The 288358-nt window shown below is 39.1% G+C and overlaps 1 protein-coding gene across 1 annotated transcript; it reads left to right on the top strand.

The window, feature by feature from the left end:
- Positions 1 to 60006: 60006 nt before the first annotated feature.
- LOC307095943 (casein kinase I-like) lies at positions 60007 to 61068 on the top strand (the record flags this gene model as incomplete). Its single annotated transcript, XM_079765572.1, has 1 exon — positions 60007 to 61068. One exon carries the CDS (start codon positions 60007 to 60009, stop codon positions 61066 to 61068), a length of 1062 nt encoding a protein of 353 aa, XP_079621698.1.
- Positions 61069 to 288358: the final 227290 nt, after the last annotated feature.

The raw sequence follows: 288358 nt of genomic DNA, 5'->3' as shown, positions 1-288358 counted from the left end.
TTAAAGTTAATCATAGATTATCCTCCGCACTAGTGCTATCAATGATGGATCAAAATTGCAAAGCCATTGGCATGTGCGTGTGTATGTATGTGTGTATGTGTGTGTGTGTGTGTGTGTGTGTGTGTGTGTGTGTGCGCGCGCGCGCGAGCGCACGTGCACATGCCTCATATATACCGTAAGTAGGTCATTATGTTTAATTTGGAACAGGTGACTCAGACTATTCATCACTAATAATTATTTTGTCTTAAGTGTTGAAAGGTAAGAGTCAATTAGAATGATTATGCTCATGATTTTTCTGTGGATTACAGTGCATTTGAAGCTATTTTTTGGGGTTTGAGGTTTTTTTTCTGACTGAAATTTTTAGAAACGTGTATGAGGGAAGACTTCTTTTTCTGACTTTGGATATGAACTTTTTCACTTGTCTAGAATGATTTTCATTTAAACTTTTTAAGTCTGCATTTCTATCTATTGTAGACTCATTTCAGCAGTACTGTATTTTCTCTTTCATGACTCCCATTTGAAGCTGTGGATTCTTTTGTGATATTTGAATTTAAAAATGTAACTTTATAATAAAAAATAACATTTAAAATAGTTAAAAAATTTTAATTAAAAAAATTCTGACACATGATCAAGATTTTACAATAATTTCTTCCTCTGGGAAACAAATCAGTTAAAAGAGGGCCCCAGGGCTTGGTGTGTATTTATGTAGAGAGGTAGTATGAGTATAGAAACATATTTATATCATCTCTATTTTTCAAGTTTATTTTTCCAGAAGAGGTAAAGATTATTCAAAATTACAGTAGAAGATTGGGGTTGGGACTGAGACATAGGCGTGAGAGTTACAACGGGCAGTTTGAATACTGACAAAGACATGACTCTCAAGTTAATTGCAATCCACTAGTACAGTTTGACACTAGACTTTTAAAATCTCCTCTGTCTTTCCTTACCAACCATCAAGACTCTCAGTGGAGAAAGTCATAAAGTCACCAGCCCCTGCCTAAGCAGCTGTTATAGTCAATATTTTTCTCTTCCTTTCCACCATTCTGCTATACCCCAAGATATCATAATATTGAAAAATAATTACTTCACTGGAAACATTTGGAGATTCTTTATCTGAAGTAAAGTAACAAGAGTTACACTGGGAAAAGGCTGTTGTTAAGGATGAGCTCCAGATATATTAAAAGAAAAAAAATAGCCCAGCTGGAATGGCTCAGTGGTTGAGCATGGACCTATGAACCAGGAGGTCACGGTTTGATTCCCAGTGTGGGGCATGCAGGTTCTCTCATCTTTGATGTTTCTCTCTCTCTCTCGCTCTCTTTCCCTCTCCCTCTCCTTTCCTCTCTGAAATCAATAAAAATATATTTTCAAAAAGAAAAAAATAGACCTACAATTTTCATGATACAGTATTTACTTATTGTATTAATGCTCCAAAAAAGTGCATGTGTGTGTGTGGGGGGAGGGGTAAGGCTTGAATCTGAGTTCAATCAAGCTTGGGAAAAACTAGATCTATTGATCTATGGGTTGGTTTTTATCCCAGTACCATGCTGTTTTGATTATTACAACATTGTGATATAGCTCAGAAATCAGGGAACATGATTTCTTCTTTCACAAGATTGCATTGTCTATTGGGTTTTTTTGTGGATTCATACAAATTTTAAGATTGCGTTTTTTATATTTTGATAAAAATTGCACTGAATCTGTAGATTTATTTTTGTAATACAGACATTTTATCAATATTAATTCTTCTAATATAAACAAATCCCAGATACCATGGCCTCCGCTTGGGTCACTGGGGGGTGTGGCCAGCCTGCAAACCACCACAGGCCCCTCACCCAGGCCACCCCACTCCCCAAGGGAACCCCCACCCTGATCCAGGACACCCTTCAGGGCAAACCAGCCCACCCCCACCCGTGCACCAGGCCTCTATCCTATCTAATCCTCCTATCTAATAAAAGAATAATATGCAAATTGACCGTGACTCTAACACACAAGATGGCTGCCCCCATGTGGTCAAAGATGACTGCCCCCCATGTGGACACAATTTGGCCACCACAAGATGGCCAGCAGGGGAGGGCAGTTGGGAGGGACCAAGTCTGCGAGGGAGGGCAGTTGGGGGCGATCAGGCCAGCAGGGGAGGGCAGTTGGGAGGGACCAGGCCTGCAAGGGAGGGAAGTTGGGGGTGATCAAGCCTGCGAGGGAGGGAAGTTGGGGGCGATCAGGCCAGCAGGGGAGGGCAGTTGGGAGGGACCAGGCCTGCAAGGGAGGGCAGTTGGGGGTGACCAGGCTGGCAAAGGAGGGAAGTTGGGGGCAACCAGGCCAGCAGGGAAGGGCAGTTGCGGGGGACCTAGGCCTGCAGGGGAGAGCAGTTGGTGGGGGACCAGGCCTGCAGGGGAGGACAGTTGGTGGGGGACCAGGCCTGCAGGGGAGGGCAGTTAGGGGTGACCAGGCCTACAGGGAGGGCAGTTAGGGGTGACCAGGCCTGCAGGTGAGGGCAATTAGGGACAATCAGGCTGGCAGGGGAGCAGTTAGGCATCAATCAGACTGGCAGGGGAGTGGTTAGGGGGTGATCAGGCTGGCAGGCAGAAGCGGTTAGGGGCAATCAGGAAGGCAGGCAGGTGAGCAGTTGGAAGCCAGCAGTCCTGGATTGTGAGAGGGATCCCAGATTGGAGAGGGTGCAGTGCACGGGCCTCTAGTATATATATATTCTTCTCCCAAGTTCAATGAGCATCTTTATGAGCATTACTTCATACTCTCTGTAGGAAAATTTCTTGTCTACATTTCATTAAGGCTTGTTTCTGATGTTTATTTTTTTCTTTTGTTTGGAAAATATTCCTTTGTTTCTTCATTTTGTTTGACACTCTTTGTTCTATGTAGTAAGTGGAAAAGCCACCTCTCCCAGTCTTATAGATGTAGCCTTGTATAGGAGGTAAAACTTATTGTTCAATCTTGCCCTAGCTCTTGGTTGTCTCTTAAATGTTTGTGATTGTCAAAACAGCCTAATTTATTCTTAATAGGTTCTAATTGTTGAGGTTGGGCTAAAACCTGTCAGTGTTCCAAAGAGAGCACCATAGGCAGCACCTATTTTAGGCTGATGGGAAGCTAGTTTTTTTATTTTTATTTTTTAAAATATATTTTTATTGATTTCAGAGAGGAAGGGAGTGGGAAAGAGAGATAGAAACATCAATAACGAGAAAATCATTGATTGGCTATCTCCTGCATACCCCCTACTGGAATCCAGCCCACAACCTGGGCATGTGCCCTTGACTGGAATTGAACCCGGACCCTTCCATCTGCAGGCCAACACTTTATCCATGGAACCAAACCGGCTAGGGTGGAAGCTAGCTTTTAAAGTCTGAAAATATATACAGTCCAGTGGGATCACAGTAGTAAATCCTGCTGGCTTCCAGACCAAGTGATCTGGAGGTGTCTCCTGGGCAACAGTTGCAAAAATTTGGGCTCCAAAAAGTGTATAGGCTTTTTTAGTCGTACCAGTGAACTGGAGTGAGACCAAGAGGGAGCTGGCTTTAGCAGGGCAGCTGGAGATTGTTGTGGCTGTACACACCTGCTGGCTTCAGATGGGCACCTGGAGAATGCCTTGACTGCATGCTTTCATCAGCCTTGACCAAGCAGCTGGAAAGTGCTGGGACTGCATGTGCCTACCAGCTTTAGTGAGGCAGCTGGAGAGTTCTGTGACAGCATGCTCCTGCTAGCTTCTGTGAGGCAGATAGAGATTATTATAAATGTACCTGCCTGATGGCTTTAGTGCGGCTACCAAAGAGAGCTGTGATTATGGATGCCTGCTGGCTATTTTAAGTCAGCTTGAGAGTGCTCTGTCTATGCATGCCCACCAGTGTAGCGGGACAGCTGAAGAGCACTATGACTATGCACACCTGCCGGCGCTAGTGGGCTGCTGGAGAGCACTGTGACTACATGCCCGCTGATATTAGTGGGGTAGCTAGAGAGTGCTGTGACTGTGTGTAATCACTGGTGTTAGCAAGGTAGAGGGAGAGTGCAAAAAAATGGCATCTGCCAGCACCTGTTTCCCAGAAAGAGTCCCAAGAGGTCCCTGCTCCTCTGGCAGATGCTTTAAGATAAGCAAATGAATCCCCTTCACATAAAGTTTAGATGAACTGCTGCTTTTGCACTGGCCCCTGGAGTGAGTCTGTACGTGAGGCCTTCAAGAGAAGAATTTCTGTTCCCTATAAAACTTTGTGGCTTCTGGTGTAAGCCCTGTTGGATTTCAAAGCCAGACATTTGGGGACTTGTCTCTCCCATGCTGGTCCCAACAGTTGGGGTACCTTTGTGGGGGCAAGAACCCCTCATTCCTCAGGAAGAAGCTTCATATATGTGAAATCCCTCCCAATTGTGGGTTACTGCACTATGGTTGGGGTTTTTAGCGGGACCATGTATCAGCCTCTCCTACCCATCTTGATGTGGCCCTTTTATCCTTTGTTGTGGGGGTGTTTAGCTAGTGTCAGGTCTATTTCAGAGGGAATTATTCCATATTTAGCTGCAGGTTTGGTTTGGTGTGTCTGTGTAAGGAAGTAAGTTCAAGATCTTCATGCCACCATCTTGAACCACCTCATAGTCATAGTTTTTTGGGGGAAAAATGGTATCTGCTAACACAAATATTGGCTGTATTTTATTTGCTTATAATTTTTATCTCTTAAATTTTTATCATTTTTGTCTTATTTCCTGAAATGAGTTATATTTTTGGGTGAAATGCCAGCCACTAAATTAATTTAATTTTCTTTTGACAATACAGTTAGAATAAAAGCAGGTCATTTCAACCTTATGTATTAATATCACTCAAGGCTGTGTTTTAAGCTTTGGAAAATTTGATTTGTTCCCCTTATTTCTAGGGCATAGCCCTTCCAAGGCCCTGGACTCATATTATAGTCTCTAGCACTGTGAGACTGCCTAAATATCTGCTTGGCATTGTAGCCTATTAGCAGCTTCTTGGTTTCTTGGCCTCTCACTACATTCATTTCTCCAGGAAATAATGAGTGCAAGTAAATAACTCTGCAGATCTGAGTTCTTTGATATTCTAGAATTCTGGAGTCTTGGCACCTGCAGTATTAACTGTCTTTGTAGCTGTGGACTCCAAAGTTTGTCTCTCCCTCCTAGTGAGACTTCTGCAAGCTCCAGGCCACTGTATTTGGTTAGGTCTCCATATTAAATGAAGATAAGCAAGTATATCTAAGAGAAAACTGTTAGCATATGTGTATCCAGTCTCATTTCATGTCACTTTTTTTCCTGGATCTTGGTTCCTCTTATTTTGTCTGCTGTCACAGAATTGTTTTCTGCATTTTATTTAATTTTGTCTCTAGGATGGTTAGTCTGATACAGACTACTTTTTTTCACAGGCAGTACCAGAATTCTTTGTCACTCGCATGTTTTAAAGTCATATACAACTAACATATTTTTTTTTGGTCAAGTACTTAGGCAGTACTAGATTTTCTTTCTACCAAAGATTGTGGTCTTGAAAAAAGATTTCTTGGTTGTCAACAACTTTTTTTTTTTCAATTGCTCACTAGGCCTTCCTTTTAGATTAAAAAATAATACTGGAAAACTCATTAATCATATTCCAAATTAAGGTATAATTGCTTGATATACTTTCCATTTAAAATTGTGTATAGACTGTAAATAAGATTTAGGTTCTATTATACATTTTTGGGAGGTAATCCAGTGTCTTCAAAATGAATTATGAATTTGAATAAGTAAATTCTTATCTTCTCTTTAAAATGGGATCAAATGCATAACATTTCTTTGGAAGACTACAATAATAACAGGTAATTGCAGTTACCTCTAGGAAGAGAGACGGGGGTATTAAGGACCAGTTGTGGAAGTATTCAACAGCATGTAACAGAAGATTACTATGGTACCTTAACCAAATCTGAAGTAAATAAGCTTGCTTGATTTCATAAAACAAGGGATAAATGAATAGACAAGCAAAAAGCTAATACACCTGCTCAAGGAACTGAGATTTATTTCTCTCTCTGTTCTGAATCTTTTGATGTTCAGGTTTAGTCTTTGGCATTACCAAGATGGCTACTCTACCTCTAAGAATTTAGTCTATATTCCAGGCATTAAGAAAATGAGGAAAGTTGTAGAGAAAATTTGTTTATTTGAGACTCTTCCTTTTTATCAAGAAAGAAATTTTCTCAAAAACCACTGAAGTAACTTCTGCTTTTGTCTTGTGAGAGTTAAGTTACAAGGTCAAATTTAGCAGCAAAAGAGCCTGGGGAAGTATGCGTTCTTAAAGTGCACATTGGATACCCTATAATTCAGTGTTTGGCAAACCGTGGCTCGCGAGCCACATGAGGCTCTTTGGCTCCTTGAGTGTGGCTCTTGCACAAAATACCACAGCCTGGGCGAGTCTATTTTGAAGAAGTGGCATTAGAAGAAGTTTAAGTTTAAAAAATTTGGCTCTCAAAAGAAATTTCAATTGTACTGTTGATATTTGGCTCTGTTGACTAATGAGTTTGCCGACCACTGCCCTATATAATAAAAGGGTAATATGCAAATTGACCCTAACAGCGGAACAACTGGTCGCTATGATGCACACTGACCACCAGGGAGCAGACACTCAACTCAGGAGCTGCCCCCTGGTGGTCATTGAACTCTCACAGGGGGAGCTCTGCTCAGCCACAAGCCAGGCTGATGGCTGTGAGCACAGCAGCAGTTTTAGGAGCCTCTCCTGCCTCCTTGGTAGCACTAAGGATGTCCGACTCTTAGGCCCACTCTGCAGTTGGACATCCCCCAAGGACTCTCGGGTTGCCAGAGGGATGTCTGACTGCCATCTTAGGCCTGTTCCCCTGGGGAGCGGGCCTAAGCCGGCAGGTGGACATCCCCCAAGGGGTCCTGGACTGTGAGAGGGCAAAGGCAGGACTGAGGAACCCCCTCCTGAGTGCACAAATTTTCATGCACCAGGCCTCTAGTACTGCATAAAAGAGTTTAGCTTCATGAGAGTGAATATTATATAAACAATTGGCATTATCTATTCTTTTTCGCAGTATGCACTTATATAATATTTGATTTAAAAGAAAAGTGTGCCAAGTCATTTAAGGCCATTTATAATAAGTTATAGATTTTGAGCATTGACATAAACAATAACAAAAACAGTTATTATAGATATTCTCTATATTATGTGTCTGTGTGTTAAGGTCCTAGTTCTATAAAAGTAAATTACCTCTTTAGTTTTTCTACATAGCTGCCTTGTTTATCAGCTTTAAAAAACACAGATATTTAAAAAATCATATTTATAACTATACATTTTGAAAATAATAAACAATCTAGCTTACATAATCAGGGAAAAGTTGGGACACATGACTAAATCCAGTGTTATGGATAGTGTTCTAAAAAGTTCCAACTTCCTTAAAAAGTCACCCATATTTTGCTATGGAACAAGTTGTTACAGTGATATATCCCCAAATATATAGGAAGCATTTGGGATTTAGTAATATTGTTTCATTGTCCTTGTAGCAGCATCTTTTTCCCTCTCATCAAATTTCCACTTATCTTAAAAAACATTCATAATGATTGCCCAAGCTGGCATTGACAGATGATTTTAAGGACAAGAGAGAAAAGTGAGTCCTAACACAAATATATATTTTATGTTGCAGCAGCTTCAAATAATAATGGAGACAAAGTGCATCTATGAAAACCCCAAGCTAATATCATATGTAATCACGAAAGATGGAATGCCATCTCCCTAAGATCAGATACAAGATAAGGATGTTTACTCTTATTTCTATTCAACATAGAGGTTCTAGCTAGTGCAATAGGTAAAACAAAACACAATAAAAATCCAGATTGTAAAGCAAGTCAGGCTGTAAAGCTGTGTTTATTCACAGATAACATAATTGTCTATGTAGAAAATATTTTGTCTCCAGAGAACCAAAAGTGAATCAACAAAAAACTTCTAGAACTAAGAAATGAGACTAGCAAGATGGCAGAACATAAGATTCAATAAAAACATAAATTGCATTTCTATATACTAGTAACAAACAATCTAAAATGAAATTAAGAGAAAAATTACATTCATAATATCAAAATAAGTAAAATATATACAAATAAACTTTAACAAAACAAGTGCAAGACTTACACACTATAACTACAAAACATTGCTAAAAGAATTAAAGACTTTCTAAATAAATTGAGAGACAGTTTATATTCAAGGACAAGAATACTCACTATTATAAAGATGAAATTCTCCATAAAATGGTCTATAAATTGAATGGAATCCTTATCACTATCCCAGAAGGAATCATTGCAGAAATTGACAATTTGATCCTAAACTTTATTTGTAAATGCAAGAGACCCTGACTAGCTGAAGTAATATCAAAAAAGAAGAGCAAAGTTGGAGGACTCACACTTTCCTAATTCAAAATGTAACTACAAATACACAGTTATCAAGACGGTGGTACTGACAGAAGGATAGATATATAGACAATTGGAATGTAATTAAAAGTTTATAAATCCTAATATTTATGGTCAATTGATTTCTGCCAAATATATCCAGACAATTCACTGGGGAAAGAATGTTTTCAACAAATGGAACTGGTATAATTGAATAGCCACATGCAAAAAAAAAATGAACTTAGACCCTTATTTCACACCTTGCATAAAAATTCATTCAAGATGAAAGATAGCTATAAATTTCAGAGCTAAAATTATTAACCTTTTAGATGAAAATATAGAAAAAAATTGTGAGCTTGAATTAGGCAGAATTTTAGCTACAACAAGAAAAGCATGATCCATAAAAGAAAAAAATCATAAATTGGATTTAGTAAAACTAATTTTTTTACCTCAAAAGAGACCATTGAGGAAATTAAAAGACAAGGCTGGGAGAAAATATCTGCAAATCAGATATCTGAGAAAGGACTCATATCCAGATATATATTCTTACAAATTAGTAATAAGAAAACCCATTTTAAAAATGGGCAAAATTTTACATCTCTATTTCACCAAAAGGATATATGAATAGGTAGATGAAAAGAAGCTTGTCATCACTACTTATTAGGGAAATAAAAATTAAAACCACAATGAAATACTACTTTATACCTACTAGGATGTCTATAGTAAAAAGGACAGAAAATACTAAGTGTTTGCAAAGATATACAGCAGCTGAAACTCTCATACAGTTTTGGTTTCCACTTTATAGCAAGCAATTCAATTTTTTTAAAAGTTAAACATAAATTTACCATATACCCCTGCAATTACATTGCTAAAAATCAACCCAAGTAAAATGAAAACATATGCCTACAAAAAGTACATGTAATTAGGTGTTCATAACAGTGACATCCATAATAGCAAAAACTGGAAATAATCCAAATGTCCATCCACTGGTAAATGGACAAAGTAACTGTAGTATGTTCATATAATGGATTATTACTTAGCAATCAAAATGATCAAAATACTGATACATGCTATAATATGAATGAGCCTCAAGCACATCACACCAAGTGAAAGAAGGCTGATGCAAAAGACTACATATTGTAGGATTTAATTTACATAAAATGCTTAGAAAAGCACAGTTATAGGGACAGAAAGCAGATTAGTGGTTACCTAGAACTGGGGGTGGGAGTGGGTGTTAATTACAAATGGGAACAAGAAAAACTTTGGAGTGCCATATATTTCTAATATTGGGTTGTAGAAAAGGCTATACTCACTGACAACTAAAATCATTGAACCATACATAAAAAATGGGTGAATTTTATAGTATGTAAGCTATAGCTCCTCATAGCTGTAAAAACTTGAGACCATTTTCAGTAGTGAGTTAAGTGTAAGTGGATATTTCTGTTAGGTTAAGATCATTAGTTTACATAGCTTTAAACAAAGGCCAAAGCACTTGAGGATTTCATAATAAGAATAGTTTGAAGGTTTTAGTTAGTTCATATTTATATAGAATTTATATTCCTGAATGGCAAGTCCTATTAAGGGATGATCATCATAACCCATATTATATTTTCAATCACTTTGGGGTATAAATCCTTTATCCATTTAATCTTCTTTCTGTAAGCCCTTGCCTAGAGAGTTCTTCTCACAACTTTTGTGAGAATTGGAACTAATGAATGGAATTGCATCTTATTCTTGGTCCTTTAAGAAAAAATAATACCTTATCTGAGGAAGAACAAATTGCATTACAAATGTCCTCATTAATTTTTACAACAGGCTTCTTCAGAAAAAAATAAAGTTTGTCCTTAAAAACAGATACAATTTTATTTCAAAATCTTGCTTCCTTCTTGGATTTCAGGAGTTGAGTTAATACTGATATCAACATAGAAATTACAAGGAATTACTCAACAATTTTAGCTTGCCAAGTGTTAAATTAGTAAGACTTTTTAAATGATGGACTTACTATTCATCAAATATGTAAAATTTACTATGAAATGAAAAAAGGCTTTAAATATGCAGATGTAAAGTACTCTATTTCAAGAAAAGCTGTAATTAGAAATGCATTATGCTTAAATGAGTTGCCATGTCTTTCTCTTGTTGAAGAAAGAAAAAAATATGTAGCCTACTTTTTCTTCTCTCCAAAAACAAATGTTTTTCCCCCATTCACTATGATTTTTTCCAGATTTAGAAAAAAAAGATCTTAAAAATACCAATTTCAGAAGGAAAATGAATATGTTGAATAGAGAAAGCCAGACAGAATAGAATCCTCTTATCACATTCTTGACTATCTGGATACTTTCCTACAAATACAGATTTTCTGTAGTTTTATAAAAATTGTACATGGTTAAAATTAGATTTTGGCTGTAAGCTTTAAATCATTAAGGATAGATCCTCACTGCATGTCATTTTTAGTTTTGAAGGTTTTACTTTCAAATGCCCAATCATTCCAATATCTTTTATTTGACTGACAGAACATTTATGAGATGTATTCATTCGACAAATGTTCATTTAGTACCTACTATCTGTATCAGCGGTTGCCAACCGGTAGTCTGTGGACCACTGGTGGTCCATAAGTTCTGAAAGTTTGGCGGTGACCACTAATCTATGTATATAAAAGCCTAAGCAACCAAACAACCAAACGACCAGTCGACTGGTCGCTATGACATGCACTGACCACCAGGGGGCAGACGCTCAATGCAGGAGCTGCCCCCTGGTGGTCAATGCACTCCCACAGCCAACTTCCCCTGGGCAGCCAACCTCCTGCAGCCCCTTACCCGGCTGGCTGGCCCCAATCGGCCCTGATTGCCGGCCAGGCTGAGGGACCCCACCTGTGCACGAATTTGTGCACCAGGCCTCTAGTGTATTAGATAAAAAGTCAAGATAAATGAGAAAGGAATTTTGATGGTGGGGAAATTTCACTGGGGAGAAGAAAAGGAAACACAGAGATGGCCCTTTTTAATGGGAATGAAATTTCTAGGACTCAATAAATTAACAGCAGTTTGAATTCTGAGGTTTGAGAACTTCAAAAACTCTGAGCAGGAGTGCTCCACCCAAATGCTGCACTAAGAGACTTGACCAACCCTACCATGGCTTCTATCAACCATAGGGTGATCCAACCCCCTTTTGAGTTCCTGTCTGGGAAAGCTCAGGACTGTCAAAAGAATTGACTATTTGTTGCAGCCAACACCTAAAAAGATAAGCTCCTGACCTACTTCTCTCAAAGCACTTCCCGAAAAAGGCCTGCAGTGTGAATAACGTCCTCTGTCCCTTTGAGATGTATACTGTATGTTTCTCTTATAATTCAGATGTGTCTTTCCCAAGAATCTGAAAGCCATTCCTTTGAAATGTAACTATCAGGAAGACTAGGCCTCTGTCTCCCAGTCTCTGTGGGAGTATAGAATCCTAACTTTGATAATGGCCAGTTTGCAGACACTGACCAACCCCTCACAATTTTTCAGTTCCCTAACTCTACTTGAGCCACCCCTGCCCTGTTTGCTCCCTTTCCTTCCATTCTCCCTTTGAAACACTCAGTCCTATGCAAGTCAGAATTGAGCTCAGCTCTTTGCCCCACTGTCAGTAGTTGCTAAATGAAATAGGTATTTATGGCTTTAATGAGTGTCCAGCTTTGTTTATCTTTAACAGGCTTATTCCCGATGTCAGTGATATACATACACTCTTCTCCAAATAAGAGGAGTGAACTCCAACAAGGCATTTAACAAATTCACAAGAGTAAGCAAAGTCTAAGCAATTTTAACAATGACAGATCCCTGCCTGAACTGAACTCCTCCCCTTCTAATATCTCAAATTATGGAAGCAGGAGGGGGTGAGGGGTGGGGTGGAATGGGATGGCAGTATATAATCTATCTTCAAACTGCAGCTCAGAGTGAAACAAAGATGTATGTCTCTGGTATGGTGAGAATGAAGTTAAGAAGTCATCTTACTAGGGGCAGAAATAGAATATTGGGGACCAGCTATAATTAAATAAATATTAATCATGCTCTGTTAACTGTGATTGTTTTGTTTTGATTAAAGAAAGCACATTCTAACCTGCACCTGGGACCTGGGAGCTCACCTGGAAATGCAGCCCATCCTCCCCATCAGGGAGCCACCTATTATCATGGAAAGATTAACCTTATTGTAGAAACCAGAGTTGCCAGCTCTCTGCAGACCCCCAGCCCTTTGCAGACCCCATCCCTTTGCATATCACCAGCCCTTTGAAGACTCCCCAGCCTTTGCATACCCTCAGGCCTTTGCAAATCTCCAGCCTGCATTACCTGTAAACTGCCCTTTTGCCTACTTCCCCATGTAATCTTTGTCCTCCTACCCAATATAAGTAGCTGGCTTATGGTGGGGTGCAGAGTAGATTTTTGTGGATGACCTGCTGCTCTCCCATACTGCCGGCAGTATGGGAATAAATGCTCATATATGATTCAACCCTGTCTTTGCTTAATTGGCTCAATAGTGACAGGCAGTGTGGACCCATTGATACACAGTACGTATCAGAAAAACAAACAAACACCCAGATCTAGAGAGAGTCTCCTAAGCACCAAGAAAGTGAAAAGAAATAGCCTAATAACTATAGAAAAAGAAGGAAAAAGAAGCAATAAAGACAGAAGCGGGGAAGTGATGCAAAAAATAAATTATTCAACTTAGAATAAAACATAACCCCAGAAAGAAGATAATTCCCCACTTGTGGCTTGCACTATAAAATAACATGTTCAATAAAGCTAGAGGTCAAAGATGAGATGATTAAATAATAAATGATATTAAAATAGAGATTACAGATCTTAAACAATATATTGTGGACAAAACAAATACCATTCAGGTCAAATAAATTAAGAATAAATATCCTAAATGGACAGAATCAAAATGACTGCAAATGGAATTACTCAAATGGAGGGCTGGCTGATATAATCAAAGTCAATGCAGATAAATGTGAAAAAAAAGGGTTTAAAACAATTAGAGTAAAACTAAAATGTAGAGGCTAGACAACTATGATTTAAAATAAAACTTTTGTGTACTGGAGTAAAGAATCCAAGCTAACAAGAATTTAAACATATAAAAACATTCCCTGAAGTGAAAGAACAATTCAAGTTTGGAAAAAGCACTATATTCCAGAAAACACAGATATAGTCTATTAAAATGGAAGTGTTAAAAATAATTCTTTAGTTATATATGCAGAAAAATCAAACCACTGTGAAGAAGGAAAATCCAGACCAATGGCTACACGTTTCTGATAAGAAATTTAACTGAAAAATGTATTGCCAATTAAGGGTCCATTGCAGTACCAAGCAGCCATTGCCATCATAAAGCAACTAAGGGAGTAGAATATCCATAAGCCTTTCTGTTTTGTGTTGTGTTTCTTTTTTGGGGGGAAGGGGATTAATATATATCTCATTACATTCTTGAAATCCAGACATTGAAAAAAATTAAAATGAGGACCCCTGGGAAAGAATGGATAAAATACTGATAAATACAATGACTAAACCACTTTATAATATAATTAATAGTAAGTAATTGTGGAGGTATAACTACAGACTAGAATAGAAAATTTATAAATCTTGTTAATGTAAAAATAATATAGAGGTCAAGGGATGTGTAGGAGAAAGTGAGCACTTATGGTCTCATCTTTCATAGGGGGGAGTTGATCAATGTTGCCTTAACTGAATCATGGTTTAAAAAATACAATGATGCCCTAGCTGGTTTGGCTCAGTGGATAGAGTGTAGGCGTGTGGACTGAAGGGTCCCAGGTTATATTCTAGTCAAGGATACCCAGTGGGGGGTCTTCAGGAGGCAGCTGATCAATGATCCTCATCATTGCTATTTCTAACTCTTCCTCTCTGAAATCAATAAAAATATTTTTAAAATATGTAATGATTCTAGCTTCTTTACTGTTTTCTATAATCTATTAAGTTTAGAAGACACTTTAAGAATATGATAACTCCTATAAAAAAGAATCATTTATTTGACATGGAACAGGCTTTTTTTCTATTTACTTTTCCTTTACTTTGAAATAAATTTAAAAATAAAAATTGGAAAGACATAGTGTCATGTTAATATGATTAGGACGTTACTAGACTGTTGTTCTTGACTATTTTCACTGGTTCAGTAGTCCCCAAGTGGTATTGTTTCCTGTTTTTATTCTACTTGTAAAAGGCAAAGGTAATTACTAGTTAAAACCACACATGAAATTAGTGTGCAAGTTTTAAGGATTAATAACAAATATTGCATGAGAGAATCAGTGAAGTAATAAGTTGATGTGTAAGGATGAATATGTTTAGGGGATGTAAACAGTGCTAGAAAACCAACTGAAAAAATATAAAAGGATTCTTGCTACTAAATTTCATGTCTTTGATATAAAATATATGTTATTCATGTGTGCATGTCACTTTACCAAATTTAATACATAAACATAACTTTTATTTGATAATTACCTGCTCTTGAAAAGTCAGCTCCATTATATTTCAAATTGAAAGCTTGCCCTCTTTTATTACCAGCAGTTACAGATGTTATTTCAGTTCTCAGTAATAATGCAGGTATAATTCAATTAAGTGTAAGTTAATTGAATAAATCCTAACAGGTTTATTTGACAGCATCCCTCTACCTTATTTGAGTAAAAAAATGCATAAAAGTTGCCCTGGCCAGTTTTGCTCAGTGGATAGAGCCTCAGCCTGTGGACCGAAGGGTCCAGGTTCAGGGGCACATACCTCGGTTGCAGGCTTCTCACTGGCTGGGGCCCTGGTCAGGGCTCTTGCAGGAGGCAACCAATTGATGTGTTTCTCTCACATTGATGTTTCTTTCTGTCTTTCCCTCTCTCTTCCACTCTCTCTCTCTAAAAATCAATGGAAAAAATATCCTTGTGTGAGGACTAAAAAAAAAAAAAAAAATGAAATGCATAGGAGCCTTGAAGCCCTAGCAAGTTTGGCTCAGTGGATAGAGTGTCAGCCTGTGGACTGAAGGGTTCCAGGTTCGATTCTAGTCAAGGGCACATGCCTCGGTTTCGGACTAGGTCCCTGGTAGGGGGCGTGCAGGAGGCAGCTGATCAATGACTTTCATCATTGATATTTCTAGCTCTCTCTCTTCCTCTCCTTCCCTCTCTGAAAGCAATAAAAAATAGATATATTTTTAAAAGAGCCTTGAAGATAAATCTAAAAAATATCCTTACAGACTATATCAATGTCCTCATAATTCTTGTCAATACTGTTTATATATTATTTGGTTAATTGAAATATTTTATAAGCAATGAGTTACTATAAGAAACAAGGTGTTTAAAGGAAATTCAAAGGTAGAAATATTTTTCAGAAATGTATTTGTGTGAGTGTGTATGTGTATGTATGTGTGGCTCTAAATTTACTTTAATGAGAGCACAAAAATCAACAGTGCTTCCTGTTTTCTAACAATAGGAACACGATTTTATAATAATTTAAGTATCATGATATTTACTTTCAATCTAGCAAGTGAATATAAGTTGACTACACACTCTGGCAGATGTTTTTATTAAGGAGGAGATGAATATGACCATCTCTGCCCTAAAATAGCATAGTGTGATTGTGCTCAAGGCTAAAACAAGGGTGTTCTAAGACTTTTCCCAAAATTATATTAAAATGCTTTACTTTTACATAGCCCTTTGCAATAGTAAATGTCATTTACAAATATTATCCTATTTATCATCACAGTCATCCAGACTTAATCTGCTTGTAGCATGGAGATGTGAAAACACCAAGTTTAAAAATAGATATTTTTTTCTACTACACAGAGCTGCTTCTCTATATCTTGATCTCATTCCCAAATTAGTTCCTATACCTGTTTTCTCCTAATCCCTACCACCATCTCAAACCCAATATGATCCCTGCCTTAGAAATGAAGTAACAGATGCTCAGTAGCTTGTCTTATATAACACAGCTGTGTCTATAAAGGAACCCTGAATATCAGTCAATCCCCCATTTTTTTTCCAATGAGAAGAGGTTTATAAGTTTGGGAAAATGGTAGTGGAAGTGTCAAGTCTCTACTTGATATAATTAGACTATATATATATATATATATATATATATATATATATATATATATATATATATATATATAAAAGCCCAGCAACCATTACAGTGGAATGACCAGAATGACTGGTGGCTATGACACTCATTGTGGCAGCCAACTGGCCTGATCGCCCAGATCGGCCCCGTCCCCCACCGGCCCCCAACACCTTTGTTGAGAGCCTTTTTGTGAGCCAAATTAATAAATGCCCATTGATTTGGTTAGTGAGTCAATATTCAGGTTGAATCACCTACTGACTCAGTAAACCTGGCCAGAGGAAGGGAGGAAAAGAGGAAGGTGGTGGGAAGGAGGAAGGGGCGGGGGAAGGAAGCAGTAACCGACACAGCAGCTCAAAGATAGGAGCCCTAAAGTTTCACACCAACCACAGAGGGAGCTGCCCTCCCCCCCCCCAAGCCAGCCCCACCCCTGATTGGCTCCCCAACACCCCTAAATCACTGCCTGGCTCCCTGGTGCATGTACATTTAGTGCAAGCACAAGAAAATAATTACCAGTCCCTTCTGTCCCCGACCAGAGTCTCCAGGGGGCTCTGCTAATCCTGCAGCCAAGGTGTGGAATTCTCCCTCCACGGCCCGCAGCCCAGGAGACCTTCCAAGTTAGCCAGAAAGGCGACCTAAGCATTAAGGGGATGGCGGCCCTTTGCTGAGGAATGTAGAGAGGCTGGGAGGGGGTTTTGTGAAATTGCAGTGCCTTGCAGATTAGGTGAGCTTTCAATCTGTCTTTAAATGGGGCAGTGAAGAGGACCCCCAGGCTGCCAGGAGCAACAGCGAAGGGTAGGCACATTCAAAAACAGAAAAACTTTTAAACAGACATGAAGATCATATTGGGAAACTGAGGGCAGAGCCCCGGGAAGAACACAAAAATCATTAAAGGGCCATCATCCATCTTGATACACGTTTACAAACAACACATAAACAATTTCATCTCATGGCATGTGAAATGCAAAACAGTTCTGTTATGGGTTTTCTTTTGGCCATCCTTCAAGTATAATCAGATCCAGCTGGTGGAAAGCTATAGCTTCCAGCATTAGACCCCACACTGGCTCCACCCCATGGGCCCCCATCGGGGCTGGCCGGCCAAACCCCACCCATGCAAGAATTTGTGCACTGGGCCTCTAGTTCAATTATATATTTAAGTAAATGTTATCTAAATATTATTGATTTAGACATACTGGTTTTTTTCTTATTCACATTACATGAGAGAAGAAATGTAGCTCAACTCTTCATATCTTTGACATCATTATCAGTGGTAGAATGTTGCATTTGTGACCCCCCCCCCAATATACCATACCCCCTGCTCCTGTGTAGTTTCCACACTCTCTGGGCTTGGCCTTGTAACTTGCTTTGGCTCATGGGGCAACAGTACTATCCATTGCACTGCTCACTCTTTAAAGCCAGAAGCCATGCTGTAATAAAGCTTACACGTTAAAGGTTGAGAAGCAAGGGGTCTAAACAGGAATAGGCAAACTAGGTAAACCCATAGGTCTATAATTTGTTATTTTGAAGTTTTATTGGAACATAGCTACATCCATTACTTTACATGTTGTCTATAGCTGCTTTCACACCACAGTGGTAGAGGTGAATATTTGTAACAGTGACCAACGGACCACCAGGCCTAAAATACTTACTGTCTAGCCCAGTGGTCAGCAAACTGCGGCTCGCGAGCCACATGTGGCTCTTTGGCCCCTTGAGTATGGCTCGCTCTTCCACAAAATACCATGTGCGGGCGCGCATGTACAGTGCGATTGAAACTTCGTGGCCCATGTGCAGAAGTCGGTTTTCGGCTTTCAAAAGAAATTTCAATCGTTGTACTGTTGATATTTTGCTCTGTTGACTAATGAGTTTGCCGACCACTGGTCTAGCCCTTCATGGAAAAAAAAAAGTGCTGGTCCCTGATCTAGAATATAAGGCGATCTCATATTTTTGAGGGTTAATTTTGAGAAAAATTATCAAGTATTAGCTGTGACCTTGGGCTATCACTTCCTCTCTCTGAGCCTTTGTTTTTCTCATTTGTAGAATGGTGACAGCAATGGCCACAAGGTATGTGTATGTCTATCTGTCTGTCTGTCTATCTATCTACCTATCTATCTACCTACCTACCTATCTACCTAATGTGGAAATAACAATCAGATATTTGGACTCCAAATCCAGTATTCTTGACTCATCTTTTATTTAGGATATGAAGACCACAGAAAATACATAGAATCTGGTTTTAAAATACATGGTACCCCTTCCTAGTATGTAACCATTTATGGAAGTGGAAGTCTGCAATAGGAAGTAAAGTGAATTAACCTAGTGAATCTATACATACTTGATTGTGAGCTCTCTTAAAAAAATAAACATGCCTAAATGTAATAGGTATGACTCTATTAATTTTCTGCCTTGAGAGGCTATTTGTCATCAATTTCACATGACTAAATTGTTACTATGATCAACTCATTCTGTAAAAAAGTAAAATCAATGCCTATTTAATGTTAAAGCTGGTAATTCAATGAAAGTATGTGGGGCTCTCAGGATGTAGCACACAGTACACTGAAATCAAGAAGCAAAACCTGATAAAAAGAATTTACTGCCGGCCGGTGTGTCTCAGTGGTTGAGTGTTGACCCATGAACTGAGAGGTCACGGTTCCATTCCTGGTCAGGGCACATGCCCAGGTTGCAGGCTTGATCCCCAGTGGAAGGCATGGGGGGGCAGCTGATCCACGATTCTCTCTGAAACCAATAAAAACATATTTAAAAAAAAAGAATTTACTGTTCAGAGCTCGAGTGGGCAGACTGATAGGGTTTCAGAGTTTGGTAACATCACCCCAGACCTTGTACTGTTGATCTATTAAAAAGATGGTGAGGAGCAAGATAAAAGTATCTTTTGTAATGCAATGCAGTTCTGAGTTATTTCTTTTAGAAAAATGGCAAATGAACTTGCCTTTAATAAATAGACAATAGGGAGAAAATCATATTTACCTACTCTGTGCATGTGTGTGACACATGGATATTTTAAAATTTCAAGAAGGAAATTTTGAGGCTAATTCTTTCTAGCAGCTGTAAAAACAAATAATGACAAGCTTGGCTCAGTGGTTGAGCATCAACCTATGAACCAGGAGGTCACAGTTCGATTCCCGGTCAGGCCACATGTCCAGATTGTGGGCTTGATCCCCAGTGTGGGGCAAGAGGGAGGCAGCCGATCAATGATTCTCTCTCATCATTGATGTTTCTCTCTCTCTCTCCCTCTCCCTTCCTCTCTGAAATCAATAAAAATATATTAAAAAACAACAACAATAATATTAGTAATTAAAGGTTTGGATGGCATTTACTAGGACAGTGGTCGGCAAACTGCGGCTCACGCGCCACATGCGGCTCGTGAGCCGCAGTTTGCCGCTCTGTTGACTAATGAGTTTGCCGACCACTGGGATAGGGGCTTAATCACAAGGAACAACAACAGCCTGTAATTATTGGAATCGAGAGTCTAGGTCAGTGGTCGGCAAACTCATTAGTCAACAGAACAGCAAACCGCGGCTGCGGCTCTCGAGCAGCAGTTTGCCGACCACTGTACTAGGATAACTCTAAAACTCGGTAAACTACAATTGAAATCTAACTAGTCAGCAAAACCTCCAGTTGAACACAGATTGCAGATTTCTAACAGCTTTTCAGAGTTAAATAGATTGGGAAGTCAAGAGACTAACGACTAATTGAGTTGTCTAGTAGCAGAGCTTCTCAAACTTGAAGGTGCATCATAATCCCCTGAAAGCTTATTAAAATACAGGTTGCTGGGCTCCATCCCCCAGAGTTTCTAATTCAGTAGGTCAGAGATTGGGTCAGAGAATTCCCATTTCTAACATTCCAGGAAATTCTAATGTTGATGTCTGGAGACCTCACTTTGGAAACCACTGGCTTAGATTATTCTGTGCTGGGAAGAACTGAGAAACCCTGACTCCACATTTCTCATCCTTGTAAATGTTTTAAAACTCTCACAGGGATATCAGAAAGAGTAGTCATTAAGAATTATCCAAAAATTATAAATACCCCTTTGTTTAGGCACACTATAAGATAATTCTTTAATATCGTATTTGCATTTTGGGCTTATAATTTCAAATAGCTGATGTAACCTCGCTGTATACCAATTGTGTTCTTAGAATTCACTTTAGAAGAGAAGAATTAAGCCAATAATTATCTGTCAGAATGAAGTTTCAAAAACAGTAGTTTGAAGAATAGTGTTTTTTTAGAATGCCCATCTAATTCCTCAGAGTTTAAGTTATCAATTGTATATCCTTCTTCATAAGTAATTTGACATTAATTTTCAATGTTTTTTGAATGTTTACTATGAAAAAGTATTACTTTTATTTACTTATAAGCTGTTAGTAGTAGGTAGGTGGTGTGATTTTACTTTAAAAGTTATACAATCATCTGGCTTGACACTGCTATTTGCATAATGAGCCACGTATTATGCACATGTTTGCCTAATTTAGAAAATTATGTTTATAAGATGCTGTGGAAATTTAGGGGGAAAACCAGAATCCTTCTTAGGAAGATCTGTCTATAAATATTTTATATGCTTATGAGGAAACCTGAAGAAGTTAGTGACCCATATGAAGTATGCAAATTTTTGTAATCCTTTAATTAAATTTATGGTGTGTTTGTGTTGCTAACTACGATTTACCATTGAAAAGTTTCTACACTAAAATGCATGTCATCACTGAACAAGACTATAATCTATAATAAAACCCAGTAAGATAATGTCAGCCAAGAAATCAAACTAAAATAAAAATTTTAAAAGCATTAAAAGTTTATATGCTCTTACTCAAAGGAGTTTCTCATTTTTCAAGATTTGCTAGTAGAATCATAAGACATTGTCAAATCTTACAGTGTTGCAGAAACTGAAATAGAAGAATAATGGTAACACTGAAAGCAAACTGTGAACATGGTAGTATAGAGAGTAGATAGAGCGCATATTAAAAATGCAGATAGGAGTAGATGGTGTCCATAATAAGTGAAGAATACTCTCCAATGGCATAAAAAATTAATATATACTATTGATACACCAGGGAATTAAAACACAAGGAGAAAGAACCAAAATTATTCTCGGGAACCCAGACTAGATGTCCAAACAACATCTATATTTTCAGCTCTACAGAGAAGCTGAGGGACGACAGGGAAGTATGAAAAAGGGAATCTTCAAAGAGGATTTTTCTTCAGCTGCAAGTGAAAAAAAGCTTCACATCACATGCAAATAAGGAAGACAATAAGCAAATGTATTATCTCAAATAACACGCAGCTCTTAGGTAGGGCACATGCAAAGCTTGGTATGTCAGGGCTCCATGTCAATGACTCAGAGATTATCTTGGCTTGCTTCAGATAATACCCTCAGAACAGATTGATAGTGCAGTGTAGCGGATGAGGAAACATTCTTCTATTTATGTATACCTCTCAGGTGCCTATATTTGAGTCCGGACTCTGACACTTAGTAGCTGTTTGACCCTACGTAAGTTACTGTACTTCTCTGCAACTCAGATTCCTCTTTTTAAAACCGAAGATGGTGTGTATTTTTTTCCAGCTTTATCATAGACTAGAGGCCCGGTGCACGAAATTCGTGCATGGAGGGGGGTTGTCCCTCAGCCCAGCCTGTACCCTCACCAATATGGGACCCCTCAAGGGATGTCCGACTGCCCTCTCACAATCCAGGACTGCTGGCTCCCAACTGCTTGCCTGCCTGCCTTCCTGATTGCCCCTAACCGCTTCTGCCTGCCATCCTGATCACCCCCTAACCACTCTGCTGCCAGCCTGTTTGCCCCCAACTTCCCTCCTCTGCCGGCCTGGTCACCCCTAACTGCTCTCTCCTGCAGGGTTGATCACCTCCAACTGCCCTCCCTTGCAGGCCTAGTCCCTCTCAACTGCCCTCCCTTGCAGGCCTGGTGCCTCCCAACTGCCTTCTCCTGCTGGCCATCTTGTGGTGGCCATCTTGTGTCCACATGGGGGCAGCGATATTGTGTGTTGCAGTGATGATCAATCTGCAGATTACTCTTTTATTAGATAGGATAGAGGCCTGGTACAGGGGTGGGGGCAGGCTGGTTTGCCCTGAAGGGCATCCCAGTTCAGGTGGGGGTTCCCTTGGGGTGTGGGGCGGCCTGAGCGAGGGGCCTGTGGTGGTTTGCAGGCCGGCCATGCCCCCTGGCAACCCAAGCAGAAGCCCTGGTATCTGGAATTTATTTTCCTTCTACAATTGAAACTTTGTAGCCTGGAGCAGAGCCAAGCCTGGGGCTCCCTTCGAGGCCGGCAGCCATTTGTGTTGGGGCTATAATTGAAACTTTGTTGCCTTAAGCGGGTGGGCCCGGCCAGGGTGTGTGGGAAGCTTTGCTTCCCCTGTTGCCGGCGGCAACCCTGGCCTGCTCTCTCAAGCTCCATCCTGCCGCCATTTGTTTGAATTTGTTTACCTTCTATAATTGAAACTTTATAGCTTGAGTTGAGGCTTAGGCCTGGCAAGGGCAGGTGGAAAGCTTGGCTTCCTCTGTTACCTAGGAAACCTTGCTCTCTGTGGCTGTAGCCATCTTGGTTTGGGTTAATTTGCATACTCGCTCTGATTGGATGGTGGGCGTGGCTTGTGGGCGTGGCTTGTGGGTGTGTCGGAGGTGTGGTCAATTTGCATATTTGTCTATTATTAGATAGGACTAGAGGCCCAGCGCACACGAAATCGTGTGCAGTTAGGGTCCCTAGGCCTAGCCTGGCCTCCATGGCATAGCCTCTGTCACCCTGTGACGCTACGGGAAGCTCCCCACTCCGGGAAGGTCCGTGATGCTCGTGGCCCCTCAACTGCTCTGCGAGGCTCTCCCCACGCATCTGTTCTGCAAAGCTTGCTGCTGCCCTGCAAAGCTCACCGCTGGACGCTCTGCGAAACTCCCCCCACCCCGCCACTGCTCTCCTAGGCTCCCCGGACCCCACAACTGCTCTGCGAAACTCCCCTGCCCTGCGACTGCTTCACGAAACTCGCTGCCGCCTGGGTGACTGCTCCGCTAAGCTCACTGCTACCCTGTGAAGCAGCCTGCCACCACCGCTCAACAGTCCCCAGTCCCACCCCGCTGCCAGCACCCCCTCATGGTGAGTGGCTCGCGGGCTGGGGGAGAGGGGGGACCAAGAGGCGCTTCATGCACTTCATGGTGACCAGTTGCCTGTTCGGTCGTGACGCCACCTAGCTCTTTACATATATTAGGATACACATGTAGGGTCCTTAAAACAGTGACTGTCACATGACTTTCCCAAAAAGATGAGCAATGATGATGATGGCTATGGCAGTGATGATTCCTTTGTCACTCAGAGGAATTAGATACTAGTTTTCCATCTTGTGGGAGACACTGATGTGAACAGAGAAATGGTGTACACACATGTGTCAACAATGAAAGGTTGCATATTTATTTCTAAAGTTTAATCAGTATCCTACCAAATGACCTCTAAATACACATTCACACCCAAACACTCTGTCAGCGAAGTTATTAAGTGGATGGTGTCTGCGAGTTACGTGCAATAGCTTCTGCTCCTCTGTCTCTAGTACAAAGTAGGCACCAAAGCTCTCAGCAGTTGCCCAGCAGGGAAGCCATAAGCATTTGTTGTTTCCTAAAGAGCTCATGATCTCCCTGTGCTTCACCCAGTTGACTCTTCTGTGACGTGTTTGGCCTTGGGAAATAAGCCAGTCAGAGAAAGATCAGTATCACTTGATCTCACTCATATGTGGAATCTAATGAATAAAATAAACTGATGAACAAAATAGATCCAGAGACATAGAAGCATGGAGCAGACTGATAAATCTCAGAGGGAAGGCTGGGGTGGGGGGTGGGGAGAGATTAACTAGGTAATTTATATGCATATATGCATTGCCCATGGACACAGACAATATTGTGGTGAAGGCCTGGGAGGAGTGGGTGCACAGTGGAGGGGGTCATTGGGAAAAAAGGGGGACATCTGTAATACTTTCAACAGTAAAGCTAAATTTTTAAAATCTATTTTTATTTCTTTCCGAAATAGTTTTACATTACTTTTTCTGATCCATCTTTACTACTGGTCTCTCTTGTGGACTCTTCTCCTATACCTAGCAACTTCCCCCCTCCCCAAACACTTTTAAAAATTACATTTGCATTGAGTGTTTTTTCTTAGCTAAGTGGATAATCTTGATACTATACGTGATGGCTGAGAGAATTTGTTCACAGTGAAAGAAAGCAATAATAATAAAAACAATAATATTAAACTAATAATTTTAAAAATCTACATACATAAAATACATTCTAGAATTAGAAACAAATGCATTTAGGGGTTATCAATCAGTTGCAAGTCAGAAAATACTATGATAAAGAATATACTCTTATGTTAGTCAACTTTAAAAATAGGATCAAAATGTAGATTTTCAGAAATCTTTTGAATGACTCAAATATGTCATAGCTGTGAGAATTCTGTTGAGGGACAATATTCAGGCTAAAGAAGTCGTTTGAATTATTTTCATTGGAAGAATATTTCAAACTACTGAAAATATGATTAAGAGCCCTAAACGGTTTGGCTCAGTGGATAGCGTGTCAGCCTGTGGACTTAAGGGTCTCAGGTTCGATTCCAGTCAAGGGCATGTACCTTGGTTGCGGGCATATCCCCAGTGGGAGGTGTGTAGGAGGCAGCTTATCGATGTTTCTCTTTCATTGATGTTTCCAACTATCTATCCCTCTCCCTTCCTCTCTGTGAAAGATCAATAAAATATATTTTTAAAAAAGAAAATATGATTAAGAATCTGAAAAATTACCCACTGACACCACAAGATCTCAGCTCTCACAAAATGTTTCATAAACACTGGGATTTTTTATGTGTTTTTATAGTTAGTAGATGTGGCACATGGTAGATAGTAAATAAATATTTGTTGAAAGGACTTAATTTAAAAACATGATAATTGCTCTCTTTTAGAGTTAGAATACATCATGATTATCTTGAAACTTCCATGTTATGTTAACACATGTATTTTTATAATTAATGCATCTAAAATTTTATTTGAAAAATATTTTGACATAGCTCAGACATACAAACAAGTTGCAAGAATAGTACAAATAATTGCTATTATTTTTCAATCATATTCTCCAAATACTGGCATGTACTCTTTCTCTCTGTATTCATATAATACATATAAATATGGAAGTATTTAGGGGTAAAGGACAATCATAACCATAGCGAAATTGTCATCTGAAGACCTCATTCAAATTTCACCAATTGTCCCTATTAAGTCCTTTATAGAAAAATGAACCCTGGGATCATGTATTCCACAAAGGTTTAAATGATCTCCTTTAATCTGGAAGAGTTTCAGTCCTTCCTTGTTTTTTATGACTTTGATTTTTTTTTATGAGTACAGGTCAGCTGTTTTATAGAGAGTCTCTCAATTTGGGTTTATCTGTTCTTTTGATTTGATTCGGGTTGTGTATTTTATGGCAGGAATATCATAGACTTGATATTCTTCTCAGTGATTCACCTTAAGGTTCACATTTTTATTTTCCCCATGACAGATTTTTAAAACTCTGGTCCTTGGTTAAAAGTGTTGCTAGGGCTCTTTTCCTTCTGGAGGGTATAGGAAAGAATCATTTCTTTGCCTTTTCCATCTTCTTGAGGCTGCAAACATTCCTTGGCTCATGGTCACTTTCTCCATCTTTAAAGTTCTGTGGTGGTGGGGGTGTGTGTAGGGGGGACTGTTATGCCTGCCATCCTTAAGTGGTGTTTGCCAGGTGTCTTCACTGAAAAGTTACTTTTTTCCAGTGTGTATTTGATCATTGTATTGTGGGAGATAGTTTGACACTATGTAAATATTTTGTTACTCATAAAACACACACTAGTTTTAGCAGCCATTGATGATTCTTGCCTTGAATCTAAAAGTTTAAAAAATTATTTCCCCCCATTGCTTGACCTTTTAAGAAATTCCGGGCTGCCCTTCAGACCATGTATCTTAGGTGAGGTTGATCCTAAAGCAGATCCTGAGATAAAGATATGGGTGTAGTCTGGCTTGCATAGCTCAGTGGTTGAGCTTCGACCTATGAGCCAGGAGATCACAGTTTGATTCCCAGTTAGGACACATGCCCAGGTTGTGGGGTCAATCCCCAGTGTGGGGCATGCAGGAGGCAGCAGATTATTTTCCATTATTGATGTTTCTATCTTTCTCTCCCTCTCCTTCCCTCTCTCTGAAATCAATAAAAATGAAAATAAATTTAAAAAAGATGTGGGTGGAAAGAATTCATTTGGTATGGGATCCCAGGAATTGGAGAGAAGGAGCGGGAAAGGGAGACAAGCAAAAGAAGAAATCCCGTGAAGGGTGTATTAATGATCAGGGTCTTGTGGGAAAGTAGTACTTACATTCCATAGGGACCCTCTAAGAGCCTGTATAGAGCACATTTCAGAATTTTCCCACCTCAGAGTGAAAAGTTGGGAGTATTTATGCTCTATCTCTCTCTCCACGGGAATTAACTCTCCATCAGCTCTGGCTGGCATGCTCCAGTGTCCAGAAAAAGCTCGTGATCAGAGAGACCTAAGTGCTTGAGTTAGGAAGCATGTACAGAAACTGTCTATTAAAGATGCAGGCAATCTCCAGGCCCATGGAGGGGGTTAGGGTGGGGCAATTGAGCATCTTTTATACTTTATTTGTACTTTCAGTGATTAAAATAAATCTTTACTAATATCCTTAGCCTTCCAGAATCCTCTTCAGCTTACTATAACCTCGAGTAATAACTATTTTATCTTGTAGATTATTTCAGCAGCTCTCTTATAGTGCCTGGAATCATTGACCCTCAGAGGTGGACAGAATCCAAGAGGTATCAAGGTCAACTTGTATTTAATGGAGAGAAACCCAAAGTCTAGGAATTCCCAGAGATGTCTGCCTTCCTACAACTGTTTAGTGACAGTGTTACAAATAAAAATGTGGGCTCCTAGCTTTCTTATTAAAATAAACTATACATACATGAGCAGAAATGCACTAAAAAAACTTTATGGCCATATTTTGCTAATAAGAGAGGGAATATTTTCTGGATGATCCTTCTTTCTACTGTGTAATCAGTATCTCTCTGCTAGGTGGGCATTAAAAAGAAAAAGTTAATTTATTTTTTCAAAAACCACAGCACAATTGTCTTTAGGCTTTTTATTCAGAAAGGCCTGGGGAACTTATCTTCAGCTCTTTTATTTAGGCATAACTAAAGAAATATTGCAGAAGTAACAGGACACTGTGAAACAGTAGCATAATGTATATTTTTTTCATATATAGTGATTTTAGGTACCACTTTGCCTTCTAAGCTACAGTTATTTGTTGCATTCGTTCCATTATCTTGTGGCAAGGCAACAATGTCATAGCAATCCTGACCCTGAATAGCAGTTGGTATATGGTAACCCTTCAGCTCAGTAGCATAGGATATTATTTTCTCTAGATACTTTCTAAAATAGAGTAACCCTTAGTCATTTCAAAACTAAACTGAGTGAAACATCAAATTAGACTTGTGAAAATATAAACAATAGATACCGTCAAACAATACCTATTATATTTCAGGTTAGGACAGTGGTTCAAGTACAGACTTGGAATTCAAATGACGAGGCCTTTTGTCAACTGTATGACAGTACAAGATTTCTAGCCTCAGTAAGCATCAGTTTTCTTATCTCTAAAATGGGGTTAATAACAGTGCATGCTTTTCAAGATTGTTGAGAAGATTAAATGAGGTGATCTATGTAACATTTTTAGCACATATAACAAGATCTTCATAAATATTAACTGTTAGTATCATGAATACTAGTGCAGTGCCACACATAACTAAGACAAACATTTGCAGGTAATTTGGTGATTGAAGGCCAATATGCTACAGGGTTGAAGAAAGCAGGATAGAAAACACTTCACAAATGCTGCTACTCTACGGTTACTGAAATAATATCATGACTTCAGGATTTTTATAGTATTTTGAATGAAGTGTGAAATCAGGCTTAATTTGAATTAGATTTAATTCAAATCATTAATTTATCTATGTGATAAAAAAGTTCCTGGCCCATATCTTAAATATCTCTAACAGTTTTAGGTACAAGAGGGATAGAGAACAATATATCTTTCCACCAATATGTTGTGAAAAAGGCATAGGAAAGCACTGACAATGGAGTTAGTAGGGGGAATAAGATAGGAATAATGCTTGGAAGTAGGGTAATGTGTAAGTAGTGATTTTAAATGCCTTCATAACCCAAATGGATGATAAAATAGTCAAGTCAGCATTCAGGTGGGAAATAGGGAAACTTGGGACTATGGTAAATATGAGACTACTAGAGACCTGATGCATGAAATTCATGCAAGAGTAGGCCTTCCTTCCCCCAGCTGCTGGCACTGGCTTCCCTCTGGCACCCTGAACCCGGGCTTCCCTTGCAATCCCGGCTTCGTCCAGAAGGTTGTCCAGAAGGACATCCAGTCTAGTTAGCATATTACGCTTTTATTATTATAGATATGCCACATCCGAAGTTCTTCAAACATTATACAAACATACTAACAAACCAAATAAAGCAATTCTAGAGACCAAATTTACCCACACAGCAAGAGTTTGGACATCTTGTGAGCCTCAAGACTATCTTTTCCCAGTAGACTATAAGTTCTCTAAGAGGTCTGTAGCATGAACAGTTTGGTAAGGGTAAAAACAGCTTGGCTTTACTTGCCATGGGAGATTATTAGGTTGGACAAAACACAGTTTCAGAGATACAGTTGCCTTCCGTAGCAATTGGATGTACTACATTCTTTGCCAAATTTTTAAGTTTCTTTGATACTATTGGTCACATGTTTACTATACATAACTATGTGCCCTTTGATATATTTTCTCATTTAATCCCATAACACAAAGATAAGTGTGTTATTGTCATGTTTTTAATGATGAATCCAATACTGAGCACAGTGATGTAAGTGTCTCAAAGTTCCATAATTTAATGACATAGGCAGGATTTGAAGCCAGGTTTTACTTTTTTTACTCAAAATCCCATGTAACAAAATATTATACCATCTCCCTGTGTTTGGTGAAAGAATCTAATTACACCATGCACTTAAAAGAGTTTGAAAACTTCAAAATTCCAAGTGAGAAATAATTAATTATTATATCAAGTATTAATTTTAGACACCAAAAATTCCAATACATTTAATTGAAACTTAATTTAGCCCTAGCTGGTTTGGCTCAGTGGATAGAGCGTCGGCCAGCGGACTGCAGGGTCCCGGGTTTGATTCCAGTCAAGGACACATGCCCGGGTTGCAGGCTCGATCCCCAGTAGGGGTTGTGCAGGAGGCAGCCAATCAATGATCTTCATCATTGATGTGTCTCTCCCTTCCTCTTTGAATTCAATAATATATATATATATATATATATATATATATATATATATATATATATATAATATGTTTAATATATATTAAAATATGTTTAAACTTAATATAATATGAAAATAAGTACATATGATTATATACTTTTGCTGACTATGCCATAATCTTAAATGAATAGCCATAGAGTTTTATAGCAGGAGTGGGGAACATCCGGCCTGTGGGCCATATACTAGTAAGGCACACAAAATCATTTGGTCTGGCCCTGCCAAGGCAACCACAGGCCATTTGGATATTTATAACATCATTTTCTTCATATAATTCAGTTAATATAAATTTATTTTGCTATGAAAAAAAGCTACTATATTTATTGAATTTTGAGCCCCACCCCTGCTTTATACCAATTACATCCAATTGTTTCATGCTGTAAAACTCCATACTGTTTTCCACAGTGGCAGTACCAGTCTGCATTCCCAGCAACAGTACACAAGGGTTCCCTTTTCTCCACATCCTCGCCAGCACTTGTTTGTTGATTTATTGATGATAGCCATTTTGCAGGTGTGAGGTGATACCTCATACTAGTTACCTCATGGTAGTTTTAATTTGCATCTCTCTGATGATTAGTGATGATGAGTATTTTTTCATATGTCTCTTGGCCATAAGTATGTCCTCTTTGGAGAAGTGTCTGTTTAGGTCCGTAGCCCATTTTCTTTGTTTTTTAAAATGTTTTTTCTTATTATTGATTTTTAGAGAGAGTGGAAGGGAGAGGGCGAGAGAAAAACACCGATGTGAGAGCAGACCATTGATCAGCTGCTTCCTGCACACCCCCTACCTGGGATCGAGCCCACAATCAGGGCAAGTGCTCTGACCAGGAATTGAACCAGCAACCTTTTGGTGCACAGAACAGTGCCCCACCAACTGAGCTACACTGGCCAGGGCTCTTTGCCAATTTTTCATTTGGATTTTTTGTCTTCCTGCTGTGGAGTTGTATATTCTTTATATACTAGAAGCCCGGTGCACGAAATTCGTGCACGGCGGGGGGTTGTCCCTCAGCCCAGCCTGTACCCTCTCCAATATGGGACTCCTGGAGGGATGTCCGACTGCCCGTTTAGGCCCGATCCTGGTGGGCAGTTGGACATCCCTCTCACAATCCAGGACTGCTGGCTCCCAACTGCTTGCCTGCCTGCCTTCCTGATTGCCCCTAACCGCTTCTGCCTGCCAGCCTGATCACCCTCTAACCACTCCGCTGCCAGCCTGGTTGATGCTTAACTGCTCCCCTGCCAGCCTGTTTGCCCCCAACTTCCCTCCTCTGCCAGCCTGGTCACCCCTAACTGCCCTCTCCTGCAGGGTTGATCACCTCCAACTGCCCTCCCTTGCAAGCCTGGTCCCTCTCAACTGCCCTCCCTTGCAGACCGGGTGCCTCCCAACTGCCCTCTCCTGATGGCCATCTTGTGGTGGCCATCTTGTGTCCACATGGGGGCAGGATCTTTGACCACATGGGGGCAGCTATATTGTGTGTTGCAGTGATGATCAATCTGCATAGTACTCTTTTATTAGATAGGATAGAAGTCTGGTGCATGGGTGGGGGCCAGCTGGTTTGCCCTGAAGGGTGTCACAGATAAGGGTGGGGGTTCCCTTGGGGTGTGGGGCGGCCTGAGCGAGGGGCCTGTGGTGGTTTGCAGGCTGGCCACGCCCCCTAGCAACCCAAGGGGAGGCCCTGGTATCTGGAATTTATTTTCCTTCTACAATTGAAACTTTGTAGCCTGGAGCGGAGCCAAGCCTGGGGCTCCTGCAGCCATTTCTGTGGCAGTTAATTCACCTTCTACAATTGAAACTTTGTAGCCTTAAGCGGGTGGGCCCGGCCAGGGTGTGCGGAAAGCTTTGCTTCCCCTGTTGCCGGGGGCAACCCTGGCCTGCTCTCTCAAGCTCCATTCTGCCGCCATTTGTTTGAATTTGTTTACCTTCTATAATTGAAACTTTGTAGCTTGAGTGGAGGCTTAGGCCTGCAACGGCTATGGAAAGCTTGGCTTCCTCTGTTACCTGGGAAACCTTGCTCTCTGTGGCTGTAGCCATCTTGGATTGGGGTTAATTTGCATACTCGCCCTGATTGGCTGGTGGGTGTGGCTTGGCTGGTGGGCGTGGTTTAAGTAGTGGAGTGATGGTTAATTTGCATATTACCATTTTATTAGAGAGGATTTTGGAAATTAACCCCTTATCAGATGTATCATTGACAAATACGTTCTCCCATATAGTGTGTCCCCTTTTCATTTTGTTGATGGTTTCTTTTGCTGTGCAGGAGCTTGCAATAGAAGTTCATGTACAAAACAGGTTGCGGGCCAGTTTTGGCCTGCAGGGCATTGTTCTAGAGTGATTGAGGAACTGCTTTTTCCTTATTGGTATTCAGTTTATCCGGAAAAGAAAACTCTCATTTTCTGTCTGAGAATATTTGAATGATATTTTGATACACTGGTACAGGCAGCTGTATCTCTCAATATTTAGTCTGCAGGCAACTCCCACTTTTAGGTTACATACTTCTCCCATCCTCCAAAAATCTAAATTCCTTGATTTTTGTTTTCTGTACAGAAAAGCTTTTATTTAGTATCTGAAAGTTTTGTGATTGGGATATTCACCTGACTGCTTCTTCGCAGTCCTCCACAATAGCTGTTATCACCACCCCAGCAATCTGCAATACACTTGTTATTCATCAGTATCTCTCTATTTAATACAAGTTTTAGCTTCCTCAGCTTTCCTTAATGAGGTATAACTCTTGCATCTGCCTTTCCTTTCAAAAATTGGATGACATGTCTTATCCATTGTTAGCCCCTATTCCATTCTCAATTTCTTTCTGAGTTTAGAGATTTCTCAATTCCTTTTCTGTCATTTTAGTAGAGTTTCAAGAGAGAACAGAGATAAATGCATGTACTCGGCCATATTTACCTAGAGGATTTTAGTTCCTTTTATGAAATAGCAAAACTTGCATAATATTGGAAGTGAAGTGGAAAAATAGAGAAAACTCAAGCTCTCATAGCCAGAGGTAATATTTAATTGTGGTACACAAGAAGTAACATTCACATTTCTGAACACCAGTGCTTCGTTTTTAGCCAGGATTCAGTCTGCAGTTTAAATTTCATCCCCAAAACTTTAGCATAATAAAAACACATAAAAACTTCTTGATGAGAACACAGAAACACATTCCATAAGCACATGAGAACCCAACACAGAGTATAACAACTACATTGTGGTATTTTGTAGGGTGAATCCATAACATGGCCCTGGAGAACTAGAGGAAGGATTGTGCAGAACCGACTGGAAGAAGCAACACCTCATTAAATATAGAATTATCATTGTATTTGAAAAATCAACATGAAAAATTGTATTTGTATAAGCTGCAATTTTTGCATATTTTAATATTCATTAAAATAAATAGCCCATTGGAAAGCATTTATGAAACTAGAGAAGAGTAACAACAGAACCTTAGATAAAGAGAACATTTTTTTTTGATGAGAACTGAAGAGAGATGGTTATCTTAAGTATACATATTTCAGGATAGTCAATAGTTTCTGATTCATTAATGATGTCACATGTATTTATGAAGCACTCAATCTAGTCAGAAAGGTAGCATGGTACATTGGACAAATCAATATTGCCCAAACTACAACCTGGAATTCACATCCAATGTTAAGCATATACTATCTATTACATGGGCAAGTTATTTAAAAATCATTCACCTTTATGTTAATACTTTTAAACATTGAGAAAGTAATATTTCTTTTATTTGCTCATAATAATTCATGAAGTGAGCTATGGCATCTGGCAGCAGTGTCTTGTAAGTCACCAAGGTGTTCAATACAGTTTAGATGGGTGGGGAGGTGGGAAAACTCTGAATATTATTTCTGGACCTCTAGACCCCATCTTGATAACACAGTTGTTAATCTGAGGCCCAAAACAGCGAACTTAAGTAACACAGTTTGTAGAATATTTCTTTAACAGAACTCATTCCTGTATGAATGTTCTCCATGGTAGTAGTTATTAGTGCTCAGTACTGGTACATAATACGTACTTATGAAGTATTTGCTGATTTAATTGATTTGACTTTTGTTCTTTCCTTAGACTAATTTAATAACATCTTAGAGAAAAAACAGGAGCTTACTTTGACCAAATCATTAACACTCTTTAGCCATTGGTTCCTTTTGAGGCTTTTGCAACCTGATTTGCAAATATAGGCTTTTATAAAGAAATGTCATTAATATTGAAATCATACTTTTTAATGATTTAAAATCACTATGAATGTAAGTCTCAGGGGAGAAGCATTTTAGTTCTCTCATAATTAACTTTCCTAATATAATGTCCATTTGACTGAATTGGCAAGCTATAGGATTCATTTAAGTATACACAAGCCCTAATGGCAAAATATAAAAATATCAAGACCTACATTATACTTAGGATGGTTCCAAAACCTACTTTGGGATAATTTGAGGCAGCACTTTTAACATTTCCACAGATACATTTTTTCCTATACATTTTCACTGACATTGTGGCCTCAATATTTTGTTTCCAGGCAACCTTGGCAGGATCTTAAATGTTTCCATATTTTCTGTGTATACTTCCCTTTTTATTGATGTGATTCCTGATGCTTGTCACTTCTTGGTCTTCAAGACAAGATAGATAAGGGCTTGATCATGTGTAGCTCTTTTCTTGCTGACCTATTTCTCACTAATTAAGTAAAAACATTACTTCTAAAATAAATTTCTCAAACACTTTATCCTCATAACTCCTCTAATCAAAGTCCTTAACTGTGCAAAACATTCTTACTACCATAGTCAAATTAGACTTAAATAGATTCAATGGTTGCTTTTCCACATTCCCAACCTGAGAATGTCAATTTAATCAACAGACCATGGAATGTTACTCGCTAATCCTATCTTATAAATATGTCTTTTGAGTTTCTATTGAGATAAGTAGAACTTTATATTAATCCTTGCGTTATTTTTTTTTTTTTGCATTTCTAAGTGAAGGCTTCATGTAGTTTTTCTGACATTAATTAATTATATTCACATTTCATACAGTGGTTTTCTTTATTTTACATAAACCCATTCAAAACTCTGGCCTGAATCATGATATGCAGGAAGACAGAATTATGTAAAGAAAAGTATTTTATTATAATCCAGCTCTTGAATTAATTATTCAAAGCTCTTTAATTATGCAGATTTACATATTTCAGCATCTACTCAGACTTGCTTCCTCACTGACAATGCTCTAAGAACATTATCAAACTTAATGCTTGAAACATTTTTTTCTAAATAATCCTCCATATAAACTGATGCAGAGTTTCTAATCTTGGGTACTTGTATGCCTGGGTGAACCAAAAGCAAAAATGGTGGCCCTTATGTTATGCTTAGAGGTTTGAAAAGCCAAATGCAAATCTCAATATTTTAATAAACTGAGGCTTCAGTAGTCAAGTGAGACCTGACGTTCCTTTTGTGTTGTTTTTCTGGAAGTCTTTGCATGTTGCAGTGTGAACTGGTTACCTCAGCTTACTTGAAACTCTGACTGTTCCATTTGACTGCAATAAAATGGAGAAAGTGAATTATTAGCAAGCACTTTATTGGGAGGAAAAGCTTTCAGGACATTACATCTGGGGTTGAAGTGGGAAGAATTGAGTGTGTTGTTGTTATAACCGAGGAAAAATCAGAGATAACATATTTCAGGATGTGCTCTCAGTATGGCCTAAGGACTGATTTATGACACCTGGAGATAACTGAATACCGGGTCCTTGATTTAGTTACATAGCATGATGGGATGCAAAATAATAATAATAATAATAATAATAATAATAATAATAAAGCACAATATTCAAGAATGCTGGAAATACAATAAGTATACTGTGGAGTATTGTACTGCTTATTGCTACTCCAAGAAAAGATCACAATTCAAAATTCAAAGTGTGGTTTCTACTGAATGCATATCACTTTTGCACCATTGTAAAATTGAACATCATAAGTCAAACCATTGTAAATTGGGGACTGTCTGTATATTTATTGTGGTAGTAGTTACATGACTGCATGCATTTGTCAGAACTGTATGTGTATTGTCAGAACTATACTAGTATGCTTATAATGGGTAAATTTTAATATATGCAAATCATATCCCAAACGTGTTTAAAAAGTAAGGTGGTAAGTGCTGTGATGTAGATCATAGCACTCTGCCGCACAGAGGCACAGAGGAGTTCATGTTCTCCCACCTGGCTATTCAGCACGGCATCCTTGAGGAGACAAAGCTTATTTTATAAGCCTTGCAAGATGAGGATGGGTGGTTAAAAAAGAAAGGCAGAATGGTATCTCAGAAAGAGATTCCTGCAAATCACTAAAAATAAATAATGCACTTATACTTGGATTTCGTTGTTTTTATATCAGCAAAATGGTCAGGTTCTTATTAGAATAAAGAAGATTCAGACTCCTATCCTTGAGATATTCACTTGTAGTAACTAAGTCTCTGCATAAATGTATACAGTTTCTTGTCATTAAGCAAACTTTTAACATAACATACAGTAATAATCAGTCCTGTTTCAATTTTAAGAAGTTGAAATTCTATTTAAACCTGATTATTAAAGAAGAGTTATTCATTCATTCATTCATTCATTCACACATAACAAAAAATGCAAGGGTAGACCTGGTCTCAGGTACTTCTGGCTCAGGGTAGTCAAATGATATCCTCAGGTATTTGTCGATTGCTTTTTGTATCTCAGGTTGACTTTCTTCCATTTTAAATTTCTTTTCAGGCAGGTTTCCTTTGAAGAGTAAAGTTACTGTTTACTTTATTCTCCAAACCAGAACAATGTTATTACTAAATATACTGGAACCACAGGTGTAAGTTCGGACCAACCTGAGTAACTGGGATGGATGCGGGCCATAATAAGATGACCATAAGAAACACAAGACTTACACAATTTCACTTTGCAGCTTCACTAGAAATGGTTCTTTTCTAATGTTCCAGCAAAACCATGTAGTTGACTCTTAGTTTGGGTTACCTGAGCATTCTTGAATCAAACCCTGTGGCAGGGAAAATGCAATACACTAGTAGGCCAGCATAGGACATTTGCTTATCTCTAGAGCGAATATAGGCCCCAAACATTCCAGAAACAAATGTATGGGCAGATTCAGTTGTCTAAAGGAAAAGGAAGATTCTAATGGCAGAGGGAGGAAAAGATAATAGGTTCACAAACAAAGATGTCCACAGTACATAGTATATATTTTCATAGTTTTTCATTTATCACATATTAACTTGATTGACTAAATGTATCCTTTTTAGAAATGATAGTTTCTTTTGTCTTTGTGACATGTTGAATGTCATAGTGTAGTTAGAATTAAAATAGAATTTAATGTATTTTTCATCAAGCAATTAAAAGTTGTGGGCTACACTGAAGAATGCATTCCATATTGTTATTTCTAAAATATTTTAAATTTTAGTTGTGAGTGGTAAACTTTTTATAATGTCACACATTCTTCCTATATTTGCTGCAGTTCCTTTATCTATATTTCATGAAATTTCTATTAACTTAGTTTTGCTTTTTTGAAATGAATCCACTGAAATTATGGTTGTGTGTTTACTGGAGTGTTTGATTTTCCCTGTCAATCAAGATCATAAGCATGGCTTGCAATATGGGCATGTAATGGCTTACCCAAGTTATTTCATCCAGTTTATATTGTTTAAAATTGAGAACCACAGGAAACTTTTCACTTTTCCTTGGACTCATATCATTTTTGAGGATTTTTCCTCTTTTCATTTTAAAAGGGTGTTCTACTGTTGGGGAAACATTCATCTAAATCTATGTTGGAGAAGCAAAGCAATATGAGAAAATTAACAGAAGTAAAACCATCAAATTGATGCTTGTGGTTTTTTTTCCAATTTTATTTCCTTCCAGGGTGTGTGTATGGGAGGGGTGCCAAAGCAAGTTGGTTCTCTTGGAGGTTTGTTTTCTTCTCTCTGTGCCCCTCTTGGGTGATTTTAAGCCACTTTTGGTGTTAAAATGACTGACATACTGTGGTCTTAAATTTATCATTCTATCTTCAGTCAATGTTTCTTTTCTGGATTCACACTCCACTGGCAATTGGCCATCTCCACCTAATATCCTAATAACAACTCAATCATAACAAATTCCACATTTAACACAGTACCTCTGATGTGAAATATTCTTATCACAGTGAAAGCCATAATCCTGTACCCCAAAGTTCATGCAAAAGTCCTACAAGTTTACCAAACACTTCCCTCTCCTTTTTTCCTATACCAAACCCTCTAGTGTTTTTATTTTTTTTAAATTGAGTAAATCTTTATTGTTCAGATTATTACAATTGTTTCTCCTTTTTTCCCCCCATAGCTCCCCTCCACCTGGTTCCCACTCCACCCTCTGCCCTTACCTCCCCCCCACAGTCCTCATCCATAGGTGTACTATTTTTGTCCAGTCTCTTCCTGTATCCCCCACACAGACACTCCTTTTCCCCTGAGAATTATCACTCCACTCCCATTCTATGGCCCTGATTCTATTATATTCACCAGTTTATTCTGTTCCTCAGATTTTTAATTCACTTGATTTTTAGATTCACTTGTTGATAGATATGTATTTGTTGTTCATAATTTTTATCTTTACTTTTTTTCTTCTTCTTCCTCTTCTTAAAAAATACCTTTCAGCATTTCATATAATACTGGTTTGGTGGTGATGAACTCCTTTAGCTTTTTCTTCTCTGTGAAGCTCTTTATCCACCCTTCAATTCTCAATGATAGCTTTGCTGGGTAGAGTAATCTTAGTTGTAGGTTCTTGCTATTCACCACTTTGAATATTTCTTGCCACTCCCGTCTGGCCTGCATAGTTTCTGTTGAGAAATCAACTGACAATCATATGGGTGCTCCCTTGTAGGTAACTAACTTTTTCTCTTGCTGCTTGTAAGATTCTCTCTTTGTCTTTTGCCCTTGGCATTTTAATTATGATGTGTCTTGGTGTGGTCCTCTTTGGATTCCTTTTGTTTGGGGTTCTGTGCGATTCCTGGACTTGTAAGTCTATTTCTTTCACCAGGTGGGGGAAGTTTTCAGTCATTATTTCTTCAAATAGGTTTTCAGTATCTTGCTCTCTCTCTTCTTCTGGCACCCCCATAATTCTGATGTTGGTACGCTTGAAGTTGTCCCAGAGGCTCCTTACACTATCTTCAACTTTCTGGATTCTCTTCTCTTCTTGCTTCTCTGGAGGAGTGTCCTTTGCCTCTTTGTATTCCAAATCTTTGACTTGATTCTTGTGTTTCTCTAGTCTGCTGCTGGGTCTCTGTATAATATTTTTTATTTCAGTCAGTGTATGTTTAATTTCTAGTTGGTCCTTTTTCATATCCTCGAGGGTCTCGTTAAATTTATCGGCCTTTTCTAGGAGATTCTTGAAAAACCTTATAACCGTGGTTTTGAACTCTATATCCAGTCATTTGTTCTCCTCTATTTCTTTCGTTTGTGATCTGTTTCCTTGTCTCCTCATTTTCGCTGCTTCCCTGAGTTGGTAGGGTGGTTTTGTGTGCTAGGTGTCCTTATATGGTTCAATGGGTCAGCCTCCCAGTTACCTGAGGTGGACACTCTTGGTGCACCCCTTTGTGGACTGTGTGCACACCTTTGTTGTAGTTAAGTCTTGATTGTTGTTGGTGTCACTGGGATGAATTGACCTCCAGGCCAATTGGCTGTGAGGACCCGCTGTGTCTATAACGGAAGAATTGCTGTGCTGGAGACACGTTTATGGGGCAGGACTTGTTCCAGTGGGGCTTTGGTGCTCACTGAGTCTGCCTCTTGAATGTGTCCCTTATGAGAGTAGTTGAAATCTGGTGTCATCTCACACAGACCACTAGATACACTAGTTTCTGGATCTCCAATGGGGTGCAGGTCAGCTACTGTTTGGGGCCACCCAGCAGGAGCTACAGCGAGAACTACAGTTTTCTCCTCTTTGCTTGGGGTTTGGAGGTTTTGGAGCTGTCTGACTGGAGCTGCAGTTTGTTTGGTTAAGCTGTGATAGGGCAGGCCATTTATATGCAAAAGCCGCTGCGTGGAACTTGGGTGTGTTTGTAGATTGTGTGGGGCAGGGTCTCAGGGCGTCACTAGGCTAGGGCATGGCAAACAGCAATGGCTGCCAGCCAGCCTTCTCTGCCTTTCCGCGTTTCCAAGTCCCCACGTCCCGCGCCCCAGCACAGTAAACAATGATTGCTGGGTGCACCTCTGCAAAAAAGTCAACCTCACTTTCCGACCCAATGGCCGAGAGTCCAGCTTCTCCCCATAGGCATCTGGGTCCCTGCATCTCCCCAGAAACTGGATTTCAGAGTAATTGGGAGCTTGTCTCCTTTCAGGTTGAAAAAAAGCCATGCGCGCAGTCACCTGCCACCAGCCCAATTCGCGTGCCTCTGTACCTCAGCTTTTCAGCATTTGTGCTCCTTTCTCTTTCCTTCTAGTTGTAAAACTTCCACTCAGCCAGCTTTCCCGTGGTTCTGGGTGATAGACGTTTTGTCTTTTAGTTGTAGTTTTTCCAAACCCTCTAGTGTTAATATAGAGAATGGATTTGCGGGACACCAATGTAGAATAATAGGCAATAATATATTAACATTAGAGGGATCTTTAAAAATGCAATAACAACTTCCACTTTCATCTCTGGTAGAATAGTTGTGTGAGAACAATGCTACCATTAATGACAAATGGGAAAATAAATTAAAACTATCCATTTAAGGAGCTAAGATCCCTGAGTGAAGGGCAGTACAGAGAGGTAAGCCAACATTTTGAGTTCCTTTCCCTCTTGTGACATCTGCCACTTCTTGACATTGAGCAAAAGGCCGAGAATTCTGTCAGAAGTCTACACGGAAAGAGCAGAGAAAAAGAGATTCAATTTTATTAGTCCATTAAGCCTCAATAAAGCTGGGGCGGGGGGAATAAACATGAAAATCCTGAGGTCCTGGCTACAACACTTCCCCCCACCCCACCTCCAAAAACGAAGCAGAAAAGTCAACAGAGAGTTTAGAAATTTTGGGGGGCTTGAGAAACAAAGATTGGAATCTGGGACTGATGAAGCAATCAGGACTCATGGGGCTGAGATCCTGGTGAAAAGTTGAGGCAGACCAGTGGCCCCCAATATTTGGCAGTGTTCCACTCCAGGTATTTGTTCAAATCTTGTAAGTAGCTAAAAAACTAAACAAAAGTCTTTTTTTGGTTAGATTATCTGTTTCTGAATGACCATCCCAAAACTAAGTGGCTTACAACAAAACAACATTAATTTGCTCGTGATTCTGCTTTTAGGCAAGGCTTGGAAGTCACAGATTGCTCTTCTCTACTCATTCTCAGCAGGGGCTGCTTGAAAATTGGGAGCTGGAATAATATGAAGCCTCATTTCCTCACTACTTACCTGCCTGATAATTATACTGGCTATTGTCTAGGACCTCTGAAGGAGGTGTGACCCAAACACTTTCCTGTGGCCTTTTTATGGGACTGGCTTCTTTTTTTTTTTTTTTTTAAATATATTTTATTGATTTTTTACAGAGAGGAAGGGAGAGGGATAGAGAGTTAGAAACATCGATGAGAGAGAAACATCGATCAGCTGCCTCTTGCACACCCCCTATTGGGGATGTGCCCGCAACCAAGGTACATGCCCTTGACCGGAATCGAACCTGGGACCCTTGAGTCCGCAGGCTGACGCTCTATCCACTGAGCCAAACCGGTTTCGGCGGGACTGGCTTCTTTCATAGCATATGGTGGCTGGATTCCAAGGAAGAATATCCCAGAAAAACCAGGTGGGAGTAAGCCATGTTGAACTTTAACCCTTTGCACTCGCTTGCTTTTTTCTCGATTCCTTTATTCTACTCGGGATCTAATTTTTTAAATACCCCAGATTTTACAAAGCATGGCAGTAAAATAAAAAACGAGTTTCTTTTCATACAAACTTATTTATTTGGATTTTTTTATATTTCAAATTATTGATACATTCAATAACCATCACACTCGACATCCGAGTGCAAAAGGTTAAATCTTAGTTATAGAATTGACATAGCATCACTTTCACCATAGAAGCAGGCCCACCCAGAGTCAAATAACATAGCTTTTGCATATAATGTCGGCATTCAATTGTAAGAAGTAAATACAGGATGGAATATATTGGTCTGGTCATCTTTTAAAAATACATCCTGTCTCACTGAAGAATAGCAGAGTTTACATCAGTCCCATAGTGCTGAGAGCTCAGTTTTGGAATTGGAATTCAGGACTGAACTAAAGGGACCGCCTAGTAAACCCACTAGCCTCTAAGTTAGGGTCTCTGCTAAGCTACGTTCCAAAACTGAATGTAAAACAGAGAGATGGAACCTCAAGAAAATGCAACCTGGTTTTTAGTTCAGTTCAGTTTCTGATTGGCCTTTATTCTTTCTTCCTCTCTGAAAATATAGTTAACTCTCCTGTGAAAAAATTGTGTCTTCTAGAGCTTTAGAAATTTTTGTACAAAAAGTCTGGCATAAAGTAAAAATTATCTGGCCAAAGTATTGAAGAGGGTGTAAATAGAATTATTATAAGTTTCTTATACTAATAATTCAAATTAGATTATAATAAAGCAATTTATTACTCAGGAAGCATTTAGCTATTCCAATAAAGGAAACATAGTGGATTACTAATGCACTAGTTGGTTAACCCATAAAAAGAACAAAGAATATAGAGGACAAATAGTAACATGGCAGACTTAAATTCAACCATGTCAATAATTACATTAACTACTATCAATGATCTAAAAATGTAAAAGATCAATTCTCAGACTGATTTAAAAGTAAGATATAACTACATAGTATTTTCAAACAATATATTTTATATTTGAAGACAGAAACTTTTTGAAGTAAAAGAATTGGAAGAAAGGTACACAATCATTAAGTATAAATAAGATGTGGCTATATTAACAAAGTAAATTCCAGACAAGAACTATTACCTGAGATAAATAGGTTTAATTCATAATGAAAAAAGGGTCAATTCATCAAGAACTCTATATCTAACAATTGACCTTCCAAACACATGAAACAAACTTAAATCAAGTAACAAAAAATATCAGTAAGAAAGCAGATTTAAGCAACACTAGCAGATACAAGGATTCATGCCAAGTGCCTCTTCAAAGAAGGACTTGTCTCAGTGGTTAGCTCCCTCATATTTTTGCTTCAGCTGCAGAGAACCACAAGAATATGCCTTGAGCAACCAACACCCAAGTATTGCTTATGGCAGAGTTCTACATCCAATGTGTGATCAAAGCCTTTCAGCCCACTGGGGGCTAATCCTGATGGGCCGTGCACATTCCAGACAGTGCTATGGGATTTTCTGAGGCTTTGTTTGGACTATAATACAATATAACTTCTCCTTTAGCCTAATCTTAATCCATCACCACCTCTATTTGCAGGTGTTGATATCTAACTATCTTGCACAGAAAGCTTCTCACTATCTGTGTTTTTTTTCCATAACCCAATCTGTGACAAACACTATCAACAAACTTGTCCTAATTGATATTTTTTGTATGTTACAGTCAACACCCATAGAACACACATCTTTAAAAAGTGCACATGGAACATGCCATTGGACATATTCTAGGCCATACTACAAGTTTCAATATATTTCAAAAGACTAAACTCAGAAGTCACATTTTATGATCACAATACAATTAAATTAGAAATCAGTAACAAGAAGATAGCTAGGAAATCTAAAGACCTGTCAAATGGCTAAAATGCAAGAGTGACAATATCAAAGTGGGCAAGTATGTGGAGTAAATATAGCTCTCAGACACTATCAACAAACTGGTCCTAATGGATATTTTTATTTAATATCATTGCTGGTGGCAATGTGAATTAGTACAACTCCTTGGGCAATTTCTACTAAAGCTAAGCATACATATACCCAGCAAGTCCACTTCTTTGGTATATACCCAATGGAAATGTATGCATTCATTTATGAACAAGACATGAATGCAAAATTTAATAGCAGTACTATTGTTAGTATTAACAAACTTAAAAAAATTCAAAGGTTCAATAACAATAGATATAAATTAATTGTGGTATATTCATACAATAGAAGGCTACATAGCAATGAGAATGAACAAATCTATACAAAATATGATGGATCCCACAAGCAAGGGTTGTGATCTGTAATTCACTTCCCTAAAGATGTTTGTTTTCCTGCCCAGAGTTAACTCTGGGTTGTTTTATGCAAATGATGGAGGTTGTATCAGTCAGAGTCCACTCAGAACACAGAAGTACACCAATTATTTGAAAATAAAGAATGAAATATAAAGAATCATTATTTTTTAAACATATTTTATTGATTTCAGAGAGGAAGAGAGGGGGGAGAGAGAGAGAGAAACAGCAATAATGAGAGAGAATCATTGATCAGCTGCCTCCTGCACACCCCCGCCTCCCCCCCCCCAAACACACACACACACACACACACACACACACACACACACACAGGGGATCAATCCCACAACCCGGGCATGTGCCCTGATGGGGAATGGAACAGTGACCTCCTGGTTCATAGATCGACACTCAACCACTGAGCCAAGCCACCCGGGCAAGAATCATTATTTTCAAATGTTTATAGAGAACTGAAAGGACCAAAAAGGCACACTGAGATATCAGAGAGGTAGTAACTGCAGAAAAATAGCTACCATCTTTATGGCTGGGGAATAAAAGAACAAGGTTGTAGTATTAAAACGTAGAAGCTTGAAGATAGGTTCCTACTGAACAGTGTCTTTCTCCTCTAGCAGTCTTTCCTCCTTCCACCTTGAGCCCTGAGGTCTCCTGAGAGCACTCTTTATTGGGGAAGCTTAACATGAAGCAGCTAGAACTGCAAAAATGGGGTCTGCATTTTTGCAGTCTTGGCTGGAGCATTAGAAAGCAAAGGACAGAAGGGTAGTTTTGATGTTGAGAAACAAAGCTTAACCAACACAGTGGGGATGGGGGAGAGGTGTCTGAAGGAGAATTTCAGAAATATAACCCTTTTAGTCTCTCCAACAGGGATAAAAGGTCAGTTATTGAACTGCTTGCTCTCTGGAGTATTATTTTAGTCTTCAGAGAGACGAAATGACAAGTAAATGTCTTCTCCTAAATTTTGAGAGGACATGGAGCTTCCTGGACATCCCCAGGAGCAGACCTGAATAAATGAGAATATTTTGATAAAATAAGACATAGAAGGGATTTCACAAACATTGGCTAAACTGAGCAGAACAGAGACCTTTGTGATTTAGGGATTATAATGGTAACCATGGTGACTATAAAGTTTATGAAGCAAACTGCATGACCCAGTATATTTTCTGCTGCTGGTGAAAATATATCTTCATTTATAGATTCTATTTCATTTAATATATCCAGACGGTGTAAAGTAGTTCCTTTACATGAGTAATTAGGGTTTAATTTAGCCTATCAACTCAAGAAGGACAAGAAAGTTTATCACACACTGGTATTTTCAGCTGCTTTTACTGGTAAATGCAATTCATACTCATCCCTTTGCAACTTTGGTCAATTTAACCAAGATTCCAGTAAAAATCAATTTCTAAGTTTTATAGAAAGATAAATCTTATCTGAAAAAGCACAGCCTGCTTTTGCCATAATATGATAGTGAAAGCACTAAAAAACTTCACATTATTAAAAAAATTTCATAATAAAAACAATTGTTTCAAGTGGAAAAAATGGTTTACAATCCCCAAAGTTCCAGAATAGCAATAATGAAATTCCCTTACCTGTAGCAATTTCAATAAAGTAGGTATATTTGTGTGTAAGTGTGTGTGTTTCCCATTATAAATATAACAAATCCAGCATAGGCTCATGTTACTATTGGTTTTATAATAATGGATATTAATTTTTAAAATCTCATGAGGAGACATTTTTTATACAACTGTATCAACCTTTATCAATAGTATCACCTATTGTTATGCTAAAAACCACAAAGTCATTCTATTTCAATTATGAAAACTCTATGACATTGTAGTGACACTTGAGTAATGAGTTTGGATGACACCTTGTATTGGGAGATAATTCTCTATAGGTCTGTTGTGTGTCTGCATATCTTGCAAATGAGAAAGGACAGCTCTTTGTTTCAGACAATCTTTTCAAGGATGTTTGTAGAGCAAATGACCTTGAGAGACAGAGATAGTGTCTCCCCCTGGAGCAAAGGACAAATATGCTTGCTTCTCATAGCAAAAGGTTCAGGTTTCATCTACCTGAAACTTTGTTCTGGATTCGACTGCACAAGTTTGAACGTTAACCAGTGCCCCAGTGGTCCTTGCTCTGAGATCCAGTATAAAATATATATATATATACTTTTATACTGCCAGCTACTTTTTAAAATTTATCTTTATTGTTGAAAGTATTACAGATATTCCCCTTTTCCCCTATTGACCCCCCTCCTACCCACTCCCATCCCCAGGCCTTCACCTCACTATTGTCTGTGTCCATGGGTTATTCATATAGGCATATACGTTCTTTGGTTGATCTCTTCCCCATCCCCCTTCCCTCAGAGAGTCCTTAGCCTGTTGCATGCTTCCCTGTCTCTAGTTCTTTTTTATTTGTCAGTTTATTTTGTTCATTAGATTCCACATATAAGTGAGATCATGTGATATTTGTCTTTCTTTGATTGGCTTATTTCACTAGCGTAATACTCTCTACGTCTCTCTATACTGTCTCACAGGGTAAGAGATCCTTATCTTTATAGCTGCATAGTATTTCACTTTTGTGTCTTTAGAGTAAAATTTTTCTTTACTTGTATTGGAAAACCATGTGCTTTAATTGGAATTCTAGAGTCATACCAGCTATCAGTACATTCATTATTGATTCACTAAAGAAAATGCTTCCTTTAACAGTGTTGTAGCCCTGTAACTGGTAAGCCATATTGTTATTTCTCTTCAATGACCAGTTAAAGATATCACATTCCAAGAGCTCCCCATATCAGTTGTTTTAACAGGAATTGTGTTTGTGAATGACATAACTCCAAATTATTTTACTTGCAAGGGGTTATAGTACATTTTAGAATTACAGTGTCCAAAAATATCATGAGGGTTCATTTTGGGAAGATGTAAACACTCATAAACAGCATTATTGGATAAAAACTAATAAACTACTTTTGAATATTGTTTTTAAAGACACACACACACACACACACACACACACACACACACACACCCATACCCATGTACACATCCATGCTAACAATTTTCATGAACTTGGAACTTATCAAGGAGCAAGAAATAATAGCCAAAAAAGTTAAGAAAGGCACCAAAACTGCAAAACCTCCTGCACAAATGGAAGTGACTAAGCTTTCAGTCACTTCACCTCTTTTAATGTTTCTAAGATTACACATAGTCATTTATCAGGACATTTGACCTGATTGCCATTTTGTATCTGTTAAAGGGGACTTGAAGTTCATTAGAGGAAAAAATTATTTGGCATTACAGTCATAGCCTGTATAGTGTGGAAAAATGGTGGCTAAGTTGTCAAGGATATATAAGTAGTAATAAGATTGCTTTTTGGGGATATTTCAGGGAGATCAAATTCTATTAAAGTATAAATTTTGTTCCCCAGGCTTTCTGTTCACCCAAGTAACTGAATCTCCTAGTTTGTTAATTTAACTCTATTAAAGTTTTCATTTTTAAAATCATACATTTAATAGGAAACCAGAATCCACTTATTCTCAAACTAGAGGCTTTTTTTTTTTTTGGTAAGGTGTTCTTTTTCTGTCACTTCACTAAATAATCAACACAGATTTCAAAGCCATCTCTTTTAATCCAAGATTAAAATAAATCTATTTCACTTATTATAAGGTGCCATTGTCCTTGCCATGTACTCTTATGAGTGTCATAAGTCAGCATATTTATTTGACGTCTGACAACAAATCATAAGCAGTAAAAATATTTTCATTAATTTAATAATTGATGAGGTCCAGGCCAACATAAATGCGTGTGAGATTGTGCACTGTAGGACTTCAGGGGTGCCATTCACATTGTATTTATGAGAGTGGTGCCCTTGACGTTGTGCAGTACACAACCTCCACAACTATATTGGGTGGCCTTGCCTGATCTAAAATCAGGCAGTATGATTGGTGCAAGGCATGAATATAAGGATAATGACATCAAAGTCATTTTTCTTTGAGAACTCGTAGTTGAGTAAGAAAGACTGAAAACTAAAGGAAATCTGTGCTACATCCTATCACAAGGAAAGTATGGGACCTTCCTAGCTATATAGCCATCTAATTAAAAATAGAAGACCAAATAAAAGTGAGCAGTTAAGGCTAGAACTCTTCCTGGTACCATTTCATATAATGGGCTCCTAATTAATATATTTTTTCTATATCTGCTTAGTGTTAACATAAAATTTATTCACAAATATTATACTTATACTAGAGGCCTGGAGCACAAAATTCGTGCATGGGTAGGGTCCCTGGTACTGGCCGGCAATCAAGGCCAATAGGGGCCTTCTGGCTGCCAGCCGGGGCCTCCCTTCCCAGACTGCCAGCTGCCTGCCAGGGCCTTCCTTCATTCCAGGCTGCCCCCTGGTGGTCAGCACATGTATAGCAAGTGATAGAACTCTCAGTCTCCTGGTCGAACTCCAGTGGGGACACTTTGCATATTAGCCTTTATATAGATAAATGAACTAGGTGTTCTTAATAGCATTTTGCTTCCCTCCACTCCCACTGATGGTAAGGTCATAGCTATTAACTAAAACACTATCTTCCTATACTTATCCTCAAGCTATATCCTGACTCTGCCTCCTGACCCCACTAAGCCCATCTTGTGTGTCTCTGTTGTGTACATACTCCACTTTTGATCTTAGTACTTGATACTTCTGAAAGTCTAGATGTTTCCCAAGCCAAACTCAATGTTCTTGGTGCTCTTTTTTTCTATACTGCACATCTATGGCACAGGTCTACCCACTTCTACACCCTGATTTTTGAACCTCAGCCCTGGAATTCACTGCTTACTTCCAATATGAGTTTGCATTTTTTAAAACATATTTTTATTAATTTCAGAGAGGAAGGAAGAGGGAGAGATAGAAACATCAATTTTGGGAAGCCACCACTTTCCCAATATTGTCATAAGAGTGCACAAGGAATGCAGAAGGCCTATGGACCTGGGGCGTTAGCAGGGCTGTGTTGAGATACTGGTGGCCCAAGGCAATTCCCTAGCCTGATAATCCTTTCACTGTTTACCAAGCTTTACCTTTGATTGATATGCCTGTATGCATTGCTAAACGGCAAATGTGTATTCAAGTGAATAAAAGTAGACGGGACCCAGTTTTGTTGTGCTCTTCATGAAAGAGACACCCCTGGCCCCCAATGCCTTCTAAATTCATATTTCTTGTATAGCATTTTTGTTTGTGTGTCAGCCCCTCCTTCAGATCCTGAACCCTAGCCGTGCAGGTTACAGCAATCTACGATGAGAGAGAATCATTGATTGGCTGCCTCCTGCATGCCCTACACTGGGGATCAAGCCTGCAACCCTGGCATGTATCCTAACAGGGAATCAAACCATGACCTCCTGGTTCATAAGTCAATGCTCAACCACTGAGCCATGCTGGCTTGGCATGATATTTTTTTCTTAAAGCCAAGTTGGTGCAAAATTTTATTCTGATAAATGAAGTCTTTACAAGGGCAGGAATTTTGTTCACACACCTCTAGTGCCCGGAACGATACTTAGCATTTAGTGTGCATTGAGTATTAAGTGATTGACTGTTTGTGGGACAATATACAAGAATTCCAAGGGCCTTCCACTGGGACCTGTCTTCCAGGTGTTGCTGATTTGTGTTTATCAGAGGATGTAGCTTGCTCAGTTTCCTGTTGTGCTTCTTGGGCTTCCATCACAGAGCTTCTCAAGTTCACTCTCCAGCATCCCTGAAAAGTAGAATCTAGAGTGCTTCCACTGCTTAACAGCGCCTCCACATGGCAAAGAATCTAACTGCAGTTGACTGACTTTAGCAGTCTCAGAATCTAGACCACCCAATTCTCTTCATTCTCATCATGGCAGGACAACTGCTCGTGGAAATATCAACCAATGACCTTGGGTCTCAATCCTCTTTTTCTTCCAGATACGCTTATATAAGAGCACATTATGCTTTAGGTTCCCAGTGGAGGAAGTATAGGTTGTCTCCAGGCTTTCATGATAGGCACACAAAACAGCACAACTCTGGTAAGGATTCCGGAAAAATAAACAGTTTGGAAAAGTTTTCTTCTCTCCTCATTACACACCCTCACAAAAGAAAGGGTTTGGTCCAAGCAATAGAAAGCACACTGGAAGGTCTCTTTTTATACCCACTGCAATTGTAAATTCACCAGTGATCAACCTCAATCCTTACCTTCATGGTTGATGGCCATAACTGAGCCTCTTTGACCTACCCGTGGTTGGCAAACTACGGCTCGCAAGCCACATGCAGCTCTTTGGCCCCTTGAGTGTGGCTCTTCCACAAAATACCACGGCCTGGGCAAGTCCATTTTGAAGAAGTGAAGTTAGAAGAAGTTTAAGTTTAAAAAACTTGGCTCTCAAAAGAAATTTCAATTGTTGTACTGTTGATATTTGGCTCTGTTGACTGAGTTTGCCGACCACTGACCTAGGCAATACCAGAGTCTCAGACCTCTGTCCTGTGCCTATGTTTTTCACTTGATGGTCCCAGGAAGTAGTAGTTACCCTGTTTGGAGTGAGAATTTCTATGCATACAGCTATCTTAAAAACTTGCTAGTATTAACCACAAATGGCTATGGAATCTGGTGACTCAGGCCAATACAGCTTGAGCAAATTTGGCAGACTTGGAAATGTTCCACATAAGAGATGCATGTCACCTTCTTTTTGGTGTCTTGTGTTTGTCATAGGTCACATGCCAGAAAGTAATGGCCACCAGAGAGACATATTGTCAGAAGCCTATATTTCTGGATGAGAGCTTCTATTGTGCTATCCTTCACTAGCAAACTCTACCTACAAATGACATAATGAATAAGTGTTCCAGGGCCATTTTAAGAGAAGTCTGGGAGTGGCATAATTTCTAAAGGTTTACTATACCCCTGCATTTCCTGGCTAGAAAAGAACTCCTGCCAAAACTAGTTTGGCTCAGTGGATAGAGCGTTGGCCTGCGGACTCAAGGGTCCCAGGTTCGATTCTGGTCAAGGGCATGTACCTTGGTTGCGGGCACATCCCCAGTAGGGGGTGTGCAAGAGGCAGCTGATCGATGTTTCTCTCTCATCGATATTTCTAACTCTCTATCCCTCTCTCTTCCTCTCTGTAAAAAAATCAATAATATATATATATACAATAAAATATAAAATATATTTTTTTAAAAAAGAACTCCTAAAATATACTCTCAGATTATGCTAGGAGATGAATTACCATTACATATGATCATTTAAGCTGACTGTTATAGACTGAATGTTGTGCTTTCCCAAATTCATATCCTAAAACTCTAACCCCAAGTATGACTCTATTTGGAGATGGGTCTCTAAGGAAGTAATTGAACTTAAATGAGGTCCTAATGGTGAGGCCCTGATCTGATAGGATTAGTGTTTTATAAGAAGAGTCACCAGAAACCTCATGCATTCTCTCTCATTCTCTCTCATATTCTCTCTCATATTCTCTCTCTCTCTCTCTCTCTCTCTCTCTCTCTCTCTCTCTCTCTCTCTCTCTCTCTCCCCCACCCCCCATGCAGATACCAAGGAAAAGTCATGTGGAAAGAGTGAAAAGGTGGGCATCTGCAAGCCAGGAAGAGAGCTTTCACCAGAAACCAATCATGCTGGCTTCTAGCCTCAAGAACAGTGAGTAAATTCAATTCTGTTGTTTAAGCTACCCAGTATTTTGTTATGGCAGCCCAAGCAGACTAATACACTCACCCCCCTCCCCCACACAATTGCAAATAATAGAACCTGGGACACTTGTTGCTATCACCCATGGAAATATATACCGTTATTTATTGTCTTCTGTTCATAACTTAGGAAAGAATGAACAACACTCAAATACAAAGTCTAGAAAAATATCATTTCACCAAAAAAATGTATATTTAAATAAGTTCTGATTTTTGAAATTCTTTTCTTTTATGTGAAATCCAGACTAACAAGTTCATAATCAAAAAGAAAAAAATTACCAAATGGGAATTCTAAGTCAACTGCAAACTGAGGTTTTTATTTGGAGGTGATAAAATTTTAAATAAGGGGCAAGTGTATAAAATTTTAAATGAGGGGCAAGTGTATAAAAGGGGGGATTTATAATATGCTAATAAAAAATTGGGAATATTAGGCATTTCAAATTTATGATTATGCTAATTAATATTTTAATGTAAATATTAAAGGTAATATTAGAGAAAAGTAAGTCTAGTAATCAGGGTTGTGATTCAGATTATTTTGAAAAATCATATTCTATGTGAAAAAAGGCTTTAGATAAAATATATTTTATTGGAACTGTCACATGAGATGGGTTCTTGAATCCTAGCCCAATGATTATTTTTTAAATCTTAGATTTTAGTGACTTTTATCTAGTAGGCACCCAATTCATGTTTATTGCATGAATGAATATGTCAGCAAATACTATAGACACAATGTAACTTTTAAATCTTTTGAGAATTCCTATAGCAAGCTTCCTTCCACAGTTTGGGATGCTGACTGGTAAGTAGTTTGTTTTTTTGTTAAAATAAAGTAATTTTTTTATGTTAAAGGAAAGCAATATTGAAACAGGTGAGCTACTTTGATTTTTTTCCAAAGAATTTTACCTAAGGAACACATATGTTGGTTATTTCTGCAAAGAGTACCTCCTTTTCTGAAGCACTATTAACCGAAGGCCAAGCACATTTTTCTATGACTTTAAGAATTCTTGACTGAATTTCAATTCCAGTTCTGTTAGCAACTTTTCTTTGACTATAGAAATCAACTTCTCTGTGTCTCGGTTGTCCTATAAACAACACGAAATGGTTATATTAGATGGTAACTTCCAACTCTTAAAAATCTAGAAATATCTTCCATAAAGTGATGATGCAAAAAAATTCAATCAAGTAAATGTTTTGGTTGTGTTATTGCAAGTTTAACTAAAAATAATAAATAAATAAATAAATAAATAAATAAATAAATAAATAAATAAATAATAAATAAAAAGCTGAGACTCAGTTTAGTATTGGTTTATTTTCTACATTTACAAATGAAAACTTGTTTTAATTTTTCCATGTTAGTCTATCAGCCTCTATACAATTGTTCTCAAAAAGTTAGCTTAAGTTCTTATATGTATACTAGAGGCCCAATGCACAAAATTCATGCATGTGTAGGCCTTCCCCTGGCTGCTGGCACCAGCTTCCCTCTGGCACCTGAGACCTGGGCTTCCCTCCGGCTGTTGGCAGGCACCTGGGACCCGGGTTTCCCACTCAGCCCATGCTTCGCCTGGAAGGTCATCTGGAAGGATGTCCGGGCTAATTAGCATATTACACTTTTATTATTATAGATATCCATCCCATTGCTTTCAGTATTTGATGATACTTAAGAAATAATGATAATATCAATATATAGCATACTTATGCTAGAGTTTCACTGTTTGTTTGTTTTTACAAAATAGTTACTTAATTTCCATACTGGTATAGTAAATATGTAAAACCACTGGAGAAACAACAGTGAAATCTGGCATTGCATTTTACATCAATTTTGAATACGAATTTAACTTTAAGATGTGGCTTTAGGTGAACTGAAAAGAAACTTAGCGACATAAAAATGTGTTTCGAAACTTAAATAAAGAATATAACTGGTAGATAGAATAACAGCCCTCCCAGAGATACCAGCATCCTGAACTCTGGAACTTGTGAATATGTTATGTTACATGACAGAGTGGAATTAAAATTGCAGATGCAATGAAGTTTTCTAATCAGATGACCTTAATATAAAGCCATTATTCTGGGTTATCCAGATGGGCCCAATGTAATCAGAAGTGTCCTTAAAATTAGAATAGGCTGGCAGAAGAGCAGGTCAGAGATGTGACTATGGAAGAGGTCAGAGTGATGCACTGAGAGAAGGGTTTGAAGCCCATTGCTAGCTTAAACACCTCACTTTTCTTTGTAATTTCATCGCATATATAAAAATGGTTTGGGGTTTTTTGAACTTTATATAAAAAGACATACATTTAATCACGTTGTATGATTTTATATCTCATTTCTCTTGTTGAGCATTATATTTACAAGATACATAATGGTTGTGGTGTGAAGCAGAAATCTGTTCATTTTTATTCCTTTGTAGTATCCACTGAATACATATGCCACAATTTGTTTAAAAGCATTCTACTTTTAATGGGCACTTGTTAGTATTTTCTCTGTAAGGCTGTTATGCTTCTCTGTGTGTGTGTGTGTGTGTGTGTGTGTGTGTGTGTGTGTGTGTGTGTGTTGAGATGTGGACTTCTTGCTGAGGACTAGTGTCATTAATAAAATTTTGAATATTTGTCAGTATGTCCTACAAGTTGTCACTGCTCCATTATTTTACTTCTCTCATTCTGGGATAGCAACTAAATGTAAGTTAGACCTTCTCACTGTAACTCTATTTCTCTTCTCTTCTATATTTTCAATATATTTTGTCTGTTTAGTGGGCTGAATTCTGAATAATTTTTCTAATACTTAGCTTGATCTTCTATTGGTATCTATCTACATTTAAACCAACCACTAATTTTTATTTTATTTATTATATTAAAGTTTTGAAATATTTATTTGTTTTCCAAATGTATCCTATCACATTTATTTATTTATTTATTTATTTATTTATTTATTTATTTACTTACTTACTTACTTACTTACTTACTAGAGGCCTGGTGCATGAAATTCATGTGCAGGTATGGTCCCTAGGCCTTGCCTGTGATAAGGGCCATCTTCCCCAGCTGCCCGCAGCCAGCCCCACCCCCTTCCACCACCCACTCTTGGTTCCCTGTTTGCCATCGGGCGATCAGAGCCTGCTGGCCAGGGAAAGGGACCAAGAGGTGGTCTGTGCGCCTCATAGTGACTGGTTGAGCAATCATTCTGGTCGTTCCACCATTAGGGTCAATTTGCATATTACCCTTTTATTATAGAGGATAGAGGCCTGGTGCATGGGTGGGGGCCAGCTGACCTGTCGTGATGGGGGCCCTGGATTGGGATGGGGGTCCTTGCTGGTGGGTAGTGCTGGTTGGGGTGAGGGGCCATGAGCAGTTTGCTGGCAGCCACGTACCCAATCGGGGTGGGGTCCCTGCTGGGAGGCGGGGCTGGCCATAGCGAGGGGTCCCAGTCGTTCTGGTCTCTGATCATTCTGGTCGTTTCACCACTTCAGTCGCTGGGCTTTTATTATATAGGATTTATTTATTTATTAAATATATTGTTATTGTTGATAGTATTACAGATGTCTCCTATTTACCCCTCCCTTTTCCCCCTCCTCCCAGCTCCTACCCACTCACCCCAGGTCTTCACTACCCTATTGCTTATGTCCATGGGCTATGCATATAAGTATATAAGTTCTTTGGTTTATCTCTTCTCATTCCTCCAACCCCACATCGAGGTACGTCAGTTTGTTCCATGTCTCCATGCTTCAGGTCTTATTTTGTTGGTCCATTCATTTTGTTCATTAGATTTCACAAATAAGTGAGATCATGTGATATTTGTCTTTCGCATATTGGCTTATTTCACTTAGCATAATATTTTCCAGGTCCATCCAAAGGGCAAGAGATCCCTCTTTTTTATAGCTGCATAGTGTTCCATAGTGTAAATGTCCCACAGCTTAATTTATCCACTCATCTACTGATAGACACTTGGGCTGTTTCCAGATTTTAGCTATTGTAAACTGCACTGCTATGAACATAGGGATGCATATATTCTTTGTGATTGGTGATTCAGGCTTCTTAGGATATATTCCTAGAAGTGGGGTCACTGGGTCAAATGGCGACTCCATTTTTAATTTTTTGAGGAAACTCCATACTGTGTTCCATAGTGATTGTACCAGTCTGCATTCCCACCAGCAGTGCACTAGGGTTCCCTTTTCTCTACATCCTCATCAGCAGTTGTTGCTTATTGATTTATTCAGGGTAGCCATTTTGGCAGGTGTGAAGTAGTACCTCATTGTCATTTTAGTTTCCATCCTCTGATAATTAGTGATCTTGAGCATTTTTTCATATGTCTCTTGGCTTTTATATGTCCTCTTTAGAGACATGGAAACATGGAACAGACTGACAGATCTCAGAGCAAAGGAGGGGAGTCATGAAAAGATTAACCAAAGAACTTAAATACATATACGCATTTCCCATGGACACAGACAATAGTGAGGTGAAGGCCTTGGGTGGGGCAGGAGCAGTGTGGAGGGGAGCAATGGGGGAAAAATGGAGGATATCTGTAATACTCTCAACAATAAAAATAAATTTTAAAAAATGATACTTTAATTTGTGCTCAGGATTTTTCATGTTAAGACTAAATACATAGGCCTGTCACTTTATTTGATAGGAAATAATCCTGTTTATATGGTTTTATAAAAAGGTGTGTTTTATCTTTAACCTCATCCTTAAAACCTAGAAATTTTAAGTATGTTAGACAATATCACATGAAAATTATTGAAATTGAACTCAGAAGATGTTCAGTGACTTATATAATAAGCAATCAGATATAAACAGGATTTTAATTTCTTCTAAATGTTCAAGCATATAATTTTAAATGCCATTTTAAAATCTAAACTATTTGATAGCAATTGAGTTTTAATCGCTCAAAAGTATGTTCCAACACAGTTATTAAAGAAATATCTGATTGCCTGAGGTAGACAGGTAAAATTTAAATCTATACAAATTACCTTTCATTGATCCAGTTGACACAGTATATTTTAATTTTCATTCTCCTTGTTTATTAGCCAAAGGCAGTTTGCATAAATTTATCATCATGACTTCTGATGTGCACCAATTGCTTTTATTAAAAAAAAACAAATGGTCTTTATTAATATTGTCTGAGAATCATTGCCATTTTACATTTGTATATGTGAATGTACTGGTATATTTTAAGGCAAAAATAGTATCGTGACAGTTAATCTTTATGAAGAAGTTGCTTAAAAACTGAACTTTTTATTTAGTACAGGGTATAATAATTTTTAAAGAAATATTCTATCGATTGACATAATTGAATTTTTTAGTGTTCAATTTAGATTTATGTATTCATTCAAGAAGGTGCCTGTTTGTTATTCATTTGTCATATGCCCATCATAAGCGCATCCTGAAAAGTAGTTAAAGCAACTTTTTCATTGATGATCATTGAGAAGGTGATGAGGCATGCTTTCTGGAGGTTACATGCATACAACTTTCTAACTTTTTTCTTGACTCCAGCATAAAGCACTAAATCCAGCCATACTGAACCTTAAGATAACTCATAATGATGGCCTCTAAAGCCACTTAAGGTATTAAGGAACTTCTTAAGCAAATGTAAGCCTCTCCCTACACCGTGGGTAAGAATTCTTAGCACAGGCCTGGATGGCATATGGAATGAGGAATACGGCATGGCTTTGGGGTTGGGAAGAGTAGATTCATATTTTAGTTCTGTTCTTTTAAAAATATATATATATTATTGATTCTTTACAGAGAGGAAGGGAGAGGGATAGAGAGTTAGAAACATCGATGAGGGAGAAACATCGATCAGCTGCCTCCTGCACACCCCCTACTGGGGATGTGCCCGCAACCAAGGTACATGCCCTTGACCCTTGAGTCCGCAGGCCGATGCTCTATCCACTGAGCCAAACCGGTTAGGGCTTTAGTTCTGTTCTTAACAGCTGGATGAAGCAGCCTTGCTTTCCTAATCTGTAGTATGGAATCCCAATTGTTTCTGCTTCACAGGGATGTTGTGAAAACTGAGCTAAAATGTAATGGCAGAAACTTTCATCTGATTAGAAAAACAGGCACATGGCCCTAGCCGGTTTGGCTCAGTGGATAGAGTATGCCTTCAGACTGAAGGGTCCTGGGTTCGATTCTGGTCAAGGGCACATGGCTGGGTTGTGGGCTCAATCCCCAGAGTAGGGCATGCAGGAGGCAGCCAATCAATGATTCTCTCTCATCATTGATGTTTCTATCTCTCTCCCTCTCCCTTTCTCTCTGAAATCAATAAAACAATATATATATATATATATATATATATATATATATATATATATATTTTAAAAGAAGCATTTGTTCTTTATACAATGTAAACTAGATTCCTTCTCTTCTGCTTAAGTTTCCATTGTGCTTGGACCTAATCCAAACTCCCTGTTCTAGTTTCCAAATTCCAAAATTATCTGCCCCTACCCATCCCTTTGACCACACCCACACTTTCCCCTCTTGTTCACTGGGGGTTAGCAAACCTGGCCTTTTGTTTTCGTCTGCTCCTACAAGATGTCAAGCTTATTATAACCTTTAGGTTTTTACATTAATGTGTACCTCTGTTTGGAATGCTTTTCCCTGGTTGTACATGGCCGGTTTCCTCTTGTTATTTAGAACTGTCATGTTATTAGGGGGGCTTTCTATGACCATCTCTTCTTAAACAGATACCCAGTCACTATGAAATCCCCTCACTTAATTATATCAACAGTAAATAGGGCTAACTATATTTCCTTGATTTTTTGTTTATTGATAGATTATTTGATTTTTCTTTGTCTATTAAAATGTAAGCTCTATTGGAGAAAGAACTTTTTCTACGTTGTCCACCAATGTGACCCCAGAACCTGGAATGATATTTGCCACATAAATACTCAGTAAATATTTATTAATGAATGAATTAACATTGGTTGGATGAGAATATTGTGAAAACGATTCATCTCCTGGATCAGCCAATCTTAAAGTGTAAGCCTATTAAGCCCAAAAATTACCATATTAACCCCAGTACAAGATGATGAGAATCTGGCACATTGATCCTTAGTCCTTTAAGAAACAAATAACTAATGGTCTTTCTTCATAAATTCACATAGGTATATGAAAAATGATGTGCACTCTGTAGATTCACAGATTCTCTATCACTTCCTCATAACTCCATGGATCCTTGAATAAACAACTATAGTCCACACACACTACTCCATTAAGAGGAAATGGGAAGGAAAAGAAATATCTGAGGGACATTTTAAGAAAAACACACACCAGTATTTTGGTTACTAACTTGAGGGGCAATGAGAAGAATGATGACATTAAAATATTGAATTGAGAAATACAGGTGATGTTAGGTTGACAGTTTTGGATTTGTGAACCATTGGCAATTAGAATTAGTGACCCATAATTCAGGTAGAAATCTGAACTTTGAAGCCAGGTTTAGGTAGTCAGTGGAAAAAAAATAATTAATGGAATTATGACAATTTTGCTTTTCAAAGGAGTTGGTATATACATTTAGGGGATGGCAAAAGAAAGAAGCCCAATTAAAAGAGAGAAAATATATAAAGAATTCTGAACAATAGGATGAAATTAGGACAGTATATTATCACAAAAATGAAAGACTAGGGAGCTTAAGCGTTGTGAGTGTTTAAGCGTCATGTCAGAACATGGGCAAATATGAAGTAAACTGAGCTGGCTTCATGGACCAGTAGATCTGAAAAGCAACGTCCCAGAAGGGCTAGAAAGTAAAAATATGTGTCATGTTTGAAAGGCAAGATGTACCAAGGGCTTTGTGCATAATTTGCGGGAAGGAGAAAACTGAAGGTCTGTGATGAGGGTCCCATTCAAAGCTGAGAAGGGTGAGCGCACTTAGAAAATCCACCTTCCCAGAATGCTTTGCGCCGTGGACTAACGGCTTTTCGGGGACGAGGGCAGGGGTCAGTTGGCGTTGGCTGGAGCCGGAGTAAGGAGTAAGAAGGTGGTGGCGTCGGCGGAGTGACAGGGGTCCCTCCAGGCCGGAGCCCCGGCGGCAGTGGTGGCAGCGATCTCACTGCCCTAACTCGCCGCACCCCTCTTCCAGCCCACGACGTGGTCGCCTCCACAGCGAGGCAGTGGCGGACACCGAGACACCAGTGGTCCAGCCTGAGAGCCGTGAGCACCCCGCATAAACTGCTGCGTAGCAGGAAGAAACCTGACTGCGAGGCAGCGATCGATCGGTTCCCCTCGGCGAATTCGGGGGGGTCAGGGGGGGTGGGCCCTGTGACGCCATAAACCGTTGTGCTCGATTCCCTGCCGCCCTCCTCCTCCACAGCTCAGCTCAGGGGACCAGCCCAGAGGCCCGCGTCCGTCCCTCCTCCCTCCGTCGTCCTCTCCGAGGTGTCCGGGCTAGGCCCCAGCCTCCGCCTTCGACTCCCAAGATGGCGAGCAGCAGCGAGTCCACGACCGAGTTCATTGTGGGAGGGAAATACAAACTGGTAAGGAAGATCGGGGCCGGGTCCTTCGGGGACATTTATCGGGCGATCCACATCATCACTGGCGAGGAGGTGGCGGTGAAGCTAGAGTCTCAGAGGGCCCGGCACCCGCAGCTGCTGTACGAGAGCGCACTCTATAAGATCCTTCGGGGCGGGGTGGGCATCCCCCGCACCTGGTGGTACGGGCAGGAAAAAGAGTATAATGTGCTGGTCATGGATCTCCTGGGGCCCAGCCTGGAAGATCTCTTTAATTTCTGTTCAAGAAAGTTCACCATGAAAACTGTACTGATGTTAGCTGACCAGATGATCAGTAGAATTGAGTATGTGCATTCAAAGAACTTTATACACAGAGACATTAAACCCGATAATTTCGTAATGGGCGTCGGGTGTCACTGTAGTACGTGCTTAGAATCTCCAGCGGGGAAGAGGAAAAGAAACATGACTGTTAGTACTTCTCATGGCACACCTTTCTCCGAGTTAAACCAGTTATTCCTTATTGATTTCGGTTTGGCCAAAAAGTACAGAGACAACAAGACAAGGCAACACATACCATACAGAGAAGATAAAGATCTCACCGGCACGGCCCGCTATGCTAGCATCAACGCACATCTTGGTATTGAGCAGAGTCGCCGGGACGACCTGGAATCCTTAGGCTATGTTTTGATGTATTTTAATAGAGCCAGCCTGCCATGGCAAGGGTTAAAGTCTGCAACAAAGAAACAAAAAAATGAGAAGATTTGTGAAAGGAAGATGACCACTCCTGTAGAAGTTTTATGTAAGGGGTTTCCTGCAGAATTTGCCATGTACTTGAACTATTGCCGTGGGCTGCGCTTTGAGGAGACCCCAGATTACGCGTATCTGAGGCAGCTGTTCCGCATTCTTTTCAGAACCCTGGACCACCAGTATGACTACAGATTTGACTGGGCGGTGTTAAAGCCGAAAGCAGCACAGCAGGCAGCCTCTTCAAGTGGGAAGGGTCAGCAGTCCCAACCCCCCACAGGTTGCTAAGCATGAAACAAGGAACGGATGATCGGAGCAGCATTTGTTTCTCCCCAAATCTAGAAAGTTTAGTTCATATGGACACTAGCCAGTGGTTGTGGACAACCATTTACTTGATGTAAAGAACTTAATTTCAGTATAAACTGGCTCTGGGCAGCATTGGTGATGCTGCGTCCCGAGTTGTAGCCGCTGTCATTGTGAATATTAATTGAGATGGTGAAACATGGTGTCCAGTTTTCTGTTGCATTTTTTTTCAAGTGGAAAAGTTAACTAAATGGTTGACACCACAGATTGGTGGAGAAATTGTGCATATGCCAATTTTTTGTTAAAATCTTTATCTTTGAACTGTACTGCTTTGAGATTTCATTTCAGAACGCCGTAAACAGTCTTCAGCCACAGTTTTGATGGTTGTAAATGCTCACAATTGTGCATTTTTAGGGTTTATCCACCCCTGGGTGGGGTTTGTAAGTTGTTTACTTAAAACATTCTTTTTTTCCTTTTAATATATTTTATTGATTTTTCATAGGAAGGGAGACGGATAGAGAGTTCGAAACATCGATCTGCTGCCTCCTGCACACTCCTTACTGGGTATGTGCCTGCATACTTGAAGTAGTTTTAAAATTAGTCAAGGTTAGGCACCTTGTACACCAAGGTACATGCCCCCGACCGGAATCAAACCTGGGACCCTTGAGTCCACAGGCCAATGCTCTATCCTCTGAGCCAAACCGGTCGGGGCTTAAAACATTCTTAAAATGGTTGGCTTTTGTTTGCAAGCCAGCTGATATGGTAGCAACCAAAGATTCCAGTGTTTGAGCATATGGAAGACTGCCTGCTTACCTGTGCTAGAAATAACAGCTTCTAAAGTGAACACTTAAGAAAAACTTAGTGACTATTAGATTATTTGTAGGACTCTGCATTGAGTCTTTAATGTTCTTGGTATTTTTTTAAAAAAACATATTTAGTTAACATCTTAAAACAATATATATGTAGTAGAGGCCCGATGCACGAAAAACGTGCAAGGGGCTCGGCCCTCGCAGCCCCAGCTGCCTTGGCTTCGTCCGGAATGTCATCTGGACGGTCATTCTGCTGTTCGGTCTAATGACCATATTAACTCTTCATTATATAGGATGTTGGTTAGATAAGTGTAGTCACTGTAAACTTCTATATGATCTGGGATTTTGTTTTTATTTTGAAATGGGAGCTTTTTTGTTTACAAGTTCGTTAAAAACTAAAAACTGTTTCTGTAAGAAAAAATAAAATCCAACACGTGTCAGGCATTGAGAAGGAAAGACGACTGACCCAGAAGATACAAACATTGATAGGAGCCTGATTTTAGTCAAATTTCTGCTGTTAGCCTCCTTTCTCCTTTTGTTTGGCCCTAGAGCAGGGGTGACTGTCAGTCTGGCCCTCGGGCCATATGGGGCCATGAAATCATTTGGTCTGGCCCTGCCAAGTCATCCGGGAAGCGTTAATAACATGTTTGACCAAATATAGCAGGTTAAGTTTTTGTTGTTGTTAATCCTCACCCGAGGATATGTTTCCATTGATTTTTAGACAGAGTGGAAGGGAGAGGGGGAGACAGAGAGAGAAATATCGATATGAGAGAGACACGTCAATTGGTTGCCTCCCCGCACATGCCCTGACCAGGGCCAGGGATCAAGCCTACAACCTAGGTACATGCCCGTGTCTGGAATCGATCCCTGGACCCTTCAGTCTGCAGGTCAACGCTCTATCCACTGAGCCAAACTGGTCAGGGCTTAAAACATTCTTAAAATGGTTGGCTTCTTGTTTGCAAGCCAGCTGATTTGGTAGCAACCAAAGATTCCAGTGTTTGAGCATATGAAAGACTGCCTGCTTACCTGTGCTAGAAATAACAGCTTCTAAAGTGAACACTTAAGAACAACTTAGTTACTATTAGGTTATTTGTAGGACTATGAATTAAGTCTATAATGTTCTTGGTATTTAAAAAAGCATATTTGTCACAGAAATTTAGTTAACATCTTAAAACTGAATATGGATGTATTTTGCTTAGATAAATGTAGTCACTGTAAACATCTATATCATCTGGGATTTTGTTTTTATTTTGAAATGGGAGCTTTTTTGTTTACAACTTCGTTAAAAACTAAAAACTGTTTTTGCAAGAAAAAAAATAAAAAATAATAAAATAAAATCCAACACGTGTCAGGCATTGAGAAGGAAATACAACTGACCCAAAAGATACAAATATTGATAGGAACCTGATTTTAGTCAAATTTCTGCTGATAGCCTCCTTTCTCCTTTTGGTTGGCCTTAGAGCAGGGGTGGGGACTGTCAGTCTGGCCCTCGGGCCATATGGGGCCATGAAATCATTTGGTCTGGCCCTGCCAAGTCATGAGGGAAGAGTTAATAACATGTTTGACCAAATATAGCAGGTTAAATTTTTGTTGTTGTTGTTAACCTTCACCCGAGGATATGTTTCCATTGATTTTTAGACAGAGTGGAAGGGAGAGGGGGAGACAGAGAGAGAGAAATATCGATATGAGAGAGACATGTCGATTGGTTGCCTCCCCACACGTGCCCTGACCAGGGCCAGGGATCAAGCCTACAACCTAGGTATATGTCCTTGTCTGGAATCAAACCGTGGACCCTTCAGTCCACAGGTCAACACTCTATCCACTGAACAAAACTGGCTAGAGTATAGCAGGCTAATTTTTAAGTTCATATTTTTTATGGCCCATGAATGATATTATAAATATCCAAATGGCCCTTGGCAGAAAATAGGTTCCCCACCCTTGCCTTAGAGTAGTGGTTCTCAACCTTTCTAATGCCGCGACCCTTCTGTTATGAATCATAATGTAAATATCTGTGTTTTCTGATGGTCTTAGGCGACCCTGCTAGCGATTCTCAACCTGTGGGTCGTGACCCACAGGTTGAGAGCTGCTGCTGTAGAGCCTAAGACCATCGGAAAACACAGATATTTACTTTATGATTCATAACAGTAGCAAAATTACAGTTATGAAGTAGCAACGAAAATAATTTTATGGTTGGGGGTCACCACAACATGAGGAACTGTATTAAAGGGTCACGGCATTAGAAAGGTTGAGAACCACTGCCTTAGAGAAGTGGTCGGCAAACTCATTAGTCAACAGAGCCAAATATCAACAGTACAACGATTGAAATTTCTCTTGAGAGCCAAATTTTTTAAACTTAAACTTCTTCTAACGCCACTTCTTCAAAATAGACTCACCCAGGCCGTGGTATTTTGTGGAAGAGCCACACTCAAGGGGCCAAAGAGCCACATGTGGCTCGCGAGCCGCAGTTTGCCGACCACGGCCTTAGAGGATCACAAATATTGACTAAGAATCAGAAGTCTGGAAGCTCCCATGATAATGAATATAGAAAGAGGTAGCTTCAAACTGGGAAAAACAAGGATAGCCTACTAGAAAATAGATTAATGTGGCATAAGAAAAGTATGCCTGTTCCTACAATAGCTCTTTACAGTGCTACTAGAGGTGGGCGAATCCGTGGGGTACATCGGTATAATCTGCACACTCCCCCCATCCACTCCCCCTCCTCGCACTCCCCCCATGCACTCCCCCTCCTCCCACTCCCCCCATGCACTCCCCCTACTCCCACTCCCCCATGCACTCCCCGTCCTCACACTCCCTCCATGCACTCCCCCTCCTCCCACTCCCCCCATGCACTCCCCCTCCTCACACTCCCTCCATGCACTCCCCCTCCTCTCATTCCCCCCATGCATCACCCTCCTCACACTCCACCCATGCACTCCCGCTCCTCACACTCCCCACATGCACACCCCTCCTCACACTTTATCCATGCACTCCCCCTCCTCTCATTCCCCCCATGCATCCCCCTCCTCACCCTCCCCCCATGCACTCGCCCTCCTCACACTTCTCCCATGTATCCCACTCCTCACACTCCCCCCATGCACTCCCCCTCTTCACATTCCCTCCGTGCACTCCCCCTCCTCTCATTCCCCCCATGCATCCCCCTCCTCACCCTCCCCCCATGCACTCCCCCTCCTCACACTCCCTCCATGCACTCCCCCTCCTCTCATTCCCCCATGCATCCCCCTCCTCACACTCCCCACATGCATCCACCTCCTCACACTCCCTCCGTGCACTCCTCCTCCTCTCATTCCCCCCATGCACTCCCCTTCCTCCCACTCCCCCTATGCACTCCCCCTCCTCACACTCCCTCCATGTAATCCCCCTCCTCTCATTCCCCCCATGCATCCCCCTCCTCACACTCCCCTATGCACTCCCCCTCCTCCCCCTCCCCCCATGCACTCCCCCTCCTCACACTCCCTCCATGCACTCCCCCTCCTCTCATTCCCCCCATGCATCACCCTCCTCACACTTCACCCATGCACTCCCCCTCCTCACACTCCCCCCATGCACACCCCTCCTCACACTCCCCCCATGCACTCCCCCTCCTCACACTCCCCCCATGCATCCACCTCCTCACACTCCCCCCATGCACTCCCCCTCCTCACACTCCCCCCATGCATCCACCTCCTCACACTCCCCCCATGCACACCCCTCCTCACACTCCCCCCATGCACTCCCCCTCCTCACACTCCCCCCATGCATCCACCTCCTCACACTCCCCCCATGCACTCCCCCTCCTCACACTCCCCCCATGCATCCACCTCCTCACACTCCCCCCATGCACTCCCCCTCCTCACACTCCCTCCATGCATCCCCCTCCTCACACTCCCCCCATGTACTCCCCCTCCTCCCACTCCCTCCATGCATCTACCTCCTCACACTCCCCACATCCACTCCCCCTCCTCCCACTCCCTCCATGCATCCCCCTCCTCACACTCCCCACATCCACCCCCCCTCCTCCCACTCCCTCCATGCATCCACCTCCTCATACTCCCCCCATGCACTCCCCACATCCCACTCCCTCCATGCACTCCCCCTCCTCACCCTCCCTCCATGCACTCCCCCTCCTCACACTCCCCCATGCACTCCCCCTCCTCACACTCCCCCATGCACTCCCCCTCCTCACACTCCCTCCATGCATTCACCTCCTCACACTCTCTCCATGCACCCCCCCTCCTCACACTCCCCCCATGCATCCACCTCCTCACACTCCCCACATCCACTCCCCCTCCTCACATTCCCCCATGCATCCACCTCCTCACACTCCCCCCATGCACTCCCCCTCCTCCCACTCCCCCCATGCACTCCCCCTCCTCTCATTCCCCCCATGCACTCCCCCTCCTCACACTCCCTCCATGCACTCCCCCTCCTCACACTCCTCCCATGCATTCACCTCCTCACACTCCCCTCATGCACTCCCCCTCCTCACACTCCCTCCATGCATCCACCTCCTCACACTCCCCCCATGCACTCCCCCACATCCCACTCCCTCCATTCACTCCCCCTTCTCACACTCCCCCCATGCACTCCCCCTGCTCACATTCCCCCATGCATCCACCTCCTCACACTCCCCCCATGCACTCTCCCTCCTCCTACACCACCATGCACTCCCCCTCCTCACACTCCCCCATGTACTCACTTTCCTCAAATTTCCCCTAAACACTCCTCACACTCCCCCCATGCATCCCCTTCCTCATACTCCCCGAAGGATGTAGTAGTACGGCGAAGCAACAGGTGGCCAGGGAGGAGCCTGACCCTTGGCCTGTCATTGTGCTGCTCCTGCTCATCCTGGCTTCGCTGTGCCTGCTGCCACCACCGCTCAGTAGGCTCGCTGCTGCTCCCCTGACGTCTCCATGCGCCCATCTTAGGGCGACACCAGTGCGCCCATGACTGAGAAGCGGCTGTGGGCTCATGCCCAGTCAATCCCAATGCTGGTCTGGATCCTGGTCCTGGTCCAAATGGGGTAGGGGCGCACAGTGGGAGTGTCCACGGGAGAGGCTCGCACCACCACAGCAGTGCTTGCCAGCTGTGATCCTGGTGTCTGGTGCCTACCAGTCAGCTGAGCGGCACTCATGCTGTGGGAGCACACTGACCACCAGGGGGCAGCTCCTACATTGAGCATCTTCCCCTGGTGGTCAGTGTGCATCATAGTGACCAGTCGAACAGTTGAACGGTCACTTAGACTTTTATCCTATATAATAAAGAGGTAATATGCAAATTAACCCTCCCTTGCACAAGATGGCTACCCCCATGTGGTCAAAGATGGCTGCGACAAGATGGCTGGCAGGTGAGGGCAGTTGGGGGCAACTGGCCTGGCAGGGGAGGGCCATCGGGGGTGACTGGGCCAGAAGGGGAGGGCAGTTAGTGGCAACTGGGCTGGCAGGGGAGGGCCATTGGGGGCAACTGGGCCAGAAGGGGAGGGTAGGTAGGGGCGACCAGGCCTTCAGGGGAGGGCAGTTGGGGGTGACCAGGCCTGCAGAGGAGGGCAGTTGGGGGGGACCAGGTCTGCAGGGGAGGGCAGTTGGGGGCAACCAGACTGGCAGGGGAGAGCAGTTGGGGGCAATTGGGCTGGCAGGGGATGCAAGTTGGGGACAATTGGGCCAGCAGGGGAGCAGTTAGGTGTTGATCAGGCTGGCAGGGGAGTGGTTAGCAGGTGATCAGGCTGGCAGGAAGGTGAGAGGTTGGGATTGGGCTTCAACCGGCAGTCAGACATTCCCCAAGGGGTCCCAGATTGGAGAGGGTGCAGGCTGGGCTGAGGTACACCCCCCCCCCCTCAGTGCACAAATTTTGTGTACCAGGCCTCTTGTATATATAGATTGATATATACAAATGAGGCAAAAGTGTTCTAGAAATGGTGGGTGAGGTCATTAAAATTAATCTGCCAACTGAAAATAACTAATATCTAATAACTAACATCACAGGTATCTTTCTGAAGGCCAACAATATTTGCTTGAAGTGAAGGACAGAGGCCCAGAAACATAAATCTTTGGCATCGCTCATTCCCCTACAACCAACAATTAGAAAATAATTTTATTTAGAAAATAGATTTTTAAAAATATGTTATGAAAGATGAGATCCAAATGGCCAATAAACATATAGCCTGGGACTCAAACTCATTTAGGCACAAGTGAAATGCAAATTAAAATATCATGAGATACTGCTACAGTCCTCGAATAGCTAATATCAAAATTACTGACAATTTAAAATGTTGGCAAAATGATTAAAAAAAAAAGGCAATTCCCATGCCCTGGTCTTTGTCACTTTGGAAAATATTTTCGCATTATTACCAACATTTCCTCTCTTGAAATTTACCTACCAGAAATGTAGGCATGTGCCTACCAGTACACATAAACATGAATGTTCATACACACTCATTATGTCAGTTAGTGGAAACCAGAGAAACATTTATCAATAATAGAATGGATAGACCCTCAATTTTTGCATGTTTATTTAATGGAATATTACAAAGTAATGAAAAGAAGAATTATGGGCACAAGCTACAACACAGATAAAATACAATGTTGAATGACAGAAGGCCGGTATAAAAATTATACGAATATAAATTTGGAAACACAGGGAATACATTTTTCTTTGCTAACATGTAAACAAATAAGGAGAGTGGTTACCTGTGACCAAGGTAAAGTGACATGTGGGGCACATGGGTAGTGCTAATATTATAAATTTGAACTTTAGAGTAGTTTCATGGGTACTTGCTTTGTGACATACAGTATAATTGTACTATACATACTAATTGTGCAGTTATTTGCATGTGTGTTACATTTATGATAAAGTTTTTTAAAAGAAAAGCTACATTAAAATGTGTCATTGCTTGTAAGGTAAATGAAGAAAAGTTATCTTGAAGGACTAGCATCCCTTTGTCTCCTATATTTAGCTTAATCTATTTCTAGAACTAGCAAATGGAGCTTGAGAACAAGCAGAAGCCATAGAAGTTACAAATATCCCTATTTTACAGGTGATAAAATGAGGTCTAACAGGTTTGAGTATAAGTTCAATGTCATGTAACTAGCTAGAACAGAGAATCAGGTCTCCTCCCTAATAGTATGGATTAAAAAAAAAATAGACCCTGATATGTTGTGCTAAATTCCCCTTTGAACTGTGAATTTAAAATTGAGTATTATATTTATACCTCAGATCCTATTTCCTGTTATAAATAGATTGATATCTTTTAGAGATATATATTTTGAGGTAATTTTTCTCTGGAACTTTTTTCTATTAGAAGTTCATGTACATCGTGAAAAATTCTCACTTTGTAAATCCCTTCAGAATTAATGTGCAAACTGTCAGATGCACATAAGTTAAATATAGACTTTTAGTTAGTGGATGAGTTAGTATTTCTCTTCACATGAAAGATAAGATTTCACACCTAATATTCATGAGTCTTGATTATTTCTTGTATTTATTATTACAAGATTAGCTTTGATTTATTATTATAAAATATAATGGGAGTTTATGTACATGGCCTGACTTGTCTGTGGTACTTATTTCCTGTGATACACATTGAAAGGCACAGGAGTTAAAGATGGTTTTATCCTTGTTCAAATGCAAAAGAAACCAATAGAAAAGAATGAAGGTATTAGTACATCCAATTAATTCAATAAATATTTATCCAGTGTCCGGTAATGCAAGTTTAAGTGTTGAACTAGCAGTGTTTACAAGTTAATGATGTGATATTTGCATTCCAGAAATAAAGGTTCTGTATAGTGTGAGTTTGTGATTTAATCCTGGTTCACTGCATGAGTCTTTGTTTCTTATTATTTCAAAGCGATCATTATTATGTGTGTATTCATCTGTTAAATAATAATCAATTATAGATGAAAGCCAAAGGCCTGGGGAGTGGTTAAGAAATCACAACCAGTGTAGGTATTAATACTCTTGGTTTAAAGGGCTGTTCTCATGTGCCACGTTTTGATTGTTCTAAATACTGGGATATACTACTGCCTTTCATTTTGCCAGAAAATGTGGAATTTTTCATTTCTTTGTTTTCCTTGGCTTTCAAAACAACCCTGGAGATTCATTGTAAATCTGACTGGCATCTTTCATATATTAAAGCACCTAAAATTAAGCATAATGATTTCACGGTAATATGTTTATTCTGTTTAGAATTTCACCTCATTCTAAATGGGGATCTCATGATTACATTGTTCATTAGTTTGTCACAAGGCTCAGTGGAATACTTTAGCAAATTAAAGGGAAGACAAAAACCCATTTCCTTATTTAATGACACTTTTCTATTAATTCTTCCTTGATATAAAATAGGAGAAATCTTTCTTCTGAGATTTGTAATCAAAATGAGATCAATAGATATTGAACATTTGCTCTTGCAAGGAATTGGGAGAAATATGGAAAAGTGTAAGATACAATGCTTGCATACAAAAGATTTATAATTCAGTTATACAATGAGAAAAATTAAATACTATGATAATATGACAATATTTAGGTAATAATTTGTTTATTATAACAAAGTTGTAAAGGCATTGTATTTCAGTATTGGTAATAATGTCTATAACTAAATTTCATATGCTGTCTAAAAGTACAAATAAATGCAACTATAAATAAAAAAGAAGTTAGACCATTTTCATGTTTTCTTGAACTGTCACTTAAATTTTACTAAGTTGACTACTACTATGAGATATAGAAACTGCCATTTTACTTCCCCCCACCTCCTTTTAGATCCTTTTTTGCCAGTAAAATCTATGTCTTAAAACAAAAAAATTCAGGGTCTTTCTGACTTACACAAAGATTAAAGATTGTTTTTATTTTAAAAAAAGATATTTCATATGTTTTCATATTTATAGATAAGTTTCAAATGTTTCCAAAGGTAGACTATTGGATTTGAAAGAACTACTTAATGTAGCCCCCCTTTATTCCTAGTGAATATATTTCAAGAACCCCAGTGGATACCTGAAACCACAGAAGGTAACAAACCCTAAACACACACACACACACACACACACACACACACACACACACACATGTATATGTATATGTATATGTATATGTATACACACACACACACATATATTAAAAATAGCCTAGGTGGTCGTCATGCCCTCACGCAGCCTGCACTAACGTCGTCACAAGATGGCCACGCGCACAGCGGAGATGGGGCCCAGTGGAGGAGGCGGGTCGTGGCAGGGGAGGGCAATTGTGGGCAATCAGGCTGGCAGGCAGAAGCAGTCAGGAGCCAGCAGTCCTGGATTGTGAGAGGGATGTCCAACTGCCTAAACCGGCAGATGAACATCCCCCGAGGGGTCGGCAAGCTGGCAGGGGAGGGCAGTTGGGGCCATTAGGCCAGCAGGGGAGCAGTTAGGCATCAATCAGGCCAACAAGGGTGCAGTTAGGGGGCGATCAGGCTGGCAGGCAGAAGCGGTTAGGGGCAATCAGGCAGACAGGCAGGCAAGTGGTTAGGAGCAGGCAGTCCCGGATTGTGAGAGTGATGTCCGATTGCCTAGTCAGACATCCCCTGAGGGGTCCTAGATTGGAGAGGGTGCAGGCCGGGCTGAGAGACAACCCCCATGCACTAATTTTATGCATTGGGCCTCTAGTATATATATATATATTAACATTTAATTTATAAACTAGGCACAGTAATCAATTAACAATAACAACTAATAAAATAGAACAATTATAATAAATACTGCAATTAAACTTATGTGAATGTAACATAATTTGGTAAAATAAGGGTGACTTACACACAAGCACTATTATACTTCCCCATTGGATCTGATAACCAATGGGTACTAAGTGACTAATGGACTGGGAGAGTATATAGAGCAAGCATATGCAGGACAAAGAGATGATTCATGTCTCAGGCAGGACAGAGCAGGATGGCACGAGATTTCATCTTGCTACTCAAGAAGGGCACACAATTTAAAGCTTATGAATTGTTTATTTTTTTGGAATTTTCTACTTAGTATTTTCAGTCTATGGTTCACCAGAGGTAACTAAAACTGTGGAAAGTGAAATGATGGGTAAGGGGGGACTACTGTAGTTTTTGACATGTAATTTATAATTAGAATTTAGGAGAGATGTGTTGATCTATTTAAGGGGAGGGAATTATTTTGTTTTGAGGGTATATTCAAATTTGTGATACTATACTGAATTTCATACTTGTCTAATCTAGAAATACTTAAGCTATACCATTAATTTCAAACTATAAATATCTCCATGAGGCTATTTGTAAACCTATATTAAACTTATTTACATGACTGTGCATTTATGAACAAAAACAATAGCTCAACTTTCAAATTCCAGAAAAAAATCTTTAATAAAGCAATTGTTAATAATCTTTTAAGAATGCAATTGTTAATTACTAGAGCTTACATTGATAAATACTTTAAAATTAGACATATTGAAACAAAATAAATTGTAAATCTAAGGCCTTAATTAGCTGCAGTTGACATTTTCTTCTAGGTGAAACATTTGAGTCCATAATTTCCACACTATATATATGAAAAATAATTTTTAAAAATCTTTATTGTTGAAAGTATTAAATATGTCCCCTTTTCCCCCATTGACCCCTTCTAGCCCAACCCCGCACCCCCACCCCAGGCCTTCACCACACCATTGTCCGTGTCCATTAATTATGCATATGCACATACAAGTTCTTTGGTTGATCTCTTCCAATCAACCCAACCTCCCCCCTTCCCTCTGAGATTCGACAGACTGTTCCATGCTTCTATGTCTCTGGATTTATTTTGTTCACCAATTCATTTTGTTCATTGCTGAATGCCTATAACTCGTATGAATGCTTTATAGTTTATATCACCTAAAGTTCACAACAACCCTGTGGAATAGGTTAAGTTGATGCTAAAATCAGACTGTCTTGTTATTAGTGCTGGCTACTGGCCCAGTGTATGATCTTGGGCAAAGCACTTTACTATTAGTATCCACTATTAAGAATAATTTAAAAAATAGAAAATAAGAATTTGCTTATGGCAAAGGTCAAATTAAACATACATAAGAATTCTTGGCACATAGAATGAGCAATTTTAGTGTCAGCTACTCTTAATAGAAAAGCTTAGAGTGTTAAGTACCTTTTTTCCTGGGTAACACTGTGAGTAAATACTATGGCTGGGATACAAAGGTAAACAATAAGACTCCGGACACCAATAACCTCCTATATGATGAAGGAAAATCTAGAGTCCAGATCATGGTGCTAGAAATTAAAATCCATGGTGTTTTTTTTCCTTAGGATAGAAAATAAGCCTCTTTAAAAATCATCTGAGAGATGCAAATCAAAATGACAATGAGATACCATCTCACACCTGTCAGAATGGCTATCATCAACAAATCAACAAATGACAAGTGCTGGTGAGGATGCGGAGAAAAAGGAACCCTCGTGCACTGCTGGTGGGAATGCAGACTGGTGCAGCCACTGTGGAAGACAGTATGGAGTTTCCTCAAAAAGTCAAAAATGGAACTGCCATTTGACCCAGTAATCCCACTTCTAGGATTATATACCAAGAAACCAGAAACACCAATCAGAAGGGATATATGCACCCCTATGTTCATAGCAGCACAATTTGCAATAGCTAAGATTTGGAAGCAGCCTAAGTGCCCATCAGCAGATGAGTGGATTAAAAAAACTGTGGTACATCTACACAATGGAATACTACGCCACTATAAAAAAGAAGGAACTTTTACCATTTGCAATAGCCTGGATAGAACTGGAGAGCATTATGCTAAGTGAAATAAGCCAGTCGAAGAAAGATAAATATCACATGATCTCACTCATATGTGGGATATAATGATCAACATAATTTGATGAATAAGAATAGATCGATCTAGAGACAAATGGCAGGGGGGGAGGTTAGAGAGCAACCAAAGGACTTGTATGCATGCATATTAGCATAACCAATGGACACAGACACTGGGGTGGTGGGGGCTTGCCTGGGGTGGAAATGGCTTGGGGTGGTCAAGCAGGGAAAAAGGAGACATATGTAAAACTTTAGATAATAAATTAAAAATATTAAAATAAAATAAAAGAGAGTCCAGGTCCACTTCAAAAAAAATATTGCAGTATATTGGGCATTGAGTTCAAGGGTTTACTGACAAAATAAATATAATCAGATATGCTTAAACTTGCTGGAGCATTGATAAACAATACTGGGTTTTGGTTATACTATTGAGTTTATTGAGGGCTATTGTAAAGTAAGAGAACTTGAATTTAACAGATTTTTTACACAAGTGATTAATGCTGAAATACCTGTTAATGATCCTGAATGCTTCTGTACTAGAGTTAGACCTACAGCTTTAAGTGATTACAAATACCTTTTTATGACCATTGCAGTTTGCTCAGACTCCTCTAGAGTAATTTGGTGTAATTATTAAGAAATATTTTATGCATGAACATTTATTCATTCATTTGTGCATACCCAACAAAGGAAGACTCATTTCCACACTAATGATCCATTTTTCAAGGAAGAGTACTCTTGTATGTACAGATCAATGAAGGATTTATTAAATCATTTTTTCCAATTGCTTTTACTTGCAAAGTGGATAATGCAATCATTTTTATTTTTTTATTTTTGACAGTATTACAGATATCCCCCATTTCTGCCCTCTTTCTCCCCCTCTACCCAGACCCTGCGCTACCCCAGGCCTTCACTACACTATTGTCTGTGTTCATAGGCTATGAATATATGTCTGTATGTTCTTTGGTTAGTCTCTTCCAGTCACTTCCACATTCCTCCCCTCTGAGATCTGTCAGTCTGTTCCATGCATCCATGTCTCTGGACCTATTTTGTTCATCACTTTATTCATTAGATTCCACATATAAGTGAGATCATGTGATATTTGTTTTTCTCTGTCTGGCTTATTTTGCTTAGTATAATCATGTCCAGCGTCATCCATGCTGTTGCAAAGGGTAAGAGATCCTTCTTTTTTTTATAGATGCATAGTTTTCTAGTTCCAATTTTAGTTGGAATATTTGGCATGATAAGTCCAGTCACTGGTTTATTATATTATTTGAAAAAACCATTTTAGGTTCACAGCAAAATTGAGCAGAAAGTACAGAATTCTCATATACCCACCATCTCCACTGATATATATTTATCAGCTAACTTTGTCTCTGAAACTGAAAAAAATTGGTTTGTTTGTTTTAAATTATTGTTTTTAAAAAGTGTAATTATATCAGTTGACTTTTTGTGATTTTGCTATATCCCTGCACATTTCTGAGCTTTAAAGGAAACTTAAAATATTTATTGAACAGCATTATTTCAGAATCCTGAACTAGTAATGCTTATGCCCTTAGTTGATCCCTACTTGGATTTATCTACTTCAATTCAAAACCTGTATTAAAGCAGATTGTGCCATATTTTTACATTAAATTTAGTCAGAAATTCAGTTCCTATTCCTTTGAAGAATCTAACATCATAGTAAAATAGGCTCATTAATTTTTTTTAATTTTGAAAAAAAAATCTTGAATTCATCAAGGAAGACCTGAAACATGGCGTTTGGAAGAGAGTTTATCCTTTTATTTACTGAATAAAGATGAATTCTTCCTTTGTATAGTAAAAAATTCTAGAAATGACAAAAAAGTATTTTATTTTGTTTTCTATACTATTTTATTTTCTTGAAAGGTATTCTCTTTTAAAACTTTTTGACCAAACTGTCATGGTAATTCCAAGAGAAATGCACATGTCAGTATTTAAAATTTTTTGTAGTAAAGAAGCAAGCTCTGGAGAAAATGAAAATTGTATATTAATTATGGTTAAGCCCATATCTGGTAAAAAATGTGATGTATCTAAGAAAAATTCTAGAACATTTTACACATTATTGTTACATTAGGGTGAGGAACCAAAAGAGAAATAAATGTGGCTTAATGTACTTTGTTTTTTCCGGGACATTATAGGTAGTTATATGGTTTAAAATATAAATAGGACTAAATGAATATATGGATGTATCTTTCTTTAAGGGCAAACAAGGCAAGAGTGAAATAGAATGTTTAAATTTTATTTCTTAAATTGAATATATTTGACATGTAACATTGTGCAAGTTTGAGGTGTACAGCATGTTTGATACATTTAAATATTATAATTATCTTTGTAGCTATATTTATCACTACATAATTATGGTACAGTATTATTTTCTATGTTCATTATACTGTAAATTAGATCACTATGAATTATTTACTAATTGCAAGTTTGTACCTTTAAACAACGTTAATTCTATCCCCCCAACTTCCTGATAACTACCATTTTACTCTGTTTTTTTAAATCAATTTGACTTATTTTTTAAGATTGCACATATAAATGATATCATACAGTATTCGTCTTTCTGTATCTGAGTTATCTCACTTAGCATAATGCCCTCAAGGTACATCTCTGCTACAAATGGTAGGATATCCTCCATTCTCATGGCTGAATAATATCCCACTGTGTATATATACCACTCTTTTTTATCCACTCATCCATTGGTGGGCATTTAGGTTGTTTCAATATCTTGGCTATGATGAATAGTGCTGCAATATATGTGGGAGTGTAGATGTCTTTTCAAAATAGAATGTTTAAATTTTAAACCAAGAAAATAAATCTTAATATAACAACTGAGATCAGGAAAGAGGGTAAAACAGTAAATGACAAAGAAAAAACAACATATGAAATAAGGAAAATAAATACGTCCTAACAGATACAATCCTATATAATAAAAGCCTAATATGCAAATTGACTGAACAGCGGAATGACCAGCAGAACAACTGGTCGCTATGATGCACACTGACCACAGGGGGGCAGACACTCAACACAGGAGCTGCCCCCAGCCCACAGGCCCCAGGACAACCAAGGCGGGTACCAACTGGGGGCCCCCTGACCACCCAGCTGGTTGCCCCACAGGTCAGCCTTGATTGCCAGCCAGGCCAAGGGACCCTACCTGTGCACAAATTTTAAGCACGGGGCCTCTAGTATAAGCATAATACTTTAAAGTCACTGGTTCAAAGGCAGAATCTATAAAAGAAACACAATGCAAAAAGTCATTGAAAGTTTGAACATTTTTTAAAACATATATTTTATTGCCTTTTTTACAGAGAGGAAGGGAGAGGGACTCAGGCCTGCAGGGGAGGGCATTTGGGGGGGACCAGGCCAGCAGGGGAGGGCAGTTAGGGGGGAGGCCTGTAGGGGAGGGCAGTTGGGGGGGGGGACCCAAGTCTGCAGGGGAGGGCAGTTGGGAGCCAGCAGTCCTGGATTGTGAGAGGGATGTCCCAGATTGGAGAGGGTGCAGGCTAGGCTGAGGGACACCCCCTCCCGTGCACGAATTTAGTGCACTGGGCCTCGTGTGTGTGTGTGTGTGTGTGTGTGTGTGTGTGTGTGTGTGCGCGCGCGCGCGTGCGCGCACGGGGGCGGGGGGGGGGTCCCTCAGCCCAGCTTGCACCCTCTCCAATCTGGGACCCCTCGAGGGATGTCTGACTGCCCGTTTAGGCCCAATCCCACCTGACATCCCTCTAACAATCCAGGACTGCTGGCTCCCAACTGCTCGCCTGCCTGCCTTCCTGATTTCCCATAACTGCTTCTGCCTGCCAGCCTGTTCACCCCTAGCCACTCCCATGCCAGCCTGATTGATGTCTAACTGCTCCCCTGCCAGCCTGTTTGACCCCAACTTCCCTCCTCTGCCGGCCTGGTCACCCCTAACTGCCCTCTCCTGCAGGGTTGATCACCTCCAACTGCCCTCCCTTGCAGGCTTGTTCCCTCTCAACTGCCCTCCCTTGCAGGCCTGGTCCCTCCCAACTGCCCTCTCCTGCTGGCCATCTTGTGGTGGCCATCTTGTGTCCACATGGGGGCAGGATCTTTGACCACATGGGGGCAGCTATATTGTGTGTTGCAGTGATGATCAATCTGTATATTACTCTTTTATTAGCTAGGATAGAGGCCTGGTACAGGGGTGGGGGCCAGCTGGTTTGCCCTGAAGGGTGTCCTGGATCAGGGTGGGGTTCCCTTGGGGCATGGGGCGGCCTGAGTGAGGGGCCTGTTGTGGTTTGCAGGCCAGCCACGCCCCCGGCGACCCAAGTGGAGGCCCTGGTATCTGGAATTTATTTACCTTTTACAATTGAAACTTTGTAGCCTGGAGCGGAGCCAAGCCTCCTGCTCGATCCGTGGCTGCCACCATTTCTGTTTGGATTTGTTTACCTTCTATAATTGAAACTTTGTATTCTTGAGTGGAGGTCTGGGCCCACCAGAGTGTGTGGAAAGCTTGGCTTCCTCTGTTGCCGAAGAAACCCAAGCCTCCCTTCTGGTAGCCATCTTGGTTGGGGTTAATTTGCATACTTGCCCTGATTGGCTGGTGGGCATGGCTTGGCTGGTGGGCGTGGCTTATGTAGCAGAGTGGTGGCTAATTTGCATATTACTATTTTATCAGAGAGGATATATATATATATATACATATATATATATATATATATATATATATAAAAATTAGAGGCCTGGTGCATGAATTCGTGCATGGGTGGGGTCCGGCCAGGGGGAGGTGACATGGGCGGTTGGCCGGCCTGCCGGCTGATCGAACTCCTGGTCGAGGGGACAATTTGCATATTAGCCTTTTAATATATAGGATATACACTGAGTGGCCAGATTATTATGCATTCAGAGATCATAATAATCTGCCACTCAGTATATATCATCATACATCTATCTACACCTTACTCTACAGCCTCAAAATACATCAAACATCATCTGAGGAAAATGGAGAAATAATAGATTTTAAAAAAGAAATTATCAAATGTACCTGAAAATTGTTAACACATCCTTCTGATAAATAATAGATCAATAAAACAAAATTAGAAATCTTGAATACCACAGTTTGATTTTTAGAATGTGTGGAACTCTTCCCAATAAACATTAGAAAGTTTTCAAAAGATGACCAAAGTTTTGAAAGCTTTAATGAAATTCAAAGTTTCAATATCAATATCATATTTCCTGATTGTAGTGCAAAAAAATAGAAATTAGTAACAGGAGGTTAGCTTGAAAATACAATTTTTGGACAATAATAAAACATATTCCAAACCAATGTTTTGAATAAAATGAAATTGTAAAAGAATAAAAGAAACATTGAGAACTAAATGATGATCAGAATACCATATGCATAGGACACAGCTACAAAAGTGTATAGAGGAATTTTATAGTTTCATGTTCATTGTTGGTAAATAAATGTTAAAGAAAATGAGCTAAAAATTAACTTCAAGTGGTTTGCTAAATAGCACGAGGTAAAACTTAAAAAAATAAAGGAAAGAAAAGATAAGGATAGAAATCAAGAAGTAACATTGAACAGAAGATTAACAAAATCAAAGGTTATACTTTAAAGAGATTAATAAAAGTAGGCAGACCTTTGGTGATGTAGTCAAGAGGAAAAAAGAGAGGATATAAGTAAACAAAATGCAAAATGAAAATAAAAAATCTATACACAATAAATAATTTTAAAAATAACTGCATGTGAAAATATATAGGGTGCCCCAAAAATATATAATTACACATTTGAATAATTATACACTTTAAATAATTATAAAGGCAGTGTTTATTAAAATACATTTCATTTTCAAAATTGAGCTATCAGCTGTTAAAATGTGTATACATTTTTTTGGAACACCCTGTATGGTTGAAGAGTATCATGTAAAAAATGTTAAATGTACAAATTGGTGCGAGAGTAAATAGATACCTTTAATAGGCCAATAAGAATCAAAAGGAAGTCATTACCCAGCTCAATCAGAGACCTCCAGAGACTCCAAGAACAATAAAATGTCTCTTACCACCAGAAAAATGTAAAAGAATCAAAGCAGCTGAAATGGTTGTTAAGCCCTGTTCTCTTAAAAAGCTCCAGGATTGGATAGTTTTACATGTGAATTCTACTAAACATTCAAGATTTAGTTATTTCTTCTCTTATCTAAATGCCCAGGTCACTTTATGAAGATAATATAATATTGGTCAAAAAATCAGAACAGAATTTTTTTTCTTTTTCTTATATAGATGCCAATATCTAAAATAAAATATTAAATTAAATCTATTAGTATATTAAAAATAATGCAACATAATCAACTAGGGATATCCCAGAAATGCAAGAATGTCCCAATATCAGAAAATCTATCAATATTGTTTTGTGCAGAGGCAGACTATAGAAGGATTCATACAATTATTTCAACCAATACAGAATAAATATTTGATAGTTCTTCATCAGTTTAAAATTGAAGCTCCCATTAAGCCAGGAACATAATGGAACTTCCAATCTTGGTAAATTTGTATTCTAACATTCTATAGCAAATATTACACTTACTGGCGTGACTCTAATGCATTCTCTTTCTTATTTGGAACAAGTCAAGGATAGCTACTATCATGGCTGCTTTTAAATATTGATTAGGAAGGTCTAGCCAATATTACAGAAAGAAAACCAGAAATATAAGAATTGGAACATAGGACAATAATATTGATATTCTTGTAGATAAATGACGATTTACCCAGAAAAAATCGAAAGACTCCAGACAAACTGTCAGAATTAAGAATTAAAAAAAAAATGTTTAACTGCTGTGTTGCTTATAATAAGGTGATCTTGTAAAAATGATCATAAATAGCCAGTTAGAACATATAATAAAAGAACAACTTATCATTAATAATCTAGGAGTTAATTTAAACAAAAACAAATGAGGTAAAGAAAACTTTAAAAATAATAAAGGACACAAAATATTCTATGCTCTTGATAATGATGACAATATTATAAAGATGTCTATTCTCCCCAAATTAACTCATAAATTCAATAATATTCAATAAAAAATTAAAGTATAATGTGTGAGAAACTTGATGAACTCAGTTTTTACTCTGAAAAGTATATGGATAAATGAAAATCTAGAAATAACTAGGTGATTCATTAAAACTAAGAGTAAAGATGGAGAACTGATCATATCAGATATTAAGACTTAAAGCATCCTGCCTGGCATGGCTCAGTGATTGAGTGTCAACCTATGAAACAGGAGGTCAAGGTTTGATTCCTGTCAGGGCACATGCCCAGATTGTGGACTTGATCCTCAGTGTGGTCCATGCAAGAGGCAGCCAATCAATTATTCTCTCTCATTATTGATGTTTCTAGCTCTCACTCCTTCTTCTCCCTTCCTCTCTGATTCAATAAAAATATATTTAAAAAATACTTAAAACAAAGAGAAATAGAGTGTGCTGTCAAAGCAAGAAAAGCTCAGCAAATGAAACACCAAAGTGTATTCATAGAAAGCCATAGACAGAAACTTGATACAGCTGTGATACATACATCAATGGGGAATCTTTAGATGCAACTTGAAATACTTGAGCACTTAGAAGCACCCAATTAGATGTGCAAAGAACAACTTGTGTAGATCTTAAAAAGCATTGATACAGTTTAGTGACAAAAACTAATAAACAGAATAAGAACTAAAAGTTAACTACTTTCACATGCATTAAAAATGTGTGCATGCAAAACAATATACATTTTGCAAGAACATATATAATGATACAATTTAAATGGGGATCAAAGACAAGAGTGGAAAAGTGAGAGCAGGGTATTGGTCAAGTATTCAATCAACTAATAGAGACAAAACTGGGTCCTTGCATTGGACAACGTACCATAAGCTGAATAAAATTATTAACTCAACTCACTATAGTTTAGCTTGTTCTCTCTATATATGTATCATTGTAGCTATAATTGGTTCTTTGAAGCAACCACAGAAATCAGAAATAATCAGGTTGGTTGTATGGTTTATATTATTTTAGCAATAGTAAAATTATCTGAGTCTCTATTAGAAAAAAAAGCAGAGTGTTACCTATATTACTAAATTAATCACTATCAAAATGACTGTTACTGGGTTACTCCAGGCATCCTCCATTGCTTTTTTCCTTAAGTATTCTAAAGAGGTTTCATATTGGGATAGAAAGAGAGCATTAACAAGCCAAATTTTGGCTCTGCAGTAATGAGACAAGATTCTTACACATACTTAACCTCTGAGCCAGATATCTGCATGTTTATTCTCAGCTACATTCTCCACCCTTCTTTATTCTGTTTCTTTAAGGATCTGACCTCGGTATATTACTTTTGCTATGCAACCTTGCTTCTGGTTAGGTTTAGCAAATGGGTAGCAATGACAGACCACTGAAGATAGCAGTAGGGGAGAAACCAGGATATCTCTTCCCTATTTCTTGGTTATGTGGTGGCACCAGAAGAGCCTTGAATATCTTCTGTTGTTTAAGATTCTTCTGGGCAACAAGCAATGTCCAAGATTTTACTGCCTATGTTTTCTTCTAGAATTTTTATGGTTGTGAGTCTAACAATTAAGTCTTTAATCCATCCTGATATATTTCCTCAGGCAAGAGAAACAAAAGAAAAAAATAAACAAATGGGACTACATCAAACTAAAAATTTTTTCACAGCAAAGAAAACCATCAACAAAATTAAAAGACAACACACTGAGTGGAAGGATATATTCGCCAATGATACATCTGATAAGGGGTTAATATCCAAAATTTGTAAAGAACTGAAAAAAATTCAACACAAAAACAACAACAAACAATCCAATTTAAAAATGGGTGATGGCCAATAACAAATGAAAAGATGTTCAGTATCACTAATCATCAGATAAATGCAAATTAAAATCACAATGAGATATCACCCCACACCTGTCAGAATGGCTACCATCAACAAATCAACAAGCCCTAGCCAGTTTGTCTCAGTGGATAGAGCGTCGGCCTGCGGACTCAAGGGTCCCAGGTTCGATTCTGGTCAAGGGCATGTACCTTGGTTGCAGATACATCCCCAGTAGGAGGTGTGCAGGAGGCAGCTGATCGATGTTTCTCTCTCATTGATGTTTCTAACTCTCTCTCCCTCTCCATTCCTCTCTGTAAAAAATCAATAAAATATATTTAAAAAAATCAAAAAACAAATCAACAAAAAAACAAGTACTGGTGAGGATGTGGGGAAAAAGAAACATGGGGATGCAGATTAGTGCAGACACTGTTGAAAGCAGTATGGAGTTACCTCAAAAATTAAAAATGGAATTGCTTTATGACCCAGCAATTCCACTTCTGGGAACATTGAATGGTAACACAGCATGATTAGCACTCTTTAAGGGATGCTACAATTCCTGTTACATCTTTTCTACCCTGAAGGAGGGATGGCCATTTTTAGATAAAAGCATATAAAAATTAAACAAAAATAGATCATAGACCTAAATGTAAGAGCTAAAACTATAACTCTTAGAAGAAAAGTTTTGAGTAGTTACAGTGTGTTCCAAAAAATGCATACACACTTTTAACCCATTATTAATTCCAATGGATTAAATCTGAAAAGAAAGAAATATCAATAGAGTTATCAGCTGTTAAAGTGTGTATACATTTTTAGGGACATTCTGTATTTTTGAGCTTGGGTCAGGTAATGGTTTCTCAGATATAATAATATCAAAAGCACAAAAGACAAAAGAAAAAATAAGATAAATTGGGCTACATAAAATTAAAAACTTTTCTGTCAAGTAAGTGAAGAGAAAACTCACAGATAGTATTTGTAAATCATATATTTGATAACGGACCAATATTGGGGATATATGGAATCCTATATAATAAAAGCCTAATATGCAAATTGTCCCCTCAGGAAGTTGTTCAACCTGGAGTTCGACCGCTCACTATGACATGCACTAACCACCAGGGGGCAGCACAGAACATGGTGGGCATTGGCGACGTGGTGCTGGCAGTGGGCAGCAGTGGAGGCGCTGTTGGCCCTGATGGGCCCCCGTCAAGAGCAGGACTGCAGTGGGATGGTGAAACAAGTGAGCAGGCAGTGCCAAGCCAAGGCAGGTGCAAGTGGGGGCCCAATTGCCCCACCACCCCGCAGACGTCGACCAGTGGTGGATGCGGTGGGCAGAGGCACTGCCTGGCTCCCAGGCACTGAGGGAGCAGGGTGGGGGTCCCAGCCCCAATTGATGGCCCCGCATTTGGGATGGTGGAGCAGGTGAGGGGGTGGTGCCAGGCCAAGGTAGGGTGGCAGGCGGGGGCTGCAGGGCTGCAAGGCTGGGGGTGCGAGCTGGGGCTGTGATCCTGGGGGCATGAGCTGGGGCCTGGTCCCCGCAGGCCACCCCAAGGGACCCCACCTGTGCACGAATTCGTGCACTGGGCCTCTAGTATATGAATAATGCTTACAACACAATAAGAAAGACAATCTAATTAAAATGAGTAAAAGATTTGAATAGTCATTTCTCCAAAGAAGATGTGCACATGGTCAATGAAAACATTAAAGAGGCTCAACATTCTTAGTCATTAAGGTAATGTAAATCAAAATGACTATGATCACTCCTATATGATCACTATAATATAAAATATGGACAGTAACAAGATTTGACATATATACATAGAAATTGGCACCCTTGCACATACTTGTGGGAATGTAGAATGGCTGCATCTACTTTGGAAATCTTGCTGGTGGTTTCTCAAATGATTAAACATAGCATTACCATATGACTTAGCAATGATCCCTAGGCATATGCTCAAGAGAAATGAAATAAAGACATAGCCACACACAAACTTATACATGAATCTTCATAGCAGCATTCTAATATATAAAAAGCCAGGGGCCATCACAACCGAAATTACCATATGGCTGGCTGAACAGCAGGCTGCATGGGGCGACCAGGCCAGCAGGGGTGTTAGTGAGGGACGACCAAACGACTAAACTGCAGGCTGCGTGGGGCGACCATGCTGGCAGGGGGGCAGTTGCAGATGACCAGGCTGGTGGGGGGGGTACAGTTGAGGGCAACCAGGATGGCAGGGGGCAGATAGGGGTAATCAGGCAGGAAGGCAGGTGAGCAGTTAAGAGCCAGTGGTCCCAGATTGTGAGAGGAATGTCCGACTGCTGGTTTAGGCCTGATCCCCGGGATCCTGCCTAAATCGGCAGTCGGACATCCCCCAAGGGGTCCTGGATTGGAGAAAGTGCAGGCTGGGGTGAGGGGATCCCCCTGTGAATGAATTTCGTGCATCGAGCCTCTAGTTATTTATAAAAGCCAAAGTGGAAATACCCAACTGTTTACCAATTAATGGATGGGTAAACAGTGTGGAATATTCATACAATAGAATATTATTGATCTATAAAAAAGAAATGAAGTACCAATACATGTTACAACATGGATGAATTTTGAAAATACCATGTTTTGTAATATAACTCAGTCACAAAAAACATATATTGTATGATTTCATTTGTAGGAAATATCCAGAATAGAAAATTTTATAGAGATAGAAAGTAGAATAGTAGTGCTTAGGGCTGGGATGGGGAAGGGAAGGAAGGATTTGGACTGACTGCTTATGGGTACAAGGTCTCTTTTAGGTTGGATTGTATGCTGTAAATGAATTGTATGGTACATGACTTATATTTCAAAAAAGCTATAAAAAAGTGGTGTGAGTTAAATAAAGCTGTTTCAGGATGTCAACCCACTGAGTCCAACTTGTTCTATAATGTCAGATTCAGAAGTTTGACTTTGTAGGTGCCAGAGAAGTGACACAATGTGAGATTTATTTGGAGATGTAAGAGGATAAATTTAAAGGGAGGAAATGAAAAAAAAAAGGCTAAAGGAGTTTATCACCACAAAACCAGCATTGCAAGAAATGCTAAAGGGACTGCTATAGGAGAAGAAGAAATTATATATATACTAGAGGCCTGATGCATGAAAATTCATGCAAGAGAAGGCCTTCCTTCCCCCAGTTGCCTGCACAGGCTTCCCTCCAGCACCCAGAACCTGGGCTGGCTTCCCTTGGGCCGCCCGCAGGCACCTGGGACTTAGGCTGGCTTCCCTCAGGCCCTGGCTTTGTCAGGAAGGATGTCCAGTCTAATTAGCATATTACCCTTTTATTTTATATATATACATATACATATACATATACATATACATATACATATACATATACATATACATATACGGAGAGGGAGAGAGAGAGAGAGAGAGAGAGAGAGAGAGAGAGAGAGAGAGAGAAACATAGGCATAAAGAATTAAAATGGCAATAAATAAGTACCTGTCAATAATAACCTTAAATGTAAATGGATTAAATGTTCTAATAAAAAGACACATGGTAGCTGAATAGATACAAAAACATGACCCATATAGATGCTGTCTATAAGAGATTCACCTCGGAACAGAAGACTCACACAGGATGAGAATGAAGGAATGGGAAATTAACAAATGGTAAGGAACAAAGTATTATGGCAATGGTGATAGTAACACTGAGAAAGCAAAGTTTAGAAGAAGATTATTTTTAATGCACTTACTTGTTTGTTTATTATGCTGCCTTCTAATTTGGTTTTCAAGAGTTCATCCAACACAATAAGAAGAATGCCTGCTGAAGACTTTACTAGCTTAGGTAGATTCAGATGATATTCTGGGAAGATATTTCTGGCAGATGAAATTGGGTTCTGGCTGCCTAAACCTGTTGATTTATCCAGAATTAATTTAGCTCATCTGAATGGCGAGGTGGGTGGCCCCTTCCTATATTAACTACTCATCTTGTTTTCTTTCTGTAGTTTCATGCTTCATTTAAGAAGTTGGCTTACTTCAGTGGTTTTGATAAATATACAGCTGAATCTGACTTCCAGGTAGAACTTCCAAAATGTTCTGAAGGTCAATTTAAAGGAGAATTTAGCTATCTTAAGTCATTAATAACAAAGACTCTTGCCCTAGCTCAGTGGTCAGCAAACTCATTAGTCAACAGAGCCAAATATCAACAGTACAACGATTGAAATTTCTTTTGAGAGACAAATTTTTTAAACTTAAACTTCTTCTAACGCCACTTCTTCAAAATAGACTCGCCCAGGCCATGGTATTTTGTGGAAGAGCCACACTCAAGGGGCCAAAGAGCCACATGTGGCTCGTGAGCCGCAGTTTGCCGACCACGGCCCCAGCTGATTTGACTCAGTGGATAGAGCATTGGCCTAGGGACTGAAGGGTCCCAGGTTTGATTTTTGATCAAAGGCACATGCCGGGATTGCAGGCTAGATCCCTAGTAGGGGGCATGCAGGAGGCAGCCGATCAATGATTCCCTCTCATCATTGATGTTTCTATCTCTCTCTCTCTCTTCCTTCCTGTCTGAAATCAATATATATTATATATATATATATATATATATATATATATATATATATATATATATATATACACACACACAAAGATGCCTTATTTCCACCAAATGTGGTTATTGGTTAAATCTCAATGAGATTATAACATTTTAAGCTTGATGTACCAAGTGCTTTAGACATAACCTAAAAATTATTGGATGGCAGTATAGCTCATGGGGCTCTGATATTGGCAATAGACAGTAATAGTCTTCAATGCATCATTGATAACTGGGGTTCTCTAGTAAAGGTGTGTACATAAATGAAATTTTTAAGTACTAAATGAATACACTAAAGTTTTTTTTAAAACTATTTCTTCTTTGAGGTAGTACAAATCATAGCAATGAAGAGTGGTAGAATAATCATACCTAAAACTTAATAGATGATTCTGAAAAAAAAATGAATTGGGAAATCAAGTCCCTGAATTTTTACACAGTAAGCTTCCATAAAGTTTTCAGAAATGATGCTTCAACTGTGAGAAGTTCATAATTTGGCAAAAATGAAACATTTTATATTTCAGAGATGGAATGACTGCACTGCATTCTAACCGTGAGGACATGAATATGGATTAGGCTCATCAATCAGGATAGATTCTAAGTTAGTGTTTTCCAACTCAATTGGACCTAACAATTTCTTTGCATAATAAATATTTAAATGCCTCATTTAATATTCTGAAATAAAATTTATAGATAATGGAACCTCCTGACAAACATAAATTTTTAAAAGCCCCATAATACTCTAATATAAAGAAGACATAGATGGCAAGCACTTTTATTTTTTTTAAGAAGGTATTTCAATATATAAGTGCTTAGGCATGACTATCCTAGAAGACATAATAAGGTCGTCAGATGCTGGTAGCTGTCCAAGGAATCACTGGACTTGTGACATCTAGACAAACAGATATAGCTGTGAAGCATGGCTACTCAAATACCATGGGCAGCTTTGACTTCATTTGGCATAACTTTCCGGAAGAGTGAGCAACTCTTGGCAAAATTCTCAAGAGAGCAAAGCACAACTTTCTTCAATATACATGGAAGTTGCCTATCTAGAAAATTGCGGTGGTTTTAAAACTGTACAAATATGCTTTGTGTCTCTATGGAAAATGTAATGAGGCTATCTATCCTCACAGATGAAGAGGCTTTTCATGTTCATGAACATTTACTGGGGATGTTTGAAAGTCATGGAGTGGGAGCAGGGTAGCTCTTTATATTTGGGACTATCTGGTGCATTTCTGGACCTCTTCCTACTTCATTTTAGTACTAGCTCTGCACACCCATCAATTTGGTCATCTAAAATGTTCTCCTGGAATGAACAGTACCAACCCCCTTAACAAACCACTGATCCAAACAACTAATGTCAACAAAAAATCTCATTGATACTTCTTAAGCTTATTCTTCAAATATATTTTTAAAATAGCCTAGAATTCCCTGGCTGGTCTTTCTCAGTGGTTAGAGCATTAGTCCAAGCACTGAAGAGTCACGGTTTTGATTCCTGGTCAATGGCACGTATCTATGTTGCAGGTTCGATCCCTGGCCTCAGTTGAGCATGCAGGAAGCAACCAATCAATGTTTCTCTCTCACATCCATGTTCCTCTCTCTCTACCCCTCCCTCCTTCCCACTTTTCCACTATCTCTAAAAATCAGTGGAAAAATATCCTCAGGTGAGGATTAACAAAAAATAATTTAGAGTTATGTGAATGAGTAATTTTTAGCTTGAGAGAAAACTCGAATTGACTGAAGAGAGACAAATATAGATTATCATAGACCCACTCTGCTTCAAGTGAAGTGAATTGTTATACATCCGTGGGTATTTGCATTTCTTTAATTCTGCCTCTGAAATCAATACCCTACTCAACAACATGTAAAAGCATGCAGTACCCCTCTGAAAGATGATATTCTCAGTGGGGTATGCTAAATCAATTTATTTCTGGGATGTTAAATCATTTTTAACGTGTATCAGCCTGAGGCCATAAAACAGAGTTCTCAATGATTTGTTTGCTTGAAAAGCAAAATGGTTAATTTTTCTTTTTTTAGTTAGTTGCCATCATTTAAAAATTGTTATATTTCAAAAGAAAAGTCTGACATTTTTAAACTAAAACTGTGGCCTGCTGGACCCACAGCCACTGCTATTAATTGATGGGCTACACAGTTTCCAGTTCACCATAGTTTTTTATTTTATTTTATTATTATTTCCTATTAACCTTCCAACATGGCTGAACTCAAGCATTTATTCAACTGCTTTCAAACCTTCGAGCAAGTAGCCTTGGGGATAAATGGATCTCCAACTAATTTAAAGGGATTGTTGATGCTTTTGTCACAGAATGTGTTTTTTTTTTCTTCATTCTGTTTAACATAAACAATACAGTTCTTTACAAGATACTTTAAAAATAGAGCATAAAACAAAGAAAAAAAGTATGAAAGTTACCCTAAGAAAGCAATTGCTAGCATTTTTGTGTTTGGGCATCCAATTTAACAAAAGAGCTTTTTTTCATTATTTTGTATTTAAATTTCAGTAGGATCTTAATTGTGGAAAGAGAGAATAATACAGAGTCAAAATAAAGCATTCCAGTATCCTTCACTGTGTTAGTTCAGTCAGAGTTCGCCAAAGAAACAGAACAAATAGAATATGTAGATATGGATATATATATAGATATATATATATATAGATATAGAAAATGTATGTGGATATCGCTATAGATTCAGATAGGTAGATACTGTCTGTCTGTCTGCCTATCTGTCTGTCTAGAGAGATTTTAAGGAATTGGCTCAAGCAATTCTGAAGGCTGTCAAGTGTAAAATGTGCAGGTTGGGCCAGCAAGTTAGAGACCCCAGAAAGAGTTTCTGATGAAGTTAAAGTCTGAAGGCACCTATTCGGCAGAATTCTCTCTTCTTAGGGGGAGGTCAGTCTTTTTCTATTAAGCCCTTCAACTAATTGGATGAGGCCCACCCATATTATGGAGGGTATTCTGCTTTAGTCAAAGTCCTCTGGTTTAGGTGTCACTTTCAGATAAAAAATACCCTCATAGAAACATTTATTATAATGTTTTATTTTATTATTTCCTATTAACCTTCCAACATAGCTTTCAAAAAGTTATCCCTCAGAAATTGCCAGAGTTTAGGACTTAATCTAGCACTCAAAAAGTCAATAGAGTATAAAAGTGGGAATTTTTAAGTTTTACTATTTTAAAACTAGACAAGGTTTGGAGATTTGGGAGCATGAGTGTGCCTCTTAATCTAAGGATCCATATATTCCTGCAAATATCTGGGTAACATGGCATAGTCAAGTTGATACAAAATTGACCATCACACCCACCCAAGATTAATAAAGGTCATGTGAAATATTCCAGTCTGTATGTGTTAAAGTGCTTTGAGACAATGCTTATTTTTTATGTTGAGTGAGAGGGTAGTGAGTGGGAAGGTGATACTGTACTTGATTCTTGAGGTATAGATAAGAACATGACAGAAAACAGAAATTGAGAAGTTATAATTGATGAGGGAATTACAGAATGATAGAGGTCAAAATAAGCAAAATGTACTAGGTATGAAAGTATACAAGATATAAGATGTTCTGAAACTATGATGGAAGGGTGCCCTGGTGTTGAGGCTGTAATGGTTCTTGTATTGAGGTCTACCTCTGATCTCTGGGTGTGTTTTTTTTTTTAATTTTTGTATTGATTTCAGAGAGGAAGGGAGAGGGAGAGAGATAGAAACATCAATGATGAGAGAGACTCATTGATCAGCTGCCTCCTACACACCCACTACTGGGGATTGAGCCCACAACCTGGGCATGCACCCTTGACCAGAATCAAACCCTGACCTCCTGGTTCATAGGTCGATGCTCAACCACTGAGCCACGCTAGTTGGGCTGATCTATTTTTTAGAGAAAATTGGTAAAAACTTTGACAAATAGCAAAGTCTTATACTAAAAACATTTCTATGTATTTGAGGTGTTTCAGTGGAACTTGTCTCTTTGGGAATTTTTATTGTTTACTTATGTTGAGAGTTTTTTGGTTGTCCTTATCAACCAAGAGTTAAGATAACCATGTCTACATTCTTCAAAGCAAGGGGCAGTTAAGGGTTTTGCAGTCCATAGCATATTGTAAAATGGATTTTCCCACAAAAGACAATAAGGCATGGAAGTATTTAAAGTTCTCTTTTATTTATACTAATATTGTATGAGGAATCAGATATGTAGTAAATACATCTGAGGATCACTTTAAGAAAAGATTTTCATCCCCAAGGGAGAGTCATTAAAGATCCACTAATTCTTATAATATGTAAAATGATAATTACTTTGACCAAATATTTTATATTTCTTTCAAAAAGTTATTGCTCAGAAATTGCCAGTTTATGACTTAATCTAGCACTCAAAAAGTCAATACAGTATAAAAGTGGGAATTTTTAAGTTTTACTATTTTAAAACTAGACAAGGTTTGGAGATTTTGGAGAGCATGAGTGTACCTCTTAATCTAAGGATCCATATATCCTGCAAAAAATATGCCCTCAGTTAATTTGAGGTCGTAGTGAGAAACTTTCAAGAATTTGAGGCTCACACCTGACCAGCATGGCTCAGTGGTTGAGTGTCGACCTATGAACCAGGAGGTCACGGTTCAATTCCTGGTCAGGGCATATGCCCAGGTTGCTGGCTTGATCTCCAGTGTGGGCATGCAGGAGGAAGCCAATCAATGATTTGCTCTCATCATTGATGCTTCTATCTTTCCCTCTCCCTTCCTCTCTGAAATCAACAAAAATAAATTTTAAAAAATTGAGGCTCACAATGAGGTAGAAGGCACATCAAGATTCGTATATTAACAGGATCTAAATCATCCAGGGATCAGAGTCCACTACCTGATGCACTATCCAGGATGTGCAAGGCTGGCTAAGAAATGACCAGTGAAGCTGGATGTTAGATTTTATGAGGATGAGAGCCGAGAGGCAAATTATGTTGACCAAATATCACCTGACCCTGCCTTACTCACATTGCTCGGAGAAGCCAAGCCAAATTCTAGGATATAACAGGGCTTCAAACAATAGCTATGGCTTAGTAATCACCCAAAGCCAGATTTTTAATAAAGTGAATATAGGAAATTTCATTGCCAATATTATATCCATGTCTTCTAAAATGCTAATACATGTCCAGTGCTTCAGAAATAAACAAATTGGCTCTTGGCATTCAATGAATCCATGTATAATTTAATAGGATTAAAGCATACAAAATTGGTTTCATAAAAACAGTGGATTGGGATAAACTAGTATATTTTATGACATATTTGAGAATTACAAAAATAATATCCCTTTACCTCCAATTATTTTCTTAAAACAAAGCTATCATATTATATCACCACAGTATAATTATTTAAATCAAGAAATTGTGATATAATACTATCGGCTAATCCACAGATCTGATTCAAATTTTGCCAATTGTTCCAATAATATCTCTTTTATAAAGAAAAAAAATTTCTTCTGGGTCCATTATCCAATCCAGGAGCCACATTGCATTAAATTGTTATATTTCTTTAGTCACCCTTAATCTGAAACATTTCCTCAGATTTCTTTGCCTTTCATGATTGACATTTTGGAAGAGTACTGGGCTGTTATTTTGTAGACTGATCCTCAATTTGTTAGTCTGCTGTTTCCTTATGATTAGTTTTAGCTTATGCAGTTTTGACTGGAACAGCACAGAAGTGATTTGTATAATGTACATTTTATTTTTCATTTTTTAAAATTTCTTTATTGATTAAGATATTACACATGTGCCCTTATCCCCCCATTACCCCCCAACCCTCCCCACTCATGCCCTCACCCCCCCTGTTGACTGTGTCCATTGGTTAGGCTTATATGCATGGTTGATCTCTCCCCCTTACCTCCACCCTCCCCTACTAGCCTTCGCTCTGAGGTTTGATGGTCTGATCGATGCTTCTCTGTCTCAGGATCTGTTTTTGTTCATTAGTTTATGTTGTTCATTATATTCCATAAATGAGTGAGATCATGTGATATTTATCTTTCTCTGACTGGCTTATTTCACTTAGCATAATTCTCTCCAGTTCCATCCATGCTGTTGCAAATAGTAAGAATTCCTTCTTTTTTACTGCACATAGTATTCCATTGTGTAGATGTACCACAGTTTTTTAATCCACTCATCTGCTGATGGGCACTTAGGCTGCTTCCAAATCTTAGCTATGGTGAATTGTGCTGCTATGAACATAGGGGTGCATATATCCTTTCTGATTGGTGTTTCTAGTTTCTTGGGATATATTCCTAGAAGTGGGATCACTGGGTCAAATGGGAGTTCCATTTTTAGTTTTTTGAGGAAACTCCATACTGTTTTCCACAGTGGCTGCACCAGTCTGCATTCCCACCAGCAGTGCACGAGGGTTCCTTTTTCTCCGCATCCTCGCCAACACTTGTCGTTTGTTTATTTGTTGATGATAGCCATTCTGACAGGTGTGAGATGGTACCACATTGTTGTTTTGATTTGCATCTCTTGGATGATTATTGACTTTGAGCATGTTTTCATATGTCTCTGGGCCTTCTGTATGTCTGTATGGTGTACATTTTAGAAGAAGCAATTACTAGGTAGACTATTGTTTGGGGTTTTTGGGAAATGTTGCCAATTTATGGCCCCTACTTGTTTTTGAAAAAGTAAAATAAAGATAAATAATATTGTGGAAATGTATTTCTACAATTTAATTGCCTTGTAGTTCTCTAAGTAGTTGGGGTTTTTCTCCCTTTAAATATGAGAGGCTTTTTCTGTGCAGTTATATTTAACAGCATGGAGTTTTCTATCGAAAGAGGTATTGTGTTACTCACACATTGAGAAAATTTAGGTCTACATAACACAATATGATACTCAAGTGAGTGGATGTTGTTAAAATTCTTAATGTGTTTCACATTCTTAAGAGAGTTACTCAATACCAATGAAAAATACAATGAAGATTAAAGAATTGAAAGGATTTATGTTTCTGTGTTAAGATGAAGGATAATATGATCATAGTATTTCTATGCAAAAGGCATTTTAAGTACCTCTTTTATTTTGCAAAAGCAGTAGAGTGCAGGAATTAAACAAAAATGGCTTTGGAGTCATATTGCCTGGGGAGAAATCTCAGATCTGTGGTATCCTACCTGGGAGACTCTAACTCACTAATCTCAGTTTGCCCATCTGTAAAGAGGATGATAATAGCACTAAATTAATTGGATTATAGAGGATTAAATGAAATAGTGTAAGTAAATTCCTTGCAGTGGTTTCTGCTGTACAGTCATCACATACAGCTATGATCGAATAAATGAATAATTTCAAATCCAGGCTTCTCCACTTTTGTGACCTGGGCCAAGTACTTTAATCTCTCTAAATTTCAAACTCCAATTTTGAAATGGAAATAATAATAGTACCTACCCATAGGGTCGTATGCGGAATAGTAGTTTAATATGTTGTTATTTTTTTATTGAAAGGAATTTTTAGGGGTGAAATAGGCAGGTTTAGGAAATTTTAGAAATTAAGGGGTCCATGGAAAAAGCACAGGGCTACAGAGCTGCAAAGGGTACATTTCCATAAGACAAGGGAGCTGGGAGCAACAGAAGGTACACATTTACAGAAAAAAGGGAAGGAAGCCCCTCATTCAAAGAGGAAGGAAGAAAAGCTCAGAGGGAATAGGAGAGCAATAAGGGAGAAGAAGGAGGGAACCTCACGTACATCATGTGAGACTTGAGCTCAGGAGTTGCTATAGTAACCAAATCAAAGGGGATGCTGACCAATCAGAGGGGATATTGAGGCACAAAAAAACTGCAGCCTTTATAAACCATAGGAAAAAGGGACTCAGTGAGACTCTTCCCCCCGTCCCCATGTGGAAGTCTGTGTTTTTTTCTCAATAAATTTCCACCTTTTGCTATCCCACCTTTTGTCTGTGGTTTCATTCTTCGACTCTACTGGACAAGAGCCCAGGATGCCATCCTGCCCAAGGGAACACCGTGCATTTCCAGTTCAAATTTCCAGTTTTATTATTAATATCTTTATTAATAGCATTAATGTAATACTATTTATCTTAGAAATGTTTTTCTTAGAAATTTCTTTCTTAGAAAATTGGTGGAAAACAGTGTTTTGATAACAATTTTTAAATTTCAAAGTCCTATTTAAAATGAAAGAAAATACTGGGACATAAACTTCTAGGAAATAATTGCATCTCTTCCAAAATATAATTCCAGAAAATTTTTCTTTTTAAGTGAATACGAGTATCTCATAGGTAACCTCAAGTCCGTTTCATGGTTTGAATTATGTATAGGTGTGGGAATTTACATTTCCTTACTATAGCTACCTATTGATACCAGAGTGTATGTAATTTACTATTTTAAATGTGGTGAAATAGGAATCATTATGTCTTGGCAGAATATCAAAGTTGTGTGTTTATGTGTGTGTGTGTGTGTGTGTGATGTTGACCTTAAGTCTTCCAGTAGTTCATCTAACCAGAATTCTACCAGGCTTGGTTAATGTTCCAGAACAGTGGCTGCTTACTTCATGTTCTTAAACTGGACACCAGAATGTCCTCTGCGATTGTTAAATAGGGGACACACTATTCACATATCACATCCAGAGGATGGTGTAATACATTGTTGTTGTTTTTTTCTATCCTGTAGAATGATCCAGTTTGTGCAAGTTTCCCTCTCCTCTGTCTCCCATAGTTTGCTTAAATCCTGCCTTTGCCTACACATCAAGGCCAGGAGGCCCATTACGTTGGAGAATCACTAGGCCTCAGGGTTCTTTAGCATTTTTTTGTGACATGGATACTTTTGGCAGCCTGGGTTGATTTAATATTCATTTATCTCTTTCATTTCAATGTGGGAATAATCTTTCTTATAATATCTACAGAAGTGGAACTCATTACTTTAGAAGACAGATTATTCCATTTTCTGGGCAGCTGAAATTGTTGTGAAAAGTCTATCTTACACAAAAGATAGGTCGGTGACTATGTTATGAATTAGGTTTTGAACTTGGGCAAATCTTTTTCAGTGTTTTTTTTTTTTTTAAGCTAGGAATATTTTCCTTAAATAATTCAAAGGGTAGTTTTAATAATAAAATGATAAATGATAAAATAAAAATGATATAATAAAATGATAAAATGTTCCTCAAATTAATAAAATATTAAACACCTTAAATTAAAAAAAATATTTAGAATGATTCATAAATAATTGATTTTTCCCAGTTGTTGTACATTTTTTCTTTTTTCTATTTACTATTAGCAAAAGTTTTATATAATTTATATAATTTGGCCAACATAAAAGGCCTCTGAGACAGGCAGAGCAGGGATGATTTTCCCCATCCTATATAATAAAAGGCTAATATGCAAATTGTCTCCTCGGGAGTTCAACTACTTGCTATGATGTGCGCTGACCACTAGGGGATGGCGCGGAATGAAGGAAGGTCCCGGCCAGCAGCCAGGGGAAGGAAGGCCCCAACTGGCCCTGATTGCTGGCCAGGCCTTGGGACCCTACCTATGCACGCATTTCAAGCACTGGGCCTCTAGTATATAAATAAAAAATCGAGCCATCACATGCTGAGTAACTTACCAGGGCTCCCATAACTGTTACTCCCATAACAAATTCATGTCTCCTCACTCTTGGACCATTATTCTTCTCAGCACACCACCTGATGTTCAGTGTGACTTCAAATCCAACAACCGCCAAGTTAATTCCAGAAGTCAATCAGGACATGCATTTCAGTGTTGAGAGCAATCAGTTCTTGGCCTAGAAACTGACCTGGACTTGGTTAACTTGAGTTTCATGTTCCCCCAGGAGATGGCTGTGGACATCTTGGTAATTCTTTAGAATGGACAGAGCACCAGGACACAGGATAACAATTCTTAGATGTGTTAAAGTTTAAAGAGAAAAATTAAGAACGTAGACAAGGATGGAATTTACCGAAATGTGGAGCTTTAAAACTGCACAATTCCTTAATTAGTCTCCATAGGATTATTTAAAATTCTTTTGTTTATTTGTTTTACTTGGACTGTATTTTTATTTGCTTTAACAGCTGTTAAAATATATTTGAACAATTTATCCTGCCTGGTTGAAGGTGCATGATGATATCTTTTAGCTTCCATCTGTTTCTTAGCATTGAAACAAGATTTCATTTCCCTGTAGGTCTACCTACCAATGTAGAAATTTAAAAGTGAACATTCTTTTTTTTTAAATGTTTAATCAGATTTTCAAGGAAGAATATTTTTTGGACCCACCAACAAAACAGCCGTTGAGTTGTTGTGAGATCTTTATTTTATTAAATAATTCATGAACTTGTGTAAAATAACTGGTTACTGATACTGAAATAAGATCCTAGCATTCCAGTTTTATAAGAACCTTGATGATTATAATGGCCATATTTTACATCATTCATGAATACCATCAAAAGCATTACCCATGAGTTGTCAGTTTGACAATTTTCAGTGATGAAAAACTTACTAAATCTAGGCTTCTTATAATGTTCAAGAATGAATAATCACTGAGTCCTCATCCCTTATCACTTATCTGAGGAAAATAAAGAAAAAAGATGCATATGACCAGATACAGAAGAATGGAACAGACTAACTTATCTCTGAGGGAAGCAGGTGGGGGGGGAGGGGAGGAAGAGGTTAACCAAAGAACTTATATGCATATATGCATAGGCCATGGACATGGACAATAGTGTGGTGAAGGCTTGGGGGTGCAATGGGCCCTGGGTGGAGGGGGGCAAAGAGGGGAAAAATTGGGGACATGTGGAATACTTTCAATAATAAAAATGAATTTAAAATAATATTCTTAGTTTTGAAATCTACTTTTTATGGTATTAATATAGCTTCTATAGTCTTTTTGTTGTTGTTGTTAATCCTCACCCAAAGATATTTTTAAAAATTATTTATTTATTTATTTGTTTGTTTGTTTATTTTTAGGAAGAATGGAAGGGAGCAGGGAGACAAAGAGAAACATCCATGTGTGACAGACATATTGACTGATTGCCTCCTCCAAGCACCTCAACCATCGCCAGGGACCAAGCCTCCACCTGTGGTACGTGCCTTTGATCAGAACTGGACCCACGACCCTTCAGTCTGCAGGTAGTCACTCTAACCACTGAACCAAACTGGCTAGGGCTGTCCTTTTTTTGATTAGTGTTACTGGGGCATACCTTCTTCATTCTTTTACTTTTAACCTGTTTTTGTCTTCATATTCAAAGTGGGTTTCATATATTGGCTTAAAGTTTGCTCTTCTTTTTATATTATTCTGACAATCTATATTTTTTATTTGGGGTATTTAAACCACTTAAATTTAATGCGATTATTGATATGGTTGGGTTTAAATTACCATGTAGGTATTTGTGTCTAATAAATCAGTTATTTGTTTCCTTTTTACCTCCTATCCTGTTTTTTATTTAGAATGAGTACATTTTTATGCTTTAATTTTTTTCCTTTGTTGGCTAATTAGCTACAATTCTTCTTTTATAGTGATTGCTTTAGGATTTTAGGACACATATTTAACTTACCATAGTCCTTAAATTAACATTATACTACTTCACATATGGTATAATAATCTTACAACTCCCCCCTCAATTAGCCTATGTTTGTCATGCATTTTACTTCTCTATATGTTATAAGGAACACATTGTATTACGATTCTTTTGGCTTTAAACTGATAATTATATTTTAAAGAGTATTAAAAATAATTTTCAAATTCCTATTTTCTATTTATGGTGCTCTTCATTCCTTAGTGAAAATACAGATTTTCAGCCCGGCTGGTGTTGCTCAATGGTTGAGAATCGACCTATGAACCAGAAGGTCACAGTTCTATTCCCAGTTAGGGCACATGTGGGCTCAATCCCCAGTGGGGGGCATACAGGAGGCAGCCGATCAATGATTCTCTCTCATCATTGATGTTTTTATCTCTCTCTCCCTTCCTCTCTGAAATCAATAAAAATATATTTTTAAAAATCCAGATTTGCATCTACTATTTTTATTCTGCCTGAAGAATTATTTTAACATTTTCTTTTGTAATTTAAGTCTTCATGAGGAATTATTTTAGAATTTTGAAAACATATTTATTTCACTTTTATTTTTTAAAGATATTTTCACTTGGCATGCTATAATTCAAGGTTTATAGTTTTCTTTAAAAAAAAAAAAGAACTTTTGCTTTAATGATGATGCTCCAGTGTCTTCTTGCTTGTATTGAAACCAGTGTGAAGTCTGCTGTGATTCTTATCTTTGTTACCCTGTATATAATGTGTCTTTTGATCTCTGGCTCCTTTTAAGACTTTCTCTCTATCACTTGTTTTAAACAATTTGATTGTGATGTGCCACAGTGCATTTTTTCTTCACATTTCATGTGCTTGTGGGTTGTTGAGCTTTCTGAATTTTGGGTTTATGTTTTTCATCAAATTTAGAAAAATATCAGCCATTGTTTTTTCAAATATGTTTGTTTATCCCACACCTCCTCACTCTTGAGAGCTCCCATTTACAAATATATTAGACATCTTAATATTGTCCTACAGCTCACTGATACTATGTTCATTTTTTTTGTCTTTTTTACTATTTGGGGCACTTAGTACTGGTATGTCTTCAAATTCACTACTCTTGTTTCTTTTCCTTCAGTTGCTGATCTCCTGTTAATATTATTTTCAATGTATTTTTTCTCAGACATTGTAGTTTTGATTTCTATGAATTTGTCTCTGCTTAATATGCTCAGTCTTTCTTCTACCTTTTGATCATCCTATATAATAAAAGGGTAATATGCAAATCGACCAAATGGTGGAACAACTGGTTGCTATGCCATGCACTGACCACCAGGGGGCAGACACTCAGTGTAGGAGCTGCCCCCTGGTGGTCAGTGCACTCCCACAGGGTGAGCACCGCTCAGCCAGAAGTCGGCCTCCTCCACAGTAGCGCTACCTCTTAGGCCTGCTCTCCTGAGGGCTCCTGTACTGCAAGAGAGCTCTGGCCGGGCTGAGGGACCTCCCCGAGTGCATGAATCTCATGCACTGGGCCTCTAGTATGAAATATAGTTACGATAATTGTTTTATAGTCCTTATCTACTAATTCTAACATTTATATAATTTCTGGATGTGTTCCTATTTATTTGTTGTTTTTTCTCTCCTTACTGTGGGTAATAGTTTTCTTCTTCATTGCAAGCCTAATTATTATTAAAAAATTGAATGCCAGAAATGCAAAATTACCTTATAAGGCCCTAAATATTTTTGAACGTTCTTCTGAGTTGCAGTTAAGTTACTTTGCAATACTTTAATTCTTTCAGTACTTGCTTTTAAGGCTTACTAGATGACACTAGAGCAGCCTTTAATCTAGAGCTGAATTTTCTCCTCACTATGACAATGTCATTCTGCATCCTCTCCCCACTTCTTGTGAATTAGGGGGTTTACATTTTAACTGTTGAGAACATGAACTGTTGCTGGCCCTTTTGGAGATATAAGGATTATCCTAGTTTTGGAGCATTGTTCTTTTGAATATCTATGAAGAGTGTGAGCTTTTGCTCTACTTGCAGGCTATTTAGCTACCACAGTGTCATGGATGCTGACATAATACTCTGGACAGAGTTTACCAGTTTTGTGAGCCCCAATTCTCCCAGGGAAAGGTAAAGAGGACCAGGTGACTCCTTTACATGCAGTAGATTACATTATAGGAGAGGAAGCCTATACTTAGTGAATCTAGGTCTTTTATACTTGACAAGAGCATGCCTATCCTTTACTTCTAATGAATACATTATGTCTACTTTTTATGACAGTTTACTATAGCAATATCCTTGAAAAGTTATACTAGAGCAAAGGCAAAAAGTGAATATGCTTGTAAGATATGCAGAAACAAAAGAGATTGTTATGGACTGAATCATAACCCCCCAAAATGCATATGTTAAGGCCCTAATCCCAATGTGGCTATATTTGGAGATAGGGTCTTTAAAAAAGTAGTGAAGATTAAATGAGGTCATACAGGTGGGCACTGATCCAATATGACTTATGTCCTTATAAGAAGAGGAAAGGACTGAGGGATGCACACTCACAGAGAAAAAATCATGGGAGGACACAATAGGAAGGTGGCCATCTGCAAGTCAGGAGAGAGGCCTCAGGAGAAACCAAGCCTGCTAGCATCTTGATCTTGGACTTCCCGATACCAGAACTTCAAGAAAATAAATTTATGTTGCTTAGGTCACCCCGTCTGTGGTATTCTGTTATAGAAGCCCTGGGGGGCTAGTACGGAGACCAATAGAGAATTGTGTCTGCACAGTTCTCTCCCTGGCATCAAGAAATTTCCTTACATGTGTGTATTGAGCTATACTTAGAAGAAGATATGGGGACCCTCTTCAGATCTTTGTGGTTTTCTCTTGGTGCAGAATTTTCCTGTCTGGTATACTGCCTTGAAAATGGTAGCTGCCACGGTATCCCCATATTCTAGCTCTGTCTCCTCAAGTCAGGGTGACCTCCAGGGTCTGCCTAGGCTTTCCAACTCTATGCTAGGGACTGAGAACTCTCTATACAGCAAGCTGCTGCAATCATGGGCTCATCCCATTGGCTTTCCTTATCTTAGGAATCATTATCTAAACCAGTGGTCGGCAAACCGCGGCTCGCGAGCCACATGCGGCTCTTTGGCCCCTTGAGTGTGGCTCTTCCACAAAATACCACGTGCGGGCACACATGTACAGTGTGATTGAAACTTCGTGGCCCATGTGCAGAAGTCGGTTTTCGGCTCTCAAAAGAAATTTCAATCGTTGTACTGTTGATATTTGGCTCTGTTGACTAATGAGTTTGCCGACCACTGGTCTAAACCATTTTTAATACATATTTTGTCTTGTTTCTTGTTGTTTCATACAGTAAGTTAAATCCAGTCATGGATAGAAGAGTGTTTCCTATGCTAAATAATAAATGTTTACTTTTAACCTATGAAAGAATCAAGCTGAATTGGAACTTAAGAGATGCATCATAGTTTTGATTCAACAATTTCTCAGACTTCCGGCGATTTTATGTCCCACTTTCTCATTTGTAGCTTTGGGAACAAATAAATCACTAAGCCTTCTAAGTAGAATATTGGCTTGCATGGTTAGAGAAATGTTATGACAGAGATTTGAACTCTCCAAAAGAAAGTTCTTATACAAATATGAGTTTTCTGTGTTATTAGCAAGGCATGGGAAATTTGAGTTACATTATATAGTTTGCTGAAATATCAAGAAAGAACATAATAAATATGACACCCCTCTCCTGCTACTGTGGATGTTGCAGTGAAACTCCAAAACATTGTTGATTTTATTAATTTTTAATTGTTGAACACTGAAAGCAAATCCATTTTAGTCTTTATCTTTCTACTTCCAACAATGTAGACTTGAGCTTTTTGTATTTTTTTTCACTAAAAAAAAGAAAATCAGAAAGAAATGGTAGAGTTAATTAGAATGTGTAATGGAAATTAAACCCAGATGAAAATTGAGACCTATTACCTATAATAGTTTTCTTTATAACTTCAAAATCGATGGCAACATAGAATCATATATTTCATTTGGCCCAGCACACTTCATAAAATATTGAGTAATGTTATCAGTAGTGTTAAAGACTTAAAAAAATAATGGAGGGAGAAGAGGGCCAAGTGGTTCAAAAGACTTTAGAGTGAGGTACTTTAGACTTAGGGAGACCAACTATTTAAAAATACTTTTAAAAAGTCACTCTTCTGCCTCAAAGGAAAGATGTTATCTGGGAGAGGACACTGTGAAACTGTTTTTAAACGCTTTTCAAAATTTGTAGCTAGAAAAAATGATCATTTAGAAGCCTTTTAGAAAAATAGCTTCTCTTCCCACACATTCACATTGGCGAAAAAAAATGCTAAAGAAGAAATGGACGTTTTTAAAGAAACCTAAATTGCTTTTTAAATAGAAATTTTAATTAAAAAAACTATTTTAGAGCAGTTTGGGTATACATTAAAATTGAGATAAACGGAGGCTGATGCCTTACCCATTAAGTATATAGATTTCCCATATACCACCTGCTCACACACATGTATACCTTCCAATTATCAGCATCATTCACTGGAATGGTACTTTTTAAAATCAAGGATGAACATACATTGATACATCATAATCACTCAAAGTCCATAGTTTCCCTTAGAGTTCATTCTTCATGTTGTACATTCAATGAGTTTGGACAAATGTATGCCCATCATTATAATATCATACAGAGTATTTTCACCACTATAAAAATCCTCTGTGTTCTACCTATTTATCTCCCCACCCCCAACCCCTGGAAACCACTGATCTTTTCATTGTCTTCCTAGTTTTACCTTTTCCACAATGTCATACAGTTGTAATCATAAAGTATATAGTCTTAAGATTAGCTTCTCTCAGTAATATAAACATAATGTTCCTCCATATCTTTTCATAGCTGGGCAGCTCATTTATTTTTAACACTGAAAATATTCCATTATCTGGTTGTAGCACAGTTTTTTCATTCATTCATATACTTAAAGATATCATGGCTGTTTCCAAGTTTTGGCAATTATGAACAAAGCTGCATACGCAGGTTTTTTATGTGGCCATAAGTGTTCAACTCCTTTGGGTAAATACCTGTTGGGAAGCATGGGACTTAGTTGGAAAGTGTGTAAGGAGGACTCTCCGAAAGGTTGGGGACCTCTAAAGGGACCTTGCCAAAGGCGGCAAACCCTGCCTTGACTTTTCCAAACAATTCTGACCCCCCCCCATGTGTTTTACTAGAATCTTTATGTTTAGACTTCAAAATGTCCTTGTTTTAAAGACACTAGAGATACATATGTTTTCTCAAAGATACGTACCCTACTGATATCTAGAGGTTAATTTTAGTTCAAGCTGTTGCTACAATAAAAGGAGGCAGGCAAATGGGCTATTTGGTTCCTATAGCCAAGCAGTCCCTTAGCCCTCCCTTTCACAGAAACATGTGTCAGAGTAAACAATTCATTCATCGCTCAGGGTCTGCTGGTCAGTTCCAGCAAATACCAAGGTGTGCAAGTGCTAGAATTTATGGTAAGAGAATTTTGAATTTTGTAAAAAACCTTCAAACTGACTCCCAAAGTGGCTGAACCATTCTGTATTCTCATCACCAATGAATGAGTGTTCCTCGTGTTCCACGTCCCCACCAGCATTTGGTGTTGTCAGTGTTTCAGATTTGGGTCATTCTAATAGTTGCATAGTGGTATCTCATTGCTTTAAGTTGTATTGCCCTTATGATATTGATGTGGAGCATCTTTTCACATGCTTATTTGACACCTACATACCTTATTTGGTGAAATTTCTGTTAATTAAGGTCTTTGGCCCATTTTGTTATCAGGTTGTTTGTTTACTTATTGGTGAGTTCTAAAAGTTCTTTGTATCAGATGTGGCTTTTGTAAATATTTTCTCCAAGTCTGTGGCTGGTTTTCCTATTTTCTTGATATTGTAAGTCTGAAATAAGGTACAAGATTTTTTACTTCCAGCAAGTTTTGAGGTGATGCTGGTGCTGCTGGTCCAGGGACTAAGGGCACGGATTTTTTAAAAGGCCAATCTTTGGGCTCAAATATCTGTCCAGCCATGTATTACTTGTGAGAATTCTGGCAAGTTATTTAGCTTCTTTAACTTAAGTTTTTTTGTTTTTGGCTTTAGAATGGGAATAAATATTTTATAGGGTTATTTTAAAAGAGTCTGGATGTGAACATTTACTGCCTGATTAAAACATACATATCCTGTTTTCTTTTTAAAAATATAGTTTTATTGATTTTAGAGAGGAAGGGAGAGGGAGAGAAAGATGGAAACATCAATTATGAGAAAGAATCATTGACTAGCTGCCTCCTGCACGCACCACACCAGAGATGGAGCCCTCAACCCAAGCATGGGCCCTGGCTGGGAATTGAACCATGACCTCCTGATTCATAGGTCGATGCTCAACCACTGAGCCACACCGGCCAGGCCATATCCTGTTTTCTAAAAGATACTCAACAAATATTGAAAGCCTTCACTTTCCCCTTGCAAATAAATTACTATTGCTCTTAAAAGAGGGGAAATGAGAGCAGTGGAGTGGAGCCGTGTTCAGTGTGTTAACAGAGACAGCAGAAGTGGGAAGCTCCCAGGTCCTACATTAAGTGGTATGGAAGGATTGCACTCTCATTTACATGACGTGGGAGGAGAGGAAAGCTGGTAAGCATTAAGGTCCTTGTATTAAAACTGGATAGCAGCTGGAGCCTTAGCTGCAGCTTAAGATCTTGATGGCTTTAGGCTAATGGGTACCAATTATAATAATTAGTACTCTCTTCTGCTTATAAATGATCATAAAACATATCAGTAGTAGGTTTTAAAAATTCTATCTGATTTGTGATGGATGATAAATGCTGATTTTAGAAATTTTTTATGGAAAAGCTGTATGTTTCTGCTCAGTGATATATCTTGGGAAATATCTCCTTTTATGAAGTTTTCCTTTTTTTGTTAGATAAATGTGATTTATTTTGTAAATATGACATTTCAAAGATTATATGAAAGTCTTGAAATACCCCAAATCCTCATTATCCTGTCAACTATTTGAAAATGTTGCAATTTGTATTGGTATAGTTTCTTCCAATTGACAATCATCAGTGATTCAGTTTATAAGTATTGTTACTCAGTGAAATCTTATTAGTAGTTATGCCCTAAAAGTGTAGATCCTGTTTCATTTTAAACTGGAGTCATTCTAAAAACCCAGTCTCCTTTTGTTCTAGTAAATTGAAATATGCTTGTGAAGTATCACTCAATATATTATACAGAATTCAAACTTGGCAAGTTTTATTATACCAATTCCATGATCTAATAAACAATGGAAGTATTTCTAGAAAATTTCTTTCTGCTTCTAGTAGATCTTGGCGCCATACCAAGATCGTCTTTACTTGGCTATTGCTGCTGTCCTTCAGCTGCTGTGAATTTTGACTGCTAACATTCATAGCTGGCCCATCTCCAGAGAACTGCCCTCATCATGCCTGGGAAATACTGCAACTCCCCCTTTAATGCCACCACCATTCCCAGGAGCTGTCATTGGCCAATGATGGACATATAAATGGCAGTATGGCAGTACCTACTCTGAAGTGCAATTCATGCTCCAGAACTCGCTGTAGGGTCAGACTCAATCTAGACTCCAGGTTAGATTAAATTCTTGCTTGAATTTTTGTTTTTGTTTTGTTTTGCCTGCTATGTCTGCTTCCTTCACTTCCTTTATCCTGAGAGCACTCCCTCAATAAATTGTTTAAGAATCCTTCTCTCTGTTTCTGCCTTTAGGGAAACCAACCCGACACTCCTGATATTCGATATTAAATTATTCCTAACTTGAGTTTGGTGTTCATCTCCCAATAGTTAATTGCAAAGAAGAAGGTATTTGATTACTGTGCCTTTACTACCTACCTAGGATAAGGATACCAGTACATTAGAATTGATACATCACTGTGTCTGGTGCAAGAATTTGAATCATTTTGATTTAACCATCATTCGTTTACAAAAATGGTTCAGAATGGTGAGCTTGAAGATTACCTTTTGGTCTGGATCCAGGTCGGAGAGGGAAAATAAGGAAAGTAAAGCCACCAACTGCTATCATAGTGGTGAGGGGCCAAGATAGTTGTAGGTACAAAGCAATAAAAGTATGACCCGGTAATCCAATAGCCAGCAGCTGAGAAACACAACTTAGGATCCCTAGAGAGTAATACTACAGAGATCCTGTCTCCCAGCAGACAGAATCAAATTGATCTGAATGTCGAGTTGTTGATTTTTTATTAAAAATAAGACAAAACAAAACAGAAATAGATTCACAGAAACAGAGATCAAACTGACGGTTGCCAGAGGGGAGGGAGTGGGGGATGGGTGAAAAAGGTGAAGGGGAATATAGTTCATAGTATTGCGATAAGTTGTATAATGACAGATGTTTACTAGACTTAGTGTGGTGACCACATCAGAAGGTATCCAAAAAGTCAAATCACTATATCGTACACCTGAAACTAATAGTGTATGCCAACTATACTTACTGTTATTTTAAAATTTTAAATAAGTCATGAGCCTGGCTGGCATGGCTCAGTGGTTGAGCATTGACCTATGAACCAGGAGGTCACGTTCGATTCCTGGTCATGGCACAATACTGGGCTGCAGGTTCAATCCCCAGGGCAGGAGACAGCTGATCAATGATTCTCTCTCATCATTGATGTTTTTATCTCTCTCTCTTCCTCTCCTTTCCTCTCTGAAATCAATAAAAATATATTTTAAAAAATAAATACATAAGTCATGAAAGAGAAAGCAGACACTTTACTGCAATCATACATGTTCCCTTGTTTAAACTGAATCTCTGGTAAAGGGGGAGAAAATGGAAGATATCTATAATACTATCAACAATAAAAAATATATTTTAAAACAATTTAATCTCCATGTTACTATGTCATTATAGCACCTTCCCTTCCTTCTGCTACTGATTATGTAATTAATTTCTCAAGGATGGAGAATTAACTGAAAATTAATTTTCATTCATAATGCTGTTAAACTCCCCTCCCTGCCTCCACCTCTCAAATGGGTTTGTTTTTCTATTTTTTAATTAAATTTATTTTAGTAACATCCTATATAATTAAAGCCTAATATGCTAAGTGTCTGGTCATTCGGTCAGCTGTTCAACCAATCAAAGCATAATATGCTAATGATATGCTAAGGCCAAACAACCGCTCACTATTATGTGCACTGACCACCAGGGGGCAGATGCTCCAACCAGTAAGTAAGCTTGCTGCTGGGGTCTGGCCAATCCGGACTGAGGGAAATGCGCCAGACATGCCCTGGAGCCCTCCCGTGGTCCCTTCCTGGCTGGCCAACCTCCCGCGTCCCTCCCCGGCCCTGATTGTGCACTGTTGAAGTCCCTCGGCCTGGCCTGCACCCTCTTGCAATCTGGGACCCCTCGGGAGATGTCAGAGAGCCAGTTTCCGTCCAATCCTGCAGGTATAAAAGGTTAATATGCAAATTGACCAAATGGCAGAATGACTGGTCGCTATGACACACACTGACCACCAGGGGGCAGATGCTCAATGAAAGAGCTGCCCCCTGGTGGTCAGTGCACTCCCACAGGGGGAACACCGCTCAGCCAGAAGCCAGGCTCATGGCTGGCGAGTGCAGCAGCACTAAGGATGTCCATCAGTCGGACATCCCCAGAGGGCTCTCGGACTGCGAGAGGGCGCAGGCCAGGCTTAGGGACTCCCCACCCCGGAGTGCACAAATGTCATGCACCCAGCCTCTAGTTGGTTAATAACATTATACACATTTCAGGTTTACTACTTTATAATGCAACATCTATCTATTCTACTGTGTGCTCACCACCCAAAGCCATCTCCTTCCATCACCATGTATTTTACGTCCTTTACCCTCTTCGTTCTCTCTCCAGCCTCTCTGATAACCACCATACTGTTGTCTGTGTCAATGAACTTAGTTTGTTGCTTTTTGTTTTATATCCCACATGTGAGTGAAATCAGATGGTTCTTGTCCTTTCTGGTCTGACTTATTTCACTTAGTATAATACTCTCAAAATCACCATACTGAAATGGGAAATTTGGACTGGCATGTGCAGTGTTCCCCTGGGCAGGATGGCTTTCCAAGCTCTTTGTCCATTGGAGTCAAAGAATGAAACCACGGATGGAGGATGGTATAGCAAAGGTGGAAATTTATTGAGAAACAAGCACAGACTCCCATGTAGGGAGGGGGGAAAAGTCCCACTGAGTCCCTTTTCCCTACAGTTTATAAAGGCTGCGGATCTTTGTACCTTGATATCCCCTCTGATTGGTCACTATCACCTTCTGTTTTGGCCACTATAGCAACTCCTGAGCTTAAAGGTCAAACCTCACATGAGGTATGGTATGTGAGGCTCCCTCCTTCTTCTCTCTTATTGTTCTCCTATTCCCTCTGGGCTTTATTCCTCACTCTATTTTGTAAATGTGTACCTTTTGCTACTCCCAGCTCCCTTATCTTATGAAAATGTAGCTTCCCTGCCACTCTCAGCTCCCTTGTCTTATAGAAATGTAACTTTTGCCACTCCCAGCTCCCTTGTCTTATGGAAATGTACCCTTTGCAGCTCTGTGGCCCTGTGCTTTTTCCATGGACCCCTTAATTCCTAAAATTTTTAAACCTGCCTATTTAACCCCTAAAAACTCCTATCTTATCCCTAAAACTCCTTTCAATACAACCCTGGAAGTAACCAATCTCATCTGATCTTGGTTTTCTTTTCATAGAGCCATTTAAGATGCCCAGTGTTGTTCTGCCAATATAAAGAAACACTGCAGCATGGCCAGCATGACTCAATGGTCGAGCACTGACCTATGAATCAGGAGGTCATGGTTCAATTACCAGTCAGGGCACATGACTGGGTTGTGGGTTTGATCACCTGTGTAGGACATGCATGAGGCAGCCGATCAATGATTCTCTCTCATCGTTGATGTTTCTATCTCTCTCTCCCTCTCCCTTCCTCGCTGAAATCAGTAAAAATATATTTTTAAAAATGAAGCACTCCAACCAGAAATAACATGACCACCCCACTCAGACTTGGAGCTTCCTTTCCCAGTATTTTTTGACATAAACATCCACTGTATTTGTAGCTTACCTTTCTCAGAAGTTACTTATCAACTGCCTTCTCTCTACTCTCAGCACTTTGTTCTGTTCAGCTTTGGAAATACATTTTCCCTTTTGACAGGACGCTTCTGCAACTTGCTTCCTAATGATTAATATATCTTGGTAAAATCTTGTGACTAGTCACATTTTTAACCCACCTCGGCCAGTAATTCTGCATGGGCATAACTTTGCACCACAGACTTGTCCTCCTTCTGCAGACAGAAAATCCTATTAATTGAGAAAAAAGAGTTAACTGAAAAATTACCCATATGAAATCATCAAAGTTCTGCATAATACATACATCCTGAATTATCCTTTATTGAATATTCAGATTTTTTAAAAAATAATTTGTTCTTGGAGGGTTGGTTTTTTTTCCAGTTGGCTTGTAAGGGATAATGCAAATTCCCCTTCTCGGAAAACCCTTGATTTTATAGACAAGGAGTCTGAGGTCCAGAAACGTTAGTATTTTGTATGCACCCTTGTTATTTGTAAATATGATTCTTCAATTTTATAGTATTTGTATAGAATTATATTGCATAGTGTTCCTTTAATATTGTGATTCATAAATTATTTCAATTATTTTATTGTTGGTGTACATTTGAGTTGTTTCCAGGTTTTGGTCTAAAAACAATGCTGCTGCCCTAGCAGGCTTGGCTCAGTGAATAGAGCATCGACCTATGGATTCAAGGGTCCCGGGTTCGATTCCAGTCAAGGACATATGCCCTGGTTGGGGGCTCAATCCCCAGTAGGGGGCATGTAGGAGGCAGCCAATCAATGATTCTCTCTCATCATTGATGTTTCTATCTCTCGTTCCCTCTCCCTTCCTGTCTGAAATCAATAAAAATATATTAAAAAAATAAAAAATAATAAAGACAATGCTGCTAAGACTCTTTATATTTTATTAAACTAAAGAAAATTCCTTTTATTACTTCTTTTTAAATTATTTTTAAATTAAAAATTGATATTACATTTTTTCAAACATGTTTTTCTCACCTAGTTAGCTCTTAATAGATTATATTTATAATTCTTCAAGTTCAATATGGATACTTTTAGATCTGTTTGTTCCTTTTCATATTTCCTTATTTCCCTCATATTTAATCACCTCTTTTATTTTTAAAACTACCATTATACTTATTTTTCTGTTCTTTTTCTAATAATTCAAATATATGGAGTATCTGCAGGTTTGATTTAATTGTCCGATGCTTTTGCTGGCTCTCATATATAATACTTGATTTTGTATTTTGTAATTTTTTAATTTGAGTTCATAATTCTGGAAAATTTACTTCAGAGAATCCTTTGAAATCTAGGTGTCTCAAGAGAGTATTTTCATATTATTCTGCAAGCTATCAAGAGGTTTTACCAGCTTTGGACACTTTGAACTAAATTCTTGGCTAGAGATTTTTCAGCTTACTCATGTAGTGGGAAGTCAGGTTGTAAATGCATCTAAGGGCTGGATTTCAGCTACAAATTTCCAAGAAGGACTTAATTTTATTCCCCTGCATTCAGTGCCAAAGTTCAATTGGACTTTTTTTTGGGTGGGGGGCATTATTCTGTAGGCAGGACGTGAGGCAGACTTGCTTCTAGTATATTTTTTATTTTGAAAGTATAACTCTATGATGGGGTATTTCTTAGTAGATACCCTAACTTGGCTTTGCCCATTCTCCTCTGTGTTGTGATAGGGCCTGAAAACCAAAGTTCAAGTTCACCTTCTTATCAAGTGTTATCAAGTTGAAAGCTATCCCTCAATATATTTTTCCTCTGGGTTTTAGTTTACATTTATTTTTTTGGCCTCAGAGTGTTTCTTTACTAAGTTTTCAACTCTTGGATGCCATTAAAATATTTTTTAAATATTTTTTCCAGAATTTTTCTTGCCCTATTTTTTCCATCAACAGAGTTGTTCAGGTTACTTAGTCTGCTAGAACGCCAGAAGCAATAACTTAAACTTTATGATTTCTGACCTATCTTTCAACTTTGTGGTTGATGCTGTGTTCACTATATTAAAGATTTGTGGTTGGTAAGGGCTATATTTCTAAAATGAAATAACTTGTGAGAGCAAGCAATGTAATTGTCCACTCATGAGAGGTTTTTGGGCCACATGTTCCCATAGGTTATGCATCAGGGTCCTTGCCTTAGGCCCGTGGTCGGCAAACTGCAGCTTGCGAGCCACATGCGGCTCTTTGGCCCCTTGGGTGTGGCTCTTCCACAAAATACCATGGCTTGGGCAAGTCTATTTTAAAGAAGTGGCGTTAGAAGAAGTTTAAGTTTTAAAAATTTGGCTCTCCAAAGAAATTTCAATCATTGTACTGTTGATATTTGGCTCTGTTGATTAATGAGTTTGCTGACCACTGCCTTAGGCTGTTCCATTTAACACATAGGGGATTCTTATTAAAAACTAGTGGCCTGATGTACAAAATTTGTGCACATTAAAAGGGAATTAATTAGATGAAATATTTTAATATTGCTATTTGCCCCTTCTCTACAATAGAAGTGTCAGAGATGAAAGAAAATGAGTAAACTGTATATTAAAATAATATATAAATTTATTAATAAATAAACAATCACAACATGATATAACAACAACAAAAACATGATATAAAAACAACAAAAACATGATGTAAAAACAACACTGATACAAACAATGACTGATAAATTGTTTAAACTTATTCTAATATCTCCCTGTATACCACATTACGAGTGAAAACTCTTCAAGCCCAGTCTGTTTTGTTTCCATCTCTCCCAGTCTCTCCCAGTCTCTGTCTCAATTTGTTTTTCTCAGCAGTCCTCCAGGCCTCCCTGCCTCCCTCTCTCCCTCTTCCTCTTTCCTGGCTGGGAGGGGGCGGGGCCAGTGGGGGCAGCTCCACCCTCTGCCCACCCTGGGGCCTCATTCTGAGAGAGGCTCCTAGAGTGAGCTGGGAGGAAGGGAAAGAAAGGGAGAAAAGGCAGTGAGCTGGTGGGCACTGTGTGTATCTGTGTGTGTGTGCGGTTGTGAGTGAGTGTGAGTGCTGGCCCTGCCTCCCCTGGCCCTGTCCCTACCGCCACAAGTCCCCACCCACCAGAGCCTGCTGCCTGCGCAGCCTGGGCATTAGGTTGAGCCTTCAGTCGTTTTGGATGTTATGGACCCTGGCTCTTTATATATAGAGATATTGAAATTAAATTTTGCCAGTTGAATGGTAAATTCAGTTTAACTAAAACCCCATTCTGTAACCATTTCCTAAAATACAATAACAATGCCTTGATAATGGTTGAAACTTGTTTCTTTTAATAGAAGATAGCCTTGTAAAATAATGTTATAATTTACATGGTATAACATTAAACTTTTAAAATTATAAGCCTCTTAGCCCAGCCAGCGTGGCTCAGTGGTTGAGCATCAACCTATGAATCAGGAGGTCAAAATTTTATTCCTGGTCAGGGCACATGCCAGGGTTGCAGGATCAGTCCCCAGTGTGTGGTGTGCAGGAGACAACCAATCAGTGATTCCCTCTCATTATTGATGTTTCTGTCTTGATCTCCCTGTCCTTTCCTCTCTGAAATCAATACAAATATTAAAAATAAATAAATAAATAAATAAATAAATAAAATTATAAGCCTCTTAGAGATTAAATGCTTCTTTTTCTGTTAAATATACATTATTTTCTTGACAAGAAAGCAGATACTTTACTGTATGGTCTTCTAAATTACATATGTGTGTATCTTAAATCATATTCTTAGTTTTCTGTAATTATTCTTGCAATGATGTGAGAATTTCATGAGTACATGAATGTGAAAGTTTTTGGCATATCATAAAGCAATACAATGTTACCAAATGTTAGTTCCTCTGAATTCTTGTAGCACTTTAAAAAAGTTCATATGTGGATATAAGTTTATTTTTCTTTCTAAATTATGAGCTTAGTAATGGAAGAACCTCTGCCTTAATCAAAGGAAATCTTTAGAACTTAACACTGTGCCTGGCACATAGTAGATGTTCAATCACAAAGAACGTTTCTTTAATTGATAAGAAATGATAAATACTTTTAATGAAATGTTTTTGATACCTCTTATGTTATAAAAACTTTCAATTTTAAGGGATATTTATTTAGACTAGTGAATTTTCATGCTTCTACTTCCATGGGAAAATAATGGGCCTTTGTGGGGATAAGGGGAATTTTTAGATAATTTTCCCATGTGTGAAATGGGAGAGCTTGAGTGAATAATGTGTGACCCAATGAGGTTTGATATTAAATGAATAGACTTTTAAGTTCTACACTGTAAGTGCTAACATGGTCACATTGTAGCCTAGAAATGCATACTGGAAGACATCCAGGCAAATTTATGCAAATATGCAAAATTTGAAAACATATGCAAGTTTTCTTTTGCAATATTTATCTAATCCACTTTACAAAACAGGACTATACAAGGCCCTACCTCTGTAAATAATCCTATTTGAATTGCTTTTCAAAGGTGTAACCCATTACTTTATTCCCTTCTCTTAACATCAAAAAGGACTTGCTTTGGGTATGATCAATTTGGAGGTATTTTTTCTAATTTCCAAGGTCACAACTGGAGAGCCCAATAAAATTAACCATGAAATTGTGCTAATATATTTATGGAGGAGGAATTATAGCCAGTTCAGTTTATTATGTTATTCTAAATTATTTAAATATTATGAAATTCAGTATCCTTGTGATGTTTCAGCAGAAAAGTGAATTTATTATTCAACATTTCAAGCATAATTTCAACAAGGGTAGTGCCTAATACCTTACAGTAAGCAGATATATTGAGGTCAGCAGAATGTAAACATCTTCAATTTGTAACTTTCCATCAGGCATTTGGATATGTGGAGGATGTCTAGGTGAGCACCAATTGTAAATACAGCTAGTTTATACATTGTTTATATATCTTTCATTTCTTTAAACATTCACTAACTAGAATAGTACTATGAACAATATTAGTGCTTAATGAATGGTTGATTAAATCCTATGTAATAAAAGCCTAATATGCAAATCAACTGAACAGCAGAATGACTGGTCGCTATGACAATCACTGACCACCAGGGAGCAGACGCTCTATGCTGGAGCTGCCACCAGCCTGCAGGCCTCAGGCCAGCCAAGGCGGGTGCCACCAGGCAGGGGTCCCCCAGTTGCCATGCCGGTCACCCCACAGATCGGTCCTGATCGCCGGCCAATCCTAGGGACCATACCTGTGCATGAATTTCATGCACCAGGCCTCTAGTACTAAATAATTGAGAATTGGATGTATTGCAAAATTACTATTTTACTTGTGGATATGAAAGAGGAGACTCATTCAATCTTTCCATTACAAGTATTTCTTCACTTAGAAGGCATATCCTTTTAATATTTAGTGCAAATTTATGAGTGTTGTCAAATGCCCTTCCATTCACATTTTTGTTAACTAGAAACACTGCTTTTTAAGATTGTCTCCATTTTCTATAGTTGTACATTAAAAGAAAAAAATAAAAGCAAATGTTAAATGTAAGGACACATGCTAAATATTCCTGCAGAGATAACATTTGGTTGTCAACTTAGAGTGTGAAGTGAGTGGATGGAAATCAAAATGAATTCACAAGAGGTAGTCTTTTGAGACTCCTATTGATGTCTGTATTTACTCATAAGGAGTGCACAGGTTATCTGTGTGAACTATTGTGTGGCTGTAGATCCAGGGATTTTCTTCTTTTGCTACCAAACTCCCTATAGGCAGTGAATCAAGAGAGTATAAACTGAAATACCTACAGATAAGGGATTTTTGAGTACTTATAAATAATTCATCCATCCCTCCTGGCATTTAAATGACTATAAAAAGTTACTGATCTATGGGCATGTCATGCTTTTTCTTTTCATATCAGTTTCTTGGGTTCTACTTGGTTTCCTTTTTCTACTTTTACTTTTGAAATGTAAGAACATAAGAAATTATTATTTTAATAAACTTTCTGTTTTCACAAACCATGTTTGGTAACAAATCATTTAGAATTTTATGATGTTAAAGAGATCGATCATGCCCTAACCAGTTTGGCTCAGTGGATAGAGCGTCGGCCTACAGACTGAAGGGTCCCAGGTTCGATTCCAGTCAAGGGCATGTACCTTGGTTGTGGGCACATCCCCAGTGGGGGGTGTGCAGGAGGCAGCTGATCGATGTTTCGCTCTCATCGATGTTTCTAACTCTCTATCCCTCTCCCTTCCTCTTTGTAAAAAATCAATAAAATATATTTTTAAAAAAGAGATCAATCACATAAGAACAGAAATCACTACAGTACGATTTGATTGGAAACTGCATATATTGTGCATGTTTTACAGCATATCCAGAGTTTACACATTAGCAAAATTTAATTTAAACATGTTGTGATCAGAAATTTTTAGCTATACTTCTCTTTTCTCTGTTGTCCCTTGCATTTGTCTTCCCCCAAAATTCAGACATGACTTGAAAGAAATTGATATCACGACTTTATGAAAACAAGTAAGACTAGGGATGGCAAATGGATAGCATAAATCCAACTATCAACCTCCTCATACACTTCTCATTGATTAAACAATGAACTTTTCACTTTCTCCTCATCAAGATGTGGAACCTTCACGCAGCACTCTGGAAAGACACTAGCTGTCCAACACAGGTAGGAAAATGTCTAACATTATTTATTATCACTGATTGGGAAAAAATTGGAAAAATAGATGCAGTTCAACTAATTCCACATTTTACAGATATGGTTGTATTATTAAGAGGTGGATATTCAACATGAGGACTGAGGCAATGTATGGATTTATTGATGATTAATTAATTCTTCATTTACTGAGTTCTGAATATACATCAAACATTGAAGTATAGCCTAAATATACAAAGATAAATTAAGACAAGACCCTAGCCCTCAGTCTGTTAGAGAGTCATACAAATAAACCATTTTAGTATCAAGTACTAAACCATAAAAATAATGTGGAAAATGCTACAGGCACAGAGAAAATAAGATAAGAACTGTTATTTCCTCGAGCACCTAAAGAAGACTTTTACTGAGGAAATACACATTTAAATTAGTTTTGAAAGATGACTAGGAAAGTGGGTTGTGGAGATGAGCAAGAACAACACCACTCCAGGAAGAAATCATGATAAGACAAAAAGGAAGATTATGATGAGGTACACCTTGATTTAAGAAAGATGAAACATTTGGTAAGGATGGACAGCAGAAAAGGAGAAAAATTTAATTCCAAGCTGTAAAGGGCCTTGTATATCATGTTAAGGAATTTGAGATTTTGGCATGGATGTGAAGAAAACGGAAACCTGTGCACTGTTGGTGGGATTGGAAATTGGTACAGACACTATGGAAAGGAATATGGAAATTCCTCAAAAAATAAAAAATAGAACTACAATATGATCTAGCAATTCCATATTTGGGAATATGTCCAAAGGAAACACACTGACTCGAAAAGATAAATGCACCCCCATGTTCATAGCAGCATTATCTACAATAGCCAAGACATGGAAATAACCTAAGTATTCATTGATGGTTGAATAGGTAAAGAAATGGTGGTATATATATAATGGAATATTATTCAGGAATGAGGAAATCCTATCATTTGTGACACCAATGGACCTTGAAAGCATTATACTAAGTGAAATAGGTCAGACAGACCAAGATGACAGATACTGTATGATCTCATTTATATGTGGAATCTAAAAAGAAACAAACACAAAACTCATAGAAATAGAGATCAGATTTGTGGTTACTAGAAGTGGGTGTTGCTGGGAGGGGCACTTGGAGGAGGGTGGTCAAAAGGTACAAAATTCAAATCCTATATAATAAAAGGCTAATATGCAAATCAACCAAACGGCAGAACGACTGGTCGCTATGATGCACACTGATCACCAGGGGATAGATACTCAATGCAGAAGCTGCTCCCTGGTGGTCAGTGCACTCCCACAGGGGGAGCGCTGCTCAGCCAGAAGCTGGGCTCACGGCTGGCGGGAGCCTCTCCCGCCACCACTGTAGCACTAAGGATGTCTGACTGATGGTTTAGGCCCACTCCCCTAAGGGGTCCAGGAGGACTCCTGGACTGCGAGAGGGCACAGGCTGTGCTGAGGGACCTCCGCCCCCCCCCAGTGCACAAATTTTGTGCACCAGGCCTCTAGTTATAAAGAAGTAGTAGGGGTATAATGTACAACATGATGACTATATTTAACACTGCTGTATGTGGGAAGAAACCTTTTACCTGATATAAGGGTTGCTATTTAGCTCTAAAAATTAATTAGGGTGGTATCAGCAGAGATAGACATATCAATCAATGGCAGGAATATAGCACCCAGAAGATAGCCCCTCACAGGTATGACCAACTGACTTTTGACAAACGTTCAATAGGAATTTAATGGAAGAAGGATAGCCTTTTCAACAAATGATACTGGCACAATTGGACACCCATAAGCTAAAATAATAATAAAATAATAATAATAACCTTGACCTAAACCACACACCTTATTAAAAATTTAACTCAAATTGTTAAAAAACATGGATGTAAAATATAAAACTTATACTTTTAGAATAAAATAAAGGCAAAATCTTCTGGATCTTAGCTAAGTAACAAGTTCTCAGACTTGACACCTCACCAAAATTAAAAACATTTTTTTTTTCTGTGAAAGACCTGTTAAGAAAGTGAAAACATAAGCTATACATGGGAAGAAAATATTTGCGAAGAATTCTTAAAACTTGTTGAAAAAATGTCAACTAGGAATTTGGAAGAAGACATAAAGAGACATTTCACCAAAGAGAAAGAGGATATGCAGATATGCAGATGGAAAAATAGTTGTTCAACATCATGGCCATTAAGGAAAAACAGATTAAAGCCACAATGGTATTTCAATACACAACTATCACAATAGGTAAAAAAAAAAAGTGGCAATACCAAATGTTGACAAGTATGCTAAGAGACTGGATTACTTATAGATTACTGGTTGAAATGTAAAATGGTATAGCTCTTCTGGAAAACAGTTTAGTAATTTCTTATAAAATTAACTATGCAGCAATCATGTGACTCAGCAATTGTACTCTGGGGCATTTATTCCAGAGAAGTAAATACTTATATCCACAGAAATAGCCCAAAATTTGAAACAACCCAGAAATCTTTCAATGAGTGACTGGTTAAACAATGGTAAGTCTATACCATGAACTTACTACTCAGTGAATATAAGGAACAAACTATTCATACAAGCAATAGTTTAGATATATCTCCATGGAATTAGTTTAGTGAAAAAAAAGTTAACACCTAAGTTTGCATACTATAATTGTCCATTTACATAACATTCTTGAAATGACAAAATCATTGAAAGGGAGAAAAGACTAGTTGTTGCCAGAGACTAGAGATGGGTGGGGTCCGGGGGCAGGGAAGTATGCATGGGAAGAAAAGGACCACATGAGGGATCCTGGTGATTATGGGAATGTTCTATATTTTGTATCAAGGGCAATATCCTGATTGTGATTTTGTACTATAAATGCAAGCTGCCCCTATTGGGTGAAACTGGATCAAGAATACAAGGAATCTATATTATTTCTTAAAACTGCATGTACATGTACAATTATCTCAAAATAAAAGTTTAATTTTAAAAAACCAAAAAGTTATATTGATTAAATTGTTGTTCTGCAAAGATAATAAGAAAATCCTAAAAGCCTTCAAGGGAGGTAAAAAGCCTTTTTTACATAAAAATAAAGACAGCAATCGTGCAACAGATTTTTCATCTGCAAAATAATGTGTAAGAAATAATGGAGCTAGAAATAAATACATTATGCAAAATAAAATTTTCATGGCTAAGGTCAACACAGTTCTCTTAGGATTGGCTTGAACTTGTTGAAAAAGGTAAATTGTGTTATTAAAGAATAAATATTTCAGCCCTAGCTGGTTTGGCTCAGTGGATAGAGCGTCAGCCTGTGGACTGGGGGGTCCCGGGTTTGATTCTGGTCAAGGGCACATGCCTGGGTTGTGGGCTCGATCCCCAGTGGGGGGCAGGCGGAAGGCAGCCGATCAATGATTCTCTCTCATCATTGATGTTTCCGTCTCTCTCTCTCCCTCTCTCCCTTCCTCTCTGAAATCAATAAAAAAATATTTTAAAAAAAGAATAAATATTTCAAACTCTTGATTTTATATAAAAGCAGGCATACACACAGATGCCACTTAAGGTATATGTAGTTAGATTGTGCCTAGAATCACTTGAAATTTAATCTTGTCCTTTGCCTCAAAGAATACCTTAACTAATTTTAATAAATCAATAAAAGTAGACATAATTATGTAAAGTATTTTTACTAAAATCCTTAGCATCTTTGAAGCAAATACATATGCTACTAGATAGCTATTTCATAAAAAAGCAAATCAGATAGGAAATTACTCCTTATAAAACAGTGTAAAAGAAAACACTTCATACCTAAATACAGGGGTTGGCAAAAGTAGGCTTATAGTTGGTAAATACATGGAACACAGAGTTCAGTCTTCTATTATTATTTATAGTATTATTTTCCATATGAACAGCTAGAAACCTACTTTTGCCAACCTCTGTATATGGATAAGAGCAAAAGCTGCATTTATACATTAAATACATTTATTGTTAAAGAAGAATGCTCAAAAATAAAGAATAAATAAACATGTTAAGAAATTAAAAAGCATAGGAAATTAGAAAAACAAACAGTATTGATGAAGCTGTGTCAAGGGAGAATTAAATGCAGATTTTTTAAAAATTTAAAAATTCAAAAGTTAGAGTGTATGATAACTGTGGAAAGAGTACTCATTTTCTGAGAAGAAAAGATGGCGGTTGGCAGGACAGAGGTGAGGGAGAGGAAGTGAGTGAGTGAGGGTATGAAAGGAGAGTGTGTGGATGTGTGTGGTGTGCCTGTGAGTGAGTACGGGACAGTTAAATCCCACAAGAGCAGCAAGGGCTGGCAGACCAGGCTCTCTTGGACAAGGAGAGATGACTACCGCTGTGGGCACTCCCTGGACTGCAGGACTCGGGCACGGAGCCCACGCCATCTTGAAGAGGACATTGGCCTTTTCTAGGAACTCATCAGCACCACCACCCAGACAGGCCTTGGACACTGCCCGCACCCAGCAGACACTCCAGCCAAAATCCTGCTACCCCAGCTGCAGACCCTCGGACCCTGGGACCTACACCTCCAAAGGTGCACTGCTCGCTCCTGCAGTAGTAAGTGCATCTTACCCCTTCCCAGCAGCAGAACTCCGGACTACACATTCTCGGGTTTCCAGCTGTGCGCAGGCATCCAGGGCACACCACTCCTTAGGCAGCTCCTGGGAGCCACGGGGAGCCCCTGCTGGGTGTGATACAGACAAGGGCGCGCTGCCCTGCAGTAGAAATTCTGAATGCCCTCTGCCTGAATAACTGCCCACATAAACCCCAGCTCCTTAACTTCAACACCAGGGCCCCTCAAAGTGAATCAGAGCTCTGTGCCCACAAACTCACTGCCACAGATGCGCACATTTCCAAAGGGCAGGCACCCTGAGCCCATATATCCACAGGGTCCTCTGGGGAGCTGCTTTGAGCCCCTGCTGGGTGTGATTCTGCACAGACAAGGACACGCTGCCTCGCAGTAGAAATTCTGAACTTCCTCCTCCTGAATAACTGCCCACATACACCCCAGCTGCTTAACTTCAGTGCCAGGGCCCCTCAAAGTGCATTAGAGCTTTGCGCCAAATGCACTGCCAGTCCTCGCACACATTTCCAGCACGCATTTCCAACGGGCAGGCACCCTGAACCCATCTATCCACAGGGCACTTGAGGGAGTTGCTGTGAGTCCTTGTTGGGTGTGATCTTGGACAAACAGGGATACACTCCCCCTGGCAGTAGAAATTCTGAATTCACTCATCCTGCATACCTGCCCACAGACGCCTCAATTACGCGGCTTCAGTGCCAGGGCCCTTCAGAGTATTTCAGCACCCCTCGCTGACAAACGCACCACGGGTGCCCCTGTAAGCCTTCACTGGGAGCATGCACATATCCACCACAGGTGCAGCAGCAAAAGCTGACTCTTCCCACCCCACAACTACAGAACTCTGGACACCACAGTCACGCCTTTCCAAAGTGCATGCCTCATGAGATCCATCACCCCAACAGATGGTTCCTGGGTGCCACTCTGAGTACCCGCTGGGCACATGCGATTTCAATCAAGGGTGAAAGACATAAAAAATTGGGACACCCCCCTCCACGTTGGATGACTTCTAGACACCGCAGTTGTACCTTTCAAGCTCATAGGCCTACATCAAGAGAACCCAAATAGCTCAAATAGGGAGCTACACTAGATTACCAAGCCCAGGAGACCTGAGAGATTACACCAGTAGCACCCTCCCCAAAACAACCTGAGTATCATACCAATCGGATCTACAATTAAAACATTACAGCAAAACATGGGAAGACAAAAAAGCAATCCCCAAGGAAAGAAAAAGAGGAATCACCAGAAAGGGAGTTAAATGAAATTGAGGCTAGCAGCATATCAGAGAAAGAATTCAGAGTAATGGTTATAAGGATGTTCAAATGGCTGGATGACAAATACACACAACTCAATGAGAACTATAAAGAGCTGAATGAGAACGTCACCAACATAAAAAGGGACCAAGAGGAGATGAAGAACGACATAGCTGCAATAAAGAACACAATGGAAGGCTTAAACAGTATAGTAGAAGAGGCTAAAGACTGCATCAGCGAATTAGAAGACAAGGTAGGAAGAAAAACACACAAACATAGCAGCAACGGGAAAGAAGACTTAAAAAGCAAGAGAAGAGCATAAGGGAGCTTTGGGACAACACAAAATGAAACAACATTCGCATAATAGGGGTGCCAGAAGGAGAGGAAGAGAAGCAAGGAATAGAAAATCTGTTTGAAGAAATAATGACAGAAAATTTCCCTGATATTGGCAAGAAAAAAACTATGCAAGTCCAAGAAGTACATAGAGTCCCAAACAAGTTGAACCCCAAAAGACCGACACCAAGACACATCATAATTAAACTGGCGAACACCAACGACAAAGTAAGAATCTTAAAGGCTGCCATAGAGAGACAGAAAGTTACCTACAAGGGATCTCCCATTAGAATATCAACTGATTTCTCAACAGAAACACACCAGGCCAGAAGGGAATGGAATGAAATATACAAAGTGATGCAAAGCAAGGGACTGAATCCAAGAAAACTATACCCAGCAAGGCCATCATTCAAAATTGAAGGTGGAATCAGGAGCTCCACAGACAAAAAAGGACTAAGGGAGCTTATTACCACCAAACCAGCAATGCAAGAAATGCTAAAGGGTCTGCTGTAAAAAAAAGAAATAGGAAGCAAAGAAGGAACACAGGGGTAAAGAATAAAAATGGTGACAAACAAGTACCTATCAATAATAACTTTAAATGTAAATGGATTAAATGCCCCAATCAAAAGACATAGAGTAACGGATTGGATAAGAAAACATGAGCCATATATCTGCTGTCTACAAGAAACCCACCTCAGAAAAAAAGATGCACACAGACTGAGGGTGAAGGGATGGAAAAAAGGTTTTGCAGGCTAATGGAAATGAAAAAAAAAAAAAGCTGGGGTAGCAATACTTATATCTGACAAATTAGATCTCAAAGTGAAGGACATAAAAAGAGATAAGGAAGGCCACTTCATAATACTAAAGGAAGCAATCCAGCAAGAAGAAATAACTCTGGTAAACATATACACACCCAATACAGGAGCACCCAAATACATTAAAAAACTCCCGGAGGATATCAAGGGAGAAATTGACAGCAATACAATCATAGTAGGGGACTTTAATACCCCACTATCACCATTGGATAAATCCTCTAAACAAAATTTCAGCAAAGAAACATCAATCCTAAATGACTCACTAGACCAGAAGGAATTAATTGACATCTTCAGAACATTTCACCCCAAAGCCACAGAATATACATTCTTTTCAAGTGCACATGGGCCATTTTCAAAGATAGAGCATATATTGGGTCACAGGCAAAGTCTCTTCAAATTCAAGAAGATAGAAATCATATCAAGCATCTTCTCAGGTCACCATAGAATAAAACTGGAAATTAACTACAATAAAAACAATCCAAAAAAAGCACACATGGAGACTAAATAGAATGCTATTAAATAATGACTGGGTTACCAGAGAGATCAAAGAAAAAATAAAAAACATCATGGCAACAAACAACAATGAAAACACAACAATCCAAAATCTATGGAACACAGTGAAAGCAGTCTTGAGAGGGAAGTTCATAGCTCTACAAGCCTACGGCAAAAAAACAAAAAACAATGGTAATAAATTACCTAACCCTACAATTCAAAGAGTTAGAAAGAGAGCAACAAGAGAAGCCCAGTTTATCCAGAAGGAAGGAAATAATAAAGATCAGAGCAGAGATAAACGACATAGAGAAAAAAAATACAAAAGATCAACTAAACCAAGAGCTGGTTCTTTGAAAGGATAAACAAGATTGATGAATCTCTAGCCAGGCTCACCAAGAAGCAAAGAGAGAGGACCCAAATAACCAAAATCAGAAATGAAAGAGGCGAAATAACAACAGACCCCACCGAAATACAAAAGATTGTTAAAAAATACTATGAACAACTCTATTCCAACAAACTGGACAACCCAGAGGAAATGGACATATTTCTAGAAAAATACAACCTTCCAAAACTCAATCAGGAAGAATCTAACATCTCTATAAGCCAATAACTATGGAAGAAATTGAAGCAGTCATAAAAAATCTTCCAGCAAACAAAACCCCGGGGCCAGATGGCTTCACAGGGGAGTTTTACCAAACATTCAAGGAAGAACTTAAACCTATCCTCCTCAGACTATTGCAAAAAATTCAAGAGGAAGGAACACTTCCAAGCTCCTTCTATGAAGCCAGCATTACCCTAATACCAAAACCAGATAAAGACAACACATTGAAAGAGAATTACAGGCCAATATCCCTCATGAATATAGATGCCAAAATCCTCAACAAAATTCTAGCAAATCGGATTCAGCAGTACATCAGAAAGATCATACACCATTACCAAGTAGGATTTATCCCAGGAATGCAAGGATGGTACAATATCCACAAGTCAATAAACATGATACATCACATACACAAATTGAGAGATAAAAACCACATAGTTATATCAATTGATGCAGAAAAAGCATTTGACAACATCCAACACCCATTTTTGATAAAAACTCTCAGCAAGGTGGGAATAGAAGGATCATACATCAACATAATAAAAGCCATAAATGACAAACCCACAGCCAACATCATACTCAATGGGCAAAAACTAAAATCATTTCCCCTAAGAACAGGAACAAGACAGGGATGCTCACTCTTACCACTCCTGTTTGACATAGTACTGGAAGTATTAGCCATTGTGATTAGACAAGAGGAAGAAATAAAAGACATCCAAATGGAAAAGTAGAAGTAAAACTCTCTTTATTTGCAGATGACATGATATTGTACATAGAAAATCCTAACGACTCCATCAAAAAATTATTAGACTTAGTAATTTAATTTGGCAATGTTGTAGGATACAAAATTAATGCCAAGAAATCTATGGCATTTCTTTTCACTAATAGTGAACTTACAGATAGAGAGACTAAAAAAGCAATCCCATTTACCATCGCACCAAAAATATTAAGATACCTAGGAATAAACTTAACTAAGGAGGTAAAAGACCTATATGCGAAAAACTACAGGACACTGAAAAAAGAGATAGAGGAAGACATAAATAGATGGAAGAACATACCGTGTTCATGGATTGGTAGAATCAACACCATCAAAATGTCCATACTACCCAAAGCAATCTATAGATTCAATGCAATCCCCATTAAAATACCAATGGCATATTTCACAGACCTACAACGAACTTTCTAAAAATTCATCTGGAATAAAAAAAGACCCAGAATAGCTGCTGCAATACTGAGAAAAAGAACAAAGTAAGTGGGATCTCAATACCAGATTTCAAGCTGTATTACAAAGCCACTGTTCTCAAAACAGCCTGGTACTGGCACAAAAACAGGCATATAGACCAATGGAATAGAATAGAGAACCCAGATATTGACCCAAACCACTATGCTCAATTAATATTTGACAAAGGAGGCATGAACATACAATGGAGTCAAGACAGTCTCTTCAATAAATGGTGTTGGGAAAATTGGACAGATACATGCAAAAAAATGAAACTAGACGACCAACTTACACCATACACAAAAATAAACTCAAAATGGATAAAGGACTTAAACATAAGACAGGAAACCATAAAAATACTAGAGGCATCTACAGGCAGAGAAATCTCAGACATGTGTCAAAGCAATTTCTTCACCGATACTGCTCCTAGGGCAATGGAAACTAAAGAGAAAATAAACAAATGGGACTACATCAATATAAAAAGCTTTTGCACAGCAAAAGAAACCATCAACAAAACAACAAGAAAGCCCACTGTATGGGAGAACAGATTTGCAAATGTTATCACTGATAAAGGATTAATCTCCAACATTTACAGGAACTCATACAACTTAATAAAAGGAAGATAAATGATCCAATAAAAAAATGGGCAACGGATCTAAATAGAAACTTTTTGAAAGAAGACAGAAGGAAGGCCAAGAGGCATATGAAAACATGTTCAAAGTCACTAATTATCTGAGAGATGCAAATCAAAACGACAATGCGGTACCATCTCACACCTGTCAGAATGGCTATCATCAACAAATCAACAAACGACAAGTGCTGGCAAGGATGCGGAGAAAAAGGAACCCTCGTGCACTGCTGGTGGGAATGCAGACTGGTGCAGCCACTGTGGAGAACAGTATGGAGTTTCCTCAAAAAGCTAAAACTGGCACTCCCATTTGACCCAGTAATCCCACTTCTAGGAATATATCCCAAGAAACTAGAAACACCAATCAGAAAGGATATATGCACCCCTATGTTCATAGCAGCACAATTCACCATAGCTGAGATTTGGAAACAGCCTAAATACGCATCAGCAGATGAGTGAATTAGAAAACTATGGTACATCTACACAATGGAATACTATGCTGCTATAAAAAAGAAGGAATTCCTACCATTTGCAGCAGCATGGATGGAACTGGAGATCATTATGCTAAGTGAAATAAGCCAGGCAATGAAAGAAAAATACCACGTCTCACTCATTTATGGAAAACAAAGAACATTATAACCTGATTAACAAAAAGATAGATAGAGAACAGTAAAGCATCGAACAGACTGTCAAATTACAGAGGGAAGGCTGTGGAGTGTTGGGGAGAGCGGGAAAGAGATCAACTGAAGGACTTGTATGCATGCATATAAGCACACCAATGGACACAAGACACTGGGGGGGGGGGATGAGGGCATGCGACAGGGGGTAGGGAGGCTGGGGGAAGTCAATGGGGGGAAAAAGGAGATATATGTACTACTATATGTAATAGTTTAAACAATAAAATAAATTTTTTAATAAGAAAGAGTACTCATTTTCTTCTAATGCCCATTGGCCTCTCTCTCTTCTTTTTAAAGTAATAGAATCCTAAATGGCTGTCTGACTTAAAGGCTACATTTTCAGCCAAGTCCTCTATTCTGGCTGGGATGCATCTGAGATGGCTAGAGCTCAGCTGTTAGTTTAGATCATGAATTGGAAGCCACACACTGAGTTTGATGGAGTTACAAGATAGAAAATGCTAGAATACCTGAAGATTCTGAAGCCCTATTTATTTCCAGAATTTGTTTATATGTGTGAAAAATAACCTTTGTTAATGTAAAAAACAACAACATTGAAACCTGTAAAGAATTTTTGTGAGTTTATTTGAGCCAAACTGTCGACATTTGCCGGGAAGCAGAACCTCAAGGAATTGAGATAATGCTCTGGAGAATGGTGGCTTACATTTGTATTTATACATAGCAATCAAAGGAGGGACATAGGTGGGTTACATGAAATTCATTGGTGATAGATTAAGGAGGTGGGATAAAGTCAAACGGTGGGAAGCCCCTGGGATTGGATAAAAAGTAAAATGATGGACACATACTTAGGTGGGTGCAGGAACAATTAACATGATAATGAAGGAATTTGTGGTATCCGTCCTGGTGCCCACCACATTTGGTTATGCCCCAGGGGCTCCAGAAAAAGGGAAGTTACAAGTTACACAGACATTTCCAGGGTATGTTATTATAGATACAAAAAGACACATAGGCTCAGTTAAGGTAAAGGTTGACCTTGTCAGTGAAGATACTGGCCTAGGATGTAACTGCCCACCATGACTGCTTTTAGTTAAAGTTTAATGTTGGACCATCCTTTGTGGTTACTTTAGGTCTCTGAGTTTGCAAGACTGCCATGCAGGCCTCCCCTGAGCTTGTCAGGTCAGCATGTTGCCCCTTTAGTCCACACCTTCTATCTAAGTGGCATTTCCAAGGGGTTGATTTAGCAGGATATTCTGCCAAAAGGGGGCAGAGGACCTTTAATCAAGGAGGAGATTCAGGATATTTCCTTCTCATCAGAGTCTAGGGTTTCAGATGGCCACAAGCTGATAGACAGCAGTTGCTTATTACTTAGGGCCCGGTAAATGAAAGACTAGAGTCTTAGAGCTTAAACACATGTCTAAATACAGAACTGGCCTGTAGCAAAAAGGCCAGAAATCAATTATGTTTTGAAGTAAAGATTTTTACCGTATAAAAATCCCAAAGAAAACAAACAAACACAAAATACAAGTTAGGACTACAAAATCCTGTAACTGTTTCACCTATAAAGCAATCACCAGTCCTCTGAAGTTGAACCAGCGTGAAACTGGTTGCAAAATGTTCTTCCACTATTCTTCAAACGTGGCCATGGAAGATAATAAAAAAAGAAAAGAAAAGAAAAAGCTTCCCAAAGGATAAAAACAGGCACCACAGAGGAAAATAAAGAAAAAAAATCCTCACAGAAGGCCCAACCAGAGGGACTTCCAATTACTGCATTGCTCTAATATGGAATTTTCACAGTTCCTGCCCTGCAGGGTTTAATAATGGTTACCAATCAGTGACCGCTGTGTGTTTTTGCTATATTCCATTCTTTGAGTGGGAGCTTCATTTTAGTTGTTCTATTAGTACTCCATCATGTAATATTAAATAATCAGAGGTCATAAAACATGTCTGGAAAATAAGTACCATATATGAATCTGAGGGAGAAGATGGTTATCATCCACAGAGCTTATTTTGAGATGCAGTAATTCTATGGTACATTGGAGTGTTTTCTCTTGGTGATAGGTTGATACAATTTTATATAAGAAAAAGTTGTTCATAGATAGTTGGGTTACAAGTCTGAAATGTGGTCCCCAAATAAACCCCTTCTCAATTTCTTTTTAAAAAAATAAAATTTAACTCATTTCAGAGAGGAAGGGAAAGGGAGAGAGACATAGAAACATCAATGGTGATAGACAATCATTGATTGACCTCATGGTTCATAGGTCAATGCTCAACCACTGAGCCATGCTGGCTGGGCCCTTCTCAATTTCTAATTTAATAATGGAACCCCTGATGTTTAGTGGGAGTACATGGCTGCCCAAATAAAGACTACATTTCCCAGCTTGTTTAACAGCCAAGTGTGCCTATACAATCTATACATATAAAGAGGTAATATGCTAATTTGTCCATGATGGTGTCCCCGTAATGACCAATTTGCATATTGATGCACTCGCAGCAGGGGGCGAGCGACCAGAGCCCAGTTCCCTGGTGTCTGTGGAGAGTGTCTGACAGGAGCCCAGACTGCAAAGAAGGAAAAGGAAGTGACCACGGGGAGCTCCTCCAATCCCCCTGCACAGACACCCTTCCCCAGCCCCCACACCCCTGGGGGGACTGGAAGGCTGACTGGATGGGGAGAAGATGCAGCCTTGGGGGTAGCTGCAGCCCGAACCTCTGACTCCCGATCTCTTCCTCCACCTCCCCTGCCAGGGGCGCCCACAACAATAGCATGCCAGTGACCACCCATCAGTGCCCAAGAGGCACCCAGGGCCCGTGACCCACCACTGCCGGGCCCCCTCCGCTGGGGCCGGGCATGCCTCTCCTCCCTACAACTCCAGACCCGGGTGGAGGCAGGCCCGAGTGGGCCCCCCCAGGGTCAGACCCTTCCCCCCAACAGCACTAGCGCCTTCTCCACACAGGAAGCATGCTGAACCTGGCTGGAGACATGGCTAAACCCACCCTCCTAGCCCACCTGGCTCCGTCCTGGCCCAGCCCCCACCCTGCTCCAAGAGATTGGAGCCCCACCCTGGGTGGGTACAGCTGCGAAACAGCCACGTACAATTTAAAGGATGGCGCCAAGCGGGAAGGTTTGACAGTTACTCCCCCTTTGGCCTCGCTGCCCCCTTTGCCCCCCACCCCTAACTCCCTGCCCCCTGCCAGCACCTCCAGGGACCACCACCGCTACAGGGCTGCTGGCCAGAGCCCGCCCCTCCTAGGCCTGCGGAACCCCCTGCAAAGCTTCCATAGCTACGGTCCCAGGAAACAATCATGCCCTCCTCCCCTAAGCAGCACCTGCTACCTGAGAGGGTACCCGTGGGCTTAAAAATAACAATCCCTTCCTGTTTAGACATCACTTACTTGATGAAACATTTCTAGGTTTATTAGCTCAGAACCTCCTCATGACAACCCAGTGAGGTAAGCGGAGAAGAGATTACAGTTCCCATGGTATATGCATACGTATTCAGAAATGCAGCTCAGAGAGGAAAAGTGTCAAGCCCAGTGGTTCCCTAGGTTCAGAACACGCCCCACAGAGGGAGCAATTTGACTTTAAGTGGGGGTAATTTGAGAATGAGTTAACAGTGAATTTTTTGCATTTCTTATGGTTCTAGGGGGCCTCATGTACAGTGTATACTACATAATAAAAGGCTAATATGAAAATGACTGAATGGTGGAATGAGCGGTTACTATGATGTGCACTGACCATCAGGGGGCAGACACTCAACGCAGGAGCTGCCCCCTGGTGGTCAGTGTGCTCCCACAGGGGGAATACTGCTCAGCCAGAAGCCAGGCTCACAGCTGGCGAGCACAGCAGCAGTGGTGGGAGCCTCTCCCGCCTCCATGGCAATGCTAAGGATGTCCGACTGACGGCTTAGGCCCACTAAGCCATCAGTCGAACATCACCCCAGGGCTCCCGGACTGCAAGAGGGCACAGGCCAGGCTAAGGGACCCACCCACCAAGTGTACGAATTTCGTGCACCAGGCCTCTAGTGGAATATAAATAGAAATGGTTTGTTCCAGTTAGTACAGAATCATGCCCCGTTCCAATTAGAACCAGGGAGAAGCATGTTCTTCATACTTCTTGGATGGAATGTGGATGTGATGAATGGGCTGATATATCCAACTTAAAGTTTGTGAAGTGTTGGTTGTCATGGGGTAGGAAGGTAGAGGATTCTGGATACATGGAGCTGCCTACCAACCTTGGAGTACTTACCTCATATATGTTTTTTATATACAACAGAGAAATACAATTTTATATTTTGAAATTATGATGTGTATTCAAATCTCCCTTTATTTTTCTTATCTTAAGGACTTAATTTCTTTCTGCATTACTGTACTTCCACTTGAAATAATTTTCTTCTGCCTGAAGAATATAATTTAGCATATCTTTTTAATAAAGGTCTGCTGACCCCTGTCCTCCCCCCAAAATCTTGTATTGCTTTTGAAAATAAAAAAAATTTTTTTTGAGGAAATATTTGAAAGTTACATAAGTTTAACTGTTCTCTACTTTCAGGACTTAAATAAGCTTACTCAAAATATTCTATACTGATTTATCTTCATTTAATTATTTTACTCCTCTGCTGTATATATAATCTACTCTTAATTCCATACATATTATCCTTCAGTTATTTTTGGTCTTTTGTAGTTTTATAATTTCCATTTAATTCCATTTATAGGTCCCCATTATCTAGCAGAATTATCCATCTTTTCATCTATTTTCTTGTACATATTAATCCTATTTGTTTTCAAGTCTGAAAACTCTAATATCTAGATCATCTGTGGACCTACTTCACTTTTTGATATTCTATCTCTCCATTTTAACTTCTTTGATCCTGTCTCTGGTAATTATTTTAATTGATTATTTTTTTAGAGCAGTTTACATTTATAAAAAAAATTGAGCAGCAAGTATAGAGAGTTCCCATGTATACTCTCTTCCCCTTCCCATACCGCACACAATTTCCCTTATTAAATACAATTTACCTTGGTGTGGTATATTTGTTAAAATTAATGAGCCAACATTGATAACATTGATAATTAAAGTCCATAGTTTACATTAGGGTTCACTCTTTGGGTGGTATAGTTTAATGGGTTTTGACAAATGCATAATGTCATGTGTCCACCATTATAATCTATATATATAAAAGCCTAAGCAACTGTTACGACCTGTTGACTGAACGACTGTTTGACTGGTCGGTATGATGCACACTGACCATCAGGGGGCATACGCTCAATGCAGGAGCTGCCCCCTGGTGCTCAATGCGCTACCACAGCCAACCTCCCGCAGTCAGCCAACCTCCCGCAGTCCGTCCCCCTGGCCGGCCAGCCCCAATCAGCCTGATTAGGACTGGGCGAGATGGCCCCAATCAGCCCCAATTGCCAGCCAGGCCAAGGGACCTCACCTGTGCACAAATTCGTGCACCAGGCCTCTAGTATCATTATCATTTTACTGCCCTAAGAATCCTCTATGCTGCCTCTCTCCCCCCTGAACCTCCGCAAACCAGTAGTATTTTTACTGTCTCTATAGCTTTCCATTTCCAGAATGTTCAGAGTTAGAATCACACAGTAGGAGGCCTTTTAGAATAACTTAAATCCCTTAACAATATGTATTTAAAATTCTTCCATTTTTTCCAGTTTTATTGATGAATAATTGACATACTTCACTGCATAAGTTTAAGATGTACAGCATGGTTTGACTTACATATATTGTGAAATGATTACCACAATATATTCAGCTAACATACATTAGCTCACTAAGATAGAAAGATATAATAAAAAGAAAAATTCTTTTTGTGATGAAAACTCTTAGGATGTACTTTCATAACAAAATTCCTATATATCATAGAATAATGTCAACTATAGTCATTTTGTTATATATTACATTCCTAGTACTTATTTATCCTATAACTGGAAGTTATACCTTTTGACCAACTTCTTTTTCCCCTCCTCCCCTCCCCCAACACCCACCTCTGGTAACCACAAATGTGATCTCTTTTTATGAGTTTGGTGTTTTAAAATTTTTGACTTTATTATTTTTTTATTCCCATTCCCCAACTTCTGCCCTTTGGCAACCACCAGCTTTTTGTCTGTATCTGTTGTCTTCTTCTGTTTTGTTTATTCATTTATTTATTTTTTTAGATTCCAGGTATAAGTGAGATCATAGGATATTTGTCTTTCTCTGTCTGACACTTATTTCACTTAGTACAATGCCTTCAAAGTCTATCCATGTCATCACAAATGATATGATTTCCTCATTTTTTATGATTGAATAATATTCCAGTAAGTATATGTATATGTATATGTATATGTATATGTATATGTATATGTATATGTATGTGTATGTGTATGTGTATATGTATATGTATATATATTCAGGGTGGAGCAAAAGTAGGTTTCTAGTTGTTTGTATGTAAAATAATACAGTAATTAATAAGTAATAAGAGTTAACTGTTTCATGTACTCAACCTACTTTGGCCCCACCGTGTGTGTGTGTGTGTGTGTGTGTGTGTGTGTGTGTGTGTGTGTGTAACCACTTCTTTATCCATTCACTCATCAATGGCCATCAGGTTGTTTCCATGTCTTAACTATTATAAGTAATGCTGCTATGAACATGGGTGTGCTGGTAACTCTTTGAGGTAGTGTTTTCATTTTCTTTGGTTATACTAGTATTCTGAGAAGTGGAATTGCTGGATCATATGGTAGTTCTACTTTTAATTTTTTTATTATCCTCCATACTGTTTTCCATAGTGACTGCACCAATTTACATTCCCAGCAACAGTGCACAAGGGTTCCCTTTTCTCCACATCCATGCCGGCATTTGTTTTCTATTGTCTTTTTTATGATGGCTGCATTTTTGGATCTTGTTTTTTTTTTTTTTTTTTAAATCCATTCAGCCATTCTAGGTCTTTTTATTGGAGACTTTAATCTGTTTATGCTTAAAATAATTATTGATAGATAAGAACTTTTGCCATTTTGTTACTTGTTTTGTTGTTTGTCGATCCATTTTTCCTTGTTCCTCATCCTGCTGTCTTTTTTGTGTGTGTTTTGATTTCTTTTGGTATCAGTATGTTTTAACTTCTTTATCATGTAATTTTGTGTAATTGCTATAGGTTTATCCCCTGTGGTTATAATGAGGTTTACATAAAATATCTTAAAATTGTAACATCCTATTTTAAGTTGATAACAACTTAACTTCAAGGAATTTCTAAACCTTGTACTTTTACTTCTCTGCCTCAGATTTTAGCCTCAATAAGTCTCAGATGCTTCCTACACTTCTTTTCATTATTTTTCTTGTTTGTTCCCCTGATTACATAGTTTCTAATGACGTATACTCTAGGTTGCTGATTCTTTATTTGGCCTGGTCAAGTCTGCTTTTGGAAATCTTTATTGAATTTATCAGCTCAGTTATTGTATTTTTTAACTATCTTTTCTGGGTGTGTTTTTTTTTATGATTTCTATTGCTTTGTTGAACTTCTCATTTTATTCATGCAATGTTTTCCTGATTTTGTTTAGTTGTCTCTTCTTGGAGTTCACTGAACTTTTTATTAAGTAATTAATTAACAAATTAATTTTTAAATTTATCTTTATGTTGAAAGTATTACAGATGTCCCCTTTGTTTTTTTCCCCATTGACCCCCCCCTTCCATGATTATTCCAAATTCTTTATCTGACAGTTCATATTTCTCCATCTCCTTAATATCAGTTATTAGTGATTCATTTCCTTTTGTGGTGGTTTCATAATTAGCTCCCTCTTTTTTTGGTGATGCTTGATTTCTTACGTTGGTACCTGTACTTTGAGTAATTGAGTTCCTCTTCCAGACTTTACAGGTTTGCTTTGGCAGAGACAGCTCTGCACCATTAGCCGTTTAGATTTCTGGGTGTGTCAGCTGGTCATGTCCTTGGGCAGGTGGGGCTTGCCCCTATGGTCTATTTTGGAGCAAGGCCACTCTTCAAGCTTTGCATTCAGGAATGGGGGTGGGGTTGCCATTGGCTGAGAACAGTTGGATAGGACTACTGCCTTGGTTCCCTACCCAAGGACACTCACAAGAGCACATGGGAAGCTGCATAGCCCATCCAAGAGCCCTGCTTACAGTGGCACTGGAAAAGAGAGCTTAGACTCTGGCTTTCCCCAAATGCAGGGCAAAACTGGTAGCCTCACATCACCAGGGAATTCAGTACATATTCTTGCTTGATTTGGGTCCATAATCAATAAGCCATATAGGTCCTACGTCCTGTCCTGCTACCACCCTGCCAGGGCAGGGAAGCTAATTGGCAGCCATCTACTACTGAATACATTACCCAGTCCAGACCGTCTAAATCCTGACCAGAGAATCTAGGCAACCGCAGATCCCAACCAAGATCTTCACTTGGATAGCGAGCAGCTGAATTACCATCTCTAAAGCAGCTTTAAAGTAGCTTCCAGGGGTTCTCACCAGCCCTTTTGGTCAGATGGGACTGCCAGCCACAGCATGGTGAGCTATGTCTCAGCTTCCTTGGCTGGATGGAAAGCGGAGGGGCCACTCTAGGCAACTCTGTTTCCCAAACAGGCTCTGTGATTGTGGGAGGCCATGTGCTACCCTCAGGCTTGGCCATGAATTACTCTCCTGTCTGTGTATGGCAGAGCATCTCTCCTTGCCTGCTCCTGGCTTTGCTGAGGAGGTGATCAGTTCTGCCCACCCACCTCTCAGCTGAGTGTTGCTAGGCAACACAGCTACCAGGTGTTCCTGCAGCTCCTCTGGTCATATGTGTCTGGGAGACACTCTCCACAGTGGATGGGGCTATAATTCAGCTCCTGTCCTAAATGTGGGCAAATCAGGCATTAGGGTTGGCAAAACTCCTCATTTCAGGAACCAAATCAGGCAGAGCTGTACCCCAACAAGTTTCTTATTCAGAGTGAAACACCCACTTTATTCTGTAGATAGTGAAGCTGCTGGCTGGGATTACTTCTTGGGCACTACAGGTATGAACTTGGTCTGTCAAGATTCGAGTTCCGGTTGTTGCAAGCTTCTCCCACCTTCTCTATCTCAGTCAGATTCCCAGGGGTTGAGCTCTGCAGATACACCTGCCGGACCCATGGGGTGAGAATAGAATAGGGGTTCCCATGATGAGACGACCCACAATCTGGGGGTGGGCTGGTTGCCCTCCCACGTTCTCTTTTTCTTACTGGCTTGAGGGATGGGGAAATGTGGTCAACGTGGTGCAGGGGGTGCTTCGGCCTCACACCCATGTTCTAGGATCCTCTCAGTGTTGTTTTGTTATTGAATGGTTGTTAGTTGTTCTTTTTGTAAAGGCTAATTCTAGTAAAACCTGCCTTTCCTTCTTGGTAATGTCACTCCCTCCATGTCTTCTAATTGCTTGATAGCTCATTTCTTTTTATTGATGAATAGTAAGTATTCCCTTGCATGGCATACATGCCTCATAATTTTGATCAAATACTAGACATAATGTTTAATAATTCCTAAAAACCCTAGATAATGTTATCTTTCTACCTGGATGATTTGATTTTCTGTCAAGAAGGTAGATATGGGTATATTACCATGATATAATGGATCTGAGATTATTTGAGTCTGGATTTCATAGTTTGGGAGAGCTGGTCTTCTGCTTTGCTATTAGTTCTAGAATGTAGTACTTCAGAGATATCATCTAAAAGCCTGGGGGTTTACCCAGGTCCTTCTGCTTTAGCAAGATGAACTCCAATTTGTGTATTTATCACATATAATAGATAAATATTTCATGAGCTTAATTATGATATTTATATGAAGGGAAACATTAGTTATATTGGAGAGCTTAAAATAATAATAGAAAAAAGTTACCTAAAACTGAGGAGGTGGATAATTTGACAACTAAAATGAGGTGGATAATTTTTTTAACAGAACACAAAGTATCAAATTTATTTGAGCCAGTTGTCATAGAAGTTATAGAAAATTTATTAGAAATATATTATTTGAGCCCGGCCCAGTGTGGCTTGAGCATTGACCTATGAAAGAGATAGTCGTGGTTCAATTCCTAGTCAGATCACATGCCCAGATTTTGGGCTTGATCCCCAGTAGGAGGCATGCAGGAGGCAGCCAATCAATGATTCTCTCTCATCATTGATGTTTCTATCATCCTCTCCCTTCTTCTCTGAAATCAATAAAAATATTTTTTTTAAATATTATTTGAAAGAACACTGGGCATCATATCAAGTAACAACTCACCTTGAAAAAATAGATTATTCATATATCATTAAAAATTGCATACCAAAGAATAGGTGGTAATCTCCCAATTTTATGAAGCAAGGTTAATTTTTATACAAAAATTTAATAAACTAGTAGCAATAAAAATCATAATAGATTAGTTTCATTTATATACATGGAAAATATTTTAATGATTTTGCTGAAAAATATATTAAAATTAAAACTTGATACTTAAGAAAAATATAATTTAAAAAAAATTTAAAACATTTTTTTAACATGGGAGGAGACATCAAGTTTATCAGTGATCATTTCTCATAGGAAGTCAATAATGTATTACTACAATGACCAAGAATAAAATTAATGGAATTTATCATTTAAAGGAAGTCTGTGGTGAATCATTATATGACTCACTAAAAGGTGAATGTAAATAGCCATCTTTTAATATATAGATAATTACATCTAATAACTATTTTGTCACTTTGGGTTTATAACAGTGAAAAAACTGCCTGTTTACTTCTGAATTTTGATAAAAGTTGATGATCTTAATTAAGCAATTCAGAAGCGTATGCTCTTGGGTGCACTCCAGTTAATCTGTCTCGTGGGCACTGATTCAGTAGTCGAATTAACTGTGGTATTTAATTTCATAATGACTTGACCTTCAGTATCAGGTCTTTCCCATGAAGCGTTTCCATTTATGGAATTTATATATTTTTTCTCCTCAGTTGATGAAAGCCATATCTATTTTAATGTGTGTAGCCTCCAACTCCATCCTATTGATGAGATGTAAGTGTGCAATGGATAGATTGATAAAGAATATTGTTTTATAATTTAAAGTTGGCTGATGTGGTAGGTTAAATAATGACTCCTAAAGATATCGTCTTAATTTCTGAAACCTGTAAATATAGAAAATGAGTTTTTTTTGCCTATGTGATTAAGTTAAGGGTGTTGAGATGTGGATATTAGCCTGGTTTATCCAGATAAAACTTAAATGCAATAAAAATTATCCTTGTAAGGAAAGGAAGAGGGAAATTTGACACAGAATAATGATAAGATAGATTGTGAGTATGGAAGCAGAGATTGGAGTGGGATATAGCTGCAAGCCCAGAACTGCCCAAAAAATTCTGGGAGCCATGTAAAGCAGAATAGGCAAGGTACAGATTCTCCCCTACAGCCTCCAGAGAGAGTATGACTCTGTCAACATCTTGATTTCTTCCCAGTGTAGGTGATTTTAGACTTATACCCTCCAGAACTGTGAAAGGATATATTTATGTAGTTTTAAGTCAACAGGTTTGTGGTAATTATTATGACAGACATAGAAAATTAATACAGTTGATGTTATAAATTTTTATGCATCCACACAAAAGCTCAACAGGTAACTTTATTCTACAAAATTAATGCAAATTCTAAAACTAGAAATAAAATAAAAGCATGCTTTATTGGACATGGCAATCTACTTTTAAGACTTATTTTCATTCTTTAAAAATTATATATATGTAATTTTTATTGAGAGAGAGAGAGAGAGAGACAGAGAGAGAGAGAGACAGACAGACATTGATTGGTTGCCTCCTATACTTGCCCCAACCAGGGATAGAATCTGCAACCTAGATATGTGCCCTGGCCAGGAATTGACCCTGCCACCTTTTGGTGTATGGGATGACCAACTGAGCCACGCTGGTTAGGGCAAACTTGTATATTTTTTAAGGTGTACAACATGATGATATGATATACATAGTGACATGATTACTACAATCAAGGTAATTGACATATCATCTCCTCAAGTAGTTAGTGTTTTTTTACATTGAGAGTACCTGAAATCTACTCTCAGCAAAATTTCAGTGTTCAATATAGTATTATTAACTATAGTCACTATGCTCTAGACTTATATAATTACAACTTTGTACCCTTTGACCAATATCTCCCCATTTCCCGCACCTCCCCAACCTTAGTAACCGTCATTCTACTCTCTGCTTCTATGTATTTGACTCTTATTAGCTTACACATATAAGTGAGATCACGTAGGTGTGTAGGTGTTTGTTTTGTTTTGTTTTGGGCTTATTTCATGTAGCATACGGTCCTCCAGTTCCATTTATATTGTTGAAAATGAGGGGATACACCTAACTGCTCCCAGCCCCAAACTGGATTTAAAGCTAAAATGACATAGCAGTCAACCTGAATAAGCAACTGAAGGCTACCTGAACTGAAATACAATAACCGAGGATTTACAGAAGAAGCCACATAGAGACTGGTAAGAAGGGTACAGACAAAGGGACAGCCCCTGCAATCAGGTGCTGCAGCAGCTGAAAAGCCAAAGAGATATCATGGCTGAAAACTCCATCCCTCCTAGGAGCATGGGATCTCAACCCCATGCAGGGATCCCCAACTCAGAGCACCAGACCAGAAGAGGAGCCTGTGTAGCATCTGGTGGTGAAAATTGTGGGGCTTCAGTCTGCCTGGGAGACCCTCTCCCAGGGATGAGCACTCCTATTGTTACAGCGCCAGCCTGGGGAGTGCATGGTTCGGACTCTGACTGCTGGCGAGGCCAAGCTACCATACCCGGGTCCTGCAGAGGGGTCTTCTGGCTACACCCAGCAGTGACTTTAAGGGGTCCTATTTTTTCTGAGGAGGCTTTTGACAGAGACACAGATAGTGACTAAACTCTGTGGCTTTGGAGAGATGACTTGTCTCCCCTCCCTCCTACTCTACCAGTTGAATCCCTTAGCTACCCCATCCTGCTGACTTTAGCCATGCAGGTAGATAAGAGAGCCACACAGAGCTTAGCTTTCCAGACTGTCTTTCCCAGGGGACCTTTTGTCTTGGAATCAAACAGGCAAAAGGACTTAGAAGATTCTCAAGTTGCTGCAAGAGACATATGAAAGAATGCTCATGGTCACTAATCATTAGAGAGATGCAAATTAAAACCAAGATGAGATATCACCTTACACCTGTTAGAATGGCTACCATCAATACATCAATAAACAACAAGTGCTGGCAAGGATGTGAAGGAAAGGGAACCCTAGTGCACTTCTGGTGGGAATGCAGACTGGTGCAGCCTCTGTGGAAAGCAGTATGAAGGTTCCTCAAAGAATTAAAACAGAACTGCATTTTGACCCAGCCATCTCACTTTTGGGAATATATCCTAAGAATCCTGAAACACCAATCACAAAGAATGTATGCACCTTATGTTCATAGCAGTGTTATTTATGGTAGCTAAGATCTGGAAACAGCCCATGTGCCCATTAGTAGATGAGTAGATATAAAAGCTGTGGTACATTTACACAATGGAATACTTTGTGGCTTTTAAAAAGGGGCTCTTACCATTTGCAACAGCATGGATGTACCCGGAGACTATTATGCTAAGTATAATTAGCAGTTAGAGAATGATAAATATCACATGAGCTCACATAGCTGTGGAATCTAATGAACAAAATATGTGGTTGAACAAAATAGGTACAGAGGTATGGATGCAGGGAACAGAATAACAGATCTCAGTGGGGAGTGGGCTGTAGGGGGTGGGAAGAGGTTAACCAAAGATCATATATGAATATATGCATAACCAATGGACACAGAAATATTGTGGGGAAGGCCTAGGGTGGGGCGGGGGCTGGGTGGAGGGGGGCAAAAAGGGAGTAAATAGGGAACATCTGTAATACTGACGACAATAACAAAAGGAAGAAGAAAAATAGGTAAAGGACATTATCATTCAACTCTATGAGACCCTATCCCTATCATTAGGGGTAGTTAACTAATCTTTTTTAAAACAAAAGAAGAGAAATTACTTCCTCTCTGTAGGAGAGTAACTATTTATCAATTAAGCTGTATAATCACTAATGTAATTATTTTTGTCCTTTTAACAACCACTCTGCTATGACATGACACATTGAATTATTTCTGTTATTAGTAATATTATAAATACCACAAACAATTTTGTGAGGAAAATAGTTCTCTTAAAAGCCAAGACTTGAAACAACTATGCATAAAACTCATTGTCTTAAGTTGCATTTTAAAATCAGTTTGTGTGATGTTTGTGTGTCATTTCTTAGACTACTGAATTCAAATGTCACAAAGAGTAAAAATCTATATATATATAAAAGCCTAAGCAATCATGGCAACCGAACGGATGACCAAACAGGCTGCATGGGGCAAGCAGGCCAGCAGGGGAGTTAGTGAGGGGTGACCAAATGACCGAGCAGCAGGCTGTGTGGGGCGACCAGGCCCACAGGGGGGGCAGTTGGGGGCGACCAGGTTGGCAGAGGGGTCAGTATGGGGTGACCAGGCTGGTGGGGGAGCAGTTGGGTGTGACCAGGCTGGCAGGGAGGGCAGTATGGGGTGACCAGGCTGGTGGGGGGGCAGTTAAGGGCAACCAGGCCAGTGGGGGAGGGGCAGTTGGGGTGATTAGGCCAGCAGGGGGGGGCAGTTAGGGGTGGTCAGGCAGGCAGGCAGGCAGGTGAGCAGTTAGGAACAAGTGGTCCCGGATTGTGAGAGGTATGTCTGACTGCTGGTTTAGGCCCAATCCCCAGGATTGGGCCTAAACTGGCAGTTGGACATCCCCCAAGGGGTCCCAGATTGGAGAGGGTGCAAGCTGGGCTGAGGGGAACCACCCCATGCACGAATTTCATGCAGTAGGCCTCTAGTTTTAAATAAAAATTCTGCCTCTGCCTCTCATCTCACTCTCAATCACAAGGAACAACAACCGCCTGTAATTATTGGAATCGAGAGTCTAGGTCAGTGGTCGGCAAACTCATTAGTCAACAGAGCAGCAAACCACGGCTCATGAGCCGCATGTGGCTCGCGAGCTGCAGTTTGCCGACCACTGCCTTAGGATACCATGAGAGACTCAAACACATTTTTTTTCTTACCCTATTGTGTTGGTTCTAGTCCTCATGCTTCCATTCTCCTGATCACTAAATGGCTGGTGCATGTCCAGACTTCACAGTGACACTCCAGGCAGGGTACAACATGAGAAGAGGCAGCAATGGTAGACTTCTGATTATAGATCATTAGCCACAAAAGTTTTATATGCTCAACATAGCTGTAAGAGAGTCTGGGAAATCAAGTTTTATCTTTTACAGCCTCCACAAGAGAGACAGGTAGGAGAGAAGAGAGTATATAATGAGGTAAGCCAATATACCATCACAACTATACAGCATACATCTATATCTATATATCTATATAGCTATATAGATATACACACATGTAGATATATACCTTATTTAAATGATAGCATATAAAATATAATTTTATAGCTTGGTTTGTACACTTAAATATTTATTAAACTACTTGACTTACCAGGCACATGCAGATTTTATTTATACTTTGTAAAGGCAAAGATTATCTATATATATAAAAGGCAAATATGCTAAGTGTCTGACCAGTCGCTATGACGTGCTCTCACCACCAGGGGGCAGACGCTCAACTCAGGAGCTGTCATGACACTCACTGGCCATTTATAGAGAAACGGTACCATGGACCTGGCACCCGCAAAGCAACACTTGGCTGTCCCCAAGTGGGACACAGGCCCCACCACCACTGTGGAGCGGCACCCCACCAAATCGCAGCCAACGCTGCCAAGACCCCATGGCGCAAAGTGTGGCCCACAGCCCAGTGCAGAAATGGTGGATGTCGGGGCTGAGTAATGACATCATGTTGCAAAGCCCAGCTTCCTCTCCCTAGCGACTAGCCTCCTTGGAGTTTCTTCAGCCCAGGAACACAACTTGTTTTATAGCCAGGTGGAAACATTTTACACTTTAATCCAATGTCTGTGAAGCTCCCATGCCTCATCTCATTTGATCCTCACAGAAGTCCTAGAATAGGTAGATAGGAGACTCGGTAGAATCCTATATTCTTTTCATTAGCTGGAAACGGAGATTTAGAAATCTTAGAAACTTGACCTGACTGAAAAGAAGTAAGAAATAGTGGACCTTGAAAATGACTTCAGGTTTTCTCACTGCACAGAATATAGTCAAACACTGCTGTAGTTAAATATTTTACCCTTTGTTCTCCTTGCGTGGTCTACAATAATAATCTGCTTCGTGTTGAAATTTATTGCTGTGTTGCTGACAATTACCTAAAAGAGAAGTTGGGGTGCTTCACTGGGCTGGAAAAAGTTTAGCTAAATCAGAAAGCAGGTATAATTAAACAAGTTTATTCTATATATACTGGTATAAAAGGCTAAGTTGACTCGCGCATGTGAATACATATAAAGCTCTTGCTGGTGCCAATCGTACAGGTGTATTTCAATCTGTCATTGTTGATCATGAATTTGGTTGACACTTCTATTATAGAGAGAGGGCAAATAGCAATATTAAAATATTTCTTCTAATTAATTTCCTTTCAAAGTGCATGAATTTGTGCACCAGGCCACTAGTATAGATATATAATTATTTTAACCATTTCCTGATAGATTGACATTTACATAGTTATCAGTACTATTATCAATGTACTACAGTGAACATCCTAGAATGTCTATCATTTTGCACTTGTGTGAGCAAATCTTTAGAATAAATTCCCTGAAATATAATTGCCAGATTAAAAGGAATGCATATTTTAAATCTTATTAATAGGGATTTAAAGAGAGATAAAAAGTGGTTTTGCAATTAGAATGGGAGGTAATAGGTCCAATTTTATATTGCATACAAAGGGCAGTTTCTAGTGAAAAATTCAACAGCTTCTAGTATAACCTTGCATAGTGAAAAATGAAATGCAAGTGCTTTTTCAAAAGGGTAGTCTATAAAATTCGGGAAGATATAAGGATGATCTAAATGGGTAGGAGGAATACAGGTTGCAGGAGGAGCTTACATATTAATGACAGCTATAGAGGATGCCAATGTATCTGTCTCAGGTATTGGGCCTTTAGCCCAGACTTTAAGATGCAAACAAATCATGTTAACATTTGGGTTCTAAGTCTGGGGGGTCCAGAATATGGCTTGAGATTCTGCATTTCTCCCACGCTCCTAGGTCATGTTAATGCTATGGGGGATGAGGCTTTAGCCAACCTTCATGGTTCAGAATTTGAGTTCTAAGGCAGGGCCCCAAGTCACACACACCTCATTGTGTCATTGACACAATGCCAATTGTAGATCAAATTGATTGGTATCAGCACCAGCATTAGGAGATGACAGTGGTAACTGTGGCTTATATTTTCAAATAACACAATAGGCTTATTGGGCCTAGGGTGAGATGACATTAAAGAAAGAAGGGAAGGACTTAGAAGATTCTCAAGTTGCCTCAAGAGCATTTGATGGTGTCACATAAAACAGCTTCATGGAACTCCCATATATAACTTGGGATAGGGGTAGACAGTGGAATTTGTAGCAGGCTGGAGCAACTTGTGGCAAGGGTTTTAGAGATATGAGTAGTTACTGTTATTCTGATACCATTTAAGCCCTGGGAAAATATGATTTAAAGAAACACGGGTTATCCTCTCCTTGTAAACTGCTGTGTCTGAAATCCATTAATTTGGAGTTCCATTTAGTGTAAAAATTTATTGGAAAAGAAAAGCCAGGTGTGGACCATAACTTTCTGGAACTGAATTTGGAATACTTAAGCAAGTTCTTTTTCTTTCTTCTCATTGTTGCTACTCATTCCCTCTCGCTCCCCCTCATGCACTGTTACCAAAATATTAAATTGAGAATGGACAAAGTTTTAACAGATACAGACTCTCTTCACTCGAACATTCCACAGGAAAAGAACACAAATGGGACTAACAAAAGGCAGAGGTGTGGACCAAAGGGGCCACATGCTGACCTGTACGTTTTGTCTTTTAGTTGTAGTTTTGAAATTGTTGTGCAAGGCAGCAGTTTACCTATGCCGCCATCTTGGTTTCTCCTCACAATAATCTTATCTAATAATAGACAAATATGCAAATTGACCATACCTCCGACACACCCACAAGCCACGCCCACAAGCCACGCCCACCATCCCATCAGAGCGAGTATGCAAATTAACCCAAACCAAGATGGCTACAGCCACAGAGAGCAAGGTTTCCTAGGTAACAGAGGAAGCCAAGCTTTCCGCCTGCCCTTGCCAGGCCTAAGCCTCAACTCAAGCTACAAAGTTTCAATTATAGAAGGTAAACAAATTCAAACAAATGGCGGAAGAATAGAGCTTGAGAGAGCAGGCCAGGGTTGCCCCCGGCAACAGGGGAAGCAAAGCTTTCAGCACTCCCTGGCCGGGCCCACCGCTTAAGGCAACAAAGTTTCAATTATAACCCCAACAGAAATGGCTGCCGGCCTGGAGGGAGCCCCAGGCTTGGCTCCGCTCCAGGCTACAAAGTTTCAATTGTAGAAGGAAAATAAATTCCAGATACCAAGGCCTCCGCTTGGGTTGCCAGGGGGCGTGGCCGGCCTGCAAACCACAACAGGCCCCTCGCTCAGGCTGCCCCACACCCCAAGGGAACCCCCACCTGATCTGGGATGCCCTTCAGGGCAAACCAGCTGCCCCCACCCCTGTACCAGGCCTCTATCCTATCTAATAAAAGAGTAATATGCAGATTGATCATCACTGCAACACACAATATAGCTGCCCCCATGTGGTCAAAGAACCTGCCCCCATGTGGACACAAGATGGCCACTACAAGATGGCCAGCAGGAGAGGGCAGTTGGGAGGCACCCAGCCTGCAAGGGAGGGCAGTTGAGAGGGACCAAGCCTGCAAGGGAGGGCAGTTGGAGGTGATCAACCCTGCAGGAGAGGGCAGTTAGGGGTGACCAGGTCGGCAGAGGAAGGAAGTTGGGGGCAAACAGGCTGGCAGCAGAGTGGTTAGGGGGTGATCAGGCTGGCAGGCAGAAGCGGTTAGGGGCAATCAGGAAGGCAAGCAGGCAAGCAGTTGGGAGCCAGCAGTCCTGGATTGTGAGAGGGATGTCCGACTGCGTGTTTAGGCCCGATCCCACCGGGATCGGGCCTAAACGGGCAGTCGGACATCCCTCCAGGGGTCCCATATTGGAGAGGGTACAGGCTGGGCTGAGGGACAACCTCCCTCTGTGCACGAATTTCGTGCACCGGGCCTCTAGTTTATTTTAATAATGGCGATTACCTGTAATCACTGAGCACAATAAAAATTATGTTTGGAATACAGTACTCTGTTTAAGATACTGTATTTCTATTTGATATAAAAATATTCCTTAAAAATTAATATATATATATATATATATATATATATATATATATATATATATTATATATATTGACGTGAATCCAAATTACTCCATGATACCAAACATTTGAGATATTGATGCACATGGCCTTGTATTTTTTATAAATATATCCACTCAAGGATATAAAATAGAGTAATGAAATGATCCTTTTATGCACAAGAGGATACCAAAGAATAGAAGTTATAGGAAGGCTAATTTCTGCTCAGTATAAGCTAATATCTTCTAGTAATTGAAGATATGCAACAATGAAATGAAGAACTGAATTTGTCCTCTCTGAAAGGGTACAATAACTGGTGGCTTTGTCATCTTCCTGGGATCTATAAATAGAAAAGCTAGTTTTGTTGGGCGATTAGACTAGATGGGCTGTTATGACCCTTCAGACTTTTATCATGTTTTTTCTTTAATATATTTTTATTGATTTCAGAGAGGAAGGGAGATGGAGAGTAAGGTGGAGAGAGAAATAGAAACATCCATGATGAGAGAAAAATCTTTGATCAGCTGCCTCCTGCTCACTCCACACTGGGGATAGAGCCTGCAACCCAGGCATGTGCCCTGACCGGGAATTGAACCGTGACTTCCTAGTTCATAGGTCAATGCTCAACCACTGAGCCATGATGGCTAGGTGACCCTTCCAACTTTTAATCCCTTTGTCTAAAAGGTTTGCCTTAGTAATTGTTATAGATTGCTAAATTCGTTGGGATAGAGGCCTGATTCTCTTTTACACTTTAAGCTTCCTAAGTTAATGGAGTTTGGAGACCACAGGTGGTAAAAGCTAAAGCTGCACTTGGCAATGTCCAAGGTACTATAAAATGATTTTATATGGTTCAGGGGAGAATAAAGAATTAGGAAAGAATTCCATTAGCAGAAAAGGCGTATCAATCATTCAACTGATTTCAGAGCACTTGGAAGACAAATAAATGGGCAGAAATCAGGACCCAGTTGAATAGCTACTGTTAACCCAATTTCTATGCTACCTCCTTTTTCTGTTGAGGTGCTAAGAGGGCAGCCTCAGTATATGGAAAGGCAATATATAATATATCCAACAAATCTTCTTGTTAATTTGGATAATCTTGATACATTTTACAATTTTTTTTTTTGGCAAGAGTGAGGAATCAATCCAATCTGGCCTTTCAATTTATTTATTCTCAACATGCAAAATAATCCATATATATAAAAGCCGAATATGCAAAGTACACCCTCGGGAGTTTGACTGACCAGGAGTTCAATTGCTCACTATGACATATGCTGACCACCAGGGGGTGGCAAGGAATGAAGGGAGGCCCCACCTGCAGCCAGCAGCTGGCAGCCACTAGAGACCCTACCCATGCATGAATTTCATGCACTGGGCTTCTAGTATACATATAAGCTTCCTCCTCACTGTGCTGAGACTTTTTCTCTCTGCCATGGATGGCACACAAATAATTGTCACACATGGAAATTTTTGGAAACACATTTAAAACCAGTGTATGCTTACAAACAAGATAACACTCCCTTTGTAGTGTTCCAAATTGTATGTGTATCTTATGGTTGATGATATTAACTCTGTGAATTTTAATTTTTCTGTTTTTATTTCTTTTGTTTGTGGGACAAAATGGAGCAAATGGCTTAATGGAGAGCTTAATCTCATTTTACAGTGTCATTATGAACCCATATAGCTTCATACATATATTGTTTACATTACTATGTACTAAAAGCTCATCATTGCTACTGCTGTACAAGGCTTGTCACTGTGAAATAAATGTTAAACTCCATTTGCTTTTTGGCTTAGAGACTAAAGGGACAATCAAGTTCAACTAATCCTACATTCTTGGTTTTATTATTAAGATAAATAAAACTGGATACCTGGACAATTATAATATTACCAATATTTTGAAACTATTCAAGTATACTTGGGTTTTGGTCCTAAACAATCCAAGTTAAAAACAAAATTAAGTAAAAAAACAAAACAAAAATAAAACAAACAAACAAAAAACTATCCTCCGTAGACAGAACACTCCCTGTTCCTAAAGTAGGATTTGTTGCTAATGTATCTTTATCAATTCTCAGTGTCTAGCATAGTGCTAATATATAGAGTTCATTTTCATAAATTCCTTTTGGGCAATTTCTAAATATTTATAACTGAATTGCGTGGGCCATGGCTGCCTATGAATTAAAGAAACATGAGCAGGCCCATGTACTTTAACATCAAGTGTGTTGTGGGGGTAAGAATATTAGAAAGATCGTGACTGGTTGATAAAAGTTTATTAAGAATACACTATAGAGTAAGGAGTGTTAGCAAAGGGTGGATTATTGAGGAGCAGTAGGAGCAAAGAGACCAGTCTGAAGGCTATTGCAAAATAGCATGGGTTTAACAGTAATGAATGCATTGCCGATTAATGGCCTGGCTCTGTGCTATATATTTTACACATATTTTACATGTATAAAATGTTACAGGTGGTCATTATCATCTCAATTTAGTAGGAAAAAATGAACAAAGAAACAAATACACCCCAAGGCTTAGGGAGATGATATAACTTGTTTAAGGTCACACAACTCATAAGTGCCACAATGAGATTTTAAAATTTGGTCATCTGACTCCTCAGCCTGCGCTTATCCCAGCTCACTCGGCTCCCTCCTATGTACTGTGAGTTTGAGAGATTCAGGGGAGAAACTTTGTGAGCTGATAATTACAGTAGTTTAGAAGAACTGTTTTGGAACTTTATTTTGCTTGGTTATATTTATCATTGTAGATGCATATTAATGTCTCCCTTTTGTATAGAAAGCTGGTATTTGACCCTTTCTAGAGTCAGACCCATTCTGAAAGCCTGCAAGTACAATGCTGAAGCCATAAGAGAAAGTTTTTTATTGAATTTGAGAGTTATAAATGAAGTTTGTGCATTATAATACCAAAAATTATGATTTATTTTAATGGCTCAAAAAATTAAGAATAAGGCTGAAATATGGGCAATTTATCACTACACACTGCTTTAGGAACATGAAGTTTGTGTTCACAATACTAAATTTATCTAGATGTTCTGTAATCACAGAGAGTACTTGGTAATGTTAAAATGATTCAAATAGACAGGATGCTAGCAGAGTTATCACTTCTGATATACAAATACGAGAAATCTTCCAATCAACTAGGGTAAATTTTTGTGATCAATAGACAGAATCAATTTTATTCCATCACTTCTGCTTAAAACCAAGTATAAAATTTGTAATTGGAGCCAAAAATTAAATAAATGATAGATATAAAGTAGAACCATATTCTTTTCAAATAATAAAAATACTTTTCTCTTAATATATATCACTAGAATATATTTTAATTTTCTTAATTATATTCTGACTAGAGGCCCGGTGCACAAAATTCATGCATGGGTAGGGTCCCTAGACCTGACCGGCAATCAGGGCCCATCGGGACCTTCTGGCTGCTGGCTGGGGCCTTCCTTCATTCCACACTTCCCCCTGGTGGTCAGCACATGTCATAGCGAATGATAGAATGCCTGGTCTCCCAGTTGAACTCCTGAGGGAACAATTTGCGTATTAGGCTTTTTTATATATAGACTAGAGGCCCAGTGCATGAAATTCATGCTTGGGGGGTGGGGGTTCCCTCAGCCCTGCCTGCAGCCTCTCCAATCAGGGACCCCTTGGGGGAGGTCCAACTGCCGGTTTAGGCCTGATCCCTGATCCCTCTCGCAATCTGGGACCGCTGGCTCCTAACTACTCACCTTCCTGCCTGCCTGATCACCCCTAACCACTCTGCCTGCCTGCCTGATTGCCCCTAACCTCTCTGCCTGCCTGCCTGCCTGCCTGCCTGATCACCCATAACTGCTTCTGCCTGCCTGCCTGATTGCCCTTAACCACCTCTGCCTACCTGCCTGATCACCTCCAACTGCCCTCCCCTGAAGGCCTGATTGCCCCCAACTGCTCTCCCCTGCTGGCTTGATCACCCCTAACTGCCCTCCCCTGCTGGTCTGGTTGCCCCAACTGCCCTCCCCTGCCAGCCAGTTCGCCCCCAACTGCCTCTGCCTCAGCTCCCACCACCATGGCTTTGTCCGGAAGGAAGTCAGATGTCCGGAAGATGGCTGGTCAACCCAGTCTAATAAGCATATTACCCTTTTATTAGTATAGATAATTCTTTTCAATTCTAAAAAGTGTTCAACCTATTTTTCCAAACACATGACAGTACTATATAACAAAAATCTTTGAAAATCTACTTTCTCATTCAATAAAAGATCCCTCTTTAATTAAGGAAAGTAAGAGCAATAGCTGTAATAAGTGATTACATACACATACAAATCTATATAAAACCACACAAACATATGTAGTATGTATAACATGCAATACATAATATATATTATAAATATGTACAATATATTAACTTATAAGCCATAATAAAAACAATATAAATTATTATATGTAATATACAGTAATAAAAGTATGTGCCATACATTGGATAATAATATTTAGTATTTTATATTCGTGATTATAAAATACATAATGTATATTTGGTATATAATATAAAATTATAACATAGCATATAATACATTATATGGAATTTTTATATAATGCATATATGATATATAGAATGTGATATAGAAAATACAATATTTATATAATGTATTTATACTTTTGTATTCATTATTTTTTCATAGAGCAGATATAGCATATATTTTGCTATATAAACATCATTTGAATATGATGCTCTCTCACTTTAACTGACATTATATGAAAGAATTCTATTCATATTTCACTTCAGAGTTTTTAGACTGCTTCTGCATTTCAAAAAAATAGTCTTAAATTATAAATCATTATGGCTTTTAAAATAGTCATACACACATTTACCTCTTCAAACAATTCACAGAGTATTACTAATGAGATTGAAAAAGAACAAGATATTTGAGCACCAATTACCTGCTTGGTGATTCATGTAGGTAATCTCACTGAATGAATCCTCACATTAATCCTGTGAGAGACATATCATTATAACCCTTTACAAATGGGTTCTAATTACTTAGATAATTACATTTTCTAAAGTTTGCCAGGATTTGAGCCCAAATGTGTTTACCTCAAATGTGATTCATTTGCACTGTACTATATTGCTATTGTAGCATGGCTTATGAAACACTTTTATATATGAGGAATAATTGGTAGTATATCTTTCCCAAAATAGGCATAAAGTAAATAATTATCCAGATTAGATAAAGTAAACCATTTCTACAACACTGTCAAATAAAATTTTAAAGCAATACATTACCTGAGGTAGGCTTACTTATACGCCCAGCACAGTAATTAAGCTGAGTTCTATGCCATTTGTCCATGAAGAGTTTGCCTAATTTGTGAGTTTTATATTCTATCTGTAGTTTGAAGAAATCAATAGCAAGCTATAGATTCTCCCATTACCTGGAGTCATGATTATCCCATATTATTATGAAGAAGAATCTTAGAGATTCATATTAAAGCTATACTTTCTAACCTTGTGTTTTCATCATTACCTAAGATTGATATTGAAGGCAGTTTTGAGAACTATCCAACCTTGTAATAGAAGGTTATTTTAGGAAGGTATGCTGTATTAATCCCAGCATGGGTTATTGATGTTAACATCAGGAAATGGGGAAAATTAGGTAGGCATAACCTTAAGATAAAATGACCCTTCTGCTGCAAAGGGGATGCCATAGCAGAGATCTTACTTTAGGGATAATTACTGTGTGAAATGAATGATCTCGGTTTGTTCATACCTTATATTCCATTTCCATGCACTGCATTGTCCTTTATACAGAAAATTAGAATAATAGCAAATATCACAATTTATGACCTAGGAATTAATTATGTGAACATTTCAATAAATTCTGTAGAAATGACAGGCATTCATTGCTTCATCATATTTATCTTGATAAAAACAAAGGACTTTTTAGAAACTTTGTTTAATTTCATGACTCTCTTTTTGATGTCTTGGTGTTACTCTGACCACTAACTTCACATTATATTCTAGAAATTTAATACAGATAATAAATTGAACTATGTTATAACTAACAGCTGTTGAAACCTAAGATCCTCTATGTACTTACACTGATTAATTAGTACTTAAATAAATGTTAAGCAAATATTTGTATGCTTTTCTTTTAGAAATTAAAGGATAGAAACTTTCAGTTTATAGTTGACTTATAAAATTAGTTTTCAAGAGTGTTTCTCTTTATTGGGCTCCTTTCCTTCTGAAATTTTCAGCTCATATTCTGCCATCAGTTTCTATCTGCTTTCATTTCTTGTGGACAGCAATGAAGGAGCAATGAATGGAGGCAGATGGTAGTTAAGTTCATAGCATTATTATCACATACATTGGCATATTAAGATAGAGATTAATTCTAAGAAATTACCTTAGAAATCAATTTATTTCAGGTATAATGAACATACATTATATTAACTATAGGCATACAACATAATGATTTGATATCTTATATAATAAAACCCTGATATGCAAATTGACCAAACGGCAGAACAACCAGTCGCTGTGATGCACACTGACCACCAGGGGGCAGATGCTCAATGCAGGAGCTGTCCCCTGGTGGTCAGTGCCCTAGAAGAGGGGGAGCTCCACTCAGCCAGAAGCCGGGCTCATGGCTGGCAAGCTTAGCGGTGGTGGCGGGAGCCTCTCCTGCCTCCGTGGCAGCACTAAGGAGCAGTGAGCAGAGCAGTAAGGAGCAGCGAGCACTCGGACGGTAAGGAGCAAGCGGTCCTGGACTGCGAGAGGGATGTCTGACTGCTGGCTTAGGTCCAATCCCCTAAGCCAGCAGGTGGACATCCTCTGAGGGGACCTGGACTGCAAGCGTGTGCAGGCCGGGCTCAGGGACTCCCTTCTCTCCCCCCAGTGCATGAATTTCATGCACCCGGCCTCTACTATATATATAAGTATCCTAATATATAAAACGCCAGGGGTCATCATGACCAAAACAACCGGATGGACAACCAAACACAGGCTGTGTGGGGCGACAAGGCTGGTAGGGGTGTTAGTGAGGGATGACCAAACAACTGAACAGCAGGCTCCGTCAGGTGACCAGGCAGGCAGGGGGGGTTAGTGAGGGACGACCAAATGACTGAATAGCAGGCTATGTGGGGCAACCAGGCCAGCAGGGGGGCAGTTGGGGGCGACCAGGCTGGCAGGGGGGCAGTTAGGGGTAACCAGGCCAAGGGGCAGTTGGGGGTGACCAGGCCAGCAGAGGGGGCAGTAAGGGGTGACTAGGCTGGCAGGGGGGGCAGTTAGGGGCAACCAGGCCAAGGGGAATTTGGGGGCCAGCAGGGGGGGCAGTTAGGGGTGATCAGGCTGGTAGGCAGAGGTGGTTAAGGGTGATCAGGCTGGCATGGAGGGCAGTTAGGGGCAATCAGACAGTCAAGCAAGTGAGCAGTTAGGAGCCAGTGGTCCTGGATTGTGAGAGGGATGTCCAACTGCCGGTTTAGGCAGTCAGACATCCCCTGAGGGGTCCCAGATTGGAGAGGGTGCAGGCTGGGCTGAGGGGATCCGCCTCCTGTGCATGAATTTTGTGCACTGTGCCTTAGTTTATATATAATGTGAAATGATCACAATAAGTCTAGTTAACATCTATCACCTCATCCCTTTGAGGGTTGTCTCACCCTCAAGGCAATAATTTCAACAGTTTGTTGACTAGCTATGTTGGTAAATACTGGTCTCTATTTCTAATTGACAAGCATCACTTAACTCTTTTATTATGGGATATCATTTCAGATAAATATATCTTCTTACAAATAAAATGCCTTGGGGTTAATCGCATGTTTTAAATATTTTAAATTTTCTCATAGACTCTTAACTCATAGTAGGTGCTCAATAAATAATCATCAGGTGTTTATATGTCACTTCTGAGGCTAATAAAGGATTTTTTATATCAAGGGGAAAAAGTAGTTCAGGCTAAAGAGAGAGTATTCAAATATGTATTTTCTAGAGATAGTATAGAAATGTATTCATTAGAAAGAGACTAAAGCACTCAATTAAATATTAATTTCTTTTTTTATGGTACACTTTTTAAATTGACCTAGCAAAAGCTCATTATGAAGAATAGAAATACTCAAGCAACTGCTGGTATTGTAAACCATTGGTTTTCTACCTTTTTTAAAAAATCAGAATCACCTGGGGAGCTTTTTAAACAATACCAATGGATGGGGTTCACCTCAAATCAATTAAATCAGTATGTTTGGAGGTTGAGCCTAGGCATCAGTATATTTAAAAGCTCCCTAGATGATTCTAATGTGAAGCCAAGGTTGAGGACAGATGTTTAAACTCTTCTAAAAATACCAACAAGAAAGTTTGGAAATTGAGCAATACACCTGGAAGCAACACACGGCTGCTAACTTGGATATTGCTAAACAGTCCTGACAGATGAAACGGTATCCTAATTAATTGGTCTTCCTAGTCCATTATGGGCCTTCACCTGGCAGCATGTTCAAAACACAGGTTTTGGAAATGCTGAATTTCAGCTATTATAAAGTATGGCATAGATGCTGGCCAAGCAAACTAGCAATTTGACTTATAGTGTGATATAAAATCGATTTGATATCCCTAGGATGCAGATCTCCTGATGAGAGCTGACAAAGACCAGCTGAGGCTTTAGCTAAATGATGTGTGAGAGCACGGAGGAACAGACAATTGGAAACTAATGAGATGATAAAGGCTTTCAGGTATGTGAGTTGATCAGCTACCTGCTGAGATCCTTCTCACTATAGAAGAGAACTCCCTGGCTCAGGGCCCTCCTTTCCATCTTAGGTGCAATCAAGGTTAGTCCAGGCTCTGTATGTGATATTTCTTTAAATATTGTCTCTGCTCATTTTGGGGGTGAAGTTGGAGAGGTATTATTATTGGTGAAAGTGGAGTATCCACCAGTGGAAGTGGAGAATCCCCTTCCCCGCTGGGTGTTAGGGGTCAGGTCCTTACAATATCTGGAGAAAAAGAATTTTCTGAGACTCACACAGGAGGATGAGTGATTTTTATTTGCATGGAGTTATACCCCTTGGCTTGCAAAGTCCCATTTTTCCTTAGTCCAATCCTGGAAGAGGTGCAGCTGAGGAGTCAGTGGAACTAGAAGCAGAGGCAGTTTCCATTCCATGGTGGAGCTGGGTCTGGTTTAGTACTAGGCTAGTTGCAGGCCATTAGTCAATTGTGTGTTTGGAACACATGGCTGTGAGCCATGTGGGCGAATGCAGGGAAGCCAAGAGAGCATGCCCCCTGCAACAAGAGTCCCATGTAAACCAAGAGGCTAGAGAGACAGAACTCTGTTTAGGAGTTTAAGTATTTCAAATCTTCCCACACTTGCAGTGGCCGCACCTACTCTGGCCAATGACCTGTTTCCAGGAATGACTGACAGGAAAGTACCTTCCCTATTTCACCCTGAATTTATTGGTCATGCATCTAAATTGCAGCTTTCTGGCAAAGCTGCACAAATGGCATGCCTATAAAAGTTGGCCTTCCTTTTGCTCCTTTCCAGTTAATTAATAACCAGGTTCATTATATGGGTATCCTCATCTACATAAACTCCACTCTAAGAAGCATTCTTATTAGCACTAGAATATAGTATCACAGGGATGATTGGTGACAACAATTATTAAGAGCTTGGGCCACAGATCAAAACCTTGTGGTCAATTGGGATTGTGCTTGCTGCACCTTAAAACTGCTGTCCTTGATTGAAATTCCCTTGCCATCATCCCTAGCCAAACCTGGCCACTTTCTACCGCTTACCCAGAAGAGAGTGACTGTGGTAGAAAAAAAACAAGGCAATACAATAAAGTCAAGTCAAGGTAAAATTAGATTTTGGATACTAATAAAATTCAATTGTATTTGGCAGTTCTAATTTCAAGGAATTTAAAAGAACTCATGATAAGAAGATATAAGATGGAAATGATAAATACCAACAAAGTATGAAGAAAACATGTAAATTAAATAATCAAGGCGTACTGAATAATTAATTACAGTGTAAACAAACTAGAAATCCTGTTAAGACTGGACTAGAGAAGTGATTCTCCAATCCAGACTTAAGAAACTGTCCAGAGAATAAGTGTTCCATGGTCATATGTGTAGAAAATGCTACAAACCACATCCCTTTCTTAGAGTGTCACTGTATAGATTAGTAGAGTAAATGCCATTATAAATAATGCAGTAAATAAAGTTTGAGCTTGCTTAGTCAAAAGTTTCAAAATATTCCTATAGTCAGAGCACTTTTTGTTATATGATGCATATTTATGTCTTGGGGAATACTGAACTGGTACTGTTTAATGTAATTAATCACAAAAAGAAGAATCAAGTAAATGAAATAAAGCCATACTATGAGTAAAACTGGATGATTTTATCCTCCCTTGAAGTTTACCAACAATTTTCAGGTGTGGAGATTATTTTATTCTTTTAGGTTTAACCATCCACAGGGGCATGGCTACTGAACTACATTGCTGGATTTAAATTATATATAGTTCTAAGGCAATTAAGGACAGAAATTCAAGAGTATGACATCCAGATCACTAACCCCTGATTGTATTCCAGGTTTTCAAAGTTGCTTGGCAAATATGGCAGTTAGTATTTTACAATGCCATTTGTTTCAGTCAAGCAAGAACATATTATAATACAAATATTTCATTCTATAAAATAATTTCCTACCACTTCCTTTTCCTTTCTTTCATTCTTCCATTCTTTATTTTATATCTTTATCCTTTTCTTCTTTCTTTCCTTCCTTCTTTCTTTCTAAAAATAATCCATTTAAAAGCATCCTAATTCCAGTGACACCAATAGCATGGCAGCATGAGAGGACCTTAAAGTCTTTCCTTTTGAAGTTATAACAAGTCGCACAGCTATAATTCAACAAAATATTCCCTGCTTAACACACAAACATATCTTAGAGATCCATGCATTGAGGCATCTGAAGGTGGGCCTATGAATGAACAATGTAAATGATAAAGCATGGGGGGAGGACAAAGACAGAAGCAACACACATCTTGTTGCCCCAATGTATCCAATAGCAGTGAAGGGTCAGGCTGTAACACCCATTGGGCAAATCAGAGTAGCAGAGACAGCAACTGGGCCTGGGTGTCTGGCATACATTGAGGCTGGACCCAGGTTCAGGAGCACAGCAGCAGTGTAAAGGGTCACAACATTCCACAACCCAGCAGCAAATTGGCAAAGGATTCTGCAGGACCGTGCCCACTGTATCCTCCTGTGGCCTGCTTGGCAGTAAAATCATCCCTCAGCAGATGGTTAAAGGGATGAAAAAAAACTTTACATTCTAAGGGGTCTGTACTCATAGCAGCTAAACCCACTGGAGAGAACAGAGCTGTGGTTACACAAAACCAATAATGCCTTCTCACCCCTTCCCCACTCATCCCAGCCCAGTAGAGGCAACTCGGTCAATTCAGACAGCAGCTTCTGGCTATAGGAAGGCAACACCAGGAACACACAGAACATCCATAGCCAGCCACTTCCAATCCACAGAGTGGTATCCTGAAATCAAGGCAACCAGGTCACAAAGAGGATGCCCACCTCCTTAGGAATAGCGGGTATTTTCCATCACTGAGGAAACACCAGTCCACAGAGATCCTGGAAGCTCTAGAAGTGCAGGTCAGAGAAAATAAAATTTTGTAATTCAGCACTACCTACTGGAAAACAAAAGGAAGACCTTTACAAATCAACCTACTACACACTGACATGTCAAATACTTTCATTCCCGCCAATGCCCAGGCAGAAAAATAATCCATCAAGCACAATCAATAACCGAGGAAACCAGGGAATTCAGAAAGAAAATGAAAAAAAATCCAGAAAATAAACTTAAAGACATGGAAGACTGATTGAAATGACAGAGAATTCAAGATTATTGCAGTTTGGAAAAAAACTCAACAAGATGCAGGAAAACACATATAAGCAATTTAATGGACTCTGAAACAAAATCAATGAATAAAATGAGTACTTTACCAAAGAGATTGAAACTTTAAAACAGAACCAAACAGAAATTCTGGAGCTGAAGAACTCAATAAATGACATCAAGAATGAACTACTAAGCTTAGGCAATAGAGCAGACCAGGTGGAGAAAAGAATTAGTGACATAGAAGATAGAAATATGGAAATGATTCAGGGGGAAGAAGAGAGAGAATTGAGAAGAAAAGAAAAAACTCTAGGAGAACTATCTGACTCCATTACAAAGAACAATATAAGAATAATGAATATATCAGAAGGAGAAGAATAAAAGAAGGGAACAAAGACCTTATTCAAATAAACAACCAATAAGAACTGCCTAAACCTATGGAAAGAATTGGATCCTCATCTCCAAGAAGAAACCGGAACACCTAATTACCTCAACCCAAAAAGCCTTTTTCCAAGGCACGTTATATATTAACACTGTCAAAAAGTAATTACAAAGAATTCTCAAGTCAACCATGGAAAAGAGATAGTAACCTATACAGGGAACACCATTAAATTATTATCAGATTTTTCAGCAGAAATCCTACAAGCTAGCAGAGAATAGAATCAAATATTCAAATTATTAAAAGAGACAAATCATTAGCCAAGAATAATATACCCAGCAAAGTTATCCTTTAGATATGAAGGAGAAATGAAGGCTTTTTAAGACATATGGAAGCTAGAAGAATATACCACCACAAAATTTGCATTACAAGAGATACTAAAAGGTACTCTTCTACCAGAAACAAAAAGACAAAAGGGTACAAAACTATGAATAAGGTGACTAATAGACAGAAGCAGGAATTTGAAACCTGTTTTTAAATTAGGGTATCAAATGCTTAAATATATTTAGCATATCGGTTACAGGAGATAAAACATTAAATAAGAAGACAATAACTATTGCAATTTGGAAATGAATGTACAACATACAACATAAAAAGGGATAGTTTGTGACAACAAAAACATAGAAAGGGAGAGGGAAAAGGACTGAATTTGCACAGGTGAATGGAAACAAGATGCAATCAGAAGAAAAAGGAATACTGTACATATAAACTTTCTTTTCTAGGCACCTAATAGTAACAACAAAAATCCAATCTATAACCGAGACACATTACATAAGAAAAGAGGAAGCAGAAGAAACAATCATAAAATACCACCAAACTAAAATGACAGACAGAAGCACAAGGGAAAAGAAACAATGATGACACAGAGCTATCAGAAAACAGAAGGTAAAATAGCTATAGGAAATCCTCATATATTAATAATTGCCCTCAGTGTAAATAAACTGATATCACCAAATAAAAGGCACAGAGTAGAAGAATGGATCAAAAAACAAAACAAAACTATATGCTGCCTCCAGGACAAACACAGACTCAAAGTGAAGAGAAAATAATACTCCAAGTAAATGGAATCCAGAGAAAAGAGGCTGTAGCTGTAATTATATCAGGTGAAATAGATTTCAAGATAAAAATAGTAACAGGAGACAAAGATGGACATTTTATGATAAAGGGGACAATACATCCAAAAGACATAATATTTATTAATATTTATGCACCCAACCTGGGAGCACCAAAATATATAAATACTAACAGAACTAAAGGGAAAAACTGACAAAAACAGAATTATAGCAGGGGACTTAAATACCCCATTGACAGCAATGGATAGATCATCTACACTTCTACACTAATAAAAGAGAAAGATGCAAATTGACTGTACCTTCATGACACCCACCAGCCAATCAGGAGTGAGTATGCAAATTAACCCAACAAATATGGCAGGTTGATTTGCATACGCAGGCACCACTCAGGGCCTCTGGGCAACATGGGAAGGTGGGGCCAGAGCAGAAAGAGGCAGCTCCCGGGCTGGAGTGAAGTCAGTGCCAGCAGCCAGGGAAAGGAAAGCCCATTCTTGCACAAATCTGTGTGCATTGGGCTTCTAGTCTAAATAGAAAATCAATATGGAAATGTAGGCCTTAAATGACACATTAGACCAAATGTACATAAACAATATTTATAGAGATTTTCATCCCAGAACATCAGAATATACATTCTTCTCTAGTGCACATAGACAATATCAAGTATAACCCATATGTTGGGACAGTAAACTAGCCTCAACAAATTTAAGAAGACTGAAATCATAGCAAGCATATTCTCCAACTACAATGATTTGAAATGAAATCAACTGCAAAAAAGAAAAGAAAAATTACAAATATGTGAAGATTTAACAACATGCTACTAAAGAATGACTGAGTGGATAAAGAAGTAAAAGAAGCCGAAACCGGTTTGGCTCAGTGGATAGAGCGTCGGTCTGTGGACTGAAAGGTCCCAGGTTCGATTCCGGTCAAGGGCATGTACATTGGTTGCGGGCACATCCCCGGTAGGGGGTGTGCAAGAGGCAGCTGGTCGATGTTTCTCTCTCATCGATGTTTCTAGCTCTCTATCCCTCTCCTTTCCTTTCTGTAAAATATCAATAAAATATATTTAAAAAAAAAGAAGTAAAAGAAGAGATCAAAAGATAGAGTGACAAATAAGGATGACAATATGACATATCAAAAATTTGGGATATAAAGTAAAGCAGTTAAAAAGAGTAAAGTTAAAAGGCCTACTTCAAGAAACAAGAAAAATCTCAAACAACCTAACATTTCACCTTTAAGAACTAGGAAAAGGCCCTGGCTGGTTTGGCTCAGTAGATAGAGCATCGACCTGTGGACTGAAGGGTCCCAGGTTCCATTCCAGTCAAGCATGTACCTTGGTTGAAGGCACATCCCCAGTGGGGGGTGTGCAGGAGGCAGCTGATTGATGTTTCTCTCTTATCGATGTTTCTGGCTCTCTATCCCTCTCCCTTCCTCTCTGTAAAAAATCAATAAAATATATTTTAAAAAAAGAACTAGAAAAAGGACAATGAAGCCCACATTCAGTAGAATGGAGGAAATAATAAAAATTAGAACAGAATTATATGAAATAGAGAGCAGAAATACAACAGAAAAAAATTAATACAACAAAGAGCTGGTTCTTTGAAATGATTAATAAAATTGACTGTTCTCTGGCTAGGTTCACTAAGGAAAGAAAGATTCAAACAAAATCATAAATTAAGGAGAAGTTACAATGGACAACACAGAAATACAAGGAAATATGTAAGAATACTATGAAAGGGTATATACCACCAAATTTGATAATCTAGAAGAAATGACCAAGTTCTTAGAAATAAATAACCATTCTAGAGTGAGTCATGAGGAACTGGAAAATCTAAATAGACCAATAAACAGTAAGGAAATTGAAATAGCCATCAAAAACTTCCCAAAATTAAAATTCCAGGACCATATGAATTCACCAGTGAGTTCTATCAAATACTCAAAGAAGATTTAATACCTATCTTTCTCAAACTCTTCGAAAAAGTTGAAGAAAAGCAAATAATTCCTAACTTATTTTATGAGTTACCCTGATACAAAACTCTCACATGACAACACAAAGAAGAAAATTACAAACCAATTAACTCTGATTATTACAGATGCAAAAATCCTAAACAAAATACTAGCAAACGAATACAAGACATTAAAAAGATAATACATCACGATGAAGTGGGGTTCATTCCAGCTGCGCAAGGATGGTTCAACATATGCAAATTGATCAATGTGATATACCACATTAACAAAAAAGGACAAAAATCATGTGATCATATCAATAGATAAAGAAAAAGCATTTGACAAGATACAACATTCATTTATGATTAAAACCCTCAATAAAATGGGTATAAAAGGGTAAAATTTCAACATAATAAGGCCATATATAACAAACCCTTCAGCAAATATCATACTCAATGGCAAAAACTCAAAGCTTTTTCTCTAAGATCAAGAATAACACAAGAATGCCCATTTTCACCAATGTTATTCAACATAGTAATGTAAGTCCTAGCCTGAGTTATCAGGCAAGAGAAAAAAATAAAAGGCTTCCATATTGGGAATGAAGAAGTAAAAGTATCACTTTTGGCAGATGACATTCTTTATATAGAAAACCTTAAAGAATACACAAAAAACCTATTAGAAATAATAAAACATACAATAAATTTCAGGATGAAAATTTCAATGTATAAAAATTCATATAGTATATACCATATATAGTGTTCCCAAACACTAACAATAAAATTTCAAAAAAACAAATGGAAAAAATAAACAATTCCATTTGCAATCTCAACAAAAGAACAAAAAACTTAGAAATAAACTTGACAATGGTTGTAAATAACCTATACACTGAAAACTACACAACATTGCTCAAAGAAATGGAAGAAGACACACAAAAAAATAGATGTTCACTATTCATGGATTAGAAGAATCAAAATAGTTAAAATGACCATATTCCCTAAAGTAATATACATATTTAATGCAATCCCCACAATGTCTCAATGGTATTTTTCAAAGATATAAATCAAAAATAAATAAATCAGCAAATTTGTATGAAACGGCAAGAGGCCCCAAATAGCCAAAGCAATCCTGAGAAAAAAGAAATAGACTGGCGGTATCACACTCCCTAACTTCAAATAATACTACAAAGCTACTATAATCAAAACAATATGGTATTGGCAGAAAAACATGAACTGACCAATGGAACAGAATTGAGAGCCCAGAAATAAATCCACATGTATATGGGCAATAATTTTCTTCAAAAGAGCCAAAATCATACAATGGAGGAAATAAAGCCTCTTCAATAAATGGTGTTGGAAAAATTGGAAAGCCATATGCAAAAGAATGAAACTAGACTGCTTTTTTACAGCATACACAAAATGGATCAAAGACCTAAATGTAATACCTGAAATAATAAAATACATAGAAGAAAACATAGGTACTAATCTTATGGACTTTGGTCTCAGAGAGGGTTTTCTGAATTTTACCCCAAAACCAAAGGAAGTAACAGCAAAAATATATGAATGGGATTACATCAACTAAGAAGCTTCTGTAAAGCAAAAGAAAACAAATGGCAAACAACCAAATGGGAAAATATATTTGCAAATGATACTTCCAATGAGGAGCTAATATCCAAAATATATAAAAAACTCATACAACTCAACAAGAAAAAAAATAAATAAGCCAATTAAAAATGAGCAGAGGGCCTGAACACTTTTCCCAAGAAGACATGCAAATGACCAACAGATATATGAAAAGATGCTCAACTACACTAGCTATAAAGGAAATGCAGATCAAAACCATAATGAGATACCTCACAATTGTTAGAATGACTATGACAAGAAATAACGATTATTGCAGAGGATGTGGAGAAAAGGGACCCCTCATACAATGCTAGTGGGAATGTAAATTGGTACTGCTACTATGAAAAACAGCATGGATGTTCTTCAAAAAATTAAAAATATAATTACCATAGGAACCAGTTATTCTACTTCTTGACATCCAAAGAAAATAAAAACAGTAACTCAAAAAGATACATGCATCACCATGTTCCTTGCACCACTATATACAATAGCCAAGACATGGAAACAACCTAAGAGTCCATTGATGAATCCATCGATGAATGAACTGATAAACTGTGGTATGTGTGTGTGTGTGTGTGTGTGTGTGTGTGTGTGTGCATGTGTGTGTGTAGAAGACTGAAATCTTGTCATTTGAGACAACTTAAGTGGACCTTGAAAGCATTCTGCTAAATGAAATTTGGCGAAGACAAATACTGTATTATCTCCTCTCTATGGGACCTACTTAAAAAAATCCATGATTATATAAAAAAAAGAACCCTGTAAAGCCTCACTTATTTCATTTCTGGGACTCTATCCTGGGGTGGGGAGTAGGATGAGAAATGATTTTCCATTAGATTATTTACATATCACCTCAACAGGACAGTTTTAATAGTTTACCATTATTTGGATGTTACTTGGAAGAAGGTGTATTTAAAAAGGCCATAGAATGACCTTTTGATGTAAGACAGAGGGGGAATCAGTCAAAAGGTAGAGCAGAAATATGTTTGTAAATGAATGTTAGGAAAAGGTAAAAATACATGATACAGCCCTTGCTGGTTTGGCTCAATGGATAGAGCGTCAGCCTGCGGGTCCCAGGTTCGATTCTGGCCAAGGGCACATGCCCAGGTTGCAGGCTCAATCCCCAGTAGAGGGCATGCAGGAGGCAGCCGATCAATGATTCTCATCATTCTCTCTCATCATGTTTTTATCTCTATCTCCCTCTCCTTTCCTCTCTGAAATCAATAAAAATATATTAAAAAATACATGATACATGTATATAAACTCATAGCAGAGTATATATGTATACACATATACATATCATTGATAATATGATTTTGTTTTACTATCACTTTATAAACAACATTCATTTGATGAATTAATACACTTTTACAGACAAAAAAGGCTGATACTCTTTCACATGCTTTACATATATTAGTTTAAATATTCACAATACTTTTATGTGCTATCTTACCTAATAATAGACAAACATGTAAATTGATCATACCTCCGCTATGCCCACAGCCAATCAGGAGTGAGTATGCAAATTAGCCCAACAAAGATGGCAGGTTAATTTGCATATGAAGGCGTGGAGCAGCTGGGAGGGGCGGGATGCCTGCTATAAAGGGGAGAGGGGGGCAGTGGAGGGAGCTACAGGAGCAGTGCTCTGGCCTGGAGCGAGGACTTGCAGGCTCCCAGGTGGCCCAGGAGCGAGGACTTGCAGGCTCCCAGGGGCCTGGGAGCAAAGCCAGGGGAAGAAAGGCCTATTCTTGCATGAATATTGTGCAACGGGCCTCTAGTCTATTAAGAATATTTTTACAGAAGAGGAAGCTGAATTTCAATCAGTCACCTGGCATCATACCATTAGTCTATGCTACCCCTCCCAAGTGAGAGATGAATGAATGAAAGAATGATGTTATGAATCCATAGACCATATACTCATCTACTGCACTATGCTCATACTTGCTTTAGAAGTGTAGCAGCATAGAGAGGCTACAGTCTTCCCATCAAATACCCCAGCCATTGCTTCCAAAGTCTACTGGTACTGCTCCTTGTTAGATCACATCTCAAATTCTGTTTGCAAAATTTGACAATGTGTAAAGAGATATTCTTCTGAAAATAAATAAATAGACAAATTAGAGAAAGGACTCATAGATACAAAAAAATACAGGCTGATGGTTGCCATTTGGGGAGGTGTTTGGGGGGACTGGGTGAAAAAGGTGAAGGGATTAAGAAGTACAAATTTGTAGTTACAAAATATTCACAAGAATGTAAAGTGCAACATAGGGAATATAGTCAATAATATCTTAATAACTATGTACGGTACCGGGTGGGTACTGAAAACACCAGGGGAACATTTTGTAAAGTATATGCTATACACCTGAAACTAATACAAAATAATATTGAATGAAAATTGTAATTGAAAAATAAAATTTTAATTACAAAACAAAAAAACTTCTGTATACACCTTTCACTGAAAGCTATATTTATATTGGTTTTTAGTCATAGTGACACAGCAACCAGCAACTTTATATGCATACAAAACACTGAAATACATGTGGGTTGAAATCTTAGGCAATATGGGAATTATTTACTTACATTGAAAACAATGTTAAATTTTATGACCAACCCAGAAATGTTACTCACACAAATTATATTAGTTTTTAGGTAAGGGGAACTTTTTATTTCCATAAATATTTAGGAACATATAAATCTCTAGGTTGTAAAATTGACACTTTAGGAAACAAGTATAATTTAATTCACAAAGACAAAGCAATAGAAGACAGTTCATTTTAGTTCCTTTGTAAATGTGGTAATAAATTCAGAGAAATATTGGCATGAATAATCAAATCTCTTGGTGGCAAGATATTTAAGTCACTGGTATTTGAATTAATGTGACTGTTCTTGGAGAAATAAAAATATTCTCTTTGGGCTTTAAGATTCTTAAATTAGAAGGCAGGTGTTATAATACAATTAATAAAAAAAACAATTTAGTAGGAAAATGTATTTAAATCAAAATGAAAGGAGTTGACCAAAACATTTCATATTAGAAAGTAGAATTAACTACATGATTTTAAAATTTATACATTAAAGAATATGTTGCTTATTCTATGATTCTGAGAATGCAGATGTTTTTAAAATATGTTTTGTAATAGTATGTAAAAATCCAACACATTCTTTCCTACTAATATAAGTCATTTAAATATGGCTTTTCATAGAAATAAATTTATCCTAGCATACAATGAAAATTAGAACAATCAATAATACATTTATAAATAAATGCCTGTAGATTTTAAAAATGTAATTTTCTTATTCAATATAGTAGTGGAAGTCCTAGTCACAGCATTCAGAAAAGAAGAAGAAATGAAAGGCATCCAGATTGGAAAGGAAAAGCTAAAACTGTCATGATTTGCAGGTGACATAATACTGTATGTAGAGAACCCTAGAGATTCAACCAAAAAAACTACTAGAACTGATAAATGAACTCAGTAAAGTAGCAGGATATAAAATAAATATCTAGAAATAAGTTGTATTTTTATATACCAATAATGAACTATCAGAGAGGGAAACTAAGAAAACAATCCCATTTACAATTGCATAAAAATAAAATACCTAGAAGTAAATTTAAATAAGGAGGCAAAAGACCTAAACTCAGAAAATTATAAAATACTGAAGAAAAAAATTGAAGATACAAATAAATGTAAGAATATACTGTGCTCATGGAAAGGAAGAATTAATTTCATTAAAATTTCCACACTACCCAAAGCAATCTATAGATTCAACACAATTCCTATCAAAATAACAATGAAGTATTTCATAGACCTAGAACAAAAATTCAACATTTATATTGAACCACAAGAGACTCCAAAATGCCACAGCAATCTTGAAAAGGAGAAAAAGTTGGAGGTATCATGCTACCTGATAGCAAACTATACTATAAGGACATAATAATCAAAACAGCTTGGTATTGGAATAAAAATAGACATAAAGATCAATGGAACAGAATAGAGAACCCAGAAATAACCCAAAGCTTTTATGGTCAATTTATATTTGACAAAGGAGGCAAGAACTTAAAATGGGGTAAAGACAACCTATTCAATAAATTGTTTTGGAAAAACTGGACAAATACATGCAAAAAAATGAAACTAGATATCAGCCAAACACGTCAAACTTGTGGCCAGCGGGCCGCATGGCATACAGCTCACCGGCCACGAGTTTGATGTACACTTACACCATATACAAGAATAAACTCAAAATGGATTAAAGACTTTAATGTAAGTCTTAAAACCATAAAACACCTAGAAGAAAACATAGACAGTAAACTCTCTGACACTGCTCTTAGCAATATTTTTTCTGATATATCTCCTTGGGCAATGGAAACAAAAGAAAAAATAAACAAATGCAACTACATCAAAGTAAAAGGGACTTACACAGCAAAGGAAACCATTAACAAAATGAAAAGAAAACCTACTTAATGGAAGAAGATATTCGCCAATGATACATCTCCTAAGGGGTTAATATCCAAGATTTATAAAGAACTCATACAACTCAACACCAAACAAATAAACAAAAACAACAACAATGCAATTAAGAATGGGCAGAGGACCTAAATAGACACTTCTCCAAAGAGGGCACACAGTTGGTTAAATGACATGAAATGATGCTCAATCTCACTAATCGAAAGAGAAATGCAAATTAAAAGCACAATGAACTATCACTTCACACTTGTCAGATGGCTATCATCAATAAATCCCCAAACAAGTGTTGGGGAGGATGTAGAGAAAAGGGAACTCTTGTGACTGTTGGTAGGAATACAGATTGGTGCAACCATTATGGAAAACAGTATGGAGTTTCATAGAAAAATTAAAAATGGAACTGCCTTATGTCCTAACAATTCTACTTCTGGGGATATAGCCAAAGAAACATGAAACACTAATTCAAAAGAATATATGCACCCCTATGTTCATTGCAGCATTATTTACAATAGATAAGCTTAGGAAGCAACCCGAGTGCCCGTCAATAGACAAGTGGATAAAAAAGTGGTGGTACATATATACAACTAGAGGCCCGGTGCACAAATTCCTACATGGGTGGGGTCATCTCACCCAGTCCTGATTGGGCAGATTGGGGCCTGCTGATCAGGGGGAAGGACCACGGGAGGTTGCCCAGCTGCGGGAAGTTGGCTGTGGGAGCGCAATGACCACCAGGGGGCAGCTCCTGCATTGAGTGTCTGCCCCCTGGTGGGAATGAAGGTTTTTCAAGCATTGAAAGACTTTTTATTTTATTTTTATTTTTTAAATATATTTTATTGATTTTTTTACCGAGGGGAAGGGAGAGGGATAAAGAGTTAGAAACATCAATCAGCTGCCTCCTGCACACCCCCTACTGGGGATGTGCCCACAACCAAGGTACATGCCCTTGACTGGAATCAAACCTGGGACCTTTCAGTCCGCAGGCTGACGCTCTATCCACTGAGCCAAACCGGTTAGGGCTGAAGGAAGACTTTTTAAATCTAGATATATATATAGTGCAATAAATATATCATCAGGCATTTAAAAAAGTTATAGAAGGTTTGTCACAAAAAGACCCACATTAGAAGGGGGAAGAAAGTCTGGGAGATGCTAAATGTAATATAGGATTTATCACATTCCCTGACATATAATAGGTTCTCTGTGAATACAGGGTGAGGCTAAAGTAGGTATACAGTTGTGAGTATGTGAGACATAGAGATTATTGTTGTATTAATATTTATTATTATTATATATTTTTTCATACAAACAACTTTAAACCTACTTTTGCTCCACCACGTATTTGCTAAACTAATGTAAACTGAGATGGTAATTGTCAATAGAGAAAGAGTGCTGAGGAACTGGAAAGGTTTGGGATTGAAGAAAGTACAGTCTAAAGGAGACATATTTGCAGGTTCCTCAGTGTCTTCCTATGTTCTGATCCAATATGACTTTATTGATACATACAATGATTTAGACTTCAGCCAGGGAAAATGTCTCTGAGATTTACAGGGAGGAATTAAAGGGTATCAAACGCTTAAGACACCAAAATCTCTTTTGTATCAAGCACACAAAAACTACTAATATATTAAAGCCATATGTTTCTATTAGTTTATAAGTTGAAAGCCATTCATGGAAAGAAAATTTGCTTTTTAAAATGGATTGATAAAAGTCTACTATACATTCTCAAAGAAATAATCATTTGTGCAACAGCTACTACTCAAATGATTACAAAGATAAATCCTCAAGCAGATGAGAAAGGGCCTAATTAACTCATCTGCCTACAGCTTATATTCATGCCTTCATATTATAACAATTTGTTTCCAGCTTTCTGAAGTCTGAAATCAATTAAGATAATTCTGGAATCATTTTTATAATGGTTTCTAGGGAACAATAGCTTATTTTCTCTCCTCCAAATGGTGAATACATGAAGAAACCTACATTTTTTCAACCACCTCAATAAATGAGTGGTCTTTTGTATTTCTTTATTTTTATAAACCTTGAAGATGTGGTATTCATTGATCAGAGCCCTTTGATTTTACATGCAGAAGTTCGACTTGATTTAACTTTAGAAAAAGGCAAATGCATGGGCTCAATTATCCACTGATAAAAAGGACAGGGTATTGAGTTCTTTCTGTCCCTGCTTTCTGATTCATGTTTCACTCAGACTACATGGCAGTGGTCATGCTATGTAGCAAATTGAGAGTAACACCCTTGTACGGTGTGTCTAAGGGCTAAGGAAGTCTTTTGCCCTGCCACAATTTGAAAAACCTCTGGAAGAGAAACTCACGGTGGCCTAGCCTAGCCTGAGTCATATGCTGGACCTTGAAGCAATCACAATGACTGCAATCTGCCTGGGTCTTTGGCTCATCCCTATAAGGGCATTGATTCATGTTGGGTTCCCTGGAAATTCGGCTCTGAGATGGAGATTTGCATGTGGGAAGTTCATTAAAAAAGTGCTCTTAAAATCAGTATCTGTGTGAGAGTTTAGAAAGAACTGGACAACAGGAGACATTGGGATGAAGCATTTGGGGGCTGAGATCACAACAAAACCTCAGCCAGTTCAAGAGAGAAACGGAGGGGGGGATGTCTCTGTATAGTTGTTCTGAATTGGAGGAGGGATCCAGGGCTTTTTATCCCTGAATCCACTCATGCTCCTAGAACCCAGTTTAATGTTAGGGTTGTGATTCCCTTCAGCTAGGGTATTTCTGGAGGGGACTCCACTATAAGTGGTCAGCTCCCAGCACTCCTAGGAACTGGGGGAATGGTTTCTCCAGTCCTGGAGGGGAAAGGGATGGAGATCTGGGTAGAATACCACAGCAACCATTAAGGAAGGCAGGGCAACCACTAAGGAAGGTAGAGTGAAATGTAGAAGAGGGACTGAATAGACTAAAATGAGGCCACTTAAAGTCAGTGTAGCCCTGACTGTTTTGGCTCAGTGAATAGAGTGTAGGCCTGTGGACTGAAAGGTCCCAGGTTTGATTCTGGTCAAGGGCATGTACCTTGGTTGCGGGCACATCCCCAGTGGGAGGTGTGCAGGAGGCAGCTGATTGATGCTTCTCTCTCATCGATGTTTCTAACTCTCTATCCCTCTCCCTTCCTCTCTGTAAAAAAAAATCAATAAAATATATATTTTTTAAAAGTCACAGTGTAATTTCTATTTGCTGGTTGATAAAACTTATTTTTATAGGTTTTAATGACCACTTGGAGTACTTGACTCTAAGTTAGAAGGCACAAGTTCCTTGAGAAAATAAGTTAACCTTTTCTGAGCTTTGTTTTATTCATTAAAGATAATGAAAACATATTCCATGCTTATCTGGGTTATGCAGAGTACAAAATATTTCTAAATACTAACATTCAATGTATAAATATCATTTATTATTAGATTCGAATTCTGAGCTTCTTGTTGTGATAATTATGTACCTGGGTCTTTTAGGATGAAAAAGTACTTTCTGCTTAAAATTAAATACGGGGTAGATAAATGTTGGTGGCTGGGCTGAAATATAGTTTGCTGAGCATACCTTTATTCTGCAAGAGCACAAATTAGGAGTTTAAGAATTATCAAACATGCCTATAGCCATTTTAGCAAGTATTCTCTCTGTTTGGTGCTAGGCAAAATTAGCAGAATCCAATGATTTTCATTTTTTTGTTTTGTTATTTTCATGGTTTATGAATAGATACCTAAATAGTTTAGGGTCTCTTTAGTATTCTTAGTAGTTTATTACTGCTAAATTTATATCAGTTTGAATCTTTTTCACCTTTCAGCTTTTACTTCTACTAGGATTGGTGAACTCCATAAATTACTGTCTATTGTTTGAATTAGGGTTTGTCTCCATTTATATGAATCTTATTCTGGCATGCTTCAAAGAATGTTTCACTCAAGAATGTGATGAATAAATCACATTATTTTTATGGCAGTATTTTTATGATGTTATAGATTTCAATGCACATCCTTTTAGTCTATGTCTTTCCAAAATGAGGTGTTTTAATTTAAGATCTTTTCAACTTTATTACAGCATTGCCCTTTTACCAATTTAGTGTTCATGAATTTAATTTTATCTTTCAACTGTGGCAACAAGAATCAAACTAATGATAACAAACCACTACCTAATTTTTATATCATTATTTATAATTTATAAACACATTTACAATACATTTCATTACACTCTAAAATGGAGTGAGTTCTGATATGCAGATCAAATCCTGCTTTTAAACTGATGCATGGAATTTTTAAGTGGCTTGTTCCAAGTTTGTACAGTTAGTATGTAGTGTTGATTTCAGGACTCCTATTGCAAAAGACTCTTCACGGTCTTGGAATGGGTTTGGATCTTGGTCTACAAAGTCAGTTAGGCAAAAGATAATGAGATTCTTTATTTCCTTCAATCAATTATTTATGATTCTGGCCTCATCCTTCTGGGATGTGGGAAATTCAATAAAATCTAAAATCTAATTTCTACACCCTAGTCAGGCTTCCATAAAATTTCCAGAGCCTTCCACTGTCCCAAAGCATCATTGCCTGGCCACACTTAACACGAGTGAGATATCTGCTGTCCCAGCCAATATGGTTCCCTTAGTCAGGAAGCTCTGATGCTTCTGTGCTATGTACCAGGAAGAAAAATATCTTTCAAGAAACCTCCTTTGGCCCCTGAAACGTAAATACCTCCTCAAAGTAGGTTGCACAATTTGCAGGGTCTGGCTCAAAATGAAAATGCAGGAACCCTTGTTAGAAAGCTATTAAGAATTTCACAAGGGGTGGAGGTGTGTTAGAAGATGTCAATGGGGGGAAGGGGGATATATGTAATACTTTCAACAATAAAAATTTAAAAAAAAGAATTTCAAAAGAGTGACAGCAGAGAATTAAACCAAGTATGGGGCTCTTCTAATAGCAGTGCCCTGTATACTGGTAGTGCACCCATGTAGCCGATCCTGCTTCTCCTTGAGGAAAAGTGTACCTCAGTGAGATATGGCATCACTGAAATCTACTCTCCATGCTTGGCTTCTCTGGATCCAAGGAGAGAACAATTACCTTAACCTTCTCCACTTCCAGTAATAGCATCATTATTTGGGAAAAGTTTACAGGTAGTCAAGTTCAGTTCTGTGCTTGCCTAGACACATTCTAAAGGGCCCAGGTCCAGGATTTCTGTCTTAAGTTCCCAATGGCTTGTGTCTTCTGAGCCAAAATCTTTCATTTTTGTACGTTTGTATTCTTTCCTCCTGGAAAATCTTAACCACATCTACTAAGTTTGATAATTCATAGCTCCTGTAGCATTGTTTGCTTTGAGGTTACTCATGTCCATTATCTGCAAATATTTGGATGTCATGAGTACCTGCTATTTGCACCATCAATTACATTGTTTTGAACAAAATTCAAATTTGTCTTTTTTTGGAGAAAGAGGTTTATCATGAGTAGAAAACACCTTTAAATGTCGAAAGGTCATCATTTTTATCACTGGAGAAATAGATTTACTCATATTGTCTTTTATCATTTTAGTACATTTCTTGGTTTATTAAGGTTGTTTTGATGTCCTAGTCCTGCTACGGTAGTATTGTCTGCTCTATAAGTCTTCAGCTCTAGAAAGAGGTCTTATTATTTTTGTTTTGCTTTTATTAGCTTGAATAAGGCATCTTAAGTTTTAACATCTTGGGATCTCCTTCATCTTATAGTTACCTTCTGGGAATCATGGAAAAGTGAATATCTTCAGGAGATTCAAAGAAAGCCACTCCCCTTCCTTCTGACAACTACATGATATGTTATCAGAGGTTCTGAAGCAATATTTAGTGTTCTTGCAAACTTATTCTCATTGGAGTTCACTTTATCCTACACATTTGAAAAAATTTCTGAGACTTTATACAGTTGGCCCCCTGTATCCATGCGTTTTGCATCTGCGGATTCAATGAACTGTCGATCAAAAACAGTATTTTCAACCCATGGTTGGGAATCCGCTGATGTGGAAGGCCAACTGTATGCATTATTTTATGCCACCTTATAAAATGGAGTTGAGCATCCATAGGTTTTTATGTCTGTGGAGATCCTAGAACCAATTCCCTGAAGATTCTGAGGGATGACTGTGTTTATTTCTATGTACTATTTAAAAAACATGATCATGCTTGTTGTCTCAAAATTAGTAGGTGCCAATACTAGGGATTGAAATTGGTCCATATTGCATATAAGTGTAGTGCAGTAGTCTCCATTTATCTGCAGGGGATACAGTCTAAAACCTTCAGTGGATGCCTGAAACAGTGGATATAACCCTACATATGCTATGTTTTGTCCTATACATACATACATACATACATACATATGTACATACATACATGCATACATACCTATTCACTTAATATCTAGTAAGTAACAGGTGGTGGCTTATACTTTGGGGATATGCTGGACAAAGAGATGATTCATGGTCTGGGCAAGACAGAGCAGGATGGTGCAAGATTTCATCATGCTACTCAGATTGGCATGAATTTTTAAACTTATGAATTATTTATTTCTGAAATTTCTCATTTAATATTTTTGGACGTACAGTGGACCTCAGTTAACTGAAATCACAGAAAGCAAAATGATGAATAAGGAGGAACTGTATAAGAACTCTGTAAGCCTGAAGAAGGTCCCCATAGTAATGTACAAGAGTCTCAAACCATAAACCCAGGAGTATAAAAAAAAAACAAAACAGGAAATTCCTCAAAATATTTTGCATTAGCAAAATTATAATTCCCAGTTAAATCTCTATCTCATCACTGTTAGGAATAGCCAGTCTCCATCTTTTTTTTTCTTTATTGATTAAGGTATTACATATGTGTCCATATCCCCTCTATTGCCCCCCCACCCCCGTTCATGCCCTCACCCCTCTGGTGTCTGCATCCATTGGTTATGCTTATATGCATGCATACAAGTCCTTTGGTTGATCTCTCCCCCTTACAGTCTCAGTCTTTATTACTCTCCTTTCTCCAATAGAAATATCAGACCTTCCTTGTGGGATGGGTATTACATATCAACACGGCATAATTATCTTCATCTCTCCACATAGCTTACCTTTGAGGTGTTTATGTCCCAATTCTATAACCTACCTCAGGTCCAAAAATTATTCAGCCTTCTTGCCATGTTTGGTGCACATTTTTCCTATACAGGATGAGGCAAAAACAGGTTTACAGTTGTGAGTATGCAAAACACAGAGTTTATTCTTGTATTTTTATTTATTAATTATTGTATTATTTTCCATTCAAACAATTGTAAAACTACTTTTGCTCCACCCCATATTTCAGATTTCAAGAGCGTGGTTCAACTTCCTTAACAAAGGTCAGAAAACCATATCAATATGATTGAGAATATATTAGTATTATTTTGCCTTCATCAGCATTACTATTTCCCCTGACTCTTCTTAGCAAAACCTAACTAAAATGATTCACTGCACACTGACTTTCACAGTACCCTTCACCACAACTCTGACCCATTCTTGCTATTTCACCATTGTCCTGATGCTCTGTTTATACTGCTTTTATTTGCTAAACTAGAACACATGGATACCCTCAGTTTTACAAGCTCATACCAGGAACATCAACAGGTACCAGACTCCGGAGTAGGACATCTTACTAGGGACATATTTTATGCACACTTACTTCCATTTATAGGTAAAGTTGGGAGAGTGACCCATGGGGTCCCCTAAGGTGAGACAGATCTTTGACATTATGGCCTATGACTCCTTCTAACCATTTTACATTACTCCATTCTTTCTATGGGCCAAGTTTGTTCCCAGGAACAATCATGAGAACCACCTAAAAGGTCCTAATAAGTGGCAGGGCCTTCCACCAGGCAAATCTGAGAAAACAACTGAGCTCAAAAGAGATGTTAATCACTTCTAGTATACTGCTTCTATGACTGTGAGACTCCATACTGAGACAGGTCTATGGTAGGAGGGACTTTAAATGGATCGATTTTTCTTCTCCTCTTCCTTCTCTTCCTCTTCCTCCTCCTCTATCAGCAAAGTTTATTTGTTTTTAATAGTTACTCTTTGCCATATACTATTGGGCATGACTTTAGCTGGATTATTTTATCTCACATTGATGAAAACTCTATGAAAAAGTCATTAAAATTTCCTTCATTTTTCAAATGAAAAAGTAAGGAAGAGATGGGTCATATAATGTAATATACAGATCATGTATCATAGAAATGCACACTTGAAACCTATATGATACTATTAATCAATGTCACCCCAATACATTTAATAAAAAATAAAGAAGTGGCTCTGAGACTCACTTAAACCCCAGGCCAAATACAACATGATACTGGCTATCTGCACAGCTTTTAAATTATAAATCTAATTATACACATAATACAAGCATAATGTAAAACATTCAAATGTGAAAAAGAATAAATTGGTAGGTGAAAATTGCTCTAAATCTGATAGTCCAGCAGAAAACAGTTAATACTGGGATAAGCATAAATATTGATATTTTCATGTATATCTATATGTATAGAAATAGTTATCTAAAATATCTTTGTATACTACATATACATATAGATAGTAGATATATTGATATCACATCATGTGATATCAACATTATATACTGTTTTGCTATCTCCCATTTCATTTGTTGATTTATTGACAGTAGCCATTCTGACAGGTTTGAGATGATACCTCATTGTAGTTTTAATTTGCATCTCCCTGATAATTAGTAACTTGAGCATTTTTTAATATATCTATTGACAATCTCTATGTCCTCTTTAGAGAAGTGTCTATTGAGGTCATTTGCCCATTTTAAAATTGGATTGTTAGTCTTCCTGGTGTTGAGTTTTATACGTTCTTTACTAGTATATATTTTGGAGATTGGCCCCTTATCAGATGAATCATTGACGAATATGTTCTCCAACACAGTGTATTCCCTTTTCATTTTGTTGGTGGTTTCTTTTGCTGTTCAAAATATTTTTAATTTGGTGTGGTCCCATTTGTTTATTTTTTCCAGTATTTCCCTTGACCTCAGAGACATATTGGCCAAAATATTTTTCCAAGAGATGTCTGAGATTTTGCTGCCTTTATTTTCTTCTAGTATTTTTATGGTTTTGCAACTTACATTTAGGTCTTTTATCCATTTTGAGTTTATTCTTGTGTATGATGTAAGCGGTGGTCTCATTTCATTTTTTTTTCATGTACCTGTCCAATTTTCCCAACATGATTTATTGAAGATACTGTCTTGACTCCATTGTATGCTCTTGCCTCCTTTGTTAAATATTAATTGACCATAAAGTCTTGGGTTGATCTATAGGTTCTCAGTTCCATTATGTTGATATATATGCCTGTTCTTGTTCCATTGCCAGGCTGTTTTGATTACAGTGGTTTTATAGTATAACTTGATATCTGGTATTGTGTTCTCTCCAACTTTGTTCTTCTCTCATAAGATTGATGTGGTTATTTGGGATCTTTTTCTGTTCCATATACATTTTTTGAATGGCTCAATCTGAGATAATTTTATTATTTTTAAAATTTTTACTTTTTATTGATTTATTATATCATATACACTTTTGGAGTATATGTCCTAGATCTGTAAAATATGCTGTTAGTATTTTAGTAGGGATTGCATTGAATCTATAGATTGCTTTGAGTAGTATGGACATTTTAATTATGTTAATTGTACCAATCCATGAATACAGTAACAGTATATTTTTCCACTTGTTTATATCTTCCTCTATCTCTTTTTTCAACTTCTTGTAGTTTTCTGAGTACAGGTCTTTTACCTCCTTGGTTAAGTTTATTCCTATCTCAATTTGTTGTTGTTGCAATGATAATTGGGATTATTTTTTCAGTGTCTCTTTCTGACAATTCCTTATTGGTGTTAAAATGCCATTGATTTCAGAATTCATTTATTAAATCTAGTAGTTTTTTGGTAGAGTACAGTTTTCTATGTCATGTAATCTGTGAGTAATGAGAGTTTTACTTCTCCTTTCCAATTTGGATGCTTTTTATGTTTTCTTCTTGTCTGATAGCTGTGGCTAAGACTTCCAGTACTATGTTGAATAAGGGTGATGAAAGCAGATATCCTGTCTTATTCCTATTTTTAGGAAAAACTGTTTTAGTTTTTGCCCATTGAGTATGATGTTGGCTGTAGGTTAATCATATATGGCCTTAATTATGTTGAGGTATGACCCTTCTATTCTCACTTCACTGAGTTTTTATCAAAAATGGGTGCCAGCTTTTGAGTCCTTTTTCTGAGCTGGGAAGCCAAGCTTGGGATTTAGACCCCAGAGTTCTCAGTGGGAACCGCCCACAGCTGAGATATCCCTCTGAAAATTCAGCTGCTGTCTGTGGGAGCCTAGCCAACCCTCTTGCGCCTCCACACTTCCTACCAGCCTCTCTGTGGTCTTCACTTTCCACCCTTTGTTATAAGCATTCTCTCTAGCTAGTCTTCAGTTGATTATTCAGGATGGTTTTTCTATATTTCAGTTGTAATTCCAGTTTGTTCCTGGGAGAGTGTCAGAGTAGCTACTTAATCTGCTTCCCCATTTCATTTATTAATATGTATAGCTGCATAGTATTTAAATGCATTGGTGTACTATAATTAATTCAAGCTACATCTTGATGTGGTTATTGATCATATTGCATTTTAATTATTAATTATGTGCTCTCCTCACAGGTCTCTGTATTTATTAAGGATACAGAATTCTGAAGACATTTGTTTGTTTTCAATAGATCTCTTTTTAAATAGATCCCCAATATTGAACAAAGCACCTAGTAAGGTGAATAAATATTTAATAGATGGTTAAATGGATGGATGGATGGAAAGAAATATGTATGCAGCATTGTAGTGATTGGCCCACAGGAGAAAAAAAAAGTTTGGTTATTATTGCCATAGTTCATGTGAGAAGAGCAATAAGATCTTGAACTAGCCCATCAAACATAATAATTGAAGGAGGTGAAGGATCCAGAAAGCTATCTTAAACGGCTGGTTGTTTTGCTTTTCAAAACATTTATCTCTAATTTTTAATAAGATGGTTTAAATAGTCCACTGGTTTCCTGTGGGTTATTGACTTTTACATTTTATCTTCAAAATTTGACTTTCTATTGCATTTGTATACTGAATAATTATATTATGTATTCCTTTGACTTCCTTTCCCACCATGATTCTGAATTTAATTGTGTGATGACTCACCAACATTAATTCCTACAGGAGTTTCTGTTTATCATCTAGCACAAAGTTCTTCGTAGGTTCTAGAAATAACTGCTAGAGAATGATTTATTTGAGTAAAACCTTTACTTCATTTTTTATTCCAATGAGATATTATATGATTTAAGAATAATAAGAAGAATAATTTACAGAGTATCTGAAGTACCAGACACAGCAATAAGTGATATATACAAGTATTATTTTAAAAATAATTTAAACCTCACAACTATGTGGAAGTTAATAAAGTGACAAAGAGGCTAGGCCACGGTATACAATCAGTTCAATCTGACCTCAAAGCTTGTTCCTTCCTTCGCTACAGGACTCATTCCTTTATGTCTATTTCCTTCCCTCAAATCTATAGTTATCTCATCTTCATGTAAATTTTTAGCTCAGTTCTATTTACCTGGTTAGGTAACTTGTAGAGTGTCAATGATGAGAAAAAACATAGAAGTCTTTCCTCTACTTAAGTCTTCATTGTATGAGTTCACTGCTGTTCTCCTTTCCCCAAAGGAGGCCCAATCCTGTAGCATTTCTTGGACAAATATGTGATTGCCAGCATGAGTACAGAATTTCTTAAACATCCTTCACTCCTGCCCTCAGGCTCTTCTTAAGCTGATTTATGATTGAGTCCATAGTGCTGACAACTGGATCTGCAATTCCCTAATTCCCTTACTTTAACACACACCTAGAAAGCAAATCATTTTCTTTTTCACCATATATATCAGTACTGTATACACTGTCCATGGGGTCATCTTAAGAGCCCCCAATAATGTGGTCACTACCAACCTCTCACCATGTTCTCCCACTGCTGCAGTCCTCCTGCATGGTAGGTGAACTGCCTAATTAGACCACACCCTTTCTGTGCTCTGATTTGCATATGTAGTCCCCACCTTGGTTTACTTTTACCCACAATGTTTCTCCTTGTTGAATCCCTACTCATTTCAAAATATTTCAGCATTTGGGATATTCTCTGACATGTTTATGTAGGGTTGAATACCTGAAGGAATGCCCTTCTACTTTAGACTTTAGTTTACATGAATCACATCTGAAGATTGTTATATCACTCCTTTGACAGAATCTCCAAGCAGTCAGGCCTGCTTCCCATTGTAGGGAAATAATTTTGTACCAGCTCTATCTCTAAAAGAGTTATTGTCAAATCTTATAAAAAGTATCTTGGAAACTATGAAGGCCAGAGGCAGTGGGATAACATATTCAAAGAGCTGAAAGAAGAATGCTAGACACTAACTCAAATCCACATGATGTATTGGTCAAAGATTAAATGGTTCACTTATGTTTATCAAAAAATTAAAGAGAGAAACAGAGGAAACTTTTAGAGGTAATGGTTCAGTTTTTTGTATTATATAAAGTGATGGCTTCACGGGTATTATTTATCTTCAAACTCAAGATGTATACATTAAATATGTTCAGCTTTTTTTGTATGCCAATCATACCTCAATAAAAAATGAAGTAAAGAGCCCTGGTCAGGTGGCACAGTTGGTTGGAGTGTCATCCCATGCACCAAAAGGTTGTAGGTTTGATTCCTGGTCAGGGCACATACCTAGGTTGAGGGTACGGTCTCTGGTTGGGGCACATACGGGAGGCCTGTTATTTGGTATCAATTACTCAGGAAAGATGCTTCAATTCAAAGCAAATTTTCATCCATGCAAAACTGACTACAATGAGCTCTCTCAGTGAACAGCAGTGAATATCTAATATGGAAAAAAATAGCTTTAGCATTTTAAGCACAGAAGATAAATAAAGAAATAAGTTCTTCTATTACATTAAAAAACAAATAACTACCTGTGTGACCTTGAAAACTTTACTTTATGCTTTGTAAATTGGCAAAATTAAATTGAATGATCTCTAAATTTCCAGTCTGTGTTAGTAACCAATTAGATAACAATACCTATAATGAATGATTATTGAGTGTGCACATTGATCAGAATATTACAAGGTCACTAATTAGTAAGCTATTACTAACAATAGCTTGTTAGTGGAAGAGGCAGGATTCCAGAACCCCTGCTCTTAACCACTGTGATATGATGATTGAGGAAATGCTTGTTGATAACTATTTTTATTTTATAACAATATTTAACATAGTTAATGTTTATAGTATTATCATTTTAAAAACACTCTTAAATACATATTTTTAATATTCTCTAACAACATGGAAACTTCTTGATCCATCACAGTTCAACCTTGTTGCCATCACACTCCTGGTTTTGAGTGATTCCCTATTCATTCTAGATCTGGCATCAATCTCCTTAAAACCACTTTGACCAGCATCCTCAATTTATTCATGTCCTTATTTCTTCCTTGCATGTGCCCTTATCAGTTTCACCTCTGCATCAATCCTAACTCTAAATATTTGCTTTCTTTACCATTGCCACTGGGCTGCCAAGCTTAGGTAAGAAAAAAATCATATACTCGCTAATAAGCACCATTAAAATCAGGATTTCCTGTCTTTTCTGGCTCCTCAACAACACTTAACAATACTTTCATTTGACCCTAAACAATTGCCTCCCACTTTCCTTGTGTTGATTGTTACACACCTTTGCCACCTTCCTCAGGTGGAAAGAATATTCAGTTCACTAAGTATTTCACATTTATATGGTCTACCACCAGAAGTATCTATAAGAACACTTACTTTCACCTGTTTCCATCTATTCTGGAAAAGATATCCATTCTCCTCACCAAAGCCAATCTTTCTCTTTAAAAAAAAATTATTGAATTTATTGGGGGGAGGTGGAAGAGGGCATAGAGCAGATAAATGGTGATGGAAAAAATAAAATGATATAGGTTTCAGGTGTACAATTCTATAATACATCTCTACCTGCATTCCCATTAATTCTTGCCTGCTGGCCCCGTGGGTTTGTATATCTTTCAGGAAACAACACCTCAAAATATGTGTGACTAGGTTCATCACCTTACTCCCAATCTACTCTTAACTTCTCTTTCCATTATCTTGCTTAGATATGTTATTTCAACTTAGACTCCCCAAACATAAACCTTGGCCTAATCCTTCTATCTCCCTCATTCTCCTAACCACAAGGTAAAGCTCTAAGTGGTAGGAAAATTTTCTGTTTTACATACCACTGTATCCCATAATCTGGAACAGTGCCTGCCATTTAGTTGGTGCTCAATTAAATTTTGTTCAATGGGTCTAAACTTTTCTCCAAAGAAGCTCTTCACATTAAACAATTGGTTATGTCAACTCTGCTTCCACAATTTCTCAATGTCCCCCCTTCTTTATTCTCTACCTTTTGTGATCAGCTCATAATCATCTGTCATGTGGATTATCTACTAGCAACTGCCTCAGGTCTTTTTACCTCTGCCTTCTCTCTAGAGATATTTTTGAAATTACCAATATGATTATATCCCTTAAATATAGGGACTTCTCATTGCCAATAAATAGTCAATGGTCTTGTACATCTTTTCTCTTCTGTCCAAAATGAGTTTTTTATTCCTCTAGAAAGATCAAAATCTCAGTTTTTAGATAATTGTATGAATCTAGAATTTCCTTAGTATATACACTGAGTGGCCAGATTATTATGATCTCTGAACGCATAATAATAATAATTATTCTTTCTGTCATAACAAACCATTTACTTAAGGAAAGGAGGCCTGAGGAAGGTGGCAAAGGTGTGGCACAATCAACACAAGGAAAGTGGGAGGCAATTGTTTAGGGTCAAATGAAAGTATTGTTAAGTGTTGTTGAAGAGCCAGAAAAGACAGGATATCGTGATTTTAATGGTGCCTATTAGCAAGTATATGGTTTTTTTTCTTCTTAGTTAAGCTTGGTGGCCCAGTGGCAATGGTAAAGAAAGCAAATATTTAGAATTATGATTGATGCAGTGGTGAAACTGATAAGGGCACATGCAGGGAAGAAATAAGGGCGTGAATAAATTGAGGATGCAGGTCAAAGTGGTTTTAAGGAGATTGATGCCAGATCTAGAATGAATAGGGAATCACTCAAAACCAGGAGTGTGGTGGCAGCAAGGTTGAACTGTGAGGGATCAAGAAGCTAAAAGTGTCTATGTTGTTAGAGAATATTAGAAATATGTGTTTGAGTGTTTTTAAAATTATAACAGTATAAACATTAATTATGTTAAATATTGTTATAAAATAAAAACAGCTATCAACAAGCATTTCCTCAATCATATCACAGTGGTTAAGAGCAGGGGTTCTAGAGTTATAATTTTAAATCCTGCCTCTTCCACTAACAAGTTATGCGACCTTATGATGTTCTGATCAACGTGCACACTTAGTAATCATTCATTATAGGTATTGTTATCTAATTGGTTACTAACACAGACTGGAAATTTAGAGATCATTCAATTTAATGTTGCCAATTTACAAAGTTTTCAAGGTCACACAGGTAGTTATTTGTTTTTTAATGTAATAAAAGAACTTATTTCTTTATTTATCTTCTGTGCTTAAAATGCTAATGCTATTTTTTTCCATATTAGATATTCACTGCTGTTCACTATGAGACAGAGCTCATTGTAGTCAGTTTTGCATGGATGAAAATTTGCTTTGAATTGAAGCATCTTTCCTGAGTAAGTGATACAAAATAACAGGCCAACTCAGTCTCTTAACTTCAGGCCAAAGATAATTGGCAGTGATCATATACAGTATTTTCCCCTGGGTGAGTGTTTAGTAAGATTTAGCAGAGTAACTGGGCTATTTCAGCCAATTTGAAATATTTTGTTTTAATTTCTTTTTATTAGTTGCTAATTTCTAATACATTCCTTTAATTTATTTTCTTACATGAAAAATGAGCACTGATGATAAATTCTCTGATTTATATTAAACTAGATTTGTTGAATGCCAAAAATGCATTTTATTGAAATCCTGTGATTTAGCACCCTCTTTTTACTGGAGAATAAAAAAGAATATCAATTTTTTTGTTTGTTTTTGTTTAAGGTTATATAGCTAGGGAGTGGTTTGAATCTAATCTTCTTGGTCCAACTACAGGGGTGTTTCAAATATACTTGGTAATCATTAACAAACCACACTGCCTTGAAAACTAACAAAATACTTGGAATATGTCTCAAAAATTGTCACCAATAATCTAATCTACTACTTCCTTCTAGGATAACTTCTGTGATAGAATGGTCACTTCCTTTTCTATTATTAACACAGGATGTCAGATTTCTACAGGTGTGTGCAGTTCCTTGAGTCAATGTTTTCTTTATTTATTTTTATATTCCTTTCCTTTTCTTTCTTCTTCTTTTTTTCCCCAAGAATCCAACCTAAATATCCAGCCAGAGAAATTAATCTGATGACAAAGGCAAAAGTGGCACTGTATTTTATCACATTTCTAGGTCAAGGAAAAGTGAAGACGGGATCATTATCTGAATGCCTGGGGAATGCCTCAGTATGCTGTGAGTATAAAATACTCAATTTTGAAGACTTAATATGAAAAAAAATGTTAAATGGGTCATTAACATTTTTATATTGATTAAATGTTGAAATAATGCTCTAGACGTATTGGTTTAAGTAAAATAATTATAATTACATTCGCCTGTTTCTTTTTACTTTTAAAATGTGGCTATTAGAATAAAATTACATATATGGATTGCTTCTGTGGCTCACATTATATTTCTCTAGTAATCTGTGGTTATTATTAGGATAGACATAAATATTTTCATTCTCTCCCTCTTTCTCATTTGATTTCTTCCTATATAAGATTAAGTATAGATGTAGCCCAATGAAAAACCTACTGTCATTTGAATTGGTGTTCTATAAATAATTGCCATTTTCTGTCTTGTTTTAACACTTACTTATTTGCTTTTAGTTTTCAGAAGTCTAATTCAAATACATCTTGAAGTGCTTTTTTATTTTATTCATCGTATTGGCATTTTCTCAGTTTTCTGAATCTGTAACTTTGATTTTTCTGAACATGGGAAGTTTCAGCCATTATTTGGTGTCTAATTTCTCTGTTTAGGACTTTCAGTGCTGTGTTGAATAGAAGTGGTGAGAGTGGGCATTCTTGCTTTGTTTTGGATCTTAGAAGGAAAACTTTCAGTTTTCCCCATTGATTATCATCTTAGCTGTGGGATTTTCATGTATGGCTTTTGTGTTGATATAAATTCCTTCCATACTTATTTTGTTCATGAATGGATATTGAAGTTTGTCAAATGCCTTTTATTCCTCTACTGAGATGATCAAGTCATGTTGTCAATGAAGCAGTTTTATGATGGCTGTTTTATTTTTTATCATAAAGCAATCCTCCTTTATTTTTTTCTTTATTGATTGAGGTATTACATGTGTGTCCTTATCCTCCCATTGCTCCCCCCACCCCCCCACTCATGCCCTCACCCCACTGGTGTCTATTTTCATTGGTTAGGCTTATATGCATACATACAAGTCCTTTGGTTGATCTCTCCCCCTTACCCCCACCCTCCCCGACCTTCCCTCTGAGGTTTGATGGTCTGATCGATGCTTCTCTGTCTCTAGATCTGTGTGTCTTTTTTTCATCATTTATGTTGTTCATTATATTCCATAAATGAGTGAGATCATGTGATATTTATTTTTCTTCAACTGGCTTATTTTGCTTAGCATAATGCTCTCCAGGTCCATCTTGTTGCAAATAGTAAGAATTCCTTCTTTTTTACCACAGTGTAGTATTCCATTGTGTAGATGTACCACAGGCTTTTAATCCACTCAGCTGCTGATGGGCACTTAGGCTGTTTCCAAATCTTAGCTATGGCAAATTGTGCTACTATGAACATAGGGGTCCATATATCCTTTCTGATTGGTGTTTCTAGTTTCTTGGGATATATTCCTAGAACTTGGATCACTGGGTCAAATGGGAGTTCCATTTTTAATTTTTTGAGGAAACTCTATACTGTTCTCCACAGTGGCTGCACCAGTCTGTGTTCCCACCAGCAGTGCATGAGGGTTCCTTTTTCTCCACATCCTCGCCAGCACTTGTCATTTGTTGATTTGTTGATGACAGCCATTCTGACAGGTTTGAGATGGCAATTTATAGATTCAATGCACTCCCCATTAAAATACCAATGGCATACTTCAAAGACCTAGAACGACCTCTCCAAAAATTCATCTGGAATGAAAAAAAGACCCCAAATAGCTGTAGCAATCCTGAGAAAGAAAAACAAAGTAGGAGTGATCTCAATACCAGATATCAAGCTGTGTTACAGAGCCACTATTCTGAAAACTGCCTGGTACTGGCATATGATGGCTATTTTAAAGTCATTGTCAGATAATTCCAACATCCGATCCATCTTAGTGTTGGCATTTGTTGGTTCTTTTTTCTCAGTCAAGTGTTGACTAACATGGTTCTTGGTATAACCATGGTTATTGAATCCTGAACTCTAGGATGACACTTTGGATTATATTTAATTTTCCTTTTTAAGTAAGCAATCTTATTGATATGTAGCTTGAGAGCTAGGTAGGTGTGTATGTTCAGTTTCTCACTGGACATCAATCACACCACCCTGAAAAAAGTAAGGCACTGACTCACACTGCCTCATTACAGATGGGGAGAGTTCAGCTTCCCCTCTGAACTTCAATGACACATTTCTGGCTAAAATTGGACCACCGAGATTTTGGAGTTGTTGCCTTAGTCTGGACTATTCTGATACTGATTGTGTTATCTTATTAGAAGTCAATTTGCTAAGCAGAGAAAACAACAGATATGATTTCCAATTAAGAAAATAAAAATAAAAACTTTCAAAAATAGTAAATTTCCTTTCAGCTTTCAAGAAACATTAGACCTAAAATCTTTATTAATTACCTACTATACACAATATTTTTCATTAACTGGTTTTACTCAATTTATGAGTTTATTCTTCATCACATACACAGTGTATAACTGAAGCTTACCACTAAAGATGAAATTAATGTCCTAAAGTCCCATGGCTCTTCCTTATGTGTGAGAATAAAAATTGACTAACAGAATAATACACCATGAAATACATGTGTATAAAAAGATATTTTATTATTTCAAATGTATTAAAACTTACCATTATATGATATAGATTAGCTATTGCTTTTTTCAAATTTTCTGATTACTCTTATTCATTGAACTTACTATACAGATTTTTATTTTTTTAATTTATTTTTTAATTTTAATTTCTTTATTGATTAAGGTATCACATATTTATCCTCATCCCCCCATTCCCATCCCACACCCCTCCCCAGGCATGCCCACACCTCCCTGTTCAGATTTTTAAATGAATAAAATATGTATTTATAATGATTTTTGTTATAATAGAGGCCGAGTGCACGAAATTCGTGCACGGGGGGGGGGGGGGGGGCATGTCCCTCAGCCTGACCTGCACCCTCTCCAATCTGGAAGCCCTCAGGGGATGTCCTACTGACGGCTTAGGCCCACTCCCCATGGTTCTCTGCTCTCTTCAAGGCCTGCCTGCTCCACACCATGGCGACTGCCAAGCAGGCTGTGCTGGGAGCTGCCTCCTCCTTGCTGTCAGTCTCCAAGGAGGTGATAAGGTTAATTTGCATACTCACTCCTGATTGGCTGGTGGGCGTCACAAAGTGACAGTCAATTTCCATATATCTCTTTCATTAGTGTAGAATACCTTTGAATCTGATTCTTTACTTTCTGATGTAGAGGAAACTTATTAACCCTCCAACGCTAGAAAAAAATCATCTTCCTTTTGTATACTTCCTAATCCTAAGTAATTTGTTTTGTAGTAGAAGTGACTACACAAGATTTTTCAACAATTGCTCCTATATTATTGTATTTTCATAACTTTTCAAATGGGAATGACGTGAGTGCAAATTTCCCCAGCACTGACATTATGAGACTTTTTTTGTTGCTAAAATTTAGCAAAAAAGTACCACTGAGTTGTGGAACTAACTGACCTACATATCTAACATCGACTTAATTAAATTCAGTCTTGCTAATGGCACTGTTATGTGGCTCAAACATAGAAAAAACAATTGCATGGGTTCAGCATACCTCCTGTTCTCTCTTCTTCTCCTGCTTTCTATTCTTTTCCAGCATCCCCTCACCTTCACCCCAAGGGACCTCTGTTGCCTTAATGTTTTATGATAGTATAATGGAAAGAGTGCTGGATGAGAGTCAGAAGTCTTAGGGATTAGTTCTGGATTTGTGCTTAACTAGGTGTGTGAGCCTGTACTAAGCCTCAATTTTATCATCTGTAAAATGAATTGTTTGGACTAGACGTTTTATTTTCTTTTTAATCCTAAATTTCCTTCTAATATTAAATTTATATGACTATAATTTATTTAGGACAGAAAATAAATGAGATAAAAACTGAATCACACTAAGTCATTATTGCCTTAATATACTATTCTTTCTAAAATAATCTGAATTAAAATAGGCTTGCCCTGGCTGGCGGGGCTCAGTGTTTGAGCATCAACCTATGAACCAGGAGGTTATAGTTCAATTCCTGGTCAGGGCACATGCCAGGGTTATGGGCTTGATCCCCTGGGTGGGGCATGCAGGAGGCAGCCAATCAATGATTCTCTCTCATCATTGATATTTCTAACACTCTACCCCTCTTCCTTACTCTCTGAAATCAATCAAAATATTTTTAAAAATAAAATAGGCTTGGGAAAGGCCATTATTATAATGAAGAAATGAATATTTTATCATAGACTTTTAGGCAGTCCTATTTAGGATAATATTTTGGGGTTACGGTAGCTCTCATAGTGCATGTACACTGCCTCTGTCATCTATATGAGAAAACAAGATTGTTCAGGCCAAATGTTAGAAACCCATGAAAAGTTTGCCAGTATTGAGAGGCATTGTACCTGTTTGTGTTGGATTGAGAGAAATGGGTCTCATCCTGCCTTCATCAGCCATATGCCTACTCTTCTCTCCATATCAAGCCTTGCAGGTATGAGCAGTGTCTACACATGAGCCTTGCAGCTGCTCTGTTCCCTATGAAGAATCCAGCCATTCATTTTCTTTTATTTTCTTTTTTTAAATTTCTTTATTGATTAAGGTGTCACATATTTGTCCTCATCCCCCCATTCCCATCCCACACCCCTCCCCACGGATGCCCCCACCCCCCTGTTGTCCTTAACCATTGGTTAGGCTCGTATGCATGCACACAAGTCCTTTGGTTGATCTCTCCCTCCTACCCCCACCTCCCCTACCTTCCCTCTGAGGCCCGACAGTCCGATCGATGCCTCCTTGTTTCTGGGTCTGTTCTTTTTCATCAGTCTATGTTGTTCATCATTTCCCCTAGATGAGTGAGATCATGTGTTACTAGAAATATACTTATAAGAACCGAATGTGAGACGAGCAATAATAGTTATGCTGACAGGCAAATGAATCAGTCTGTAGTGAGTTTCTTTCTGGACCAACAGTTCTTTTGAGACCCAATTTCAATGTTCACCAGTTCCTTATGTGTACATGTCAGCCATGACATTTCAGTTCTGGATGGTGGACAAATGGTGGTAATGCAGGTCCAACTCCCTCTGGTTTGGTCTCGCCCAGACCCAGGGGCACAGCCTCATCTGGACTCAGGGGCGCGTGGCCTCACCCGACCCAGGACCCAGCATCACCCGAGCCCCGGGGCATGTGGCCTCACTTAGACCCAGGGGCGCGTGGCCTCACCTGGACCCAGGTGTGCGCGGCCTCACCTGGACCCGGGATCCAGCCTCACCCAGACCCAGGGGCGCACGGCCTCACCTGGACCCGGGATCCAGCCTCACCCGGACCCAGGGGCGCACGGCCTCACCGGGTTCCAGGGGTGTGCGGCCTCCCCCGGACCCAGGGGCGCGCGGCCTCACCTGGACCTGGGGGCGTGCGGCCTCACCCGGGCCCGGGACCCAGCCTCACCCGGATGCAGGGGCACGTGGCCTCTCCCGGACCCAGGGACGCGTGGCCTCACCTGGGCCCGGGACCCAGCCTCACCCAGACCCAGGGGCGTGCGGCCTCACCCAGATCCAGGGGCGCGTGGCCTCGCCCAGACCCAGGGGCGCGCGGCCTCACCCAGACCCGGGACCCAGCGGGGCTTCATCTTCTTGATCCCAATTCCTGTCGGTCAATTCCTTCACAGCAATTCCTCTGGCCATTTTCTCAAAGCTCCAGGGCGGCTTCCATGGAACTCGCTGGGCAGCGGGCTCGGCGAGGCTCCGGTGCGCCCGGTGCGTGGCGGCGGGCTGGTCCGAGGTCGCTGCGACGGCGCTCGGGTCTGCAGCGACGGCCGGTCGCTGGGCATGCGCACCTGGCCACTTCTGGGGTGCAGAGATTCTCGAAGGACTCAGAGGTCAGCAAGTGCGGAGTCTCCCACCCCATGTCCCCCAGGGGCTCGTCTGTCCGTGCTTGGCAGCGAGCGGAGCCGTCCCCTCAACTGGAGACCGCCGGGGGCACCGCGCCGAGCACATTCCAGGCCGCCATTGTGTCGCCAGAGCCATAGTTCTTAAAGTGTGATCTTTGGCTCACCAGCATCAGCATCATCCCGCGTCCCCCTCTCTTTTATTCTAGTTGTAGAGCATCCGCCTAGCCAGCCCTCCGGTGGTTCTGGATGGTGTCTGCTCTGTTTTCCAGTTGTAGTTTCAAAATTGTTGTGGTAGGCAACAATCAGGCGTCCGCCCTATGCCACCATCTTTGTCCTCCCTCGTAGTTAAGTCTTGATTATTGTTGGTGTCACTGGGAGGAATTGACCTCCAGGCCAATTGGCTGTGAGGACCCGTTGTATCTCAGCCCTTCCACGTTTGTTCTTTCTTTTACCCTCTTAGTTGTAAATCTACCATTCATCCAGCTTTCCCGTGGTTCTGGGTGGTAGATGCTTTGTCTTTTAGTTGTATTTTTGAAATTGTTGTGCGCGGCGCAGTTTAGTTGTTTAACTTTGCCACCATCTTGGTTCTCTCTCCAGTTCATTTTCTAACACTCTGCCTTAGATTCCTCCACTAAGTCCCAGTAATGGGATCATGGAGCCTTCTATCCTTGATAAAAAAAAATCAATAAGGGAAAAGAGGCCAAAGACTGTGTTTTCCAACAATATAAAACAATTTTCCACAATACTCATTCTACACTGATAATAAAATAGATTTAAGAGCAGGGAAACCCCCCAGAAACATGCCTTTGAAGGAATTCTATTAAAAAAAATTATGACAGTTGTTACAATTAGATTTTGTAAAGGGGGTTGTAACTAATGTACATGATTCTAAATACTATTACTGGAGAAGAGAGTATATCAGAATTCATTTAATTTACATTTTATTCTGCATTCTTGGACACAGATAAATTTTAAGTAGAATAAAATTCAAAATCAAGTTTCCTAACATAAATATATCTGGTATCTAGGACTGACCTTATTTAATCTGGGAGCTATCACAGGAACTGACCTTATTTAAACTGGGAATCATTGCTGCTTAAATTCTTACCTTTTAAATGTAAATATAAAATGCTAATCACAATATATAAGCAATTTCTACTGTCTGCTGCAGTTACTTTTTTTTAAGTGCACTTCATTTTGCAGATGGTGAGAGCTCTACTAATGCATCTATTGTTAGCGTGAAAGTCAAGTGATCATCTGTGTAGGTGGTTGTGTGGGAGTAACGCTAAGATTTACAAGGATTTTCTCCCACATTGGCAATCCACATTGAACAGAGAGCCATATGAAACAATCTTCTGTTCCCTGGCATTTTTAATTATTCACTTAATTTGTAATAATATAAAAATTCTCAATTAAAGTTGGTCATTTTTTCCACTCAGATATAATCTTCATCTTTAAATATATATATATATATATATATATATATATATATATATATATATATATATATATAATTTTCAATCAGGTATGTATCTGTTGAGGGATAAAAAGCTCTTATAAGTTTAGCAAAGATAGAAACTCAATAAAGAATTTAGTAAGTATGTTCAGACTGTCAGTTCTGAAATTAAAAAATTCTTACATGTATGCTTTAAGAATTATATAGTTGGACTTAAAAATCAAAGAGGAAGTTTTTTAAGAGACACTGCTTGTCTGTCTCTACATAACTCTGTAGTGGTAAAAATGTAGACTATTTCTAGCATCTTATTTGTTCATTAATATATTTTACCCAATTAAATACTATCTCAAGTGAAAACAGTTATATATTAAAGCCCACAGAGCCCTAGAGCACCCATAGTTATTAAACCACAGTAGACAGAAAAGGATTGTCTCTCTTCCATTGGATGAACCTGCCTTTCTTCTGTGTAAGGCACCTTCCATCTTATTTTTCTCTCTCTCACTGCTTTGGTGTTGCCAATATCTGGATACAGTACAAAACCTTGGCTAACTTGACTCTCTCCTAGACCTAAAGAGTGTGTGACCAAGGTTTTAAGAAACTTTTTAGGATTTGTTGCCTCTGGTGGTGAAGGATAGTGGGGTTGCCATAGAAACATTATCAAGGTCTTCTAAAGCCAGGTTCTGGTCTGAACCACACTTGATTCTTTATCTTTCCTTTTAAGACTATGTATTCTTCATTCTTTTAACAATGCATTATGCACTGCTCCTAGGGCAATGGAAACTAAAGAGAAAATAAACAAATGGGACTATATCAAAATGAAAAGCTTTTGCACAGCAAAAGAAACCATCAACAAAACAAGAAAGCCCACTGTATGGGAGAACATATTTTCAAATGTTATCACTGATAAAGGTTTAATCTCCAACATCTACAGGGATCTTATACAACTTAATAAAAGGAAGATAAATGATCCAATAAAAAATGTGGGCAATGGACCTAAATAGAATCTTTTCCAAAGAAGACAGAAGGAAGGCCAAGAGGCATATGAAAACATGCTCAAAGTCACTAATTATCCAAGAGATGCAAATCAAAATGACAATGCGGTACCATCTCACACCTGTCAGAATGGCTATCATCAACAAATCAACAAAGGACAAGTGCTGGCGAGGATGCGGAGAAAAAGGAACCTTCATGCACTGCTGGTGGGAATGCAGACTGGTGCAGCCACAGTGGAGAACAGTATGGAGTTTCCTCAAAAAACTAAAAATGGAACTCCCATTTGACCCAGTGATCCCAGTTCTAGGAATATATCCCAAGAAACTAGAAACACCAATCAGAAAGGATATATGCACCCCTATGTTCATAGCAGCACAATTCCCCATAGCTAAGATTTGGAAACAGCTTAAATGCCCATCAGCAGATGAGTGGATTAGAAAACTATGGTACATCTACACAATCGAATACTATGCTGCTATAAAAAAGAAGGAATTCTTACCATTTGCAGCAGCATAGATGGAACTGGAGAGCATTATGTTAAGTGAAGTAAGCCAGGCAATGAAAGAAAAATACCACATGATCTCACTCATTTATGGAAAATAAAGAACATTATAACCTGATGAACAAAAAGATAGATACAGAGGCAGTAAAGCACCGAACAGACTGTCAAATTATAGCGGGAAGGCTGGGGAGTGGGGGAAAGAGATCAACCAAAGGACTTGTATGCATGCATATAAGCACAACCAATGGACACAAGACTGGGGGGGTGGGATGAGGGCATGTTACAGGGGTTAGGGGAGACTGGGGGAAGGTCTATGGGGGGGAAAGGAGATATATGTACTACTATATTTAATACTTTAAACAATAAAATAAAATGTAAACAAACAAACAAAAAAACAATGCATTATGCTTAGGTGGCCCCACTTTTAAAATTGCTTTCAGCCAAAAAAATCCATGATTGGTAAATAGTATCAAATAAATGTCAGCTATTTGATCTGAGGGGAAAAGGTCTTTAGAAATTAATCAAATCCCTTTTGTTACAATGAAACATATCTAGAACTACAGTTAACACGAATTGCCCAATGAAAGTAGCTGACATGAGATCAGAACTGAGCATCAAAAATCAGGTCCTTCAATATAAGATCTATTGACAGGCTAATTTTATTTGCTTCTAGCAACTCATGATACTATCATTCTTTTTCATTCAGGTCTCTGACAATTAGATAGGTTTTTTCCTCTGATATCTCTTAACATTTTTATAATTTTCATTCCTGCATTCCTCAGTAGCTGTACTTAAAACCATTCATGAAATGTGCTTGTTTAAATCTTCTTGCTTAATCTTTTTTAAAACTTTTAAAAATTAAATTTATTGGGGTGACATTGGTCAGCAGGAACATATAGGTTTTAGATATAGGTGTCTGTTACAAGATCTGTATATTGCACTGTGCCTACCACCAAGTCAAATCTTCAAATATTCCCCTGTCACCTTATATTAGGGTCCCTCTTCTCCCCCCAACCTCTTCCCTTTGGCATAAACCATATTGCTGTTTGTGTTCACGAGTTTCAGGTCTTTTATTTTTCTATTTTTTAAAAAGTAATCTTTATTGTTGAAAGTATTACAGATGTCCCCTTTTTTAATTTTTTTCCCTTTGACCCCCTCCACCCTGAATTGGCCACACCTAGGCCTTCACCACACTATTGTCTATGTACATGGGTTATGCATATATGCATATAAGTTCCCCAGTTAATCACTTTTCCCCACCCCCACCCCCACCTTCCCTCTGAGATTTGTCAGTCTGTTCCATGCTTCTATGTCTCTGGATCTGTTTGTTCATCAGTTTATTTCATTCATTAGATTCCACTTATGAGTGAGATCATGTGATACTAATCTTTCTCTGACTGGCTTATTTTGCTTAGCATAATACTCTCCAGGTCCATCCATGCTGTTGCAAATGGTAAAAGTTCTTTCTTTTTTACAGCTGCATAGCATTCCAGTGCATGAATTTACCACAGCATTTTTATTTATTTTTTATTTTTATTTATATTTTTATTTTTTTAACCACAGCATTTTTATTCACTCATCTGCTGATGGGCACTTGGGATGTTTCCAAATCTCAGCTACTGTAAATTGTGCTGCTATGAACATAGGGGTGTGCATATATTCTTTCTGATTGGTGTTTTGGGTTTCTTAGGGTATATTCTTAGCAGTGTGTTCACTGGGTCAAATGGGAGTTCTATTTTTAATTGTTTGAGGAAACTCCATACTGTTTTCCATAATGGCTGCACCAGTCTGCATTCCCACTAGCAGTGAAGGAGGGTTCCATTTTTCCCACATCCTGGTCACCATTGTCATTTGTTGATTTGTTGAAGATAGCCATTCTGACAGATGTGAGGTGATACCTCGTTGTCCTTTTAATTTGCATCTTTCAGATAATTAGTGACTTTGACCACTTTTTCATGTCTCTTGGCCTTCTGTATGTCCAATATGGAGAATTGTCTATTTAGGTCCTTTGCCCATTTTTAAATTAAATTGTTTGTCTTCCTTTTGTTAAGTTGTATGAGTTCCTTATATATTTTGGAAATTGACCCCTTATCAGATGTGTCATTGGCAAATATGTTCTCCCATGCAGTGGGCTCTCTTTTCATATTGTTGATAGTTTCTTTTGCTGTTCAAAAGCTTTTTATTTTGATGTAGTCCTATATGTTTATTTCTTCTTAGTTTCCTTTGCCCTAGAAGATGTATCAGTAAACATATTGCTACGAGAGATGTCTGAGTTTTTGCTGCCTATGGTTTCTTCTAAGTTATTTATAGTTTCATGACTTATATCTAAATCTTTTATTCACTTTGAGTTTATTCTTGTGTATGATGTAAGTTGATAGTTTGGTTTCATTTTCTTGCATGTACCTGTCCAATTTTCCCAACACCATTTATTGAAGAGACTATCTTTATTCCATTGTATGCTCTTGCCTCCTTTGTCAAATATTAATTAAGCCTAATGGCTTGGGTCAATTTTTGGGGACTCTGTTCTGTTCCATTGAACTATATGCTTGTTCTTGTGCCAATACCAGGCTGTTTTGAGTATAATGGCTTTGTAGTATAACTTGATATATGGTATTGTAATTCCTCCAACTTTGTTCTTCTTTCCCAAGATTGCTATGGCTATTCAGAATTTTTTTTTTTGGTTCCATATAAATTCAGTTTTATATCCCACATATGAGTGAAATCATATGGTTCTTAGCTTTTTCTAACTGACATATCACTTAGCCAAATGTTCTCAGGGTCCATCCATGTTGTTGCAAATGGCACTATTTCATCCTTTCTTATGGCTGAGTAGTATTCCATTGTGTAAATGTACCACATCTTCTTTATCCAGTCCTCCATTGCGGGACACTTTGGTTGTTTCTATGTCTTGGGCACCGTGAATAATACTGCAATGAACGTAGGGGTTCATATATCTTTGCAAAAGCATAATTTTGAGGTTTTGGGGTATATACCCAGGAGAGGGATTGCTGGGTCGTATGGTATCTCTAACTCTTAATTTTTTGAGGAATTGCCAAACTTCTTTCCATAGTGGTTGTACCAGTCTACATTCCCACCAGCAGTGAATGAGGGTTCCCTTTTTTCCACAACCTCTCCAAAATTTGTTTTTGCTTGTCTTATTGTTAACTAGAGGCCCAGTGCACAGATTCCGGTACTGGTGGGGTCCCTCGGCCTGGCCTGTGGGGATCAGGCTGAAACCAGCTCTCCAACACCCCCTGAGGGGTACCGGATTGCAAGAGGGTGCAGACCAGGCCGAGGGACCCCACCAGTGCATGATCAGGGCCAGGGAGGGACCGCAGGAGGACTCTATGGCGTGTCCCGCCTGTCTTGCCCAGTCCCCGTTGGCCGGATCCCAGCAACAAGCTAACCTACAGGGCAGAGCGTTTTCCCCCTGGTGGTCAGTGTGCATCATAGCGACTAGTCAAACGTTTGGATACTTAGTATATTAAGCTTTTATTATATAGGATAGCCACTCTAATACGTGTGAGGTGTTATCTCATTGTAGTTTTTATTTGCATTTCCCTAATTGCCAGTGAGGTTGAACATCTTTTCATATTTCTATTGGGTGTTCATATGTTTTCTTGGGAGAGGTGTATTTTCAGGTCCTCTGCCCACTTTTTGATTGGGTTCTTTGCTGTTGAGTTTTAGTTCTTTATATGTTTTGGAAATTAAACCTTTGTCAGAGCTACTGTTTGCAAATACCATCTCCCATCTGGTTGGCTGCCTCTTTGTTTTGTTGTCAGTTTCTTTTGCTGTGAGAAAGATTTTTAGTTTGATATAGTTCCATTCAATTACTTTTGCATTTACTTCCCTTGCCTTTGGGGGGGTCAAGTTCACAAAATGTTCTCTATGACCAAGGTCCATAAGTTTGGTATCTATATTTTCTTCTATGTAGTTTATTATTTCAGATCTTATATTTAGGTATTTGATTCATTTTGAATTAATTTTTGTACATGGGGACACACTGTAATCCAGTTTCATTCATTTGCATGTCACTTTCCGGTTTTCCCAGCACCATTTATTGAAGAGACTATCTTTACTCCATTGTGTGCTTCTGGCTCCTTTCTCAACAATTATCTTTCCATTTACATGTGGTTTTATAGCTGGACTTTCTATTCTGTTCCATTGATCTATGTGCCAGTATGATTATCTGCCAGTATGATACTATTTTGATTATCGTAGCTCTGATGTCTAATTTGAAGTCAGATAGCAAGATACCTCCAGCTTCATTCTTTTTTCTTAGGATTACTTTAGCTATTCAGGGCTTCTTGTGGTTCTATACAAATCTGATGATTTCTCATTCTATTTCTTTTAAAAAATGACATTGGGATTTTGATGGGGATTGTATTATAACTGTATATTGCTTCGGGTAATATGTCCATTTTAACTATGTAGATTCTTTCAATCCATGAACAGAGGATGTTTTTCCATTTTGTTGTATTTTTTTCTATCTCTTTTAATAATACTTTGTCATTTTCAGTACCTATGTCTTCCATGTTCTTTGTTAAGTTTATTCCTAGGTATTTTATTCTTTTGGTTGCAATTGCAAAAGGAAGCATTTGTTGTTGTTGTATGTGTGTGTGTTTTTTTCTTTTCTTTTTCTGAAGTTTTGTTGTTAATAGACAGGGAGGCAATAGATTTTTGCACATTAATTTTGTATCTTGCAATGTTACTGTAATGGTTTATTGTTTCTCATAGTTTTTTGGTGGAGTCTTTAGGATTTTCTATATACACAATCATGTCACCCACAGAAAGTGACAGTTTTACTTCTTCTGTATTTATTTCTTTTTCTTGGTTTATTGCTCTGCCCAGGACTTCCAGAACTATGTTGAATAAGAGTTGTGAGAGAGTGGACATCTTTGTCTTATTCTTGATCTTAAAGGAAAAAACTTTAAGTTTTTCACTATTGAGTATGATATTAGCTGAGGGTTTATCATATATGGCCTTTATTATGTTGAGGTACTTTCCTTCTAGTCCTATTTTATTGTTTTCATCATAAATGGATGTTGTTTCTTATCAAATGCTTTTCCTACATCTATTGATAAGATCATATGATTTTTGTCCTTTCTTTTGTTAATGTGGTGTATTACATTGATTGATTTGTGTATCTTGAAACATCCTTGTGCCCCTGGAATAAATCCCACTTGATTGTGATGTATTATTTTTTTGTTGTACTGTGTATTCAATATGCTAGTATTTTGTTTAGGATTTTTGCATCTATATTCATCAGAGATATTGGTTTGTAGTTTTATTTTGTGTGTGTTATCCTTACCAGGTTTTGGTATCAGGGTTATATTGGCTTCACAGAATGTGTTAGGAAATATTCCTCTTCTTCAATTTTTTGAAAAACTTTGAGAAGGACAGGTTTTAAATTTTCTTTGAATGTTTGGTAGAATTCATCAGTGAAACCATCTGGTCCTGGAATTTGTTTTTTGAGAGGATTTTGATGATTGTTTCAATTTTCTTACTGCTGATTGGTCTAGTTATATTTTCTAATTATTCATGATTTAGTCTAGAAAGGTTGTATATATTTCTAGGAGCTTATCCATTTCTTCTTGATTATTGAATTTGGTGGCATATAGTCTTTCATAATATTCTAGTACTAGAGGCTTGGTGCACAAAATTGGCGCATGGGTAGAGTCCCTAGGCCTGGCCAGCAATCGGGGCCTTATGGCTGCCGGCCGGGGCCTCTCTTCATTCCATGCTGCCCCCTGGTGGTCAGCACACGTCATAGCGAGCTATTGAACTCCCAGTGTCCAGGTCGCACTACCAAGGGGACACTTTGCATGTTAGCCTTTTATATATATAGATGATCCTTTCCTTTGTATATCTGGGATGTCTGTGGTGACTTCTCCTCTCTCATTTCTGATTTTGTTTATATGGATCATTTCCCTTTTTTCCTTAGTGAGTCTAACCAAGTGTTTGTCCATTTTATTAATCTTTTTCAAAGAACCAGCTCTTTATATTATTGATTTTGTTGTATAGTCTCTTTTTTCTCTATTTTATTTAATTCTGCTCTAATTTTTATTATTCCCTTCCTTTGGATTACATTTGTTCTTTAAGATGTGATGTCAGGCCCTGGCCAGTTTGGCTCAGTGGATGGAGTGTCGACCTGTGGACTGTAGGGTCCCGGGTTCAATTTTGGCCAAGGGCATATGCCCAGGTTGCGGGCATGATCCCCAGTAGGTGGCGTGCAGGAGGCAGCCAATCAATGATTCTCTCTCATCATTGATGTTTCTGTCTCTCTCCCTCTCACTTCCTCTCTGAAATCAATAAAAATATATTTTAAAAAAAATGTGATATCAGCTTATTTACTTGGGATTTATCTTGTTTCTTGAGATAGGCCAGTAATGATATAAACTTCCCTCTTATTTCTGCTTTCACTGCATCCCAGATGTTTTGATATGATATATGATCAGTCTCACTTGTCTCTATATATCTTTTGACTTCACCTTTTATTTCTTTTTTGTCCTAGTAATTTTTTAGTAGTATATTGTTTAATCTCTATGCATTTGTGGGTTTATTTACTTATTTTTTGCATTTTATTTCTAATCAAGGCATCATGGTCAGACAATATGCTTTGTATAATTTAAATCTTCTTAAATTTGTTGATGATAATCTTATGACCCAACACATGGTTTATCCTTGAGAATATTCCCTGTGCACTGGAGAAGAATGTATAATCTGATGTTATGGGATGGATTAAAGGTTCTGTAAATGTCAATTATGTCCATTTGGTCTAGTGTGTCATTTGAGACTGATATTTCTTTACTGATTTTCTGTTTGGTTGACATGTCTAGAGCTGTCAATAGAGTATTTAGATCCCCAACTACAATTGTGTTTTGATCTATTTCTCCCTTTAGTTCTGTGAGTAGTTGTTTTATACATTTCGGTGCTCCCTGGTTGGGTAAATATATATTAAGAAGTGTTATGTTTTCTTGATGTAGAGTCCCCTTTATCATTATAAAGTGTCTATATTTGTCTCTTGTTATCTTTGTTATCTTGAAATCAATTTTGTCAAATCTACTTATGGCTACACCTGCCTTTCTGTGGAAGTTATTTGCTTGGAGAATCATTTCCCACCCTTTTACTTTGAAGCTATCAGTGTCTTTGCTGCTTAGATGTGTCACATGTAGACAGCATATCTTTGGCGTTTGTTTTTTGATCCACTCTACTACTCTGTGACTTGAAGAGGGCCTCTTTGTTTGCTTGTTGGATTTGAGGATCTAGTCCTTTCCATAGGTTTGGAAGATATCATCCACTATTTGTTTGAATATACTCTACATTCCCTCATCCCTCTCTTGCTTCTTTGTAATGCCTTGTCTATAATTATAATATAGCTTTTCCTGATGGACTCAGATAATTCTTGCAGAGCTCTTTCACTTTTCTTTATGCTCTGGTCTGTCTCTTCTTCCCTCTTCATCATTTCTAGATTTCTATCTTCAATATAACTAATTATTTCCTCCATCTGGTTGGCTCTGTTTTCTATACTCAGTAGTTCACTCTTTAAAAAAAATTTTTTAAATATATTTTTATTGATTTTAGAGAGGAAGGGAGAGGGAGAGAAAGCTAGAAATATCAATGATGAGAGAGAATCATTGATTGGCTGCCTCCTGCATATCCTCCAATGGGGATTGAGCACACAACCCAGTCACATGCTCTGACCTGGAATCGAACCATGACCTCCTGGTTCATATGTCAACACTCAACCACTGAGACACACTGGCCAGGCAGTAATTCACAATCTTCTTAATTACATGCTTCATTTCCAGGGTTTCTGATTGGTTCTTTTTTTAAAGTTTCAATCTCTTTGATAAAGTACTCATTTTGTTCATTGATTCATTTTCTGAGTACATTGAATTGCCTGTCTGTATTTTCTCGCATCTTGTTACGTATTTTCAGAACTGCAATCTTGAAATCTCTGTCATTTATATCACATATTTCCATGTGTTCCAGCTTGCTTTCTTGGAATTTTTCATTTTTTTTCTGACTATCCTCATTACCACTTTTATTCATGGTATTTGCTATTCTCCTTTACGTAGGCATTTATATGTCTATATTAATGAATATGTCTTTCTACTATTTTCTAGCAGGAGGTGATGAATCAAAAGACTTTGTATCTCTGTGATCTCCCAGTCTTGACCTCCACAGCTTTCATAAGACAATATGGCCACACTGCTTGGGTGGGGCTTGTTTTTCCCTCACTGTAATGTACACCATGTACATTAATGGTGACCCTGACCTCCATGGGGTCCCACACTAAGCACTCCTCCTGGGGATCAGTCACAGAGGGAAACAGTGGTTCTACTGCAATAGCTCTTGGTTTACAGATAATATGCTCCTGGACCTAACTCCAAGGGCAACAGGAGGCAAGTTTTTGGGAGTCCAAGTGGTGGCAGGGCTCTGTGATTCTGTTTCTTTGTCTGAAACATCACCACCTGGCCCAATAGTGGAAAGCCAAAAGGCAGAACTCAGTGCTCTGTCAAGGTCTGCTAACTCAGATACTGTTCACTCCCTAGCTTCTTGCTCTCCTGAGCTTCCCCCCAACACACACACACACACACACACGCACACACACACACACACACACACACACACACCTCTATTTATCCAGCTAAAGGAAGCGCCTGCTACTGCCGGCTTCCTCCCCTCTCCAGGCCATGCCATGAGCTCCTGGCTGCAGGGCTGCATCTACAGGCCTTCTGTACTCTCCTCCCTTCTCATCTCCCCGTTTATTCCCGGTTGCCCATCTTTAGATGTTTCAATGTGTGGGTCTCTCAGGCATGCATCTGTGTTACACAGGGATTTCTTTGTTGAATTATAGTTGGTTAACGTTGAAATTTCAGGGGGACAGGTTAAGGGGCTCTCTCAAACCACCATTACTCTGACATCACTCGTCTTTCTTAATTTGGACTTTAACATTATTCATTTTTTACCTCTCCATTGTGACCTTTAGGAAATTACTTAACTGCTTTTGTCATGATTTTTCCCACTGTTGTGAGGATTACTTGAATTAATGTACATGAAACAATTAGAACAGTCTAGAGCTCATTGTAAATGCTATATAAATGGCACTTAGTAATATTATTATTATTATTATTGTTGTTATTTAATAGCGTAACCATATACATTTATATTCCTTTTCACTGTTGGTGTTAACCTTCTACCATGTATTTTTTAAATTTAGCCTATCATGTATCTGAAAATATTTTCTACTTTTAAAAATGGAAAATGATTTGTAGCCATTAAGCTAGGTAATTTAATTTCATAAAAATAATTTGGTGTGGGGAAAATACCAAACAATCCGCCAAACAAACAAAAATATCCCCATAAAAATAATAACAATTGAAAGGTGACAAAAGCAAAATTAAAAGAAAACTTTAAGGGTGGTTTATATGCAAACATCATTCATATTATATTTGTTTTAACTCAGATATACTAGTGAATTGGGAATCAGGAATTTAAAATTATAATCAAGAAAAATACTAAAGTCAATTTTATAATCCAATTATTATCACCTGTTTATTTGGCTGAATCTTCCAGGGTTGACACAGCCAATAAAACTATCCGTCCGTAACTTCGTTGAAAGGTACATACAATTTCAGTTGATTTAGAGGGGTTTGATTTTTATCGCTACAAAATAATCTATGGAAGAACCACACCTTAATGTCATGACTTAAATCCCATATTCACTTAGCTTTATATCTGCAAAAGTCCAAATAAAACTTCAACATGAATAGATAAAATCAATTATGTTAAAATAACAAGGAAACAAAATATAAAGTAAATAAATCATATTCCTTTCTTTCTTTGGGCATTTATATGCTGAAGGAGTAGCAACATTGTGATTCCTGGCCAACAAATATAAGACTAAATTGGTCTTAAAATAGTCAAGTATTCCATATTAATGTAATTGAAGCAGCTGTAGCTGTGTCTCCTTTCCAGGTCAGTTCGGAAGTGATTCCTCAATTCAACAGCCTAGTTTATGTCATCACTAAAAATAACAGCATAACATTTTCTCCCTAAGGTCGATTTAGGGAACAAATGTACTGTAATAATTACAGCCATTATTTGTGACAATTTTCCTGAGTCCTGAAATGAATGCAAATATTTAGAAATAGGAATCAAGTAATCCTGTAGAAATACCTGACACTTTGACTTTGGAATGCACTATGCTTTTTTATTTTATTTTATTTTATTTTTTAGTTGGTGTTGTGCTAGACTGGAGGACAGTCTAAGTAAGGAATTATCTAAAATTTGCAATTGTAAGAAGGGGATAGGAAAATCTATCAAACATAGGAAAAAAAATATCCATGATCTCAGGCCAAATCACACTGTAGAAATGCAAACAATAATAGATATTTGATTGCTAACTATAGAAGTAGTCAAAATCCCTGGAAAACATTATTATAAAAATACCATCTGACAACCATTCAAGAAATCCTGGCATATAATGAAAATTTTGTAAATATTGAAATTATGTGCACAAAACTTAAAAATGTTATTGACTTACTAAGTTTAGATGGAAAAATTCAGTCGAATCAGATATGAGCTGTTTGATACTTGCTTTATCATTAAAAGGTGCTTGAATTTTTAAAACAAATAAAAAGATATATCATGAGTAAATCTCAAGGTCAATAACAGACGTTTTGACAACCTCTATGCTTTTGTGTGGAAATTTTATAAGTCTGTCACAATAAATGCCAAAGGTTTAACTTCTCAAAACGCATATAGCTTCATTTCCCCCCCCCCCAAAAAAAAAATTTAAATTCTTCTAACTAAGGAGTCTACTTCTAGAGAATTTGTCAGCAAGATTATTTCACACTCTTTATAATTGTGAATTACTGTGGTTTTCATTGCTTCTCTCTAGTTCCTTTTCAGGACCAATGGCTTTCCCCATTATATTGTTTCCTGATATAACAGCAAGTAGTGACTTGATTTATGCCTATAGAAAATTAGCATTCATAAAATCACTTGCCACAACCTACAAAGCAGCTAAGTAGGCACTTACTGTAAGTCACAATCTTTAAGAAGAAAAAAGTCCTGAATCAAAGGGAAATTCAGAATGACAAAGGCGAGTAAGAAAGAAGTTGGAATTAATAAATTGATTTTTCCCATAATAGGCACTCAACTAAAATTTTTGACTTGTATTTTTCTTTAACATCATGGGGGAAACTTAGGTATCAAATAAGAATGACCCAAATTCTGACCTTGCCCTTATAATCTCTCAAACATGCTAAGTTTTTAGAGAATCAAGTGAAATGTAATAGTTCGTAGGTAAAGCTATTTTAAAAAAAACAGTTATGTTAATACCACCTGACCAAGTTGCCCTACTTGGAATCAAATATCTGCCTGTAGAAAGTTTCCTGCCCTATCTGGTTTGGCTCAGTGGATACAGTGTCGGCCTATAGACTGAAGGTCCCAGGTTTGATTCTGGTCAAGGGGTCAAGGGCACATGCCTGTGTTGCAGGCTAGATCCCCAGTAGAGGGCATGCAGGAGGCAGCTGATCAATGATTCTCTCTCATCATTGATGTCTCTCTCTCCCTTCCTTTCTGAAATAAATTAAAATATATATATTTTTTAAAAAGGCCCTAGCTGGTTTGGCTCAGTGGATAGAGCATCGGCCTTTGGACTGAACGGTCCCAGGTTCGATTCCAGGCAAGGGCACATGCCCAAGTTGCTGGCTCTATCCCAAGTAGGGGGAGTGCAAGAGGCAGCCAATCAATGATTCTCATCATTGACATTTCTATCTCTCTCTCCCTCTTCCTTCCTCTCTAAAATCAACAAAACTATATTTTTTTTTAAAAAAGAAAGTTTCCTGAGCCCCTCTTTCCTGAGGTTCCTACTTCTCTCTCTTGTTGCTCAACACAAGCAAACAATTAGGTTTCCCATTCCTCATGTACAAGAACATTTAAATTGTATCAGAAATTTATTTGACTGTGAAAGCAAGCAAAATTTATGAAGCATAGAAAATCTATGTGCGATTTCATTTAAAATATGTGATATTTTCTACATTCTCTCAATGCGAGTAGACTTTCTTTAGTTTTATTACTCTTCATAGTTCAAGTAATGAAGAAATATATGCAGTCTTACGGTAAATAGATTTTTTTTTTGCACAACTAAAACTGAAATTAAATTTAAAACAAAGGTAAATCAGCCCTTTGGTTCAAGTGTTTCCCTATTTCACCTAAGTTAAAACATTAAGTTCAGAAGTTGTGAATAATGGTGGATGGCAAGAAGGGAAGGGATTTGTGAAACAATTTTTGAAAACTTACAAATACTAAACATCAAGGTGTAATTTAAAAAGATTAAATGGGATATATGCCTTTAGGATTTATTTATGTATCTCCAAGATAAAAGTGGTACTAAAATATTTGAGTCAAGGTGGACAATTATTCACATGCATTTATTTCTCTCTCCAAATCCAAATACATTTAAAATGTTGTATAAAGTATCCAGAGAGTATTAAGTAAAAATAAGTACATGAATGCACAAGCAAAACTTGGAATTTTTCACATGTTAGAAATAAAGTAACACAAAATTAAAATTGGAAGCTGTAATGTTAATGCCTGCTTCATTATAGAAATGGATCCACAAGCGCTAGTGCTGCTGGAAGCCAGAACAGAGTTCCCTGCAGTTAACCAGAAGCCTGAACTATGCTTCTCGTTCCTGAGAAGAAACGTACAAATCTCTACCAAATAGCCAAGTGGCTTATTTCCCAATTGCAAGCTGCATGCCCCTTAACATGGGTAGAAAAAGTTATCTTTGAAAGATGGGAATTCCAAGCTTGTGAAAATGCTCTGGGTGTGCCCCAAAAAGGATCAACCAGTTGTGCAAAAACGCTAGGCCTGAATATTAAAAATTTAATTTTTAAGTGTTTCATACTACTCCCAGAGAGAAGATTCCAACTCACATCACACAAGGGAAAAAATGTCTATGGAAGGATAACGTTAGCAGAAGTTGAGTTCACAGACAAGAATAACAACAGATGTGGAGCCCAAAGCCACAAAAGAAATTTTGCAGATCCAAGATCATATTAGTGTTTGTATCAATAAACAGTAAGTCTGACACACTCTAATGTTTTCCAAATAGATTTCGCTGAAAACATTGGCTCATTTTTACTTTAGTCAAAGAATATTTTAAATAATGCATAGTAAACCATGTATATTATACACTTACTAGCTTTGTGATTTGGGAAAGTTACTTATTTTCTATGGCCCATTTTCCTTATCTGCCAAAGGGCTTTTGTGGGGATTAAAGAAATTATTTTTGAAGCATTTAATAATTTCTGGCACATAGTGAGCACTCAATAAAAGTAAATAATTAGAAGATAGATACGTAGATAGACAACTAACCAAAAACTATTAATAATTATCTCAAGAACATGGACTGTGGTAGAAAAAAAGGAAAGACCTTTAGTTCTTATTTTGTCCTTTATGTATACCATCTTAATTCTTTTCTTTTGTGTAAGTTTTTATTATTTTATAACTAGGGGCCCAGTGCACGAATTTGTGCACCTTGAAAGGAACTGTGGGCTGTGAGGCTACAGTGGGCACAGGGGTGGATCTTGGACCATCCTCTGCGCCTCTGCCTGGCCCCTTTTGCTGCGCCCCCTCCCCCCATCCCCTGTCTGCCAACAGTCCTGCTCCCGCTGCTGCTCCCACATGCTGATGGCGCCAGCCCTGCTCGCACCCGCTAAGGGCACCAGCAGTGGGTGCAAGCAGTGGCTGCTGCCCCAATTGTCCCTCAGGAGCTGGGGGAGGTGGAGAAGCCCTCATGGGTGATCAGGGCTGGCAGTCGCTGTTCACACCCGCTGATGACACTGAGCGATTGGGACCGGCTCCAGGCGCCTGCTGCCGGTGCAAGCGGCAGCTCTGGTGCCAGCTGTGGGTGCGAGCGGGACCGGTGCTGGCAGTGGGTACAAGCGGGGCTGTTGCCGGCAGCAGGTGCAAGCAGCGGCTGCTGGCTCCAATCACCCCTCAGGAGCAGGGGGAGGTGGAGAAGCCCTTAGGGGCGATCAGGGTCAGCAGCTGCCACTCACACCCGCTGACGGTACCAAAAGATCAGTCCAGCACTGGGCTCTGGCAGTGGGTGCAAGCAGGGCTGGTGCCGCAAGTGCTGGGTGGGACCACAGAGTGTGGGAGCAAAGAATTTTCAGTAACCACCAGAGGCTGGCCCAATGACAGCGACTGGCACCCCACCTTAGTCTGATGCCCCCACTCACCTGCTCCGCTATCTTGCTGCGGCCTATGCCCACCATGTTCTGTGCTCTGCTGCCTGCTGCCGAAGCCCACCATGTTCTGTGCGCATCCCCTGGTGGTCAGCACACGTCATAGCAACCGGTTGTTAGGTTGTTCCACCTTTCGGTCTATTTGCATATTAGCCTTTAATTGTATAGGATTATAACCAATATGGTTAAAAATAAAAAGAACAACAGAACAAAGAAAGACTACTCCTGTTACCACATGGGGACTGGGCCCAGAGAAATAGTTCACAACACTAGTCTAAGTGATTTGTTTTATATGTGTATATATATATATATATATATATATATATATATATATATATATATATATTATTTCAGAGAGGAAGGGAGATAGAGCGAGAGAGAAACATGAATGATGAGAGAGAATCATTGATCAGCTGCCTCCTGCACACCCCTCACTGGGAATAGAGCCTGCAACCTGGGCATGTGCCCTGATCAGGAATCGAACCATGACCTCCTGGTTCATAGGTAAATGCTCAACCACTGAGCCACGCTGGCCAGGCTAGTCCAGGTGACTTTGAGAGTACATTTAGTACAGTTAGGGACCCATGAAAAAAAAAAAGGAAGAGTTTAGGAAAGAAGAAAAAGGGAGAGCCTAGATGAGACTGCTTTGGCTTGATAGAAACATGATAGGGGAAAAGTGAGTCTAGAGAAGGCTATTTTGATTCACTGAGAAATAGAGTGACAGAAGTGAACCAAGTGAGTCATTGACTTGGAACCAGGACCAGTTAACTTACTTGAAAGTCAGAAAAAAAGAGGGTCTTGCGGACAGGTTCAGGGGTAAGCCCAGGATGAGATGTTGCTGCCCGCTGCTCCAGTGGTTGCAAATATTGTCAAGACCATTAGAGATTAGGAGAAAGAGAGCAGAGATACAAGGTCTGGGCATACTCTATCCAGAGCAGGCCCTAAATAGAGTATGTTTATTAAGTCTGGGACAGTTAAACAAAAGTAGGGCTTAGGATATAAAAACCAACAGGGGAGAGCCTAGGCAGGGCTATTTTGGCTCTCTAGAAACATTATAGAAAAGAGGTGGGCCAGGCAGGGCGATGTGAACTCACTGATAGGTAAAAGTCACAGTGATAGTAGTGAGCCAAAGTGGGGCTACAGTTAGCTCACAGGAAAGTTAGAGAAAAGGGGAGCCATGGAGACAGGTTCAGGAGGTACATCTGGGGTGAGCTGCCGCTGCCCACTGCTCCCCTGGTTGCAAGTCTCCTGGTAACCCTTAGAATTTAGGAGAAAGAGATCAGAGATACAAGGCTGGGGCATGCTCTAGTGAGATTGTGCTATGGGTTATTAAAGCTGCACAAGGTAAAAAAAAAAAAAGGAAGGGCTTAGGACAGAAAAAGTAACAGAAGAAAGCCTAGGCAAGGCACCTTTGGCTCTGTGGAAAAATTATAGAAAAAAAGTAGACCATGCTGGGATGCATGGTCTCATTGAGAAGTATAAGTCACAGTGACAGTAGTGAGCCAAGGCTGGGCTGCTGTTAGCTCACTGCAAAGGTAGAAAATAAGGGGGCCTTAGAGACAGGTTCAGGGGTTAAGCCCAAGACAAGCTGCCACTGCCCACTGCTCCCCTGGTTGCAAGAAAGAGAGCAGAGATACAAGGTGTGGGCATGTTCTAGGGATAGTGCATCCCGTATCCTTTCTCTTGATGCTTTTTATATTTCTTTGGCTCTTGGTAATCCTAGGGCAGGTCTCACGGGAAGGTCTTAACAGAATATTTATTGGATTTCCAGATGTGTCCTTCAATATTTTGATTCGTCAAAATGTGTGTATAGAGGGGTCAGGCTAATTTTCTGGTTAGTTTATTTTTAAAGAAAGTCATTGATATGGGACCAGGATCAAGACTGATCTTCCCTGAGAATGTTTGGAATTTGTAAACCATTTGCTCCTAAGTGTCCTTCGTTAGAGAATATAAAGCCTTATGATTCCTTAGCTGGCTGTAAATTGCTCAAATTGTTGGGCCTTGTTTAATTAATTTGTCTCAGTTTCCCTTATTCCACTTGCCAAGGAATTTCCATAGTTTCTTACTGTCCTGCCTCATTCCCACTATATACTTCTATTGCACAGTTAATACAAGTAGTTAAAGGAAGAAAATGAGGATATGGGGCAGAGATTGAGAGAGTGATTGATGGCTTTATAAAGACACCTGGATAGAGTAAAGATGAAAGATAAGTCAGACTTAGTGTGGCTGAGGAAGAAAGAAGTCAGTAGGTTCTGCAATGTTGGTAACACTCTAGTCATGAGGAATTGTTCACTGGAGCTGTTTGCTTCCCTATTCTCACCCACTAACAGAGTACAGTGAATTGCTAAGTAGTTATTATACATGTCTGTCTAACTCTCCTTTAACTTTAAAGTGTTAAGCTGTTTGATAGAAACAGAAAAGGGATTTTTAAGACCAAAAATATCAAAGGCATCAAAAAAGGAACATCTCTGCACCAATAAGGGATGAGTTTCATTATTATTATTATTATTATTATTATTATTTTGATAGTATTAAAGATAGCTCCCATTTCCTTCTCTTTCCCTCTCTTCTCCAAGGCCCTACCCACCCACCCCCAGGGGTGAGTTTATAGACATCTCCAACAATGACCAGAGGGATCTGGACATCTGAATAGTTCCAGGAAAGGATGGGAGTGTTCAGAGTACTCAGGAGGTAAGTGAAAGGAAGAAAGGGTGCTCATTGTTTTGACAGGGAAGTTTGATCATCTTTTTGAGAGATGTTTCCAGTCTTGAAACTCATTTCTTTTTTGCTTTCTTTGACACTGTATTTCCACCTTCTTCTCAATCTTTCACAATTGATGCCTGCAGTGCTAGACTTCTATAGAGTGGGTTGCCCTCAGGTTTACCCCTTGATACTCTCTCAACTCTATCTATCTTGTTTCCCAAGATTTATTTTTTTTTAGTTCTACAGCTTTGAATGCTACTACTATTGTGATGAGTTCAAACACATCAAAATCCCTGGCCTCTTTCTTGAGCACCAGGCTTGTAACAGCCCTCTTGACATCTCCACTTGGTATGTAACAATCATAGGCTTGCCAGAATTAGCAATACTTGGAGTACACATCTATATATATTAAAGCCTAAATGACAATCGGATGACCAGCCGGCAGCTATGATGCGCACTGGCCACCAGGGGAAGATGCTCAACACAGGAGCTACGCCCTGGTGGTCAGTGCACTTCCACAGTCAATCTCCCCCAGCCGGTCAACCTCCCACGGTCCCTCCCCCAGCGGGCCAGCCCTGATCGGCCCTAATCCGGACTGGGCAAGATGGCCCTGATCGGCCGGGAGGGACCCCACCCATGCATGAATTCATGCACTGGGCCTCTAGTACTAAAATATTATTCATCGTTTATTTGAAATTCCGATTTAACTGGGCATCCTGTATTTTATTTTATTTTTTTAGATTTTTCTGTATTGTTGAAAGTGTTACAGATGTCCTCCATTTTTCTCCATTGACTCCTCTCCTCCCTACTCCTGTTCCCATCCCAGGCCTTCACCGCACTATTGTCTATATCCATGGGTTATGCATATATGCATACGAGTTATTTGGTTGATCTCTTCTCTCCCCCACCCCCTTCCCTCTGTGAATCCTCAGCCAGTAGCATCCCACATTTTAATCTTACAAACCTAAATAGGCATTCAATCTTAATATACTAAAACAAATTTCTCACCTGTATTAATAAGAACTCTTGGTTACATGAGAAAGAAACCCAAGTCAAATTGTGTCAAGTGTGTGAAAGCTAATTTTTGGAATGGATAACTGAAATCGCCAGGAGTCAATTTGGCTTCAGGCAGGGGGCTTTAGGGGATTAAAAATATCATCAGGACCTGGTTTCTCATTCTATCGCTTGGACTGTTTTAACTCTGCATCAGTCTCATTCTCGGGCATGCTCTCCCAGTGTGGTAACTGAAATCCAAACTGAAATCCCACTAATTTACCATTCACTTTAGCAAAAGAGCACTTATCTCCACCAGTTCAATGCAGACTCTCAGAGTGGCATCTAGCTGGGCCAAATGTGGTCACTAACTCAGTCACTTTGATGGAAAATTTGAAAATCTGATCAGCCCAATCATGCAGTTCACACTCGTATCTAAGGAATTGGAGGAAGTCTCACATAAATAGTATGACTGAGTAGGAGGAGGGCTAATCCTGAATTTAAAAAATCAGAATGCTTTATTTAGAAGTGGGAATAGAAGCTGAACAGGAAAATAATGCTATGCTCTATAGCCTTCCAAATTACATGTAAGAGTCATAGTTCTTTAATTAATTGCTCAAGTGAAAAATGTAGTAGTCTTTTTTTTCTTATGTTTTATACACCCAGTAAGTGAATCCATCTGCAAATGCTGTCTATTTTACTTCCAGCATTTCTCTTAAATCAGGAAAGTTCTCTCCTAGGCTGAGTGACAATCCTCTCATTTCTGGACTATTGCCATAATCTCCTATCTGGAATTACTGCATCTATCCCCTAAAATCCATTCTCCTTACAGTAGAAAGAGCAATTAAAAAACAAAAACAAAAAAAAAGCATCAATTCAATTGTGTCATCTCTTTGTTTAACATCATTCTATGGCTCCCCTTTATGCTATACGTGCCTATGTGATCTGGTTCTTACCTAACCCTAGACAGCAATTCATACATTCGTTTCCCTGCAAATCTTGCACATCTAAGCCACATCAGCCTTCTTAACGTTCCTTAAATATTCCAAGTCACTCCTTCCTTAGAAATTTGGCATTTTCTGATTTCCTCTACTGGGAAGATGTTTCCTTTGTCTGTAGTTGTCTTTTCTCAACCCTCCAGACTCAGATCAAAGACCATCTTTTCTTTCCCTAAACATCCTGTATAAAGAAAATGTCCAAGCATGACCACATCTGCCTGGATGTGTCACACAACACATAATGGCAAGACATTATCTTTTTAATGCAGTTTTTCACTTTTTAAAACATATCTTTTTAAGTACTAGGATAAAATACCCAATGGGGAGAAACTTGCCTTTCTCCACACTGAACCCCCAGACTAAAACCAGAGCCTGTCCCATAGTAAGTCTTCAAAAAATATTTGCTGAATAGGCATATTAATAAATGAGTGTAAGTGCTATAGTTAAATTGATATTTTGTATTTTGTGTGTTGGCCCATATATCAAAACAGGTTGAGTTGCTTCAACATTAACTTTGAAAGTATGCTATAATATTAAATTAAACTGAGAATTTCAAATGTCTGACTTGATGATACAGGTAGCCTAGCAATGTATTATACAATACAGGGAATTTCCCCCAAAACTTTTATAGTCACATATCCAGAATAAATCAGAAGACTGTGATTCTATTACTCTACTATATATTCAGCGGAAGATAAAATGGGAGTATAGAAGTTGGGACCATAAGTTAGTGAATCTGATTGCCACAAAAGGTGTGACATTTATATAAGTGATCTTCAAGGAAGCTTTATCTGGTGATGTTGCAAAGAATGAGAAAAATTTGGAAAGAAATTAGATTTTGTTGCAAATTACATTTTTATCCAACTAGTAGAGAATTATGAAAAGATGCAATCCATTACTTCAGTTAGGTTGGAATCCTTTAGAATATGCTCTTGTATGAGGGTCAAATGCAAAAGTTAAGTGCTGGGTAATTAATCTATGGGAAGCAACCTTGACATAGATTATGGATCAGTGGAGCATGCCCCCAATTATAAACTTCTTCTGATAAAATTGGGGTCAGTGCAGAAGCAAGAAATATTTGGTATTTAGAAAAGCATCCCAGACCATAGCAAACGTCAAAATAGATAGTGCATCCTCCATAATTATTTTCAGGAGAGAGGATTGTATATTTTAGAATGTTAATAAGAGCATGTCTTGGGTATTTGGTTAAATCCTTCCTTGTTTCTGAAAAGTAAGCAAACACAAATAAACAATACAATAAAAGGATTGAGGTAGAGGATTCTAGTATACTTGTTATCAATCAAATGGAAAATTATAACTATTAAACTTTAGGGATAAGAAGCTTTATATAAAATATAGGAACAAAATACAAAAAATATTTAAATAGAGCTAAAGCCATTTTCAGGAGAGAGGCTCATCCATAGAATAAGGTTTTGTTGATTGTCTAGGATTTTTCGGCTCTGCTTGGACACAGAGGAAGATAATTAGAAAAAAATGACATAATTCTCTACTCAAGATCATTTAATCTATTGTGGAAGACATATATAAGCAAATAATCACAATGAAATAATACACCTAGGCTCACATCATAGTTAAGGAGGCCTTTTTATGGGGATTTTGGGGAAAGTTCAGAGAAGTTGTACCATGTAGATAGAGCCTGTCTTCAAGGATTTTAGAAAAGAACAAAGAGCAACTCATGTTCAAAATCACAAAGACAAAGAAAAGCATCGTATCATGGCAAGTATTGAGGAACATACATTCATTTGTACTTGCAACAAATATTTACTACTTATTATGTGTCAGGCACTGTTGAAGATCCCAGGAATAAAGCAGAGACCATTACAGATCTGAGGCATCATTAGGCAGCCATCTCAGTGGGACTTGATGACACATTGGAAGTGGGAGGGAAAGGAAAAGATAAATGAAGGGTGAGCCCAGACACGATAGTAAGAATAGTTTTCTGGGAAAAATTAAAAATGGATCACAGTTCTATTTAGCTTTATTGCTAACCTCTCCATTTGGTATATAAAAAAATTGAAAATAATCTTTTCTGCAAGTAACTCATTCCTACTATCATTTTAAAATTATAAATAGGAAACCAAGATGGTGGCATAAGGTATACACCTGTATGTGTTGCCTCTCACAACCACACCAAAACTACAACTAAAAGACAAAATGACTATCATCCAGAACCACGGGAAAGCTGGCTGAGTAGAAGTTCTACAACTAGAAGGAAAGAAAAAAAAAAACGCATTGAGACTGGGTAGGAGGTGCAGAGGTGCGGAAGAGCAGAGGTACAGAGGCACACAAATCGGGCTGGCAACTGGGTGCGCTGTTTTGTTTTGTTTTTTCAATTGGAAGGGAGATACAAGCTCCCGACTGTTTTGAACTCCAGTTTCCAGTGAGACTCTGGGGACCCAGACTCCTACAGGGAGAAACTGGACTGTCTGGCATTGGGTTGGAAAGTGAGGTTGGCTTTCTCTCAGAGGTGCTCGCAGGAATCATTGTTACTGCACGGGGATGCGGAGATGCAGAGACAGCTGACTGGCAGCCATCACTGTTGGCTCTGCCCAGGTGATTCCCTGAGACCCTGCCCCACCCAATTTACAACCCCACCCAAGCTGTGTACAGCGGCTTTTGTGTATGAATGGCCTGTCCTTTTGAAGCCTAACCTAACACTGCAGCTGGGTCAGAGAGCTCCAAAACTTCCAAACCCCAAGCAAAAAGGAGAAATATGCAGATCTCACTGTAGCTCCTGCTGGGTGGCCTCAGGCAGTAGCTGACTTTGCACCTCCTTGGAGATCCAGGAGCCAGTGTACCTAGTGGTCAGTGTGAGACAATACCAGGTTTCAACTCTTCACATCCATAAGTGACACACTCAAGAGGCAGACTTAGTGAGCACCAAAGCCCCACTGAAGCAAGACCTGCCCCATAATGGTGTCTCTAGCACAGCAGTTCTTCCATTATAGACACAGCGGGTCCTCACAGCCAATTGGCCTGGAGGTCAATTCCTCCCAGTGATACCAACAACAATCAAGGCTTAACTACAACAAGACTGTGCACCCAGCCCACAAAGGGGTACACCAAGAGTGTCCACCTCAGGTGATTGGGGAGGCTGAGCCACTGAGCCCTATAGGACACCTACCACACAAAGCCACTCCATCAACACAGGGAAGCAGCCAAAATGCGGAGACAAAGAAACATGTCACAAATGAAAGAAATGGAGGAAATCAAACTACTGGATATAGAGTTCAAAACCACAGTGATAAGGTTACTCAAGAATCTTCTAGAAACCTCCGTGAAACTTAATGAGACCTCCAAGGAACTTAGTGAGACCTTCAAAGATCTTAATGAGAATGCTAAACAAATGGAAAAGGACCAGTCAGAAATTAAGCATATACTGTCTGAAATAAAGAATAATATACAGAAATTCAATAGTAGACTAGAGGATCCCAAGAATCAAATCAAAGATTTGAAATACGAGGAAGCAAAAAGCACCCAACCAGAAAAACAAAAAGAAAAAAGAAAACAAAAATATGAAGATACTGTAAGGAGCCTCTGGGACAACTTCAAGCATACCAACATCCAAATTATGGAGGTTCCAGAATAAGAGAGAGAGCATGGGCCTCTGGGCCACCCAGAAGCTCCACACTGAAGGTGGCAGGCAATGCGTGCGCTCCTGGCTGACCTCACAGACTGGCTCCTGTGTGAAAACACGGGAGCCCGACCAGCCCCTGCAGTCCCCGCAGCTGCAGCCTGGCTCACCCAGAAGAGACCGCGTGAGTACGGGGTGGGCTCCTCATGGGCACCTGACATTTGAGTACAGGGGCTTTCCCGGTGCACAAGCCCTGGCATCCCGGGCGAGGCTAGCAGGGGGAGTTAGAGCAAGCTCGGCGGACACCCCGCATTCTCACTGCACCTCCATCCCCATCACCTCCACCCCCAGATAGCCAGCGAGAGGTCGCAGCCCCCCGCCTGGTCACCATGGGAGGTTTGTTGCCACCACCCACCCACAGTTCCCCATCCCAGCCTGGGGCCCAGCCCCAATTAGGCAATCAGGGCCTGTCGGCTGCTGGTCGCTATCTGTGGGATGATCGGTTGGGGCTGGGCCCCCTGCCAAGTTCCCTCAGTGCTTGGGAGCCAGGTGGCTTGGCCTGGCACCACCCGCTCACCTGCTCTACCATCCCACTGCAGTCCCGTTCTCGTCGGGGCCCAACAGGGCGGGCAACACCTCCACTGCTGCCTGCTGCCAGCACTGCATCGCTGACACCTGTTATGTTCCATGCCACCCCCTGGTGGTCAGCACACATCATAGCAAGCAGTCCAACTCCTGGTTGAACTCCCGGTCAAATGACCACCTGAGGGGATAATTTGCATATGAAGCTTTTATTATATAGGATGGCCAGTGCACATCATAGCAGCTCTTGCATTGAGAGTCTGCCTCCTGGTGCAGTCGGAGGGAGGGACACTTAGCCTTTTATATATATACTAGAGGCCCAGTGCACAAAAATTTGTGCACTTGGGGGGTCCCTCAGCCTGGCCTGCGCCCTCTCGCAGTTTGGGACCCCTTGGGGGTTGTCTCCAAGGGATCAGGCCTAAGTTGGCAGTCAGACATCCTTAGTCAGACAGAAGCTCCTGCCGCTGTGGCTGTGCTTGCAGCCATCAGCCCAGCTTCTGGCTGAGCAGAGCTCCCTGTGGGAGTGCACTGACCACCATGGGACAGCTCCTGCATTGAGCATCTGGCCCCTGGTGGTCAGTGTGCATCATAGCAACTGGTTGTTCTGCTAGTAGGGTCAATTTGCATATTACCCTTTTATTATATAGGCCCAGTGCATGAATTCATGCACCTTGAAAGGAACTGTGGGCCGCAATGCTGTGGTGGGCACAGGGGCGGGTCTTGGCCCATCCTCTGCACCACCACCCAGCCCTTCCTTCTGCAGCCCCCAGTGCCCTGTCTTCCAGCAGCCCCGCTCCCGCTGCCACAGCTCCCACATGCTGAGGGTGCTGGCCCCACTTGCACCCACTGATGGCATGAAGCAATTGGGGCTGGCGCCAGCAGCGGGTGCAAGTAGGGCCAGTACCATCAGTGGGTGCAAGTGGCAGCTGCTGCCCCAATAACCCCTCAGGAGGAGGTGGAGTAAGAAAAACCCTCAGGGGCAATCGGGGCCAGTAGCCACCGCTCACACCAGCTGATGGTGCCGAGTGATTGGGACCGGCGCTGGGTGGGACCTCAACGTGTGGGAGCAAAGAATTTTCAGTAACCACCAGAGGCTCTCCCCGATAACAGTGACCAGTGTCCCCCATTTGTCTGGCGCCCCGCTCACCTGCTCCACCACCCCTCCACGGCCAACAACCACCACATTCAATGCTCTGCCACCTGCTGCTGACGCCCACCATGTTCCACATGTGCCCCCGGTGGTCAGCGCACATCATAGTGACCAGTTGTTCAGTTGTTCTGCTGTTCAGTCTATTTGCATATTAGGGTTTTATATAGATAGATAGATAATATTCGCTCCTTCTTGCCCATTAGCTTCTCCTACTCCATTAATTAACTGGCTATCTTTGCTTTGGGGCCTGCCAAATCCCTGAGCAAGAATGCTATTCTCATTTCTCCAAATGGTCATTAAAAAAAAAATCTAGAGTCCTAGCTGGTTTGCTCAGTGGTTAGGGTGTGGGCCCACAACTGAAGGGTCATGGGTTTGATTCCCGGTCAAGGACACATACCTAGGTTGCAGCCTCGATTCCTGGCCCTGGTCGGGGTGTGGGTGGGAGACAACCAATCAATGTGTCTCTCTCACATTTATGTTTCTCTTTCTCTGTCTCTCCCCCTCACTTCCACTCTCACTAGAAAAATCAATGGAAAAAATATCCTCTGGTGAGGATTAACAACAAAAAGAAAAATCTGGAGTTAAATTTCTTAGTTGTCTTACAGCTCTTACAAATCATGATGCTATAAATATGAAAAACCCAGTGCTTAAATATGATACCAGACAGTACCACTCAAAATGTGGAGATCTTTTAGTGTGTTTTTTAACTGGTCCACAATAAAATAAGTACATAAATAGAGACTAAACCTTTAGAAATTTTATAACAACCTGAAAAAGTAATTATATGCTTGTTGAATCCAATAATAATTTAAGGATAGATCTGTTATTTCTGTTTCATTTTTTAGTATTTTTATAAATCAAATATTACTTTATTAAAAATTATCCATCTATGATAAATTGATAATTATATTTAAAAAGTGAAAGAACTGCCCTAGCTGATTTGGCTCAATGGATAGAGCATAGACCTGTGGACTGAAAGGTCCCAGGTTCGATTCCGGTTAAGGGCACATGCCCAGGTTGCAGGCTCAATCCCCAGTAAAGGGCGTGCAGGAGGCAGCCGATCAATAATTCTCTCTCATCATTGATGGTTCTACCTCTCTCTTCCTCTTCCTTCCCCTTTGAAATCAATAAAAATATATTTAAAAAAATAAAAAGTGAAAGAACCAACAAATAAAAAAAATACTGGTCCTTTGCTGGGAATATTTGAAAAGCACTGATGGAATGTGGCAATCTTGCACTGCCACTCTTCCGATGCCTACTCAATTCTGACTTTCTTGTGGAATTACAAGTTGCCACAAATTATGGCTAAATACACACTTTATGTACTAGTATCTAACCATCTTATCTTCCTTAATTTATGTTGAGCTTCAGCATGCTCTCTGTGAACATTAATTTTTCTAAAATTTCCAATAAACATACAAACATACCTAAAGTATGATATTAAATTATTACTGTTTCAGAAAAATTGATTTTGAAGAAGAGGAGCCATCTTTTAGAGTGTTAATATTCATTATTGTGTTAAACCGTACTGAAGAGAGTACATTTGCTCTTAACTTTGTCTTTCTGTTGTGCATGTTTATACTGTTGTCCACCCCCCCCCCAAAAAAAAAAAGAAAGAAAGGAAGAAAGGAAGGAAGGAAGGGAGGGAGGGAGGAAGGAAGGAAGGGAGAAGGAAATTAAGGCATGAGTCTCATGGATGCAATATTGAAAGCACAAATTCCCTCCTGTAGTCCCTGCATTCCTCACATTGACTAGGAAAGCACCTTTAGCTTAGCTTTTAAAGGGTATGCTCATCAGAGGGTGGTTGGAAGGCGTATGTGGTCTGAGATTTAAAGCACATGGGAAAGCTTATCAACAAGTAGATGATTAAAAGAGATGATGGTAAAGTGTGTAGTCAGAACCCAAATAGGAGTGGTTGTTCAGTCCTGCTGTATCTTGCAGTGCAGCTTTCGGTGATACCCAATCAACATAAGAGCGAATTATGAAAATGGAAACTGAACTACAAATGTAAAATCCATACAAGCATCATTAGGGCCTATGTTAAAACTCTTCAAAAGTGTACCCTATTTTGTTTTTTCATTAAGACGTAGCTCAGCCATTCCCAAGGAATATCTAACAAAGGGTCATGCATAAATATGAACTTAATCATAGTTTGTGAATTATAAATGAAAAATTTAAATTCAGAAAATCATTACTAAAGAAAGCAATCACAAGCAAGCAAGTATTTAACATATTTTTATGCTTTATTAATAGAGAGATTTTGAGCCTTTAGTGTATAAAAGAATCAGCTGGTCAAATCAATCCTCAGATATTCTGATGCAGTTATTAAAAAGTGGATTTGGAATTCTGCATGTTTAGCAAGTGCCACAGAAGGGATAGGGACAGGAAATAGCAGGAATCTAGCATCTGGAAAGTACAATGACCTAGGCCTCCATGTTATCACAAGTTGGCCAGAGGCTCACTGCTAGGCCATGTTATTTTCTTGGTTGGACATAATTCACAGAATAGCCGAAACCGGTTTGGCTCAGTGGATAGAGCGTCGGCCTGTGGACTGAAAGGTCCCAGGTTCGATTCCGGTCAAGGGCATGTACCTTGGTTGCGGGCACATCCCCAGTAGGGGTTGTGCAAGAGGCAGCTGATCGATGTTTCTCTATCATTGATGTTTCTAACTCTCTATCCCTCTCTCTTCCTCTCTGTGAAAAATCAATAAAATATATTAAAAAACAAACAATTCACAGAACAGCAACATCAGAAAAGGTCACTTTGAGACAATGAATAAGTGAAATAAACAAGGTCACTGTGTCACACACAGAATACCAAATACCTCCATCTCTAGGCTAATATGAGTGACTATTGCTTCTTGGCCTATTGCAACTTTATTCCCACTCCAATTTGGCCTCCTTATAGATAAAATATTTGAGATAAGCAATCATAAAATTGCCCTGACTTACACACAGCACCCAATCTAGAGCGAGTCTCCATTCCCTTATACTTTCCCCAAGATTTCCTAACCAAAACCCAAATCCTATATTGTCTTTTCTAATATCCTCTTACTGAGATGGTGAACACTCCCTACAGTATGTGCTTTCCCTTACTACAACAAGTAATAAACTCAAATTGTCCATTATGGTTATGTTCCCCTGGTTATAAACATAATCATGAATATAAACAAATGTGGTATCAAATGTTATTACCAACAAATAGGACTTAAATATAAACAAGATCACTGTGAAACCCATAAACTATTTTCAAAAACCTTCAGAAATCCAAATTTATCTTTATTTTCCCAATAGACATTTAGCTTCATGACTCCAGGGAGAACATCTTCATTATTTTCCTAGTGTCTTCCACTAAAACCCAGGTACCTAGTAGGTGCTCAGGAAACATGTGGGAAAGAAAGAATAAATAAAAGGAAAAGATTTATTGATGATAGCCATTCTGGCAGGTGTGAGGTGGTACCTCATTGTCATTTTGATTTGCATCTCTCTGATGATTAGTGAAACTGAGCATTTTTTTCCTTATGTCTCTCGGCCATCTGTATGTCCTTTTAGGAGAAGTGTCTATTTAGGTTCTCTGCCTATTTTTTATTGGATTGTTTGTTTTCCTTTTGTTGAGTTGCATGAGTACTATATATATTTTTAAAATTAACCCCTTATCAGATATATCATTGGCAAATATGTTCTCCCATATAGTGAGTTTCCATGAAGTACCACCTCACACCTGCCAGAATGGCTATCATCAGTAAATCAACGAACAACAGTGCTGGAGAGGATGTGGAGAAAAAGGAACCCTAGTGCACTGCTGGTGGGAATGCAGACAGGTACAACAAATATGGAATGCAGTGTGGAATTTCTTCAAAAACTTAAAAGTGGATCTGCCATTTGACCCAGTGATCCCACTTCTAGGAATATATCCTAAGAAACCTGAAACACCAATCAGAAAGAAAATATGCACCCCTATGTTCATAGCTGTGTTTTTTATAATAACTAAGATCTGGAAACAGTCGAAGTGCCCATCAGTAGATAGGTGGATAAAAAAGCTGTGGCACATTTATACAATGGAATACTATGCAGCAGTAAAAAAGAAGGATCTCTTACCCTTTCAGACAGCATGATGGGACCTGGAGACCATTATGCTAAGTGAAATAAGCCAGTCAGAGAAAGACAAGTATCACATGATCTCACTCATATGTGGAATATTATGAACAAAATAAACTGATGAACAAAATAGATCCAGAGACATGGAAGCATGGAACAGACTGATGATTCTTAGAGGGAATGGGGTGGTGGAGGGGGGAGAGATCAACCAAGGAACTTATATGCATATATGCATAACCCATGGGCACAGACAATAGTGCAGTGAAGGCTTGGGGAGGGGGTGGGAGTAGTGAGGAAGGGGTCAATGGGGGGGGCGGGGTGAGGGGACATCTGTAATAATTTCAGCAATAAAGATAATTTTACAAAAGATATCTAGCCTTTATAATAGGCAACAGTAGGTTTTGCAAGGGTAAAACATTTGCATACCAGTGACACAGGGTAAGGAGGGCAATTAAATTTGGCACTCATTACAATAATATTTGTTTACTAAATAATTTAAAACTGATATGAAAAATACATGCATGGGAATGAACAGCTTCATCATCAATCAAAACAGAGTTAATATGGATGAAAATTTTAGTGGTTTAATATAATTATCTTATCAAGTTTGGAATTAAGAGACACTGAAATTTTGATGAAGAAATAAAATAAGACCCGGCTGGTGTGGCTCAGTGGTTGAGTGTCAAAGTTCAATTCCCAGTCACGGCACTTGCCTGGGTTGTAGGCTTCATCCCCAGAGTGGGGCATGCAGGAGGCAGCCAGTCAATGATTCTCTCTCATCATTGATGTTTCTATCTCTCTCCCCTCTACCTTCCTCTCTGAAATCAATAAAAAAATAAAATAAGAAAAAGTGTACAATTCATAAAGTGGACATCAAAAGGGAAAGGAAGGATTAACATTTAAGTGAATTCAACACTTATCTTTTACATTTTGGTGACAAGTCAAGAATAGAAGTAGAAGCATATTGTCTGAATATGGAGATTTTCACAAGAAGAACAAAAATATTAAAAATAGCTTAACTTTGGAGAGCATGATTTAAAAACAAAAGGTTAAAAGCAGATTCTTGCTTAATTAATTTGTTACCATCTACACTAATAAGAGAGAAAGATGCAAATTGGTCGTACCTTTGTGATGCCCACCAGCCAATCAGGAGTGAGTATGCAAATTAACCCAACAAAGATGGCGGGTTAATTTGCATACACAGGCGCCCAGAGGCCAGGGTGGAATGCTTGTGTCGTCAGGCATTCCACACCGCCCCAGCCACTCCGGGCCTCTGGGAAGCATGGGAAGGCTAAAAGGTGGCTCCGGGCTGGAGCAAAGGCGGTGCCGGCAGCCAGGGGAATGAAGGCCCATTCTTGCACGAATCTTTGTGCATCAGACCTCTAGTATGTTTAAATTACTCAGATTAAAACCATAGCAAATAAAACAACCTTCCCTCCATTTTTATTTCCCCAAACTCATGGCTCCATCCTATTCTTGTGTATTCCATTTCTAAATATTCTTAAAAGAGATATCAATATCTTTGTTTATACTTACTTAGTTGCTCTCTAAATTCTAAGGAAACTGCTCTCACATAGCATACAATCAAGGTCTAACTAATGCATCCAAAGGTCCTCTGTCTTTTTTTAAAAATATATTTTTATTGACTTCAGAGAGGAAGGAAGAGGAAGAGAAAGATAGAAACATCAATGATGAGAGAGAATCATTGATCAGCTGCCTCCTGCACGCCCCACACTGGGGATTGAGCCTGCAACCCAGGCATGTACCCTTGACTGGAATTGAACCCGGGACCCTTCAGTCTGCAATCCAATGCTCTATCTACTGAGCCAAATCAGCTAGGGATCCCCTGTCTTTTTATTTGATATTTGTCATTATTCAAAGTTCTATTTCATTGACTTAAGTCACTTATTTTTCTTGGTTTTTCTATCCCTCTCTTCACTCCTCCAATTTTTCACTGTTTCCACTTCCCATCTCCATCTCAGTATCCTCCTTGATCCCATCATTTACCCTTCTTTTCATTGTACACCTTGGCCTCAGCTTACTCACGTTCTTTCATGTATTACTTATAGTATTCCATTCCCAAGTAGTAATTTCTTATTATTTCTTCTGATAGAAAGGTCTATGTTTCTAATTCATTCTATATATCTACAATCTACTTATTCTTTTTAAAAATTCCTACTTTTCTCCATTTACTAATATGTTTTAGCTTTATTTAAGATTACTCTTAATACTAAAATTAAAATCTTTGGGTCTCCTCCATCAGTTTCCTTCATTATACACATTTGATGGTCCCTGAGTCACCTCATTCATAACTCAGATGTCTATTTTACCTCATCCTGACGCTTTTGTTGTCTAATGCTACTGGAAGGAAAGCTAAGAGGTGGACTTCAGCATTTCCATTGGAGATTTTCATTGACATTAATCAGATAATTTTATTGAAATTTGTTGGGACAGGAAAGTTATTAAAATATGAATGGTAGATAAGTAAGTAAAATCAGCAAGACTAGAAAAGCAAAACAAAAACCATTTTACTAGCCAATAGGAAGGATCCAATGAAAATTGTAAAACTATATAGAAAAGATGATAGTCAAACATAAGGTTGCTGAGAAAGTGGGAGGTTACAGCATTAAAGCAGTACTGGTGTCCAGCTGGCATAGCTCAGTGCTTGAGCATCGACCTGTGAGCCAGGAGGTCAAGGTTCAATTCCTGGTCAGGGCACATGCCCAGGTTGTGAGTTCAGGCTTGATCCTCAGTGTGGGGCATGCAGGAGAGAGCTGATCAATGATTTTCTTATTATTGATGTTTCTATCTCTCTAGCGCTCTCCCTTCCTCTCTGAAATCAATAAAAAATATATATTTTTTAAAAAGCAGTATTGATGAATCTAAAATTATGTTCTAAAAATATTTTGCTGACAACTTTTACTCTATTCCATGCTTCTACTCTGGTTAGTTGCCTTACAATATATGGCTTTGGTTATAAGAGGCCATCAAGAGAACACAGCTGAGTTGGGTAAATCTGTTACGTCTCTTGGAAAATTTATTCAAAGCACATGCTGTATGAGACAGTGAACCCCTTACATTTAGCACATATCTGGCACTCACATGCCTAAGAATCAAATTAGTGAATGCCATTTTGATGAGGAACTGGAAGTGTTAGTTTGGTATTTCACAGAAACTTGGACTTAACCCATTGAGGGTTATTTTTTCTTGAGTCTGTTCATTTCTTGCCTGCAGCATTTTCTGACTAAAGGTCACAGGCTATTTCTGCTTTTTTGTGTGTCCTTTCTTGCATGCCAACATGGTGCAGTATTTTGGCACATTGGTAACTTGAATCTTCTATCCAGAATCATAGGCCAGAATCAATGAAAGAAACACGGATAAAAGAAAGAACACTAATTTCATTTTAGATTTTTCATTTGAGCAATGGAACAGATTCAACCACTACAGTATAGTTAGCATCATGAAACTGTCACAGAGATGTAGAGAGATTTACAGAGATTCTGAGAACAGCTTATCACCTCCTAATGTTTGCCTTCTAAGCCCAAAAGGCTAAACCTCTGCTCTTAAGCGTATCATTTAAGACGGGAATCTTAATCAAATCATCTTTTGTTCGAGAGCAATCAATTAACATGCTGTGCTTCTCTTATATGTTCACTTTTTAACTTGGCAAATCTTCAGTTTACATGCTCAAGTTTAACCTGACTAAGAGTTGGAATAAAGCATTATGTATCATTCTTCAAAATATACTTCAAATATTACCACATGTATTAGGCATTTCTTTACAGTTGAATTAAAGCCAATACAATAATTTTTGGCTTTCATATTTTAATATGTCCAATAGTTTTACTAGTAACTGTTCAATACTTTATGTATACTTAAGAAACATCATTCTCCAGGTATTTGGTGACGTTGAAGCTCAGGAAGTAGAATGCTTGAAGGTCTATTCTGTACCTTGTTCCATTTAGCCACAATTTCTTCTTAAAATTCAGGACCAAAGAATTTCTATCTTTTTATGTTCAAAATTCAAAACTTGCAGAAATACAGAACTTAGTCCCATCTCAGAGAATGAAAGCCATAAGGATTGTACAAGCTAGATACAGCCGCTGTTATGCCTCCCCAATATTCTCTTTTCAAATACACTGCAACGGAAAGATTATGTCTCTCTCACTCAAGAGTAAATAATAGGCACAGAATGGTGATTCCCTCCCTGGACTGCATGCTTATTTAAAAAATCAGCAAGTCATAGGCCAGCAGTTATGTTCTATAGCTTGCTGAATGAGTTTTCCTTAGGAAGATAAAATATAACCATTGATTCCACCAGTTGGCAGTTGGCCATGACAACTGACAGCAGCTCTGATTAAGTAACAGAGAGACTTGCATGTAGTGTTGCATGAAATTTGTTGACCTGCAGAAGGCCATCAATGCTCACTACCATCCTTCCTGCCACAGCAGGCAGCAACCTTAGGCCTTAAGAGCAATCATCTCTGTTTCTAAACTTAAAAGCAATAATCAAAATGTTCTTTTCTTTTTAACCAGGAAAAGCACTAAATTTTTTTATCTACCAATGACACATTAACCTCAGAAGTTTTCTTCCCAGTTTAAATAGTAACAATTGAATGTGAAATCGCAGAGAAATAGTACATAAATCCTCTGTGTATTGATTGTATGTGTATACGTTTTGCTTTAACACCAAATACTAAACTTCACTGCCAGTTATCTGTTACCTTATATAAAAGTGTGGTTTTGTACTTTATTCCTGACAATCTTAAAAGTCCCATGAAATGATAAAGGCAATTTTATATTAACTAAAATAATAATAATTAGCCAGAGATACAAGGTAAGGGGGAAGCCAAAATTTTCAATGTGCAAAATATGTGTAAATGAGTATAATTTACTTCAAAATGAAAAATATATGGCACACACACAATTCAGTATACAGATGATTATTATAGGACTGTACACTTGAAACCTATATAATTGTATTAGCCAATGTCACAGAAATAAATTTAATTAAAATATAAATGGCACAATTTTAGGAATGGAAATAATTCAGTGATTCTTTGAAAGAAATGAAGATCATGCAAATAAAACGGTGGGGGAAATACTACTTCTATCTTTATTTTGTTGCTAATTAAAAAGCAGTTATTGGAAAAAATTAAAGTTACAATCTTATGAGCAATATACTTTGGCCAATTTACATAAGCTGTGCTCTGACCTATGTAGAATATTACTTTTAAAAAAGTAGGGCACGCCCTAACCAGTTTGGCTCAGTGGATGGAGCGTCAGCCTGCGGAATGAAGGGTCCCAGGTTCCATTCCGGTCAAGGGCATGTACCTTGGTTGCGGGCACATCCCCAGTAGGGGGTGTGCAAGAGGCAGCCAATCAATGATTCTCTCTCATTGATGTTTCTAACTCTCTATTCCTCTCTCTTCCTCTCTGCAAAAATCAATAAAATACATTTTTTTAAAAAGTAGGGCTCTGCATAAGAAGTATTAAAGAAAAACTGTCTTCTAGGATATAATGATATAAGACAAATGATATATCAATTCTCTCTCTCTACTTATATAGATCAATAAATATTTAGATACTAGTAACCTGGTGCATGGATTCGTGCACATTGAAAGGAAATTAATTAGAAGGTGGCTGGCAGGGTGGGACTGGTTCGAGAGGGGCCAGATATACTCTTGAGCCAACCTTCCCGCAGTCCCTCCCCTGCTGGCCGCACCTGGGGTGATGCTATGGCTCGATGGGCATCTGTGGAGTGAGCGGGGTCCCTCTGGCAGGTGGGGTCCCTCAGCCTGGCCAGTGGGGATCAGGCCGAAACCAGCTCTCCGACATCCCCCGAAGGGTCCCGGAGTGCGAGAGGGCAATCTGTACAGTTGTTGTCTTACAGGATATGGAACGCAAACGCAAGTGTGCAGTAAACCAGATCCAGGGCCAACAGTGCCCCAGCAACAACATAACCCATGGCCAAAGGTGGAATTGCGCAGCCCCACGAGGAATCGAGCTCTCTCCTCTCTGGTTCCAGGGTGCATCACCCGAGAACCGCCACTGCCAAGTCACTGCAGCTTGGCAGCTCCTGCGTTGAGCATCTGCCCCCTGGTGGTCAGTGTGTGTCATAGAAAATGGTCAGACGGACACTTAGAATATTAACCTTTCATGTATATAAATGTGTGTATTCATATGTATTTACATATTTATAAATATGCATATTCATATATATAACAATTTAAATTCATTTATTTAAACCTACACCCCTACATATACAGGGTGAGGAAAATGTAGTTTTACAGTTGTGAGTATGAAAAACAGAGTTTATTCTTGCAATAATTTATAAATTATTGTATTATTTTCCATACATACAATTGTAAACCTACTTCTGCCCCATCCTGTATATTCAAATAAATCTTAATATCAATGAAGTTTCAAGTTTAGTATACTATTCAGTAGATTTCACTTATTGGTTCTTTCATTTTCTAAAATATCGACAAGTGTCTGTGATATTGACAGGCAGTATATGTTACTGAAAAATATTCAGATAAATAAGATAGGGCTCTTAGAAATGTTGAGGTCAGAGTTGGATTTAGGAATGAAATATGATGCTGATCACTTTATCAATTCTTGAAAATACTCAAATAATAAAAGAAGCATTTGTGTTCAGGCAATTCAGGTCCTGGGCATCACATTTCTTGATTTGAAACTGCCTGCCCTTGGAGTGATCCATTCTTTTTCCTGGAGTCCAGTCATTTTTAATCATAGAAACTAAAATGGATTTGTTTCTCTACCTTGCCAGCACACATGCCTGACTTTTTCAAGAAAAGATCCAGTCCTTTTTTTCCTTCCCATTTCTAAAACAATGAAGAAAAAGCTAAACATATATAACTGTTATATTTTGGAGACTCCATTACTACTACATGAAACTGGTAATTCAAGTACTGCCCAGTCCATAATTTATAAAATTAAAGACTAAAATTATATATCTGTGTATGTATACATATACATGCATGTTTATACTTTAAACTTGTATAAAAATAAATTGTCAGGAGTGGAATTTCCCATTTATTGATGTACTTGCTTAGTCATTATCCCTGAGAGTATACACAGTTCTGAAATAAATGAAACAAAATAGTTGTAAATGAAAAGGACTATTGCTCTAATGCTATTCTTATTCTCCTTCCTTATAAGAGTTCCTATTGTAGACCTATTATTTACATTCTTTGTCTATTTGAAGTTTAATGATTTTCTGATGATTCATCTTTAATCAGTTTCCTGGGAGATGAAATTTAGATCTATCAATAAAGATGAGGATTTGATATCTTTAGTTAAAGAAATACTGATTCTCTGAGGGAAGTGACTTGCTTATGCTGGCTGACATAATAAGACACATTATACAAACAGAATTATGAAATATTTCTCTTTTACATGTCTTCAAAAGGAGGAAGATAAGTGCTTCTTTTTCTTTTTGTTTATTTGTTTTTTCATCTTTATTGTTGAAAGTATTACACATGTCCCCTTTTTGCCCCATTGACCTCTTCTAGCCTGTCCCTGCCCCAGGCCTTTACCACCCTATTGTCTGTGTCTCTGGGTTATGCATATATGCATGCAAGTTCTTGGGTTGTTCTCTTCTCATCCACCCACCCCTGCCTTCCTTCTGAGATTCCACAGTTTGTTCCATGCTTCTATGCCACTGGATCTATTTTATTCATCAGTTTATTTTATTCACTAGATACCACATATAAGTGTGATCTTTTGATACTTGTCTTTCTCTGACTGGCTTATTTCATTTAGCATAATACCCTCCAAGTCCCTCCATGCTGTCTCAAAGGGTAAAAAATCCTTCTTTTTTACTGCTACATAGTATCCAATGGTGTAAATGTACCACAGCTTTTTATCCACTCATCCACTGATGGGCACTTCACCTGTTTCCAGATCTTAACTATTGTATATTGTATTGCTATGAACATGGGGGTGCATATATCCTTTCTTATTGGTGTTTTGGGTTTTTTAGGATGTATTTCTAGAAGTGGGATCACTGGGTCAAATGGCAGTTCCATTTTTAACTTTTTGAGGAAACTCCATACTGTTCTCCACAGTGGCTGCAGCAGTCTGCATTCCCACCAGCAGTGCACGAGGGTTCCTTTTTCTCCACATTCTCGCTAGCACTTGTTGTTTATTGATTTATTGATGATAGCCATTCTGACAGGTATGAGGTGATACCTCATTGTCGTTTTAATTTACATCTCTCTGATGATCAGTGACTTGAAATATTTTTTCATATGTCTCTTGGCCATCTGTATGTCCCCTTTGGAGAAGTGTCTATTTAGGTCCTTTGCACATTTTTATATTTGAATTGTTCGTCTTCCTTTTGTGAAGTTGTATGAGTTCCTTATATATTTTGAATATTAACCCTTTATCAGATGTATCATTGCCAAATATGTTCTTCCATACAGTGGGCTCTCTTTTGATATTGTTGATAGTTTCTTTTGTTCTGCAGATGCTTTTTGTTTTGAGGTAGTCCCATTTGTTTATTTTCTCCTTAGTTTCCTTTGTCCTAGGAGACGTATCGGCAAACATATTGCTAAGAGAGATGTCTAAGATTTTGCTGCCTATGGCTTCTTCTAGGTTTTTATGGTTACACGGCTCATATTTAAGTCTTTTATCCATTTTGAGTTTATTTTTATGTATGGTGTAAGTTGGTGGTCTAATTTCACTTTTTTTGCATGTATCTATCCAATTTTCCCAATTTATTGAAGAGATTGCCTTGACTCCATTGTATGCTCTTGCATCCTTTGTCAAATATTAATTGACCATAAAGGCTTGGGTTGATTTTTAGGGTTTCGCTTCTGTTCCATTGATTGATATACTTGTTCTTGTGACAGTACCAGGCTGTTTTGATTTCAGTGGCTTTGTAGTATCACTTGATATCTGGTATTGTGATTCCTCCAACTTTGTTCTCCTTTCTCAACATTAAATTTTAGGTTAACAAAATAATCACACTTAATAGATATTATTAAAATACACTTTTACTCTTAATTATACAGAATAATAGGTTATGCACTGTGTCAAAATCCAGCTGGTGATATAACAGAATTTTTCCAGCTGAAGTACAGAAATAATTTTAGTAATTTTAAGCATTTATTCTTATGTGTAACAATATATCTACAGGAAATATATGTACCCATAGTATGAATATTTAAAGTAGTGGATGATGATAATGCTTATAATCTCTAGAGTTTTGTACATATGCTTGAAAAAGAGACTCTGCTGTTTTATTGCTTTTAAGAGTTAATTAACTATAGGTAATTTAGGGACACTGGAAAACATTCATCTCACTTGAACACAAGAAGTCAATGATAAATAAGTTTTACCTTCTATGTTTTCAATAATTATGTATAAAATTAGTTTTTTAAAGACTAAGAGTTTAGGATAAGTGCAATAATATTCAACCAATCAGTTAAGGCATTAATTTGAGTCACTGTTATTAAGTTATTTAAACACAGAAATAATATGTATACTTCTACATGTTATAGCATCTCTCTGTTAGAGAGTGGGAATTTTTGAGCATGCTTCCAGAGAGGCCGTGGACTATGCCCCAGATAGAATTGTCAGTGCTGACACCAGGCCAGGCCTTGAGATATGGTCTCATGGCCCCTTCCCAGCACATAGGCCTTCTTTCACAGAACACTGTCAGCTTTCTGAAGAACAGGATGACCCTGTGAATAACATGGTCGTCATTGGCATGATCCTGAAGTTGCTTGGGAAAAACTGTTTTGTCTTGGGTTACTTGTTCTGCAAAAACCGGATGTGGTTAATGTGCTTAAAAGCGGTCCTACACAAAGGGTCGCTGCTGCTCTCTGGTCTCCCTGCGTGGAGAATGGCAGAGCAGTCGCCGGGTCATCTGGCCGCCTGGCTAATAAAGGCTCCCTAAATTTTAATTTGGTCTGGGCTCCAGTGGTCATTCACTCGCATCCGCTCCACAACACTCTCTTCTCCTTTTCACTGTTTTATAGAAATCTTTGAAAATTAAAGGAGGTCCTAAAATTTGAATATAATTTCTACTTTAATTAATTGGGTAAAGTGAAATGTAGTTGCATGAATCTTATACAAAATACAGTTAAACATGTTGCTAATAAACTTTTAAAGTGAAATAATATTCATATGTATCTTATAGTTACCACTCTAGAACTTAACAGAATATACACTGAGTGGCCAGATTATTATGATCTCTGAACGCATAATAATCTGGCCACTCAGTGTGTGTGTGTGTGTGTGTGTGTGTGTGTGTGTGTGTGTGTGTGTATTAGAGGCCTGGTGCATGAATTTTTGCATGGGTGGGGTCCGGCCAGTCTGACCAGGGGAAGAAAACATGGGCGGTTGGCCAGCCTGCCTGCTGGTCAAACTCCTGGTCGAGGGGACAATTTGCATATTAGCCTTTTATTATACAGGATATACACCAATTGGCCAGATTATTATGCGTTCAGAGATCATCATAATCTGGCCACTCAGTGTATGTGTCATTTTACTGATTGCTATATATCAATTTGAAAGTGAATTATGTTTTTCTGTATACTTCTTCATAAAATTGGAGAAAACTTTCTTTTGAAAAGACTTGAAATAATATACACAATAAAACTAAATTTAAAAATTCATAGCATATACAGCAAAAAAAAATCCATAAAATGAAAAGGAAACCTACTGAATGGGAGGACATACAGGGTGAGGCAAAAGTAGATTTATATTCGTGAGTATGCAAAATAAAGAGTTTATTCTTGTATTATTATTATATTATTTTCCATACAATAACTATAAACCTACTTTTGTACTACTCTGTATTTATAAAGTATATATCTGATAAGGCATTAAATTCAAAATTCATCTGACTCAACGGCAAGTAAACAAATATCCAATTTAAAAATGGGCAGAGGATCTGAATGGACATTTTTCCAAAGAAAATGTACACACGTCCAACAGGTACATGGAAAGATGCTCAACATCACCAATCAGCAGGGTACTGCAAATCAAAGCCACAATGAGATATCATCTCAGACCTATTAGAATGCCTATTATCGCTGAAACCGGTTTGGCTCAGTGGATAGAGCGTCGGCCTGCGGACTCAAGGGTCCCAGGTTCGATTCCGGTCAAGGGCATGTACCTTGGTTGCAGGCACATCCCCAATAGGGGGTGTGCAAGAGGCAGCTGATCGATGTTTCTCTCTCATCGATGTTTCTAACTCTCTATCCCTCTCTCTTCCTCTCTGTAAAAAATCAATAAAATATATATTTTTTTTAAAAAAAGAATGCCTATTATCAAAAAGATAAAAGTAAATGTTGGCAAGTATATAGAATAAAGGGACCTTCATACACTATTGGTGGGACTGTAAACTGGTACAGCTACAATGGGAAACAATATGGAGGTTCCTCAAAATGTAAGAATAAAACTATCACATGATCCAGCAATTCCATTTCTGGGTATTTATATAAAGAAAACACTAACTCGAAAAGATATCGCATGTTTACTGCTACATAATTTACAGTAGCCAACATATGGAAACAACCTAAGTGTCTTTCCACCAATGGATGAATGGATAGGCCCAAGCTCATAAATACAGAGAACAGATTGGTGGTTGCCAGAGGCAGGAAATGGGTGAAGGGAGTGAAAAGGAACAAACTTCCAGTTATAAAACAAACAATTCCATATGTAATGTACTGCATGGTAGCTAAAGTTAATAATATTGTATTGCACATTTGGAAGTTGCTAAGAGAGCAAATCCTAAAAGTTCTCATCATAAGAAAAAACATTCTGCACCTATGTGTGGTGACAGACTAGAGTTATTGTGGTGATTATTTTGTAATATCGAATCATTATTTGTACACCTGAAACTAATAAAATGTTGTATACCAATGATTCCTCAATAACAAAATTTCAGAGGAGTATATAAAATCACATATTTAAAGGAAAAAGGATCATTCAAATATATATTGCTATTTAATGTTTATTAGTGCCATTATTATTGTATTCATTTTCTGAGCAATACAATGCCTGTTGTGTTAACTAAGGAGTAACTATTCAAAGAGAATCATGAGCCTTAGTGTGGTGGTTTTCAAATATGATGCAAATTTTTGACACTCTTCCTATCAATAGGTAGAGTCTAATTCCCTTCCCCTTTACTGTAGGATGCTCTTAAGTGATCATGTCTAAAATACAGAATATAGTGGAAGTCATCCTATGTGATTTCCAAGGCTACATCATGAAAGGCATAGCTTCTGTGTGGCTCTTTCCTTGGATTGTTCACTCTGGGAGAAACTGGCCTCCATGTTTTGAGAACATTGAAGCATCACTGTTGAGAGGCCATTGTAGAGAGGAAATCGCCAGCACCAAATAGGCAGCCATAGAAGTGAGTGACATTGGAAGCAGATCTAGCCCTGTGAATTCTCCAGGTGATTGAGTCATCAGAGATCTGGGTGCAAGTATGTAGCCGGAGGGAGACACATGTAAATGCTCAAAAGTTCAACATACCTTGGCTTGTAAGGTGTGTTGTAGAAGCCAAAAGATAGTCAGTATGATTGAGCATAATGAAAAGGGATGAATGGGAAAAGGAACCTGATTGTCAGGTAAACTCATCATTTGAAATTACGTTATTGTCACTTAGAGGTATCAGTGCCCATCTCAGTTCTAATAAATTGGTGTCTCAAAAAAGCAGTGTTTAAATCAGAAGAGCTAAAGAAACAGCCATTTCTATTTATTTAGAACATTTCTGGAATGCACATTCACATTGCACTTGCTTGACATTTAATCAGATTTTTAGATTGGCAAGAATGATAGGTTGAAGTTGCTCACTGTAAGTCATAACACCTCATTTGATAGCTTGCTGAATAATAGATGAAAGTATTATATCCATTTCAATTCTTTCAATTCATGTCCATGAGTACCAACTAAAATATGATTGCTGTTACATGCAAAAATATATATATAACTTCTGCAACACTACCAGGACTTTATTGCTATTATTTTTCCAAGATATGAACTGAGTAACTCCTGATATGTTTCTTCCTCTTTCTATCACATATTTGTGGAGTGGAGTCATTACTTAAATATCCTATATAATAAAAGGCAAATATGCAAATCGACCAAATGGCAGAACAACCAGTCTCTATGATGCACACTGACCACCAGGGGGCAGATGCAGGAGCTGCCCCCTGGTGGTCAGTGCGCTCCCACAGGGGGAGCGCCACTCAGACAAAAGCCCTGATCTGGGCTCTTGGCCTGCGAGTGCAGTGGTGGTGGCTGGAGCCTCTCCTGCCTCCATGGCAGCGCTAAGGATATCCGACATGGGGAGCAGGCCTAAACCGTCAGTCAGACATTCCCTGAGGGCTCCTGGACTGTGAGAGGGCACAGGCTGGGCTGAGGGACCCCCCCCCCCGAGTGCACAGATTTAATGCACTGGGCCTCTAGTTTAAAATATTCAGGTTCAAAATGAAGGATACATTAATGGTTTTAATAAAAATAAAAATGCTTTCTATTTGTATTCTCATTTTAAAGTCAGGGATGCTGGGATATGAAAGATGTTGATTTTTATCCAACTTGATACAGAAGCCCCAATTCTCATTTCTTAAAATAGGGCTGAATGAGTGAGGAAAGCCCTTCACTTCCAGGTATGTTAGTGTGTCTTCTATAGGAGTCAAGTCATGAAACATTACATGCTATCACATTCAAGATACATTTTAACTGGATTGCTAAACAGCTTATTGGGGAAAATGAAACTCAGAAATAAAGTATGATCCTGAAATTTAACCTATAAAGTAATCCCATAATGAATCTCAGTAAGGATATCTAAAAGTTCTTTATGTCCAGCCGGCATGGCTCAGTGGTTGAACGTTTACCTATGAACCAGGAAGTCATAGTTCAATTCCCAGTCAGGGCACATGCCAGGGTTGCGGGCTCTATCCCCAGTGTGGGGCAGCTGATCTCTCATCATTGATGTTTCTATCTCTCTCTCCCTCTCCCTTCCTCTCTGAAATCAATAAAATATTTAAAAAAATAAATATTAGCATAGCTCCTTGTCTTGATTAAGCATATTTTAAGGGACTTTAATGGAGGTATCAAGTTACACGAAGAAAGGTTGGGTTGAAGTTGATCAGCAATAAAAATAAAGTAGAAGAGTTGAAGAAGGAAATGTTTGCAGACTCAGTCAAACCCTATCTAGAAGAGAATGAGTCTTGTTAATAAATAATTTTGTGGTCCCAATAAGGAAGAGTGCTTAAGCTACCTAATGGCTGAAGGACACTTCTAAGATTATCTGTCTTCTCTTATCAGATCCCATGTTTCCTTATCAGTGTTTTGGTTATAGATTGGTTTCTCATTATAGACCTGCCTAAGGAAGAAAACCTATTAGGCACATTGACACATGTGCTCCACTGTATATGAACTCTGGTATACAGATATGAATAGATAGATAGATAGAAAGATAGATAGATAGATAGATATTTTTAATATTTTTAGTTTTATTTTAAAATAATTACAATTTCCACATGAGTCTAAACTTGGTGAATATTAATTTGATTTTGAATGATGACTCTGTTATCATTATTATGACCTTGATATCTATTATTTGAACCAAAAAGCCTGTGAACTCCAGCCTGGATAATGGCCAATTAAACAAAATAATGTCCCCCAGTGAGGCCTTTGGTAGATGGGCTTCATTGATTTTTTGCACATTTACATTGCTTTGTTCTTCTTTTGAATTTATAAAGAATCACTTGGCAAATTATTCTCAATGGATTCTCCTTTCGGTTTCTTTCTCCTTACAGGGACTCTCTTCCAACCCCTGCCATACACTCCCTTCCACCTTTGGCAATCAAGCAATTCTGGGAAATCTATAAATAGGAGAAAATATTTTTAAACTAGAGGCCCAGTGAACAAAATTTGTGCACGGGGGCTGCGGGGGGGGGGGGGGGGGGGAGGTGTCCCTCAGCCCAGCCTGCACCCTCTCCAATCTGGGACCCCTCGGGGGATGTCCAACTGTCGGACATCCCTATCACAATCCGAGACTGCTGGCTCCTACCTGCTCGCCTGCCTGCCTGCCTGCCTGATTGCCCCTGACCACTTCTGCCTGCCAGCCTGATCACCCCCTAACTGCTCCCCTGCCGGCCTGATTAACACCTAACTGCTCCCCTGCTGGCCCAATTGCCCCCAACTGCCCTCCCTTGCCGGCCTGATCTCACCCCCAATTGACCTCCCCTGCTGACCTTGTCGCCCCCAACTGCCCTCCCCTGCCAGCCTCGTCGCCCCCAACTGCCCTCCCCTGCAAGCCTGGTCCCTCCCTCCCTCCCCTGCCGGCCTAATCTTGCCCCCAACAGCCCTCACCTGTCAGCCTGATCTCACCCCTAACTGCTCCCTCTGCTGGCCCGATTGCCCCCAACTGCCCTTCCCTGCCAGTCTGATCGCCCTTAACTGCCTCTGCCTGCCCAGTCACCCCCTAACTGCCCTCTCCTGCTGGCCTGATCTCGCCTCCAACTGCCCTCCCCTGCCAGCCTGATCTCACCCCTAACTGCCCTCCCCTGCCAGCCTGATCTCACCCACAACTTCCTCCCCTGCAGGCCTGATGACCCCTCACTGCCTCTGCTTGCCTGATCACCCCTAACTGCCCTCCCCTGCAGGCCTGATCTTGCCCCCAACTGCCCTCCTCTGCCAGTAATTTGGTTCTGACTGGTCGGTTTCTATGCCAGTCAGCATCTCTGGACCTATCAATGGGGCCTGATCAGAAAAGCAGGGCTGATCAGCAGCCCCAGTGGAGGCAGGGAGAGAAATGTACGCGCGGCTGCTAGCCAGGCCCAGAGTGAAAGAGAGAGGCAAGTGTTGATCAACAGCTGCCACAGAGGCTACAGATCAGACCCTGCTTCTCTCTTCAGGCCTCTCTCCGGGCCTAATTAACAGCTCCCTCAGCAGTCAGTGCTGGGTCACCGTGCCTGCAGCCACAGCAATCAGTGATGGGACACCATGGCAACACAGTGCTGACTGCAAGACTGACTACCGGTTGGTTGAGCCTCCCATTGTTGTGGATGTGATAGACCCAGGGCTTTTATATATTAGGATCATATATCTCATAAGCAGTTACCATACAAAATATATAAAGAAATCATATAACACAATAACAACAACAATAACAAAATAAAAACCACAATCCAATTAAAAAATGGACAGAGGAGCTAAATAGACATTTTCCCAAAGAAGACAAACACCTGGCCAACAGGTACATGAAAAGATGTTCAACATCACAATCAGTAGTGAAATGCAAATCAAAACAAGATATAATTTCATACCTATTGGAATGGCTATTATCAAAACACAAGTGATAACAAGTGTTGGCAAAGATATAGATTGTAAACTGGTGCAACCACTATGGAAAAGTGTGGAGGCTCCTCAAAATATAAGGATATAAATAACACATGATCCAGCAATTCTACTTCTGGGTATTTATATGGAGAAAACACCAATTCAAAAAGATATCTACACCCTCATGTTTACTGTAGCATAATTTAAAATACCTAAGATGGTAACAACCGAAGTGGTCATCAATGGTTGAATGGATAAACAAATGTGGAGGTTAGGGGTGGGCAAAATGAGTAATGGTGGTCAAAAGTTGCAAACTTCCTCTTATAAACCCTGGGGATGTACTATATAGCATGGCTATTATATCTAACTAGAGGCCCGGTGCATGAAATTCATGCACGGAGGGGGGTTGTCCCTCAGCTTGGCCTGTACCCTCTCTAATCTGAGACCCCTTGGGGGATGTCCGACTGCTGGTTTAGGCCTGATCCCTGTGGACTTCCCTCTCACAATCCAGGACTGCTAGTGCCCAACTGCTCACCTGCCTGCCTGCCTGATTGCCCCTAATCGCTTCTGCCTACCAGCCTGATCGCCCCCAACTACCCTCCCCTGCTGACCTGATCTTGCCCCCAACTGCCCTCCCCTGCTGTCCTGATGGCCTCCAACTGCCCTCCCCTGCCGTCTTGTCACCCCAACTGCCCTCCCCTGCTGGCCATCTTGTGGCGGCCATCTTGTGATGACGTGAGGGCAGCCATCTTGTGGCGGCCATCTTGTGATGATGTCGCACGATGATGTAACACCACCTAGGCTTTTATTATATAGGACTAGGGGCCCAGTGCACAAATTCGTGCACTGTGGACCACGAGGCTGCAGTGGGCACAGGGGCAGGGCTTGGCCCATCCTCCGTGCCCCCACCCAGCCCCTCCTGCCATGGCCCCCAGTCCCCTGTCTGCCAGCAGCCCCACTCCTGCCACCTCTGCTCCCATGCACTGACAGCACCAGCCCCATTCACACCCGCTGATGGCACAGAGTGATTGGGGCCACGCCAGCCATGGGTGCAAGTGGGGCCAGAGCCATCAATGGGTGCGAGCGGTGGCTGCTGCCTTGATTGCCCCTCAGGAGCAGGAGGAGGTGGAGAAGCCCTCAGGGGCAATCAGGGCTGATGGCTGCCACTTACACTCACTGACAGCGCAGAGCGATTAGGGCAGGCACCAGGCACCGGCAGCAGGTACAAGCAGCAGCTCCTGCACCACAGTGGGTGCAAGTGGGGCCGAAGCTGGCAGCAGGTGCAAGTGCCAGGCAGGACCGGAACACAGGAGCAAAGAATTTTCAGTAACCACCAGAGGCTTGCCCTGATGACAGCAACAGGCACCCCTGTTTTGGTTTGGCACCCCTGCTCACCTGCTCCACCAACCCGTCATGGCCTATACCTGCCATGATCTGTGCTCTGCCGCCTGCTGCCAATGCCTGGCATGTTCCACATGTGCCCCCTGGTGGTCAACGCACCTCATAGTGACCAGTTGTTCAGTTGTTCTGCTGTTCGGTCTATTTGCATATTAGGGTTTATATATATAGATTGTACTGTATTGCATATTTGAAAGTTGCTAGGAGAATAAATTTTAAAAGTTCTCTTCATTAAGAAAAAGATTTTTTTTTGTTAATTCTCACCTGGGGATATTTTTCCTTTGATATTTAGATAGAGTGGAAAGGAGGGAGGAGGAGAGAGCGAGAAATATGGATGTGAGAGAGACACATTGATTGGTTGCCTCTTGCACGCACCCTGACTGGGGAACAAACCTGCAACCCAGGTCCATACCCTTGATTGGGAATCAAACCTGTGACCCTTCGGTGCTCAGGCCAATGCTCTAACCATTGAGGAACACTGGCCAGGGCAGAAAAAAAATCTTTAACTATGTGTGTTGATAGATGTTTACCACATGTATGGAGTGATCATTTTGCAATATATATAGATATCAATTCATTAAGTTGTTCTAGTATGCTTGAAATTAATATAATGTTGTGGGTCAATTATACCTCAGTGTCTATCAGTAGATGAGTAGATAAAACAACTATGGTACATTTACACAATGAAATACTACTGGGCAGTAAATAAGAAGAAAATTTTACTCTTTGCAACAGCATGGATGACCTGGAGAACAGTATGCTAAGTGAAATAAGCCACTCATGGAAAAACAAATACCATATGATTTCATGCATATGTAGAATCTAATGAACAAACTGAACTAACAAGCAAAATAGAGACAGACTCATAGATAGAGAGCAGGCTGACAGCTGTGGGGGGGAAGGGGCAGTTGGGGGATGGAGAGATTCAGGAAAAAAAAAAGATAACTCATTGACACAGACAACAGTGTGGTGATGTGGTGGAGAGAGGGGTGGGTAGATGTGGAAGAGATTATCCCCCCTGATTGTGATGTGGGGGGAAAAAAACAACAAAAAAAGAAATTATAATAAACAGTAACCAAAATTAAAAAAAATTATACCTCAATTTTTTCAAATGTAGAAACAAATAAAGCAATTTTGAAACTTGCAAAAGATTGGATATTTTTACTTGCTTTGAAATTTTAAGGGTGACACATAACTCAATATGTTTGCATATAATTTTGTTAAACTTATTAGTTATATTATATATAAAAAGTATTTCCAAGGATTTTGGTTGCCATTGTTGGTATATATTTTACCCTAGGGGGGATTAAAATAAAGCATATATATATATATATATATATATATATATATATATATATATATCCTACCTAATAAAATAGTAATATGCAAATTGACCGCACCTTCACTAGGCCCAAGCCACACCCACCAGCCAAAGCCACGCCCACCAGCCAATCAGAGTGAGTATGCAAATTACCCAACAAAGATGGTGGTTAATTTGCATACGCTGAGGGAGGGAGGAGTGAAGACTGAAGACAACTTAGAAGGAAGAGGGAGGAAAAGCGGAAAGCAAGGTGGCTGCCAAAGGGAAAGCCCAGGCGGGGCGGAGCGGGGCAGAATGGGATGGATCGGAGCGGGGCGGGGCGGAGCGGGGCGGGCGGCAGTGGCGAGTGGGTGCAGGCGCGGCGGCCGCAAAGGCGGCGGCAGCGGCAGCGCACGCGGCCGCAACGGCCGCTTGCAGGATTCTTCCTGCAAATGAGCTACTAGTATATAGTAAATATGTAAAGTATGCACATCTAATATAATAAAAACCTAAGCGACCATTAAGGTGGAACAACCAGAACGACTGGTCACTATGATGTGCACTGACTACGAGGGGGCAGATGCTCAATGCAGGAGCTGCCCCCTGGTGGTCAGTGCACTCCCACAGGGAGAGCGCCGCTCAGCCAGAAGCTGGGCTCACAGCTGGGAGCGCAGCAGTGGTGGCAGGAGCCTCTCCCACTTCCGTGGAAGCACTAAGGAGCAGCGAGCCAAGCCATAAGGACTGGGAGCCCCAGACTGCGAGAGGGTGCAGGCCAGGCTGAAGGACCCCGCCGCCCCGCCAGTGCACAAATTTTGTGCACTGGGCCTCTAGTATTATATATTAAATAAAATATGTATTGTATAGAATAAAATAAACTATATAATAAAATTCCACACCAGAAGCCATGGATTATTTAGATAAGTATAACTATAAGATTAAAACGTTAAATTTGGTAGCAAGCACAATGGAGGGTAGTGTAATGGAGGCTATATTAAATGCCAATAACCCAAAGTTGTACATGTCCATTTTCCCTCCTCTAAATAAGAAGGTATTTTTTTCCCTTTAAACCTAAGTACCTCTCCAAGCAATTCTTCTTGGTACTTATAACAAGGAGAAAACAATCCCTCTCCTCTTACTTGAGTACATTTCCTTTAGGCAATAAAAATTCTAAGGTGCTTTAGGTGAAATTTTGAGCTTGGTTGCTATAGCATGAATTTTCTGATATAATATTCCCATTGATCTGAAAGTTGTTATTTTCTTTGTTGGTCAGTGTTATTGTATGTGTACTTACTATAATACCCACTCAAAACACTTTCTGAAAGTAGCAAACAAAATACAATTATTCTCTGTTAGGAGAAGATTGTTCATTTATGATCTATTCATATTTAAAATGTGCTGCAAAATATACTCTTCTACTAACAATGATTTTTTTTTAATTTCTTTATTGATTAAGGTATCACATATTTGTCCTCATCCCCCCATTCCCAGCCCACACCCCTCCCCACACATGCCCCCACCCCCTGTTGTCCTTAACCGCTGGTTAGACTCATATGCTTGCACACAAGTCCTTTGGTTGATCTCTCCCCTTTACCCCCACCCTCTCCTACCCTCCCTCTGAGGCCCAACAGTCTGATCCATGCCTCCTTGTTTCTGGGTCTGTTCTTGTTTATCAGTCTATGTTGTTCATTATTTCCCCTAGATGAGTGAGATCATGTGCTATTAGAAATATACTTATAAGAACCAAAAATGAGACAAGCAATAATGGTTATGCTGACAGGCAAATGAATCAGTCTGTAGTGAGTTTCTTTCTGGGCCAACAGTTCTTTTGAGACCCAATTTCAATGTCACACAGTTCCTTATGTGTACATGTCAGCCATGAGTTTTCAGTTCTGGATGGTGGACAAATGGTGGTAATGCTGGTCTGACCCTCTCTGGTTTGGTCCTGGGCAACCTGTAGTGATGCACAGCTGTTAACTGCTAGTATGGCAAGGCAACGTCAGCGTCTTCCATCTCTGGACTGCTTCTCTTCTGTCTTGATGGCTGGAGTAGTCCTGTCGATTCCTCTCTGTTGCTGGAATCCACATGGTCTCGGAGTTGTTTTCTGAAAATATACAAACATATTCTCGACCAAAAGTTAATAAAGGAATATTTTCTATAAATTTGACTTGGGATCCTATTTCATTTTTTGCCCATACTAACAATGATTTTAACACCAACTTATGTTATAAGAAACATGGTCACTTTTTTTTTTTTGCTTTTAAAGGCTGTTAGGATATAAATTCTATATTCCTTGAATATAAAACTGAAATGTGGCCTATTGTTTTCTATTCTCCAAGGGGACTTCGTATTTGTATTCATTAGTTGTCTCCTGTAAGATATTCTGCAAGATCTGACACATGGATATGTTTATTAAAATAATGAAAAGTTCCCAGAGAGAACCTTAAAATGCCAAATATCTGCTAACAAAAAGCCCACAGGCAAATAAGTGTCTGAGAAAAGCAAGGCTGGATATTGAAAGAGACCTGGCAACTAACAAAAGTGTAATGAAGGAAAGGGTTTGACTAAGGTGGTAATGACCTGATCACGGCTCCTTAGCAGTGAAAATGGTGTTATTTTTTTAATACATTTTTATTGATTTCAGAGAGGAAGGGAAATGGAGAGAAAGAGATAGAAACATCAATGATGAGAGAGAATTATTGATCGGCTGCCTCCTGCACTGCCCGCGCTGGGGATCAAGCCCACAACCCAGGCATGTGCCCTGACTGGGAATCAAACATGACCTCCTGGTTCATAGGTTGACACTCAAACACTGAGCCATGCTGGCTGAGCAATAGTGTTATATTATTAAGAAACTAGCCAAATCTTGGTTAGCATAAAAGAGCCACAACCTGGAGCAAATATTTTATTATTTTCTAAAGTAACCCCCAGCCTTCTGATGACACATTAACCTAATATTTACCATAAGACAAGGTGAGAGTGCATGAAGTAGGTAAGGATTCTCTAACTTGTGTACAAGGGAGGGATCATTTCCTTTCCCTGAAACATTGATATGAGAGAGACACATTGATTGGTTGCCTCCTGCACATGGGATTGAGCCTGTAACCTACATACCTGTCCTTGACTAGAATTGAGCCTTTCAGTCCTCAAGCCGACCCTCTAACAACTGAACCAAACTGGCTAAGGCTAGGCTTCTTTATTGTTGTCACAATATATCAGTTACTTGGGATGGAGCCAGAAAAGCAGAATCAGTAAGATATAAATCAGGGGTCCTCAAACTTTTTAAACAGGGGGCCAGTTCACTGTCCCTCAGACCGTTGGAGGGCCGGACTATAGTTTAAAAAAAACTATGAACAAACTCCTATGCACACTGCACATATCTTATTTTGAAGTAAAAAAACAAAACGGCAAAAACACCCGCATGTGGCCCATGGGCTGTAGTTTAAGGACGCCTGATATAAATGTAATAAATATATAAAGATACCTATCTCTGTCTAAGGAATTGGCTTACATGATTGTGGTGGCTGGTTTATTAAGTCCAATATCTTATGTGAAGGGAGTCAGGAAGGGACAATCATGAACAGGTTGGAACTGTTAACAAGAAAACATTCAAACCTGTAAAGAATTCCTATGAGTTTATTTGAGCCAAACTGTTGACAATTGCCAGGAAGCAGAATCTCAATGAATTAAGATAATGATCTGGAGAATGGCAGTTTTTCACCTATTTTTATACATTACAATAAAAGGAGGCGATGTAAGTGGGTTACAAGACATCAACATTGGTAATAGATTAGGGAGGTGGGAGAAAGCAAAGTAGGGAAATCTCTGGTTTTGGATAAAAAGTAAAATGTTAGACACATGCTTCTTTTGCACAGGTGGGTGCAGGACAGTCAACAGTCGACAATTGACATGATAACAATAACAATGAGGGAATCTGTGGTCTGCTCCCTGGTGCCATTTGTTGTGCCCTGAGGGGTCCGGAAAAAGGGAAGTTACAGGTTACCCTGACATTCCACTGGTAAGTTATCTTAGATGCAAAAAGACAATAGGTTCAGTAAAGATGGAAGTTGGTCTTTGTCAGGTAAGATACTGGCCTAGAACATGTCTACCCACTGTAAACTGCTTTTTCATTAAAGGTTTTAATTACAGACTATCCTTTGTGGTTACTTTAGGTCTCTTGAGTTTGCAAGGCCACCATGCAGGTCTTTCCTGAGTTAGTCAGGTTAACATGTGGCCCCTTTTCATCCACAGAATGCATGGCCATGGGACCAGAGGCAGCCAGGAAGGAAAGATTATGAGTAAGGTGAAAATGGTTCATGGCCTGGGTGGACACCAGTGTGCACAAGTGGAGGAATATCATCTTTCAGGGAAGCCTCAGCTCTGCTTTTTAGGCCTTCCAACTAAATGCCAGCTCCAACCTACCTGAAAGTCAACTGATTCGAGATTTGAATTATATCTGAAGAACCCATTCACAACAAAACATAGTGTTTGAATAACTAGAGACTAGTCTAGCCAAGTTGACATAGCAATAAAAGCCAGCCAACCCATTTTCTGTACATCCTGTTTTCCTTCTTTTCTCTTTTCTAGTGCTTTCTAAAGTGTACCGTCTGTGTTTAGTTTGACTTGAGATCTTTATAAATATAAATATCTTATTCAGGCTTATGTTTCTCCGTTATTTTGTGAAAAGAAACCATGGAACTTAATTTTGGCTCCCAATTTGCATGAGTGTAACACAGGTTTTGACGGATCCCCCTTCAATTAACTTTCTCTATTTGGGAGAAAATAAATTTGTTGGCATTTAATTCATGATTCTACCATTCCTGTACTTGAATATCCTGTTGTCTCGTGTTCCTCCCACTCTAAATTCTGCTTTGGGCTTAGAAAGTCAAATTCACCACAGATCTGGAACTAGCAAGCTGAACTTTCCTTTATTGTCTTATTAATAAGGCTGATGTATATAACTGAGATTTCCTAATTGTTTGAAGTAATATCATAAAGGGGAATATAAGCCAGCACAGGGGAGAAAACATCTTAACATTACTGTTCACAAAGGCCCTGAATTCATGGCATCATAAAACTTTTATCTTCTGGCTCTAAACCTAACCAAGGTGAACCTTCTGGCGTGCATATATATAAAATCTCAGGGGTGGGCTAAAGTAGGTTTACAGTTGTAATACAAATAAATAATAATATAATTAATAAAAATACAAGAATAAACTGAGATTTGCATATTCATAACAGTAGACCTATGTTTGCCTACCCTTGTAAACACACACACACACACACACACACACACACACACACACACACAGATACATACATATACATATATTGAAATATAGGCATACCTTGGAGATATTGTGGGTTCAGTTTTAGAACACCACAATAAAGAGAATATTGCAGCCCAGCCAGTGTGGCTCAATGATTGAGCTTCGAACTATGAACCAGGAGATCATGGTTCCATTCCCAGGTTGTGGGCTTGATCCACAGTAGAGGGTGTACAGGAGGCAACCGATCAGTGATTCTGTCTCATCATTGATGTTTCTATCTCTCTCCTCCTCTCTCCTCTCTGAAACCAATCCTATATAATAAAAGCCTAATATGCAAATCAACAGAATGGCGGAACAACCAGTGGAATGACGGGTCGCTATGACGCAACTCACCACCAGGGGGCAGACACTCAATGCAGGAGCTGCCCCCAGCCTGCAGGCCCCAGGCCAGCCAAGGTGAGTACCAGTGGGGGTCCCCCCAATTGCCTCGCTGGTTGCCCCACAGAGGGAGGTGACCTGTGGCAGCAGCGGTGGGGGGCAGATCTGGCCAGCAAGTGGGCGGTAGTGAGGGGTGGGGCTGGCAAGTGGGCAGTGCCAGGCAGGCCAAGGCAGGTGCCAGCGGGGGCCCCCCAATCGCCCTGCCAGTCACCTCACAGATGTGCCCTGATCGCCAGCCAGGCCTAGGGACCCTACCCATGCATGAATTTGTGCACCGGGCCTCTAGTAAAAATATATTTTTAAAAAGGAGAACATTGCAGTAAGTGAGTCACACAATTTTTTGTTTTCCCAGTGCACATAAAAGTTATATATTTACACTATACTGTAGTCTATTAAGTGTGCAGTAGCATTAAATCTAAAAAACAATGTATATACCTTAATTAAAAAATACTTTATTGCTTAAAAAAAATGGTATCCATCATCTAAGCCTGTTGGAAAATGGTACCAATAGACTTGCTACATGCAGGATTGCCACAAATCTTCAATTTGTAAAAAAACACACAAAAATACTCACATAATATCTGTGAAGCACAATAAAACAAGCATGTCTGTATATAAAATATACATACATGTTATGTACACATATATTACATACATATGTGTGCTATATACACAAATCATCTGCTGCTGGAAAAGTTCAATTTGATCATACTTTATTGCACTGTGCAATTCAAGCTCAATTTATCCAACCCATGGTCTTATATTTCTCCATCATAAAGGCAATTAAATTTTTAAAATAAAAGAATTATTCTTATTAGCAAATATTTATGTCTGTACCCCATCCTCAAAGCAGAAAGAGCTAAGGCCAGACTGTATTTCCTTTTCCTGCTACTACATAAATATAATGACTGGGTTTTTATTTTGTTTACTGGAGTTATATTGTGATTATGCATACATAACTGCTTTTGTTTCAGGAATTACTGGCTGCTTTCTGCAGGACCCCCACTGGGGATGGAGCCTGAAACCCAGGCATGTGCCCTGACCAGGAATTGAAACCAGTACAGGCAACCTTTCAGTACATGGGATGATGCCCAGCCAACTGGGCCACACTGGCCAGGGCAATATCCCAGAATTTTTATAGATGTAGTATTCATTGCAAATTTTTTGGATGCAACTTCCCCAATTATCTTTTGTTTATTCAATAAGCGTTCTCTGGAAGAGTGCAAGCATGATAAATATCTAAGTCACTTGCTTTTGAGAATTTATCATCTTCATTTGTAAAAGGCAGATTGGTTGAACTTAGAATTGTAGTGTATATGTTTCTCGATAGAAAGTACTGGACGTGAGTTTCAGCAGCAAAGAGCACATTGCTCAGGATGCCCTTCCAGCCATTATCTAACTCTTATATAGTTGTTAAAATCAAAACAAACAGAGAACAACCTTGATAACTCTTTGAGCAGACAAAACTAGTTTATCAGTACAAGTAAAGACTAACTTGACCTGGATCATTTCTTGTTCAAGAAAGTTCAACAGGCCCGGCTGGTGAGGCTCAGTGGATGAGCATCCATCTGAATCAAGAGGTCCCCAGTTTGATTCCAAGTCAGGGCAAATACCAGGGTTACGGGCTCAATCCCCAGTGGTGGGCGGCTGCGATCCATGTGTCTCTCTCATCATTGTTTCTGTCTCTCTAGCCCTCTCCTGTCCTCTCTCTCTAAAAATAAATCAATAAAAACATTTTTAAAAATATATTTTTTCATTTTAAGAAAATGAAAGTTCAACAGAATACCTGAGGATATCATCAAAGTCATTCAAACTGTGAACCAGAAATCTATCAGACTGAAACTGCCATCCTCATTCCATCATCTGGAGATGCTTCAAACAAATCTAGAAATTTTCTCAACTGGCTGCTCTCCAAACTCAGAAAAATAATTTATAATTTGCTCAAACTATTAACCTTTGTTTTTCTTTTGTTTCCATAGAAATGCCTCATTTAATTACTTGATTGCTCACATCATTTAGAGGCCTAATTTAGGAGGAAGCTCACCTGCAACACCGCCTCCTGAAATAAAACATCCTCACAATCATCCTATCCTAAGTAATTATGAGGATATGTGTTTGCTAATACATCATGTTGTGCCTATATAAATAACTTAAAAATTATAACCCATTTGAGTTATTTAATTGATTAAATCATGACTCCTGGGAATCTCTGCTCCAAGGAATTGTTCAATCCTTGGCTACTACTCATTCTCCTCATAGTCATCATATTATCCTCACTAGTGCATCACATACTCTCAAAGGTCTGAAATGCCTGGATGCAGCCACTCACATGCCAAATGGTATCCATCAGGATCAGACAACTGGATGAAATCAACAATAATTATGTAAATAATGAAGACCCTAACTACATGGCCCTCAGACTTGTCCACTCAACTTAATGGACACAGAGGACATGTTATTCTTCCTCCTGCCGATATCAATGATGGTAACTGAGAATAATGCTATACTGGTTGATCATACTCTCAGCCTGCTGAGAGAGTGACAAAAATGGGGGACTTGGCTAAAATAAAAAACAAATGGAGACCAGCCTTGAAAATTCCCTGAGCAAACAATGCAAACAAAATTTAATTTAGATTGTATGGCAAGATGAATCTGACCTGGGTCATTTCTTTTTTGTGCCTCTGGAAATCATAAGCAAAACTTAAACTGTGTCCCAAGGTTGATGTGAAGTAACCACTAACCAATTCCCTATCATTTAAGAAAATTCTAATATTAAAACCAATCACTGTGAGGAATAGTCACTGCTTGTGTTAACAATACATGATGTTGAATGAATGAATAAATGAGCTTTATAACAACATATCCCTGAGTTTCATTTAATGTTTTGGTTTGAGTGCTCCCAGTTGGTGAACTGTCTTTTGGTATGTGCACAACAAACTTTTACTAGTTACTTTGGTGATTCATTTGTTTTACTTCTGCTATTTTTGAACTTTTGGCAGTGAATCCAGAAGACGACAGGTCAAAACAACAACAACAAAAAACAAATACAGACTCTTCAGATGGGGAGGCACTACCCTTTATGCAGGGGTGGGGAACATCCGGCCCTCAGGCCATGTAAGTCCTGTGAAATCATTTGGTCTGGCCCTGCCAAGGCATTAGGGGTGAGTTAATGAAATGTTTGACCAAATACAGCAGGCGAATTTTTAAGTTGATAATTTTGTATGGCCCGCGAATGATGTTATAAATATCCAAATGGCCCTTTGCAGAAAAAAGGTTCCCCACCCCTGGTTTTTAGCATCAGTCTGATCACATACTGAGAGTCAGAGGGTCCTTTCAGTCACCTTACAGCCCTCCGGATACAAACTCAAGGACCCTTACAGCCACCAGCCAGTCCAAGATTGGCATCCCAAGGGCCTTTGACACTTTAGGCTGCCTACTGGCAAACCTAGGGCCCTATCGGCAATCATTCCAGTCTCATGCTAATGACTCATGGACCCTTTCTGAGACCCAAGTGCTGTGAAATCCACAACTCCTAAGAGGCCATCAGCAGGAGTAGCACTTCCTGCTTCAGCCCACCTACCCCTCTCAGACCCAAGGACTCTTCAGGAAAACCTACCTGCAGAATGCAAGCATGGTGCACTGTTCTTGAGAGGATGCAGCCACTTTGCAAAACAGTATGGAGGTTCCTCAAAAATTAAAAATGGAACTGCCAGGCCCAGCTGGCATGGCTCAGTGGTTGAGCATTGACCTATGAGCCAGGAGGTCATGGTTTCAATCCCCGGTCAGGGCACAAGCTCGGGTTGCTGGCTGGATCCCCAGTAGGGGGCATGCAGGAGGCAGCTGACTGATGATTCTCCCTCATCATTGATATTTCTCTCTCTCTCCCTCTTCCTTCCTCTCTGAAATAAAAAACACACACATATAATAATAAAAAAGAACTCCCTTATGACCCAGTGAATCCATTTCTGAGTACATTGAGTACATATGTGAAGAAATGCAAAACACTAATTCGAAATAATATATGCACCCCTGTGTTGATGGCAGTGTTATTTACAATAGCCAAGCCATGGAAACAACCCAAGTGCCCATCAATATAGAAGAGTGGGTAAAAAATGGTGGTACATACATATATACAATGGAATATTAATCGGCCAAAATAAAGAATAAAATCTTATCATTTGCAATGGTGTGGATGGACCTAGAGGGTATTATGCTTAGTGAAATAAGTCAGCCATAGAAAGGCAAATACCATATGATTTCATTTATATGTGGAATATAAGAACAATATTAACAAACAAAACAGAAGCAGACTAATAGATACAGATAACAGACTGAGGGTTGTCAAAGGAGAGTGGTATTAGGGAACTGTTGGAAAAAGACGAAGGGATTGAGAAGTACAGATTGGCAGATACAAAATAGTCATGGGTATGCCAAGTACAGCATAGAAAACGTAGTCAATAATATTGTAATAACTATGATGCCAGGTGGGGAACTGGAAATATTGGGTGGGGGGGAAACACTTTGTAAAGTATATGATTGTCTAACCACTGTGCTGTACACCATAAACTAATGAAATATAATATTGAATGTATACTGTAATTGAAAAAAATAAATTAAAAATAAAAAGATCTTTAATATCAAATATTATACTGATGAGAAACTAGAATTTATTTTTCTCTCTGAAACGATTTTTCTTAGATTATTGGTCTGCTCCTAATAAGATGTTGTAAAAGCTTTGTCTTTTTCTTCTGGTACTCTATTTTGAAGCAAAATAGGGTATGTCTAATTAGAATAATTTCCTGTGCCTTATTTTGACTTTATCAAGTCCTTGGCTATTTAGAAAAACAAAATGTTCTCACTTTTAAAAGACCTAAGGTTTTTTACAATCGTATTACTTCCAATATTTACTTTTAAAATCTTTCCTTGTCACTTGGATTAAATATGTAGCCAAATATTGTTTTTCACTGACCCATGATCCCATTTAATGTTCAAACTTCCTGACAAATTTTGACATTTCACCTTTCTCAAATGGAATCCAAAATGATAACTTTGCACCTAAAACTGTCTTAGAATTCCTCAGAAGGCCCCTGGCTAATAACAAAGGATTTGTTCTTTCATCTTGTAAAAAGAGAGTTGTTGAAATAATTAGGTTTATTTGATATGTTTTGAGTTATACAGGAAGCTTTGTCAAATTAGAAGAGACATTTAGCTTTCCCTAGGCTAAATATGCATGAGTAAAATGTCATTAATATAAATATTTAAGAAATTATATGAAATTCCTAGAGATTTATCAATGCCCTAGCTGTAAATGATATTTCCATTCATCAGAGTCCTAGCTGTTTTTCTTGATATTAGACAACAATATAATATTATTAGTGTTAATTTCAGTTATTTTTTCAATGTTGACTCAGTCACAATTTTACTTCTGAAATTGAATCCAATATGTTCCAGTCCAGTGTTTTTTAATTGAGAATTCATATCACTTACCTATGGAGTTTTATTAATATACAGATGCTTAAGACCTACTCCAGACTTGGTACTCCTGATATATTTTTGGTATATTCTAAATAAATGCTTGATGTAGTCATGGAATATTATGTCTCAGAATTATATGTTATATCTAAGGATTATTTTTCTCTGTAAACATTATGTGAATTAGAATAACCAGTCTTCATTGAAAATAGGGATCATTGCCAAAACCGGTTTGGCTCAGTGGATAGAGCGTCGGCCTGCAGACTTAAGGGTCCCAGGTTCGATTCCGGTCAAGGGCATGTACCTTGGTTGTGGGCACATCCCCAGTAGGGGGTGTGCAAGAGGCAGCTGATCGATGTTTCTCTCTCATCGATGGTTCTAGCTCTCTAACCCTCTCTCTTCCTCTCTGTAAAAAAATCAATAAAATATATTTTAAAAAAATAAAATAGGGATCATTGTTACATTTATAGATACTTTGTCTAAAACTTTTTGGGATTGACTTTATTTTGCATGCCATAAAACAACCAAATTTCCTGGTTAATCACATTATTTTTATAATGAACTTTCATTAGATCTTTCATTCTGAAAATCAGTAATAAATTAACCACAGCCATTTTATGTCTTTTGTCATCTACAGATAGGTTTTTTTGGCATATATATACTTTGATGCTTCTATGAAAGTGTATGCCATCATCTACAGGCCAGAATGTTTGTCTTCAACAAAGAAGGACTATCTCAGAAACCCACTGAAAAAGACTATGGTGGTTATGTATATTCATGGGCCCAGGCTTCTGATGGCATCACGTAAGCCACTTTGAGACCATACCAGCAACTAGAGTCAGGAAAAACAATTGATTCATGAGACTGGAAACCCAAAATCAAATGGGACAAGAATTAATTACATAGAACTGATTGAATTGATGAAGGATGATTATAGGTTTTCTTAGGAATATTGCTGGTACTTTAATGTTCTATTTTCTACATGTCAGCTATCTCTAAGTTGTAACAACTCAGTAGACTATGCTTTTGTAAAAAGAAATGAAACATTTATTTTTCTCTCCCTGCCTGAGCCCTCTATAATTCAGAAATTCTTATTGAGTATTCTTATTTTAATGGCAATATAGTTATTTGCATAGGTTCAATGATTCCATCCTCCTTGTTAACAGAACATACTTGGAATCATTGGTTATGAAACCAAAGCTTGTCTGGAATATAATGTTTGAGAATCAATTTTATTTAATAAGATATTACTAGACATTTTTAAGGAGCTAAGGTTGACTTTATGGAGCAAATTCTTACAAAACCCTCTTGGAAAAAATGACCTGCTACCTCGCTTACAAGGGTTCTAGTTTTACATGTATGTAAGGAAAATCACCCCATGGCATGCCAAGGAATCTTAGGATATTTTGGTGACCTCAAGAAAAGAGAATAAAGAAAAGAGATTCGTCCAAATCTATATGTAATTCAGATATGATGGAACATGTTCTTAGCTTGGCTTTCTAGCCAAGGAAGGGGCTTGGGGTACTGGTGAAGGAATTAAGAAGTACAATTTGGTAGTTACAAAATAGTCACAGGGATGTAAAGTACAGCATAGGGAACATAGTTAATAATATATATATATATATGCTAATTAACTGGTATGCCACAACAGGTCCACAGGACAGGAGGAGGTTGCGCGCAGCGTCAGGAGTGGGGCAGAAGGGGCCTCCGCATGCCTGTGCTTGGGGAGGGCCTGATCAGCAGTGGCCACGGCTGCTTCAAGGGCTAGAGAGGGAGGCAGGGCCGGACCGGCAACTCGAGGGTGGGCGGTGCTGCACAACTTCAAATTGCACGCTGGGCTCCTAGTATTGCAATAACTATGTATGGTGCCAGGTGGGGACTGGAAATATCAGGGGGAACATTTTGAAAAGTATGATTGTCTAACCACTATGCCATACAACTGAAGCCAATACAAAATAGTGTTGAAAGTGAACTGTAATAGAAAAATAAATTAAGAATTTAAATTCTTAATTTAAATTAAGAATAAATAAATAAATAAATAAATAAATAAATAAATAAATAAATCTAACTCTAATTAATGGTAGCTGCCATGAAAGGAACACCAGCCTCCCCTCAAATGAGCCACCACTGTTGCCTGGCACACTGCCTTGTCAACTTCCCAATGCCATATCCTGGCACAACTCTAGATAATGGCAAAGCACATCAGTGCCCGGAGCAATAGCCATATTACTTCAGCAATTTGAAGCAAAGATGACAAAAGACTAGAAAACCAGAGACCCAGGGCAATGCTCAATGTGAATCAAAACAAAAATAGACTCTGTGTTTTTAATGTTTTTCTGAGTATAAATCTATGCATATTTTTTAAAAATTAAAATCTACAGAAAACATACAAATTAAGTAAGGATTCTAAAAAGAGACTTTAAAATTCCAACTGAAGATTCCAGCAAAGAAACCTTGAAAAGGCTTATATAAAAAATCTTTCTCACTGCATCTATTTAAATAATCATGCCAATTCTAATGAGACCAGCCTTATTTTGTGATCCAGAATAATATGTCTCTGAAATTATTGTTGCTCAAAAGGGGGAAGGGGTGACTGTAGAAAAAACAACAACTGTGTTTCTGAAAAGGTGCTAAACATTACTAATCATTAGGGATATGCAAATTAAAACCATAGTGACATATCACCTCACACCTGTCCAAATAGCTATCATCAAAAAATGAGAGATAACAAAATGCTGGCGAGGATGTAGAGAAAAGCAAACCCTTTGAGACCACATGGAGGGACCTGGAGAGTATTATGTTGGTGGGATTGTAAATGTGTACAGCCACTATGGAAAACAGTATGAAGGTTCCTAAAAAAAATTAAAAAAAGAACTACCATATGATCCAGCAATTCCACATCTGGGTATATAGCTGGAGGAAATGAAATCACTGTGTTGAAGAGGAATCTACACCCCCATGTTTATTGCAGCATTATTTACAACAGTCAAGATATGAAAGCGACCCAAGTGTCCATCAACAGATGATAGATAAAGAAAATGTGCTATAGGACACACACACACACACACACACACACACACACACACACACACACACACACACTGGAATTCTATTCAGCCTTTAAAAAGAAGAAAATTCTGCCATTTGCAACAAATATGAAACTTGAGGATATTATGTTAAGTGGAGTAAGTCAGAGAAAGATAAATACTGTCTGATCTCAATTATATGTTGAATTTCAAAAAACTCAGAAAAATACATCAGATTTGGTTATCAGAAGTGGGAAGAGCGGCAATCTTCTGGGATTGAGCCCTTTGCCCGTGGAATCTGATGCTATCTTCACATAGATAGTATTAGAATTGAGTTGAATTCTTGGGTACCCTGCAGATAGGCGTTTAGTGTATGGAAGTATCCTAATATGATTTCAAATGAATATTGATATTTAGAAACTTAGTACATTTACTGGCTTTGGGGGCATTTTCAAATCTTTCATCCATTTTTAAAACTAGGTTTCTTTTCATTTACTTATTGATTTGAGGGGAAATTGCAGAATACACCATCTTTTCTAGCATGCATTGAAAACTTATAAAAGGGGCCTTATACTGGGTCATAAAACAAATCTCAAGGAAATGAAAACATACAGAAGTTCTTTTATCAGTATGTAGCTGTCCTAGAAATAAATAAAGATAAATAACCTGTACCCTTTCCCTACACTGTTTCTAGATTAGGCATTAAACATCTTTCTAGTCCAAGTGTCCCTCTCCCCCTATTGTAATGGTCAGGATGAGTGAATAAAAAAGCTGTGGTACATTTACAAAATGGAATATATGTAACAGTAAAAAAGAAGGATATCTTACCCTTTGAGACAGCATGGAGGGGCCTGGAGAGTATTATGCTAAGCAGAATAAGCCAGTCAGAGAAAGACAAGTATCACATGATCGCACTCATATGCGAAATCTAATGAACAAAATAAACTGACCAACAAAATAGATCCAGAGACATGGAAGCATGGAACAGTTAGGAATCTCAGCAAGAAGAGGGGAGGTGGATATGGGAAGACATTAACCAAAGAACTTGTATGCATATATGCATAACACATGAACACAGACCATAGTGTGGTGAAGGCCTGGGGCAGGACAGGTGCAGGGTGGAGGGGGTCAATGGGGGGGAAAATGGGGACATATGTAATACTTTCAACAATAAAGATACATTTTAAAAATATAAACTAAAATAAAAATAAAGTCTTTCCTTACTAGTTTCCACACATACACTTTGTTTTTTTTCCTGGACAGAACTTTCCAGTCACCAGCCATCTGTGTGCTGGGAAAATGAGGGCTCTTCCATCACCTTGCATCCCACCGTGGGGCACTAGGGCTTTTCTGGCTACTAGCCACTGGCCTGCCCACATCTGGGGACCCAAAGGCGTTTCCTTTGGGCCAGGATCCTTTCTGCACATGCTGGAGCCTGGGTTTTCTTCCAGTCACCAACCTGCCCGCAATGCTGTAACCGAGGGCTCTATCTCATGCCCTCAGGTGCTTTCCACTCATCTGCCCACCTTTGAGCTCCAGACCCCCTTGCCCTTTCAGGCATGTAACACCTATGCAGTGAGGACCCAGGGGCCCTTCAGGCTACCACCCAGCCCGCCTCCTATAGAACCCAAGCCCTTTGGGCCATTTACATGCTCCAGTGCTGTGGAACATGGAACCTTCCAGACACCATTTAGACCTTGTGCTCTGACCGGAGGTCTATGCTACCACTTCCATTTTATGAACTGGCGTCTGCCCCCTTACTGCCCCCCGCCTACGGCTCTTCTGATCACAAGCATGCCAACTCATTTAGGGTTCTAGAACCTTCCAGCCACCAGCCTGCACGTACTCTGGCAACTGGGGACAGACACATTATTGAGTTCCTGTCAGGCTGGGAAGCAGTGACAACCTGTGCCAGAGACCCGTTTGCAGTGCTGGAGGCCGCCGGATCCTGGCCACCCAGTCCTGACTGGGGCCTGCTATCTGACACCTGCCTGGGGTGGAGAAGCATGAGAAGGAGCCTTCGTGGAGGTGAGCTCCGCCTCACAGTCATGCTCATCCTCCTGGGACCTGACTCAGCCACTGTGTTCCAAGTGCAGTACATGCAGCCTCCTCATGCAGATCATGACAGAGCTAGGCCTTGATGTCTGGAAGGTGAGTGAAGCTCACAGAGATGCCAAGGGAGGGGTCAGCAGGTGGGTAGCCGGCCTGCTACCAGGTCTGGAGAGTGGGAGAGAATAATGCTAGAATAGCATGTTGCCTTTGGCCAGCAGGGAGTGCCCAATGTTTTGAAAGAGATACTTGTGGCTTAGAAAAGGCTTAACACATCTTCTATAATAATAAAAGTGTAATATGCTAATTAGACTGGACGTCTTCCGCATGTCTTTCCTGATGAAGCTGGGGCTGGAGGGAAGCCAGCCCAGGTCCCAGGTGCCTGTGGGCGGCCTGAGGGAAGCCAGCCTGGGTCCCGAGTGCCAGAGGGAAGCTAGTGCCAGCAGCTGAGGGAAGGAAGGCCTACTCTTGCAAGAATTTTCATGCATTGGGCCTTTAGTATAGTATAAAAAGACTTCTCTCAAGTTCCTCCTCAACCTTTTACTTATTTTTGTTTTTTTATTTTTTTGCAATAAAAATTAATTTTCAAGAAAAAGTGATTTTAAATATAATAATGTTACATGCAATAAATATTAATATTTCAAGAAAAACAATTTTAAATATAATAATGTTATATGCCCCTCAACCTTTCAGGAGACAACTTCAAATCCTTATGTCACCATATCAAGGCTTCTAAACCTAAAGTGGTTGCTGACATTTGATTAAAAATAAATATCATAGGTATTATTATAAGTGACCTTTTGCTTAAAAATAAATAAATCTTATAAAACAAATGTCTTCTAGCATGCATTTTGGAAATGGAATCCTTAGGCCACCACTAGAATGGACACCAGGATCAACACAGGACATTTGTTCAGTAGTTTAGAGGTGGAGCAGACGTCCCTGAGAGGAAGGAAAGATTTCATGTTAGGAAGATATTTTTATGTAAAAACCATTGCTGTCTATGCATTTTATTCTTCTTTTGTATGAATAGTTGATAAGTCAATGTCCTTTTTTGAAATATCTAATTATTCTTAATGTCCCAGATTTTCTGAGATGCAGAAAGTATGTTAAAAATAAAGGTAGTAGCCCTAGCTGGTTTGGCTCAGTGAATAGAGTGTCAGCCTGTAGACTGAAGGGTCCTGGGTTTGATTCCAGTCAAGGGCACATGCCCAGGTTGTGGGCTCGATCCCCAGTAGGGGGCGAGCAGGAAGCAGCCGATCAATGTTTCTCTCTCATCTTTGATGTTTCTATCTCTCTCTCTCTCTCTTCCTCCTCTCTGAAATAAATAAAAATATTTTTAAAAATAATAGAGGTAGTAAAAGAAGAGATTTTGTAAATATTAAAATTCATATAAATTAAAATTTATCTTTTGGGAGTGAAATAGCTAACCGTCCTCTTTTAGCTGTATTTTATTTTGCTCTGTTTATGTTACATAATTAAAATAAATCTAATGTTGCAACATCTAATATATATATATATATATATATATATATATATGTTGAAGAATTGTATGAATTCTTTTTATGTATTTTTGTATTGATTTTAGAGAGGAAGTGCTAGGGAGAGGGAGGTAGAAACATCAATGATGAGAGAGAATCATTGATTGGCTACCTGTCCACAACTGGGGATCAAACCCACAATCCGGGCTTGTGTTCTGACTGGGAATCGAACTGTGACCTCCTGGTTCAAAGGTTGACACTCAACCACTGAGCCATGCCAGGCAAGCTGAATTCTTAATTGCATGAATAAAATAGCCGATTTGTATACTTTGTGTTGAAACTCATAGTAAAGTTTGTCTTCTGTAAAATACTGATGGCAATTAATTTGAATTTGTTCAACCACCTGCAAGCAGTATATTTGTGTATACTTGTCCACTGGATTGATGCTATAGAGAAGGAAGAGAGGACCAGGATGGTCACAATTAGAAGTTTTGTTACATGTGTGCAGTTTTGTTTCATGGTATCCTATATAATAAAAGGGTAATATGAAAATACTGAATGGCAGAATAACCGAACAACCAATCAAAGCGTAATCCTATCTATAAAACAGTAATATGCAAATCATCACTCCGCTACACTCACAAGCCACGCCCACCGGCCACGCCCACCGGCCAATCAGAAAGGGAATATGCAAATACACCTAACCAAGATGGCTGCAGCCTCAGAGAGCAGTTGTTGGAACTGGGATATTGGAGCCGAAGATCAGAGGGGAATATCAGAGCCAGCAGGGGTCCCCCACAGGTGATCAGAGCCAGCTGGGGTCCCCTGCAGGCGATCGGAGCCAGCTGGGGGTCCCTGTCCAGAGCCCGAGCCTCAGCCAGAGGCTTGCGGCATTGGCTGGGGGTGGAGCTGGGCCACTGGAACCAGCTGGGGTCCCTGCGGTGATTGGAGCCAGCTGGGGGTCCCTGACCAGGGCCCAAGCCTCAAACAGAAGCTTGAGGCCTTGGCCTTGGATGGAGCAGGGGATAGAGCCATCTGGGGGTCCCTGCCCAGGGGCCGAGCCTCAGAGGCTTGCGGCATTGGATGGGGGCGGAGCGGGGAGATCAGAGCCAGCTGGGTGGGGGTCCTGCCCAGAGCCCAAGCCTTGGCCAGAGGCTTGCAGCCTTGGCCGTTGGGGCGGAGCCTGGTGATCGGAGCCTGGCGATCAGAGCCACCTGGGGTCCCCTGAGGGCGATCGGAGCCAGCTGGGGGTCCCTGCCCAGAGCCCAAGCCTCTGCCAGAGGCTTTAGGCCTTGGCTGGGGGTGGAGCCCACGAGCGGAGCCAGCTGGGGGTCCCTGCAGGTGATTGGAGCCAGCTGGGGGTCCCTGCCCAGGGCCCAAGCCTCAGCCAGAGGCTTTAGGCCTTGGCTTGGGGTGGAGCCCTCCAGCGGAGCCAGCTGGGGTCCCTTGCAGGTGATCCGAGCCAGCTGGGGGTCCCTGTCCAGAGCCCAAGCCTCTGCCAGAGGCTTGCGGCCTTGGCCGCTGGGGCGGAGCCTGGCAATCAGAGCAAGCTGGGGTCCCCTGTGGGCGATCGGAGCCAGCTGGGGGTCCCTGCCCAGAGCCCAAGCCTAGAGGCTTGCAGCCTTGGCCGTGGGTGGAGCCGGAGCCAGCTGTGGGTGTCTGTGGGCAATTGGAACCAGCTGGGGGTCCCTGCCCAGGGCCCGAGCCTCAAACAGAGGCTTGCGGCCTTGGCTGGGGGTAGAGCAGGGCGATCAGAGCCAGCTGGGGGTCCCTGCCCAGGGCTGGAGGCTTTAGGCCTTGGCAGGGGTGGAGCCGGAGATCACAGGAGATAGGTGTGAACTACAGAGGAAATACCTTTTCTGACCACTCATTGGCTAAGCTCCCTGTATGCCACTGGTAATATTCTTAGTAACTTGGGTATAAGAATCCAAAAAAGTGATCTAGGGCTTTTCCACCACACTCCTGGAGAAAAAAATGAAGGTCCGCTGCTGGAGGGCTAAGAAATGTCATAACCTGCCCTACACGGTTTGGCTCAGTGGATAATGTCTAGGTTTGCCAACCGCAGAGTCCAGGTTAGATTCTGATCAAGGGCATGTACCTAAGTTGCAGGCTCCTCCCTGGCTGGGGCCCAGGTCAGGGCTCAGGAAGGAGGCAAGCAATCTAAGTATTCCTCTCACTTTGACGTTTCTCTCTGTCTTTCCCTTTCTCTTTCACATTCTCTAAAAGTCAATGGAAACATATACTCAGGTGAGGATAAAAAAAAAAAAAAAGAAAGAAATGTCATCCTATCTAATAAAAGAGTATTATGCAGATTGATCATCACTGCAACACACAATATAGCTGCCCCCATGTGGTCAAAGATCCTGCCCCCATGTGGACACAAGATGGCAACCACAAGATGGCCAGCAGGAGAGGGCAGTTGGGAGGCACCCAGCCTGCAAGGGAGGGCAGTTGAGAAGGACCAGGCCTTCAAGGGAGGGCAGTTGGAGGTGATCAACCCTGCAGGAGAGGGCAGTTTGGGGTAACCAGGCCGGCAGAGGAGGGAAGTTGGGGGCAAACAGGCTGGCAGCAGAGTGGTTAGGGGGTGATCAGGCTGGCAGGCAGAAGCGGTTAGGGGCAATCAGGAAGGCAGGCAGGCAAGCAGTTGGGAGCCAGCAGTCCTGGATTGTGAGAGGGATGTCCGACTGCCCTCAAGGCAGTCAGACATCCCTTGAGGGGTCCCAGATTGGAGAGGATACAGGCTGGGCTGAGGGACAACCCCCCTCCGTGCACGAATTTCGTGCACTGGGCCTCTAGTATGCTAATGATATGCTAAGGCTGCTCAACTGCTTGCTATGATGTGCACTGACCACTAGGGGGCAGACAGTCAACTGGTCGACCAGTTGCTATGAAATGCACTGACCAGCAGGGAGCAGATGCTCCAACCGGTAGGTTAGCTTGCTGCTGGGGTTTGGCCGATTGGGACTGAGCAAGATGGTCGGACACACCCTGGAGCCCTCCCTCGGTCCCTCCCTGGCCCGATTGTGCACTGGTGGGGTCCCTCAGCCTGGTCTGCACCCTCTCACAATCCAGGACCCCTTGGGGGATGTCGGAGAGCCAGTTTCAGCCCGATCCCACAGGCCACCCAGTGGGACCCCACCCATGCACGAATCCGTGCACCGGGCCTCTAGTTGTGTATATAACTGACAAATGCATCCTTATTTTAGATAGCTAAATTTTCTAGATATTTAGAAATACCCAATGTATTTATAGTAGTAGTAATTAGTAACACAAAACATTTGAATAGTATTGAAAATATTGATGGGAAATATTTTCTTTGAAAATGTAATGCCAAACCACTTCTGTGAGTAGTATACTACCAGGACTTGAGCATTGGGTGAAAGTAGGTTGGAAGGGAGAAATGCAAAGGGAAAATATTACTCCTTACAACTGAGTATAGAGTTAACTATATTATGTCATTTTTGAAATAGCCACGTTCTGAGGTGCACATGTTCATTAAAGGTAGAGGCGGTAAAGTAACACATTTTGTTTAACATATTGATTTTTGCTTAAAATTCACATGAAACCTTGGGGAAGGGAAAGGCTACACCTTCTCTTTGAGCATAACTTCTCTTTGTACTTACATACTGAATCAGGCAAAGAGGCAGAAGACTGATGCATGTATGCATGTTTTTGGCCATACTATATGAATACATTGTCAAAGAATTTAATAGAAATGCTTACTACCTATTATTTTAATAGCATGCACCTGATAATGAATTCTCTTAGAAGCATTCTACTTACAGTACTCCGGGGCTTTGTGTCTCATTTTAAATGGATCATTATGGGAATGCAGTGTTTTAACTCTGACAACATTTTTAATCCAGAGGCTTAAGCAATTTTTGACCTTGAGAAAAGCAAGATTGCATTTCTATCCTGATTGAGTATGTTGTATTATTTGTTATGAAAATAGTCATGGCCTTGGAGCTTCGAACTGGTAAATATCTTTATATCTGAAAAAGAGTGATGCATACTACATGTTCTCAATGAGAGAAGTATGTGCTCACTCGTGTAAATGTACTCTCACGTGCACACACAGAACTAGACATTTTAGTAAAACTGTAAACTTCTTGTGGCTATGGATATTTTTGGTATCTTTTACTTGTTGGGTTTTTCAGTTTTCTATAATTAGCTTTTAAAAGTTAGGAAAATGTTATTTTTTTTTAATTCAGTAGATATTACTGTTTTTACTTCTCAAAGAAAAATAGTAGTTCATCTTCATATTCTCCCCCAACTTAATGGCCTTGTTTCTCTGATTAAAGGCTTGTAGAACTCTATATTTGTGGTTTAGTCATTTCACTAGGATCTATATTCACATTAATATTCCTTATGAATTTTCTTGGTACATAGCGAGCACTTTCAGGTTGAATACCCAGCCTTTTATTATAGAAAAACTCCCTTGTGTCATATTCTTAAAACTTTTATTTTCTATTCCATGTACTCTATTGCTTTTTTAGGCCAGCCACTATCTACTCTTCACTCTTTCTGTGACTTTTGCCAATACTTTCTTCTAGGCCACTGATTCACATCTTGGTAGCATTGTTTTTGCTCTTTGCTACTTTGCATGCATTTTTAAATGTCTGTGTGTTTTCTCCTCTATTTAATTCCTTAATTCTGGGAGTTCTCTTTTTATCTCATTCTGTTTTTATACCATCTTATAACTCATAACCTCATTTTCATAGAGGCATATTTCTTTTTCATTTGCTTGAAATTTTGGAGGGTTGTCTCAACTTTCTTCTTTTTTTAGAGAGAGTGGAAGGGAGGGAGAGAGACACAGAGAGAGAAACATCGATGTGAGAGAGACACATTGATTGGTTGTCTCCTGCACACACCCTAACCAGGGCCGAGATTGAGCCTGCAATTGAGGTATGTATGTGCCCTTGACTGGAATCGAACCTGGGACCCTTCAGTTCCCGGGAAATGCTCTATCCATTGAGCCAAACGGAGTAGGGCTCTTTTTTTTTTTTTTTAAAGAACACATATCTAAGGTGTGCTCCACTTCTTTCTCTTTGGCCTTATTTCTCTGTCTGCCTGCCTGTCTTCCTTCACCCTTCCTAGAGCCTCTTCCTCTTCCTCCTATTAATCTTCTTGTTTCCTCCTCATCATCACTTCTTCTTTTATAATTTTACATAGTTCCCAGTTTTATTTATTTATCCTACTTATCTATGAATCAGAATATGGGTAATATTTCTTTGAGGAATATTTATATACACTGAGTGGCCAGATTATTATGATCTCTGATCGCATAATAATCTGGCCACTCAGTGTATATCCTATATAATAAAAGGCTAATATGCAAATTGTCCCCTCGACCAGGAATTCGACCAGCAGGCAGGCCAGCCAACCACCCATGTCCCCTCCCCCTGGCCAGGCTGGCCGGACCCCACCCATGCACTAATTCATGCATCGGGCCTCTAATATATATATACTAGAAGCCCAGTGCATGATTTAATCATGCATGTGTAAGCTGTCTGTCCGCTGGTCGGCAGCTCCGAAGTCCCTGGGCCCCTAGGGCGAGGCGGGGCGGGGGCGTGGTCCTCCTGCGGCCCGGAGCCCAGGCCAGGGTCTTGCCTTTGCCTCCCGCCCAGGAAGGCTGGGGCCGCCGCCACGTGCTCCTGCAGCCCAACTGCCCCCAGACTCCTCCCCGGGGAGCCGCGCCGCCCGCCCACCGCCCGCCGCCTCCAAACCTCCAAAACGCTGGCTCGGCTCTCTGCCCCAGAGGCCTGTCTGTGCCGCAGCACAGCCATGGCGCTGGCAACGCGAGCTCAGCGTCCTGCTGGCCCAATCACCACCCCAGCCACCCCGAGTTCCGCCCCCTGTGTCACCCGCTGGCCCAATCATGGGCGTAGCGGAGTGATGGTAATTTAAATATTACCTTTTTATTATGTAAGATACCGAGTGGCCAGATTATTATGTGTTCAGAGATCATAATAATCTGGCCACTCAGTGTATATACAAATGCTAGATGGGGGCATTTTCTCTGGACCTGCTCCTGGCACCAATATGATGTGATAGGATTCACTTGAGCTTTTTTCACTATCTGCATGAGTACTCTATGAATTTTCCTCTTAGATCAAGAGCCGAAGGACTGAAAATAGATGGACAGAAAATAATGCTGTGGCTTGGTTAAACTTCCAGTGCAGTTTTAGAATTTCTCTTTAAATCATTTCCCACATTTTATTTTTTCCATTGCACTAGGTTCTTTGGGGACAGTTTCTGCCTAAGTTCTGTAAGTCAGCATCTTCATGCCTAAAATATACATTTATAGCCCTGGCCAGTTTGCTCAGTGGTTAGAACGTCAACCCATGGACCAAAGGGTCTCAGGTTCGATTTCAGTTAAGGGCATGTACCAAGGTTACAGGCTAGATCCCCAGCCCCAGTCGTGACCGGGAGGCAACCAATCCATAAGTCTCTCTCTCATCAGTGTTTCTCTCTCTCTCCCTTTCTCTCTTATCCCCTCTTTCCTTCCCTCCACTCTTCTCTTTAAAAAACAATGCGGGGGGGGGGGGAATCCTCAAGTGAGGATTTAAAAAAATCACTAAAATATACATTTATATTTGGATATATTTGTAAGAATTTTCTTTTTTGTTTACTTATTTATTCACTCCTATATACCATTCTTTTTAAAAGTGGAGCCTAGAATTTCATTGCCAATATAAGCCAAATTATTAAATTATATCCTCCGAGCTTGAAATCTAAGTTTTAACTTCCTTCCATGGTCTTACAGTTGATTATATACTCTTTCATTCTAAGTTCTTTTTATCCTTTTCAGTTGCTTTGCAAGAGGATTTGTTTTTTACCTTCATGTACACCACCATTTTTGCAGTTATGTATTTGTCAGCAAATACTACTGTATGCATTGTAATAAAAGTTATATTTATAGAATTCTTACAATATGTCAGGCACATATTTTTGCATAATCCTGTTTTAGGAGACAGATAACTTTTCATATTTTTCAGAGGAATAAACAGGCTCAGAGAGCTCAAAAGTTTATCCTACTGGTAGACCTACTAGCCAAGACTCTAAGTGTTAGGTTTAGCTTCTTAAAGCTCATGGGGTTTTTTGTGGTCTGTCTTTTTGTTTGGTTTATGTGATTGTTTTTATGATATACTACTTGTGTGGCTGTTTTCATGACATAGAGATCAAAAATGTAATGTTAGCTTGACTTCGGAGACGTGGTTCAAGGGCCTGATACAGCATCACCAATAATATCAGTTCATCTGTGACTTATTCTCATAAGCTTGCTAATACATTTTAATTACACCTGTTCACCATGTATGCTCTCTGCCTCAAATTATCATTAGATTTTTGAAGGCAGGCATATCTCCCTATAGAACCTAGTTCAGTGCTGCACATCCTAATTCATCAAAGAATAATGTTGCCTAACTGATATGAAGACTCCAGAATGTGTTCTCCTTGATGCACTGAAGGCAGCTCAAATGGGTTGTTATCCTATATAAACGTTTAAGCCAAGAAGTATGGAGCAAATATGTATTGTAGCCCTCCCTAATTCCCTCTGTAGCTGTCTATCAAATAAAGATAGACGCAAAAATACAAGAAAATTGATACCTTCATGATTTAATTTGTAAAACTCTATAGTTTTAATTAATTAAAAGATGTTAAAATATATGTGAATTAATTATGAAATGCATAATACAAAATATGCACAGTTTGGTGTAAAGCCTATTAATTAAGCCGTAATTTCTCTTCTTCCCAGTGGAAAACCCTAAAATAAGCAATCCATATACTAATATTAGCAAAGACAAGCCATCATTTCAGGCCTGAATCATGGAATGGCAGTATGAGCATAGATTCTCTATCACTTGGGCAACCACAACGCATTCCTTATTCTAAATGAAAATGTTTAAGGGATATTTTATTGAAACAAAAATTATCGGATTCAACAATTTATATTTCTATAGGTAATAATTGTTTTGACTATTTGCTAAATGTATTTAAAATTTTTAATTTAGTACTACCTGATAGCACTAAAATAACAGTGTTTTAAATTTTGTAAAATTCTTATTTTGTACTTAAATCAGCCAGATCTCTTTATATTTATCATGAAGAAACTAAGTATTCCTTTGCCCTGTTATAATTCTGAAATACTGGCCACCATTTTTGAGTAAAATAAATAAAATTTTGACAAATCTCTTATTACTTTGCCTATTAAGATAGTTCTGGGTTGATGGATGAGAACAATAGCTCATCTAAAAAGCATTCTTGCAGTGGGTGTAGATCTACTAGTGAAAGGAAACACATTGTTATCAATATGAGTAACACTGTGATGTTCAGTTTAACAAAATTATTCTTGGTATGAATGTTAATAATGTAGAAATGTGTTTTAAAAACCAATGAATGATTAAAATTTGTATTGACTAATCTGGTTTTCTTTGTAAAGTTTCCCATTATATGACCTTGTTCTTATCACAGTACTCTCTACATATTCAACAGCTATAGCATTTAAAATGTATTGTATCTGATCATTTCATTATAATTTAAATGTTTACCTAACTTTTATATGAATAACATATTCATATATGAAGGGTGTAAAAACAGTTGCTAAATGAAACTATTTTAATCTTATTTGTATCTGAGGCCACAAGATATTATGTTAACAGTGTGCTATGTGACTTCCTTCTTGTGGTTGTTGGTCCAAACTAGTATACAGACCTTTTTTTAATAAAATATATTTTCTGAGGTGTCTTAACTCCTCGGCTTCAGGATAACACCATAACCTGCTATTCCTAAGTTAGCGTATCATCTATGCATGATTTGTAAAGCAGGTATGCAAATACCATTTTGCTCTCTGACTTCAGTGTATAAACAAGTAGAGGTTGCAGAAGCAGGGGTATTAAAGAGAGAATTTAACGAGGAATTAGTAAGGCGTTTTCTCTTACCCTAATAGCAGGACTAAAGCTCTGGAGCTCAGATTATCTGCGGGGAGTCAGATAGTGGTGGAGAAGCAGGCTGCAGGGTGGACTGAATCATGGAAAATCAGTTCTTCCTCCCTAGCAAACCTCACAGATTTTCTTTCTAATGACAGTTTCCCACTGTTCATGGAATTGGGATTTGAGCCATTTTAGAATATCTTAAAGGAAAGGGTGTAACCTAGCAAAGAGTTCATCCACCCGGCGCTGCAGGTAGCCAATTACTGACACTGACTTTCATTGACACCAGGATGCAGTGAAAGAGAGTGGCATTTATTGTATAGAGCTACACAATGGAGAACAGGCATCTTATACTGGAAAAAAACAAAACTCCTCATTGGTTTACAGACAAGGGGTTTATAGAATAAATCCTAAGTCATCATGAGTAAGGGGTTTAGGGTCCTGAGTGAAACTGATGGGTCAAGAGTGAGGTAAGGACGTGAATCATGATTTCAGGTCTTGAGGTAGCTTCCCCATCCCTCAGTCTTGTTTCATGGGGACATGGCCAGAGGTTGTTCTGCTGTAGGGTTCAGGGGCTGAAACACAACTTAAGGCATGAGGTTATCTTCAGCTTAACAAAATTCATACCATGTGACCACTAGTCAGGGCCTGGCAATTGTTTCTTGCTGCCTTGGTTATTCATTTTCCCACAGTCTAACAGGCCCGAGGCTAGGCAATTTCTATAATGGTTAACAGTGTGCTTTGTGACTGCCTTCTTGTGGCTGTTAGTCTAGTATATAAACCTTTTTTAATACAAGATATTTTCTGAGGGGTCTGAACTCCTTGGCTTCAGGATAACACCTAAAAACAGGGTATTCCATAGGAGTAGACACAAACGTGAAGCTTAATGAATCAGAGATTAAACACGGAATCTCTTAATTGGCAGCCTAAAATAACAAAGCACTAGGTATAAGGAAATCTTCATTATCCTTCTTACCAAGACTCTGGTAGATCCTCAGAACCCAAAACTCCCTGATTGTACTTGACCAAATGTTCAAAATTTCCTATTTCTTTTTTAATATATATATATATATACATATATATAAAATATTATATATATATACTAGAGGCCCGTTGCAGGAAGATTCCTGCAAGAATAGGGCTTCCTTCGGCTTGCTTCCCTCCCGTCTCCACCACCCCGCTTGCTTCTCTGCAGTGTCACTCCCTTCTGCAGCACTTGGCTTCCTTCTACGCTGTCTTCAGTCTTAGCTCCATGGCTGCGTATGCAAATTAACCACCATCTTTGTTGGGTTAATTTGCATACTTGCTCTGATTGGCTGGTGGGCGTAGCGGAGGGATGGTCAATTTGCCTGTTTCTCTTTTATTAGTGTAGATTATTGATTTCAGATAGAAAGGGGGAGGGAGAGAGAGAGATAGAAACATCAATGATGAGAGAGAATCATTGATTGGCTGCCTCCTGCACGCCCCCTACTGGGGATCAAGCCCACAACCCAGGCATATGCGCTTGATGGAAAACGAATCCGGGACCCTTCAATCTACAGTCCGACACTCTATTCACTGAGCCAAACCAGCTAGGGCTCACAATTGCCTATTTCTTATCCTTCACTTTGTCTTAACCAAACTTTACTTAGGCTTCTCGCCTCCTATAGGCCTCTGAGCTCTGTTTGCTCCAGAGCAAACTCTAAAATGTAGAACTTGTCCCCCTTATCAGCATCTCCTGGGAATGAGCTGACCACATCATGACCCTTTCCCTGTCAAACCCCATTGGCTATTTCCCCTTGATTGTCCAGCATCCCCTTAAAAAATGAATCTCGTCTGTGCTTGCCCCTCCTTTACACTATGGAAAAAAACCTTTTTTCTGTTTGAATTTAGGACAGATTTCTGAGAGTGGTGCAGTCTTATGATTGTAATTGTCTTTCTAATAATTAAAGTCCCTCCCTGTCATTTGAATGACCAGATATATTGTTCTTTTTTCTTCTTTTCTCTTTTTTTGTTTTGTTGTTAATTTTCACCTGAGGATATTTTTCTATTGATTTTTAGGGAGAATGGAAGAGAGAGGGAAAGACAGAGAGAAACATCAATGTGAGAGAAACACATCAATTGGTTGCCTCCTGCATTTGCCCTGACCAGGGCCTGGGCCGGGGAGGAGCCTGCAACCAAGGTACGTGCCCTTGACCAGAATCGAACCTGGGACCCTTAGGTCTGAAGGCCGATGCTCTTATCCACTGAGCCAAAATGGCTAGGGCCAAATACTAGTATATATAGTTCTTATAAATCGTAACATCATAGTCTGAAGTGAGATTGTTGTGCATTCTGGAAATTTGCTGAGGTTTTCCGTGTTACAGGCACTCAGGTAATTAAGGAAAAAGGAACAGGAAAACAAAAATATGAGGCAAAGCAAGTGGATAGTTGTCAGATTTCTGAAATAGATGTTCTGTCAATAAGTAGATCTGGGAACGTACATACTCCATTTCAAATTTAGCCAGGAAATGGACTGTTTCATACAGCACAGTTTTGTGTTTAGCAGGAAGAACAGTTGCTTTAGGCTAAGGGCTTGCAACTGTTGGTAGACTCTAGACTCTAGAGGGAGCAGAAACAGCTTAGCTCTTTATAACCTCTGGGCCTAAATGGTTTCATTAAAACAGTACCTCTTTCCAGGTAACTTTCATAAAAATTCCATGGATGTTACCCGTCCTTGGACCCCCTTGGGTCAAGTGCTCATCTCTGAAATATTCACTGTGGACTGAGAGACAAAGAAGTTTCATTGATTAGACCTAAGCCATGTGCCCATCCTTAGAGCTGGGACAGAGTTGGCCTCACCTAAAACCACATGGTCTCACAATAGGGAAAAGGTGGTTCTCCATTAACAACCCTGATGTCCACTGAGAAAGAACAAAGCAAACCTGACTAGTGGAACCTGGTAGCTGGCCATGGTCTACTCTTGCTGACTCTGAACAAAAATTAACAGCATACCAACATCAGAGGGGATCAGTCCGTGTCCATGATGGAGTGAGACAAAAACGTGGCTACTCCATACGTAGGTCTGAGTTCAGACAAAAACAAGAACACTGTGAAAACCACAAATTTGTCCAAACTTGCTGCTCTCCAGCTTAAAAGATGACTGTTGCTTCTTTACCACTTACAAACCCACTTCATTTATTACACCTACTAGAGGCCTGGTGCACGAAATTCGTGCACGGAGGGGGGTTGTCCCTCAGCCCAGCCTGTACCCTCTCCAATCTGGGACCCCTCAAGGGATGTCCGACTGCCCGTTTAGGCCCGATCCCTGGGATCGGGCCTAAACGGGCAGTCGGACATCCCTCTCACAATCCAGGACTGCTGGCTCCCAACTGCTTGCCTGCCTGCCTTCCTGATGTCCACTGAGAAAGATTGCCCCTAATCGCTTCTGCCTGCCAGCCTGATCACCCCCTAACCACTCTGCTGCCAGCCTGTTTGCCCCCAACTTCCGTCCTCTGCCGGCCTGGTTACCCCTAACTGCCCTCTCCTGCAGGGTTGATCACCTCCAACTGCCCTCCCTTGCAGGCCTGGTCCTTCTCAACTGCCCTCCCTTGCAGGCCATCTTGTGGTGGCCATCCTGTGTCCACATGGGGGCAGGATCTTTGACCACATGGGGGCAGCTATATTGTGTGTTGCAGTGATGATCAATGTGCATAGTACTCTTTTATTAGATAGGATAGAGGCCTGGTACAGGGGTGGGGGCCAGCTGGTTTGCCCTGAAGGGTGTCCCTGATCAGGGTGGGGTTCCCTTGGGGCATGGGGTGGCCTGAGCGAGGGGCCTGTGGTGGTTTGCAGGTGGGCCACACCCCCTGGCAACGCAAGCGGAGACCATGGTGTCTGGAATTTATTTTCCTTCTACAATTGAAACTTTGTAGCCTGGAACGGAGCCAAGCCTGGAGCTCCCTCCGAGGAGAGCCGCAGCCATTTGTGTTGGGGTTATAATTGAAACTTTGTTGCCTTAAGCGGGTGGGCCCGACCAGGGTGTGCGGAAAGCTTTGCTTCCCCTGTTGCCGCCGGCAACCCTGGCCTGCTCTCTCAAGCTCCATTCTGCCGCCATTTGTTTGAATTTGTTTACCTTCTATAATTGAAACTTTGTAGCTTGAGTGGAGGCTTAGGCCTGCAATGGCTGGCAGAAAGCTTGGCTTCCTCTGTTACCTAGGAAACCTTGCTCTCTGTGGCTATAGCCATCTTGGTTTGGGTTAATTTGCATACTCGCTGTGATTGGATGATGGGCGTGGCTTGTGGGTGTGTCGGAGGTGTGGTCAATTTGCATATTTGTCTATTATTAGATAGGATTGTATGAAAATTGTTAAGATGTCCAGTCACCAGCCTGGCTGGTGTGGCTCAGTGGTTGAGCGTTGACCTATGAACCAGGAGGTCATTGTTCGATTCCTGGTCAAGGTACATGCCTGGGTTGTGGGCTCAATCCCCAGTGTGAGACATGCAGGAGGCAGCCGATTAATGATTCTCTCTCATCATTGATGTTTCTATCTCTCTCCCTCTTCCGTCCTCTCTGAAATCAATAAAATATATTTTTAAAAAAACATTCAGTCACCAAATTGCCTCTAATTTCTGACAGCACCCAATCCAAACCAAATCCCCACTTCCTTGAAAATTCACCCAAAGTACCACAAACCCAAATCCTAAAATAAGCTCCTCCTAACACCCTTTTGTTGTCATGTCACCATGTGTGCAGGCTTCTTTGCTGCAGCAAGTAAGAAGCCCAGGTACCTTTCCTGGTAGTCTTTGGCTGATTAGCAAGAGTACCACTAAACTTCTCCTTTGGGAATCTTGGTTTCTTTTCAATCACCAATGCTTTTGTGCATGGTAAAAACTGCCAAGCATATATTTATGCTGAACAAGAATGAGAAGCCTTGGGGTGACAGAACACAGATGACTTCATATTCTTGACAGCATGAAGATGTTACTGGTATTCAACTTCAGTTGGTATTTTTTATTTTCAGCTTCTACGTCTGTAGTTTCCAAAGCAATCCAGTGTCCTCATTGAGACGGACTGAAATGATGAGCTATTTGCTTGAGATCATTATCAGAATAAGACAGAGAAAGAGTCGGTAAGCGACATTGTTTCTCAAAGCCTGTGGAAATTCATTTTCAAAAAAGACAATTTTTGATTTGCTTTTTCAGAGGCCCTGTTCGAAAAAGAAAAAAGTAATTTCCCTTTAAAACCTTAACATTTCATTTATGAACTCATCTTTCCTTTGTCAGCAGGCAGCCCTACCTAGAGGCATCCAGTGTTCCTGCTGCTTCTCAGGTACTCAAGGCATTCCACAGTCTATCATTGCATACCCATGATATTTCCTTTCATTTCTCCTTGTACCTCTTTCTTCAAGGTTCTCTACTAAGGAGCAATGTAAATTTGAGCAAAAAGGTTAATAGCTGTTAATAGCTACATGTGTTGCCATTACATGGGGAAAATGCTATTACAGAAAAATAGCTCCTGGCCTCAGTTGCAGATGGTTTGAGTTTTAATTCTTGTACTTTTGTGTGAAGGTTTTGCTGGGCAAGTCATTTATTTTCTCTGAACTACAATGTCTTTATCTGAAAAAGTAATCTTCATTTGAGTACTTCCTGAGGCTCTTTGATGTTTTCAGGCCTACAGATGAACACTGAGTTCACAATTGTGCCCCTGAATTTGAGACTCTCACAGTTCTTTTGTTCCTACTTCACAAAATTGTTAGAGAATTCATATTATACTGCTTATATAAAAGCATCTGGACAATTAAGTGTTATCATTAGTATGATGGCATGTGAAATACTCCTTTCATTATGTTCAACCATGGGAAAAGGTAAGAGTGGGCATTTCAGGGAAAGAAATTGGCGAAAGATGGAAAAATCTTTGGTCAGAGATAACTTGCTTGATGATTTTAAGCTTCAAAGAAATTACTGTGCAAACTGGAGGATTGTTTTTTCCATGGTTTTATTCATTAACATGTAAACCAAGAAGCTATTCTTTCCATTTTGTCCATATTAAAGTATCTTATTGTTTTTTAAATCTTTATGTTGAAAGTATTAAAGTATCCTTTAATCACCATTGACCCTTTCTAGCCCGTCCCACCCCACGCCTTCACCCCACTATTGTCAGTGTCCATGGGTTATGCATATATGCATAAAAGTTCTCTTCCCACCCACCCCCCTTCCCTCTGAGATACATCAGTCTGTTCCATGCTTCTATGTTTCTGGATCTATTTTTTTCATCAGTTTATTTTGTTCATTAGATTCCATATATGAGTGAGATTTGTCTTGCTCTGACTGGCTTATTTCATTTAGTATAACACTCTCCAGGTCCCTCCATGCTGTCTCAAAGGGTAAGAGATTCTTCTTTCTTACTGATGCATAGTATCCCAATAATAGTACTGAACTATTCAATACATGTCATGGTTGTTTGAAATATTCTACATAATTATTTCATTTAATCTTCATAGCAACCCTATGAAGTAGGTACTACTAATACAAAGAAAAATGTGGTCATTTGAAAGAACTACATAGGAATGCCTAGTAATATCTGTGCCCTCAGTGCTTATCTGGTGTGTATGTAGTTGTTCAATCCAGAGTTTTTGAACTAATATCTATAATAATAAAAGCATAATATGCAAATTGACCAAACGGCCAAATAGCGGAATGACCGTCCAGACAACCACACTATGACACCCACTGGCAGCAGGCCAGCCAAGGAAGGTGCGATGCAATTGGTGGGGGCCCAGCCATCACCCTATGATCGCCCAGGCCACCCTCTGTGGGGTGAGTCATTGGGGGGCTCTGCAAACCGGGGAACCGGGGAGGTGGTGTGTGGCGGTGGACACAGGCAGCACCAGACAAGGCAGGTGCAGGTGGGGGGCAGGGCCGCAAGGCAGCCTGGGCTGCGAAGGCCTACCCTTGGACAAATTTCATGCATCAGGCCTCTAGTTCTGAAATATTTATGATTAATATTTAGAATCTATAATACTTATGTAGATATTAAACCAAAGGTTCTTGATAAGTTGTACACAACCAACAGCATGCTGGTTGTTAAAGGAAATAAGTTTAAAAAAAAAACATGTATAACACAGATACAGACAGCAGTGTGGGGTAGGTGGAGGTGGGCAAGGTGGGGGGTAAATGGGGACAGGAATATAATTTGCTTGGGGCGATGGGTGCATGATACAGTGTGTAGATGATGTCTTATTGAGTTGTACATTTGAAACCTGTATGGTTTTGTGAACCAATATCATCTCAATAAATTCGATTAAAAATGTTCTAGGTTTCTGAACTTGATCTTGCTTTTTTTACATGTTAAGAACTTAATCACCTCAACTCTTTTTGTCCTCAAAATCTTCCCTTTAAAGTAAGAATTTGAAACTACATCATCTATAAGAGTCTATCTGTATTTAAGTAAAGCACATTCAAAATGCATGATGAGGCCCAGCCAGTGCAACTCAATGGTTGAGTGTCAACCTATGAACCAGGAGATCATGGTTCGATTCCCAGTCAGGACACATGCCCGGGTAGCAGGCTTGATCTCCAGTAGGGGGTGTGCAGGAGGCAGCCAATCAATGATGTTTCTCTCTCTCTCCCTTCTTCTCTGAAATCAATAAAAATATATTTTTAAAAAGTGCATGATGAATTTTTCACATGGGGTCCACCTAATTACCAAAAATATGTATAACTACATTAACTATATATATTTATAGTAGGGATTGTGCTAGGTGACTAGATTTCACATTTGACTAAGGTTTTGTGACAAGACAGACTTAGGTTTGCATTCCAGCCCTAAAACTTATTAGCTGCAAATGACTTTGCTTCTTTGAGCATCAGTATCCTCCTTAAGAAACTGAAAAAAAGAGAATTACCTTACAATCAATTGTTTTGGGAATCAATTGAGATAACTTGCTATGATGTTGCTTACCTTGTGTTTTCATTTGCGAAAAAAAAAAAAAGAAATGATAAAGAACAATCTATAAACAAGGCCAAATGAATTTTATCTTCATATTTCAATTCAAACTTTGAAAATATAAACTTCTTCAATTTTCCTTTGGATATTTATAAACACATAACACCCCACAGTAGGAGAGAGGGAGAGAGAGAGAGAGAGAGAGAGAGAGAGAGAGAGAGAGAGAGAGAGCATGTACAGCTATTGTGTGAATAAAGTTCCCTTGTTAGCTGAATGAATCTTATAAGTTGGGAGACTTGAGTATAAAATATCTCCCTCGGTGGTTATAAAGGAAAGTCGTGTGTACATTTCTGAATGTTCCATTACACACACTTTAATTGCAGTGGTATTTTAATTGCACAGTGATTGCAGTTTTATAAGCAAGACTTATAAAAAATCGTCTATGCTATACTATACTATATTGAATGAAGCATTTCAGCATTTAAGAAGATGATATAAATAAGAGTTGTAAACTGCATTACGCTCTTTTTATAAGGTGATTGCTCATTAATTCCACCTCCACTGCCCATAGGCTGAAAACAGTTGGAAAATGAGCACTGTAATTGACTAGCGTGGGAGATTTTAACACTTACTTGCAGTGTTGAGGGAAATCAGTTTCTGTGCAACTTCTGAACTAAGCTAAAATCTCTATCTAGAGCATTCCTATTAAGTGGCCATCTTATCAACCTTGCTTTATATATTTCATTCTTATTTCTTTGTGGGATACCCTTGGTCCTATAATCAAAAATGAATGTGGATATGTTATGTTTTTAAGATCAAGTATGGAGTCTTCAATCATTCCTTTGTGGCTATTCCATGTATTGGGAAAATACATGGTTGAAAAATTACGTTTTTAGAAGTCCTATGACCACAATATCTGCTTTGTACTTTCCCATACTCTTTTATTATTACTTTCGTTTCCATTTTTTGTCCAACTATATTCAGAGAAATTAATATGACCATGAAGAACATGCTTGTTCAGACAGATTTGTTTGAAGTAATCACCAAGACTGAGGATCACAGTAGCTGGTTTTCATCTAAATTCCCTATAAATAGGACCACTTTTTGAATGATGGACTAATGTTTTTGAGGCTTTAACCATCAGATTCTTTTAAGATTGAACCAGCTTTACGGAAAAATAAAACAATAACAATTTTTGGAATTATTTTGCTTTTGCTTGTTTTGTTGTTTTGATTTTTTTTTCAATTACAGTTTACATTCAATAGCATTTTCTATTGGTTTCAGTATACAGCATAGTGGTTAATCATACTTTAAAAAATGTTCCTCCGATATTTCTAGTACCAACCACACATAGTTATTACAATATTATTGACTATATTTCCTACGTTGTCATTTATATCCCCATGACTACCAATCTGTACTTTTCAATCTCTTCACCTTTTTCATGCTGATCCCAATACCTTGCCCTCTGGCAACCATCGTTCTCTATCTATGAGTCTGTTTCTGTTTTGTTTGTTCATTTACATTGTTCTTTAGATTCCACATCAAAATAAAAATCTTCTGCAAAGCAAAAGAAACCACCATCAAAATGAAAAAGGAATCCTCTGTATGGGAAAACACATTTTCCAATGATATATCTGATAAGGGGTTAATTTCCAAAGTATATAAAGTTCTAACACAACTCAACAAAAGGAAGACAAGCAACCCAATTTAAAAATGGGCAGAAGACCTGAATAGACACTTCTCCAAAGAGTACACACAGATGGCCAAGAGACATATGAAAAAATGCTCAAGGTCACTAATCATCAGAGAGATGCAAATTAAAATGACAATGAGGTATCATCTTACATCTGTCAGAATGACTTCCATCAACAAATCAACAACTGACAAGTGCCTGCAATGTTGTGGAGAAAAAGGAACCCTAGTACACTGCTGGTGGGAATGCAGACTGGTGCAGCTATTATGGAAAACAATGTGGAGTTTCCTCAAAATATTAAAAATGAAATTGCCATTTGACCCTTTGAGCCCACTTCTAGGACTATATCCTAAGAAGCCTGCAATACCATTCAGATAGAATATACGCACCCCTATGTTCAAAGTAGTTTTATTTACAATAGTTAAGATCTGGAAACAGCTCAATTGTCCATCAGTAGATGAGTGGATAATAAAGCTGTGGCATATTTACACAATTGAATACTAAGAAGCTGTAAAAAAGAAGACTCTCTTAACCTTTGAGACAGCATGGAGGGACCTGGAGAGTATTATGCTAAGTGAAATAAGCAATTCAGAGAAAGACAAGTTTCACATGATATCACTTATATATGGAATCGAATGAACAAAATAATATGACAAACAAAATAGATCCAGAGACATGGAAACATGCATCAGAATGAGGATTCTCACTGGAAACGGGGGGGGGGGGGGGGAGCGGGGTGAGGGAAGAGATCAACCAAATAACTTATATGTGTGTGTGTGTGTGTGTGTGTGTGTGTGTGTATGTATACACACACACACACACATATATATATACACACACACACACACACACACACTAGAGGCCTGGTGCACGAAATTCATGCACGGGTGTGTGTGTCCCTCAGCCCAGCCTGCACCCTCTTCAATCTGGGACCCCTTGAGGGATGTCCGACTGCCCGTTTAGACCTGATCGGGCCTAAACGGCAGTCGGACATCCCTCTCACAATCTAGGACTGCTTGCTCCCAACTGCTCACCTGCCTGCTTTCCTGATTGCCCCTAACCGCTTCTGCCTGCCAGCCTGATCACCCCCTAACCATTGCCATGCCAGCCTGATTGATGTCTAACTGCTCCCCTGCCAGCCTATTTGCCCCCAACTTCCCTCCTCTGCCGGCCTGGTCACCCCTAACTGCCCTCCCCTGCAGGGTTGATCACCTCCAACTGCCCTCCCTTGCAGGCCTGGTGCCTCCCAACTGCCCTCCCCTGCTTGCCTGATCGCCCACAACTGCTCTCCCTTGCAGGCCTGGTCCCTCTCAACTGCCCTCTCCTGCTGGCCATCTTGTGGTGGCCATCTTGTGTCCACATGGGGGCAGGATCTTTAACCACATGGGGGCAGCCATCTTGTGTGTTGGAGTGATGGTCAATCTGTATATTACTCTTTTATTAGATAGGAGTGGCCTGAGTGGCCAGATTATTATTATGATCTCTGAATTCATAATAATCTGGCCACTCAGTATCTATATCTATAACTATATCTATATCTATATCTATATCTATATCTATATCTATATTATCTATCTATCTATCTATATGTATATATATGTATATATATATATATATATATATATATATATATATATATATATATATATATTAGAGGCCCAGTGTATGAATTCGTGCATGGGTGGGGTCTGGGTCCAGCCAGCCTGGCCAGGGGGAGGGGACATGGGTGGTTGTCTGGCCTGCCTGCTGGTTGAACTCCTGGTGGAGGGGACAATTTTCATATTAGCCTTTTATTATATAGGATATACACCGAGTGGCCAGATTGTTATGCATTCAGAGATCATAATAATCTGGCCACTCAGTGTATAACCCAAACAATAGTGGGGTGAAGGCCTGGGGAGGGTATTGGAATGGGGAGGAGGCAGTCAATGGGGTGGAAAAGATAGGCACATCTGTGATACTTTCAACAATGAAGATAAATTTAAAAAATAATAAAAAATAAGTAAATAAAAATAAAGACAAATTTGAATCAGCAAAAATGGAAAGAAATAAAAGGATGAAATAACACTGAGCTTCTTTAACTGACATCTGCAATTCATGTATATTTAAGTAAATGCAAATTTGAATGGCCCTGTTAGATATACGCCAACATTTACATCCTAAAATCAGAGATGTATCTTCATTTGAAATGCCCACAGACAATTTAACAAAAATCAACTGTATATTTATTTGTTCACAAACATTAATAAAAATCACTAATAATTATATAAATATAAAAATAAGTGTACCATATTTTTAATATAATAAATCTAAAAATTAATATTAATAAGACAAAAGCAATACGACTTAGGAAATAAACACACACACATCTTTTGAACACTTGCAGCTGTGTAAATAAGGAAATAAAAATTAGAAGTCATAAATATTTGACAAAGCCTTAGCTGGTTTGGCTCAGTGGATAGAGCATCGGCCTGTGGACTGAAGGGTCCCAGGTTAGATTCCAGTCAAGGGCACATGCCCAGGTTGCGGGATCGATCCCCAGTAAGGGGTGTGCAGGTGGCAGCCAATGATTCTCTCTCATCATTGACATTTCTATCTCTCTCTCCCACTCCTGTCCTCTCTGAAATAAACAAAAACACATTTTTATAAATAAATAAATAAATAAATAAATAAATAAATAAATAAATAAATATCTAACAAATACCCATAGGATATAGATAAAGCAATGTTCAGTGTTCTAATAACTTAAAACACTTTAAATCTTAAAAAGTGTAGCAGATATTGTTAATTTCCTAACGAACAGCTCCCTACCCCCTAGCTACTTGCTGGCAGAAATTGCTTTGCCCACTTTATGCTTAAAATAGGGAATACTTTGTTGGATATAGTTGAATTTGCATGTGGAGATAGGAACTGTTCTAGCTACCTATAAAACCTGAGTGGGGCAACTCATGTATGGTGAGAATGGTAGAATAGAAAGATAGAAAATACAGGGTGTCCCTTAAAAATATCATTTAGCTACTAAACCAGCTGTGGAATCACCCTGCCTGCAGACTTCTTGTTATTTGAGATAATAAATGTCCTTATTGTTTAAAGCACATTTATGCGGATATTCCCTTTCAACAGAAAGTGATACTACAGCCAAGAATGAAAATAAATGAACTAAGTATTGAATTTAAAAGTTAGAAAGAGAATAATAAAATAAATATAAATCAATGAAGTGGAAGCAACAGGAAAAAAGGCAACATAAATAAATGTTTAATAAACCTTAAAAGAAATATATACCAAAAATACCCGAGAATTGGTTATTTGAAGCAGAATGGAGCAAAGAATAATACAATCAATTAGTTTAATTTAAAATAAGTACAAATATATACATTTTGAAATGAAAATGGGGGAAATAACAGTTGAGAAAAAAATAAGAGAAGATCTTCCTCAAATCCTTGCAAAGAAGCAGGAAGCATGGCTTGATTGCATATTTTAGGATAATATTAATCACAATGACCTTTATCTCAGAATGAGGTAATCTAAACATTCCAAATCCATTGAGTAAACTGAGAATACTTTTAAAGAAGTACCCTTAAAAAGCTACCAAGTCTTAGTAGTTCACAGAAAAGTTCTAGCACACCTTCAGAGACTATAAACTCAATGATTTTAAACTGTGAAGAGTGTAGAGAACAGGGACAGTTCCATATTCTTTTTACCAACCTAGCATAATTTATATACCTACTAGAGGCCAGGTGCATGAGATTCGTGCACTGGTAGAGGGGGTGGCCTACGGGGATCTGCCTGTTGTGGGAGCATCACTCACATCTCAGTCAGCTGAGCAGTGCTCCCACTGTGGGAGTGCACTGACCACCAGGGGGCAGCTCCTGCATTGAGCATCTACCTCTGGTGGTCAGTGCTCATCATAGCGACTGGTCAACTGGTCATTCTGGTCGTTTTGCCATTTGGTCACTGGACTTCTATTATATAGGATTATTCCTTACTCTTTCCTAACTGTATTGGCTAGTACTACAATAACACTGCAAAATAATTAACTGTTCATATGTCTGAAGCCAAAAAAAAAAAAAAGTCAGCTTACTGACTATTAGAATGACAATTATAAAATGGTTCTAAAATTAATGGAGGCAAAGGTCAGTAAACTTATTCTCTAACAGACCAGGTGCTAATTATTTTTAGCATTCTGGGCCATATAGTAGTATATTTCTACACTCAACAAATGGACATGGGTGTTTTCCAATAAAACTTTAATTATAAAAACAGTCATAGGGCTAGATATGGCCTGAGGGTCTTAATTTGCTGACCTCTGAATTAATGTATAACAATTAAAATCTCTCTTAGATTTGCACAGCATCCAGTTAGAATATGTAATGAAATAAAGCAATCTCACTTATAATAAGGAAAAAAGAGTAAATTACAGTTAATAAAGGTGAAAGATTTATATGATCAAACTTTAAAACTCAATTGAAATATAACTGTTAGAAACCTCAAATTGCTCTTAGCCTTGAAGACTAACTCATATAAGTATGTCATTTCTCTCAGGTTAATCTAGAAATTTAGTATGACCTTATAAAAAATCAACATAATTATTTGCAGTATATTAAACTTCATGTTAAAAAGAAAATAAAAATACTGAATAAATTGTAGATATGAATATATATATTCTATATAATAAAACCCTAATATGCAAAATGACCAAACAACGGAATGACCTGTTACTATGACGCGCACTGACCACCAGGGGGCAGACGCTCAATGCAGGAGCTGTCCCCTGGTGGTTAGTGCACTCCCACAGGGGGAGCACCACTCAGCCAGAAGCCGGGCTCATGGCTGGCGAGTGCAGCGGTGGTGGCAGGAGCCTCTCCCACCTCTGTGGCAGCACTAAGGACCCCTCGGGGGATGTCCGACTACCGGCTTAGGCCCACTCCCAGCTGGCAGTCGGACATCCCCTGAGGGGTCCTGGACTGCGAGAGGGTGCAGTCCAGGCTGAGGGACCCCTCCTCCCACCAGTGCATCAATGTCATGCACCGGGCCTCTAGTATATACTGTGTATATGAAATAACAGGCAGTTCAAAGAAACAAAATAGTTAGTCTAGAAAGAGATTCCCAAAATATAAAAACTTAGCATATATTAAGTGCAGCATTTCATATCAAGTAAATAATCCCCAAAACATTTGAAAACTAGATTGAAAATGAAAACAGTTTTTAAATACCTATTTTATAATTTTACATTGAGCAAGAACTTAATGAAGCAGAAAACCTAGAAGATGTGATAAAATTGACAAATCTGACTAAACAAACAAAACAGCCATAATGAGTATGATGATGAAGATAGCTAATAGTTGCACATCTTAATATGTGCTAGGCATTTTTCTAAACCTTTGAATGAATTAGCTCTTTAATCATTATGAAGACTCTAGGACAGTGATGGCGAACCTATGACACGCGTGTCAGCACTGACACACGTAGCCATTTCTGATGGCATGTGGCCGCCTAAGCGGCCGCATGCCAAGGATGAAACATTTGCTGCTCCTGAGGATGAAACATTTGCGAAATAATGTTTTTTCCTCAAAGTGACACACTACCCAAGTTATGCTCAGTTTTTTAGCAAAGTTTGACACACCAAGCTCAAAAGGTTGCCCATCACTGCTCTAGGATACTAGCTCTACCCCCATTTTACAGGGATCTAGCACAAAGGCAACTGGTATATAGTGGAGGAGCTAAATTTTCTTTAAGGTAAAATTGAACAAGCAAAATATCAAAATACATATAAAACATGCAAAAGCATTAATTAGATATATGGCAAAGGGATTATTTCATTGACATATGATTAATTCTTTCATACCTATAATAATAAAAGTGTAATATGCAAATCAACCAAACTGCCGAACAGCAGAATGACCATCTGGATGACACACACTGGTGCCAGGCCCGCCATCGCCCCACAATCTCCCTGCAGAGGGAGACCCAAGCCACCAGGTGGCGGGTCGATTGATCAGGGGGTTCAGTGGAACGGGGGAACCGGAGGTGTGTGGCAGTGGACGAGGGCAGTGCCAGGCCAAGACAGGTACAAGTGGGGGGTGGGGCTGGGGCTGCGAAGCCAGCAGCTGGGGGAAGGAAGGCCTACCCTTGCAAGAATTTTATGCATCGGGCCTCTAGTTAATAATAAAAGCCCATGAAACAAACAAAAAAAAAATGGGCAAATGTAATAACATGCAATTTACAGAGAAAATAATAGCCAATATATAAACAGGTACTTTAGAAGACAACCTAAATGAAAGAATGAAGAATAAAATTTGAGGCAGTTTTTTGTTTATATTGACACAAACCTGAAAGTTTACAATTCATTGTATATATTGTGTTGGGAAAAAAGAAATCAAATAAACAATAATTTCCAGTCTAATGTGACAATATCAAATTATTTTAATGCACATATTTTAATGTAGTCATTTCATTTACATATCCTGAATATACATTTATAAACATGATTGAAACATATGTAAAGCTATGTCAAATGTTTATCATTTTAGCATTATTAATTAATAACAAAATCCTGGAATGGACCTAAAGGTTTTGTAGGCATAGTCTGTTTTAAAATAATGTGCCCAGCCAGCATGGCTTAGTGGTTGAGCATCTCTCTGAGGTCACAGTTCAATTCCCAGTCAGTGCACATGCCAGAGTTATGGGCTCAATCCCCAATGTGGTGTGTGCAGGAGGCTGCCGATCAATGATTCTCTCTCACCATTGATGTTCTCTCCCTCCTTTCCTCTCTGAAATCAATAAAAAATATATTTTAAAAAAAGATTGTAAAGCTACAATTGTAATATTAGGTATTAAAAAACAAATGAGAATCCTGTCCTTATCTGCTAATATTGAAACATATAAAAGATATTCTAAGAAAACAAAACAAACTGTACACTTATGCTCATATAAATATTGTGTATAGTGCTCATTTAAGGAAAATATTTTGAATATGGGTATATGCTTGGGATATTTCTGGATGGTTCACAAGAAACTACATAGTGGCTTCCTCTAAAGAAAAGGACTGTAGCTTTATATATGCAACTCTGTATATTTAGGGTCTTTCTAAATAAAAATATATTTAAAAGATATTAAAATAAAGTTTACTTGTGTGAATCTATACAGTGCAAAAATATTTTTTGAAGTAAAGGAATGGTTATAAAATATAGATATACCTTAATATGTTGTTTGACAATTTGTTTCCTGAAGATGAAATCCATGGAAAATTGAAACTTTTCTTGGTAAACTGCAGCTCTGAATACACTTTAGAGATTCTTCTTCTCACTGTTTAGATCCTAATACACATATGCAATTTTTTCATTTATTGAAATTTTGATAAACATAACATACATTTCAATGTATGTTAATGTCATAAAACACTGAGCTGCTTTTAATGAATCTGAAGACAACTACTTGCCTACAAAGGATTTTATTACACTCTCCCTTCTCCTCTCATTTTTCCTTCTCTTGCCACCACCAACTAAACACCATGGGCATGTTTAACAAACACAAGGTAAACACAGAAGATTTTTGTTCAAATTTAAGGTTGAATAATACTGCTTTATGTTGAACTTAGATTTAAATCTCACTGTTTACTGTTTAGTAACATTTCTAGCAATTACCACAGTTGGAGTAGATGTAGAAATTGCTTCAGGCAATGTGTAAAATAATTTAACAGTAAGAACTTTCATTTGATTTTGTATTGGAGTATTTTCTTTTTGTTTTGCATGATGGCTTAATTTAAAAACGACAAATTTGACAGGAAAAGTTAATGATGACTGGAGAAAATGATGCACTGTGAGCTCTAAAATAAAGCAAGGGGCATATTCCTATCCCCTCTTAGTGTAGCTATGGAAGCAAGTCATCATTGTAAAAACCAAATGGTAATGGAGGGATCCTTTTTAACTAGTCATGTATAGTGATTAGGGGAAATTTAGTAAGTACAATATATATGCATTTGTTTGGGATGACAACACATTTAATATACTCATAACTTCATATTGAATTGTTCTGCAGATGTGCAACACTTAATTCTTCAAAATAAAAAGGAAAGGTCCTTACTGTGAATAAATTTACATTTATGGCTACAGGTAATATATGATCATGTGTTTACAAGCTAACACTTCAGCTGATACATATACTGTATGCAGTTTCAGCCCATTGCTGTGATAAAATTACATCATGGAGGACAACGTGTTTGTTAGACCCTCGGTTAAAAATTTTAATTATCTGCCAAATCATAAACTAAATCTTCATCAATGAAAACAAAGAAAAGTTATTGAGCCTAACCGGTTTGGCTCAGTGGATAGAGCGTTGGCCTGTGGACTCAAGGGTCCCGGGTTCGATTCCGGTCAAAGGCATGTACCTTGGTTGTGGGCACATCCCCAGTGGGAGATGTGCAGGAGGCAGCTGATCGATGTTTCTCTCTCATCGATGTTTCTAACTCTCTCTCCCTCTCCCTCCCTCTCTGTAAAAAAATCAATAAAATATATTAAAAAAAAGAAAAGTTATTGAGAACATCTATTTTAATATGAAACAGGCAGATCTGACTAAGCTTTACCATTACTAACGTATGATCAAAGGATGTGAGGGAATTTGTAAAAAGAAGGGGGAGAAGTGGGAGGAGGAAGAAAAAGAGGAGGAGGAAGGGGAAGAGCAGGAAGAAGAGGAGGAGGATAAAGGAAATATATTGTCTTCTTTATTTAAACTTATCCTGACCAATAAGTATTAGAGGACTTTCAGAGAGAATGAATACATGAAGAAGCATATGTTCTTTCTACATGTGTTTTGTAAAAGAGACTAAAGCTATGATTATAAGACACATCCATGGGCGGCGGGGGGGGGGGGGGGGGCGGAGAAATCACTAACACTGGTTAAGGTAAATATGGTTATTGGCCCCTTGTCCTTAACCTGTCATAAACATAAATCCTTTATAGTATCCAAGAAACTTAACTTTTCTTGGTCTCAGTTTCTTCATTTGATATATTAATTGGAGGCGTCTTCTTAAAATTCAATTTTAAATACTTTCCAGGTCTAAAATTGTATGCTGCTCCTTGTAATTCTTTGTTTCTGAATACAAAGTCTACAAAAGTATAACGCAAGAAAAAATCAATTCGAGGATCTGTTACAAAGCATATAGAGTCATGACTATGTCCCTTAAAGGACAGTGTAAGCTTTACTTTACTTTTTAAATGTTTTCTTTTTCTTGATTTCAGAGAGAGAAAGGGAGAAGGAGAGAGGGATAGAAACATCAATGATGAGAGAGAAACACCGATTGGCTGCCTCCTGCATGCTTCCTATTGGGGGTGGAACCCACAACCCAGGCATGTGCCCTGACCAGGAATTAAACCTTGACCTCCTGGTTCATGGGTTGATGCTCAACCACTGAGCCATGCTGGCTGGGCTAAGCTTCACTTTTTTTGTTCCACCTTTTAGTGCATACAATGTCTACTTCTGCTGGGCTTCCCTCTCCCTTTTTTCTCCATGGTTCTTTCCACCTTGTCTTTCCTCACCCATCAGGATCAAGGTTCCTTAGGTATGAGATTACAGACATGGCTCTTTCTCAGAAAGGCAAATAGATTCTAACTCTGTATTTCTCAAGGGGTTTTAGATCCTTTACATTTTTCAGAGCAGACAAACCCACCTTTCTTTTGCTAATTTTGACTGCTTCTGATAGCTTAACTACAAAACCTTATTTTACTTTATCTCTACCTTTTTCTCTTTTGTTGTTGTTGTTGTTGTTCCTATAGATGCTATGCTCCTCCTGAGATTAAGGAAAAGTTGAAATATAGGGGAGGTGAACTCAAAAGAAAATTCTATGCTGCATCAGAGAATTTCATGGAGGGCTCACCATACTACTTGACTACTCACCATAGTTTGAAAAGTTCTCTAGATCCATGAATTCATAAGAAAAATATTTGGGCCTCCTGAAGTCTTTGCTGAGTTCTATTTTATATTATATCTTCATTTATTTTATCAAGAGCCTATATGTAAAGAAAAATAGTTCTCTATAGGACCAACCCCATCGATCATGAAAACAATGTATCACAATATGCACCTTCAAGAAATGTGCACTCTAATAAGAAGGATATAGCATGGCATAGGTATAAATTGCAAGATAACTAAAGAAAATGTGCACTGAAAATGAAGAAGAAAACACCTCGATACTCCAAGGTCAGTGAGATCACAGTGGTTTCCATAAACATTCTTTGATTTATAAGGCAGCAACATTCCAGTTTCCAAGCTCCTCAACTAGATTTCACAACATTCTTAAGAGGAAAAAAAAAGATATCCCTTTTCCATTACCTCATTTCCTCAGTACCTGGCAGTGTCCTTCACAGAAAAGATAGGGTGAATCCTTTCCAATTGATTGAAACATGCAGCTACAGTATACCTATCCCATATGAAGAGGGAAAGGTCTGTAGGGTTGTTACTTATTTGTGTGTGTGTGTGTGTGTGTGTGTGTGTGTTTTGAGAGTACATTTATTAAAGCTGGGGACAGTGAAACAAGGAAGGGAAGGCTTTAGGATGGAAGAAGCAACAGGGGAGCCTAGGCATGTCCGCTTTAGCTCACTGGGAAGTCAGAAAAAAGGGGACCTTGGAAACAGGTTCAGACAGTTAGCCTGGGACGAGCTGCCAATGCCCACTGCTTCCCTGATTGCAAGCCTCATGGGGACCCTTAGAGTTTAGGAGATGCATGCCTGTGGGGGAAGAAGAGAGGGAAGAAAAAGGTAGTGTGCTTCTGGGAGGGAGAGTACACCTTGTTACTTATTTTCTATTGAAAAGATCCTTGTGACTCAGGCTCTTACTCTAAGCCATGGCCACACAAATCAAGCTCAAATTAATAGCTCAAAATCCCCATGGAAAACAACTCCTCAAATATATAAAAATGCTTCAGATTGAGAAAAGTTTCTGTCAGGAGTTAGACACATAAAATACTAAGAACACTGGATACATCAGCACTTGTGTGTTCAGCTAGGTGGTAAGGGAAGACACGTTACTTAATTTTTGAGGATTCTTCTTGTACAGAGTTAGAAAGTGCTTGTATTTAATCTCTGAGAAAATCTAAGCACTTGTTTAAGATATTTTTCTCCCCTAGGGAAATATATTTTATTAAAAGAACATGCTGGCCCTAACCGGTTTGGCTCAGTGGATAGAGCACCGGCCTGTGGACTGAAGCGTCTCAGGTTCGATTCCGGTCAAGGGCATGTACCTTGGTTGTGGGCACATCCCCAGTGGAGGGTGTGCAGGAGGCAGCTGATCAATGTTTCTCTCTCATTGATGTTTCTAATTCTCTCTCTCTCCTTTCCTCTCTGTAAAAAATCAATAAAAAATATTTTTTTTTTAAAAAGAACTTTCCAGATGTGACTTAATGAGTAAGGGTAAATATCAATTACAAAGTAAGTTTTTACGTGTTTAAATTTTTAAATAAAAATCCACTTAAATCAGTTCAGCAAATGTTTATCCCACATCTATATAGAATGTACTAGGCTAGGTGCTTTGATTATTAAAAAGAAGTAAATAAAATGTTAAAGCGATACCCTACATATTAGTGGGAAAAACTTATTTAAACTTTCTCTATTAATGTTGCTTTGCTATAGAATATGCTACAGATTTCCTCGTCTTATTTATTTGTATGTTGCTTTTTTTAAAAAAAATAGAATAACATACACATTCTGTTATTTTCCTTTGCTATTTTTCTTACTATTTTTAAAGTATTATCTTCAGCCCTGACATGGTTGCTCAATGGTTAGAGCGATGGCCCACAAACCCAAGGGTTGTGGG

Source organism: Cnephaeus nilssonii, assembly GCF_951640355.1.
Source record: "Cnephaeus nilssonii genome assembly, chromosome: X".
Taxonomy (NCBI): Eukaryota; Metazoa; Chordata; class Mammalia; order Chiroptera; family Vespertilionidae; genus Cnephaeus; species Cnephaeus nilssonii.
Note: the sequence above shows the minus strand (reverse complement) of the source record. Positions and strands in the feature narration are given on the sequence as shown.